This window comes from Antechinus flavipes, chromosome 3 (genome assembly GCF_016432865.1).
Source record: "Antechinus flavipes isolate AdamAnt ecotype Samford, QLD, Australia chromosome 3, AdamAnt_v2, whole genome shotgun sequence".
Taxonomy (NCBI): domain Eukaryota; kingdom Metazoa; phylum Chordata; class Mammalia; order Dasyuromorphia; family Dasyuridae; genus Antechinus; species Antechinus flavipes.
In genome coordinates, this window is record NC_067400.1 from 486767677 (window position 1) to 487056034 (window position 288358).

A 288358-nucleotide genomic window follows, 5' to 3' on the forward strand; every position below is an offset into this window, starting at 1 on the left:
TCAGTCACAATGGAAGAACTATGGAACACTCACTAGAACTCATAACTTAAACTAGCACTTAAGTTTTTCCTACTCCTGACTTAGAAATTTTTGTGACACTGTATATAGGTATATAAAATATACAAATCAAATATTTACTCATAATAAATCATAATTTCATGACCCCCACATTGTTAGGAGACCCCATTGGGACTGGAAACCACAGTTTAAGAAGCTGAGATCTATGCGGCTTTACAGAATACATCTTAGAAATTCATCTTGTCAAGAAATGATCAAAAGTTGCTTTCTATAATCTAAATGAAATGGATATAGGAACAAGTATTAAACGAACAATTGTATTAAAATAGCAAATCAGTGTCAACATTAAGAAAATGAATAGCAAAAAACCTCAAAATGTACTAGAGGGAGGCAATAAAATCAAGGTGGATTTTCATTTTTCCAAAACATTATGTTCATATACACAACTACATACCTTTACTACTATTTCTGAATAGGGAATATTCCTAATTTTTGTAATAGGAAGTTAGTTACATTTTTGCCTGGCACTTTTTCCTGTTAAACCAAGGCAGGTGGTAATCGAGAGGAGCTGATGAGCGACAGTGGCTGCCTGTCCCTTCTTTATACTTTAACTTAAGAACTGGAGCTGGCCTGGGGGACCCCAAGAAGCCCCGCAGCATGCGGGGTGAGGCCGGCTAGAACCAGGCGCGGCAGCACAATTGCACCTCCCGCCCCTCCCGACTTCGGAGTGTCCCGGGCCTTCTAGGCGCCCTCGGAGAGTGCGTTCCTCCCTGGGAGGGGTAGGGCACGCGTTGCCATAGCAACCAGGGGGCGCCTCGGGAAGCCGCGGGAGCGGTGGCGGGCTGAGCCAGTCGGAGCCAGGCCCGTAACCGCCGCGGCAGCCGCCGCCGCAGCCGCCACTGCTGGTATTGCTCCGGCCGGGCCGGAGGGAAGGCTGGAGAACAGACGGGCCGAGCCTGGCCGAAGAAAGGACAGCCTGGGCCAGAGCCGGAGCCGGAGCCGGGGCCGGGGCCGGAGCCGGAGCCGGGGCCAGGGCCAGGGCGGGGGTCGAGGTCAGAGTCAGGGCGCGCTACCTAGAGGCTCACGCGGAGAGGCCGGGACCGTGGCGGGCTAGACCGACTTTACCCTTCTTCTTCTCCCGTCCTTTGGACAGCCTAGAGCTCGGGGCAGCCAAGGTATCTGAACGCGCTCCTAGGTCTAACCCAGCTCCCCGGGGGTCTCCCGAGCGTCTCGGCTCCTCCCCATCCTCAGGAACTGGACAGGGAGAGGGAGACCCAGGCCCAGCCTGACAGGGACGTCCCAGTCCAGGCCGGCCCCCTGGGAAACTGAGGGCAAAGTTGGGAACTTCGTGCAAATTAGGGGTTTGGGAGGTGATGCTGATGGAGCTTTGGAAACGTATGATTAGGACTTAGCCCAGGCTAATTAATTATCATCATCCTCGTCCTACTCGTCCTCTTCCTCCTTTCTTCTTCTTCCTCTTCCCTCCTCCTTTCTCTTCCTTCTCCTTAATACTTATTCATCTTGGTCCTCCTTCCTCCATCTTCTCTCTTTCTTTTCCACTGTCTTCCTCTTACTTTATTCTTCCTCTTCCGTCTTCCTTCTCCATTCTCCGCTTTTGTCTTCCTCCTTCATCTTTCTTCTTCTCCTCCCTTCTCCCATCTTTCTCCTCTTTGTCTTCCTCCTCCCTTGTTTTTCCTTATTTCTTCTCTCCTCCTCTTCCTCCTTTTTATAATTTTTTTAATTTATAGAAAACTATATATATTATTTTCTTAATTTCTTAATAAGCAGCACTTAGTGGTATATTGCATTGCATTCTCACAAATTTAAATATATATATATATGAATATAGATATACATGTATAGCTATATATACACATGTAATACTTGCTGGGACAAACAACTCTGAAATAAATAGGCAGTAGGTATTTTTAGAGTTTAGGAGTTTACTCTTTGAAAGGTGACTTCTGAAGTGAACTCTAAGAATCGACTTCAAGAGTTGTAATTTTCAGTGACTATAGTGTACTTGAATTTGGACTCATATCTCTTGAGCCCCTTAGGCCAGTGTATTTGGAATTCCAGAAGAAGAATAAAAGAAGTTTACATGAAGCTAACATAACCTATAAGCTTTTATTAGCCAATATATCAATAATAGCATTTATATAGCACCTTAAGGTTTGAAAAGTGCTATACATATGTTATCTCAGGTGGTCTGATATTCTAGGCACTGAGTATATACAAAATCAAGTAAAGTTTAGATCTTGCTCTCATAAAGCTAATATTTTGTGGAAGCAAGTAACATCATAAATACAAAATAGTTAAATAGTTGGTAATTAGGAAGGCAGGCACCAGCAGTTGGGGAAACCAGGAAAGGTATTTTATAGAAGTTGGTGCTTGGGTCTATGAAGTAGAGTATCTCAGGAGTAGGGATGGAGATAGGAAAGCGTGTGTGTGTGTGTGTGTGTGTGTGTGTGTGTGTGTGTGTGTGTGAGAGAGAGAGAGACAGACAGACAGAGAGACAGAGTCAAAGAGACAGATAAAGTATAACACAGACAAGTCCAATTTGTGTGGACCATAAACTATGGTAAGGGGAATACAAGTATAATAAAGTTGTAAAAATAGATTGGAGACAAGTTGTAAAGGGCTTTAAAATCAGAGTTTGTATTTTGTCCTTAAGGCAGCAGAGAATCACTGCATTTTATTGAGAAGGGAATTGACTTGGTCAAATATGCAAAGAAAATAATTGTGGAGATTGTGTAGAGCTTAAATTAGAGGGGGAAAGACTTGAGTATGGGACACTAATTCAAGTAGGACTGTAGTAATGTAGCCAAGAGGTGATGAGACCTGAACCACTGAGGTGGTAGCTGTGTGAATGGGGGGAAAGGGGGTCAAATGAAAAGATGTTATAAAGTTAGTAATGACAAATTTTGCCATGATAAATGGCAGCAGGAGGAAGATGTGTCAAGGAGAATGAGACATTGAAGATAAAAATGAAGTTAACCTAGAAGACTGGAAGTCTTGATAAAAATAAAGAAGACTGATGAAGAGTTTGGGCAGAAAATTACTGACTTCTGTTTTGTTCAAATTGACTTTGAGATGGCTCTGTGACATCTAGTTTGAAATGTCCAATAGGAAGTTAGTGATGTAGGATTAGTGATGTGGACTAGAGTTCAGGAGAAAGACTGGGACTGAAAATATAACTCTAGAAGTCATCAGCATAGAGATGATAATTAAACCTATAGGAGCTGGTGTGGACATTAAGAGAATAAAGAAAGAGAGAAGGACTCATGCCAGATCTTTGAGGAATATCCACAGTAAGGGATGTGATAGAGATAATGAGCAAGCAAAGGACTTTGAAAAGAAGCATTTAGAAAGGAAGGAGGAAATTCAAGTGAAAATAGTGTCATGAAAATGGTGCATCTAGAAAAAAGATGCAGCACAAAGGTCAAGAAGGATGAGAACTAAGAAATTACTATTAGATAAAAAAATTAAAAGATTGTTGGTAACTTTGGAGAGAACAGATTCTATTTGCTTGATAAAGTTGAAGGGAGGTAATGAAGGTAGACAGCTTTTCCTAAAAGCTTGATTGGGAAAGGAAGTGATATAGAATGTTAGCTTGAGGGAGGGGATAGTAGGGTCTAGTGAAAATTTGAGGAAGACTTGAGCATGTCTGAGGAGGCACTAAGAAAGAAATCAATAGCTGGGGGAGAGATTAAAGAGTAAAATCAGAGTAAGGGAGTAAGGAGGTAAGTGAGAGTGCAAGAAGGTAAGTATGATTGAGATTACAGTGTGATAGAGAAGATTGAAGGGAATGAGATGAAGGATACAGAGAGTTAAAATAAGTCACAAACAGTTCTGTTTTTAATACTATATTGAAGAGAAATTAAGTCACATTTTCTAAAGAAAATTTTAAATGAATAAGATTGCCAAGAACTGGCATTTCATGATTTCTAGATTAATAAATACTTTGGACACTCTAAATTATTTTCCCCTTTTTCTTAACAGGTTAAAAGATCAAGAAACCTGGGTAAAATGGAGTCACGACTTGAGATAGAGAATCCAGATCAGAATCTAATGGGGTGAGTGCTGAAGTCTTCTTTTGCAGTTGAGAAGGTTCTTCTTCATAATAATAAGAGCTTACATTTAGATTACATTTTAAAAATCTACAAAGCCTTTTTCTTCAGAATAGATCACTAAGTGGTATAAGCTATTCCCACTGTATACATGAAGAAATTGAGGCCCAAATTAACTTACTCATGCAACACAGTAAGTGGCAGAGCTGAGAAACTTAGGCAAGCCAAACTCTTTTGGCTTCAAGTCTAGCACTTAGTTGTTTGGGATTTTATTAAAGGAGCAGCTTGATTGTAGTGAAAAAGAATAGTGATCTTGACCTAGAGAGACCTCACTATATAGTCTTGGCTTTTCCACTAATTAGCAATACGACTTTGGGGAAATTAATTTGACTTTCTCAGAGCTTCAGTTTCCTTCATGTGTAAAGTAGGGATAATACCAATATTACATATCTTATGAGGCTGAGATGAAAAGATTCATAAGCTACAAAGTATTATACAGCTGTGAAATACTTTTAAAGTAAGGAGACCACAAGGTTTTTCACTGGCCAAAATATAGCACTAAGAGTGAATTTGGTTTTGTATGTATAAATATAAATACATGCACATGTGCTTCTGATATATATATTATCTATAGAATACATATGTAATATTAATTATATATATAAAAATAAAGGAAAAGAATATCATCATTATTCATTTTCCTGGCCTGAATTCCTGCCTTTCTCTTTTTCTCCCTCCCTCTCTCTCTCTCTCAGCCTTTCTCTCTTCTTTCCTCCCTCCTTCCCTCCCTCTTTCCTTTCTCTCAGTATATACTTTTATAAAATTATATATATGTATGTATGTAGATATATACACACAGAGAAATATAAATAAATATTTATACATATATGTGTAAAAAGAGAGGGAAGAAAGAAGAGGAGGGAAGATAGAAAAATCCAGGCCAGAAGGGTAGAGAACATGATAATGCTTTTTTCAAATTCAAAACAATTTGCAAACAAGTCTAAAATTTTCTTGGGAATTTCAAACATTAAATCATAGAGTTGTTGGGAACTGTGGACTTTGATTCAACCATGTACTATAATTTAGCCAAAGACATAAAGACTATAAAAGACTTAACCTAGAAGCACTTTGCCTGATCTTCATTCATTAGTTTCTTACCTGGCTGCCTGGGTTTATAATCTCTGGTCATGACTAAGGGAATGTCAACTTGTCCTTGGGCCAAGGCTTTCTAATGACCTCACTTTAGTAGAAAGGAATATAGCTGGCTGTGAGATGACTTTGAAGATAGAAAGCCCAGAAGCTTAGAAAAACTCTTGGCAAATGCACATCTAGCAGAGATCATCAACCAGCAGAAATAATGAGCCCAGCAGTGATCATGAGACTAATAGGATAATATACCCAGAGATATTGAAATCACTAGAGAATTTCAGCATCCTTGAAGCACTGAAAGTATTAGTTGTTAGGACAGTGCCTATGTCCTGGCCCATACATGTTTTCCATGTGTAATTTCTAGTTTTATGTGTTCTTACTTTATTGGTGGTGGTACAACCTGTGGAGAAGAGTGTACCCCATGTACAAGAAAATGACTAGAATCTTTTCTTGTCACTTTCTTTGCTTCACGGTTTGATTAAATGGCTTTTGTTTCAGTTGATATTTCCTCTGCTTGATAAAAGGATGCTGATGTGGGAGCATATGAACTACGGCTTTGAATGGATACTTCCAAACTAAGATAGCTTATATGCTAGTAGAAGAAATTCCTTAAAGGCTATAGTAATTCAAGTTTTGGAGTTAAGTCTAAATGGAAATATTTCTCCAGTTATTTCTGATAAAACTGCAAATCCTGTTAGTTAAAATCAACAGATATAATTCTTCATACTTTTTAAGCAAGTGTAGTTTTATCTCCATTGAGATCTTAAGATTCCAAAATGTATAATTTGTGCTAGATTATAACAACTTTGCCCAGGAATAATTTTTAGTGTAGGTAGTCAGGATAATGACTTACTAGAGACCTTAAGCCCCTTCTTCCTAGCACTATTATATTATTCTTCAACTCTGCCTCTATTTTTGGAGATAAAATTAACAGAGCTGCAGATGTGAAGTGATAAGTATTGATGTGTTGGGAACAACCTGCATAGTATTCCCAGTTCTTAATTCTATCAGTATCAATCCTATCAATATCAAGTATCTACTATTGCAAGGCATTGTACTAGGGATAAATTTCAATTGCTTATACTCTACTAGGTCATTGGTTTAGGGAGGTGTCAGGGGTGCTCCCTAGCATACGATAGGTATTAAGTTTATAGCCTGAGGTCTTTCAGATGAAGAAGCTAAGTTTCATTCTGAGAAGTGGGGAACCCCAATCTGGACCTACTGCTATCTGCCTTATTTCTGGCTACCTGATAGGACCACGTATATGCATGTGCGTGCACTCTTATTTCTCACCAAAGTCCTGTAAAAGCAAGTTATGAAATGAGAGTTGTTAGAAGTGTCCAGAAGCACCTGCTTCACTTTCAATAAAAAGCTGAGGTCAAAAGGAATCTAAGAAAGCTTATTTGAGCTAAGACTTAAATTAAGCCAAGGAAATAAAGAGGTGGAGGTAAATGAAGCAGAATATGAAGTATGAAGGACAGTCAATACGGATACGTGGAAAGAGGAAATAATGGCACATGGAGGAGACTTGGTCTCTACAAGGAAGAGAGGCTGGCTTTCTACTTTGAGGAGAAAAAAACATAATAATAAAAAGATATAATGCCATGATTATGTCATTGCATGTTCTGAGGTTTGTAAACATTCAGCACAATCTACCAAATCCTCTCTATCCTAACTAGCATATAAGGAGAATTGATTTGTATAATGATAATTTGAATGCTTATTATGGCAGAAAAGTTGGCCATTATACTTTAGAAAGGTTTTCAACTACAGTAATTGAAAGAAAGCAGAGTATTCATTTAAACAGAATATCTTTTTTCCCCTGAGATCTCTTTAATTATTTTACATCATGAAAATCTAGAATTCAAGGTATTTTTATGCTAGAGTATATATCATGTCAATGATACTGAAAAGCATCTTCTTTCTCTACTAAGGATTGAGTTATATTTACTATCTCACTCAATCCTTAGTAGAGAAAGAAGTTCTAGCAGATGCGTATTTGGACTAAGAATCTCTCATTATAAGCTTCTATAGCTTTCTCCCATTCCCAGAAGACATAGGAACTCTGATATCATTCAATTAATATTCATGAATATACAAACATAGAAGTATTACAACTACTTGATGGTTTCATACCATAGTCAGAATGTTGTGACACCGACCCATTTTTTGCAAAAACAGTTTTCATTTCATTCTGTTTATTTTTCCCTCCCCCTTTGGCATTTCATTCCATTATTATAGGGGAACTCACTGGGAAAATGGGGAATAATTCCATTGTAAATCTATTGATCACATTCTCTGCAATTTATAATTTTTTAAAGAGATTTCTGGCTCACTGAGAAATGTCCATGGGTCACACAGTACATGTCAGAAATGGAACTTGAAGCCTGGATCTTCTTGGTTTTAAGGCTGGCTTCTTATGCTTTATTCCCTCCCTCTCAACAGGAAAAGATAATTTAAAAAATTTTTTCTTTATGATTAATTATACCAGAGCATATATTTTTGTCAGAGCAAGGGATGTCTGAATGAAAAATGTGTATTAAGTAAATGTACAAGAGTAGCACAGGATGGGCAGGTTATGATCTGCAATGCTGGAGAAAACATTCATATAGATAAGATAAAACCATTTAAATATTTTAGAATAATAAAATATCATATTTCTTCAGATACATGTTTCTGTGTAAAAAAGTGTTTACATTTAGACTTGGAGTCAGGAAGACTTGAATTCAAATCTTGCATTAGTCACTAACAAGCTGTGTAGCCCTAGGTAAGTCCCTTAAAGCTCTTTCAGCTTCAGTTTTCTCATCTGTAAAATGAGGATCTGTAAGTGTAACCTCTGTCTTTAGTGTTATTGTGAGGAATGAATAAGATATTTATAAAGTATTTTGAAAACCTTAAAGTGCTATATAAATGCTAGTGATTTTATAAATTATACATAACATGTTGTAATATTATATATGTATATGTATATACATACATATACATATATTTCACTAATCTTTAACTGAAAGTTATCATTTCCTGCAATTATAAAAGCAGGCAAGAAAATATTATTATGAGAAAGGTCAATAGTTTTCACCAGAATACCAAAAGGAGTCTTTGATACACTGGAAAAAAAATTGGTTTAGAGAGGGGGGAGGAGAAGGTGGCCCAGAGGAGGATAGAAAAAAGGTATTGAATAAGAAAGATCCTGGATGAAGACAAATGAGTAGGCAGAGAATACCACAACTGAGCAGTGTTAGGAAAACCCCCTGGAGGAATAGTGTTCTGGAGGGGGTGGTAAACAGCATTACCCTAGAGCAAGATGAAGAAGATTGAATACTGAGAAAAGGCCATAGGATTTAGCAGCTTGAGAGATCATTAGTCACTTTGGAGACAATAGTTCCATCTGAGTGAAGGGGATGGAAGTCAGTTGGCAAGTGGAGAAGTCAGAAGGCAAGTGGTATCAGTTTTTATGGGGAGTTTGGCAATGAAAAGGTAGAAAAATATAAAATGATAACTTGAAAAGATGCTGTGAAATATTCCAAGGAAAGTCCAGTCCTATCTTCCTTCTGATTCAGTTCTGGATCATTTTGATTCATATTTTCAAAGCTTATCTATGGTTTGCAAATTGATAGATATGGGAAAAATTAAATTGCATTTAAGTATCGTTTTAATTGCTTCCAGAACTATTATCTATATATACATTTATCCTAGTATCATAGATTTCTCATCAGAATATTCAGACGTTAGAGATAATTTAGCTCACATCCCTCATTTCGCAAATGAGGAAACTAAGACCGAACATGACATAGCTATTCTTATCAGAACCAGGACTGGAACACAGTTCTCGTAATTTCTAGACCAGTACTTTTTTCACCACACTACAATGTTGAGAACTTGTTTCTTGGTTATGTGACTTGCCAGTGTAGGTATATGCAACAGTGTATAGAGTACCAGTCATGGAAACAGGAGGACTATCTTGGGTACCCCATCCCGAAAAATGTCTCACTTGATCCTACCATCTTTTCAAATTATCATTTTAAATTGTTCTACCTTTACATTGCTAAACTCCTCATAAAAACTGACACCACTTGCCTTCTGATTTCTCCACTTGCCAATTGACTTCCATCCCCTTCACTCAGGTATATATTTGGACTATCTTGCTAGCTCTGTGATGCTGAAGAGATAATTTTTATCATTTTTGCCTGAGTTTTCTCATCTATAAAATGAGTTAGAGAAGAAAATAGGGAGCTGCTTCAGTATATATATCCAAAAAAAAAAAAAACCCAAATGGAATCACAAAGAGTCAGACATGACTGAAAATGACTCAACAACATACTCTTAATGAATTTACTGTTGAATGTGATAGAAAATGTTGGGCAAGGTCTAATTTCTGAAGACTGATTTCCAGTCATCCAAGCAGGTTTTCTTAATCAAATAGAGAGTTCTTTCCTAAGTAATTTACATTTTCTAATTTATTAAACATTTTTTTCTGATTTTCTCTAGTCAATCTTTCAATCCTCCGCCCTCCCCATCCAGATTTTCTCTAGTGTAGTCTATCTCTCTATTTTTAAGTCATGATCAAAGGTCTTTTGGTAACTGTTGCTTTATGATAGTTTGACATCTAAAGGTACTTTTCTTTCTTCATTTCTATCTGCTTTCATTATTTCCCTTGGTATATTTTGGTTCCTCCAAATGAATTTTGTATTGTTTTATGGAGTTCTATAAAATATCCTTATGTAGTTATAGATTATATATCATAAATATATAATAATTTTAGTTATAAATAATGATTATAGCATTAAAAATGGAAATTAACTTTGGTAGTATTTTCATTTTTACAATATTTGAATAGTCCCATTATGATTATTCCACATTCCTCTAGTTATTTAAGTTCTTTATTTAAAGAAGCATTTTGTAATTAAATCTGTAAAAGTATTTTGTGTGTTTGATAGATTTATCACCAAATATTTTATACATTTTATAGTTATTTTGAATAGGATTTCTATTACTACCTCTTAGATTTTATTACGATTTTTGTAGGGTTTTTTTTCCCCTGAGGCAATCGGGGTTAAGTGACTTGCCCAAGGCCACATGAAAGTGTTAAGTTTCTGAGGACAGATTTGAATTCAGATCCTCCTGACTTCAGGGCCTGTGCTCTATCCACTGCGCCACCTAGTTGCCTCTTTTTGTAGTTATTTTGAATAGGATTTCTATTATTACCTCTTATATTTTGTTATATATAATTTAATGTTATTATGATTATGTATATTATCTATGATCTATATTGATATGATTCTATAATCTGCAATTTTATCAACACTATTGTCTCAGTATTTGCTGATTTCTTAGACTTTTCTAAGGTTATCACACATGGAAAACAACATTTTTTTCTACTTTTAATGAACTTACATTCACATTTTTAATGTGAAGCATATTTAATATGTATTATATCTTATTTCTTCATAATGGTTTATTAGGTTCTTGAGGATATTTTATTTTTTTGAGAAGCAACAGGATCTAATAACTTGACTTCAAATCATCTCTCCGACACTTAATAGCTATTGAATCATGAACAAATCACTTAAACTTTCTGACCCTCGATTCTCTCATCTTTCAAGTGTGTATTATAATGTCTATAGTATTTGCCTCTCAGTAAAGTTATGAAGCTTAAGTGAAATGATTTATGTAAAGTATTTTGCAAATTTTACAACACAATATAAATAGTGTAATTACCACCTTTGTATCTCTTCTAGTACTTAGCACATAATATGTGCAAAAACAAAAGTCTGTTGAATTAGTGGAAAGGCTAGTCCTTTAAATTTGAGTGAAATTAAATTAATCAAGTTTTTCTTTGGGCAGAGTGCTATGGGAAATAATGAATGCATTTTTTTCCTGAGTGGGGAGATAAAATAAATGTACATAAAAATTCACAATACAAGATAGTAAGTTGATAAGTCTTAAATTAGTACTGCAAACAGTTTGTGTTATAAAGGTTCACAGAAGAGAAAAACCACTATGGGGTGACATGTTTGGAAGGCCTTTAAGGAGAAAATGACAGGAGCTAGTTATGAGGTATGGATAAGATTTGTGTAATTAGAGAAGAATAGAGTGCCATTTAGGCAGAATGAATAATGTTAGTAAAGTGCTGGTATGGGATTTTGCAAGTGGTGGTTGTTGTTTTAATAGGATAGTGATAGACAAGTCTGCTAGAATAGAAGGATTTGTGTAGAATAATAGTGCACCATGAGTTTTGAAAAGTAGGGGACAGAGAAGACACATTCTTCTCCTCTTCTTGTTTCCAAAAATTCTTTGTTATAAGATCCTGCTTCTGGGGTAGAGCAGAAAATATAATATAGGGGAAATCAAGGCAGGGGAAATCTAGGCAATGGAAAGAAAATAAAATATAAACAAAAAAACTTTTTTTATATCAATACAAATCCTTTTAAAAAGATAGAGAACAGCTGTAGAGGATTCAGAATGCTAAGCTAAGGAGTTTAGACTCCTAGATAGTGGGAGGTCACAAAGGTCTTTATTTGAGCAGGAATGTTCATGATGAAAATGGTATTTAAAAAAAAATCTCAAGGTGATTAATGCATGATTACTTGGAAAAACAAAAGATTGAAATCAGCTAAGGAGATCTTAAAAGTGTGTTCAAAAAATACATAAGGTGATAGTCTCACCTGGGGAATGGTAAGTGATGAATCAGTGAGAATGGAAAGGAAGGAATGAACATGAAAAACCTTATCAAGACAGAATCAATGGGATTTAATTATTAGATGTTGGAAAAGAAAATGAAACAAAGGGTTTGGAGAAAGTTAGTAAAAAGAGGAGATTTGGCCATTCTCCAGTTGACAAACTGGTCAAAAGTTGGTCAAAGGATATTGAGCAGACAACTTTCAGATGAAGAAATTGAAATCATTTCTAACCATATGAAAAGGAGCTCTAAATCAATATTGAACAGAGAAATGCAAATTAAGACAACTCTGTGATTCTACTACACACTTCTCATATTGGCTAAGATACCAGGAAAAGATAATGACAAATATTGGAGGGGATGTGGAAAAACTACATTGTTTGTGGAATTGTGTACTGATCCAACCATTCTAGAGAGCATTGGAATTATGCTAACCTTAATCCAGCAGTCTTTTTACTGGGTTTATATCCCAAAGAGATCGTGAAGAAGGAAAGGGATCCACATGTGCAAGAATGTTTGTAGCAGCCTTTTTTGTAGTGGCTAGAAAGTGGAAACTGAGTAGATGCCCATCAGTTGGAGAATGGCTAAATCATTTATGGTATATGAATGTTATGGAATACTATTGTTCTGTAAGAAATGATCAGTAGGATGATTTCACAGAAGCCTGAAGAGAGAACGTGAACTGATGCTAAGTGAAATGAGTGGAACCAGAGGATCATTATACATGACAACAGCAAGATTGTGTGACAATCAATTCTGATGGACCTGGCTTTTTTCAAAATAAGATTATTCAGGTCAGTTCATAGTCTTGTAATGAAGAGAGCCATCTATACCCAGAGAGAGGACTGTGGGAACTGAGTTGGGATCACAACATAGCATTTTCACTTCTTTTGTTGTTGTTTGCTTGAATTTTATTTTCTTTCTCATTTTTTTCCTTTTCAATCTGATTTTCCTTGTGTAGCAAGATAATATATAAATATGTATGTCTATGTTGGATTTACATATATTTTACCATGTTTTTAAAAAAGAATATAATGGACTTCTATTGTGCAGTAAGAAATGAACAAACAGATTTCAGAAAATACTGGGAAGACTTATACAAATTGATTCAAAGTGAAATGAGCACAATCGGGAAAACATTATATACAGTATCAGCTACATTGTGAGATGACTAACTATGATTGACTCAGCTCTTCTCAGCAACTCAATGATCCATAACAAGTACTAAGGACTCAAGAAGAAAAATGCTATCCATAACCAGATAAAAAAACTGAAAGAGAAGAGTAAGGGAGGAGGAAGAATCCAAACACTGACCTAAAAGTTGTGGTATTCAAATCTTAGCATTGACCCTAATATATTTTGTTTTCCTTATTTGCTTGACCCGAGACACCATGATACAAACTTTATTTCTCTCTTTAAAATGGCAGACTAAGACTTGGTACAATGCCATTTAAACAGCATTAAGTATTTACTTCATATAAAACCTGTCATTAGGTGCTGAATAGGCATTGCTTTGATTTGATTAAATATATACATATATATATATATATATATATATATATATATATATACATTTAAGATCTTACATATTAAGAACTCTCCTAGTTTGAAAATGTGAAAATCTATGAAAAATTGATGAGCAATACAATATATATCTCGTGCTAAATTGTATAATATAGATTACTAGATCTTAACAGAAAAAATCATGTCTTATTTAATAATATTTGTATTCTTTTAAGTATATAACATATTACACATATACTTTGTTGACAGAAGATCACGCTTCTTTTCCCTACTATATTTCTCCATCCTCTTGAAGATCTCATCCATTGCTAGAATTCTGATTTATCTGGATGGTTTCTAAATCTACATCTCTATCTATGATCTATCTCTTGTATTTTAATACCAAACTTCAACTTTTTGTTGGGAATTTTCACTTGAATGTCTCACTGTCTATTCAAATCCAATATGATCTCATCATACGATCATGGGATTTAACTTAAAATGACACTTAAGAGATCATTTAGTGCTATCCTCTTATACTATAGCTGGGGAAATGGAGAAGTAGCATATGTTGCTCAGCAAATCGGTAGCAAATTTCCCCCTCAAATCTCCTCTTTTTTTCCTTCCATATCAACAAAAAACTGCAGGAGCTTCTAGAAATCATAATCATCAGAATGGCTAAAATGTTGAAAGGGGAAAGGAGAGGGAATAAGTATTTATTCAGCATTTATTCAGTCCTGGTTGGGCAGCTAAATAGTATATTAGATAGAACCCCAGACCTGGGGGTCAGGAAGACCTGAGTTCAAATCTAGTCACAGATCCTGACTAGCTGTATGAACCTGGACAAGTCACTTAGCTCTGTTTGCCTCAGTTTCCTCATCTGTATTGAACTTCAGAAGGAAATGGCAAATCCCTCTAAAATCTTTGCCAAGAAAATCCCAAATGGGATTATGAAGAATTGACACAACCATGTTAGAATGGAGTTATATCATGTCAGCTCAGTGGAGCTGATTAGACCAGTACAATCTCGGGATGCTCTGCCCCAGGTCACCTAGTTCATTTCAATATTTGCGGTGGATTCTCTAAATTTGTACATCTTGCATTTTCTTTGGGGCTATTTAAATTCTGTTTTACTCTCATATAACATGGCATTTTCTCTGATGAGGACATGCTATGCTGGGTGGTCCTTTGCCAGTGTCTTTTATGTCACACAATCATTTCCATAATTCTTAAGAGAAACCTTGAAAGTGTCCTTGTATTGTTTTTTTCTGACCACTACATGAGCAGTTGGCATGTGTGAATTCCCATAAAATAGTCTTTCTGGAAATCTTATGTTTGGCATTCAAACAATGTGGCTAGCCCCATAAAGTTGTGCTCTCTGCAGTAGTTTGAATTCTTGGCATTTTAGTTCAAAAAAGGACCTTGGTATCTTATTTCTGCCAAGTCATCTTCAGAATCTTCCTAAGGCAATACAAATGAAAGTAATTCTGTTTCTATGCATACTGTTCAGGTTTCGCAGGCATACAACAATGAGAGTCAGCACAAAGGCTCTGTAGACCTTCAGTTTGGTAGTCAGTCTGATATTTCTTCTTTCTCACACTTTGAAGCCTCTCAAACACTGAGCTAACTCTGGCAACTGTGTGTGTTAACCTCATTATCAATGTGTACATCCCTGGAAAGAATGCTACCAAGGTAAGTGAATTTATCCACAGCAATCAAAACTTCATTTGCTGTAACCAATGGTCCCATATGTAGATGGTGTGCTGCTGAATGATGGAATACCTTTGTTTTCTTGGTGTTAATTGTTAGATCAAAATAGTACAACTACCAGCATAATCCATATTTTGTTGCAACTCAGCTTCAGAGTTTGCATTGAATGCACAACCAGTGCAAACAAAAAATCATGTACAATACTCCCTTCACTTTAGTCTTGTCTTTTGTAGCTTTTTCAAGTTGAAGAACTTACCATAAATATGGTAGCTGACTTGATGCCTGTGTTCATGCTAATTGAAGGTATTTGATTCCATGACTGAAAACATCATGCTAAAAATGGGAACAAGCACACAACTTTGTTTAATTCCATTGATGACTGGGAAAGCATGAGAACATTGTCCATTATCCAGAATGCAGGCAAGCATGCCATTGGAAAATTGACATAAATACATATGAACTCCAGATGATCAAATTTTGATATAATTTTCCAAAAACCCTCCCTGACAATATCAAAACTTATAGTGTCAAAGGCCTCGATCAGCTATAAAAAGATTGTGTTCTGCTCCTGGCATTTTTCCTGAAGTTGTCAAGCAGCAAACACCATATCAAGTGTTCTTGGTCATTTTCGAAGCCACACTGGCTTTCAAATAGATGACCATCTTACAAGTGAAGGATCAACTGATAAAACTAAGTGGCAAGAATCTTGCTGGCAACCACTGAGACCACACTGGTGGTTGTCATAGGACAACTTAGTCCAGTCTCTTTATTTTTATCTAGGTGGACAATTGAGGCATTCTTGGTTCCTGGGGGATATCTTCCTCTTGCCATATAATACAGAAAATTTCAGTCACCTTTTGTATAAATAATGTCCTTCTCCCATGTAAATCTCAGTTGGAACAGAATCAGCACCAGGTACTTTGCCACATGGAAGGAGCCTAACTAATGGTATACAAAACCTCCTTTACAGTTGGAACTTCAGCTAAGGAGGTACTAACTTCAACTAGAGATAAATGTTCAATAGCTTCGCATTGATTTTGATAAACATCTGCTGCACTGTGTGTAAAATCCAGACTTGCTCTCTGGAGGACCTTGGAATTAGCCCAAGTCCTTGGTCTTAGTGGAGGAGTGAAGGAGGCAGGAGGGCCACATGACTAGTCAAGGATGGAGTCTGGAATCTGGCATCTTCTCTTCTGTCTGTGGCTGAGAGAATGTTCCCAGTTGTCCCAGCCCTTAAATACTTCACTATGATTATCACAACAACACACTGAGCATGCGCAACCATTAACATCACCATAAGTACCTTGCTGACCTAGATTTAAGTACATCTTTTCAGAGTTCTGGCCCTCTACAACTATGGAAATGTTTAGCCCATCTCTTTAAGACCATGTCTTTAACACTCTTAATGTGGCTCCATCAGCATTGAGTAGTTGAGATGTACCATAAATCTTTGGCCCGCAAATAGCATTCAGCCATCATAAAAGCATCTTAGATTGTTACTATCAGTATAAAACTAAATTTTATCTGCCTTCTTACTGAGCCAAGATACCTGCATCTCTCTCTGAGCTTCACTAGAACTTAATTTTTTATGGAATTAAATGCTGCCTTTCTTGAAATGGATAAACTAACCTGTTGATACATCATATGGCATTCTCACTATTCATTTAGCAGACTCTAAAATTCCCCATCATTTTCATCAAACCAGTCTTGATATTTGTAAATGTTCTGACTTGAATAAGCAAATGAAGTTCTGTTTACCAAATCTTTGAAAGTTCCCTACTTCTTTTCTTTTCCACTGTTGTCAACTATGTATTGGTTCAACTTTTCCTCCCAAATTGGTAGCAAATGGTTGCACTAAGAGAAGCACTCTAATTTATTCACATTTATTCTTCTGATAGTCATTTTCCCATGTGGTCTCTGCTTTTGTTTAATTATAATATTTAAGTTGAGAGGATAAATCTGTGATCAGTCCAGTACTCTGCACTATTCATTGACTTCATCATTCTCACATCATGTCTTCTTCTTACTTATTTTATAATCTATTGTAAAATTTTCATACTTTTTTGGTGTTTCTACCCCAGGGTGGAATTCCTATCTATCAAGGTATTTAGACTAGGATTGAATAAATAGATAATTTTAGAGGACCTTTTCTAACCCTTTCATCACACGTGGAAGTGTGAACCTTAAAAGGCTACTCAGATAATCAGTTGGCTGCCAAATCCCACTGCTGCTTCCAGGGAGAAGATGACCCTATACCCTGGGCTGCTGTGTGCAGGGTTGTGACTACAGTTCCCAGGGTATCTGCACCTGAATTTTGAGGATAGGTAGAAATGTTAAAATGGGACATAGGATGTCTTTTGATTCATGTATAAATTGAATTAAAGTGCAGCAGAGTTACAGGAAGTCATCAGCATCTCTCTTCTAGACAAAATCAAGACAACTAGTGATGGTCTGAGTTGCAGTGGATGCCTTGGTTACTTCAATGACTAACCAAACTCTAAGCACTGCAGAGTATCCACTTCAACTGTCTTCATGGCCATTGAAACAAATTATTCTCATTCACCCATTCCATCAAGGGAAATCTTCACATGCTTGGTATAGACATCCCTCTAACTCACTCATAGAACCCCTTGGCTACCCTCAATCTGCCACCCATCTGCCAAAATGGTTTTCTGGGGACTGTACATATTCTTGGAGTCATAGGTGAAAGTTAGGTGGATCAGGTAGACAGCAAACGTGGAAAGTAGCCCCCCAAAGGTCGGCAGTCCTCACACTAGATGTGTACTAGTCTTTCCTGAACATACCCTACCCTCCACAAAAGAATTAGAAACAACTGAACAATATAAATGTTCCAGGCACTGTGCTCTTTACTTTTACAAATCTTATCTTATTTGATCATTACAATTCAGAAGATAATTGCTATTATTATTATTTCTATTTTAAGAAAATTAGGACAAAGAAAAGTCAGAATCCTTTTCCCCAGTATCACATAGTGTCTGAAGTAGGATCTGAAGTCACTTTTCCTGACATGATCTACTTTTTGTCAAAGTATAACTTTTTCTGGAAGCTTTCTTACCCCTTGATTCCCTGTAACACCAGATTATACACTACATTCCTTTTCTGTTATCTTTCTTGGAATTTCTCATTGGGAGATTTCTTCATACCTTAATCATTAGTTTTCTTCTTCTCTTTCTGTATATATTTTACCCTTAAAGAATTAACAGATTTTCTCACCAACAATGGTTAACCACATTAGATGAATGACTCACTATCCAGCTTTGCATCTCCTTTGATATCTGTCTTATCTTCAGTTATTCGTGGATATTTCCCATTAAATCATCTGACTGTCACTTCAGATGAACATGTATAACACCAAACTCTGGGATGGATATTGAATGAATTATATAGTCAATAGGTATTCATTAATTACCACTTACTGTGTGTAGAACACTGTTTTAGGTACTGAGTGGATAAAATTGGTCATTATCCTCATAAAACTTATATTTTAGTAGACTTATGATCCAAATGACTGTAAAAGTCAGCCAACAAGCATTTCTTAAGTGCCACCTATGTAGCCAGGCATTGTGGGGATAAAAATAAACATTCAGCCCCTGCTTTCAAAGAGTTCACATTTTAATGGGGAAGCCCACATGTAAAACATTGTACATATATAACATTATCTCAGAGAGGAAGCTCCAGGTGATGGGTGGAGGGGTCTGAAGGAGATTTGGAAAGACATCCTACAGAAAGTGAAATTTGAGATGAGTTTTGAATAAAGCCAAAGGTTAAAGGGAAAGAAAGAGAAAACCTCTTTTCAGGGTTTGGGGGACAGCTAGTAAAAAGACATGGAATGAGAATGCAATGTTGTATGTGAATATCATGGAATATTGTTTTGTTGTAATTTCTTTTTTCTTTTTATTGTTTGTTTTTTTTATTTTCAAAACATGTATAGATAATCTTTAATATTCACCCTTGCAAGACCTTGTGTTCCAAATTTTTTTCTCCCTCCCACCCACTCCCTTAGATGGCAAGTAATCCAATATATGTCAAACGTGCAATTCTAATATACATATTTCTGAAATTATCATGCTGCACAAGAAAAATCAGATCAAAAAGGAAAAAATTAAAAAGAAAAAATGCAAACAAAAAAGTGAAAATACTATGTTGTGATCCACACTTAGTCCCCATAGTCATCTCTCTAGGTACAGATGTCTAGCTTCATCACAAGACCATTGGAATGGGTCTGAATCATCTCATTGTTGAAAAGAGCTATGTCCATCAGAATTGATCATCATTATAATCTTGCTGTTGCTGTGTACAATGTTCTCTTGGTTCTACTCACTTCACTTAGCATCAGTTCATGTAAGTCTCTCCAGGTCTCTCTGAAATTATCTTGCTGCTCATTTCTTAAAGAACAATAATATTCCATAACATTCATATACCATAATTATTCAGCCATTTTCCAAATGATGGATATCCACTCAGTTTCCAGTTTCTTGCCATTACAAAAAGGACTGCCACAAACATTTTTGCACATGTGGGTTCCTTTCCTTCCTTTATGATCTTTTTGGGATATAAGCTAGTAAAGACTTGTGACTCAAAGAGATGTGCAGTTTGATAGTACTTTGGCCATAGTTCCATTTTGCTTTCTAGAATGGTTGGATCAGTTCACAGCTCCACCAACAATGCATCAGTGTTCCAATTTTCTCACATTCCCTCCAACATTCGTCATTTTTTCATGTCATCTTAGCCAATATGAGTGGTGTGTAGTGGTACCTCAGAGTTGTTTTAATTTGCATTTTTCTGATCAATAGTGATTTAAAACACTTTTTCATATGACTAGAAATTGTTTCAATTTCTTCACCTGAAAACTGTCTGTTCATATCCTTTGACCATTTATCAGTTGGGGACTAAATAGCTTGATTTCTTATAAATTTGAGTCAGTTTTCTATATATTCTAGAAATGATTTCTTTGTCAGAATCCTTAAATATAAAAATGCTTCCCACTTTATTGCTTCCCTTCTAATCTTGTGTGCATTGGCTTTGATTGTACAAAAACTTTTTAACTTATCATAATCAAAATTACCCATTTTGTATTAAATAATGTACTCCAGTTCTTGTTTGGCAACAGATTATTTTCTTCTCCATAGATCTGAAAGTAAACTTTACTCTTTTAATTTGCTTATAATATATGATGGAATATTGTATATAGAAAGACAGTCAGTGTTGCAAGATGGGAGCATATATAGAGGAAAGTAAAGTTTAAAAAAAAAAAAGGACCAGAAAGGTAGAAAGGGATTAGGTTCTAGAGAACTTTATAAACCAAACAGGATTTTATATTTGATCCTAGAAGATATTTGTTCATCGTTCTCAAAGAGGATCAATGATATCTCAGAGTGATATCTTGATTTGCACATGAAGTGGATTTAAGGGAGGGAGAGTGGCACATGAAGCTTTTGGAGATTATTGAGAGGAGTAGCTGGGGATAGGGTGTGAATTTTTGAAAAATGCCTGGTTAAGTCTGTAGTTTAAGATCACGTTGGCAGTCAAATGAAGGACAGAATAGAGTGACAATAAACTATAGAGGCAGGGAGAACAAGTAGCAGGCTATGGAAATAGTCCTAACTTGAAGTAATGAGAGCCTGTACCATTGTGGTGATTGTGTGACTGGAGAGAAGGGGACATAATAGGAGACAGATTGTGGTGATAGAAATATCAACTTGGTGACAGACTGGATATGGGATGGATGGTGGAGAACTGAGGAACCAAAGATAACACAGCTTTAGCCAGCCTAGGTTAACTGGGAGAATGATGAAGCCCTTGACATTACTAGCTCATCTTCTGGCTTATTTCATCTCCACAAGTTGGTTGCCTGGACACCTCAGCATGATAATATGACTGAATTTAATTTTCTGTGTTTAGTATACTTCCATTCCGGAGGAATTGCTAAATTGCACAGTGAATAGAGCACTGGGCATGGAATCAGGAAGACTCATGTTCAAGAATTCAAATCTGGCCTCAGTCACTTAGTAGTTGTGTGACCCTGGATAAATCACTTCACTCTGTTTGCTTCAGTTTCCTTATCTGTAAAATGAGCTGGAGAAGGAAATAGCAAACCATTCCAGTATCTTTGCCAAGAAAACTCTAAATGAGATTATGAAGAGTTAGACACAACTTGAAGAACATTACCAACACACTAATTATTCTCCCCTCCCTGACTGTCATTATTTAAATTTCACTTTTCATCCTTTACTACTTATTCCCATAATCCAAGCTTCCCCTTCCTTCCTCTGTGGGTTGAGTGCCTCAGAGTATTTCTTTCTTCCCCAACTCTGGCCTTGTATCATATTTTCCTTATATGATCTATTCATCTGCTCCACCGCAGCTGCATACAGAGATGGTCATTTTGCTACTACTTAAATAATCTGTCATCTTTTCATTTTTTCCTCTGCCTTATTACTTCTAGTCCTGTTCTCTAGCCTAACCACGAATGCCAATTCCTCCACTCCTCCATGTTTTCCCAAGTTGTCATTTCTTCAACTGGCTACATTCTCCTCCCTTCCCTATGTTGACTCTTTGGTGAATCATTTCAATTCTATACTATCCTCTACTCTGAAATCTTTTGTTCCCTTGTGATATCACTGATCTTTCCCTGACAGGCCCACCTTTTGGTCTCACCAACTGCTGTTTTTGCTCTTATTCATGTGCTGTTGAATGAAGAGAAAAATCACAAAACTATACTCTACCCATACATGTATCTACTATCGATTTATTCTGTAATCTTACATGGATCCTCATTTCAGCAAGGCAATCACTTTAGATCTCTCTAATTTTAAACTGTCCAACTTTCCAAATCTTTTCATCCCTCCTCAAATCTTCCATGACTACTACTACTTTCAGTTTCTCAATTGAGAGTCTTACCTAACATTTCACTGAAAATATTGATTCTATTCACCATGAGTTCCCCTTTTTCCCTTCCTGTCACATCACTTACACGCCTTCCATTGCTCTCTGTTCCTATACTTGTCTCATAGGAAGCCATTCTTGTCATGGCAAACTCTTTTATATGCATATGTGACCAAATTCCATCCCATATTTTCTTTAATCTCTTCCCATTTGCTAGTTGCTTCCCTGATACCTACAAATACCTCCTTGGTTCCCCCACCAATTAAAAAAACCCTCAAACTCAAAAAAATCCAGATGTCACTTGTTTTGATATCATCCTCACTAGCTTCTCAGTTTAGCTTGTTTTAGAGGTCTAGGTATATAGATATATGTGTGTTATAATACTATGTCTTTTAAATGTTTTCTAATTGGAATTTTCTTTTTTTTTATTAGTCTATTTTTCCCCTCCTCTTTAAATGTGGCTTTTTTTCTTGATATTTAGAGAGATTTTTTTCTTTAACTTTGTCATTCTGTAGTTTTATAAGTATATGCCAGGGTAAGTCAAAGTTAACATTTATTTTTGCTTGTATTTCTACTTAAAGTAGTTACTGTTTTAGTCTGCAGTGGAAATTTTTCTCTAATTAGGTCCTGAAATACAATGTCTAATATCTTTTATGGGAGGAGGACACAATCCTTTTGGATACCCCTTAATCTGATATTTAAACTTCTTGTTTGTCTTCTATATATATTTGTTCTACAAATCCTTATTTGTTTTACCAGTCCTGTTGAAAGGCATTTAATGGCAAAACTCTTATTTGTTGTAGATGACGTAATGGTATATTTAGAGAATCCTAGAGAAGTAACTAAATATTACTTGAAATAATTAACAACATTAGCAAAGTTGTAGGATATAAAATAAAGATACATAAATCATCAACATTTCTATATATTACCCACAAAGCTCAGCAACAAGAGTTAGAAAGAGAAATTTCATTTAAAATAACTACATATACTATAAAATATTTAGTAGTCTACCTGCTGAGAGAAATCTAGAAATTAAATGAACACAATTAAAGACACTTTTCACCCAAATAAAGATCTAAGCAATTGGAAAAAAGAGACACTAATACATTATTGGTGGAGTTGTGAACTGATTCAACCATTCTGGAGAGCAATTTGGAACTATGGCCAAAGGGCTAATAAAAATGCATACCTTTTGATTCTGCAGTATTCCTACTAGATCTATATCCCAAAGAAATCATAAAAGAAGGGAAGAGATTTATGTGTACAAAAATGTTTGTAGCAGCTCTCTTTGTGATGGCAAGGAATTGGAAATTGAGTGGATCCATCAGATGAGGAAGGACTGAATAAATTAAATTGTATGTATATAATGGAATACTATTGTTCCAAAAGAACTGATGAGCAGACTGATTTCAGAAAAAAAAAACTGGAAAGAGTGATATTGAATGAAAGGAGCAGAACCAGAATATTATACATAGTAATAACAAGATTGTGATTATATGAAGATTAACTATGATAGTTTATCCAAGACAATTCCAATAACTTGAGTTGGAAAACGCTGTCCATGTACAGAGAATAGAACTATAAAGACTGAATGTAAATCAGAGCACAGTATTTTTGAAATTTTTTGGTGGTTTGCTTTTTCTTTCTAGTGGTTTTTTCCCTTTTGATCTGATTTTTTCTAATACAACATGACAAATATGAAAAATCTTTAAAATGATTGTACATACATAAACTATATCATATTGTTTGCTGTCTTGGGGAGGGAAGAATATAAGGGAGGAAGGAGGAAGAAAAAAATGTGGAACACAGAATCTTCCACAAATGAATGTTGAAAATTTACATATAACTGGAAAAATAAAATATTAAATTAAAAAAAAAGAAAAGCATTTGAACTGCCTATACAATTATCTGTTTAACTTTTGTATACATGTGGAACCTCAAAATTATCTTTGATTCTAGTTTTTCTAAGAGTATAATAAGTACCTTAAGGGTAATAAACACCAGTTTTATTGTTTTTCTGTAATAGCCACAGTGCTTAATACTGAACTGAGCACATATTCAGTAAGTATTCAATAAATTGATTTGTTGAGTCTTGAAGTAATCCGAGATTACATTTATTATTATAGTAGAAGCCTGTCATCCATGGTCTAGTTTCCTGAACTTTGGGCTTAAACAGAACAGGTTTGATCCTGGGGCTTACTCTCAAAATAGCACTTTCTCTTTGTCTGGCATTTCCCACTCCAGAATTAACCCTGGGAAATATTTTTCTTTACCATTTGTGTCTTCCAGTTCCCACAGTTATTTCGGTACACAATTTTGACATAGACCTGGTTTAAACAAAGGAATATAGAGAGAGTAGATGCCATTTCGAGAATATAGGGTTTTTGCAATCTTCATGTGATTTTAATTGAAATGGAATCCATTGGGAAGCATTTATTAAGTACTTTATTTATTATAGACATTTGTTAAGGTCTGGGACTAAAATGTCTTAAGTGAAACATTTTTTGCCCTCAAGGAACTTACAATTTAATAGGAGTCAACATACACACATATACTCATTTACATACATATGTAAATATATGAACATGGTTTATGAAATAATTATTCAACCCCAACTTAATTTTCCACTTTTTTTTTTTTAAACACATCACTCTCTAAAAATCTGTGATCCAATCCCACTGGCCTAACAATAGATATTGTCTCCCTGCCTTAACTTTCATTCTTCCTTCCTCATCTCTGTTCCTCGAAATCTCTAGTTTCCTTCAAGACTCAGCTCCACTGTTACCTGTTATCAGTAGTTCTTAACCTGGAATCTATGAACTGCAAGATGTGTGTACATATGTGTGTATGTGTATGTGTCAGAGAGAGGTGGGTACCTCAGAATTGTTTTAATTTGCATTTCTCTAATCAATAGTGATTTAGAACATTTTTTCATATGACTATTGATGACTTTAATTTCTTCATACACACACACACACACACACACACACACACACACACACACAGACAATACAGGGCAACTGGGTGACACAGTAGATAAGAATTCCAGGCTTGAAGCCAGAAAGAATCATCTTAGTTTAAATCTGGTAATAGATACTTACTAGCTCTGTGGCCAAATTCCAGTCCTTCCCTAATCTAAGGTTTCACTTCTTTTTTGTTCTTCTTTGAATTATCTTTATCTGGGTGTGTATACACACGCATATAAAATATACATAGAATATAGAAAGAATGTAAGCAGCCTTAGTTAGTTAGTAATGGCAGGGGCTATTTAATTTTTGTTTTGTATCTTTTAACCTCTAGCAAAGTACCTTGCACATAGTAAATAGTTAATTTTATTTACTCACTTTTAAATATGTTTGAAATATTCCCTTTCATAAGTTTGTATTATTCATTCCTTGTCTCAAAAATGTAATTTGTTTTTTAGTAACAATATATTTAGAAATAATGTGTTTCCTATCACTACATATAATTATTTGTTTTCAATAATAAAACTATGCTGATTTTGAGGTTTTGGATGTATTTTGTAGTTCCTAATATCATCTGATGATATTTAACTATATATACAGAAATATTTTACTTTATATTATTGGTCCTGTTCACTAGTAGCTTTTATAAATATGTACCAGTTGTGACTTGAACAAATGAGTGAAATTTATTTCCTAATTTTAGTAAAAAAAATTGGTTTTAAAGAAGAATATTTTTTTTCAAAAGCCACCAAATTCTTTGAGCAATGATAGCATCCTTAGAATGAATATATACCTTACCAGAGTGATTGTTAAAGGTCTTTTTCCTTTCAGTATATGATAGCTGATATTTTGTTCGTTTGTTTTTTAAATCAATCCTAGTCGCATTACTTTATGATCAATTCTTAAATATGGGAAAACATAACATGAGTTGGGTTTTCCAAGTAATATTTCCAATTAAAAAGGCATTCAAATGTATAAGTCTTTTCTTTTTTCCCTTGCTAACGTAATTTTTCTATGTGAAGCCTTTTACTTTACATTTTGTTCTAGGACTCTATTATCTTCATTTATCTCTCCCACAGAAACTTGTCAAATGCTTTCTTTAAAAAATTGGACTTCATCTGTCAAATTTCCCTTATCTCTTACAGTCATCATATTTTCAAAGAATTCCAGCAGATAAATTACATATTTTTTATTTTCAAAACACATGCATAGTTTTCAACATTCGCCCCTGCAAAACCTTGTGTTCTAAATTTTTTTCCTCTCTTCCCCCTACCCTCTCCTCTACACAGTAAGTAATCCAATATGTTAAATATATGCAATTCTTCTATATATATTTCCACAGTTGTTATGCCACACTAGAAACATCAGATCCCAAAGGAAAACAATGAGAAAGAAAACAAAATTCAATAATAAAAAAGGTGAAAATAATATGTTGTGATCCACACTCAGTCTCCACAATCCTCACTCTGGATGCAGATGGCTTTCTTCATCTCAAGATCATAATGTTAAAGGGCGATTTTCTCCTACTCAGCTTCAAAAATGGGTAGTTAAAAATTTGTGCTCTTCTGTGTTCTCTCATAACCCTCAAAATCTTTATGACCAATGTAGCATTCTTCACGTTATAAATTTTAATAGAACTGTGATAATTAAAACATTTATAAAAGCTTTGAAAAAGAGAAAGGCTCTTTATACACCAAAACTGTTTATAGAAGTACTTTTATAGTAGTAAAGAAGTGGATGCAAAGTGTCCCCCAATATGATTCTATATGTTTATGAAAAGTGGTGCCACTGATGAATTCAAATCACTTGGCCCAGATAAATTAACATTCCCAAGTACTGAAATCATAAGTGTAATTGCTGAGCTATTATCAGTAATCATTGAAAAATCATGGAAACTGAGAAACAGTATCATAAACTAGGAAAAGGGCAAATATTCCAGGTTTCTAAAAAAACTGGGGAGGGGAGGAACCAATAGGATCAGCTAACTGTAGGCTAGTGAACTTGACTTTTGATTGTAAAATGAATTATTGAAGAGATAATTAGTGAACATCTACAACATCTTTTTGCCACTGCAAAAAGGATGGATAGTCTTGATGTACTTCCAAAAGATTCATAATGAAAAAACTGCTATCCACTTCCAGAGAGAGAGAGAGAACTAATAAATGCTGAGTGCAAATTGAAATATAATTTTATTTTCTTTATTTTTCTTGGGTTTTTTTGAAAATATGGCCAATATCAGACACTTAACATGTCCTAGCTGTGTGACTTTGGGCAAGTCATTTAACCCCAATTGCCTCAGCAAAAAAAGAAAAAGAAAATATGGCTAATATAGAAATATTTTTGCATGATTTCACATGGATAACTGATACATTGCTTGCCTTTTCAATGGAGAGTGGCAGAGAGTAGTAGGTAGGGAAAGTATATAGAACAAAATGTTGTTAAAATAGTTTTTTTTGAAAAAATAATACATACATGATAATATTTCCTTTTTCTTAAAGTTATCATACTAATAAATCAGGGAAATGTTATAGGTAAGTGATATCAAACTCTTAACAGAAACAGAGGCAACTATTCTTAACAAATAGGGATCCCTGTGTTTTTCAGGCTTCAACTTTTTTTGATGACTTCACAGCATTTAGCACCATTGACCACCCTTTCCTACTGAATATTGTCTCCCCTGTGGGTTTTCATAATACTACTCTCTTCTGTCTGTTTTCCCTCCTTACATGTATGATTGCTTTTTCTTGGTTTCCTTTGCCTCTTTTCCCTCTTTAAAAAAAAATTATTGATTTTTTTTTGCATTACAAAAATGTACAATTAACCTCCACTCCATAAAATGTCTCTCATAACAAATTTGGAGTTATAGTGGGTAGAATATTGGGCCTGGAGTTAGAAAAATTCATCTCCCTGAGTTCAAATGTAACCTTAGACACTTGCTAGGTAGTTGTGTGACCCTGAGAAAGTCACTTAGCCTTCTTTATCTCAGTTTCCTTATCTGAAAAAATAAACTACAAAAATGAGTTGGAGAAGGAAATGGCAAACTACAGGATTTTTGCAAGGGAGAATCAGATATAACTGAAAATGATTCAGCAACCACAAAGTAACACAAGTAAAACCTATAATAAAATGATCTCATCTCATCTGAAAATGAATGCAGTATTATTCATCTGTAATATTTTCCCATCTCTCTTATTTTTATATGAACATAAATATATTTTCTCTCCTCATCCCTAGACTCCCTGAAAAAAATTCCTTATAATAATAAGCCAAGCAAATTATCTCAAATGGCTATTTGTGCATGTATATACACATACACACTCACACACACACACACACATATATATATATATATAGTTCATGTGGCAAAAGGTGTGTATGTGTATATATATATACATATATATTTGATGCTGCAAAAGAAAAGTGAATTTAAGAAGTGATTGTATATATGCAAATTACATACACATATATACACATATATACAATTATATAGCAACATCAAGTATTCAAATTATTTTATTAATAACCTCTTTAATTTTTGCAATGGCAACTGTACACATTTATACCCATATGCAGTAGGAAAAAAAGGAGGCATGATGTGCACAGGTGTGTGGAACAGCTGACAAATGAGTAGTTAAATATGATGGTTCAAGGATGGTTTTTAGGACAGTGAAAATGATGACAATGAACAAGCTCCCAAGATTATGTCATTCATAGTTTCCAAGCTTGAAAAGTGACTTGGTATAAATGACTGGTTGGAGACATTGGGGCTGCTGATCCTATCTTCAATCATAGCCTCAAGATTATGAGCTCTCCTCTGCCTGTAATGTTTCTATATTCCAAGATCTTTAAGGATCTCAAATGGGGCATGCAGCAGACAATGATGATGGATTATTTCAAGCTGATAATTTATTTAAGTTCATTATCTCCAGAACCATCCACCATCTGTGAAGGACAGAGTGGGAAGTGATTTTGAGGACTTCACCAGATCTCGGCATCTTCCAACAGCAGGTTCCAATGTTTCAGAGAGTGACCCATGTAGAAAGATTTAGAGCAGTATTGTATACAGTATAATGTCCTCAAAGTGCCATCTGACACAGTGGAAGATAAGATTCAGGTTTAAAAATGTTTTATTTGCTATACAGTATTTATGATACTACAAATTTCATATGTTAAGAAAAGTGAATATTGACTGAAACAAATATTTTGTTTCATTGAGATGTTTCACAAAAGGTCACAGAATTTTAAGGAATTTTGCTAGTAAGAAAAATGTTTTGCATGTTACCAGTTTTATTTTGTGTAATGCATTTTGTGAATTTCTTCATGATTACCATGTTAGGAAAAGTACATATTATCAGAATCTGTGATTTTAAATGCTTATATTCAAAAAAGTATATTTTCAGCAAATTCTAGCAAAAAATTACAGGTTTTGGTGGTCATGGAAACCTAATTCCTATAAATTCAATGTGTCAACATTTATATATTTTACTTTTATATCATTTTTAGGGAATTTTACCTCTCTGAAAGTTGATGATTAACAGTATATGTCTCATTCTACATCCTAAATCTATCACCTCTTTGTCATGTTTTTATTTATTGTTGGTTATCTAAAATCAAGAATGGTCACCGTATGATCAATAGATCATAGTTCTTATAACTTTCAAAGTTGTTCGCTTTTAGAATGATGTTATATAAATTATTTTGGTTCTGGTCATTAATTTTTCATAAGTTAATAAAAGTCTTCAAAATTGTTCCAATTTTTAATAAGTACAGTAAACTAAGGGCAGAACAATTTATATTGTAACATAAGTATTACAGAATGGTATCTTATTTTTCTCCATAAAGTGTTTCTCCTGGTTATTGTCACCATGGTTCATTTATCATATATCTTAGTTTCTCTCCTGAACTCTTAACATCATCAACTTCCTTTGGATTATTTCAGACTGAACATTCTCTTTTCCCACAAATTTACCCCTATTCTAAACTTTCTATTACTGGTGAGGATACCAACAAAATTCTAAGCTACTATATACCTCTTACCCCAGTTATCATCTTTGACTCTTCACTCTCAGTCAACATTTCAATCCAGGGTTATCTCCAATAATCTTGATCTGTATCTTGCCACTGGGACCCAGATGGTTCTGGAGGGGAAAGTGAGGCAGGTAACCTTGCACAGTTCTCCTCACTGAAATCCAATTTCCTTGTGTGTTATGGCATCACTCCCTGATATCACGATCCCCTTAAGGAACGAAAGACAACAACAACAACAAACAACAATTACCAAAACATCTCTCTTATACATCTGCTCTCTCCATTCACACAGCTACCTCACCAGATAAGGCCTTTATCACCTCTTGTTGGACTATTAATAGGTTTTTTAATTGGTTTGCCTACTTAAATCTTTTTGATTTGAATCCATCTTCCACATAGCCACCAAAGTGATTTTTCCAAAATGCAAGTCTGATCATGTTAATTTCCTATTTAATAAACTCCTGTGGATACTCTCTTTTGCCTCTAGGTACAAATATAAACTGATTTGCTTTACATTGAAAGCTCTTCACAAATATCAGCTAGAGTAGTATATGGGATAGAGGATTATACTTGGAGTTAGGATTAATGAAATTTGAATCCTTACTTGGATACTTATTAGCTGAGAGACTATAGGCAAGGCATTTAAACAACTCTGTCAGTCTCAATTTCTTTATCCATAAAAGGTGATGATAATAGGGCATATGTGAAAGATACATTGATGCATAGCCTCTATACCTACTCTATATAATGGTTTTTAGTGAATAAATCAGAGGATCCCAATGATAATAAAAGCAACATTTTTTATAAGCAAATAATCTATTTTCACTTTTCCTGAAAGATGGGATTGGCAAAACAAAGCACACATTTAGAAAGCCAACTGTGTTGACAAAAATGATCAGCAAATCATAGTGCAGAAGAATAATTTCGTGATTTTCCAAATATTTTAAAAGTCTATTCTATGAAGGGTTATACAATGCTGATGAAACTATTTTGTCAATATTTGCTAAAGTCTATCTTAGGTTCTGATAAATTAACCTATATTTAAAGAGAGTAATTCAAGTTTAGTATTGTTTCAAGCTTCCATAAATCAAAACCTTTAAGTAACAAAAATGAATTTTCCTGGAAGTAAAGGTTTAGCAAACTCTTGAATGGATGTAAAAATTTATTTCTGATTAACTTCATCATATTTTTGTACTTGCCTTGAAAAATATATCAGACCCCTAGGTTCACCTTAAGCTATAGCAAGGTTGTTAGGTTCCTTTTTCGTGGAATTTTTTTAGTGATAGGTAATTCTAGAGTAGAATTTGAATTTGGTGGGTTTTTTTTTACTTTTTTCTTGATTTAATATATGTACCAGAGTGTTATTCAGAATATGAAATGTTATGCTTGAGATAATTAGTATACTTAGCTTTTAATCTTGTTAAAATATTTAAGATGCAATTTTTAATGTTGATTTACTTAAATTCTAAAGTTAAACCTAATGAGAAATGAGAGAAAACTGTGCAATATTGTTGGGAAAAGTTTCCTTTGATTAAAGATGAGAAATGTGTAAATTTTTGGAATAGGTCACCAAATTAGCATCAATTCTCCAAGTGAATCTTTCTCACAGATAGAATGTTGATAGTAAATTATTGTCCACAAACAGTATAAAGTAGAATGAGTTAAAGCTGTGAGGAAGTAAATATCATTACCTTAAGTACATAGTGCAGAAATAATAGATATTTTGAATGCTGATGATACTAATAATTACCAAAAAGACTTTCTGAAGGGCAGAAAGAAAAACGCTTTCAAGAAGAACATTTCATTCTGTAATTCAGTAATTAAAATTTTCAACAGGTATTTGGATCTCTGGAGGGTCCGATAGGATTAATTATTGAATCAAAAAATGACATAATAGGAGTTTTGAAGCTGAGGTTCCAGGTGTGCATGAATACATTTTAGAGGAGGACTATGAACTTGAATGGGTGTAATTTTTATTTTTTTCAGCCTTTAGCTGTAAAAGTTAGCATTTTCCTCATTGATTTGAAAGCATTATTTCAAATTAGGAGTCTTGTCTTTGAGTGTTACTAGATTATCAATGGATAGTTCACGGCACAAAAAAAAAAAAAAAAGTTTTAAGAACTCCTGATACAGAATGTCTCCCAAGTCAAGGAACTTGTTTGCATTATTTTTTTTAAAAAAGTTTATTTCATCACTTCCTTCTTGGAACTAGCAAGTCTTGCTAGAGAGAGCGCTATGACTGTCCATATTGGAAAGTTTGTACTTTGTAAACATTAAAACGTTGTGTAAATGTAACTCTGGTTAAATGTATACTATCTCAACTTACTCACAGGCATAATTCTCCTTGGCTGATAAAAATAGTGATGTATTATCTGAGATTATTCCTCTGTCTTACTGCTGTCTCTGACATAACAAAAGCTCATCTGGAGGTCAGAAATCTCACTGAGTTAAAGTCATCCATTTAATGCCCCTTTTACTTAAAGATACCAAAGAAAGGTAATAATCACAATGTTCTAGAAAGGATAAAATACTCTAATTTTTCTTGAGTTATCTCTAATAACTGGGATAACTGGATAGGGCTGTTCAACTCAGCCAAGGTAACTACCTTCATACCTACAGCAGAGGCAGTAGGAAAGGAAGAAACAGTTCTGGAAGACAGACACATAAATGTGTTGTTATTGATGTTATTTTTATAATCATTAATGTGATTGAAAAAGAGCCCCTTAATCCTGTTCACCTAAAATAAAGGGAAGAGGTTTGTTAGTAGACTTATACACTGCAGACTTGAAGTCTACATTACAATTCTGAATACATAATGTAGAAGGCAAGAGTTAAAGATAACAGACCAGTCTCTTCTTAGCCTCTGTTCTCTTTCCCCAAACAAATGTACATATTTAGGATTAGAGGGCTTGAGAATAGAACTTATAATTATTTTTTTCCCCTTAAGATTGGAATTCAGTGTCCAAATGAGAATATATACATACTCTTTTCTCAGATTGAGTTACTTCAGAAGTTCTTATGTAGATTCTTGATGTTTTGTGTTTTAATATCCTGTTTTACCTATGTCACAGTGAAGTTGACTGGTACTGACTTATTTCAAACATGTTTTGACTAATGACATCAAATCTTTATCAGTATGCTATCATTGGGGAAGCTATTAAATTGGTAGTCAAGATATATGGGTTTTAGCTTTGATTATGCATGCTACCTTCTTTTCCTGGTCTATAAAATGCTATATTTCAGTTATAATAATAAGAACTAGAAGGAATCTTACTGATAATCTAACTCAGTTTTCCTCATTATGCAGATAAAGTGAGGCCTAGAATCTAGACAAGTTTTAGGCTCACCACAGATTACTCAGATATAGTAAATAAGCATTGCTAAGATTCAAAGTTCTGGGTAAATATTTTTCTACTAAATCAAACTGGCTCTTTCTACTTTTAAAATTCTATTATACTAATTTCATTCAATATAAGAAACTACACAAGATGACATTTATTCAAGTTCTACCTTTTTCACAATTAGCATTTATATTTATAACCCATTTTAGGCTTAACTCATCTAAAAATTTCACATTAATAATCTATTGGTTCTGAAATGAGCTTTAAGTTGGAAATAAACTGCTTTCCATATTTATTATTCGCCTTAGTGGTAGAATATTTTGAGAAAATAATAATTGGAATTCCAAGAATTGAAATTCTTGGAATAATGCAATAATTAATGCAATAATTACTTTTTTCATGTTCACACTTAATCATTTTATAGTTTATTTTAAAATTTTTCTTTAATTTTTAGATCTTCTACATGTGAGGCTGAGCTTCAGGAATTAATGGAACAAATTGACATCATGGTAAGCAACAAAAAGATGGATTGGGAAAGAAAGATGCGGGCTTTGGAGACAAGATTGGATCTTCGAGATCAAGAGTTGGCAAATGCACAAAATTGTTTGGATCAAAAAGGTCAAGAGGTACTTCATATATATTATTTATATATATTAACAAACTGTTAACAAATAATTCACAATTTTTATAAATAGTGTTTATTATATAAGAACATAAAATTTTGTTAATCATGTTATTTTTTTAGTTGTTTTAATTTTTTCAGTTACTAAAAATTGCCTTTTCTCTCTCTGCCCACTCCACCCCCAGTTGAGATCAAAACTGAAAAAAGGAACAAAAGAACAGAAACCCTGTTACAAAAAAATGTATTATTAAAGAAAACTAACTTCTGCATTGACCATCTCTCCCTTCTCTTTTTTCTGTTTCTGCTTTTTTGTCTCTTCATATACATATACACATACATACCTATGTATGTGATGTGTGTGTGTGTGTATGTGTGTGTGTGTATGTGTGTGTATAATCTCCGAATCTTTCACCTCTCTATCAGGATTTGGAAAGCGTGTTTCATGCTTTAGTCCTCTGGAATCATGTTTGTCTTTAAGTCTCAAAGTTGTTCATCTTTTTTAAATTGTCATATAAATTTTTCTCCTGGTTCTGTTCACTTCATTCAGCATCAGATTATAGAAATCTTTCCAGGTTTTTCTGAACTCATTCCCTTCATCACTTCTTAGAATTACAATATTATTCTATCACATTTACATACCACAATTTGTCTAGCTATTCCTCAATTTATGGATACCTTCTCATATTCCCATTCTTTGTTACCTCAAAAAAAGTTATAAATATTTTTGTACATCCTTATAGTTTCTTTTGCTTAGAACCAATCCCTACTTTAATCTACCTTTCCTCTAATTCTCCCTCCCTTTCCTATTACTTTATTGAGTAAAATGTATTTTTTGGCCTCAACTATATGCAAGTATGTATTATTTTTTCCTTTAACTAGTTCAGATGACAGTGAAGTTCAAATGTCAATCATAACTCTCCCCACCTTTTCTTCCTTATGTAGACTTTTGCTTGTACACTCCAATTATATGAGAGAAATTTCCCTAATCTTCATTTCATCTTTTCCTCCCCAATAGTGTATTCTTCCTTTCTCTTTCCATTTTCTTTTAAGATCATCAACACATAATAGAACTACTCCCAGACCTTATAATTAGACTCCTATGACATCTCATGACAATAGAATTCAGAGGGATCACATGTATCATGTCTCCATAATAGAATGTAGGCAATTTATCCTTGTTCAGTACTTTTTCATTGTTCATTGTGTTTACCTTTTTATGTTTCTCCTGTATTTGAACTTCAAAGTTTCTACTCAGCTTTGGTCTTTTCATCAAAGGTTCTTAGAAATCTTCTACTTCATATTTTTCCCTGTAGGAATGTACTCAATTTTGCAGAATTAGGTTATTCTTGGCTATAAAGCTATATCCTTTGTTTTTAGAATATCATATTCCAAGCTTCTCAGCATCTTTGTTTTGGTGGCTACTAAATTATGTGTGTCCAGACTCTTACAGATTTGGTACTTAAATTCTTTATTTCTGGCTGTTGTACATACTGTTTCTTTGACCTGAAGGCTCTGGATTTTTGGCTGGAATGTCCTCAGAGGTTTTCATTTATGGGTTCTTTTAGGAGCTGATCACTAAATTCTGACTATTTCTATTTTAGTCTTTAATTTTAAAAGACCAGGGAAGTTTTTTAATGACTTCTTGGAATATGATTTCTTATTTTGATCATGGTCTTCAGTTAGATCAGTGATTCTTAATTTTTTTCCATTGATTTGTTTTCTAAGTTAGTAGTTTTCACTGAGAACATTCTATATTTTTTTCTATATTTCCAGCCTTTTGGTTTTGATGGTAATATTTCTTATTGTCTCATGGAGTTATTGGTTTTTTTATGGGTTCATTCTAGTTTTCAGGGAGTTTGATGTCTAGGCAAGGCTTTGTGCATCTTGTACCAACCTGTTGATTCCTTTTCTAATTTTTTTCTTCCATGGGTCTCATTGCTTTTTAAAATTAACTCTTTTTAAATTTTTTTTGTTTCTGTGAATTATGAATTATGTCAATTTATGATTTTGTACTCCATGCTGTTTTTCTTTGCAGTTTTGCTCATAGATGTATTGAAGTCATTCTTTTTCTGGATTTGTTTCTTTGGTGGGGTTCTTTTTTAGTTTGCTCATTCTTCTGGATAATTTTATACTTTGGACTTGATATTAAGGCTAGACTCTGAGCACTTTTTGGAAAGAAGGTCTATATTAGTCTCCTTGTTGCTTTCTTGGCAGTCCTTAGTATTGTGTTATTTCATGATCTTAGAGATAGATTGGAACTGTGCAAACTTTCAAAACTTCCAGAGTAGCCTGATCCAGGTGCAGAGTCTGATCTCTGTCCTATTCTGAAATCTGCAAATATTCAGGTTTGATTGGGCATGAGTTAACAGTACACTACTGCAGAGCTCAGCACTCTCAGCCAACTAGGAATAAATGCTGGTTCAGAGTGATAAAACTGTGAGCGTCCATTTGGTCTGAGATTCCTACCTTGGTTATTTCCCTTCTAGGTTCAGACCAGGCCGACGTTGAAACTGAGAGCTCATCTGCTCTTTGCACCCAAGGCTCACCTGCTACAGCTTTCTTCTATATTTGCTTCTTTTCCTGTATACTGCTCAAGTTATTGCAACTACTCCTTACCTACTGACTGCTACCCATCACCTGAAGACTTAGGTCCCCTTTTCAGTCTACTCTGAGTCTATGACCCAGAACTGGGGAACACATGACAAAATTGTTAACAACTATACAAAGTATCGATGCTCTAGTTTAGGTAAAAGATTTCTCTGTTGTGCTCTCTTGGCTAGACCTCAATCCCCATTGTTGGAAGAATTTATCTCCATGTGCAGAATTAGGGAAGATGATTGACTCATGGTGACTGTTTTTCTTGGATTTCCCAATCAGGAATTCAATCTGATGCATTTTTGAGATCTGTTTCAAGTAATATAAGAGAGAAACTTGCTTTATCCTACTATGCCACTATTTTATTTGTACCCCTACCTCCAGTCTGTACTATATATCTATATTTCTTAATGTTTGGTGTGTGTGTGTATACACACACATATATATATGAGCATATATAAGTATGTATGTATATTTTCCCCTAATTACATGTTAAACAATTTTAAACTTTGTTTTAAGTTTTAAATTCCAAATTCTATTCTTCCTTTCCTCCTCTCTCCACTCTCTGAGACAAGTAACCAGATTTAGGTTATACATATACAATATGTAAAATATGTCCATATTACTTATTTTATAGAAGAGGAGTCAAATAAAAGAAAAAAATAAAGAAAATGAAGATGGCATGCTTGTCTGTATTCAAACAATATCAGTTCTTTCTTTGAAGGTGTATAGTGAGTTTCATCACTAGTTTTGGGGGATTGTTGTTTTTTATCATATTATTGAAAATAGCCAAATTATCCACAGTTCATCAAACAATATTACTGTTCCTGGATATTTGTCATTAAAAAAGGAGGAAGAAGAGATAGTCTTTTGTGAATAAAGATAGCAGATGAGGTTCCCTTGGTGATCAATTGGAAATTTAAATCTAGGATTAATTTTAATGACTAATTTTAAATGTGATGATCATGAGATTATTCTGAACTTTTGTTATGTATCAGCATGATATCATTCTAATAGCAAACAGCAGAGATATAGTAAGATATAAACCAAGCTTAGTTTTTAAGAGTATAATTATTACTAACTTGTTTTGAAAACTATATTACAAATATTTAGCTTGTGTTGATACAGGAGTTACATTTGACTTTCACTCTTTTTTTCAATTACTTCTCTTTTGCACATTTCCTATCCTTTCAGACAAAACATAGCAGAATATTCAAATTATTATCTTGATACAGGTGGGGTTACTTCGACAGAAATTGGACAGTCTGGAAAAATGTAACTATGTAATGACTCAGAACTATGAAGGACAACTTCAAAACCTTAAATCTCAAGTAAGAAAACTTACTGCTTTCCTGTCATTATAAATTCATATAAATTTCATTAAAATCAGTATTATTCTTATCATTAGCAAAATTTGTTTGTCCTATAGTACTTCTAGCCAGTACCACATCGTTTAGCATGTAATTGTTCTTTGTTTCATGCCCCAGTTTGTCAGCTGCATATCCCATAGCAGGTATAATGATCCTTAGGATCACTAAAAAATTGCTGTGATGTTTTATCTTAGTTTTAAAAGCTTAAATTAATACATCTTACTAGGGAGTGAATTGCAAATAGGACAGGATAGTACTAATGATGTTTGCTACCCCTTAACAAGTTTTGAGTTTGCAAAACTAACTTAAACAGTTGGTTAATTCCTTCAAATCACTATGCTTGGAATTTACATAGCTGTTTTAATCCAGTTAAACTTATTTAGTTCTCTAAACATAGAAATCAATTAAAATAAAGTATAAAAATTTAACTATTCACTATAATGACTAATTATAAACAAAATCTAGATAATATGGATCAATATTTTTAAAAATATAAAAACAAATACAAAATTTTCTTTTTTTCATCTTATTTTTATGTTTTCTCATAATACTTAACTATTTCAATCATTGCTTAAGGAAACTGGCTTTTGTTTTGTTCTCATAACTTATCTCATAACATGTTAAAAAGCCTCATACATTGTGATAATTTACATCCAAATTAAACTCTGTTAAGATGAAGAAAAACAATTAGGCATAAGTCTTGGCTACTAATTCTTTGTTCAGCATTATAGACAATAATCTATCCTACTAGTCCCCCATTTCTCTTCCATGAAGGAGGAAATGTTTCATTATTAAAAATGTAAATGAAATATCAAACTTTCTAAGATGTATCACTATAACTATCAGGAGTTAAAGATGCTAAACTCTTCTTAGGGCAGCTAGTAATTTTCAGCCTTGGGCCTCTGCAGTGAATTCAAAGATCCCATTGACAAGACTGTAATGAAGAAATGGACTTCCTTTGGCCAATGAAATTCCACCACTTTGGACATAATGCCCTGAATTTCTCTTATCCCTTCCTATGCCTCTTTTCAGTAGTTCACATAAAAAGTGGTATGTGACATGAACTACTTGTAGTATATTTTACATGACATTGAAAAAGCATGAGGAAAAATTCTTGCAGATATTTAGATCACTTAAAAAACCATTGGTCTAAAATTGTCAGTAGATGAGTATCTGTTCTTTAGAGGCTCTGCAGAATACATGGTTCCTATTATTAGCCTTAAAAACAATTGTTACTTGGCACATCTGAAAAATTGTTGAAAACTGAGGATGATTCCAGGATCTAGTGGCTCTAATTGGAAATTTATCAAAAATAATAGTATCTTTTCATTTTTCAACAATTTTATCCATGTGTATGTGATTGAGAAGAACCAAAAAAGGCAAAACAGAAGCATTTGTCAGGCTTGAATCTTGTGGCACCATTTGGAAATCATGGAAATATGGAACCTGATCCTCTTTTTAGTAATTTGTTGTTCTACAAATTCACCAACATTGCTTTTGGAGATATAAAAAAAAATCTTTTATTTGCTCAGGAATATCAGCCTAGAACCTAAAACTTCTGTTGGTTATTGAGCCCTCCAGATACTAGTTTTAGTATTTACTATTTAGGAGGCTCAATAGCCAGCAGAAGTTTAGCTTTACAGAATTCTCTGACAAGGAAATTCATTATCTATTCTATCTATTCATATTCATGACTGAAGTAGACAGTCAGAAGAATCAGGATTAAGTCTACAGAGCTTGATTCCAAATGGAAATGGACAGTAATTGATTGACATATCTGATAGATGCTGTTCCATGCTGCCAATTAAAGATTATCACTGGCCAACTGTGTTCAAAGTGCTTGGTTTGTGGAAAAAGACAAATATTTTAGATGCAATTGTGCTATGCCATAGTCCCTATGTGTCAGAACCTAAGTGATTTCCATCACCATGGAAAAAGTGATGACGATTTATGCGACATGGAAGAATCAGAATCACTCATACACAAGTGAAGTTGAGAGGCTGGGACTTCCTTTAGTCAGAGTGGCTTTAATAGATGTAAATGGACTGAATGATTTTTCCTAATTGTTCTTCAGTGATTGATAGTGAATGTAGTTGTAGAATAAGGTCTATAAAAGTGATATAAAGGGAAAAAAAGCATGATTCTCAGAAAGCCAAACTTAGGTTTACCTAGAGTACTATACTATTGAAGGATTGGAAGAAGTTGAAAATAATACTGTATTGAACTACAATTTATTCCTATAAGGGGAATGAAAAGGCAGTTGGTATAATCCAAAGATCTACCAATAACATGCCTATTTAAAACCTCTCTGATATTCTAGATAATTGGTCCAAGAGAAAACTCTAGAGTTTTTGCAAAATATTGGTCCAAAATGCTGGTCCAAGATTGCAGCAGATGTATGTGAGAAATGTGAGATCTATGTTCTCTATATACAAAATAAAACACTACCGTTAGTGCTTTCTAGAAGAACTTCAAAACATTGGAATTGATCTGCATAAATTTTGTATCTATGGGAGCACATAGAAAGAACAAAACAACATCTTAGTAATTGAGCCACTTCAGCCAATATGAACCTATCTAAGGAGAAATAGTACTTCCACAGTAGGCTAGTATTGTTGAAGTATTTCTTTTAAGTATGCCTATTAGGATTTATTCTGAACAAGGTCACAATTTTGAGAGCAAGCTACTCAAGCAAATGCTGTACTTGGCAGGAATCAAGAAATATAAAAGTAGAAGAAAGCATTTATACACTACTGAATGTGCTTGTTGCCCTGAAAACTGAATGGAAAGCTCAGTGGCTTTTTTTTTAATACATACAAAATATGTCACAAAGTTTGCCCAATGACTGATTACTAATCTTGTTTAAAAGTCAGTGACAGAATAATGGAGACTTCTAACTAGTAAGGATATTGTTTGGATGAGAGATCAATTGAAGGCTAGCTGTCTAGTTATGGCTTCAGTTCACAAGAACTTGAAGAGAAATAGGTTGTATTACCCCAATGGCATTATGTTTGAGTTTGCTATCAGGACATCCAACTAATGAACATATTGCAATCCATTGCACACCATATCTTGGTATTTAGAGAAAACATAAGGCCAGTGAAGAGCTCCCACATTCCAAATAATTAAAATATATGACAGCCTTTCACTCTTTACACTATTATTGAAAAATAAGTATGGCAGTGATGTTTTCTCTACCACCTGCTGCTTTTAGGGAAACTAGTTATGTTCCCTGATTAAAAAGGAGGACAAAAGTGATAAAAAGTTGAGGAATAATCAGATTTCAAGAAGATAACCATTCTTGACCCTGCTTTCATAGTGATCTTCTTCAAGTACAAGTCTGTCCATATCACCCCTCCCCATCAAAACATAACCCCCATACACACACACACACTCAATAAACTCCAGTAGGTCCCTTTCACTTCTTTGAGCAAAATTAAATGCTATGGTTGACATTTAAAGCCCTGAATACTACCTTGCCTACTCTCCTAATCTTTTAAGGTTTCTTACACTTTAGTTTTCCACATGCTCTTTGAAATAAGAATGCTGTTCTTTTCTCCCAAGAACATTCCTTCTAACTCTGGAATTTTCTAACTATCTGGAATGGCACATCATCTCTGCCTTCTGATTCCAAGTGTTGTCGAAATTCCACTTTGAATAAGAGGAACCCTTTCTCAATTCCCTTAATTCTAGTACTTCCTGTATAGTGAATATTTCTCATTCATCCTCCATATAGCTTGCTTGAGGAATAGTTGTTTGCATGTTTTCTCTCTCATTGACTTGTGATCTTCATGACAGCAGGGACGATCTTTTGCCTTTCTTTGAATGCTCAACACTTAATACAGTACCTGGTAGATAGTAGTCATTTAATGTTTAATAACAATGACTTTTATTTATTGATCTCATCAGCAGCTATAGATCCAATGATCTTATCTATGTAGGCAAATCCTAGAGCCAGTCTAAGTTTTTTTTTAAACCTTTTTTTAAGTTATTTTATTTTTCCAAATACATGTAAAGATAGTTTTCAATATTCATTTATGTAAAGCTTTGTGGACTAAAATGTTTTCTTTCTCTCTTTTACCCCTCCCTCCTCAAGAATGCAAGCAATTTGATGTAGGTTTAAATATGTACAATCCTTTCAAGCATATTTCCCTGTTTGGGAAAAGATTGGGGAAGAAAAATCAGACCAAAAAAAAAATTATGATAAAGAAAACACATAAACAAAAAGGTGAAAATACTATGCTTTGATCCACATTCAGTTTCCATGATTCTCTCTCTGCATGCAGATGGCATTTTCTTTATTGGAATTGCCTTGAATCATCACATTGTTGAGAAACAGCCAAATCTATCACAGTTGATCATCACATAATCTTATTGTTTCTGTGTACAATGTTCTTATGGTTCAGCTTGCTTCACTCAGCATCAGTTCATGTAGGTCTTTCCAGAATTTTCTGAAATTAGTCTGTTCCTCATTTCTTATAAAATAATATTTCATTCATATACCATAATTTATTCAGCTATTCCCTAATTGATGAGGATCCACTCAATTTCTTGTTCTTTGCCTCTATAAAAAGAACTGCTACAAACTCCTTTTCCCTCTTTTATGATGTCTTTGGGAAACAGATCCAGTAGGGACATTGATGCACCAAAGGGTATGCACAGTTTTATAGACTATTGGGCATAGTTACAAATTGCTCTCCATAAAGGTTAGATCAATTCACAATTCCACTAACAGTGCATTTTAGTGTCCCAGTTTTTCCATGTCCCCTATCAACTTTTATTATTATATTTTTCTGTCTTTTTAGCCAATTTGTTAGCTGTGAGGTAGTGACTCAGAATTGTATTAATTTGCATTTCTCTAATCATGATTTAGAGTATTTTTTCAAATGACTATAGATGGCTTTAATTTCTTCATCAGAAAATTGTCTGCTCATATCCTTTGATCATTTTTCAATTGAGGAATAATTTGTATTCTTTTTTTTACATTTTAATAGCTTTTTATTTACAAGTTATATGCTTGGGTAATTTTACAGCATTGACAACTGCCAAACCTTTTATTCCAATTTTTCCCTTCCTTCCCCTCACCCCCTCCTCTAGATGGCAGGATGACCAGTAGATGTTAAATAAATTAAAATATAAATTAGAAACACAATAAGTATACATGACCAAACCGTTGTTTTGCTGTACAAAAAGAATCGGACTCTGAAATACTGTACAATTAACCTGTGAAGAAAATCAAAAATGCAGGTGGGCAAAAATATAGGGATTGGGAATTCAATGTAATGGTTCTTAGTCATCTCCCAGAGAATAACTTGTATTCTTAATAAATTTGAGTCAGTTCTCTAAATAGTTTAGAAATATGGCCTGTGTCAGAAACCAGTCTTTTTCTTAACCTCTAACTGTCCATATTACCAATGTGGACTATAGGCATTTTTAATTCTATCTGTCCAAAGCAGAATTTGTTATTTTTTCTTCCAAATCCATTCCTTTTCTAAACTTCCCTTTTATTGCTGAAAGTACCATCATCCTTCTAGTTATCTAGCCTTCGTAACATTAGTGACTTCCTCTCATCCCAAATTCAATCACTTGTTCAATCTTGTTTCTTCCTGCATGACATTTCTAGTTTATATTCCTTTCTCTTTATTCACATAGCAACCCCCATAATTCAGACCCTTTGGGCCTGAACTATTGCAATTGCCTCCTGATTTTTTTTTCCTGCTTCAAAACTCCCCTTGTTGTAACTCACCCTCAGCTGCTAGAAAAATTTTCCTAAAATACAGATATGACCATGTCACCTTCCTGCTCAGTAAACTCCCAATTGTCCCATTTTATGTCTAGGATCAAAACAAATTCCTGTCTTTAAAATTCCCTACATTTCCACAGTCCTTACATAGTACTCCTTTCCCTTCACTCTACAACCTAGTCATACAGGCCTATTTGCAAGTCCTCATACAAGATTTCCTCCTGTTTCCTTTGAATATTTTCCCTCATGCCAAGAATGCTCTTTCTCCTCATATCTCTCTTAGAATCCTTGGATTCTTTCAATACTCAGCTCAAGTCATTTGCTATAGGAGACCTTTGTTAGTCCCTTCAGGAGACCTTTCTTAGTCTCTTCAACTGCCATTTCTTTCCCTTCCAGTATTATTCTGTATGTTTTTTTAAGTGTCTTGTGTAAATACATGCACATGTATGCACATACATAATATGTTCATGTTATCTCCCCTAATAGAATATAAGTTTCCTGAGTGTTTGTTTTTTTGTATTTCTAGTGCCTGGCTGGTGTCTGTTATAAGTCTTTTATTTGCTTGTTAATTGATTGCTTACTATAGAACTTTCAGCAGATGTGTCCCACTTTTTTTGTCCAAATGTTCTTTTTGTTTCACTGTTAAGTGCTCTTAGAATTTTAGGACTAAATTTAATTTTATACAGTGATGTGCTGGTGGTAAGTATATAACAACTAACCCTCCATAAAAATGGATATATGACATATTTTTACATTTTTAGCTCCAGGCCTAAACAAAACTGGTCCCTGTTTGGTGACCCCTGATCTAGACAATCACCAGAACAATAAATGAAGTACTATTTGTAGCATTTACAGATTTCGTCAGCATAAATACTTATACTAACAATTAATAACTATCTTTTTAAAGCCAATTATAGCTGATTCTAGTACAGTGTTTGTCTTACCCAGTCTTTCTGTAGGCCTTTTCCCCCTTGCCATTGTTATTTTGTGATGTTACACTGACCATAATCATTTGTCATATTCTTCCTTACCAGCTTCTTCTCTACCATTTTTACCAATGATTTTGCTTTAAACAATGGCTGTCTTTATGCCCTCTCCCTAGTTAGCAGGAGAACTGCTGAGGCAGTTTCTGGGCTCTTTTGGCTTTTCATGGAACAGGTATTTTTATATAACTTTAATTTCTTTTAAAAATGGAGTAATCAAAATCAATGTATTTTCCATTATCCATTTCTCATTTTCTAGTATCAGCAACTTGTTTGTATAAAGCTACTTAAATCTTTTGCAATTGCATGAAATATATTCTTCTCAGCTTTATAATTTTTTCTAGTTTGATATTGATTTTGTCTAAATCAGGTTCTCAGACTTTTTAGTCACAGAACCTATTAAAACACTTAAAATCATTGAGGAGTTTTTGTTTATGTAGGTTCTTATAATACCTTAGCCTTATGAAAATAGTTTTGACTTCATGGATTCCTCCAATCTCAGAATTTTGATCGAAAATACCAGCAGTTATATACTTTGAGAACATCTATTCTTAATAGTGACAATACTTCATATAACCAGCTAATTAATGACTTCCCTAATGGTAATTAGTCCTGTCTGTTAAGATACTGTCTACTTCATTTTCTGTGATGTTGTTCAGTGCTTATCAGGTCAGAGACTTGACATTGACTATTTGGATATATTGTAGTGGGGATTTCTTGGTAAGTTCATCCTGATAGTGGTCACTGAGGTACCTTCCATCCCTTAACTTTTGTAATTCAGTGGTCACTGAGGTACCTTCCATCCCTTAACTTTTGTAATTCTAATGTCCTTAAGTACTAATTTTGAAGAAAACACTCAATTCTCAATAATGCTTCTGGGGAAGTTTACACTTTGGACTTCTTAATTATATTAATCCTGAATCCTCTTTTCTAACATATTTTTTCACTGATGTCTCCCTGTCCCTGCCTTTACATTGAAATCATCAAGTAGCAGTATATATGTTGACTTGTTTGAAGTATAATTTTTAAATTACTTTCATAATTTTTCTTCTCCTTTGTCACCTTGTGCCACTTTTGTAAGAACGTTCCAGGAATCAGAAATCCCATTATAATAGCAATGCTCAAGCTTTCCTAGCTATTCTCCAACATTGGGTAACCAGTTCTTTATAAATGAGTAGTAATATGGTAAACATTACCCCTGTACCACTAAAAGGTGAAAGCAAATCCCAAGATGTAAATCATGTACATTTCTATAGGATTTACTGAAGCATGTGGTGAATAGGGAATTCAGGGAGTATGAGAGTTGCCAACGGCTTCTTGGCAGGTGCTTCCAAATTGCAGAGTATATTCTTCTGGGCCTTTAGTATTTCTATTCCTCTGCCAATACAAGCACCAGTATCTTTGTGAGGAGAGAAAGATAATTCTTTGGCAGCAAAGCAATTTGAGGCTGGATTGCTCTTGATTATGTAGAGGGAAAAAAATCCATTTCTGATGTCAATCCTTATCAGTAAAGTCTTTGATCTACAAGTTTTCTTGAAGATTTGAGTGTTCATTGGCCAGGGAGCTTCCTTCTTGGGACAATCTTTTCCATATTTGTGATTGATCTCTGGGACAGTTAAGGCTTGACAAAAATTCAAGACACAAAGTAACTTTAGATGCAGACATGTTTTGGAAAAAATCTATGATGGTTGATTCCTGAAATTAATCTAGGGATGATATATAGTCAAGTGACAATAGGAGGTGATGGTGGTTATCTCAACATTTGGTTGAATGTACAGGGCTTGGGTACTAATAAGTTTGCTGAGAATGACCTTGATAGAAGATACTGTTACTTTAGAGAAAGGGTAGGAGAGCAGCAAAACTTGGAAGAAAAGAATTGGAAGAAAGACACTTAAAAAAAACCCAAATGCACTCTTTTGACAAGCAAATTTAATAGTCAGCTATGCTTCAAAGAAAACTATTCTTAACATGAAGGCAAAAAAATTATGGTAAGCTATACTTTAGATAGTAGGATTTTCCGAAAATAGGCATCTCATTTTTAATTCCAATAGTAAACAAATAATAACAATATTTGTTTGAACCATAACTTAGCCTCACTTTTTTAGGTAGAAATTCATATATCAGCAGCACATTTAACTATGTCACAATATTAAAAATAAGGTCTTGAAAAAAAAATAAAACCCAAGATGCCTTTGCAATAGATATTAAGAGTAAATAGATATATTTTTCATGGTATTCGTTTTGCTCACTATCTTAGGAAATTATATTTCCTGTTGTCTTTGGATATGATATGAAACTAACTCCGATTTTTTCATTTATTTTTCAAAACAGAACCTCTGAGTTGCCATTTGATTTAATTACAATTTATGTTTCTGTTTTTGTCTCTAATAAAAATACCTATATACTCTCAGTAGTATTCCAACTCATTAATCATTGGATAAGGATTTCACATTTAAAATGCTCACAGATAATATTTATAGAAGATCTAAAGAGTATAATTTTTATCTTACTCTGAAACCTTTTTCACTAGTTAGACTGTTGTTGAAGAAGTCAAAAGGGACAGTGCTCTCTATTCTACTTTTATCTTTCGGTTCACTCCTCTTTAGTCTTCTTTGCTCTTTTATCTATTCTCTGCCTATTAACTTTGGGGGTTTCTCTATTCTATATGACTTCTTTTTTCTCAAATCTCAGTTGGTGATCTCACCTATTCTCCGAGGTTCAATAATCATTTCTATCATTCCTAGATCTATTGTGTCAAGTTCTGATCTCTCATTGCTTATGGGAATTTCTCAGCTATTTCACCCCAAATTGATTATATTTCCCTGCAAATTCATACTTATTTTGAAATTCGTTATTACTGTTGAAGTTACCACCATCCTTCTAAGTCATACAGATTCACAACATGTTTAATTCTCCCTTCTTCACACTCAATTATCCTATATATTCAAAAGCTTGCCAAATCTTGTTTCTATCCCCACAACATCTCTCATAAATATTTTTTCACTCACACAGCCACCTCTTAGTTCAGGCTCTCATAACTTTTGTGCTCTTATCATTACAATAGTTTTACAATTGATTTTCCTGTTTTCAGTCTTTATTCAATTCAATCCATTATCCATACAGTTGCCATACTTCTTAAAGTATAGGTCTCACTATGTCAGTCATCTACTAAGGGTCCTGTGGCTCCTTATCGACTATAAGAACAAATATAAACTCTCCTGTTGGACATTTAAAGCCTTTCAAAACTTGGCCTGATAAAGTAGATGAAGCAACTGGACTTGAAGTCAGGAAGATCTACCCATACACTTATTAACTTAAGTCACCAGGGCAAATAATTTAATCTCAATCTCCATTTCCTTATTTGCAAAATAAGGGAATAATCTCATCCTTCCCATAGGGTTGTTGTGAGGATAAAATGAGAGCATCTATAAAGTGCTTTCTAAACCTGAAAGAGTTAAGCATTAGCTATTATTATTATTATTATCTTTCCTAGTCCTTTTGCACATTTAAAAAACATGCAAGATGTTCCAGCCAAACTGACTTTGTATTCCTCGTGTATGGCTCTCCATCTTCCCTTTTTTGTGCCCACAGTTCCCCATGTCTAAAGGTCTCTCCCTCACTTCTTATTCATAGAATCCATGGTTTCATTCAAATTGCAATTTCTATGGGAACCTTTTCCTAATGGGCAGTTGTTAATATCTCCCCCAAATTATCTCACATAAATTTTGTATACACACACACACACCCCGATTTTTTTCTCCTTGGTCTTTGAAAGCAGGAACTTTTTTCTATTGTCTTTGTATTCCTAATATCTGACACATAAGAGGAACGAAATAAATATGTATTAATTGAGTCATTAATTCAGAAGCTACATAAACTGCATTACTAGGTCAGCAATGATTTACTAATTTGCCAAATCCGGTTGCCTCATCTGAGTCCTCATTAACTTTTCTAAAGCATTTTATATCATTGATCACTTGCTCCTTGATATTCTCTCCTTCTCTTGTAGTTTTCCTTTTACCTTTCCAATGACTATTTCTTGATGTCTTTTAATACTGCTTCTTCATATCCTAACCCTCTAAATATGAGTGTTATTTAAGATTTTCTTTTTAGATTTCTTCATTCTCTTTTGAAATCTCAGTTGCTCAAGCATTATTATTTCTATGTATGTAGCTCCCAAATATTTATTTTTATCCATACTTTTTCCTGAGTTTCAATATGTAACTTAATTGCTTGCTGGATGCATCTACCTTGTTATTTCACTGGAACCTCAAACTCAACATATCCAAATTGAGTTAGAGGTAACATTGTGTGTTAAGGAGACATCCTCATTTGTAGAAAAATTCAAGAATTAGAGTGGGGAAAATAGTGGTGAGCAATTGGGTAAAGATCAATAGAAAGAGGGAAATAGCTAATTTTGTCATCAAAAGTAATACACACTCCCTAAAAAGGAAAAAGAAGTAGTAAATCAAGCAAGCTTGGTGTATAGAGTTATGATATAGTAGTGACAGAAAACTTTGGTTACCTAGATATCTAATGAAATTCTCTTTGTCTTCCAAAACAGAATTATTAATTATTCTCAACATAATAAAAATACTGGATCACTAATCTCATTCTCTTTTGCTGGATTCTTATCCAGAACATGCCCTTGAGCCATCAGTATCTCACAGGGTTCTATCCCTGTCTTTTTCTCTTTTCCCCATATACTATTTGACTTAGTAATCTCAACAGTACCCATTTAGTGAACATCTTTATTCTGATGATTTTCAGATCTAGCTAGTCTGCTTCTACCTCTCTGCTGAACTTCAATCTCACATCTCCAACTGCCTTTCATCTCAAACTGGATGTTCAGTAGATGTCTTAAACTCAACACATCTAAAATTAAACTTAGTATCTTTCTCTTCCCTACCTTCTACATACCCTGTATGTAAGATAGATATCTTCTCAGTACCTCAGACTCACAGTCTTAAGTGTCTTCCTCAGCTCTTTGTTATTTCTGTCACCTCTCCAATATTTAATTTCTTGCCAAGGACTACCAAATTCACCTTTGCAACATCTTTCAAAATACATTCCCTTTCTCTCTTCTGATTCTGTCACTACTCTGGTGTAGGCCCTCATCATCTCATATCTGGATTACTGCAATAGCCTACTAATGGATCTACCTGCATCAAGTCTTTTCCCATTCTAATTCATTCTCTATTCAGCCATCAGAGTTATTTTCCAATCACCTCCCTCTTAACAAATTCCCTAACACTTCCAGGATCAAATGCAAAAGCCTCTGTCGCTCATATTCCTTCATAACCTAACCCTCTCCTATTCTTTACGGGAATCTGTATTCCTGTATTCTTTTGTCCAATGATACTGACTGTTCCACAAATAAGACACTCCCCATCCCTTGGTTCTAGGCATTTTCTCTGGCTGTTCTACATATCTGTAATATTCTCTTTCTTCATCTCTACCTACTGGCTTCCTTCCAGTCCCAAATTCCCATTTTTTATAGAAAATCTTTTCCAACCCCTCTTGCATATTCTAGGACCTTCCCTGTTTTAATTATTTCCTGTTTATCCTGTATATAATTACTTTAAAATGTATTTGATTGCTTCCCCTCTCTCCTCTCACCACCTTACACTGTGAGCTATACAGCAGCAACTCTTTTATGCTGCCCCTCTTTTATGCCTTCAGTGCTTAACACAGTAGCTAGTACTTAGGAGGCATTTCATAAATGTTTCTTGAGTTACTGATTACTTACTATGTGCCAAATACTGTGCTAAGTAAAGTACTAAGTAAAGTCATTTTGTGCAAAAAAAAAAAAAAAAGTCATATAAGATATATACAGTGTAAACTAAAGGTAATCTCAGGAAGGAGATTACTACCAGTGGAGCATGGGTGATCAGAGGTTTGTAGAGGGTCAAAGAGATTGGAAAAGGACTCCCACAGAAGGTAGAATCTGAATTGAGTGCTGAGAAAAACTAGAGTCATAGTTGAGAAAAGCAGAACCTTCCAGGAATGGAGAATAGACAACAAAAAGCCAGAGTTGGGAGATGGAATATCATGATCACAAAATAGCAAGAAAAGGCTAGTACTGTTGGACTGTAGAATATGTATATTGCAAGAAGTCTGAAAAGGTAGAAAGGGATTGGGAAGCCACTTGAGGTCACTGATCAGGAAAGTAGCATAGTCAGAACTACACTTAACAAAAATCACTTTGACTGCTGAGTGAAGGATAGATTAGAGGAAAAGAGACTTAAGAATCTTAAAAAAGACCAATTCACAGGTCATTGCAGTGGGTCTAAGCATGAGGTAATGAAGGCCTATATCAGGATATTGGTAGTATCAAAAGAGAGAGAAAGGGATAAGATATGCTGTGAAAGTAGAAGCAACAAAACAACTGATTGGATATGTGAGGTGAGTATGAAAAAAATGGTCGAAGAAGAAATTGAGGTTTGTGAAACATATAACTGGGAGAATGTTGGCCTTCTGGATTTGATTCTCACCACCAGGGTACTAATTTCTGGAATAGAAATGATGGTAACCTTGGGGAGAAGTGACCATTTCTTCTTAGAATTTGTGATCAAGCAAAGAAAGACTACATCTCTTTTGGCAGGTACTTTTGATGTGAAAGGAACATATTTCAAAGGGTTCAGAGGAAGGATAGGATCCTATGGATTAAAGCTGCAGAAGTCATCTGGTTGTAGAAGGAACAAGCATTTATTTAGCATCTAGTATGTGCCAGGCTAAGAACTGTGCTAAGAACTTTACAAATTTTATCTCAACTGATGCTCACAACAAACCCAAGATGTAGGTGCTATTAATATCCTCATTTTTACAGTTGAGAAAGCAGATTAAGCGAGTTGTCCAAGGTCACACAGCTAATAAATTTCTGAGGCTAGATTTCAGTTCAGGTGTTCCTGACTCCAGATCAAGTGCTTTATTTACTGTATTACGTAGCTGCATCCTCTCACACAGAACCTGTCTGAAGAAATTAATGTGTGCACTGAGAATTCACCAACCAACTTAATTTTAAAAGATTATAAAAGAGGGAACCAAGGAAACCCAACATGGTATATCCATAAATATGAAATTATCTTATGAGAACAGGGGACAAGGAAGTCAGAAGAGATAGAACTTTCCTTAGGTGCATAGGATGATGCTAACCAATAACCACAGGATTGTGCATTTTTATTTGTGTTTTCTTTGTTCAATACAATGACCTTTGCTTTGGAGACATAGAAGGCTCTTAATGAATTCAAGTAACCAGCCCCACATAAGCCTCATCCCTCAAGTATCTAAAAACTTGAATGATGTGATTCCTGAGTGATTGCTGTAGGTCTTTTAATGATATTTGAAAAATTAAGGAGAACAGGAATGGTATTCACAGGACTAGAGAAGGGAATTTTTAATTCCCCATTTTTAAGAGGAGCAGGGAGAAGGAAAGAGCAGAGAGAGAGAGAGAGAGAGAGAGAGAGAGAGAGAGAGAGAGACGACAGAGAGAGAGAGAGAGACAGAGAGAGACAGAGACAGAGACAGAGAGAGAGAGAGACAGAGAGACAGAGAGCTGTATAAACTATAAACCAGTAAACTTGACTTCAATTTTGGGGAAATAATTGAATCTTACTCTTGGATTCAAGAAAGATTAAGAAAGAATAAGTAGAGAGCAATTGATCTCAAAAAGATATAGAAATTTTGGTAGATAATGAAATGAGTTTACATAAGTTGATGTGAGTGCATAGTATAATGTGGCTGTCCTTTACCCCTATACCTTCTTGTAATAGCCTAATATAGATTATTGGATAACTTGCTATGGGATTTTCTCTTGTACTCTTGTACTTTTGAGTATGTGTGTGTGTGTGTGTGTGTGTGTGTGTATGTATGTATGTATATATATTCTACTGCCATATCTAGAATCAACTTGTTCAATGTCAGTATTTTATGAAATTTTTTAAGGGCCAACTTGGGCCTATCACATTCCATGATTCTTACTTTTCCTGTTTCATTTAATTGAATGGAAACCAAAGTTCTATCATTGGAACTGAAATAACCTAGAAATATCCACCATTTTTTCAGAGTAAATCAAAAGTTAAATTTTTTTCTGAATATATTACAAGCTAGTTGTTCCATAGATCTACTTATTGAAATAAAAGTTGTTAACACAAGATGGCAGTAAACAAAAAATTTTTCAAAATATTGTTTTAAATATTATGGGATTCCTAAAATATAGTTAAGAGAAATTTGAAGGAACATTTTACAATGATCATTGTTACAAGTTAATGGCATTTCAGATTTATGTCAAAGCTCAATTGTGTTCAGCTTTAGTAACTTAATTTCAATAACTGGTTCTTGGTTAATACACTGAAATGCTTATGCTTTGCAGGATTTGCCAATTATGAAAAAATTTTAAGTGCATTTGAAAAATCAAGCCAATTTATGGTAGGGATAGCAAATAGACTTCAAATATTAATATTTCCTTTTATCGATAGTTTTCTAAACTGACAAATAGCTTTGAAAAGCTGAGATTGCACCAAATGAAACAGTGCGGGACTCTTAAAAAAGATGAAATTCCATTTGAATTGAGCAACATAAACCAAAAATTAGAGGTAAGATATATGTTCATAATTATCTTCATTTATCTTAAAGATTGATTTTTGTTGTTGGTTGTTAATATTGAATGTACTATATGGAATAGCTTGCTTATGGATGGTAGCAAACATCATTCCCAATCAGTTTTGCTCTGAGTATATTCTTTTTAGTGTATGTCCCTTTGGTGAATTAAACTAGCGATTTGATATACACTTCTGAATATTATTAAGCCATTTTTTCAGAACCAAAACAAAAGTTCTTGGAATCAATAAATGTGGAATATACTTCATAAATGCCTCACTGGTGAATATTTAATTAATCTCTTCATGTCTGTGTAATCATTGGGTACTGAAATTTTAATGAAGATATGTAGCACTTTTTAGGGCAGAATTTGGCTTGTAGTTTTTTGAAAGGTAGTAACACTTCACAGTATTTGATAAATGAGCATACCATAATATTTATGAATTGATGCATTCTGTTCCCCTAAAATTTGCATATGGCTCTTCTACCTTGCCAATTTCAATCAATATCTATAGCAGTGGTATGGATAATGAGATTTCTCAAATATTTGGGAATCATTGAAACCTTGTAGGGAAATGATATATTCAAATATTTGTGTGCTTTAACAGAATATAATGTATTTCAAAGAGAAACCTCCAATACTGCTTTTCAAAACATTGTTAACATAGTATAATCAAACTATGATTAGAGAGCATTTCTCTGCTAAAACGTCATTTGACAACAGCAATTATGATGTTTATACTGGTGTTCCTATGGACACTAATAACATTATTTTGTCTAACATTGTGTTTTTCTCCATGCCAGTGATTTGTGTTAAATGAGGTATATCCATTGATAAAGATCAAGTCAATTAATTGTGTATAAGTCTTACATAAAAGAATTAAATAGGCATAAACTATAAATCATCTGAAGCAGACTTTTGAAATTAGCTTTTTGAAAGCTTTTTAAAATTTGACTTTTATTTTCCTTTGGAAGTCCTGTTTTCCTCATAGAATCATAATCTGGAACCATAATAAAATCAATGGTAAAAGATGGTAAAACAATTTTCACTTTACATACATTTATCTAGATGTTAGCCAGATATATTGATTATAGAAACAGTTTATTTGCTTATATTTGCTTATAACTACTTACAAAAGTAATTTTTTAGGGCTGAGTTTCTGTGGGTTTAGTGTAAATCTAAATATACATTTTTGTTTGGAAATATCTATTTGTACCACTGGGGGAAGGGGGTTTATTTAATTGGTGTAGGGAATTCCTAGTATGTAAACTCCCATAAACTATGGAGCTCCTAGCCACTTATCCTGGAATTAGTTCTTTGGTTGGACCCTTGCTTCCAATTCAATTCAATAAATAATATATTTTAAGCATCATAATATAAAAGCCACTTGGTCACTTGTAGGATTACAAAACTACTGGGCTAAAGTCCTGACTATGGTATTTGGAAGACTAAGGAGAGCAGAAAATACCTGGTGGCTATAAGTCCTGTAGTATGGACATTTCTAATCTTTTTCATAATTTCCTCCTCTTAGACAGCCCTGTATCATGATTGCTTAGGATATGAATTTAGCACAAAGTTTACTAGGTGATCTCTAATGTTTACCAATGCTCATATTCCTGCTGAATTATAGAATGTCCGAGCTGGAACTAATTTTAAAGTTTGGTCTAACTTACTGCTGTTTCCGCTGATTCTTCTGATTCCCCCTTGACAGCAGGGGAGGAAACAGACCTAGAGAAGGGAAGCTCTTTCCATAAAGTCACCCAATTAGCTACAGCAGGAGATCATATTAGAAAAAGAACGTCCTGATTCCCAGTAGCTCTTACTAATATGAAAGTCAAATAACTTTTAATTAATGTCTTCGTTTGTACAAAGTTAAAGATTCTACTTACATAATTAGGTGGTATTTCTATCTTAATTATATCTAGATAAATATCATTTCTATTTTATTCACAATTTTGAAAAAAAATACTTAAGATATATAAGCTCCAATTCTGGCAGGACTAAAGCATTTATTTTCCAAGGCATACTAATATTTACCATAATTCATTGAAGAAACTATAATCACCTTGAAAAATATTTATATTTTTAGGCATGTAGTTGATGAAGCACAGCTTTTCTTTACTTTGTCATAACATATGCATTTAATAATAACCATAAAGAAGATTTACAATGAACTTTTAATGTTTATAAAGTACTTAACACTCATGATCTCATTTAATCTCCTAGAAAGTACCACAGTTATTTTATTTTTCTCATTTACAGATAAGAAAACTGAGGTTAATGATGGTTCAGTGTCTTCCATGTCTAGGCTCATTCTACAAGTCATGAGGCTGAGTGAATAGCCATTTCAGGGAGCTTGTGCTCAAATCTTCCCTGGAAATTTCCGGGGGCTTCAAGTACAATATGACTCAGTAAATGCGCTTTAGGGAAGATGACCAGAAGCAGCCAAGAAGGTTACCATTCCCAAAGGCCTAAGCAGTGAGCCATGTTGTCCTGGAAGCCCTTGCAAGTTTCCAGGGGAGATTTGGGTGCGCATATCATGAGATAACCTTTCTTAGCTCGTTAAGCCTCCCTACATTAAGTGGTATCAAAGATTCAAACTCAGGTCTTCCTTGACTTCTGATCTATCACTTTTCTCCCTAACACATGCTGCCTCCAAAAAAGCCACTGAGATTTTAATGGGACTTCTTAAAAACTCTGTACTATTTAATTTGAAGGTGTTTGATAACGACAGTGACTTGTGTTAGAACTTGTGGCTATATGAAGTAAAATGGAGCAAATTTTATCAAACATTATCCAAAATAATTCATTGAAAACTGTGAAACACCTTGTTCTTTTTCTAAGCGTGATATAGATTTCATTTTCTAACTCAGTATATTGATTCTGCAACCAAATTAAAGTAGTGCCAACATATGTAATAGCTGAACCAAATTGTAACCCTGACAATCCAATCATTTCAGTCATCTTCATGATTAATCCCAATGATTGTAAACAAATGGACTGTGTATCAAACTACGCCTATTAAGAGAACCAATATAATCAGATCAGTCATGCTGCAGACTGGCTGTTTTATGTATAATTTAGTCTATAACCAGACACAGTTACTATGGAGTTTGTTTCTACCATATCGTTGCTATAGTTTTATTTCCAAATTTTAGCAGAAATGTTTTAATTCTAGAAAGTGGAAACAATTGCAAATGTCAACCCATCCATTTAGCCTACAAGCATTTAGTAAGCACCTACTCAATTGTGCAACACTGGTATAGGCACAGTAGAAAATTTTTTTAGAAGACATGGTTTTTGCTTGTAAATGGTTTATACTTGATTATACTTAGACAAGATGTTAGGGCCAACACCAGAAAAAATTTGTGAAATAGGTGAAATTTGTCTAATAGTACCTAGCCGATGTTTTCCATAAATTTTGCAGGATGTAAATAGATGACTATATACTCTGTGAGCAGAGAAAAACTGCTTGGCTAGTAAATCAGTCTTTCCCTATTTAATGGTTCCTTCTCTACAGACACACTAACGCCTCTCTCATTTTTAAATTTTCACTAGATTTTAAAATTATTCTACCTACTATTCTATATTTCCCCTCACTTTCTCCCCTTAGCTAAACCACTCAAAAAAGGTATCTATCTATACTAGCTGTCTCCTCTTCTTCTCTCATTTCCTTATAAGCCCATTCTGGTTTGGCTTCTGACCTCTCATCATTTTCAAATGAAATTTCTGTGTCTAAGGGATCTCTTCCAGTGATCTTTTAATTGTCAAGTCTAAAAGACTTTTCTGAATCCTCCTCTTTACACTGATAATTTTTTCTTCCAGAATAATTTCCTTTCTCAGGATTTCTCCTCTGTATTTTACTGTTCTTTCTTATTCTCCTTTTACTGGATCTTAATTTATGTTATGTACTTTTTTTTTTTTTTTTTTTTTTTTGGTGAGGCAGTTGGAGTTAAGTGACTTGCTCAGAATCACACAGCTAGTATTTAATGTCTGAGTCCGGATTTGAACTCAAGTCTTCCTGAATCCAGGGTTGTGCTCTATCCACTGCACCCATCTTGCCTGACCCCTATGTCATGTACTTATATTTGTCTCTGTCCCGGGCTCTTTTCCAAGATTCTGTTCTGGGCCCTTTCAATTGGTGATCTTATTAATTCCCATGGATTCAATTAATCGTCCCTGTGCCAATAATTTCTAAATGTGTATGCCCAGCCCTAGTCTCTTAGCAACTGATTATTGGATATTTCTAAATGTATGTCTTAGAGGCATTTCAAACTCATCATATCTAAAACAAAACTTATTTTCTCCTCTTCCAAAACTTACCTCTGTTCTGAACTTTTCTAGTACTATCGAGGACAGCACCATATTGTCACTCAGATTCATAATCTTGATGTCATCCCAAGTCCTCACTTTCACCCATTTATCTAATCAGTGCCAAATCTTGTTTCTACTTCCATGACACTTCTTACATTCTCCACACTCACATAGGTATCTTCCTAGTTCAGACCCTGCTCTCCTTGCCTTGTATCTCTCCCCACTTCAACCCTTCCTTTACACAACTACCAAAAGGATTTTGCCAAATTGTGGTTCTGATCATGTCAACTACCTACTCAGGAAACGTAAGGGACTCTAGGAACAAATATAAACTCCTTTATTTGGTATTTAAAGTGCTAAACAACTCGACCACTTTCAGTGTCACCTTTCTTCTAGACTATTATTTTCCTCTTCCCCCCATGAAGTCTGTAGTCCCTCATATTGTGCTACCTGGTATTCCCCTCCCACAACACTCCTATTTCCTATCTCCATTCCCCAGCCATCTTATATTCAATGTGTTCTCCTTCCTTATTAGAATCCCAGAATTCTTTTTAAAATCCAGATTTAAGTACTATCTTCTCCATGACTTCCATGACTCCCAGTTTTAGATACCTTTCTCTAAAAGTTATCCTGCATCTATTCTATTTGTAGTTTGTATGTGCCACTATATATATATATATATATATATAGAGAGAGAGAGAGAGAGAGAGAGAGAGAGAGAGAGAGAAAGAGAGAGAGAGACTCCCATTAGAATGTAAACTCTTTATTACTTTTAATTTGTATCAACAATAATTAGCACATAGTAAGTACATATTAAATGCTTGTTGATTATTTACTAATAAGGAACCACAGCTTGACCCAAGAGAATCAGTGTGTTTACCCTACTTCTCCATTAAGACTTGTGGGAAGTCTGGTCTTTATGAGGCATTATACCCTCTTGTCTTAAGCTTTTTGATTTGCAAAACCTTTACTTTAGTGCCTTGGAATGATTTACTTAAACTTGAGTTTTGGTTCCTATCTCAAAAAGACAATATAAAATATGAATCAGGTATGAGACAGATATATATATTTCCTACACAAAAAAGAAATGCTAAATACACAAAGATATAGCAAGCACTGACAAGAATTTAACAAACAGTAACTTGTAACTTTTAACTATTTTTACAGTCTGCCAAGAGATTGAGTCATATACATGAAAAGAAAAAGCAGTTTGTGGGAGGACTGAATTAAGTGTTGCTATATCTCACCTCAATTTTGTACTGTCCCCAGACTTCCCTGTCCATGTCTTCTGCCACACTATGCCAGGAATTGAGTTTATTGAGTAGCCAATGGTCATCTTCTAAAAGAAACACAAGACTAGTTAGTTGTCTATACAGCTTTGACCAAGCATTCCATGACTGTCTAACAGGGTGACTTCCAAGCTTGGCCATGTTCATCTCAGTATCAATACTTGTTCACCTAAGATCAAGAAAGAGCAAACATTAAAAAACCACAACCTCAAACCCAGGATCAGACTTTTTTGGGCAGGACATGGGCTTTAGCCGTTATGTGATCACATAATGGCTGGGGCTTCCTTCCCCTCTCATTAATACCTCATGGGCAAACCCAGAAGTACATAATGTCACCTGAAAAACAGAAGGAATCAAGAACTATGGGCAGAGTCACATATCTTCACTACCCCTTTTATTTAAGGTCCACTGAGTCATTGGCTTTTCCAATTCAGGGACTGATAAAGGGATTGTTTGATCAAATTGCTAAACTCATTCAGTATTGATCTGCTAGAAGCAGAAAGGTAAGCTCCACTCATGCTCTGTGTAACCATTGGTTACAAATGATTGAAATCCTAGTATGATTAAATGATTGAAATCACAAATATGCTTATTGTACCTCAGTTCTAAAAAAGTTCTTTGTCTTTTCATCTCCATAGTAGTTGTCCCTTCTGACAGTTTCCCTTTATTGGTGACTTTAAAAAATATTTTTCTCTAATTATATATAAAACAATTTTTAACATTCATTTTTTTAAATTTAAGTTTGAGATTTTCTCCCTTCCTCTCTTGCTTCCTAACCTCTGTCATTGAGAAGGCAAGCAATTTGATAAAGATTGTATGCAATCATATAAAATATATTTTCATCTTAGTCATGTTGTGAAAGAAAACAGACCCAAAAAAGGCTTCAATCTGCAATCAGATGCCATCAGTTAGTTCTTCAAAATGGATAGTATTTTTCATCATAAATCCTTCAGAACTGTCTTGGATCATTATATTTCTGAGAATAGTCAAGTCATTCACAGTTAATTATCATACAGTATTGCTATGTTGTATACTTTATACAAGATTCTCTTGCTTCTTCTCATTTTACTTTGCATCATTTCATGTAAGTCTTAAGTTTTTCTGAAAGCTTTCTGCTTATCACTTACTATAGCACAGTGGTATTCCTTCACAATCATATACAGCAATTTGTTTTACCCCAGTCCCAGTTGATGGATATCCCTTCGATTTTCAATTCTTTGCCACCTCTAAAAAATATGCTTAAAAATTTTTGGACATATTTTTGTCTTTTTGAGATACAGATCAAATAATGGTATTGCTTAGACAAAAAGACATGTGTGTGTTTGTGTGTATGTATATATAACTATATTATAATAAGTATACATAAATATGTCTTAATGATAGCTTGCTTGGGGGTGATGAGAAAATGAAAGAGGGAAAAATAATAAAGGTGTGCAGCAGAGAATCAAAGAACAATTTACAAGTAAAAAAGTAATGGACATTTATGAATATAATTTTTTCTACATATTATATATATACTTTTTTTGATTTTGAATTTTCCCTGGTGTTTTATTGGGTACATGACAATATTCTCTTTTGTTATGCTTTATTTTGTTTTGTCTTCCTTTTCTGTTTTTCTTTCTTTCTTACTGTTTTTTTCAAATAAAATAAACTCTTGGAAAATAAAAAAAATTTCCCAATTATGATTACTAATTGTATGTTTCCCTCCATCCTATTTTCTTTCTCTTTATCTCACACTCTCTCTCCTTGCACCTTAGCCATTTTCAAAAAATGTTTTGTTTCAGACTTTTGCATCCCCCAATCTGCATTCCCTTCTATCAGCTTCACACTCTATTTTATACTCTTTTCCCTCCTACTTTTCTGTATGGTAAGAGAACTTTCTGTATCCAATTGAGTAAACATATTCAACTTCTCTTTGAGCCAATTCCTATGAGAGTAAAGTTCATGCACTCTCATACTTCCCCCATAATCCCTCCACTGTAAAAGCTCTTTTGTATGAGATAACTTACCTCATTTTACTTCTCCCTTTTTTCTTCCCCTAGTGCATTTCTTTATCATCCCTTTATTTTTTAGATAATTATCCCATCATATTCAATTCATACCTGTGCATTTTGCTATGTATACTCCTTCTGACTACCCTAATAAAAAGAGAGTTTCTAGGAGTTAAAAGTATCATTTTCCCATGTAAAACTAGAAACAGTTTAACCATATTGAATCTTTATGATTTTTCTTTCTTGTTTACCTTTTTATCCTTCTCTTAAGTCTTGTTTTTGAAAGTCAAGTTTTCTGGTCTACTTCATAAGGAAAATCCTGAAATTTTGAAAGTCCTGTATTTAATTGAATATCAACTTTTCCCCTGAAGAATTATACTCAGTTTTGCTGAGTAGGTAATTCTTGGTTAAAATCCTGATTCTTTTGCCCTTCAGAATGTCATCTTCCAAGCTCTTTGATTTTTTAATGTTGAAACTACTAAATCTTGTGTTATTCTGACTATGGATATGATATTTCAATTGTTTCTTTTTGGCTGCTTGCATTATTTATTTGCTTTTGTATTATTTCCTTCTTGACCTCAAAGCTCTGGAATTTGGCTATGCTGTTGTTGAGACTTTATATTTTATGATCACTTTCCGGAAGTGATTGATAAATTCTTTCTCTTTTTATTTTATCCTTTCATTTCAATATCAAGGCAATTTTTCTTGAGAATTTCTTGAAAAGTGTCTAAGCTATTTTTTTTGTTATCATGACTTTCAGGTAACCCAGTAATATCTTTATATTATATTTTCTGGATCTATTTTCTACGTGAGTTGTTTTTCAAGTGAGATTTTTCACAGTTTCTTCTATTTTTTTCATTCTTTTGATTTTGTTTTATTGTTTCTTGATATATCTCAAAGTCATTGGCTTCCATTAGCCCAATTCTAATTTATTTATTTTTATTTTTCAAATTTTGTATCACTAATTTTATTTTATCAAAATCAAGAATTTAATTTTATCTAATTGAACTAGCTTTAAGATTATTTTATTTAAAATACTTTTCTCCAATTTCTTTTTTAATTTTAAAAATTTATCTTAAGTTATGCATGTACATTCCTTTTTTTTTTTACTTATTTCCATATGAGTCATGTCAGAAGAGAAATAACAAGACAAAAGGGAAAAATCAAAAAAGAGAGATAGTATAAAAATATAGCACATGTTGATCCACATTCAGCCTCCATAGTTCTGTCTCTGGATGTGAATGATGTTTTCCATCCAAAGTTTATTTTAATTGTCTTGGATTGCTGAATTGATGAGAAGAACCAAATTTAATCATAGTTTATTGTCACACAATCTTGTTTACTATGTACAATGTTTTCCTAGTTCTGCTTGCTCCAGTCAGCATCAGTTCATGTAAATCTTACCAGGTTTTTCTAAAAGTAGTTTGTTCATCAGTTTTTATAGAACAACACAGAACAATAATAATCCATTTCTTTCATAAGTCCACAACTTAATCAGCCATTTTCCAATTGATGGGCATTCATTCATTTTCCAATTCTTTACTACCACAAAAAAAGCTGCTACATTTTTGCACATTTATGATTTCTGCTGGATCAAAGGTTACATGTTTTTGCTTTCCAGAATACTTGGATCAGTTCATAACTCCACCAGCACCCCATTAGTGCATTATTTTCCCATATCTCCTCCAACATTTATCATTATCTTTTCCTGTCATTTTAGCCAGTCTGAGAGGTGTGAGTGTGTGATACCTCAGAATTGTTTTAAAATGCAAATTAATAGTGATGTAAAACATTTTTTTTCAAATGGCTATAGATGGTTTTAATTTCTTCACCTGAAAATTGTTCAAATCCTTTGGCTATTTATTAATTGGTGAATGGTTGTATTCTTATATATTTGAGTCAGTTCTCTATATAGTTTAGAAATGAGGCCTTTATCAGAAACACTGGCTATAAATTTTTCCCAAAAAACTTTTGCTCCCATTCTAATTATTGAATTGGTTTTATTTGTACAAAAAAAAGTAATGTCTGGGCTAGCTTTCTGGAAGTCTTTCGAACGGGCCTTGGTTTCAGCAGAATAGACACCATGAAAATGATCAGGAATAGAGACTAAATTCTTTATTCTGTCCCAGTCTTGATCTTAGTGCAGGAGGCATGAGGCTAGTCAGAGATAGAATGTCTCTCTTCCAATCCTTCTTGGTCTTTATATACCTTATCATTACAGCATACTGATTATGTGTGAACTTAGAGAACCATTATACCACCATACTAAGTACTAAGTATATATGTGAACTAGAGAATATGAATTCCACTAATTAACACTTTGTTTCAAGTAAACTTCTCCAGAGTTCCAGCCTTCTACACAAAAACTTTTTAATGTAATCAAAATTATTTTGAATTTTGTAACTTTAACAGTTTCTTCTTTTGTCATAAATTCCTCCCTTCTCCAAAGATCTGATCAGTGATGGGTAAACTATCCCTTGCTCTCCTAATTTGCCTTTTTATCAAATGGCAGATTATGTATAGTTATTTATTATTATGTCTTGTTATCCCTAATCTATTCCACTGATTCACCAAATAAGGAGACTAGTTTAGGTAAAATTGTTATTTTTATTAGATTAGCTTGGCCTACCCATGAGTGATTGATAATTTTCCAGTTACTTAGGTTTGGCTTTATTTGTGTGAGAAGTGTTTTATAATTGTGCCTATACAGTTACTGGGTTTGTCTGGGGAGATAGATGGCCAGATGTTTTATTTTGTCTACAATTATTTTTTTTAATTTTTTAATAACTTTTTATTGATAGAACACATGCCAGGGTAATTTTTTACAGCATTATCCCTTGCATTCACTTCTGTTCTGATTTTTCCCCTCCCTCCCTCTACTCCTTCCCCCAGATGGCAAGAGTCCTTTACATGTTGAATGGGTTGCAATATATCCTAGATACAATATATGTGTACAGAACCGAACAGTTTTCTTGTTGCACAGGGAGAATTGAATTCAGAAGATATAAATAACCTGGGAAGAAAAACAAAAATGCAAGCAGTTTATATTCATTTCCCAGTGTTCTTTCTCTGGGTGTAGCTGCTTCTGTCCATCTTTGATCAATTAAGGCTCTTAAAGGCTCTTATCGAAGAGATCCACTTCCATCAGAATACATCCTCAAACAGTATCGTTGTTGAGGTATATAATGATCTCCTGGTTCTGCTCATTTCACTCAGCATCAGTTCATGTAAGTCTCGCCAGTCCTCTCTGTATTTATCCTGCTGGTCATTCCTTACAGAACAATAATATTCTGTAACATTCATATACCACAATTTACTCAACCATTCTCCAATTGATGGGCATCCATTCATTTTCCAGCTTCTAGCCACTACAAACAGGGCTGCCATAAACATTTTGGCACATACAGGTCCCTTTCCTTTCTTTAGTATCTCTTTGGGGTATAAGCCCAGTAGAAACACTGCTGGATCAAAGGGCATGCACAGTTTGGTAACTTTTTGAGCATAGTTCCAAATTGCTCTCCAGAATGGCTGGATGTGTTCACAATTCCACCAACAATGTATCAGTGTCCCTGTTTTCCCACATCCCCTCCAACATTCCCCATTATCTTTCCCTGTCATTCTAGCCAATCTGACAGGTGTGTAGTGGTATCTCAGAGTTGTCTTAATTTGCATTTCTCTGATTAATAATGATTTGGAGCATATTTTCATATGTCTATAAATAGTTTCAACTTCTTCGTCTGAGAATTGTCTGTTCATATCCTTTGACCATTTATCAATTGGAGAATGGTTTGATTTCTTATAGATTAGAGTCAATTCTCTATATATTTTGGAAATGAGGCCTTTATCAGAACCTTTGATTGTAAAAATGTTTTCCCAGTTTATTGTTTCCCTTCTAATCTTGTTTGCATTTGTTTTGTTTGTACAAAAACTTTTCAATTTGATATAATCAAAATTTTCTATGTTGTGGTCAATAGTGATCTCTAGTTCTTCTTTGGTCATAAATTCCTCCCTCTTCCACAGGTCTGAGAGGTAAACTATCCTATGCTCTTCCAATTTATTTATCATCTCATTCTTTATGCCTAGATCATGAACCCATTTTGACCTTATCTTGGTGTACGGTGTTAAGTGTGGGTCGATGCCTAGTTTCTGCCATACTGATTTCCAATTTTCCCAGCAATTTTTGTCAAATAATGCATTCTTATCCCAGAAACTGGTGTCTTTGGGTTTGTCAAACACTATATTATTAAAGTTATTGGCTGTTTTGTCCTTTGAACCTAATCTATTCCATTGATCAACTAGTCTATTTCTTAGCCAATACCAGATGGTTTTAGTAACTGCTGCTTTATAATATAATTTTAGATCTGGTACAGCTAGGCCACCTTCATTTGATTTTTTTTTCACTAATTCCCTTGAAATCCTTGACCTTTTGTTTTTCCATATGAACTTTGTTGTTATTTTTTCTAATTCATCAAAGTAGTTTTTTGGGAGTCTGATTGGTATAGCGCTAAATAAGTAGATTAATTTAGGTAGTATTGTCATCTTTATTATATTTGCTCGCCCAATCCTGTCTACAATTATTTTAAATGGGATTTCTCTTTTTACCTCTTGCTGCTGGGCTTTGTTAGTAACATAGAAATGCTAATGATTTATATGGGTTTATTTTATATCCTGTGACTTTACTAAAGTTGTTAATTATTTCAAGTAGTTTTTTTTTTTTTTTTGCTTGATTCTCTAGGATTTTCTAAGTATAACATCATATCATTTGTAAAGGGTGATAGTTTTATTTCCTCATTGTCTATTCTAATTTCTTCTATTTCTTTTTTATTTTCTATTATTGTTTATGCAGTTGTTTTCAGAGGTAATTTGGATACCACTAAATTTTTGGTTCTTCCAAGGTAATATGATCTAGGAAGAGGTGTGTTTACTATTTTGCTACTCTGTACTCTAGTCTGGGGGCAATTACAAGCACCCCTTTTCATCTTGGAATTGTAATCAGGGTGCCAGTTCCCCTGGGGCAGCAAGCTCTGGTATACTAGTGGTGCTCCTCCCTTACCCTGAAATTAAGACTCAAGGCCAAACCAGAATTCTGCCCCTAATGGAAATCCTGTAAGCTCCTTCTGATCAGTTATCTGATCAGTGGACCTTACTATCTCAGTGAGAAGTTTGGAAACTGCCACTGCTACCACTGATTCAGTTGCTGCCAAGAAACATCCTATTCTGGACTTCTCTTCACTCTCAACCCAGTATAACAAACCTTTACTGCCAACCTTCTAAATTGTCTTGGGCTGGAAAATTTCTTCACCTCATCATCCTTTTGTGGGTTCCGTTGCTCCAGAATTTTGGAGGCATTCTTTAAAAGTGTCTGGAGAGAGGTTTTGGAGAGAGCTCAGGTATGTCCCTGCCTATTCTCTGTCCTCTTGGCTCTGTAGAAGGTTGCCTAAACTTCTATTTCTTAGATACCCCATTTTTTCATTAGGCCCTTGAGTCTGATTTCTGTATCATCACTATATTGCAGTGGTGTCCTAAAATCAAATGGCCCTTGTAATAACAACCAAATGTCTCTTTTTTCAATTTTTGTCTTCCTTTACTGCTCTGAAATATTTGTTAACATGGTAACTAAATAAATTCACTGGACTCAGAGAAGCAAGGTAAATAATTGAAATGTTTTGTTGTGAATAATCATGCCACAATTCTGGCACATGATTGTGCTTTCACAATCAGAGGAAAATGTGATGTGTCTCTTTTTTGCCCTTTTCTCACTCCCTTGGAAGTCTCATGTAGTTACAGATATGCTTGGTATCTACTAAAAATCAGTTCATCTAAAGGTTGAACTAATGATGATTTAGTAATTCAGTAATCCTAGACTGCATATCTATGGAAATATTCTAGGACTGCAACATTGCTCAAATATTTTTCATTCATTATAGTTCCATTGGCACCATAGAAACTTTGCCCTCCTTGGCCCATCAGTCTGAAAGAATTAGTAGAAGTTGAACACAGTTCATGAAGCAAGCTGTGTTTGCAAAATTGGTTTTTCTGCAAAAGTAGCTTCTTAGTTTAACAGTATTTAGTCTTCCACTATTATAAGCAGGGGCATCCATCCCTCATTTGAACCTATTTTTGTTGGAATCTTTACAAACTGCTAACTCATTAGAGTTGATAGATTATTAATCTGATTCTACAAGATGTTTTGGGCCAGAACCTGAAACAAAGTACTAAGTAGAACTAATTGATACAATGCTTTTGTTCACACCTTTACTCATTGGAGTTCACAATGAACTTTGGGAAATTCAGAGTTTAGTATGAGATATCTGAATTCACACCTCCATAGTGCCAGAGAACACTATGGGAGAAAACCCATAATCCCATTCTCTCAGAAGAGTCATATATAAGCCAGTGAAGAGTGATTAATTCCAAAATATTTTCCAATTGGCTGGCTGGTAGCAGAAGAAGAGTTTTGAGAGGAAGAAGCTACGAATCAGTTCAGTGAAGATTGAGAAGGCTCTCTCAGAGGCAAGACAGATTCAACTTGGTGATGGCTCTGGAGGCTGAAGAAAGCAGAGGCAGAGGCTGAAGGACAAAACTGCAAGAGCTCTTGGAACCAAGCAGAGAGATAGGCCTCGACTAACCAGGCTATTTTGGAAGGAGAAAATAAACTTTTGTATTTTTACCAGCTGGCTGGCTGTATTTGAGGTAATTATTGATCTGAACTGAAACTAAGGCTGCCTCCAAGAAAACCTCCCCGAGAAACCTGCACCTTCTCCCAGAAAAGAACCATTATCTTGTTATATTTTAAAGAAGAAAAAGAACACCCACATTTTGGCACCCTGAACGTGGGACTGATTCAGATCCTGAACCAGTGGAAAAACCTCTGATCCTGATCCAGTGGAAAAGACTCTTCAACCCAGAAATTAGGGTGAGTGCAACAAAGAAATTTTGTTAGAAGAGTTAAAGTAGAATTTCAGCTAAAATGGGACAGATATTTAGAAAACAGCCTGTTTCTGTTCAAGGAAAATGTTTAGAGAACATTGTCAAAGTTATGGAAAGCCAAGGTTTGATTATAATTTTGGGAGCAGATCACTGAACTTTTAGAAATGGTTAAGTACATATGTCCTTGGTTCTCTACAGAAAAGGAATTAGATTTAGACAAGTGGAAATTAATAGGAGAAAAACTGGGTGAATACTACGGATTTAATTCAAACTCAATGCAGTGGACATTGGAAAGAGAGGATCTTTTTTATAATAGAAATGGACCTGACTCAATTTCCAAAGACATAATTAATACATATAATTTAATACAATTGGCTATAAGAAGTTATTTAAGTGTTAGAATGAAGAAAAAGAAAGTGCAGGAGGGAGAAGTGCCAACTTTACTAGATGAAAAGGAGGAAGAATCAGATGAGAATGGAGTTAATTACAATTCTGAGTATGATACTTCACAGCAGGAGGAATTAGGTCATTCCACATCTCATGACCCTCCCCCCTCAATTAACCCTTCATGGATAGAGGAAGAAGGGGGAGGAAGAGAGGCAAAAACACAATCAGCTTCTCCTGTAAAGCAGAATTTGACAAGATTAGAAAAAGCATTAATTAAGGCAAAAAAATGAAGGAGAAAATATATCTGATTTTATAAATGCATATCCTGTTATTGAAAAGCTTGACTCAGGTCAAAACGAGAGAAAATACAATTTGGAAAAAATTAAAGATTTGAAAAAGGGTTGCACTCTTTATGGGGCTACCTCCTCTTATGTGAAGATATTACTAGATAATTTGTCTTATGAAATCTTAACCCCGAATGACTGGAAATGAAGAGTGAAGAGTGATTCATTCCAGAATGTTTTCCACTTGGCTGGCTGGTGGCGGAAGAAGAGTTTTGAGAGGAAGAAGCTACGAATCAAGAGTTGAGCAGAAGATTGAGGAGGCTCTCTCAGAGGCACAACTGGATTCATCTTCATCTCACGGCACTGTGGTGGCTGGGCTCCTGCACTTCCCCCACTGAGACCAACCTGGTCTGAAAGACTCACCAGAAAGCTAGCCGAGCCCCAAGTGAAGGAGACAAGAAATTCATTCCATCTTTGTGCTGGCTGGAGGCTGAAGGAGGCAGAGGCAGAGGCTGAAGGACAAAACCTTTGGATTTGGAGACATTCGGAGGGAGCTCTTGGAACCAAGCAGAGAGATAGGCTTCTAAGCTAACCGGGCTATATTGGAGACAATAAAAGATCTGAACTTTTATCACCTGGCTGCAATTTGGGTGATTATTTACTCTTAACTGAAACTAAAGCTACCTCCAAGAAAACCTCCCCCGAGAAACCTGCAGCTCCCCCAGAGAGAACTATTTTACTTATTTTAAAAGAAGATCACCACATATTTTCATATCTTTTCTCATCTTTAATGGGTGATAGAAGACACTAACCTTCTCTAGACAGTGTAATTTTTAGAAGGTAAAAAAATTAGATAAATTCATATGTAAATAAAACTATTGCTATTCAGATTTTGTAATTTGCACATATTCACTATTTTATTAGTATCCTGTATATACAGAAAAATGAATTAAAGTGACAGTCTTATTTGAAAAAAAATTACATGATAAATTTTTCTTAATAAAATTTTGTTTCTGCAATGTATTTTCCATCAAAATGATTTATTGAATTATTTGTAACTAGCATAATTATCAGAGTTTAAATAAATTCAAAAAGTTATATTTTATGCATGGATTTATAATTGAATCTTAAAACATTTTATGTTTGGATTTAATTGAATAGGATTTCACTGGATTTCAGACCCAGTGACTCTTAGCTTTTTTTCCCTACAAAAACAAAAACAGAGATCTGATAGTCATTCTAGGTAGAGGAGAATCCCCTATGCTTTCTTTTATTCATGGAAGATCAGACAAGTAATATGCCAATGAAAATTATTGAGCACTTATTTTGCTCAATACTATGAGGAAAAACAAATAAATGGGATATGGTTGCTCCACTTAATTTTGATCTAATAGGTAAGATAAATAAATATATGTTTGAGAAAGGAGAATCATGTTTTCTCTGCCTTACACACAAATAATGACAGTTTGAAATAGAACACAAGTAGTGCAAAAGAGTAGTCCAAAATTCTACAGCGTTAATAAGATAATATGCCAGGGTGATCAGGGGAGGTTCCATGAAGAAAGTTAACCTGATGCTGAGCATGGAAAGCTAATCTGATGCTAGGCTTTGAAAGATAAATTTTATCAGTAGGCAAAGGATTAGTGGGGGGGAGGGCATGGATTCTGGGATTATGGAGCAGTATGAACAAAGATATGGAGGTAGGGAAGCAATAAGACATATTTGGGAAATGGAGCATTGGGTTTATGAAAGGAATACCACATTTAAATAATACAATTTTTTTCAGTAGACAGTGAGGAACCAGTAAAACTTTTTGATGGGAAAGAGAAAAGATATTGAAGTTTTACTCTTCAGAAAATAGAATTGTCATGACAGAATGAGTCATTATGCAATTTGCCTCAAATTTATCATTTCACAATACTTCTGTTTATTCCTTTTTTTTAAAGGAATTTAGAGCAAAATCCAGAGAATGGGACAAGCAAGAAATACTATATCAGAATCATCTGGTTTCTTTAGATGCCCAACAAAAATTATTATCTGAGAAGTGTAATCAATTTCAGGTACAATATTTAAGCAGATCTTCTGAATTAAAAGACATTAAGGTTAAAACATGGCTATCGTTTATTACTTAGCATGCAATTATTTCATTGACTTTGATACCACTCCTCTATGTTACTCTCTAAATCTCATTTATAATAAAAATACTGACCCATGCTCATAGAAGGAGTTTACTTATTTGGGAGTTTCCTATACCAATAAGATTGCAATCTAGTTATCTATTCTCTATGTAATCTTGTGTCAGAATTTCCTGGGACAAAAAGTATTCCTGTACTCTTTGATATATTTTCCAATTTTTTTGAATTGAGAAGTCAGGAGAACATAATGAAAAGATATTAAGAAATAGAAGTGCAAAGTATTCATAGATGCAAGAAATGTTTTGAAAAATCAAAATAAAATATGCTGATGTAGTATTAGATATTGAATAGAAAAGAGGGAGAAGTCAATGGAAAACTCCTCTAAGTTTTAAGCCCAAGTAACTGGAGGAAGTTATCCAGTTGGCACCATTAAATGAAAGAGAGCATTTTTTAAAAGGAATTGATTTAGGTATGTATTCTGTCTTAGGGTAGGGTATTGGAGTATGAGAAACTTTATTTTAGACAAGGAAACTAATATTGGGATATCCATGTATGGAAAAAATCTAGAAAATATGTGGGATTAGAAATGTCAGGCAGCGGATCTAAAATTTGGAATCATTCTCATAGAGATGATAATGAATCTATCGTGATATATGAAATCTCTGAGTAAATAAATTTAAAGAGAAAAAGGCAAACTGCCAAGGACCAGACCATAAAGAATAGCTACATTAAATGGGTAGGAAGAGTATTAAAAGACAAAAGAGTTTTCAGATTCAGAATGATAAGAAACTATAAAGTCCAAGAGAAAATTTTGAGAAGCATGATAAACTGTTTCCTTTGTTGAAGGGAGGGTTAAAGAGATGGTGGACTTTTTTAAATTTAAAGGTTTTTTTTGTTAGGAAGTCATTGGTAACCTGCTAGAGCACAGAAGAAACAGTGAGTGGTGAGAAAATACTATTATTATTATAGGCCAGTTATTGAGAAATTTATTGGTAAAAACAAGGAAATAAATTAAATTATGGACATAGAATAGTTAATGAAGATTTGTTTGTTTTTTCAATATGGAGATACTTATAAATATTTAAAGGGAAGGAAAAAAGAAGAAAATAATGGAAAAGGGTAAGGTGGAAGAGAAAGCCGATAGTTAAGGGAACAAAGTATTAGAATAAAGATAAAGGAGAGTCAATAGACAGATGAAAGCATTACCTTTCAAAAATAATAAAATTGTCAGAATATTTTATCTAATAATTTTTTATACTTTTTATAAACTTTTGTCAGTTTAAAGATGTCTTTAATTTTTGTACTTTTTCTTGTTTTACAGAAACAGGCACAAAGTTACCAATCTCAACTAAATGGGAAGAAGCAATGCTTAGAAGATGCCAGTCTTAACAACCCTGAAATTGCTCGGTTGACCTGTGAACCAGATATTGATAGTGACACTGTTGAAAGAGATGAATTCATTATTGAAAAACTGAAGTCAGCTGTGAGTGAAATAGCAATAAGTAGGAATAAATTACAAGATGAAAATCAGAAGCTCCTGCAAGAACTGAAAATGTACCAAAGACAGTGCCAGGTGAAGAAATGATTGTTTTTGTTTTAACTCATATTAACTAAAAACTAAATAAATGGTGACCTCAACAAAATCAGAAACATAGATTGGGAGGCTACTTGTAGAGAGCATCTGTGTATATGTGTGATGTTTACACACGCCTGAGAGGTCATCTAGTCCAACCCATACCTGAACAAGAATTTGTTTCACATCAATATATACATGTGGTCATATAGAGCCTCATGGCTGGAAAATGGGAAGATGAACCCATTACCTCTCAAAATAGACTATCCAATTTGGGGCAGCTCAGATTCTTAATAAGTCTTTTCTAACTTCAGGCAGAAAACAGTTTGAAAAAGAAATCATAGAAACAAGAAAGCACATGACATTTTCAAAGAAAATTGAGTAAGCCAGTTTATTAAGAACAGCATGTTAGCCACTGTACCACACTGTCCCATGCTTTTGCATTAAAATTGGTTAAATTCCTGATGTTGGAAGGAGAGAGGAACTATCTAGACTCAAAACAATGTTCAGCACTCTTGATCAATTTAGAAATAAATACCCAGAATAATATTTGTATTACTTTAGTCATTTCCTTTCTAAAATTTAGGTATTTTTATGCATGCTTTTTAGTTATCCTCAAAGTAGATCCACAATGAATAACATTCAGATATTTATAACTGGATTTTTGATATAGAATTTTTAAATTACTGGTCCCTGTATCATCTACTAGGTGGATTAAAAAATTTGAAACTATTTTTATTATTTTTAATATTCTTTTAAAATTTTGAGTTTCAAATTCTCTCCTTTATTTCCACCTCCCTTCCCCATCCACTAATAAGGCAAGCAATATATGTGAAATGATGGAAAACATTTTTATATTAGTCATATTTTTAAAAAGAAAAATAGCAGAAGTGAGAAAAATTTACTTCAATCTGCACTCAGAATTCATCAATTCTCTTTCTGGAGGTAGATAACATTTTTTCATCAAGAGTCCTTTGGAACTATCTTGGATCATTATATTGATCAGAATAGCCAAGTTTTTCACAGTTGATCATCATTACAAAATTATTATTACCTACCATGCATAGTGGCCTCCAGTTCTGCTCACTTTACTTCATGTTTTTCTAAAACCATCTTCTATCATTTCTTATAGCACAATAATACTCCATCAAAATCATATGCTACAATTTGTTCAGCCATTCTCTAATTGATGAGCATCCCCTTGATTTCCAATTCTTTACTGCCACAAAAAGAACTACTATTAATATTTTATACTCCTTTTCCTTTGAGGGATGTAGACCTAGTAGTGGTATTGTTGTATCAGAACCCTTTGGGCTTACTTTCAAATAGTTTTCCAGAATAGTTGGACCAGTTAGTTCCTCCATCAGGAGTTCACTAATGCAGTTATTTTTCCTTCATTCCTTCAAACATTTGTAATTTCTGGTAGGTATGAAATGGTATCTCAGAGTTGTTTTAATTTGCATTTCTCTTATCAATAATGGTTTTAGAGCATTTTTTCCATAAGATTATAGATAGTTTCTGTTTCCTTTTTTTGGAAACTTATCTATATTTATATCCTTTGACAATTTATCAATTAGTCATTTACTTTAATTTACTTTTATAAATTTGACTCAGTATATATACTCAGTATATGAAATCTTTATCAGAGAAAGTTACTTTAAAATTTTTTGATATTACTTCACTGTCATTGAGACTATTTATCAAAATGAAGTTTCCCTGATTATCCCTTTTAATTGTCTTATTTATTTTTGTTTTGGGTTTGTCTGAGTACACGATCACGATCCCTGTCTTGTTTATTTCATTTGAAGCTATTAGATTCTGCTCCAGTCCTTTATTTTAACTTTGCATATGTCTTTCTGTCTTCAGTGCATTTTTTGAAAACAACATATTGTTACATTCTGGTTTCAAATCCAGTATATTCTTTGCTTCCATTTTATGAGTGAGCTCATCCCATTCACATTCACAGCTGTGATTACTGTGTTTTCTCCATCTCATTTTCTTCTCTTTATTCTTCTCTCTTTCTATTATCTTGTTCCTTCTTAAAATTTTATTTGGCTTCTTAACAATTGCCTCCCCTAATAATTCCCATTGTTCTGTCATTTCCAACCTTTCACTATCCCTTTTCCTTATAAAAATGTACATTAAATTTTTATATACACCTGAGTCTGTATATATTCTTCCTTCTTTGTACCAATTCCAATAAGAATGAGGCTCAAGTATTGCTCACCACTCTCTGTCCCATTGTCCAGATCCACTGTAAAAATTTGCTCTTGCATGCTTTTTTATGTGAGAAAATTTTCCCAGTCTACCTCTTCTTCCACCTTCTCCTAGTGCATCCTTCTCACTTTTTTAAAGAGAGCATTCCAATATAATCAATTCATATTCATACTGTGGCAATTTTCCTTGATAATTTCTTGAAATGTGATGATGCCTTTAGATTATCTCTTCTTTATCTGTTTTTGGGTTAGTTGTTTTACTGATGAGATGTTTCAAATTTTCTATTTTTCATTATTTTGACTTTGTTTTATTTTGCTTTGATGTCTCATGGAGTCATTAGTTTCCACATGCCCAATCCTAATTTTTAAGGAATTATTTTCTTCACTGAATTTTTGCACCTCCTTTTCCATTTGGCCAATTCTACTTTGTGCTCTGGCCTTTCCCCAGAATGTACCTCTGACCTCCTGCAGCCTCCAGGGATAACATTCCTCTTTTCTTTGGAACTGTGACCAGCACACCCCATTCCTTGTGATTGACCACCAATGTTCCTCAGTGCCCCGTGACTGTGCCCCAGAACTGTATGTGTGAGCAGTAGAGTTGCCAATTAGTACCAACCATATCTAGTGCCAGCAAAAGTCTGTGAAGTCTTTCTGACCAGTTTTCCAACCCCTTTACTCTCTGGTTTGAGAACTCCGGAAGCCACTGTTACCACTGTTGTTGCTGCAGCATGTCTGGGTTCCAGATAAGCCTTTACCCAAGTGCCACAAACTTCTCTTGTGATTTCTTCCTCTTTCACCAGGAAAAAAAATTAGCTAATTCCAGACCCTTGAATAATATGTAAATGAACATGATACTTGTTTACAAAACTCTCCATAGAGGAAAAAGTTATGTGAATCCAGAAGATGTGTTCCATATACATTCTGATACAGCAGGAAGTTGAGATTTGGTCAATTTCTTAAGGAAGAATCTTTATAGAAAAAAAAAAAAAAGATTTGTTGTTGGTGTCTCTGACTCAAGAGCATATCCTTCTTGGTTTTATCCTTAGCATATTTCTTAGGATAGTCATAATATTTGTTATGCTCTCTTAGTTATGTCTTAAGTGACAAAAATCAAGTTATATAAAATGGGTGAAAGAATGCTTAGGTTCATATCATAAAATAAAGTATTAACCCAAGCAAGAAATGGAGTTATTTGCTTTTTTAAAATCAAGTTCAAAGAAAGCCCTAAAACCTGTACTTTTCAATACATGTGTAAGAATGAAAGCACTTTAAAAAAAATTATGGCAATGTTTGACTATATTAAACTAGAGAGAGGCATTTTTCAAAGAATGTTATCATTAATAAGTGCTCTTGAGGAATATGGTTTTTCCTATATGAAGAATAAGTTTGTCTTTTCTTGACATTTGGCAAACAACTCAATAATTCAACAGGATTCCCCTTGGTATTACTGCTAGAAGTTCTGGTTTTTTTCCTCTACCTCCTCTCTCTTGTATCTGTTCTTAAACCCTCTTTAAGATGTTCTCTGGCTTCTCTTTTATGGATCAGCCTATAGTTCCTTTAATAAACAGATATTCTGATTTTGAGTTTCTATTACCTATTCTTTTCTTGTGTCTTCCCTTAACTACTTAAAATCTCCCAAGGAGGGTGGGCATCATCTGCCAACCAGGCCTAGAAATGTATTTATGTGAATGCACACTAGCAAAATAAATTTTGTTGTCAAACTGTTTTTTTTTTTCTTTTCTTAAAACTCCTAAAATACTTAAGACATGGGCATTTATATTTTACTAAGGGAAAAAACTTAAGTTTTTTTTGCCATGAACCCTCCAAATGTTGAGAATAGTCCCTCAAATTGCATTATTTCTATGGAAAAGACCCATCATGTTGCTGAATCCCCTTCCATCCTACCATTCTCTTTGCCAAATCCCAAAACAAATCCTAAATTTGTTTTTTATTTTCAGTCTTTATCCTCTAGATCTTCCAGGACTAGGGAGGAAAGAAAGACAGCTAAACCTTTCTTTTCTTCACTACCTAAAGTCCATAGATACTAAGAGTTTCCATAATTGGACATAATTTTCTAACCTCATATAATTATATAATTTTCTGATCTTATTTACTATCCTCATAGTCATTAGATTTTATTTTCTTTTATTTGTAGTATCTCAGTTGTTCAAAATACAGGATTATGCCTAGTTTCATTAATTAAAAAAAAGACAAGTCCTTTTACTATTATGCTGTCTCCTCCACTCTCTTTAATAATAAATTTCTATAATTCCTTAATGAGTTTGCAAAGCAAGAATTTCCTAGTTCAAATCAGATTAAGTTTCTCTTCTATTTTACATTCTTCAGAGTTTGGTTTATTTTAAAACTGTACCCCCTTCCTCAAAATGTTCTTACTGGTGGAAGACAGCTAATGTGACCTGATTGTGGACTGATTCTCATTTTGAATTGGTAATTATACTTCTTTCCCCATTTCTGAGTTGATATTTTTGTAATAAGGTCATCCCCTGAACAAATTTTCTTAAAAACAGTAGTCTTAAAATTTCTCTTTAAGCTTTGAGGAATCTTTGTACCTGAGAACGTAATAAAATCTTGCACCATCCATAGAAATTTTGTTGAGTTGCATAACATATTCAGAAATGCATAATTATATATTTAACTATTATGAATATTTGGGAGAGAATATAGTACATCTGAACAAATTTAATACATAGAATGTCATCATTGAAAAGAATCTTGGAAATCAGTTATCTATCATATTCAACTCTCAGGTGAATAATAACTTCTCTGACACCTTGATAAGTGATCATACAACCTCTGCTTGAAAGTGTCCAATGATACGAAATTCATTGTCTCCCATGGTAGCCTGCCCAGGTCTTCTTAAAGCCTGTGGCAATTAATGCAAGTGGAAGTGACAGCAGAAGGAGTGCTGCAGGCGAAAAACCCAAGCCCCATAGATTCAATGGTAGTTTAGGAAGCAGCCAAATGGGGGAAAACTTCCCAGTTGATGGAGGTCAGCCCTGGCAGGCAAATAATATAGCATAAAACTCATAAAACAAAACACTCAAAACACTTCACCCTTTCCATCTTTGACATCTTATGACAAATTAAACCTATGTTCCTTGTTTATTTTTTTTGGCCTACAAATTGGCCCTCCCTTTAAACCAGTCCTACCTTTTACCTTTTATTCAGCATTTTTAGTTGTGAAAGTACCTCAAGCCTATTTTTCCAGCTCATTGACTTATCTACCCATATCCTCATCTTGATTGGTATGTATTCCTAACCTCTATCTACATTGGGAGTCTCTCCCATCTTTTTTCATGCCCTACCTCTACCTGCCCCCAGTAGGGGAGATTAGTCAGCACTATGGACCAGTGCTCTCTCCTGAATTCAGCCCCAGTAAGAGTCAGCATAATTCTGTCACACTACCCTCAACTTTCCCATTTTCAGGGACAGGAAACTGAAAAAAACTATGATGAGAATACTGTCAGAGCTTTCAAATATACAGATCCAAAATATTACCCTATGCCTTGAACCAGGCAATCCTGTGGCAAGCAGGATGATCACATTGCATGAAGATGATGTCTGATTACCAGCCTAGCTAGGTCTCTTCACTAGGAAATAGAACCAAGCTCCTCAAGTCTGTCCCCAAGAAGGTCTTTGACTGGACACTGGATTTTCATGGGCTCCCTGATTAACTGAAACTCTTTTATTGGAGTATGTGCAGGTAACCTTTCTGATATCCTATCTAATGTGGCAGGTCATCAATTGAATTAATTCCAAAATGATAAATGACAATGCCATTCTAACAAACTTCCAGAGCTTTCTATAAATGCCATGAAGTTCTTCATGCTGGGAAGGTCTTGCTTTCTGCATGAACGATCAACCAATGACCCACTGACTGTAGTGTGTGTCATGGCTTTTACATTGTGTCTTCTATATCTTAGGTACTGTGCTAAAAGAGGTACAAAAAGAGGCAAAAGACCTTGAAGGAGCTTACACTCATTAGGAGACACAACAAGAAGATAAATATGTACAAACAAGCTAAAATACTTGAAAAATAGGTAAGAAGCACTAGAATTAGTGGGAAAGGCTTCCTGTAGAGGGAAGTTGAGACTTGAACGGAAGCAAGAGACGCCAGAAGGAAAAGATGAGAAGAGAGAATATTCTGGGCATGAAGGACAGCCAGGAAAAAATATCCAAAATAAAGATATGTAGTGTCTTGTTTGTGGAATAGCAAAAAGACTAGTGCCATTGGATCAAAAAATATATGGGGAGATGTAAGATGAAAGAAAAACTAACACAGTAATGGGGGGAGTAGGTTATAAACATAAAAGAGTATTTTGTATTTGATCCTAGTGGTGATGGGGAACCACTGGAGTTTATTAGGGGCAGCTAGGTGGCACAGTGGGCAGACTACCAGATCTAGACTAATCTTGCCCTCAGACACTCAATAGTTGTGTGACCCTGGGAAAGTCACTTCACTCTGTTTGCCTCAGTTTCTTTCCCTGTAAAAATGAGGTAGACAAGGAAATGGCAAACTGCTCTAGTATCTTTTTCAGGAACACCCCAAATAAGGTCAGAAAAAATCAGACACAATGAAAAAAGCACAACAGTAGCAACAACAGAGTTTATTGAGTATGGGGGTGACAGGGTAGTTTTAAACTTTGCATGGAGGATGGACTGGAATTGGGAGAAACGTGGGTGGACTCAACAGCAGACTATCATCTAGACATAAGGTGATGAGGACCTGCATCAGGATAGTGGCATATCAAAGTGGGAAAGGGGTAGGGGGGAATATTTGAGAGATGGCCAAGAGTGAAATTGTCAGCCCTTGGCAACAGATGGGATTATGGGGAGGGTTCTGGTAAAACTGAGAGGAGTCAAGAATGATGCTTCATTCTTGAGCTTGGGGAACTGGGAGAATAATGGTGCCCTTGACAATAATAAGAGAATTTGAAAGGGAAGATGATAAACAGAGAAGGATAATGTTTGTTTTTTTTCCATCAAGATTCTTAGAATATAGTAAGATAAGAGTGGAACTTTAATGACTTGCTTTGTGGCAAAAGCATGTGCTGAGTCAGAAGTATGACCCAAGAAGGAAGTTCTGACATCCCTCCTAACCCAAACCTCCTAGTTCCATTTCCTAAGGATTATACCCCCAGAGGCCTAGCCCTTAGTTTGTCACAGTTTCAAGTGTCTGGAATATGACTTTCTAGAGAGAGGATAAAGAGGATTTCAAAGCAACATGATCCCACTATCTAGCCACCTAGCCAGGGAGGGGGGAGATATATTAGGCAATATCATTGTGGAGAGAGTTTCAATTGTTCAGTCATTTTATCAGTCATCACAAATAAACTCAAGTTTAGGTATCCAGATTTTCTGTTTGGATAATGGAGAGTCCCTGAGCCATGGGAACCTCAGACAAATAAGATGATTATTTCCATGGCTTCTAGAGATGAACAGCAAAAGACTGAAACCATGATATAGAGTTATTCAAGATGGAGTGGGTTCAATGGGAAGAGAGATTCTGGATCTAGTCAAATCAAGTGTATTTCTGTAATTTCTATAATTAGATCATTTGGGGATGAAGATAAATAGAGGGGGAGAGAGATTTAGTGAAATGTTAAAGTGCTGCTTATCTTGCAACCCCAAATGTATTTCTCTTCTGTAGAAGTCCTAGTCTTGAAATGATGCTGAGTATGGAGGACTTTAGGATTCTAGAAAAGTGGAACCTACCAGAGAATAAGGAAAGTTGCATTTGATTGTTCTGTGTTGTTGGGATATCTTTATGTGTTTTCTACATTTATTTATGAAGTCCTGTGAAAATTTTGCATTTTTCTATCATCTGTGGGGTAAAATAAAAACTGTCCTATACCTAACAAATATACTGGCTACACTGAGTGTTCTTATAAGATCTAGAGAACTTTTTACCATGCCAGTTATACTCAAAGATTTCCCCTTGTAAAGTCTTGGTAGAGACATAATGAACCAATTGAAGATAACAGAAAAGTCATATAGGGTAAACGAAGGGAAGACATAAGGTCAGAGACTGCTCTGGAATATAGTATCACTAGTTGGAGATCAAGAAGCAAGGAGATGACATCGTGAAAACGTTGAGATCAGTTCATCAAGTTTAATAGTATAATGAAAAGAGAACAAAGGACCTGAGCTCCAACTCCAGTTCTGCTTCTTACTGTCTGTGACCTTGGTCACATCACTTTAATCCCTTTAGTCTTTATTTTTTTCCATAAAATGAAGGTTTTGATCCTACACACACACACACACACACACACACACATATGTAGGTAAAATTTCTACCATTCCTTCCATTTTAAATTCTATGATTCTTTGATTACACTTACTCTGTAAAAGACAGAGTTTAAAAAAGATCTGTAAAAAAGATAATAGTATGAGTAATGATATCAAAATAAGGGAAGGATTTCCTAGAAGATAACATTTGGTTTATATAATTTCTGTGGCTCAACAGATTGAAATTATTTTATTTATAAGTATGTTTAACTTCATTCTTTGCAATACAACTGATAAATTATTCAATGTCTTCTTTTTCTCTTCAAAGTATATCATACTTGTATTCTAGATCTTGATAGAAATAGATTTAGAACTAGAAGGGATCCTGGAAGCTATTGAGCTCAACCAAGTCCTTCATTGTAAAGCTGTAGTGCCATATATACGTAACAAAGCCTCTCTTTGAGCTCATATGTTCTAATTCTAAATGAAGTGCCTTTTCTGTTGCACCATACTTTTGCTTTGGGATCCATGCAAATGGAGTGGATAAGGAGGGCAAATGGAGCTAATGTTCTGCTGTAATTTCTTAGGCCTTCAGTACAATTAAAATGTAGAATCAGCCTCTCCACCTCTTAACCCCCACCTCCTGGATCAGTTAGTTACTGTATAAACTGCTTCTGTAAACTGACATTAACTGTAAAAGGGCTATAGTTTTATTTGGATTTGGGATTGAAATGAATAGCAAATAGCTTTTTGGTTTGGATTAATATATAGAACCATGCCATTCAGACTTGGGACATCCTTAAATCTTTATATCTTCGGGAACTCAGTTATTCAGAATCTTTTGGATGGGGAGAGAGAAAAAAGGATTAAGGAAGTAGGAGTGGTGGAAGTGTGTTCTTACATGCTTTGGTCAAAACCATTCTCCAGCATCTGAACCTGAACTTCCTGTTTACATAAACTTGTGCATAAGGAACTAAAGAGTTCCTAGAAAATATAGGTGTCATGATTGAGAATAGAGGGTTGGTATGAATAGAATTGTGAAAGAAAAAGAAAGCCTATGAGTAGAGGTAAAGTACAGGGTTACAAAAAATCTGTAATAATTTTTGGAAATTATGGACTTCATTTTATCTGTTGATTTTCAGCCCTAACAATATGCCTTACAAATCTTTGGCATTTGATGTTTTAGTTGTTGAATTTTTGCCATGGAAAAGGCTTTTAAGGAATTAAAAGATAGTTCACCCCCAAAATTACCACAGGCCCATAAAAATGCTTTGTTGTTGAAAATTCCAAAATAGGAGTTATCCTCTTCCAAGTTGGCCCCTCTGCCAGTTACCTGCAGCCAAAGAGCCCAGTATTGTATGTTGTGGAGGGAAATGAAGCTAGACATGAAGACAGTTTGGTCTTGTAACCTGAAAAGGACCAAACACTCCATAACAGTGTACACCCATGAGCACCTTCAATGAACTAGAAAATTCAATTAGCAACAGATAAAATAGACACTTCTTCAACTGGTTTAATTTCTCTATACTATACATTCAGGCCACCAAAAATAGTAAGCAAATGCCCCGTTATGGAAGCCAGAATGTCTACTATCACCCTTACCCCACTCCCACAAGCCTCCTATGCAAACAATATCACATATAGATAATTCTTTAGTAATTAAGCTGGTCTGACAGAAATAGGCAGGGGATGCCCATTCTCAGGCCCAGCTGTCCACTAAACAAGAGAAGTCATTCTCTTCCCTGGTGGTGATGGGATCAACATTCGGTGGATTGCTTTGCCTTTGATCCCCTTGAAGAGGCTTAAATAAGCAGTCCTGAGATTACCATGATAGTAAGCATATGATGCATACAGGGTTATTCACGACCCTCCATATGATAATTCTCAGGGTTCTATCTCAGACATGTGAGCTGGTTCATTCCTGTTTAGTGAGGAAACTGCCCAGGCTATTAAAACTACTCCTAATCTTTCTATGTCCCTGAGCAACAGCAATGATGGAATTTTTCACTAAGGTGCTGCCCTTTCCAGTTTACAATTCCATTTTGGTGGCAGTGGAAACCCTCATGAAAATGGTTCACTTTATCTAGCTCCCCCAAAGTACTAAGGGAGTCTGGCTTTCTCTCATGGAAACTTTCCATCTGCTCAGTATTCTCTCTCACCTCAGGCCATCCTGCGACCCCCAATTTGTTTTGTTGTTGTGGTCCTCTTTTCCCTGATATCCAAGTTAGGTTTTCTCTCTTTACTACTTATTCCTACCCCCATCTGCCATTTACTCCAAACCAGCAGCCAGTTTAAAAAGATTTAACAAACAGGACACTAGAGCTTCTTTGTCATTAGAAGTGCAAAATACTTCACTTAAAATAATTTTTTCATTGTTTGCTCACTTGCACACACACTACTATGGTGTCAACAGTAGATAATTGCATGAAAGAACTGGAGACAAACAAGTATAGGGTGATTTACAAGATCTAGGGCCACATGGTTCAGTGGAAAGAGTCTTGGATTCTGAACAGAAAGACCTAGGCTCAAGTCCCAGTTGTACAGTTTACCATCTATGTCACCCTGGACAAATAGTATAACCTTTCTGGGCCCCTCAACTATAAATGGAGGGTGCTGGATTTTTGAGGCCTTTGAGACTCCTTCATGTACTGGATCAGTGCTGTGAAACTGAAATACAAAGAGAATCCCTGCTGGGTACATATTGCTTTATAAAACTAATCAGCACTGTGCTTTATTATGTTTTTATTTATGATGTTAAATATTTCCTAATTGCATTTTAATCTGGTTGCTGGCTATACTTGTGAGTCCTGCCTTTGATAAATCTCTTGCAAGGAAGAGAAATGAATGGACCCTGCAGTGAGGAAGAATCATCTCTTAAGTTCCAATCTGGCCTCAGACACTCACTAGTTGTGTGACTCTGGACAAGTCATTTAACCCTGTTTGCCTCAGTTTCCTCATATGTTAAGAAAAATGAGCTGGAGAAGGAAATGGCAAACCAATCCAGTATCTTTGCCAAGACCACCCCAATAGGGTCACAGTGGATTGGACACAACTGAACAACTTTATGTTCAAGGCACTATGCTGAATGTTTTTACAGATATTATTTCATTTGATCCTCACAACATCCTAGAAAGAACGGGCTGTTATTACAATTGGGGAAAATAAGGCAAATAAAACAAAGGCTAAGTGACTAGGGTCACACAGTGTTGGAGGCTGGATTTGAATTCAGGTTTTCCTGATTATAGGCCTGGTACTCTATCCACTGAACTGCCTATAGCTGCCTATAAATTTAGAATCTCATGATCTTTTAAAGTTTCTTCAAATTCTGAATCTGTAATCTAATGACCTGCACATCCAAAATACCTAAAATAATCAAGCTGATCACAAAATCCCATGGAAAACTTTGTAAGTGAAAGATCAGATTTGACTGAGTTATGATGTTTCTGGAATGACTTTGCAAGTAGTTTGAGCAGAGAAAGAAATTTTCATTCAGAAGGTCATTGGGTTTAGAATTGGAGAAGTAAAGGACCTTTAGTCAAATGTTTTAATTTGCATATGAGGCAAAATGAAATTGGAGAACAATACCAGTAATACATAATTCATAGGATTGTGGCAAGGCCAAATATAATTTTCTATGTAAATCTACATATCTACATATATATATACATATACATACACTATAATATTATAGACAAATCTTAATAAACTATATATTGTGATATAATATCAATTATACCCTTAAGGGTAGCTAAGTGGTAAGTAGATAGAGTACCAATCCTAGCATCAGGAAGACTCATCTTCCTAAGTTCAGACTCTGACACCAGCTGTGTGACCCTGGGCAAGTCATTTGTCCTTAGTTTGCCTCATCTTTAAAATGTGCTGGATAAGGAAATGACAAACAATTCTAGTATCTCTATCTAGAAAATCCCAAATGGGATCATGAAGGATTCAGACAAGACTAAACAATAGCAATGTAGCCTTTATCAGAAAGGACGCTGATAGAACCAGATTTCCAGAAGATGGGACTGAAAAAAATGACTGGAATTAGAATTACTCTTTTTTTCTGCCACAATTCAGACACATATTGAGTTTGCAGGATACTAAAAGCCACAGATCTTTTTTTTTTTATTTTAATAAAACTTTTATTTTTCTCAATATACTTTTCAACATTAATTTTTGTGAGATTTTGTATTCCAAATTTTTCTCCCTCCCTATCTTACCTTCTCTCTACCCAAGACAACATAATCTGATAATAGGTTAAATCTGTGCAATCCTTTTAAACATATTTCCATATTTGTCATGTTGTGCAAAAAAAAAAAAATCAGACCAAAAGGAAAAAAAGAAAAAAACAAATAGAAAAGGTAAAAATGCTATGCTTTAATAACATTCAATCTCCATAGTTCTCTCTTCACGAAGATGGCATTTTCCATCCCCAAATAACTGAAATTGTCTTGAATCACTGCATTATTGAGAAGAGCCAAATTCATCATAGTTGATCATTATATAATCTTGTTGCTACTGTGATCAATGTTCTCCTGGTTCAAGCCATAGATTTTTTTTAGAAAAACTTTTGTTTAGTCATTTCTACCCTTGTGATTAGTTTTTAGAACCCAAATATGGAACTCTACATTTTCCCTTTTAAAACTCAGAACATTAGATTTGCTCTTATGTTCTATCTTGATTTTATCATACAAAATATTGGAGATACCTCTCAATTGTGTTAGTCCCCAATTTGGTGAGTGTGATACTTGTTAGCTTTAAGTCATAGATAGGAATATTAAGCAGTGCAGGGGAAGCCTAAGCACACTCTTCTAGAGACTGCCTTCCAACTTTATATTAAACCACTTTTTTGAGTCCACCTGTGCAACTATTTGAATCTACCTAATTATATTATCATCTAATTTATATCTCATTTTCTTATTTGTGACGGCCAAACTTGAAATTGCATGAGATAATTTATCATATCTTTGCTTAAGCCTGGGTAAATAATTCTGAGGTCATTCATTATCAATCTAATAACTATTAAGAGAAAGAGGAGACAGAGACAGAGACAAAGAGACAGAGAAAGGGAGGAAGAAAGAGGGGGAGATGTTATCACTAGAGCTAATACAAATTAAAACTATCCTTTTTCATAATACTTTTTTAAATTTGAAAGGAATTGAAGTCCAGGTCACTAACCATTAATTTTCAAAATGATCTTTTCTCCCTTTTTTGAATAGTGCGACCTTTGCCCTTGTCTAAATCTGAGATACTGCTTCTATCCTTCATAATCTTTACCATGACACTGACCATGGTTCTGAAGCCATGATAGTCACTTCTTTCAGCACTAGCAAATTATTCACCAGGACCTAGTGACTTGAGTTCATCTAGGGAAGCTAATTACTCTCTCATTATAACCCTACTTAACTTGATATCAAGTTCCTATGATATGTTTTTATTGTCTTTCTTAGATTTGAGAAGCAACATAATATCTTAGTGGATAGAGAAAAAAAAAGACTCTAATTTCCACTTCTGACATATCCTGTTATACTATGGGCAAGTTCCCAGTGGTCTCAAAAAAAGATGGGACTATGGCCTGCCTTCCAAGGGTCTAGACTAATCATGAGGCTTATCTTCAGTAAAAACAAAAAAACAAACAATATAATCTTCTCACAGTCCTCTCTTCCTTCACCTCCTCTTTTCATGGTTTAATTTCCTATCATCCCTCATTCTTTACTAGGTATTGGCTTCCTGGAGGCAATTATGGAGGGGAAAGAGGTATAACCAGAAAATGATCTGAACCCTCATAGCAGCAGCCCCATAAAGTGCAATTGAAAAAATCCCACCATTCCTTATCCCCAGATCACCTTGGGGCTCTGGTATATCTTGGAGAATAAATGGGCTCTGGCTCCCAAGCAATGATTTTGTAAGAGTCTTAACCTCACTTATTTTTATTTGGGATATGACAGAGTAAATTATTCAGGATAATCAAGAATGAATGGATTGCAATATATGTCACTAACTTTATTACATTCTCTTTCCCCAAAAATTCATCCATCCAAACTTTCCTATTTCTATCAAAGTCACCATCATCGTCCCAGTTACCCAGGTGTTGGTATCTTTGGCATAATCTCAGTATCAAGTTCTGTCCCACCATCTTACATCCATATTATTTTCACTATTTATAAGGCCATAATCCAACTTTAGGCCCTCATCACTTCTAAAGTGGTACTTTAATAGTTTCCTGATTGTTTTCCCTGCTTTCTTTCCTTCAGTCTATACAGAGGTTTTTCAAATCTAAACTTATTTAACTTATTCTTGCTTCTATTTTTCGTACATTTTTGATTGGTCAGTGAGTTCCTTGTGAAAATCTACATTGGTCTTTTTTAGGTAACTCTCCTCCTCTTTCCCCTGGCAATTGTTTTTTTTTTTTTTTTTTTGTTAATTCAAGGAAATAAATTTGATCTGACATATATCACTGCAACTTGGTAGAATGAGATGAATGACTCAAATATAGCTCTGGAAGAATAGAAAAGGATAGATAAAAGATAAGAGTATAGTAGCATTTTAAATTTACAAGATATAAAGAAAAGAAGCAAAGCAAGGAAGCATGGTGGAGAACAAGTGGGTGAAAATCACAGTAGACAAAACAGAAGTGATTCTGTTAAAGTATTTACAAAACATTTGGATAGAAATATATAATAAGATTAGGAACTAAACCCATGCAACAAGTACTTATTAAATGCCTACACTGGATGGTGGGGCTTAAAAAAAAAAAGAAAAGCCAGTCCCTATTCTCAAGTACTTTTCATTCTATTGAATAACAAACCAGTTCACAAGTTCTAATGATTGAAGCTACCATGTGCACAAAAACTTCATCTAGATTTTTAATATTTCTTGGGTGTAGCTTTCAACTTGCGTCTTTGTCAATGAGTCAATCATTTATCCCTCACTTTAACTATATTACTAGTCATATTAATAAAACATAGTCACATCCTCGTTGCTATGTGTCTATTTAATTCATCCCCAGGCCTTTCTCATGTGGTCTATTATTTATCCCTAATATTCTCTATTGTCTGTATTTCTTTTCATCCAAATATAAAACTTTACAAGAATTCCTATTAAGGTGTTGATAACTAGGTATAGTTCACAATGTCTAACCTTTTTAGAGCTTTTGGATCCTAATTTTATCATCCAGTAAATTGGCTATCCTTCCCAACTTCAAGGCAGTTCACAGATTAAGAAACATTTGAGGCCATCTATGTTTTCAACTTAATCCATTAATAAACATGTTGAACACTAGAGGACAAAGGACAAGTCCTGGGAGTACTCCACTATAATCTACTTTCATGTTGATGGTATCATTATCATCATCACCAATATTAACATATCCCTTTAATTTGAAGATTCATATATATATATAAACTCATTTGAATCCCCAAATGACCCTTAGTATTTTCTTAGATATTTCTTCTACTCTGATTAAACTTTCCTCCTTTCTCAATCTTGACCACATATACTTAGGTCAGGTTAAGCTGCTTCTGTGTTCTTAATTCCTTCTCTCTCATTCTGTAATCCCCTTATCTCTTGCCAAACTTTAGCCTTAAATTCCTACTAGCATCTGTCTTCCTCTAATTCTATATATGCTGTGGTATGTATCCAGAAGTCACATAACACTGCTTAATGGATACATTATAAATTCATGTTATCCAACTTCAACTGAGCTCTCTCATTGAAGCAAGCCAATCCATTTAGTCTTCCCTAATTGCTTCTCTAACTCCCCACAGAAGCTATTCCAAATCTTCCCCTCCCCCTTTCCTCCTTCAACTTTTTCCTATATACTCTAGTGCTTTTCTTTCTGCCTTAGAACATTCCCACATCTTGCTCAACTTCAAAATATTTTAATTACATCCTACATCTTCTTTCAAATCCACATAACCATATTACCATCTACCCCAAATCTTCCCTATCTTTTCTTAAAGATTATTGTAAAAGACTTTACTAAGTGCCTTGCTAAAACCTAGGTATATATTATATCTATTACATTTTCCTCATCTACCAGTCTATTAATCCTGAAAAAAAAAAAAGGAAATGAGGTAAATTTGGCATGGCCTGTTTTTGATGGATCCATAATGACTCTTATTAGCAACTTTCCCTTCTACATATTCAACTTCAGTTAAATTTGATTCACCAAACATATATTAAGTCCTTTTCCATAGGAGGCTATTAGGTGATGGGCAAAAGTTCTAGCATAGTATTTTTATTATTAAAGCTTTTTATTTTCAAAACATATGCGCGGATAATTTTTCAACATTGATTTTTGCATACCTTGTATTCCAAATTTTCCCTTTCCTCCCCCTACCACCTCTCCTCGATGGCAAGTAATCCAATATATGTTATACATGTTAAAATATATGTTAAACCCAATATATGTAAACATATTTTTACAATTACCTTGTTGCACAAGAAAGATCAGATCAAAAAAAGAAAGAAAATAAAATGCAAATGAACAGAACAAAAAGAGTGAGAATGTTAAACGTTATGATCCACATTCAGTTCCAAAGTCCTCTCTCTGGGTGCAAATGGCTCTCATGATCAAATGATCATTGGAACTGCCTTAATCATCTCATTGTTAGAAAGAGTCATGTCCATCAGAATTGATCATTTATAATATTGTTGTTGCCATGTACAATAACATAGTATTTGTTTAAAAGATTTTATTATTAAAATAATTTAAATGTTGCTGGCCTTCAATTTAATTATCTTTAAAATAGAGATCTCCAAAAATCTAGCTCTAAAATTCCATGACTTTTGTGATTTATGATGTAGGCCTTTACTAATGAATCTGGAGACCTGTTTTTTAGAAACTCCTCTGTCATCAATATATGACTGAGTGCAAATAATTTAAATATTCTGATCCTCAATTTCATCATCTTTAAAATTATGGGATAGTTCTACATTATCTTTAAGGTTCTCTCTAGCTCTAAAATTCTGTGATTTTTATCCCAGAACTTTAGTGATACAGAATTCTATAAAATTTGATTCTTATTTAACAAAAATGCTTAACAGTTCATTTTTTAAAAGTGGATTATGAAATATAAAATTATTTTAATGTATTCCACAAGATCATGAAATCTTAATATTACCATTAAATCATTTTGATTTTCTATTTAGACCATGGAAGCAGGACTCTCAGAGGTAAAAAATGAATTACAGTCACGTGATGATCTCTTGAGAGTTATAGAAATGGAACGATTACAGTTACATAGAGAATTATTGAAAATAGGAGAGTACCAAAATTTTCAAGACAATCCAAAAAGGTATGTTCTTTAAATTCAATATTTATTTTAGAGGGAATCATTAAAGTCATAGTTTTTGTATGTCTCTTTGGGATTTATTTGATGTAAGAATAAAAAAAATCCATCTGCTAATTTATATGCTTATAGATAATACTATATTGGCAATTTAAATATATATTTAATATTATAGGTTATACCATATATAATATTATAGATAATACCATATTGGTAATTTAAATATATATATATATATATATATATATATATATATATATATATATCTGTATATATATATTTAATAGGGGGCACCTAGGTAGTGCAGTGGATAGAGCACCAGCCCTGAAGTCAAGAGGAACTGAGTTCAAATCTGGTCTCAGATACTTAACACTTCCTAGTTGTGCGAGTCACTTAACCCCAATTGTCTCAGCTGGGGAAATCACTTAACCCCAATTACCTCAGCAAAAAATATATATATATATATTACATATATATATATTTAATAGTTGGTTATTTAATCTTCAGTCTTTATTTAAAATGTTGGATTTAGCATTAGAATAGTATGTAAACACACATTTCATATGTAGTAAACAAAGTATCTCAAGGTCTTTTTTTTAGTGTGGTTTTTTTTTTACTTTTTGTATGCAAGTTGATTAAGTAGTAGCAATTTTAAAAAGATTTTATTCCTGCTACCCTATAATTACCAATCTTTATTTCACGAATGCTATTTTGATTTCAGCTTCTCTATCCATTGCCTTGCCATGTCACACTGAAAACTCTTAGCTTTTTACCTATTTAGAATCATACAATTATGTGGATATACCAGGTTATACAGAGAAATTTGGACAACTAAAGATCATAAAATATTTTTACTTATGAATAGGTAATTTAACTGCTTGATTTTAACATTTCTCTGATATTTTGATTCTCATTAGTGTCTTTTCTCAAATTGAAAAAGTTAACCCTGGATCAAAGTTAGGCTTTTAAGAATAACAGTTACATGATAAAATGGTATTTTTACTGAAAGTTCAACATTACATTATAGAGGTAGTCATTATAATTTACATACCATGAGAAAGATAGTAAAGATCAGTCTTACTTACAGTTTTGAAACACAGATGAACTTATTGATAAACCATAGCTCCTTGGACAAACCCTGAGCTATCCTCAATATTAAATGGCAAGATGTAAAAATGATGTCCTAGAATGACAATTTACCAGTAGAGAAGGAATGCTATTTAGTTTTTGCAACAAATTATATAATGGTAATTTATCAAACAATCAAATAATCCATTTATTTAGTGTCCTATATGTACATCATAGTCATTCATTCCAGCATCATCTCTAACCATGGAATCAAATACATTGGTTTTTTTTTTTTAGGAAAAATTGAGATAATTGGTGATGTTTATTTATTTATTTTTAACCTTTTGTAAATTTAGTATTTTTAAATTTCCCCCCAGTTATATGTAAAAACAATTTTTAACATTTGTTGAATTCCAGATTCTTTCCCTTCCTCCCTTCTCACCCTACCTCATTGAAAATGCAGTGGATTTTATATGTTATACATGTGTATTCATGCAAAACATTTCCATAATAGTTGTTTTGTGAAAGAAAACAAACACCAAAAAAAAGAAAGCCTTCAAGAAAAAAAATTTTTAAGTATGCTTCAATTTGTATTCAAACAGCATCAACTCTCTGGTTATGGATAGCACTTTTCATCATAAGTCCTTCAGAGTAGTTTTGGATCATTGTATTGCTAAGAATAACAAAGTCATTCACAGCTGATCTTCCCACAACATTGCTGTTAATTTGTACATGGCATATTTTACTTTGCAGCAGCTCATGGAAAAACCTTTCCAGGTTTTTTGGAAGGTATCCTGCTCTCAAATATATTTTGTAAGCAACACTATGACATTGATTTCAAAGTGTTAGTGATTTTCCCTTTAAAAGTTTATTTTAGATTTATCATTCATGAAAGAATTTGAAGACATATTTGTATTTTCAGTCTGCTAAAATTCTAAAAATTATTTGTATATTTTACATGTTTTACATATTTTAACATATTATTTTAAATTAACTGTATAAAATAGTATGTTTAAATGCTGTTAGCATAGTGCCATATATGCATCAGGTGTTTAATAAATGTTTGTTGATTGATTAATAGAAGACTGGGCTTCTTGCTCTATTTATGTGACTGTGGGCAAGATTATCCTTTGGGGCCTCAGTTTTCTTTATTTCTTTTTAATATGCATTTGTTTCACTATTTCTGAATTACATTTAAAATGTTTTAGCACTTTTTAAAATTTTGAGTTCTAAATTCTTTCCCTCCTTCCTGCTCTTTCTATCCCTTGAAAAAGCAAACAGTATCATATTGATTATACATGTAAAATCATGTAAACATGTTTCTATATTAGTCATGTTGTAAAAGACAACACAAAAAAAAAAATCCTCAGGAAAAATAAAGTGAAAAAAGTATACTTCATTCTGCACTCAAAATTTATTAATTTTCTCTCACTTAAAGTGGATACCATTTTTTATCATGGTCCTTTTGGAATTGTCTTGGATCATTGTCTTTTGCAGTTAATCATTTTCCAATCTTTTATCACTGTGAAAAGATCTGCTATAAATATTTTTGTACATATAAGTCTTAACTTTTTTCTTGGATCTCTTTGCAATTATGGACATAGTAATAGTATTGCTAGATCAAAGGATATGCACAATTTTGTAAATCTTTTCAACATAATTTCAAATTATTTTCCAGAATAGTTGGGCCAATTCACAGACTTTATCAACAGTACATTGGCTTTGGGTGACCTGTTTACCCATATCTTCTCCAATTTTTGTCATTTATCATTTTTGTCATGTTAGTCAATTTGATTAGTGTGAGGTGGTGTCTCAGAATTATTTTGATTTTCATTTCTCTAATTGTTTGTGATTTAGAACATTTTTTTCATGTCATTGGTTTTGATTCTTCTGAGAACTATCTGTATTCTTTGACAATTTATTAATTGTAAAATAGGTCTTATTTTAATAAATTTGGCTCAGTTTCCCTATATAGTTAAAAATAAGGCCTATATTAGAGAAACTTGTAAAATTTCTTGCCTGCCTTCTAAGTTTGATTGCATTTGTTTTGCTTATACAAAACTTTTTCTATTTCATGTACTCAGAATCATCTGTTTTACTTCCCATAGTTCCATCTTTTTTTTTTTTTTTTTTGGTCATAAACTTTTCTCTCTATATAATTTGACAGGCAAACTTTTCTTTTCTCACTTAAATTACTTATGGTATCACCATTTATGTCTAAATCATTTGCCCATTTTGACCTTATTTTGGAGATACTGGTCTATACCTAATTTCTGCCATATTTTTTCCCAACTGTCCCAAAAGTTTTGCCAAATGGTAAGTTCTTGCTCCCAAGGCTTGAATCTTTGAAATTATCAAATGCTATATTATTAAGATCATTTACTTCTGTATATTGTGTACCCAACCTATTCCTCTGATCCTCCAATTCTGTTTCTTAGTCAGTAAAAAGTTGTTTTAGTAATTTTTATTCAGTCATTTTTCAGTCTTGGTCAACTCTTCATGACCCTATTTGAGGGTTTCTTGTTAAAGATAGCAGAGTAGCTTGCCTAGTTCCTTCTCCAGATCATTTTATAACTGAGGAAAGATAAGTAAACAGGGTTAAGTGACTTATCCAGGGTCTCACAACTAGTGTCTAAGATCAGATTTGAACTCACAAAGAGGAATCTTCCTAATTCCAGGCACTCTATGTATGGTAGCACTGTGGCCACAAGTCATTTAACCTTGTTTACCTCAGTTTCCTCATCTATCCATCACCTATGATCATACTTTAAATTCTTCCCTTTACAGCTCATCCCAATGAAGTATTCAACAACCTACATGTGAATAAGTGAAATATCTTTTTATTGCCTGTAAATACTGATTATGTTCATGAAAGCACTATGTATATCTAAAAAACTTTATTCGTGAATGAGGTCTGGATGTTCTAGAGTTTGAAATCCTATTGCAATGTTTCCAAAGAACTACTGAATTTACCATACAAAAGTGTTACTAAATACAGTCTTTCAATGAATCAACAGATTGTGACCTCCCTGATATGGGCTACTATGAAGCAAATATAATAATGGTAACAGCAAATCAAGTTGTTCACTTTTATTCATTGTTTTATTTTAATTTGAAGGCTTGAGCCATCTTATTCACACATCCTCAAAGAACCAGAAAGAAAAAAGAAAGAGCTATTCTCCTTGACAGCTGACCAGGCAAATCAGGAAAAGGAATTGAACAAGGTAAGAAAAATTAGTTGAAATTTTGAAGGTAAGTCAAGATGTCTGTCTCCCTCACATTGAAAGGGAAGAAGCTTGTTTTTATTTCTTCCTTCAATTTTCAATATTTCTTCAAATTATAGCCTATGAAGTGTCTGCTTCCAACATTTCTTTGTCTCTTTCGTATATGCAGAAAAATGACATAGCACATCTTTAGCTACTCATTCCTTAGCTTTAGAGAGAATGCTCAGGGATATCCATAGTCTCCTGCAAAAACAAGGGACAAGGACATGAAACATTCATACAGAGATGATTTGCTTCCATTTAGGGAATAGACATTCTCTATTACCCTTTGGGTAATTATTAACTTTCTTTCTTGCCTCATGGTACATTGCTTCTTGTTCTGTACTCTGAGATCCAGACAAACATCTCTCTCTGTTTCTCTGACTCCATTTCTCTCTATATTCCCTCAGTTGCTAAAGCCTTTACTAGTTGATTACCTTATATATTTAGATTCATGGTTCTTTTGTATATGTTTGTACTAGGGCATATTGTCCCATTACTCTGCTCCTTCTTGCCCCACCCCAAACTCAGAATGTTAGGTAGTTTTTCTTCTGAAGAGTAGGAATTGTCTCCTCCTTTGTACTTGTATTCCCCATGCCCAGCAGAGGGCTTGGCACATAGCCAGTTCTTGATAAATACTTGATTGATTGATTGATTGATTGATTGATAAAACAGGGATAGACTTCTCCTCAAGGGTTTACAAAAGCTTAATCTCTGATATTTGGTACTAAGATTCAGGCATGATATACTTGTTTTACGATTTTGATTGGCAGTTAAAAAAATAACTGGAAAAAATATAGCATTATCAGAACTAGGCCTCCATTGAAGTCCCTGTTTTAGGCTCCTTATTGATTTCTTGAAGATTCTGACATTGGAGCAGAGGTTCTTTTTTATTATTTAATTTTTTCCTAATTATATGCAAAAACAATTTAAACATTTTTTCAAATTTGAGTTTCAATTTTTTCCTTCCCTATTGTCCCCTCAGCACCCACAATTTTACATAAGTTATAAGTGTACTGTCATACAAAACATATTTCTATATAAGTCATGGTGTGAAAGAAAAACAGACAGGAAAAGAAAAAATGAAGAAAAAGTATGCTTCAATCTGGAGCACAAGTTCTAGAAGTTTCAACTATCCTTTGGCCATAAGCTTGGTAGATAATGTGTCTATTATCAGAAAACCATCCTCCCCAAAAGGCAGGGGTGCCCATCATCAGAGTGCAAGAGGCACAGTGACTCTTAAAGACTAATAGTATTTAAGCTAATAATGGAGAAGATTAGCACACTCTGTTGTGGGCCTTTCTAAGTCATCCAGTTTCTCTCAACTGAGCTCTATTGCATCCCATGGTTCAAAAAAAAAAAAAAACTCTAGTGAATATTAATGCTAAGCTATACAAGAGGATGAGAGAAATATTGTAAAATTGGAGGGAGGCAAATTGTCCCAATTCTTCCAACTATAGCACTCTGGGTTTGACATGACAGGCTCTCAATTTGCTTGATTTGATTTTATTTGATTTTTATGGATATAGATTTGACTGAAGGGCTTCTGAGATTCCCTGAAAGCCAAAAGACAGATCCTTTGAGCTCCTAAATAGTATCTTTTATATTATTTTCTGGTAAAAGTCATTGTTGGTGATATACCACTACCCATTTCCATCCACCATATAACTCTCCATTGCCCTTTGGGTCACATACAATTTGGTAAGGGTTTTTTTTTTAGGGAGTCAGGGGCATCAATCAGGACTAAGTGACTTGCCCAGGATCACACAGCTATTATGTGTTTAAGGTCATATTTGAACTCAGGTCCTCCTAACTCCAGAGCGGGTACTCTATCCACTGTGCCACCTAGCTGCTCCCACATTGTTTTGATTCCTTAAAAAAATGTCAACAAATTCGCTAATTTTTTAAAAATATAGAAGAATTAAATAAAAAAATACTGTTGGTATACCCTAACATTTCATTTGGTAAAGGCAAAATAAGCAAAATCAGATACTTGTATTCCCCATGCCCAGCAGAGTGCTTGGCACATAGCCAGTTCTTGATAAATACTTGATTGATTGATTGATATTATTTTTTTGATTTATTAATCTGATTCTTACTTTCATGGAATTAAGTAGGAAAATGTAACTTAGAGTAATGTAAGATTCTATTGTTATAGCACTATTTGTTATTGAGACAAAGATTATGATGATCAGATCCCTTTACACTCTTGGAAAATACTACATAATCCAATAATATGCAGGAAAGATAACAAATAAATTTTTAAAAAATAATTCTATCTTCCATGAAAGTAACTAATAGTGAATTTATATTCTTTCATAGTTAAACTAATTTAAAAAAACAGTTCTATGTTGTGTTTTATTTCTAATTTCAATTCTCAAAATGCTCAAAGTTATTTCATTCTGAAATAAGCATTTTTAATGAGATCTAAAGTCATTTGCAACATGAGTACATTAATCTTATTTAGAAAATAATTTTAGGGGCAGCTAGGTGGCACAGTGGATAGAGGACTACCCCTGAAGTCAGGAAGACCTGAGTTCAAATCTGATCTCAGACACTTAACACTTCCTAGCTGTGTGACCCTGGGCAAGTCACTTAACTCCAATTACCTCAGCAAAAAAAATTAAAAAAAAAAAAAAGGTAATTTTGCCATATAGAGGAGGTTACTTTACAATTTTCATGTTGTGAAATTATTCTCATGTTGTGAGAATAATTAGTATGGTACTTTTTATACTACTGCATTCCATTTTATAGCTTAAGCATTTAATTTAAAAAACAAATATACTAAGGTAAATTCAATAAAACTTAATATTTTTACTAGTGAAGTAGATAGTAAAAATTAGTCCTCTACCTTTTCTTCACTGCCCTTTTTTACAGCTTGTATGAACAGCAAGAAAGTATCATGAGAGCTTTTTATTCTTAATCTTTTTCTTTTTCTGCGTTTTATTTATTTCTCTTTTATATTATCTACTGGGGAGAGGTATCAATGTCCTTCACAAGCCCAAAGAGAATAATAAAGTTTAATTAATTGATCCACCCCCCCCCTGGTTTCACCGCTTTTATCATTTATCTTCTTTGTGTAGGACCTCTCCCCTTATAAAAAAAAAAAAAAAAGATAATAGGTTTAAAGCACTTAACACAATCTGTGCCTGTCATGACAAGCTGAATAAAAACTTGATATTTCTTTCCTTCTTCCCATCCCTTCCCAGAGATAAAAAGTCTTTTTATTTTTTCCCTTACTCTCACTATAGTTGAGGTTTTTGAAGTTGGACTATTTACAGACAAAAGAGATGTTGGTCCAGTGATTTGGAATATAAAATACAGTAGTAGAAAACAGATGGACCAAGGACTGGACTGCAAGGAGTCCCTAGGTCTTATGTATAAAGGTTCTGGGCAAACAATATGCAGGCTAAATGAGGAAGGAGCAAATGGGGTGAGGAGCAAAGTTAGTTTAGAATGAAAAATCTTTGTGCAAGGGATTAACACCCTAGACACTTAGTGTATTATAACTTATAAATGAATCTTAAAATGAAATTAAATTCTTTTAAATATGCACTTTGTTTAATGTATTCTTAAATCTAATTTATTAGACATGAAACATGAAAATCAATGTGATGCATTTAATCACAAACATGAGACATTGTATTTTTTCTTTTCTTGAACAAATCAGCTGCAGATAAGAAACAATCTTTATCAAGAAGAACAGTCCCCCAACTCTGAGCAGGAAAGAATGAGGACTGAAATCTCTGACCTGACAGAAGAGCTTCATCAGAAGGAGATCACTATAGCAACTGTCATGAAGAAAGCTGCTCTTCTGGAAAGACAGTTAAAAATGGAGTTAGAGATAAAAGAGAAAATGTTAGCAAAACAACAGGTATGCAAAATGGCAGGGTCACTCTAGGTCATTCTCTTCCATCATAAATATTAGAATTTGTTATTAACTAATAAAGACATTTAATTTTGTACTAATAATTCCATTTGTGCCACTGTCATATGAAAGTAATACTAGATACAATCAAAAAAAATCTTGGAACATAAAAAACAAACAATTGAATTAAATTCACTAATATGAAGTACTTTCCAATAATTAGTTCTTTGTTTACATCCTGTAGCTGTGTTCAAAGATTTGCTGATTTTGATTTGTCTATTTTTATTAAAACTTCTAACTTTTAAAATAATCCAATCGATCATAAGATTTGTTTTATTAGATTTCTTCCTTTGCTCCTGCTCCTCCTACACTTCTTTAGAGTGTTTTGTCTTCTTTTGCTAAAAATATTTTAAAAGTGAAAATTAGTTAAGATTTATTGAATACCCAATGGGTAAACAATGATGCTCAAGGAAACAAGACGACTTTAAAATTCCACAATTAACTATTGATATTATAGTAAATAATTTTCAAATGTTGTTTACTTAAAATTGCAATCCTTTCAACCTCTCATTCCCCTTTCAGTTACATAATGAAAACTCAGCTTTTTCTACTCTCCCCCCCCCAAATTCAGCAGCTTAAAAAGGATCTTTCTACTGAATTTGCAAAAATAGGAGGTAGTCCAAAGAAGAAATTGAGACACTTACAAAAGGTCAGGTAATTAATAACAGAGTAAATTATCACCAAGAGTACCATTCTTTATAAACAAAAATAAAACATTATTTGCTTTGATCTGGATTTTAGTAAAGTGATACAACACTGTGGAAAGGAACGCAGAAGCTGATATCATTATGTCCTCATTTAAAAAACAGATTTAAGAGAAATACAGTAGGAAAATATTGTTGTCCTAAAGTAGAGCTTATAAAATAAAATAATTCAAATTAAGAGAGAAAATTCTCGAGGAAAGCAAGGAAGGTCAGAACAACAGAAGTTTAGAATTTTATATGGTAGGGTTTTGCCAAAAGTCAGTGAACTTTGAAGTTAGAAATAATGTAGTTGGGTTCAAGATTGACAAAAAGAGAATGAGGGTAAGATGACTTTGTTAAGTCACAAGATTAAAGCAGAAAGAAACCTTAGATATTGAGCCCAGCATTCTCATGTCAGATCTGAGAGGGAGAATGGGTGGTCTTAAGTCACCTGGCTGATAAATAACAAAACCAGAATTTGGACTTTTGTCCTTTGATCCCAGATCCATTGTCTTTTCCATCATATCTCCATGCTTTCCTATAATTCACATCTATTAGAAAAGAGAGGTGGCATACAGAAAGTTTAGACTAGAAGAGTAATAGAGAATCTTATGAATGTTTAGTTTTTATTATAGAATTAATCAGGAAAAAAGGAGGCAAGGTGGGAGCCAGTGAAATTGTAAAAGTAGGGCAAAGGGAAAATGTGTTCATAACGTAACAGGAGAACCTTAACAAGTATATTCATCTTGTTTCAGTTGTCAGATATGAGATATAAAGCTGTCAGATCTGAAAATACACATCTGAAAGGAATGATGGGAGATTTGGAGACTGGAAGATATCTGGTAATTTATTAAATGTGCCACACTCATGGCAGTTATTCAATGTAATTATGTATATCTGCCTATAAACATTCTACAGAGTTATAAGTTATGAAGAGATGCTTAAGGTTGCAAATACTCTTGCACATTTGGGTCTTAATCCTCATTGAGCTTACTTTTCCTTATATGCTGGAGGATTCATGTTTTTCAGTCAAGGAGAGGAAAGAAACCTTCCCTGCCTCCATCTTCCTTATTCTCTTCCAAGACTGGACTGATTTCTGGTCCAAGAATAGAATTGCAGAGCTCTGAGCCTTTCAGGTTTCTACAGCAAAGACGTCAACTCAGGATGCTTTTATTTCATTTATTGCTGACTACTAAGGTTTTGTTGATTTTGAAACCCAATAAAGGAAGCCATTTTATGGTATAAAAGTGAGAAATTTTCATTTGCAATCTTTTTTATGGTATTCTAATAAGTAACAATTGATTATTAATTAATACTCTTAAGAACCACCTTAGATGTGTATTTAAAATGTGTATCCACTTGGGAAATACTACTATCATCACAATAACAGCAACTAGTCTTAAACTGATTTCTTAAAACTTGCCACCTTTAATTTCCATGACACTTCACTTCAGCAAGACTCCTCCAATACTCTCCAATTATTCTTTTGTCTCTTTTCTAGTTTCCTCTTCCTTCTTCTCCAGGGGTATCCCACCAAGACTCACTACCTGATGGGGTTCTTATGAATATCAGATGAGATCAGATATATGTCAAAGCATTAAGGCTTAATTCTTGAGTGTCTGCTTTTTCTTATCTTTACTTCCTTCTTCAGATCCAGGCAAGGTTCCATTGATCAATTCTCTATGGGTGACTCCAAAATCTTATGGTTCCAATATTTACCTTTCACTTCTATAGGTGATTCCAGAATCTTATGATTCCAATGTTTACCTTTCAATTAAATTCCAAATTCACATCTCCATCTTGTCAATGGAACATTCCCATTGGAAGTTCATTGCCACATTACAACATGGGCCCTAGCAGAACTAATTTTTTCCCTACTTAAACCGATTCACTTTTCCAACTGGAAAGAGCACTGGGCTCAAGAATCAAGAGATCTGGATTCTAACTGTATGGCCTTGGCACACTCATTTTTACCTTTTCTGACTATCAGTTTCCTGTTTTGTAAAATAAAGATCATTGCATCTGCTTTCCATAACTATTATGGTTGTTAATGAAATAATGCATGTGTGAGTGCTTTCCAAGCAATAAAACACTATACAGATGCAAGACAGTATTAAATTGATGCTTTCTTTTCCATATTGCTACCAACCTAGTTCAGACCTTTATTGTTTACAGCTGAATTACCACAATAGCTCTCTCTCTGTTTTCTTTGCTCATAACCTCTTTCCTTCTTGAGCCTTTCTTGTCTTTACCTACAAGATTAATCTTCCTTAAAAATATATCATTTCAGTTCTCTCTTATCAAGATCCAATACTAGATCCTTTTTGTCTATTATAGAAAGTCTAAACAGGAACCTGACTTCAACTAACCCATCCAGTCTTATTTTTCTCCATTATCAAACACATGCCTTTTGATTTAGTTAAGATTGATCTTTTGATTGTTCTGTACATGTATAGCTTTTTCTGTATCCAATATGATCTTCTCCACAAAATCTAGGATGATTACTATAACCTATCTCTTCTTTCTCTGAACTTCTCTAGGAGTTAGTCTACATTACATAATTTAGCACTAAATTATATGCAATCTTTTATTTTTTTCTAAGTAATTGTTTTACATATATCCATTTCTGTCCCCTATCATGATTGAAGAGTAGAGACCTTGGAAACCATGTTAAATAATTCTTTTGTGTCACCTCACCATACCTATGACAGAACTTAGAATGAATAGACTTAATTGATTGATATTAACACTAAGATTATATAAATAAAAATATTAATGAGGGACATTATTTATGTCATTCAAAAGATTAGGGTAAAAATGATATCAAGTCTCATATCCTCCTATATCATATAATTATAATTTATATTATACCATTTATTGTTGTATTATTCATCTAAGTTTTCTCTTCCCAATGAGATTATAAACTCCTTGAGAGAAAAAGTTTTGTAGTTCATTTCTTTTGGATCTCCAAATAAAAATAGGTGAAAAGAAGTTTTCAATACTTTAAGTACTTTTCTGTGTTAAAAATAATACAATTTAATATTTAGTCTTTTGTGAAGTAATTGGAATTATTAAATGGAAAATACTAAATAAAAAATACTAAAAATCAAACATTATAGTTGGGAATTTCAACTCCTGTAAAAATGAGTCTCAAAATACTTTTGTAATTATTTTTAGGTCATTTAAGATATGTGATAGTTGACTATTATTAAGGTAATAATTATGTCATATTTTTCTGGTTCTAGACAAGTGAAGTTACTGATGCTAAGGTAGGCCAATTTTATTTAACTATGTATGTTAAGTAGCTTTAAAAAACTATTCTACCAAGTATCTTGCAAATTTACACTTTAGTAATAGGAGTCAAAAATACCCACTCTATCATACAGGAATTTATAGAACATTTGTAAGGCACTAGATACTTAAGTGCAGTCCCATTTCCCTATAGACAATGTAGCTATAGTCACTATTCAATAGTTTTACTTCATGTTTCAGAGAGATGCTTAGAAAAATAATAGAATCAGTAATGCCATATAGTTCAATCTGTGACTGTTGTGCACAAATTTTACTTTAAAAAGAGATTCTACTGGCTTTACTTCTCCACTCTTGGCAGATAATCCACACAGAATCAAGTTCATCATAGCAGGATCCTTTTTCTATGTTTCTCTATTTGTACAAAATGCTATTATCGCTTAAGTTTCATTAGTTAAGAAAGATACAGTAAAAACTCATTAAATCAGATCCTACTGAATTCACAGTTTGCAGGAATTTGAGCTTCTGCTAGGTTGGTTTACTGTTGCATTGATGATAAAGTTTGTTAAGCAAATTAATAGTGTGGCAAGACGCCAAACTTAAACTATTCAAGAATATAAACTGCTTTCAAGCACATTTATTTCTGCTAAACACATATATTTCCATGCTAATAATTGATATAAATATGTTTGTAATGCCAATTACAAATCATTCATTAGAACCAATCCTAAATGGACATTTGCTAGGTGCCATTTTATCAGAAATAAAGTTACATTTCTCTTTCTTTAAAGTTTGAATTTTATTTGCTTCACTTATTCAAACTGGTCTTCTCCCCAGTTATTCCTAATTAATAAATACCAAATCATTTTTGGCATTTCTAGAACAAAGATATTTCCTTACCATTTTAAAGAAATCATCCGAAAATTATTTGGGTACTAACTCTGCATGAAAAGCTACTTTGCAGAATTTTTACTGTAATGAAATACAAAAAAAAAAAAAAAAAGTCTATGAATTTATACAATAATTCTTCAGAAATACTGATCTGTTTGTTTCTGTATATTTTCAGATGATTTTAATCTAGTTTGCAAATATAAAGTTTTTTTAAAAACTAGAGAACAATTCAGGAGCAAGAATAAGAAATTCTAAGTATAGACCAATTATATTCTCAAAGAAAAAGAAATAAATTTTCATGTGTACTTCACTACTTTGAGGCAACATATTATGGAAAGACTACCAGATTTGGAATTAGAGGTTCTAATTACACCTGATACTTATTGTGTGCCCTTGTTTAATCCCTTTGGATCTCAAATTTCTCATCAGCAAAATATGGTTACTGAATCATGGGATTTCTAAAGTACCTTTAAACTCTAATTCTATGATTTTGTCATAGTAGTCAATGGATTTATAATCTCAAGGTTCTAGATATTCTCTCCAATGATGCAGACCTAAATCTCCACCATTTTTCTCATCCTATATAGCTCCTGTTTATGCTCTCCCATAAATCTAATTATAGAGCTGAGGCTCTCCCTAATTTGCAAGGGAATATTCTTTCAATGTCTTAACATTATTTAGATATTAGAGTAAATACCAATTAGATACCTGATTCAATACCTATCAGAAATTCCATATATTTTTCTATTCTATTCTATTCATTTTCTATTCGATTTTCTAATATTTTCCATTCTATAATATTTCTATTATTTCTATTCTATAGAAAAATATTCTATATCACATATCTTTGATATGATATCTTTTATATTGTTTCTTGTATGCAATTAATCACTGCTAATATTTGTAGTCTATTTATGCCTACCACATATTTCTCAGTTGCCCTTTGGAATACACACAACTTTGATTCTGTGGAGATTGTTATTTATATAAATCACAGGAATACACCATGATTAGAAGAATACTAATGTTAAAATTATATTGAGATTTGGGGGTCAATGAAAGTATGATATGATTTTCCAGATGCAATCCAACCTTCTCATTTCCTTTTGCATAATTCTTGATTATTCTCATTCAATCTGCAGCATTTGTCCAATATTTAACATGCATATGCATCTCTTAAGGTATGTACATGCATATATATGTATACAATGATAAGCATATATATGTAAACAAAAACACATATATACATATAAATTATGTCCCTAAAATCTTAGTGCAGTTTTAAACTTATCAAAGCATAAGCATTAATGTAAAGCTTAACAAAGTTTAAAAGTATATTAATACTTCTAAGGATAAAATATATGATATATGTGTATTATACATATGAATTATTCAGGGCGCTACTTATATATATTTGCATATTATAATCTGGACAATACACAATCCTCATTCATTTAGTTTTTCTTGCATGAGTTGGTAGGCCAAACAATTAAAGGATCATGATTATTATTAAAGGCTTCATACAAATAGCACAATGTCATCTGCAAATAGGAACAGCCTCATTACAGGGAACCTTCTATTTGGATTCTGTGCTGGCTATCCTCTTCTGATGAGCATGGAGCATGTTTCCCTTTTTTCTGTTTTGCTTGATAATCAGAACAAAGTTGTCTCAATTTTTACATATACAAGGAATCTTGTTGAAAGAGAACCTTTTAGGTTGGATTTTCCTTTACCAGTTCAAATGCTTTTAATAGTCTATGAACAATAAACAGTGGAACTTGGGTATCCTCTGTATCTTTATTAATCAGTTTATAACTGTGAATATATGGTCTGTTATAGAATATAATTTGTGAAAACCTGACCTCTTCCTTTCTCTTTATTTTCTTCAAAGATGCCCACAGCATACATATATACATATATATCCCATTCTGTTGAAATATTTTACTTTGGTAATAAAGGAGACATATTGCCAACTGCTTTAATCATGTTTTTTCCTAATCATTTAATTCTTCCCTTTAAAATAGATATTGTATTCTGATTCCACTTAAGAATATAAACTCTTTGAGGTCAGGGACATTTTGCCCCTTTTAATTTAGATCCTTTAGCCTTAAGTGTAATACAAATTTAATAATTCTTAAAGTTTGATTCTAAATGGGATGATCTCTAGCACAGATCTCCCAGTGTAGACTTGATCAAGTCCAACTATTTTTTAATCTTTAAATCTTCATTCAGGCACATCAAAGATGGTAATGTTAATGTCCAAACATGATAGTTCCCTTGTAACCAATAAAAAAAATGTTTTGTTATAGATTAGTTCTTCCTTTTTTCTTTTTGGTCTGCCTATTGGATTGCTTCCAATTTTGTCTTTAAATGCTCTTGAGATAATGTCTTGTGTATTGGGCTAATAAGCTTTTGACCAATTCATTCTTCCTTATTCCACTTATTTTGGTTTTATGAAGCAACATTGCTTATAATCTTCTATCGCCCTTATCTGTAAAAGTTTTTTAAATTAAGTAATATTTGTAAGTCTATTGTCCTTGTAGGGAACTGATTTTGAAGCCAAAAGAACTTTGTTTAAATACTGTTTCTGCTCCTTACCACCTATTTGATCTAGAGCAAGTCACTTCAGTTCTTCTAGACCTCAGTTCCTTATCTGTAAAATGATGAGTGCCTTCCAACCCCTCATCCATGTGTTTGATTTCCTAGGCTATTTTGGCCTCCTCATTGCGGCTGTTTCTTTTTATCAATTAAATTTCTACTGTAAATGGTGATAGTGCATGTCAATATCTGCCCCTTTATTCATTTTCCTGTCATTAATAATGTTTGTTTAATTATACTCCATATCTTTTTAATCTTTTAATTTGAAATTAATTTTGATCCTTTCCAATAAATTGAGGGTCTGTATATAGAGATGACCAATTGAAAAATAATTCCTATATTGTAACCAGTCCTTTTGCCATTTTAAGATAGATATAGTCAATCTCTAAGCCATATTTCCTTTTTTTTCTTGGATAATGCAAGAATTTGTTTTCTGTGACTTTATTTGTAACAGGTTTTGTTTTTCTTGCCTTCTCAACTGGCGTGGAAGGGATAAGAGGAAAAAGAGAATTTAGAATTTAGTTTAAAAAAATACATAGAGTCTTATTCATATTATCTCATTTGATACAACATCCCTAAAAGGAAGGTTCTCTTATCCTCATTTCACAGATCAGAAAGCAAAGGCATCGGACAGAAGTTTGACTTGTCCAGTATCACTTAGGTATTAAGTGTCAAAAACACCTGACAACACATCCATCAAGCTATCCTCCATCATACTCTGCTGCATTGTGCATGGTTTTGGGTGAGGGGGTGGTGAGGCTGGATTTGAATTCAGCTCCTATCTACTGTGTTGCCCCTATATACTTAACTGCCCCAACACTGCCTTTCTTAAAGAAAATGTTATTTATAAAGTTAAGACTTCTTTATGGTCCACATACTTCTGTTTTCTTTTGTTTCTTGATTCTGAGCCATATTTTCCTATTATCTATCTCATGCTCACTTTGAATCATATTTAATACTCAGTGACTTTCATGCAATGTTTTTATTGCATCACTGATTTAGAATAGAGTAATTCTTTGAGGAATATTTTTGTTTCCTCATATGTTGGTGTGTAAGATGCTGTTATATTTATCATATTTTTTTTTTACTTATGCTAATCATGAGAATGAGGTGACTATGTATACCAGGAAATGAAGTCTCTAGTTGCCTTTGGCCAGACAGCAAAATTTAAGCCTGTCAGTTCTTTTATTTGATTCTCCAAAGATAATCAGTGAGTTCATCCTTCTATTTAGCCACAGCTGATCTGTTCCTCAAGTAGCAGATAACAATTAGTTGCTGGAATCCTAATGAAAATCACTCCAGCATGCTAGAACTTACCAAAGCTTGTGTTCTACTGGCAGAACCACCACAAACATAAGGTCAGAGTATGACTTTGGATGTTTTTTTGATGCATCATATATATGATCTTGGGTAGTATATAGTATTTATGAAAATTACAAATGACCCAAAACTAGAGCTGGGATGGGAATAATAGACAAAATTAGGATTCTAAAAAGTTTTGACAAATTAGTGCCTTGAATTAAATAGAATTAGGTGAAGTTTTATACTTAGATTAAAGAAATCAACTTCACAAGCACAAACTGGACATGTGATTGGACAAGAGAGATTTTAGTAATCTACAGACTCAACATAAGTCAACATGTGATATGGAAGCCAAATAAGCTAATGACATCTTAGGCTGCATTAAAAGACCATAGTTTCTAGGAACAATAAGAATATAGAGAGAGGGTTGTGTTCCTACTGTTGGATTCCACAATTTAAAAAGCATGTCAGCTATCTCCAGACATCTTGAATCTATATCTTGCCACTGGACTTTCAGTGGCTCTGGAGGGTGACCTTGCACAGCCCCCCTCACTTAAATCCAATTCATTTACATGTCATGGCATCATCTATCTCTGATGTCATGGTCCACTTTGAGGTTTGGTTAAAGGAACTGGAGATGTTTAGTCTGGAGAAGAGAAGTCATTTAGAAAACGTTGAGATTTATTCTGCCCAGAGGGCAGAGAACTAGGAGTTATCTAAAAGTGGAATGGACTGCTTCAAGTGACATTGTGCATCCCGTCAGTTTTCATCCTCAAGTAAAAGAGGGGTGACCATTCTTTTTCAGCTTTAAGTGGTATTGGATGGCCTTCTATAATACATTTCCTGTCTTACTCTTTAAACATTGGGAAAACTCTGATTTTTACTCATCACTGCAATCACCATTCTTAGTTACCATAATAAAGACTAAGATCAAACAGTCATAGATTTATTCTTTCAGCAGTAGATCAAAAAGTGCTATACAAATTAATATTGGAAAGTACAATTAGTCTTTTGCAGGACATTCTCATTTTTCAATACAAAATTCTTTATGAAGGACAAATTTTGTTAAAAGTTTTGGCCCCATCAATTGAAAGTATTGCCACTTTAAGAAATCAGAATGAACATGTCCTACAAACAACTGCAAACAGAAAAGAGAAGGCTTACTGTGAGTCCTAACCCCACCAAAATCAGTTTAATCTACTCTCAGCATTTTTCTTTTTTTATTTAATATTTTTCCCAATTACATTCAAAACAATTTTGTTTACATTTGTTTTTAAATTTTTTGAGTTCTAGGTTCTCTCCTTTATCATCTCCACTCACAATTAAGAAACCACTTATGAAAAAAACTAGCTTTCCTGCCCTAATGAAAATAATAATCCTCAAGAAAAATTAAGTTAAAAAAGAGAGAGAATGATAGGATACAACCAGTTCTTTCTCTGGGTATAGATAGGATTTTTCATCGTAAGTCCTTCAGAATAGTTGTGGATGCATTTTTCCAAGTTTTCTGGCACTTCTCTTGGCCCAGCTTCTCCCATCTACCTTTTTTGAAAAAATCAATTCAATAGATCAAATACATAAATGAAGAGAAATGAATTCTGATCTGAGTTAATGTCCCTGTATCATGAATTCTGTATTTAAATGATTCTTACAGTTCCACCTTTGTTTCATATGTTCTTCTTTTCTTTGTATTCTTCTTTTGTTAACACTGTATACATAAGACTATATTCTTGCCACCTTTGTTAGTTGATTCATCCCTATCCTCGGTGTCCCAGGACTGCTACATACTGATACACTTAAATTTTATTAATTTCTGATCTTGATAAATCAAACAATGGACTAAGATCCTAAAAGTTTGAATCCCATGATTACAAGTAATTCTTTTAGTAAAATTTCCTTTCCATCAAAGAAAATTTCCTAAGCATGGAAGTATATAAACTCCCCCAAATTATTCATTTTTCAGAATAGTTTCAGCTTAGAGAGAACCCTCATGGTTAATTTACTTCAGATGGAAATAGAAAGCTAATTAAACATTTTCTGAATTCCCTTAAGTTACTCATTATACAACAATTGTAGTAGAAGAGTATAAGGCCTCTATGAAAGAAAACAAAGAAAACCCCATAAAATTTTAAATTGAATATATTTTACTGGTATTTGTCTATGTTGTTTCACAACTGATAATATTTAGATGTACTTATAAACAAATAAAATATAATAATTCAAAACAGACCTTTTCTACTTTCTCTGGGTCTCTCCAAGTAATGCTGGATCCTGGTTGCCCCTTTATTCCTAATCAATTTAATAATTATTTGTATACTGAACGTAACCCTATTATATTATATTGTAGATAAGCTTATTAGTGTTTTACTCCCCCCAAAAAATTCTATCACATGTATTAGATATATAACAATGTTTAATTAAAGGCTCTTAAAGGAATAGAATGATTGTTTCTGTGAAACAATGGAGAGTCAGAAGGCTTGTGTTGGAATCCTAGCTTTGTTCCTTACTGTCTCTTTGACCTTGCCTTTCCCACATCAGTGATTATTTGAAGGTGGGTCTCAAAATTTATATTTGGAAAAAAGATATTCTCAACTAGTGGTTCTCATGGTGTTCCCAAGACCCCTTCAAAGGATCCATGAAATCAAAAGTATTTTTATAATAATATATAATTTCTAACTTAAATATCAGTAGATAATAATCCACATAAACAAGCTCTTTGGGAGTCTGGGATCCAAAAATTTGAGAACTGCTATTTTAAATTTAGCCTAAACTTACAGAATTTCACCCCCCAAAAAAGAACATTGGTATGTTCATGTTAATCTTTACTTTAATCTTAGTGAAATGAATTATTCCATTTCTTATAGACTGGATTACAAAAACCTAAAGCTTCCAAAAAGGACTAAAAGAACTTTATTTACATTTTTTCTACTAAAATAGAAACCTCATGAAAGGCCCTAAATATATATTATACTAAAGTGTCTGGAGTTACAAAAAAACAGATGGCTGATAGTGATATAATGGAGAATCTACAAAGCCAGACCAGAACCAAGTTCTAATCCCAGTTTTGACAGTAGTTAACTACATCATTTAAAGGAAATCACTTAACATCTCTGGGTCTCAATTTCCAGATATAGAAAATGGGAAGGGGGAAGTTGAATTGAATGATGTATAGAGTTTCTTCCTTTAGCTTAAAAAACAAGAATTTTTCATGTGTGCATTAATGGAATATGGAACATGTAAACATTTAAACTCATCTTAATTCAAGTCTATCTTATTACAGATCCTGAGAACTATATGAATATACTAAATTTTACTGTTTTAGTATGTATTTAATAAACCAATCAACAGACGTGTATTAAGCTGTTTTATACTAGACACTTATTTTAGTTGATGGAAATACAGAAAATATAAAGTGAGGGGAGTTCTTATCCACAAAGACCTTACATTCTATACATGTACAAAATAGATACAAAATCATTTATAGGAGAAAAGGTCAAAGGTCAGTACTTGAATAGAGTTAGAAAAACTATTGGATTCTTAGGCAGTGGACAAGCCTTTGTAGAGGCATGGAGATGGGAGATAGACTGTCATGTACAAGATGTTATTCTGTGAAAAGGTCAATTTAGCTGAATTGTTCAAAGTGTAGAAGGAAATCAGAAGCATTTATTACTATGTGCTATAGGCACTGTTCTCAGTGCCATAGACATAAATAAACTAGAAAAAGATGCTAGGGACAAGTTAAAAGAGTTTCATCATTTTAGAGATAATAGGGAGCCATAGTGTTTATTGAATAGAGAAGTAATCTAATAATATCTTTACTTTAAGAAAAAAAGATTCTAACAGTTGTGTGCAGATGATTTGAAAAGAAGACTAGGTCGGGAAACCAAGTAGGAAGCTGTAATTATGTTCCAGATGAAAAGTGATGAGAGCCTGAACTAATGATGATGACTGTTATTGTGAATGGAAAGCACTAGGAAGATTTGAGAGGAATAGTAAGGGTAGACACAATAAGATTTGGCAACTGATTGGATTTGTGGAATAAGGGAAATTCCAATGAATCCAGAGTGACACTGAGTTTATGAAATTGACTAGGGGAATGCTAGTGTCCTTTATAGATACAAGTTTAAAAGAATAATATGTTTAAGGGGGAAAGATGAGTTCAATTTTGATTATAGTTTGACATATGGGACATAAGGTTTGACATAATCAATAGATAGAAGGTTTTGCAGGATTAGAGCTAAGGAGAGTAATGAGGTTAGATATACAGATCTTGAACTCATCCACACAGAGATGTTAATCAAATTCATGGAAGGTGATGAAGTTACCTGAGAAAGGGTGTAAAAAAAGAAGAGGACTCATGGAGAGCATTCACAGTTAATGAATATATTGTGCTTGATGATCCATCAAAGGAGAAAGAGAAGGACAGGTCAGAGGGTAGGAGGATGACCAAAAGAAAAAAGAATGTACAAAATAACAGTAGGTAGACAATTGTATTAAATGCTGCAGAGAGGTCAAGAAGGATGAGGACTGAGAAAATGCTAATAGCTTTTTGGCAGTTAAGAAATCATTGCTAATTTGAAAGAGAGCAGTTTCAGTTATCTGATAAGGATAGAAACCAGACTACAGAGAGATGAAAAATGAATGAGAGTGAAGAGGAATTGTATATAGATGACAAATGTAAACAACTTTTACTAAAAGCTTATTTGAAAAAGGCAGAATGTTAGCTTGAGGCAAGGGTGTGCTAGAACTAGCTTTGAATTGCTCCAAATCTAGACTTGGTTTATTGATTTGTTGATTGTCTAGACTTTAAAAAATACTAATGCAGATTAAACTTTAAAATGTATAACTGTATCCCTGTTTATGCCTCCCCTCCCCTTCCCCACCCAAATCCCACCTCACACACACACTTTGCAAAACCTGGTTGTTATTAAACATTTGTCAGCATACCTCTCTTTGTGTTGCACTTTAAATAATATTTGAATTCAACTGGAGTGCAATTGAAAGCTCAGGGAAAGAAGTCAACATCAGGCCTTATGACTATAAACTAATAACAGCTTGTATAGGTTTACAAAATGCTTTATATTTGTTATCTTACTGGAGCCTCCCAAGATCCAGGGTCAAGGGAAGGATTTAGGCTTATTTGTAGTTAATGAAAAGGGAACTAATAGATGGTGAAAAAATCAATGAGATGATTCTGTGAACAATCTGCTCAAGAAGATTGGAAAGGAGGAAATTGAGAATGTTGGTGTTGGCAAGAAGGGCCAGAAGGAAAGGAATAGAGGATAATGTCAAGGCATTGTGAAATGTAGAAAAGGTCAAAAAAAGAAGCCTCATGGTAAATGACCTATTTTTTTTTTTTTTTTTGGTAAAGTATAAACTGAGGTATTCTGGGAATGACTGCCTAGGAAGCACCAGCTATGAAGAGTGAGTTAGAGAATCAATTAAGGAATTAAAGGAGTATCTTACTACATTAAGAACCTGGTTAAAATGAACATAACTTTACAATTAGCAATCTATAAGACTTTGTGCCCATCATTCTCATGTTATATGAATGTTATATGAATTCACATAGTAAATAAATATTTACATAGGTAACATAGGCAACATCTTTGTCCTGGAAGGAAAATAAGTGGTAAGCTGTCATTCTCTATTATACATATGCTCTGGAGGAAAATGGGGAATAAAGTCTTCAGATGGCATGCAAGAGTAAAATCAGTTACGAATTGGGTTGATATTTACTTACCAATATACTTAACCTAATAAAAATAGTAATAAAAATCATCTAATATTTTATTTCCATCCTCAGAATGTAGATTACTGTAACAAGGAACATGCGAGGTACACAGCTTCTATTAACAAACTGGAGTATGAAAATGAAAGACTTCGAAATGATCTTGCCAAACTTCAAGCTAATGGAAAAACACCATGGACCAATCCAAATGCATATGATGAAACAGTAAGACAAGCCTATCAAGCCCAAATAAAGATAAAAGAAAATGAAGATAGGTATGCATTTTAAATTGAATATGCAATACACATTTTTCATAAACTAAAATATTAAATTTTAATTTTAAAGAATTCAAACTATGATTTCCCATATTTTTGTTCATTCATCTTAAAAACTAATTGATGATAATGTATTAAATTTTAATTTTAAAGAATTCAAACTATGATTTTCCATATTTTTTGTTCATTCAATGAAAATTAATTCATGATAATGTAGTCAAATACTAATGTTAACTCTGTTTTTACATAACCCAACAATCCAGGCTGAAGATGTTACTGTAGCAGATATTAATATCAATATTAATCTATAAGATTCTAACATATCCAGATGAGATAAAATTTTAGTATAGAAAGGACTGAATAGTCACTAAGGAGGTATCAGTATGATGTATGCTTTGGATTGTTATTCTTCTAGTGGTAAATGAGATATTCATCTCACTTTTGACAACTAATCTCCTCTATCAGTTCACTGGAAAACAAAGGTGGTGTTTTTTTTTTATTTTCTGGGTGAATTAGCATTTATGAATATTAAGTTACAATATCTTATATCTTATTGGTTCCACCCTTTAAAAAAATCTTCAGCCTAAACTATTTTAATATGGCAGCTAGGGAAGGAGAATAAATTTGTTTAATAAAAGAATCTTAGGTCTAGAAGATTCTCAGGGTACCTTCTAGCACATTTACAATTTTTGAGTATCAATACCAGATGCTGTTTTGACCTTTATATAGCTGCCCACAGGGTCATATTTAACACCAAAGTACAACAATAGTTTTATTCTAGGAGAATAATTAGTAATTTATTTGAGCAACACCTGGTCACTTGAATTTACTCAAGCTCACTGCTTCATTTCTTAGAGGTAACATAGCACAGTGAATCAGAGAGTTCGCCTTGGTATCGAAAGGACCTAATTTTCAGTCCTGGACCTAATACATAGGGGCTCTATGACCCTAGGGAAGTCATATAAATGATGATTGTTTCAAAGACTCTCTAAAACTCTCTTAAATTGCAGAGTAGGTGCCAGCCTATATTGGTGGAAACCATTCCCTGCTCAGAATTTGTCTATGTCATAAGTGTCTACCATCTGAAAAACAAACAAACAAAAAAAAAAAAAAACAAGTGTTATAGGGGTATCTTCCGCTTTCCCACATGAAAAACAAAAAACTAGTGTTATAGGTATGTACTTCATTCCCATTAACTCACAGTCTCTGGATAGATAGATGAGAGAATAGAATATATATTATTTGCTTCTACATTCATAGTTATTAACCTTACAAGAGAAAAGTCTCCTTTGTGGTTGACCATGCTCACTAGACTTTTAGCTCATTATTTCCTCTTGTGCAAATGCCACTTTTCTAGATCACAGGATCCCAAATTTAGAACTAGAAAGGTCTCTGAGATCATCTAGTCCAAACCCCTCAACTTGTAGATGAAAAAACTGAGGTCCAAAGAACATCAATGACTAGCTTAATATCATGCAGATTTTCAGTTGCCAGAGCTTGTAACAATGTATGTAGGTAGGTCAGCAGATTACTTAGTGGGAATGGTGAACAAAGGTCAGAATTATTGGCAGGAATGCATAATAAAGGTAGAAGTTAAGAACAAAAGAGCTAGGCAATAGCCCTGAGACTTCTACCATCTCTTTTGTTCTTGCCCCCAGAATGTTTTGTTTGGCAACCACAGGAGAAAGGTGGGAGCTAAGGAAAGCATCATCATAACCACACAGCTCCTTTCCAATTCTGGGGGTGGGCAAAGTCCCCCAAATTGTTGAGGGAATGCAGACTGATAATCATGGATCTGACATGAGTTAAAAGGTATTTCTTAAACCCAAGTCAAATACTTGGTTGAACCTGGCAATTTGAGTAACAACAAAAGAGTCAGTCAGTCAAAAATCAAAAAAACAAAGACATAATCCATTCTGATGTTTTTTGCTGACTGCCTAGCTGTGTGCAGCTGTAATATTTTCATGTCCCAGAACAAGTCAGACTAAAGGAGCTTAACCCCAGCCAGCATATGGTAGCAGAAAATAGCAAATAGGCAAAAAAAGGAGAATAGCCGAAGACTAACAAATGGTAACAAGAATGCAGATCAGCAAACATTGCAAATCTGCAAGCATTGCAACAAGGAACCAGCAGGGGCAAGATAATATCTAGCAATGAGCAAAGGCACAGAGCCCAGTAGAGAGCAGCATTATGTCATCATCAAAAACATCATTGGCTCTGCAGCACTGGAGGTATGAGTTGCAAGTCATACATTATTTGCTTAACCACATATATCCCTGTGTGAATGCTTCTTCATATATGCATATCCAGGTTTCTTCCTTGGTCATAAGTGTTTCCTGCTATATGCACACCCCACTGGAAATATGATAAGCTGTGAAAAAAATATACCCCTTTGCGTTTGAAGGCATCTTTTCTTGTTACTTAATTTGTTACGTTGTTGATTAAATGTATTTTGATTTAACAAATGTATCATATCAGCATAACTTTGAAAAAATAAACATGGGTGGGGGCTCATGAGCCATAGTTTTAAGAAGATACTAACCCATAAAATGCCTCATAACAATATAATAAAGGAGATAGCAGAGGGAAAGGTGGTAAATAATGATGTTAGCAAAGAAGGTGAAATCTTTTCAGTTCTTGAGTAAAACAAACAAAGAGTAAATCAGTAGGGTACTCATCTGCAAAAAAAAAAAAAAAAAAAAAATTGACATTTATCCTCAAAAGAACAAATAACATTTGAAACATATACTTTGTGTTCAGTGTAAACAGATACTGTGGATATTTGTGATCTCTTAGCAAACAAATATATCCAGTTACTTACCCAATTTTTCTTTTCCCAGTGTTTTTAAATAAACTTAACACAGTTATTAATCACTTATATGTGTAGAACATTGTGTTAACTATCATTGGAAATACAAGCATATATAAAACAGTGTCTGCTAGATTGGGAATATCATCAAGGCTCATACTTAATCTTTCTGCTTTTCTCTATATCTATAACAGCATTCTACATAAATATTTATTGAATGTTTCAATATTCAAATGTTAAGAAACATTTGTTGAATTTGGGCTTATTGGAATCTCTGTCCTCAAAGAAGCTTATCTAGTAGAGGGACAAGATATATAACATATTTATATAAACATATATTTATATGTTTGTATTTACATATATACAAATAATTATAATAAAATAGAAAATGATATGTACATAAAAGTAAAACAAAAAGTGTTAAGTGAAGTCTGAGCTGGAAAATACTATTTCTGGCTGAGGGAATTAGGGATGGCATCATTGAAGATGGTGGCATTTGAACTGGATCTTAAAAGATGGATTTTGACAAGGTTGGAAGGAAAGGTTTCTCATATGTAGAGAATAGCATGAACAAATATAGGAAAGTAGAAGAATATGACACTGGCTCATAGATTTAGGATTGAAAGGGATATTAAAGAGAATCTTATCCAACACTCATTTTACAAATGAGTAAAGTGAGGTCCAGAGAGGTTAGGTACCTTTCCCAAAGTCAGAAAGGTAGCAAGTAATAGACTGGATTAAACCTCAGGTCCTCTCATCCCAAATCCTGCCCAGCACACCATAGAGCTTCCTATAGGAATTACAGTCCTTTTGTCTGAATTGTAAAGTACATAAATAGGATAGTGTGAAGTAAAATTATAAAGGTAAGTTCATGCTAAACTTAAATATCAGAGGAAGAGTCACTAGGTGTGGAGTTGGGGGAGGAGAAAGAGAGAGCCATTGAAGGGTTTTGAATGGAGGAGAGAGCAATTGAAGGATGCATTCTATAGAAGGAAAATAGACAGGAAGAAAAATTAGAAAAGCATTGCTGGTGTCCAATGGATAGTAATACCAGCCTATATTGTGGCTGTGACCTTGGCAATTGAAAGGAAGGCATGGGTGCTAAAGAGAATAATAATAATAATGGCTAACATTTGCATGGTGATTCAGTTATTTAACCCTCACACTCCATGAACCAGGTGACTTGACATTACTATATCCATTGTTTGCATACCTGCAATTTCACTCATGTATGAAACGCCTTGAAAGGAAATTCCCTCCATCATAGCAGATTGGTATTTGTACTGCACGTTATAGTCTTGGAATTGCCAGGGCCACTGAGCAGCTAAGTGACTCGTTTTGTAATTAACACAGGTGAAAACTGAGCTCAGATTTTCCTTACTCTTAAGATTGGCTCTCTCCCTACCCTTTCTCTCCTTTGCTCTGTGAGTGTGTGTGTGTGTGTGTGTGTGCATCTGTCTCTGTTTTTCTCCTTCTCTCCCTCTCCCCCTTTCTCTCCCTTCTCTTTCCTTTTTTTTCCTCCATTCCCCTCTCAATCTGTCTCTGTTTTTCTCTATTTCTCTCTCTGTCATCTATGTGGTCTCTCTCTCTCTTTCTCTCTCTCTCTCTCTCTCTCTCTCTCTCTCTCTCTCTCTCTCTCTCTCCGTTTTTCTGTGTTTGTTTCTCTCTCTCTCTTCCCCACCCCACTATACTCCTATTTTATAAGTAGGGAAACTGAGGCTCAAAAAATTAAATGATTTGCCCATGAACATACAGCCAATAAGTGTTGGAAATGGGCAAGTCTCACCTGACTCTAAACCAGTGCTCTCTCTACTATACACAACACACAGCTCTCAAAAGATATTGCAAATCAGAAATTCATAACTTGAGTATCTGTAAGTTTGTTTCTTTAATATGTCCACAACTGTATTTTAATACAACTGGTTACCTTTGAAATCTTTAAAATATATTATTCTGAACAAGGGTACCACAATACTAAGGTCTAGGAACCTCTGCTGTAGAGGCAGTATTAGCCCATTAGACATGGAAGCTGAGGGATAAGGAATAAGACTTAACATGAGTGAGTGAATAGTGCTTGCATCCTACAGTAACAGGAAAATAAAACAAAATAAATATTGATTTTTCTATATAATAAACTGTGTCAGGGACTAGGAATAAAAGGATGAGAAAGACCCAAATAATCCTCAAAAGAAGTTTATAATAGGCAGAGCCAAGATAATAAAGAAAAGCCAGGAAGTTGTCTGAAATATTCCCAGTTTCCCTCAGAAACAAAAAGACAGAATGAAACAATTCTCCAGCCCAAGATAACTTAGAAGGACTTCAGGAAAGGTTCATCTCACCTAGGTAAAAGGGGAGTGGAACCCAATGTGAGGCTCTTAGCCATAGCAGAGATCAACATGTGAGACTCTTGAGGTCCTGGTTCAGCAGGCCAGTGGTGAAGCAAGTCATCTGTAAGGTCTCTAGCCCTAGTGCAGCAAACAAAGTACCAATTCCAGAACCTAGGGTACAACAGGAGCAACTAGGCCAGGTCACCCTCGGACAGAGGGTAAGCTGCCAGCCCCAGAGCAGAAGAAAACCAGTGGCCAGGTCCTGAATCCCCAGAAGTTTGGGACAGTGGCCCTATATCTAAAGAGCTGAGAGCAAGCTTTTAAAATGAGCAAAAAAAAAAAAAAGAACCCCGATCATAGAAAGCTACTATAACAGGGAAGATCTAAATTCAAACTGAGAAGAGAACAATGGTGTCAAAATTACTTCATGCAAAAACTGAAAGGGGAATATGAACTTGTTTCAAGCCCCAAAAGCTCTCTTGGAAATGCTAAAAAAAAGATTTTATAAATCAAGTATGAAAGGTAGAAGAAAAATAGGGGAAAGAAGAATTATGCAAGAAAATTATGAAATAGCAGCTTGAAAAAACACAAAAACTGACTGAAGAAATTGGCCAAATGGAAAAGTAAATTTAAAAACCAGCTACCAAAAATACTTAAAAATTAAAATTGGGCAAGTAGAAGTGAATGATTAAATGATACATAAAGAATCAGTCAAACAAGAACAAAAGAATAAAAAAAAGAGAATCTAAAATAGCTCAGTGTAAAAAGAACTGACCTGGAAAATAGATCCAGAAGAGCTGATTTAGGAATAATTGGACTACCTAAAAGCTAGAGAGAGAGAAGGGAGGGAGGGAGAGAAAGACAGACAGAAACCAATGGAGACAGAGGCAGATAGATTGGACAGCATCTTTCAAGAAATTATCAAGGAAAACTACCCTGATATCTTAGAACCAGAAGGCAAAATAGTCATTGAAAGAATCCACTAATCACCTCCTGAAACAGATTCCAGAATTTTCAAGTCAAAGAGAAAATCTTGCAAGCAGCAATTCAAATGTCAAATTACATAAGACTTGGCAGTTTCAACATTAAAGGATCAGAGAACTTGGAATATGATATTCCAGAATATAAAGGACCTTGGATTACAACCAAGAATTAACTATTCAGAAAAATTCAGCATAATCTTCTAGGGTAAGAGATGGATAGTCACTGAAATAGGGAACTTACAAATTTTCCTGATGAAAAGAGCAGAACAGAACAGAAAATTTGATAAAAATTCAAGACTTGAGAAGAATGAAAAGGTAAACAGGAAAGAAAAACAAAAACAAAAACATGGCATTCAATAAAGTTAAACTGTTTGTGTCCCTAAATGGGAATGTGATACTCATAATGCTTAAGAACTATATCTCTGTCAAGGCAGTTAGAATAGTATACTTAGAAGGTGTGAATAATAACTTGACTTTGATGTGATGATTTTTTAAAAAAGGATGAAAGAAAGGATCATACTGGGAGAAGAGTAAAGGGGGAAGGTAGAATGGAATAAGTTATATCACATGAAGAGCTATGAAAGATCTATTTCAGGAAATAAGGGGTGTGAGCATTGTTTGAACCTTACTCTAATTGTGTTTGGATCAAAAGGTGAATAACATGTTCATTTGGATAAAATCTACCTTATGCTAGAGGGAAGTAGAGGAAGGGAGGGGAAAGGGGGGATGATAGAAGGGACAGCAAATTGAGGAAGGTGGTGGTTAGAAACAAAACACTAATGAAGAAGAGACAGGATGAAAGAGAGAAAAGCATAAATGGGGAAACTAGGATGAAGGGAAATACGAAGCAATCTTAACTATGAATGTGAATGGGATAACCTTTCCTATAAAATGGAAGTGGATAGCAAACTCAGAACTAGATAAATCCAACCACAAAAGACATAAGAAGGTGAATAGAATTTTAGAAAAGTTAGAAATGACAGACTTCTGGAGAAAACTGAATGGGGATAGCAAAAAATACATATTTTTCTCAGTGACACATTACGTCTACACAAAAATTGACCATGTATTAGGGCATAAAAAAAATCTCAAATGCAGAAAGGCAAAAATATGAAATGCATCCTTTTCAGATCATGATGCAATAAAAATTACATTAAATAAAGGACCACAGAAAGATAGATTAAAAATAGGGAATTAAATCATCTAATTCTAAAAAATGATTGGATCAAACAAATCATAGAAACAATTTCATTAAAAAATGACAATGATACAACATAGCAACATTTATGGAAAGCAGCTATGGCAATACTTCAAGAAAATTTCATATCTCTAAATCCTTACATGAATAAAATAGAGAAAAATCAAATCAATGATTAGGACATGCAATTAAAAAATCTAGAAAAAAAACAAAGCAAAAATCCCTAATTAAACACCAAATTAGAAAATTGGAAAAATTAAAGGTAAGATTAATAAACTTGAAAGTAAGAAAACTATTGAACTAATAAATAAAACTAAGAACTGGTTTTATTGGGGGGAAAGAAAATTAAAATAGATATACCTTTGGCTAATTTGATTTTAAAAAGAAAACTAAATTACCAATATCAAAAATGAAAAGAGTGAATTCATAATGAATAATAAGAAAATTAAAGCAATAATTAGGAACTATTTGTCCAACTGTATGCCAACAAATTTGACAATCTAAATTAAATGAATAAATATTTACAAAAGTATAAATTTCCCAATTAACAGATGAGGAAATACAGTACTTAAATAATCCCATTTTAGAAAAAAGAAATTGAAGTCATCAGTAAACTCCCTAAAAATATCACCAGGACTAGGTAGATTTACAAATAAATTCTACCAACTATTTTAAGAACAATTCTAATATTATATAAATTATTTGGAAAATACAATAAAAAATATTTGGAAAAAAAGGAGTCCTACCAAATTTCCTTTTATGACACAAATATGATGCTGATATCTAAACCAGGAAAAGTCAAAACAAAATTAAAGACCCATTTCCCTAATGAATATTGATGCAATTTTTAAATTTATAAATAAAATATTAACAAAGAGGTTAAAGCAATTTTTACTAGGATAAAACACTATGGCCAGGTGGAGTTTATGCCAAGCATGCAGGACTAATTCAATATTGGAGAAATTATCAGCATAATAGACTATCAATAACCAAATTAATATCTCAGATGCAGAAAAAGCTTTTGACAAAATACGGCATCCATTCCTTTTTAAAAAGCATAAGAATAAAAAGAGCTTTCCTTAAAATGATATAGTATCTATCAAAAGCCATCAATAAGGATTATCTGTAAGGGGGTTAAACTAGAAGTCTTTCCAGTAAAACCCACGGGTGAAATAAGGATGCCCATCATCATTGGTATTATTCAATATCATATTAGAAATGTTAGATTTAGCAATAAGAAAAAGAAATTGAAGGAATTAGAACAGGCAATGAGAAAACAAAATTATCACCTTTTATAGATGATATTTTTGGGTAATCTTAGTCAATTAAAAATTACTTGAAATAATTGCCCACTTTAGCAAAGTTGCACATAAACTTACACAAATCATCATCATTTCTACATATTATCAACAAAGCCCGGCAGCAAGACACAGTAGTAAATGACTTTTCTAATCTGTTATTTGATAAACCCAAAGAGACTTATTTGACAAAAATTGATGGGAAAATTGTAAAATAATATAGCAGAAACTAGGCAAAGATCAACATCTCACGCCATGTTCCAAGAAAAAGTCAAAATGGATACATGATTTAAACATAAAAGGTGATATCAAAACAAATTAGAAAAAACAAGAAACAGTTTACCTGTTAGATCTATGGAGAAGAGAAGAATTTGCAAACATATATTGTATCTAGGATATACTGCAACATATTTAACATATATAGGACTGCTTGCCATCCAGGGGAGGGGGTGAAGGGAAGGAGGGGAAAAAATCGGAACAGAAGTGAATGCAAGGGATAATGTTGTAAAAAAAAATTACCCTGGCATGGGTTTTGTCAATAAAAAGTTGTTATTTAAAAAAAAAGAAGAAGAAGAGAAGAATTTGTGACCAAACAAGATATAGGGAACATTATGAAATATAAAGTGGATAATTATGATTGGATTAAATTAAGAATTTGCACAAACAAAACCAATGCAGCCAAGAATAGAAGGAAAGCTAAAAAGTATTTTTTTTGCAGCAGATATTCTCATTTCTCAAATAATATAAACAATTGAATCAAATTTATAAAAATACAAGTCATTCCCCAATTGATAAATGGTTTAAGGATATGAACAGGCAGTTTTCAAATGAAGAAATTCAATCTCTATAAAATCATATAAAAGTGTTCTAAATCACTTGACTAGAGAAATGCAAATTAAAAGAATTTTGAGTTATCCTTTCATACCTACCAAATTGGTTAATATGACAGAAAAGAAAAATGATAAATGTTGGAGAAGATGTAGGAAAATTGGGACACTAATCCATTGTTTATGGAGTTGTGAACTGATCCAGCTATTCTGGAAAGCAATTTGGAAAGATATCTAAAGGGCAATCAAATTGTGCTAGCCTTTGATCCAGCAACACCACTACTAGGAGTGCATTTAAAAAATATTGTTTAAAAAAAAAAAAGTAAAAGGACCTACATGTACAAAAATGGCAGCTCTTTATGTGTTGGGAAAGAACTGGAAAATGAGGAGGTGCCCATTAATTGGAGAATGGCTAAACAAGTTGTGTTATATGACTGTAATAGAATACTATTGTGCTATAAAAAAGAGAAAAAAAAAACAAGCAGATTTCAGAAAAACCTGGAAAGACATGAAATAATTCTGAGTAAAGTGTGCAAATCCAGGAGAACATTGTACATAATAATAGTAATATTGTGCATTGCTCAGCTATGACTGACTTTGCTCTTCTCAGCAATACAATAATCCAAGACAATTCCAAAAGACTTCTGATGTAGAAGGAACTTTTCAGAAAAGACATTATGCTGTCTCAATGCAGATCAAAGCATACTGTTTTTACTTTTTGTTTTTTTGGGGTTTTTTTGGTGGCTTTTCCCTTTTCCTGTTTCTTCTTTCACGACATGATTAATGTGGAGATATGTTTACATGAAAGCACATGTATAACTTATATCAAATTGATTGCTATCTTGGGGAGGGAGGGAAGGAGAAGGAGGGAGGGAGAAAAATTTTAGAACTCAAAATGTATTTTTAAATGAAAGCTGAAAACTTCTTTACATGTAATTGGAAAAAAATAATATACTCTTTTCAAGAGAAAAAAACACATACATACATGAAGTTAATATAAGAGAGTTGAAAAAGCATGTATGAAAAAACTATAATACAAAGGACAGCATAAGCTCAAAGTAAAGGAAATGTGCTGGGAGACTCTTAGTCAAAAGAGTCAGGGAAACCTTTGTGGAGAAAAGAGGTATCAGTTGTGTTGGATCTTGAAGGAAAGGAGGGACTTCAACAGAAATAAGGGTGGAAAGAGATTAAATTCATCCTAGGAATATAGACAACATGAGCAAAGACATGGAGATTGTAGTGGGCAGGATGAAATTAATGGAGAGACATTGAGATTGGCAGGAATTTATAGTATGTGAAGGGAAATAATATGAGATAGGATTAAAAGGGTAGTTTGAAGCTGACTCTGGAACAGTGGATAGAGTGATAAAGAACCCGAGTCAGGAATACCTGCCTTCCAATTTGGCCATGTGACCCAATGCAAATCACTTAATCTTGTTTGCCCTAGTTTCTTCAACTGTAAAATGGGACTAAGTCATACCTTCCTCATTGTTGTAATGATCAAATGAGATCAAAAGGGCTTAGCATAGTGCTTGACACATAGTAGGAACTTAATAAATGCATATTAAAAAGTTCTTTTCTTGCTCCTTTCTTTTGTTACTTACTCATTTCTGTCATTCCTTCCCCCTTATTCTCCCTCCCTTCCCCTCTTCCTCCAGCTCTTTTCTCTTTCCTTCTTAGTTGGCAATGGAAGTCACTGAAGATTTTTCACTAAGGAAGTAATGTAAAAAGAATGATATATTAGGAAGATTATTCAAATAGTGTTGTAATCAATAAATTGGAGGAAAAGAGACTGGAGGCAAAAAAAAAAAAAAAATCCAAAACAGGGTTCTTTTCAAATGGTTTGGAAAAATGAAAGCAAGAAGGTAGATAAAATATATAATGTGAAAGGTAAATGCACAAGACTAGATAATTAACTGCCAGGATATAAAAGGTGCTGAATATAAAAAATTGGAGGAAGACCCCAAAGACACGTGCTTGAGAATCTGTGAGAATAAAGACATCAAAATAAACAAGGAAGAAAAAAACTTATACAGGAAGGGTTTTTTGGTTTTTTAGTGGGGGTAGACAGAGAAGATAACTAGTTCAGTTTTGGACATGAATTTAAAGAACATGATATCTAGATGGAGCTATCCAGCAAGTAAATATACAGCTGAGAGGAGATGTCTAGCTGAGAGAGATTGATTTGAGAGTCATCTGTATAGAAGCAGGGGGGGTTATAAAAGGAGAGAGGAAAGAAGAAAAGAGTCAAGTGACACTATTGAGACACCCATCTCTAATAGATTTTAAAGGAAGATAAGGAGCCAGAAAAGACAAAAATAGTGGGGTGGAGGGAGAAAAGGAAAATCATTAGAGTGAAACATCACAGAAATTAAGGAAATAGATCAAGAATTGTTGACAGCCTCTCTTCCTGAATATTCCCTCTTGTCTGAATATTCATAGCTGAGCTCTTTCTTGATTCTCTATTCACTTGCCTAACCATTACTTCTCAATCTTATTTATAAACTGGATTATACTTCCATACAAAACTCCTTAACTAAGAGTGAATCCCCAAAGTTCTGTTTGGCTCTTTCTCCCTATACAGACTCTAGGTGACCTCATCAGCCATTCATCAGAATATAAACATCATCTCTATGTAGATGAATCTTCCAGATCTATACAGCATGTCTCAAAAGTCCTACATAGACTCTTGTGACACTTGTACCTAACAGCCCTAACTTTACTGGGGTTTTTTTGGAGAGTATCACCTTCCCTCCAGTCACCCAGCTTCATGACCTTAAAGTTGTCTGGAACTTCCCATTTTCTCTCAGTCCCCAAATCTAATCAGTCATTGGGTCTTGTGATTTCTACTTCTACAGCATCCACACATTGATCCAGGATCTTATTAAATATCCCGTATGCAGAGTACCTTGTTTATAAAATAGAGGGGGAAAATAGCTATTTGTTTGTAAAATACTTAGAAAACTTCAGATGAACACTGCTATCACAGTGCCAAGCATTTTCTTATTTAAACCAATAAGATTGTTATTGTGCAGTTGAAAAAAAACCACACAATTTGGGGCAGTTTAGATTGTTCTTTCCTCCTTTCCAAGCAAAGAGGAATGTGTTAAAAGTACCTAACAAAAACATGACAGTAGAGGCTAGAAAAGCCAGGATGAGACGCAAAGCGCTCAGCAGGAGATGATCTTAATAAGCAGTTTGAACCACGATTCTTGCTGCCGAGCTTTGTGTCCTGCCAGTTTCAGTTGTTGAAAGTTTCATTAAATTTGTTTTAATGCCTTGTCTGATTTCCCTGTTCTTCAGTGACCTGATTTTTAAGAGAAACAGCATTTCAAATGTACTGAATACATTATTACTATGTAAAATTCACTATGGGAAAGAATTGTTTGAGATTCAAGGGCCCTGAAATCACCAGTGAAAAAGTGGAAAGTAGATGTTGCTCAATTAATTCTAGTCAGTCCAAGTACCTCTGCAAAAATGAATATTAAAAGCCAAATGGAGCTGTTGGTGTAAGTTCATTAATGGAAAATAATTAAGAACTATATATTTTCAACTTTCAATCAATTTCAGCTGTTTGAAGGAAGAAAATAAAATGCCTTTCAGTCAGATTTGTTCTATTAATATGTCTGATGTTATCTATAAAATATAGAATTAAAAGAAGATTTTCTCTGCTTTTAATCACGATGCCCTTTCTTGGAGGGAGAGTGGTATTTTGTTTATTTCTTTTATGTTATTTCACTGTTGTTGGAAATGTATTTCAGACTGCTTGTTTCTGTTATTAAAAATGAAATAGTTACAGTTGTGTGACCTGTAATGGGTCATTTAACTTCTCTGTGGTTTTTGCTTTATCTGGAAAAATAGGAGAGTGGACAAGATTATGTGTAAAATCCCTTCAACTTTTACCTATTGTGTAAGTCTATGAGTTATCTATTTCAGAAGCAAGGGGAAGGCTTAAAGTTTTCTTTTATTCAGTGTTATTGTTATTGTTTAGTCATTTCAGCCATGTCTGACTCCTTATGACCCCATCTGGCATTTCTTTGACAAAGATACTGGAATTTTTTTCTATTTCCTTTTCCAATTCATTTTCCAGATGAGGAAACTGAGGCATAGGTTAAGTGACTTAGGGTCAATATCCTTAAAGATGAGATAAAAAGAAAGTCATTACAAATAATTATTCATTGATCACACTATACTCACCTCTAAAAGTATACAAGTATACCAGAATTTTTAAAATGTTGTTACATATGAATTTTCAATGTTTACAATGATAACTTTCATGCTGATTTGAAAGTTATAGGCATTTTTTATATTCAGAGAATCATAGAATTTACTGTATAACTAAATGTAATTACCAAAAAAATCTAAGTTCAACACTAAAGATCCACATTAAAAAACAGCATTTGTAACTTTGAAAGGTACATCATATGCTAGAAAATACAATAATCATGTTAATCATTAAGATGATTTTAAGACCATTGAATATACCTAGATAAAGTATAAAAGCAATTCATTTTTATGTTTAAGAATTTGGAAAGACAGAAATGAGTTAGTTGGGAGAAAATGTAAAGCATAGGCTAACTTGAAACCTAATAAAGTCAAAACAGTAGCTTCACTTAGGATAGCTCAGGAGAAGGAAATCGCATGGTCCAGTGGGACAAGAACTGAATCTGAGATCACAGGAAATAGGTTCGAATTTTTAATTCCCCTGGGACTCAGTTTCCTTATATATATGATGAAGAGACTAAACTAGTTTGCCTCTGAGGTCTCTTCTAGCATTAGATTTGACATCCCATCTCATTCTAGTCTATAGGCATGAATTCAAGATTATTCTATTCTTTATAGAGTTAGCATCTTATTAACATCAAATCTCAAGTTTCTGTCTACTTCTACCCAAAGATTCTGAGGATTCTGGGCCATGTTTAGGGCATCTCAAAAGCGTTATTGTTGCTAGTAAGTGGATCTAAGGTGTCACATTGCATTAACCTCAAAGTGGATTTGTCATCTGGAAGACCTGAGTTTGAATCCTGCCTCAGATAACATATCAGCTGTGTGACTCTGGCCAAATCATTTTACTTCTCTGAGTCTCGGTTTCCTATAATGATATAATATAATATAATAATGATATAATATAATATTGATAATATTGTTAAAAGTTTCATTAAATTATGTTTTAATGCCTTGTCTGATTTCCCTGTTCTTCAGTGATCTGATTTTTAAGAGAAACAGCATTTCAAATGTACTGAATACATTATTACTATGTAAATATATATATTTATATATATATAATATATGATAATATATTATATATATATTATAATGATAAATTACCTCTCAGGACTGTTGTAAGGCTAAAAACTAGATGGTACTTGCAAAATACTTGTAAAGTTTAAAGTGACATAATTGCTAGCTATTATTATTATTATTATTGTTATTGTTATTTTTATCTTAGGTCAGTAATACTTGGAAAGTGACCTTAAAACTCTCATTAGCAGAATCTAAAATCAAACTGGATGCATCCTTTAGACCAAAGTTCTTCTAGAATTCCAACTCCCATCTTCAATCCTTTGCTTAGGTGGTAGCACCTAGGGAGGTTACTACCTCCTCAATTCCACCTCTTAGAATTCTTAACTTTCTTCTAAATACAATGAAAGCAACACAGCACTACCTCTTGGAACCACTTTGCATGTACTTTATATTGGCTTATATTGGTGTTTATGTTACATTTTCCTAGTAGAATATAAGCTCCTTGGGGTCAAGAACTGTCTCACTTTTGGCTCCCTATCCTCATAGAGTAAAAACCCAATATTTTTTTCTTGTCAAGAAAAGTTAGAATTGGCCAGATTCGCTAAAGCTGTGGTAAACAGAAACGGAATATACTGGGAAATTCTAAGCCAACTGAGGATCAACCCAAACCCACAAGATTTAATTACAACCAGCTTCATCTTATGATCTTAGGAAATATATAAAGTTTGTGAAGCAACATGATGGAATGGAAAGTATGATGATTGAATGTCAGGAGAGAGATGGGTCTCAATCCCATCTTTATCATCGTTCACTGTAGGACCAGAGGCATGTTAAGTAGTGTCTTTGAGCCTCAGTTTGATCTCCCAAAAAATGAACAAGAATGTTTACTTATAAAGTTTATTTTGAAAAAGCATCTATAAAGTAAATAGAGCAGATAGGTGGCACAGCAAAGCACCTGGTTTGCAGTTAGAAAGACCAAGTTACTAGTTATGGGAACCTAGGCAAGTAATCTAACCCAGTTTGAAACCTCAGTGTCCTTAAATATAAAATGCCAGAAAAGGAAAAGGCAAATCACTCTCAATATCTTTGTCAAGAAAACCTCATATGAAGAATCAGACTTAACAGAAAAATAATACTTAAGCAGCAGCAACAAGTAAATCTGAAAACACTCCATAAAATCAGAGCTGCTACATCAGTAAATTGCTACTACTTTACATTGTTTCCTCTGACACTCAAGACTGAAAAATCCATGCAGTCTCCAAGGTGATATAGAAAGAAACTAAATAGTTTTGAAAGATGCCAGAACATGAGACGTAGAAATAGTTCTTTTCAAGAGGAAACCATAAGATGAGAACAAAAGTAGGATGGTTTTGTCAAGGTAGTTCAACAGCTTGTGGAGCTTCTGTTTTTGTTGCAATGTTTAAAAGAAGTTGAGATACATTCTTAACATCTTCAAGTAGTATCAGTTTGGGACCCTTTAACATGAGCTTGACAGCTCATCTGTGCCTCCATAAAGGAGAGATCCAGTGAACCCAGAAGGGATCCTTCTGATGTAATTCAGCAGAGGTTCAATCAATAAGCGTTTATTTAACTATTGATAGGTACCAGACACTGGGCTGGACTCTGGTAACACAGAGGCAAAAAATAATAATAATAATTAATTAAAAAATTAAAGCCTGTACTCAAGGAGCTTACAGTGTCCTGGAAATGGCAACCAAAACAGGTTTGGAATACCTTAAGAAATATTGGTTATAAAAGTAGCCTTTAAATGGTTGAACAACATATTTTATAAGAGATGGTTTTTATGAAGCTTTTGTGTAGGTAGCTATATTCTATGGCTTTTAAGAAATAAAGGGAGCTTTAAGGAAAAATACATTTTATTTTGAAGATTTATAATCTAGGCTTCCCTTTAAAAGGTCTCTGCATTTTATTAAACTTGCAGTGAAACAAGGCTAATGCATTAATTCTGGTCAAATACACAAGAATCAAGGTGAATAATTGAGACAATTATCTTGGTAATTTAAGATAAATTACAGTTTTTCTTTAAATCTCTAGATAATTAAAGTAACAATGTTTTGTTTTACTTGATAATTGCCTTAATTCTCCAATGATATTTGGAGTGTAAATATAGCCTAATTCAAATGAAAAGATTCAACTTTAGATTATATGCAGATGTACTGTGCAATTGTTATAATTCTATTTGAATTGTGGGATGTTCCTTCTTATTGTGCACATCATAAACCCTGTTATTTCAGTTTAATTTGCTATTTAGTTTCCATGGTAATTATGGTTTTGGAGAATCGGAGAAAAAGATATATTTCTAGATAAATAAAAAAGGAAAACATGTTGGGGTTTCTTGAATGTACTTTATATTTTTCTCACTTAACTTTTATTGCTGCTGTTTTGCATAAGTTTGAAGATGTTTGCATAATGAGAAAAATATATGTACATAAAGACTATATACATATATCTGCTCTGGGTAAAAAAATGAAAAGAATTTTATAATCTATAATTTATGATAAACTAAAATGTGTTAGTCTTGAAATTAGTATTTATCCACTGGGGAATTACTAGTTTCAAAAATGGATTTTTCATATTTTCATGGTTTTTCAACCATTTTAATTAAATGCAACATCATTCTTGCACATTGGTGCTCAGAAAGATAGTTACTTGATCTATTCTAAAACAGGACACACTAGTGGGAACTTCCAATAAATGGCAGGAATCTCTCATAAGCTTTTCTAGAATACAGAATAACAATAAAATTTAAAATCTTGAAATTGGTTGTCTATTCAGGTTATCTATGTTTAATAACAAGCAGAAAATTCATCACAACAAACAGTAAATTGAACTTAAAAGTAGCTTGACACAGCTAAACAAAAGCACCAAATAAGCAAAACATAAATCTATTAAGAAAGTCAATGAGGTTAAGTAATATTAAGGACACTTCTAGAGAATTAAATATCTAGTATGGACCTGTCAAAGGCAATAAGTTGAACTGCTTTAAGCAGCTTTTTTTTTTTTTTAATTAAATTTGTATTGGAGTTTGCAATTGAATGGCAATGAGATGCAAAAGCAAAAATATAAAAAAAAGTATAAGCTTTCCCATGGCAAAAACTTTTTTAAATTATGATTAAAGTTCACTATTTCATTATTAAAGTATTTTGAAGCCTTAAAATTTAAACAAAATAGAAAATTCATGCAGGTTTTTAATATCTATTTCAAATAAATATCTAACTGAAGCAAATATTTTGTGGTGTTTTCTATTTAAATTACTGGGCTATTTAATTTCAATTTTACATATTAATTTGTATAAAGAGATTTTACACATGAACATAATTTGTTGATCACCAAAAAAGAAAAGAAAAGATAGAATTTGGAGTGTCATATACTATGAAAAATGTTTGACCTTTAAATTAGGTTTGACTCTGGAAGATGACTATGAACCATTACATAGAATTCCCTATCCCTATATTTTTGTCCACCTGCATTTTTGATTTCCTTCATAGGCTAATAGTACACTGTTTCAAACTCTGATTCTTTTTGTACAGCAAAATAACTCTTAGGACATGTATGCTTATATTGTATTTAATTTATATTTTAACATACTTAACATGTATTGGTCAACCAGCCAATGGGGAGAGGAGGGGGGGTGGGAGAGGATGGAGGGAAGGAGGGGAAAAATTGGAAGAAAAGGTTTGGCAATTGTCAATGCTGTAAAATTACCCATGCATATAACTTGTAAATAAAAAGCTGTAATAAAAAAAAAATTAGATTTAACTATTTCTAACAAACAACTGAACATGGGTGTGTGTGTATGCGTGTGTGTGTGTGTGTGTGTGTGTGTGTGTGTGTGTGTGTGTTAATTATACTTGAATATATATTTTACTATTTGGGGGGAATAAAGGAATCAATATATAAGTAATATTTCTTTACTCTTATTTTTAATGAAGAAAGTTTATAGTTGCAATTTTTTGAGTATTAAGCTTTCTATTGTAAGTTTAAAAAGTTCTATAATACTCCAATAGATGGGGGAGAATCATTTTTTTTCAAATCCAATCTAATCTGGAGTTCAATAATAGCATTCAAAGAATGCTAAAGGAAAGGAAAGGTAAAATATCATACCACAGTTCTTGGAACATAAAAGAGACTTAATATCTGCTTTCTGAATGAATGACTATCACTAATACATGAATGGACTGTTTAAGTAATCTGTAGCCTCACCTAAGATATTACAAGGCTTTAACCATGTTTTTGCTCAATTTAATCATTATATAAATATTAATCACTTCTTTTGTTCCATAAACCAAATAGTTTAGAATCAAACAATAGAATGGAATAGAATTGAAAACCTATAATATCAAGAGGTTGAACTACATGATACCATACATGATATCTAGGATCACCTGGATGACCCCTATCATCTTATCAGTAAATCTTTTGAGTTTATGAAGAGAAGGGAAGAAATATTTACTCATATAGCATCCACTTTATGCTAGATACTATGATAAGCACTTTTTCATCAATATCTCATTTTATCTTTATTTTTAATCTATGATGACTTTTTAGAGTTTTACTAGTTTCAGATTTAATTTTTTTACAAATGAAGCATTGGTGAACAAGAGAAGGGGACAAATATATTCAAGAATGAATGTGATATAAATACAAAAGACATAAATTAAAAGAGAAAAGTTTTATTAAGTTTATTAAGGATGTTTTATAGTAAGGTAAAAAGAAAAAAGTTTTGATAGGCACAATATTTGAAGGTATAAGCCATCAAAGAGATATAAATCCTACAGATAAAATAGTAGAAATACAGTAGTAACAGTGATAATTCCCCCTTCTCTTGTAGATTTATCCAAGACTGTGAACCAAACTTAGGTGTGATAACCACATCATCACCTATGGTATTTCAACCCCAATGTAATATATTTTCTGTCAAAGATATTGCAAGTCCTTTGGAGAGTGAAGATGGAGTCTATCCACTGGTGAGTTGCTACTTGTTTGAATTTTTCTTCTTTAAAGGAGTGATTGCTATAGATCCCAAATCCCACTTTAGAAAGTTATTATATGACCACATCACTTAAATCTCTATATTAGTTTCAATTTCCGCATCTGAATGGTAGGAATAATACTATTTATATTGCCAACTCTAGAAGCAGGGGATAAAGGATTTTCCAAATCTAAAATTCTATATAAGTAGTCAATTTTGTCATGATCAAATAGGAAAACTTAGCTATTAATATTCTGCAACATAATTTGGGGCCATTTTCACATAAAAATGAACATGCTGTCCACAAATTATTATTTATACCTATTTATTAAGTTGTATTTTTATTAAAAGAGTTGATTCCTTGAATAAAACAAGTTGGAGATACAGCTCCTTAGATAGTATCTCTATATGGAAGAGATAACTAACTTAGACTATATTGTTCTCTCATGTAGTTGAAATTTATCCAGTTCTCTTAGTTATTCACTTTATAGTGGCAGCATATGAGATTAGATGCCATATTGAATGTTTCTAATTGCCAAAGCAGTACTGAGACAAATCACTAGTACTCATTTCCTGCGCAGTGTTAATATCAATTGCTCAGTCACCCAACTCTATGAAAATATCTGCATATATTTCTGTTTTAGTTATTAATGGAAAAATCTTATTAAATGTAAAGAAAAATAAGTAAATGATATGATCATATACCTTCTTTTCATAGTATTTGTTTTTCAGAGTTGTGTTTTTCTAGGAAAATAGTATTTTTCTTAGTAAATTATATTGACTTTGCAGTCTGTATGTGTAGCATTAAAAACATCTTTGATATCTTATTTAATGATTTTTATAATACTTCTCCATGGAATACAAGTATTTCATGCATATGCTAAAATCAGCCAGAGCTTAATTAGATAGTATATTATAAGAGCTCAGATATACAGTAAGTACTTTTTCTTGTTTGAAAAGAAATCTATTCCCATTATTTTTGGTAGTCATAAGAGAGATGGAAAAAATTGAGATAGCATGCAAGGAAGAAGAGATCTTAATCCAATACCTGTTGCGGTTATGGATCCTTAAAGATCAGAAATATAAATTATCAGTTTCCACAAAACAGTGGTTACATTCTTTGAAGAAAAAAAGAATTAACAAAGTAAGCAAAATAAAGATGCTCCCTATTTAAGCTCTGAAAAGCATTATGGGCACTTTCTAAATATTATAATAGAATAACTCTCTATTGATCTTAAAGTTTTCCAAAAATTAGCAAATTAGCTTTTAAAATAGTAATAGTATCAATTCAATTTAGTATTAATGGAATATTCTACCTCTAATATCTCTTTTGAGCTCCAGTCTAACATTGTCATTGAACAGATCCAACCCGTAGGCATTTCAAATTCAGTCTGTCCAAAATGGATTGCTCCTCACTCCAGTTTGCTCTCCTTCCAGAGTCACATGTTTCTGTGAACAAAATCATTCAGTCTTCCTTACCTTTTCATTCTTTCACCACCTGTCCATTCCTATTCAGTTAACTGCGAGTATTGTCAATTCCACAGTAGCTTTTACATCCATTCTCTTCCATCCACTTATACAGCAGCCATATCAGTTTAGTCCCTCAGCACTTTTCACCTGTAGAAATGCAGAAATGCACTAGTTTCTTCAATTATCTTCCTCTCTCCAAATCATCCTCTGCACATTTGCCAAAATAATCTTTCTGAGTACAGATCTAACCATGTCATTCTCTGTCTCAAGATGCTTATGTGACTCCTCATTGTTTCTAGTATAAAATAAAAAATTTTCTAAATAGCTGCATATGCCGAGAGAGAACATATCTAAAAATAGTAAGCAGAAATTGCAAAGAGTGAAATTTTGGCTTGATAAAAGGAAGAATTTTCTTAAAATGTCAAGTCCTTTGCAATTTGGATCCAGTCTGCTTTGCTAGACTTATTTCACATTACCCCCTTTTAGATACTTTATATACCAATCTAACAGGCCTACTTTCTGTTGGCATTCCATCTTTTATATCTGGGGTTTTGTATTTGCTAGAATACTCCATTCTTGACTCCACCTCTTAGAATCTTTAGCTCTCTTCTAGACTCTTTTTTCATATGCCATCTCTACCTCAAAGGCTTTCTACAGCTCTCTTTCTGTCTCTGTCTGTCTCTCTCTTTGTCTTTGTCTATCTCTGTCTCTCTTTTAAAATTATCTTTTATTTGCCTATCTTTCTAAACACTAAACGTACCCACAGTAGAATGTAAATACCTTGGGGATGACATTTTTTTAAAATTGTCTTTGTATCCCTAATACCTAGCACATAACAGTTCCCAAATTCTTGTTTGAAAAGAAACAATGCAATCCCTATAACATCTCTCATATATGTTCTCTGAACAGCTTTTTAAGTCTGGAAGAGTGATACCAGTTTTCAGGTATCTGCAGGATTATCATGTGGAAGACCTGCTCTGTTTAACCCTAGTGGGCAGATCTTGGAGCAGCACCAGAACTTGCTAAGAGGCAGATTTCAACCCACATAAGGAAATATTTCCTAACAATTAGTGCTGTCCAAAAGCTGAATAGGCTTCCTTGGTAAGACTTTCCCCATTTGTGGATGTCTTCAAGTGGAGGCCACTGGATATTGTAGAATTCACTTTCTGAGAGAAAAATTCAACTGTTTCATTCAGTGATGCAATTACAACCTACTATGCTAGGTATTGGGGAGATAGAAGGTTTAGATGAGATATAATTTTCATGGCATTTGCAGCTTAATAGAATGATAATATGCATATAGATAATTATACACTATATATATACACACTATATATATACACATACTATATACATATGTATATGTATATACTGTACACTCTGCATACATGATCAGTGCATTGGAGAGGTAAGAAAGTGCCTCATGGTACTTAAGATTAGAATTGTTTTTTATATGGGATATAAGATAAGGCTTCATGGAAGAGATGGCATTTGAGTTGATTTTTAAAGAACAAGTAGAAGTTAATAGGTAAAGATGAGTAAGAAAGACCTTGCAGGCATGGGATACATATAATCAAAAGCAAAAAACAAAAAATGTTCAGAATAAAGAATGGTTCACTTTGTGTGGACTACTATAGATTGTGAGAAGCAAACATATGTGAAATAAGGAAACATAAAGCGATGTTAGGTTGTAAAAGAGACAAGAGTGATGGGCATGGATTCAGGCTTTAAGACCATAAACAAGTCATTTTTAAAGCCTCAATTTCTTCATCTTCAGATGATGATCTATATACTACTTTATACTACTTACCTCACAGAGTATTGTGGTGCAATTACTTTGTAATCCTTAAGGTGCCATATAAATATGAATTGTTATAATGTCAAATAAAGGAATTTCTATTTTACTTAGTAGTCATGAGAATCCCTGAAGTTTTTTGAACAGATGGGTGACACAAATAGAACTATAAATATAGAACATTAGTCTTGATAGTTTAACAGCGGAGCAAAGGGGAGAAATTAGACGGTTGTTGAATTGGGTAGAAAAATCAAGGAAAGATTTGTTATTGTTTTTGACTTGGGGAGACTTGAGCAAATGTAAAGGCATATGAAAGGGAACAAGTAGAAAAGTAAGACATAGAAGATAAATTAAAAAGTAGTTGACTGCTATAGAACAAGATCTTACAAAAATAGAAGGCAATGGAATTGAATGCAAGGAAATGATTTGACCTTCATGAGGAGAGATCACTCTCCTATTGTAATCAGACAGAATGAGGAGACAGTTTCTGATGATGCCAGGAAGGAGTAATAGAAGAGAAAATTTGAGGAGCTCCTTCTTCTCAGTGAAATAGGAAGCTAAGTCATCTTTTCTATATTGGGGATGGTGTTTCAGGATTGGAAGAGGGAAGAAAAGGTTTAGAAATGGACAGTAAGAAAGGAAATTGTTAAAAGTGATTTGAATAAATAATGTGATGAATAGGCTTTTCTAGAAACTAAAGAAATCATTCTACTTACTCCTATGTAAAAAAAAAAAAAAAGTTTTATACAGATGCAATGGAAACCATAGAAATACAGAATAGGGGTAAATATCAGAATTATAAGGTACTTTAGAGGCCATTTATAGTCCAGCTTATATTTGAGTAAGAATTCCTCTCCCCCTAATTGGTGATGTTTTCTTCAAGTCCTCCAGTAAGTAGACATTCCCTCCATTTCACTCAGATTTCCACTTCTTCTAAAGGGAGTGCATTTTACATTGGGATAACTCTTAATTGTTACAAACGCTTCCTTATATCAATCCAAAATTTGCTGCTGCAAATTCTATCCTTTGCTTCTAGATCTGCCTTCTGGGCCTAAGCAAAACAAATCAAATGCCTCTTTTGTGTAATAATATTTCACATACCTGAAAGTGTAATACCAGAGAAACTGAGGCAAGCAGAAATTGGTTTTTAATCTTTAATGTGGAGTTAAGCTAACTGACTAGATGGGACTCTTGCCCAAAGCATTCTGTGCAGATAAACCAAGGCAGGGAACTTATATACCATTTTAACTAACTAGGATTTGCAAACAATACACTACCTGAATATACAATCTTATATAGAAAACAAAAGCAGATAAGGGGGGGAAAGAACACTGGGAGGATGGACAAGTCATAATTCCAGGAAAGAATCATAACTTAATCCTGACAGATAGATGTCAAGCTAAGAAGGTCAAGGGCAGGAGATAATGAGATAAGGGGCAATACTCAAAAGGAGGGGGAATTACCTTAGCAAGGAGTTTATGACATAATGATATGTAAAGGTGGTCAGACCTTCAAAGTTTTTCCTGGACTCTTTTTTTAAACTCACTTCTCCAGTCTTAATGGCAAGGAAGGGGACACAGGTGGCTATGACCTATTATCCAGTGCTCAACAAAAGCAACTATTGTGCAAACCCTCCTTTCCTATTTGGTATGCTGTTCTGCTGGTTGAACATCTTAAAAGGTATTAAGGAGGAAAACAATCAACAGGATTTTGTGATAGATTGAATATTGAGGAAGAGATCAGAGTAAAAAAGTCAAACATGATTTCAAGTAAGAAACTGAGGAATTGGGAAATTGGCAGTTAAGTTTATAAGGTAGTTGAGCTGGAGAAAGGATTCCAGTGGGAAGAGGGGAAAAAATGCCCAAAAGCAAAACCCACCCATAAATGGTTTGTCTTACCTTCAAAGGGGTTTGTAAATCTTCCTTCTGAGCAGACATTATATGTTCTTCTTATAAATAGATAAAGGACCAGATAGATAGAATAGACCAGAGGCTACAGAACAAAAAAAAAAAGAGTAGAAAATGTTTTAATTCTTATGAAATATATATATATATATTTTTAAAAGCGTAAGTCCAATAGTATGGAATCTTTTTATTGTTGCTTTTTTATTCTTGAACTTTTTATTTTTTTCTTTGTGTAAATTTGGCAACAAACAAGCCTCAAATACTTAAATAGCATTTTTGCATAGTCCATTTTGAGGAGGGCCATTAGGCCTTAAGGCAAAAAATATATTTTTCCTAAAATTCTGTCAAACATGTGTGTGTATGGGGGGAGGAGGGGATTATACTTACTTGTGAAGCTATTTATTAATCAATCCACAAACATGTATTAAGAGCCTAGAAGGTGCTAGATACTATGTTAGGTCTTGTAGATGCAAAAAAAATAAAGTCCTTTTCTTCCAGGAGCTTATATTCCAACTGGGGAAATGACATGTACACATAGAAATACAAAATATATACAAAGTGAATTCAAGATAATTTCTTGGTGAGAGAGATATTAGCATATGGAGAAATCAAGACAGACCTAATAGGAATTAACACTTGGGCAGAATTTTGAGGGAAGCAAGGAATTTTAAGATACAGAGGTGAAAAAGAAGATCATTATGGCCTGGGGCTGGGGTGGGGGGAAGGGGGAGGAGAAGGGACAGCAAAGAAAAGGGTGGTTAATGAAATGTCATGTGCAAGAAGAAGTAGTATGCCAGTTTGCCCAGCATAGGCTAGTACCAGACTAACTGCAAAGGGTTTTCTGTGCTGAACAGAAGCATCTGCTGGAGGTGAGCAATGCTCCTAAAATAAAATTTGCATTGTATCCTAGGAACAATGTAAAACCATTAAAATGTTGTGCAGAGGAGAGCAAGGTGGTCATACTTGTATTTTGGGAATATCACTGACATCTGTGGAAAGTTAATTGAAGTTGAAGGAGATTGAAGTCAGGCATATCCATTGGGAGGCTATTGCAGTCATCTAAGTGAGAGGTAGTAATAGTTATGTGAGTAGAGAGCAGATGAACATTAAAAATGTTCTCAAAGGGGGCAGTTAGGTGGCGCAGTGGATACAGCACCAACTCTGAAGTCAGGAGGACCTGAATTCAAATGTGCTTTCAGGCACTTAACACTTCCTAGCTGTGTGACCCTGGGCAAGTTACTTACCCCCAATTGCCTCAGCAAAAAAAAAAAAAAAATTTCTCAAAGTAGAATCCACAAACCTTGACTGATATGAGGGGGATTAGAAAGGGTTCGGGACATAGGAAGAAAATGAAAAAGTTGAAAATTCTTCCAACATTTCAAAGCTAGGTTAAAAAAGGAGTGCCTACAAGAGAAATAGAGAATTTCAAAAGAGGGAAGGGGATGAGTTTGGGGGAAAGAGTTCTGTTTTGGACATGTTGAGTTTTAGAGGCTTATGGCACATCCAATTGGAAATGTTTAATAAGGACTTCGGACTTAGGACTAATGATATTGTGGTCATCTGTAGAGAAATAATCATTGAACTCCTGAAAGTAGATGAGATTAACTGATAGAATATAAAGAAAGAAGAGGGCTAAGAACAGCCCTGGCTTATATTAGGCCCCAGTGAAGATGCAGCACATGAATGAGGTCAGACAGGTAGGAAGGGAACCATGAGTAGGCAGTGTCTCAGAAGCTCCCCACTTTACCCAAAAATAATATTTAGGAAGATAAAGTGGTCAACAGTATCAATTGCTACACAAACTCAGGAAGGATGAATAATGAGAAAAGACCTTTAGATGTAGCATCTTGAAAGTACTGGTAGGCCAGTTTCTATTGTGTGATGAGATCATACACCAGATTTCAATTTTAGACATGAGTGAAAACAGAAAAAATATTGATGAGAATAGACAGTTTTTTTTTTTTTAAGGAATTGGGCTATGAAAGATAAGAACTTGAGGGAATGATAGCATCAAATACATTTTTTAAAGAAATAGGGAAGACTTGTGTATATTTGTAGACAGCAGGGAAGGAGATAGCAGATAGAGCCTGAAGATTAGAGAAATGGGATAATTGGGGGCAGGAGACAATATGCAAAAAAAAAAAAATGGGAAGGAATGGGATCAAAGGTACAAGAAGGCAATAGTGAAGAGAAAGACCATCTTTCTTTCAAGGTGTTTTAAATGTACAGTATGGTAGAAGTGGAAACTCATGGTGAATGGCTTCTTTTCTCAATAAGGTATGAAGTGGAGTCTCATGTTAGACTTAGGGGAAGGGATGGTACAAATAAAAAAGGCTTGGAATATCTATTGTGGAAAATGCAAAAGAGCTGTAGTATCTAGGATACCCTTCTCTTATACATGAAGTTCTCAAAATAGCTATGCCAGATTCTCAGTACTCTATGGGTCCTAATTTTTCTCTGGACAACCACTGGAAACAGTTCAAAGCAAAGAGATTTCATGAAATATCATTGTAGTAAAAGTGGCAACAGGACATTCCATCCATATCCCTGTGGCATTTTCTCCTACAAATATACATACTGTCAGTGTTAGAGAGTGGGCACAATGGAATCACTCAGGAGGGGCATACACATGTGGGAAATACCTGTGGTCAGGGCATATATGTAAAAGGGCAATTATCTCATGCCTCCAACACAGAAGAATCATTAATGTCTTCTGATTATGTCATCACACTGCTCACCTTGCCAAGTGTATGGTTTCCACTGGACACTGTTCTGCTGGTCCCTCCTGGCAAAATTGAGCCAACACTTCTTATCAGCCAGCCAAATGTTAACTCTAATGATCACATGGTGGCTGCTGGACATGTTCTTGTTTTGTGAGCATTCCTTTCTCTTACTGGCTTCTTGACTCATATCTTCAGAGCCACCCTTTGGTCACCTCAGTTCCAGTCTAATAAAGTGGCTAGAACTTCTTCCTGATAAGTAGAGATTGATAGCTCTTTAGTCAGAACTGCTACTGTTGACAAAAGCCAGGAATAGTGCTCCCAATTCAAGATTAAGTCTTTTTTGACTCTATGTCTGAAATTGAAATCCTCTGTTACAGATAACTAGTTTATGATTAAACATTCCAGAATTCTCTCTGTTTAGTATGTAAATGAATTTGAGCCAAAAAAAGGAAGATGGGGAAGCTAAGGTTGTCTACCCATATATCCCCAATGCCTATCTTTATTTTACAAATCTGTGTGCACCAAAATCCTATTGCTTTGGTGTTAGATTTTGGCCAGCAGAATAACTTCAGTAATTAGCCTACAGTATCAATTGTTCATCTAAGTTCATCTTTGTTACCCTGTTTGGGATTTTCTTGCAAAGATAATGGAGTAGTTTACTGTTTCCTAACTCTAGCTCATTTTACAGATGAAGAAACTGAGGAAGCAGGGTCAAGTAACTTGCCTAGGGGTCATAGATAAAGTCTGAAGCTGAATCAATTAAGGAAGAGTTAAATGATTGTAGTGAGGGCCTAATTGGCTGTGGAGGAAAAGTGGAGAAGGTAAATAGAGGTAATCCAGGATTGGGATTCACCAAAGTATGATTTATAATGATACAAGATGATAAAGAATTCAAGAGCAGAGAAATAGATTTAGGAGGGATAAAGTAGAGAGAGAAATGTCATGAAGAAATTTGTTGGAGACATTTCAGAATTCTTAATTATAAAAGTAGACCACCTTAATTATGAAAGTGGCTTGAATGGTTACTGTGGAGTGAATCACAAACAATAAGGGGAGTGGTCCATGACAATTATATTTAGCTTTTATTATGAAACATACCTTTCCCAAAGGATTAATGTTATTTTCTGCTGGTAGAAGTCTTCTTAAAATATATACTGAAGGTTTTTTTTTTTTTTTTTTTTACTTAGGAATTTTTTTTAATGAGAAAACTTAAGTTTGCCAACTAGTAATGTACAAGGTTGAGAGGTTCCATTGCAGTGATTATTGTTTTTATTCTAATTATCTCACTCTTTCCAGTTATGCAATAGTGCCTGGGTTTCACAAAAGAGATATCATGTTATATTCTTAGATAATGTAATGCAAGCTATGGTCTTTGTTAATATTAATTTTGTAAAGTATTTGGCTGTCTCTTTGGGATGAAATGTGTCATATAAATGTAGGGGGGGATAATCATATTGTTCTTTTGTTTCTCGGCTGATTTCTTTTTTTTTTTTTATTCAGTCTCCCCCAGAGATGTCATTCCCTGCTTCTTTGGCAGCACAGCATTTCCTTATGGAAGAAGAGAAACGGGCGAAAGACCTGGAAAAGCTTTTAAATACACATATAGATGAACTTCAAAGACATACAGAATATACTCTCAATAAATACACCAGGCTAAAACAAAATAGACATATATGAGCCTTTAAACTTTATTTGTTTCCCTCCTCCCCCAAGAAAAGAAATTCTAGCAAAACATTTGCAAAGTTGATGAATGAAATTGAAAAATCTTGTTCTGTTTTCTTGAGTAAATAATTACTACAAGGCAACTAGAAAATAGTAAGTATTTTGTTCTATAAAGCTGTTTGCTTTATTTCATTAATGTCCTAAAGTGTTCTGCAGTAGAGTTGCCATAAAATAAACATTACTACTATCACAGAGACTTTTCCAGTCTAAGGAATATCTTGGAATTAATTATGCAGCTCTTTTCCCACTTGAATCATGTACACTAAAAATCCATTTCCTCTGCTATGAGAAAAGCGAATCTAAGGATGGAGAAGCATTTTGAATATAAAACAATCTAATACGGCTCAGTTGAACTAAAATTGAAAATGTGAGATTTTTTTTCATGTGAAAAAAATTATTTTGGTGTTTGTGTTACTTTAAAATATGAACATTTATTTTCATAGAAAATACTGACGTGTTCCTGTTGTTGCATTTCCTTTTCTAATGATCCTATGATATTAACATTGGGAAGATCATCTAAGATGCTCAGGGTACATTTCAAATGTGCCACATTAAGGCTACCAGAATGAAATACTTCTTGTTACTTCATTGTCTATGTGAACACGAACAGTAAAGTTAACACTACAAAGAAATATCTACCCCAATTCTATTTCACTTTCTAAAAATATCCTTTGGACAGGAGTTTGACTTTCTTAATACCAAAATGGATTTTCCTGCAAAGGCTATAAAAAATTGCCCAGGTGGCTATCACATCTACTGGGAGTCACGATGAAAAACTTATGGGGGGAAAGCACCATTATTTTAATGGTAGAAGGCTTCAATTCATTCTGCATAGTAATGAGGAAGTGCAGCTGTACACAGACAGATGGTTAACACCACAATATTATCTCAGCCATATTGTATTTACTGTATGTTTGATGGTATAACATCTAACTAGACTATATCAACATAAACTTTACATAAGAAGAAAAATAAAAGTTATGGACACTTTTCATTTCCTGGTTAATTTTTTTTAACCTTAGTACAAATAAAGCAAATTCATTTGTCAGAGTTGTCTTTGGAAGAGTAAAAAGCCTCAACACACATTTTCCTATACCCAAAATCTGTACTGGTATCTTTCTCTTTAGAGTAAAGACACTTTAATTAGAAATTTGTCTGCTAAAATAGAGATTTGAACAATTTTTTCTATCTCTGTAGAGCTCTGAATTTAGCATAGTAATTATTCTTCTTAATGTGCTAACTAACCTTTACATAGGAAGATAACACTAGTGACACAGTCTTGAAGGTAATCACTTTGAATTTTTTCCCTGGAGATAGATTTATATTGATGAATTTTTTTTTTCTGGTTTGATCTGGAAAAGAACTTCCTTTATTAATCCATTTCTTCATGATTTCCTAATCCCAGTTTTCCTGAATCACCTTTTAAAAGGAAAAGATAGTTTAAAGTAGAGTATTAAAAAAGGTCTTTCCTTTCTCTGATCCCTTAAGTGTATTATAGGGTACAAAAGTTGGATAAAAGTAACCCCAAACATGAGGGCTTGAGATTGGGTAGGGATAATTGGTAGGAAGATGAAAAATAGTACCAGGTTGTTGAACTTCAGGAGGGCAGCTAAAAACATATCCAAATATTTTATGTCCCAATTCTTTTCAAGTGATACTGAAAAGTGGCAGGACCCCCAGAAAATCCTTGGTACTCAAATTCAGCAGGATTTCATTAGACAGACAAAAGCTGTTTTCTCTTATCTCCCTCAGTCATAGGAATCTGGTAACATTCACTATTCAAATCTAACACTCAGAACTACTGGCTGCTCAGCAGTTAGTTGAGAACATTGTAAACTCTAGCATGATATGTTGATCTGCCTTAATTCTTTTAAACTTAACAAATTAGGTACTTAATACATATTGACTTAAGGGAATAATATCCTTACTTTCCCAATCTTTCCATTCTGCCACTATGAGTGACCATACAGACTTTGGAATTCAATAATGATGTCATTGATTAATAGCTCTTTTCAAGTGGTCCTTGAAATCCTCCATTTATGATAGACTAATTTTCCAGAAGTCATTAAAAAATGTCAGGAATTGTAGAGGTAAATGATGTTGGTTCAATCTTGGGCACATACACATTCTCAGTCATGCTATGAACCACCACCCCCTTCCCCATCAGTCTGAGATTTTTCTCAGTTACTCTTCTACTATTCATGAATAGGATCAGAAAGGGGTTCTTGCAGAAGGTGAGACTCCAGCTAAGTCTTGAAAGAATTCAGGGAAACTAAGAGGTAGAGACAATGAGAGTTCCAGGCATGAGGAACTATGAAGTGTGGAGAGTTGGGAAATGAAATATTTTGTAAAATTAGAAATATCAGTGTCCTTAGATAATATATGTGGGAGACAACCAAGATGGTGGAGAGTGGACAGGACATTGCCTGAGCTCTGCCCAGCTTCCCTCAGAATTAGTATTATAGCAAGCCTCTGAATGGATTTTGCTGTGACAGAACCCACAAACATTCAGATTGTACTAATTTTCCAGTTTAAGATATCTTGGAAAGACTTCAGGAAAGGTCTGTCTCAATCAGGAGGAAGGCAGGGGAAAAAAGGAGGCCTGCAGCCCAAGACAGGCATGGAGAGGCCTAATGTGGGGAATTCAGCAGGAAGCTCTTAGTCAAAGTACAGCAGCATTGGTTTTTGTGTTCTGGTTCAGAAGGCCAGTGGATCAGTAGGCCAGCTGTGAGACCTCCAATGTAAATACAGAAGGCAAATTGTGAGCTCCTGAACCCTAGCATAACAGATGGGAGTTGGCCAGCCTCATCCTGTACCCCTGCAAAAGAAGCGTGGGATAATTTTCCCCTATACCCTAGGAGCAAAGATCAAGTTTTAAAAATGAGCAGAAAAGCAAGAGTCCTGACCATAGAGAACAACTATGGACATAGGAAATATCTGAATGTAAACCCAGTAGAGTACAACTGTGGCAAAAGACTTACAGGTAAAGCCTCAAAGGAAAATATAAACTGGTCTCAGGCTCAAAAGACTCTCTAGAAACAGCTCAAAAAAGGTCTTAAATGAGAGAACAAAAATGGGAGGGAATGAGAGCTAAGCAAAATTATGAAAGTTTGGAAGAAAAAAGCCAACAGCAAAAGCAACAGAAACTGAAGAAAACTCCTTAAAAAATATATTTGGTAAATGGAAAAAATACTGAAAAAACGTATTTAAAAATAGAATTTGTGAAATGGAAAAATAAATTTCTTGATAACTAGAATTGGCCAAATGGGGGGAAAATCCACTGAACAAAAAACTCCTTTAAAAATACAATTGGCCAAATGCAAAAAGAGAAAAAGTTAACCAAAGAAAATAATTCATTAAAATTTAGAATTGAAAAATTGCAAATGAATGATTCAATGAGATGTTAAGAATCAATTAAAATTTTAAAAAATGAAAAAATAGAAAATGCAAAAGAGTAACCTATAAAATAGATCCAGGAGAGACAAGCTAAGAATTATTAGATTACCTGAAAGCCATGATGAAAAAAGAGCCTGGGCAACATCTTTCAAGAAATCAAGGGAAATTGCCCTAATATCCCAGAGTCAGAAAGTAAAATAGTCATTAAAGAATCCACTAATCACCTCCTGAAAGAGACCTAAAAATAAAAACTTCAAGGAATATAATAGCTAAATTTCAGAATTATCAGATTAAGCAGAAAATACTGCAAGTAGCTAGAAAGAAACAATACAAACATGGAGGAGCTACAGACAGGATCATCCAGGACCTAGCAGCTTCCATGTTAAAGTATTGAAAGACCTGGAATATGATATTCCGGAAGGAAAGAATCTTGGACTGCAGCCAAGAATCACCTATCCAACAAAATTAAGCTTTATCTTTTAGGGGAAAGATGGGATGTTCAGTGAAATGGGGAATTTTCAATCTCTTATGAGAAGACTACAGCTGAACAGAAAATTTGATCTTCAAATGCAAGACTCAAGCATAAAAAGGTAAGCAAGAAAGAACCAAAAATGACTGTAAAATGTTTACATCCATATATGAGAAGATATTTGTAACTCTTGAGAACTGTTTTGTTTGTCAGGGCAGTTAGAAGGGCTATGTTTAGACAGAGGGTGTAGGTATAAGTTAACTTTAATGTGATGATATTAAAAAAGAGATTAGAGGTAGAAAGAGGATTGTACTGGGAGAAGAGAAAAGAGGAGATAAAATGGGGTAAAATATTTCACATGAAGAGGCACACAAGACCTATTATAGGCAGAAGAAAAAGGGAGAGAGGTGAGTGTTGTTTGAACAATTTCACCAGATTTGGCTCAAAGAGAAAATATCATATATATTTAATTTGGTATAGAATTTGTCTCACCCTATGGGGAAGTACAGGAAAAGAGAAAGGAAAGGGGGAGGCAAATATAAGGGAGGTCAGAAATAGAAGAGGAACAGAATAAGAAAGGGGGGGCAAAAAAAGGAGAGCAAATTAAAGGTGGAGGACAGAAGCAAAACACTGGTGAGAAGGGAAATAGTGAAAGGAGAGAGAAAAGGATAGTACAATATGCAAGGGTATGTAAGTCATTAAAAAGAGTAGAAAGGTAGAAAGACGACCAAAAAGGTTATAGAGGGTTTGAAAAGCTAAACAAAGAATTTTATATTTAATAATTGGAGGCAATGGGAACTCATGTTTTAAATAAAGATGATGCAACATCAGACTTTGTGCTTCATGAAGATCAGTTTGACAGCTGAGAGGAGAACGTATTGTAGTAGGAAGAGACTTGACGCAGACCAGAAACAACAAGAAGGCTATTGCCAAGCACCAGGGTAACGGCAGTGTCAGAAGACAGGAGGAGGCATATATGAGATATGTTCCGATGACAGAAATTACAGAAGTTGGCAACTAATTGGATTTTGGAAGGGACCAGATTGAGGACTTGAGGATAACATGTTTGTAAATCTGAGTGTGAAGGAGGGTGCTATACTTGACAGTAAAAGGGAAGTTAGGAAGAGGAAAGGGTTTGGGAGGAAAGAGAATGTGAAATCAATTTTTGATCTGTTGGATTTAATATGTCTACAAATGGCAGTTTGATGTTGTAGATAGAGTGCTGGGCCTGAAGTCAAGACTCCCCATCTTCCTGAGTTCGAATCCAGCCCACATGACACTGGGCAAATCACTTAATTTTATACATCCCAATTTCTTATTTATAAAATCTGAAGAAGAAAATGGCAAATCACTCCAGTATTTTTACTAAGAAACCCCCAAATGGGATCATAAAGCAAAACAACAACTAAGATATTTGATACATTGGATAGAGCATTGAAAAAAGGAAGACCTGAATTCAAATCCCTCTTCCCTTACTTAGCTCTTTTACTCTAAGTCAGGTAAGTTGAGCTTTGTCAGCCTTAGTTTCCTCACTTATAAAATGGGGATAATAATAATGCCTACCTCCAGGGGTTCTTAGGAAAATCAAATGAGTTAACATATGTAAATCACCTTGCAAATCTTAAAAAATATATTTAAATGCTAGAGAAGATGACAATGATAGTTATAATGATGATGCTTCTTGAGGGAAGGATCTATTTTTCCTTTTTTTTTTTTTTTTTTTTGGGTACAGCCCCTGAGACATAGTAAATGCTTAATAAATGCTTGTCCTGGGAAATAATTAGGAACACAATTTAGATCTTCTCCATGATCAAAGTGACACCAAATTGCTACCTACTAACCATAAACATTCATGGCATTGTATCATCAAGGTGGTATGGTGTCAAAGGCAAGTTTCCTGAGGTTCTCTACTTAAGTAAGCTCCATTCCTTTGCATCAGTATCCTGTCATTACTGTATCATATCTATGACACATGCGGTCAAGGTATTCTACTCCAGTTAAGTGTGTACCTTAAAAAAAAAAATTGCCATAAATAGGTCCCTCTGGCTACACTGCTAGTTAATTGATTGAGAGCTTGTCCTACAGGCTGAGCCCATGCTTCACTGACATGCCACCTGAAGAGAGGGTTTTTAACTCACCAGCGGTCCTCTTACATGTTTCAAAGTCCATTTCCTCTGGTTAATTTTATATCATTCAGCATTTCCCAGCACCTTTCCCCCAGAAAGAGTTTAATAATTTCTAAGTCTTTGCCCTTTCCAAGTATTTTTTAGAGGATGTAGGAAGACTCTCTAATTTCAAACAGTTCACATAAGATAGAAGTTGTATTATTATTCTCCTTTCTGAATGTTTCCCCAAATTTATTATATCCCATCCCTAAGGAATCCATAGCAGTATATAAAATCTTTTCTCTGGTAGCCTCCTTATATATAGTATACAGACACTTGCCTTTAGTGAGGGTCTATTCTTAAGCAACAACAAACTCTTAATAAATATTTGAAGAACAGAATTCAGGATTATCTCTAAATCCATATTGCAAAGGCTGCTTTTTCTTTCTTTCATTAAGAGTATCCAGCCCCATCTCTACAAAAACAAAACTCAAAGCACCATTAAGTTCTAGGTTCCTTGACTCCAGTCTTCCATCCTGGGATCTAACCACTAACCTTATTTGAACACTTTGGATGACTGATTGCCAAACACCAAGAACTATTAAATTCCTGGACTTTTTTTTTTTTTTCTTTATTCTACTTTAGTATTAAATAAAGAGTGCTGCCATACTTTAAATTGATGTGGTGTGGTATAGGAGAAAGAAAACTGGGTCTAGGATCAGTGGACCTGGGTTAAATCATGGATATCTTCTAAGTGGTGTGACCTAATGCAAGTCACTCAACTTCTTTAGATTTTGGGCTCTTACACTCTAAAATAATTCCAACTCTAGATCCACGATCTTTTTCCTTCCACTAAAATAAAATAAAACAAAATAACTATTCCTAAAGGCAACAATCACCTTGTTTCCATATTAATTTTTCATTCATTCACTAAATTAATGTTTAACACCTATTATGTGGGATGACCTTGATGTAAAAATTAAAAAGCCTTCCATAAAACTTTGTTTAAAGCATGACTAGGTCACCAAATTTACAGAAACAACTAAGATTGTATTAAAATAATAATAACGATGCAACATATCAAAATATATGGTATTCAGTTAATGCATTGTTAGAGACATTTATTTCCTTGAAAATTTATATTAACTAAACAAAAAAAGAATAAAAGACAAATTTGCAGTTAAGCATAAATGAAGAGGCCACTAAGATCAAAGTAGAAAACCACAGAACTAAAAGTGGAAAAACTCCACTGAATTAATTGAGCTAGTTTTCTGCAAAGAATAAAATCAATAAACCACTCGCTAATTTAATCACAAAGAGGGGAACCAAGTTAGCTGTTTTTTTTAAATGAAGAGAAATTGTAATAGTGAAATAAAATTATTGAAAAGTATTACACACAATTAAAGTAGCAATAAAACATATTGTAAACAAAATGGATAAATGCAAAATATAAAATGCTTAAATTGAAAAATAGTCTAAATAAACCAGTAATAGAGAAATAAACCAAACCAGTGATTAACAAACTTCTATGCAAAAAATGAAAAAGAACCAGCTGGCTTCATAAATGAATTCTGGCAAACTTTAAAGAACAAATAATTCTAATGACATATAAACTGCTTTTGAAAATAGGGAAGAATGATAACATTCTGTCCCTATTCTTTCTATAAAATAAATATAGTTCACAAACTATGGGAAGAAAAAGCAAAGAAAGAAAACTACAAAACATAATTATGTTAATATAAAACTCTCAATTAATTCAGTAATATATTAAAAGTAATATGACATGATTATGTGGTTTATGTCAGAAAATAGCCTCAGTATTAATAAAATCATCATTTTTAATAATAATAATATATTCCTATATGGATCTGGGAAAAACACTTTGCCAAAATAAAACACATTTATGTTAACACAAAAAAGCACAGGATTAGAAGAATTTTTTTTCTTCATATAATATTTTGCAACTATTTGAACACAAATTCAAATTATATGTAGAGATCTCATAACTAACATTACTTACTCTTCTTTATTTCAGAGATTTAGGAATGATAGCTACAGAAATAATATAAGAAAATCAAAGAAGCAAGCGTGGGCAAAATTAAAACATCTATATTTGTAAATGATATAATGGATTTTTTACATTACATTATAAGTTACTTGAGGGCAAGGAATATTTTTGGTTTTTATATGTATCATAGTAACAAATGCTTCCTGGATAATTGATTGATTAACTTAGAAAACTCCAAACAATCAACAAAAACATGACTTAAATGATAGATTTTAGCAAAAAAAAGCATATAGCATAAAACAGCAAGGTTTGAGATAGGAAGATGGTATAGTGCATAAAGAACAGGAGTTGAAGTCTGGAAGTCCAAAGTTTAAATCCTGACATAGACACTCCTGAGCAAGTGACTTTATCTTTCTCTGCCTGTTTCCTCAGCTGTAAAATGAGAATGATAATAGCATCTAACTCACATGTTATGAGAATCAAATGAGATAATAGTTGTAAAATACTTTGCAAAACAAAGTGCTATATAAATTGGAACTATTATTATTAGATGTAGAAAAATATTAAGCATTTTATATTATAATAAAATCAAGAAAGCAGGAAGAAGATATATATCTTCTTTATATGATGATGAACTATATTAAACATATGGGAACTTTTCTAATTATATGTGATGTATGAATTCAACCAGAAAACAATTTTTAAAAAATGAAAAGCTAAACTAACAATTGCAGAGAGCTTAAATGCCCATGGTCAGGATAAGCTAAAATAGAGAAAATACTTTCCAAATTAACATACAGATTTATTCCTATGCCAACATTAAATATTTCCATTTCTTTTCATCTTTGCCAATTTGTTGGGTCTGTGATAAAACTTCAGAGCACTTGGATTCAAATCCTAGCTGTGACCATAAGGAGTTAATTCAGTTAATCTTACAATCTCCATTTCCTCATTTGCAAAATAAAGGTATTAGATTAGGTGAAATCCAGGAACATGGTGGATCGAAATCTGTGATTTTTATGATCCTAAGATTTACATTTCTTCTACTATTAGTGATTTGGAATTGCATTTGTGTGGTTGTTAAAAGTTCACAATTCTTAAGAGAACTATTTGCTCATATTTTTTGATTACTTATACTTTGTGCAGTGGTTCTTAGTTTTATATAACTGTTAATTCCCTGTGTGTAATATATATCAGACACACTTATAAGAGATATTTGAGGGGCAGCTAGTTGGTGCAGTGGATAGAGCACGAGCCCTGAAGTCAAGAAGACCTGAGTTCAAATTTGGCCTCAGACACTTAACACTTCCTAGCTGTGTGATTTTAGGCAAATCACTTAATCCCAACTGCATCAGCCAAAAGAGAGAGAGAGAGAGAGAGATTTGAAATAAAGATTTCACCCAAAGGCTGCCCTTATTATCCTTGTTTCATTGATTTTGTTCACGTAAATTAGTTTTTCAATACCATGTAATTGACATTATCTAGAATTTAATTAATTATGTGATTAAGAAGTACTCACCTAGCCAATATTATAAAAGATAACTGATTTAGTTATCTTCTAAAATTTTTATAATATGAATATTTATATTCAGTTCTCATAATCATTATGATTTTTAGTATATTGCATAAGATGTTTCAGTTAAAATCCTTTCTAGTTTTTCTGGTAATTCTTTTCAAATAAGGACTTCATTCCTAATAATTTATTATGTTCTTTGGTTTATTTAATACTGATTTAACAATTAAATTCAATTGTTCCAGACTCTTTCTCTGCTGGTCTTGTCTGGTGACCTAATTTTTGAACTACTTTCAAATTGTTTTGATGATTCCTAATTTAAAATAGAGTTTGAGATTTGGAAGTTATTTCACTCTAATATCCCTGCCTTTTAAAATTAATTTAATTAATATTAATTTGATTATTTAACTTCCAACTGAATTATGTTATTTTATCTAACTCTATAAACTATCCCTTAATAGTTTCATTAGTATAGTAGTTTCATTAGTATAGCTTTAAATCTATAAATTAATTTTGGTAGTTTCATATTATTATTTTTATAATAATCATAAGCAATGACTACAGCTCCAATTAAATGTATTTCTTTAAAGAATACTTTGTAATTATATCTCTACAAGTCTTAAGTATTTCTTGCTGGACTGCTGCTGGCATATTTTATGCATTTATTTTGAATAATATGTCTCTTTATCACATTTTTTCCTGGATTTTGTTTTTGCTAGTTAGAAATATCATTGATTTTTAAGAATGTATTTTTTATATCTTGCTTCTTTGTTGAAGCTATTAATTATTTCATTTAGTTTCTTTGCTGATTTTCTGGGATTTTTTAAATAGTTCATATTGTCACAAAATAGAGTCAATTCCGTCTCTTCTCTGCCTTTGTTAATCCTTACATTTCTTTCTTTTGTTCCACTGCACTGTTACATTTCTGGAACTGTGTCTAATAAGAGTAGGGAAAAGAAACCTCCTTATTTTACAATGCTTTTTGGGAAAGCTTCTATTGGTTTTCCATTACAAATAATGTGTAGCTTTTGGTTTTAAATAGCATACTTTGATAATATTATTAAAATGACCCTTTCATGCTTGTGGTTCACAGAGTTTTTAGCATAAATGAACATTTTATTGTATTCTGTCAAAAGACTTTCTCTGCACCTATTGTTAAAATAATGCAGTTTAAAGAAACTAATTAATTTAGTTGTAACCAATTTTGTGAATTTTCTCTAGTATTGAGGAGATAGTGTGCTGTGGCAGACAAAGAACTAACTTCATATTCTACCAATTTCAAACTAGTCAAACTACTGTTACTCAGGTCACTTAACGTGTCAGTGCTTCAGGCAGCTCTCTAGGATGCAAAATTTAAAATAGGTAGTGATAATTACAGATAAAAGGTGTTTCTTGGTGAATTGTGAGAAAATGGCAATGTAAAACCAAGAAAAGCCCAGATCTCCATAAACATGCCTGTGGTATATTGTATAAGATGTTGGTCTAAACCTATATTCTGTAAAAATACGGAAGCTCTAGAAATTCACCAGATAAAAGAATGACCAAAAACAACCATGACATGGAGATTCAGTTTCTTCATTCTGTCCAGAACTGTACAATGACACTGCCAGAATGCAAAAGTAGAGAGAAAAAACAAGCTGGAGTAGGTAGGAGGAAGGAGAGAATTGTACCCAGCATGGTCAGCACGGGCAAACTATTCCTGCAAGAGAGAGGACCACGTCAGTACATAGCACAAGGTCAGCATCCCCATCCATAAAAGGTGATAGGGAAAGATCGGTGTTGCTCTAACCTCAATCACAATAAGAGACAGAGTTAAGCCATGATGCAGGCAACTGCTCTTGACCCAGAACCCACAACCTATACCCAAGTCATCATCAAAGGACCTGGACCTGAATCATAGCAAGAGAGAAGGTCAGAAAACTCTTGCATAAGACAAGGCTTCTTTGATCTTAGATAGTTAACTAAAAATTAAGCAACACCGTAGGAATATGAGAATATGGAGTTTGATCCAAACACAAATCTTCAGTCTAGAAAATTAGACTAGAGATAGAAATAAAAAGAAGACAATTCTTGAAATAGTACAGAAATACTTTCACTGAGAGAACTGAAGAGATAAATTCTGGAGAGGACTCTACAAATCTAAAAAGAGCCCCGGGGAGGGGCGGGAATGTGGGGAAAGGGGGAGGGAGGGAGGAGTGTCCTAGTCACAAGTACTGCATGAGTACCCAGAAGAAGCAAAATGAGATACAAAGTAGTAGCAATGGAAAGCAACAAATAGCAAGGATAATTAATCTCTTAGAATAGACATTGGTAAACCTTATTCAAGAGTTGAGTTCCTTGAAAATTAAAATAGCCTGACAGAAAACAACTATTTCATGAGACAATAAGGAATGTAAGAACAAATCCAAAGACTCAAAAACAGAACAATAAAACCTAAGGTATATAAACCTAAGGTATATATTATCCTGAAAAACAGTTCCAAGAGAAATTATCTTGAGAATCTCACTGGACTACTGAGAGTTATAAAGAAACCATCATTCAAAAAGTCTTCAAAAACTGTTCAGTTCTTTTAGAACTTGATGTTAAAGTGAAAATAGAAAGAATATTTTGGTCGTTTCCTAAAAGAAATACCCAAATAAAAATTCCAGGAATATCATAGCCAAAATCCAGAACTTCTAGGTCAAAGAAAAAAGATACCACAAGCAGCTAAGAAGAAGAAATTCAATTAAAAAAGAATAGTCAGGATTATACAAGATTTAGTAGCTACAATTAAAAAGAATAGAACTTGGAATGCAATATTCTAAAAGGCAAAGGAAACAAGCTTACAATCAAGAATAATCTATTTTCCAAAACTGCGTATAATCCTAAAAATGGATTTTTAATAAAATAGAGAATTTCTAAGCAACCTTGATTTAAAAGGGGGGGAGGAGGAGCAGAACTGAGTATGTCACACACACACACACACACACACACACACACACACACACACACTCCTCATATATCCCCACTCAATAAATTCCAGTGGCTCCATATCACCTCCGAGATTAAATACAAAAATTTGAAGCCCTTCATGCCTGTATATTTTTTATTATTTGTATCATCTATGCCATATTCCCCACCATACAATCTTTGACCCAATATTATTGGTCTCTTTTCTATTCCATAAAGAAGACATTCTATCTCTGAGCTCTGAGCTATTCTCTAGGTGTTTCCCATCTCTAGTTTGCTCTCCGTCATCTCTGTCTTCTAACTTACTTGATTTCCTTCTTTTTAGTCCCAAATAAAACTTCATCTTCTACAAGAAGTCTTTCCCAACTCTCATATTTATACTGTCTTCTATATTCTATTTGCTTCCTATTTATCTTATATATAATGTGCTTGATATGTTTGTTTGCATGTTTTCTCTCCCATTAATTTGTGCTCCTTAAAGGCAAAGACTATCTTTTGCTTCTTTTTAAATCCTCAGAATTGTAGCACAGAGCCTGGAACATAGCAGGCACTTAGTAAATATTTATTGATTGACTGAGGAGATATTTATAGTGGAAACAGAGAAGAAAAGAGAAATACAGAAAGATAAACATATTTGACCAACTGGAAGTTAGGATGTGAGGATGAGTTATTTACATGCTAACAGGAGGAAAATAAATGTGTCCCCTCAAAGCCTTAATGTCTTTAAAAGTGATTAAAAAAAAAAAAAGGTTATATAAAACAGGCAGAGGATCTGGAGATGATTATATTTTGATAATCTTGGAAAAATAAAAATATGTGTGCAAATGTATGCAGAGAGGAGGAAAGATAAAAAAGGAACTCATCTCATATAAAGGGGTAGATGAAGGAAAGGAATAAATATTTCTGCAGTCCCTATTGTAAGCCAGTCACTCTGCTTAGCACTTTACAAATATGTTTTCTCTTAATCCTTATAACAAACCTGGAAGTTAGGTGTTGTTATCCACATTTTACAGTTGAAAGCATCAGCAATTCACTTAACCTTTACTTCAGTTTTTTTCCTTTAATATTTATAAAAATTCCTAGCACATAGTAGGTATTCATGTTATATAAAAATAACTACTTTCATTTCCTTTCTATGACCAGGTATAATTAATACCAGAAGTGTAAAATTTGTTATTAAAAAAAAACTCTATTATCACAAAAATAATAAAAACTATAATATCATATCATTAGAGGCCAAAAAAGATTTTGACAAAATCCAATACCCATTTCTCTTTTTTAAACAAAGGAATAAATAGACTTTTAAAAAAAATTGTTAGTATTATTCAGGTAAAATCAAAAGCAAATATTATATGTAATAAAGTTTGGAAACTTTTAAAACATATTCAAGAGTAAAGGAAAGATGCCATTATTTATCATAATAAAGAAGGAAATAAGCATTTATTAAGCACCATGTACCAGACACTGCTAAATCCTTTACAAATATTATTTCATTTAATCCGTATAGCAAGCCTGGGAAGCAGGTGTTATAATTATCCCCATTTTTACAATTGAGAAAAATAAGCAAGCAGAGGTTGTAACTTTCCCAGAGTCACAGAGCTAGTAAGTGCCTGAAGTCATTTTTAATTCAGATCTTCCCAACTTCAGGCTCAATGTTCCATCTATTCTCTGGGCCATCTATCTACCCTTAGCACTATATTAGTGCTAATATTTGTTAGCTATAACAATAAGAAAAGAAAAGAAAATTGAGGGAATAAATATAGGAAAAAGAGGAACAGAATTATTATTTTTTGCAAATGATTTATAATGATTTACTTAGAGAACCCTAGAATTCAATTAAAAACTAATTGAAGCTATAACTTCAGCAAAGTTCCATGATAAATGATACATAGAAATCATCAGCATTTTTGCATATCAACAAACCCAGTGAGAATAAATAGATAAATTCCATTCAAACTAACTACAGAAAATATAAAATACTCTTTAATCTGTCTACCAAGACACAAAATGCAATGTAAATGGAACTACAAAATAATTTTCATAGAAATAAAGACAGCCCTAAATAATCAGAGAAATATTAACTATTCATGAGTAGGCTATTCTAATATAATAAAAATGACAATACTAGCTAAAATAATTAATCAGTGCCATATTTTATCAAAAAGATTATTTTATGCAGGTAAAAACATTAATAATAAAATCATCAGAAGTAACAAAGGATAAAAAGTCTCAAAGGAAATAATGAAAAATTGAGAAGTTATCTAGCAAGCACCAGATCTCAATTATTATTAATCAATCTCATTATTACTACAAAGAAATAATAGTCAAAACTATTTGGTACTTGTTAAAAAATAAAGTTCATCATAGGCAAGTAGAAAACTATTTTATAAGCTTGAAACCATAGTTACTAAGATAAGAACTCATTATTTGATAAATTTCTGGGAAAACTAACTAGAAAGCAATTTGGCAGAAATTAGGTATAGACTAATACCTTATGCAATATACAAAGATAAATACCAAATTAGATACACAACTTAAATATAAATGGTGACATCCAAAACAAATTATCTTTTATGTGTGCTGATAGAAGAAGAGAACATGACTAAACATAGAATAAAGAGGGTCATGAAGGATACAATGCACAAAAATAAAATCAGTGGAGTTAACATTTGAGAAGAAACATTTGAGAAGAATTTAATTAGGAAAAATCTTTGCAATAAGTTTCTCTGATAAAGGTCTCATATTCAAGATATCTAAGGAGTTGATTTAACTATATAAGAATGAAAATTTTTCTACAACAGACATAGGTTCAAAGAATATAAAAAGGTAGTTTCCAAAGAAGAAATACAAGATGTCAACAAATATATACAAGATGCTTCAAATCAGAAATAATTAGAAAAATGTAACTTGCAGGTTCTACCTTATACCCATCTGATTGGCAAAGAATAGATGCATGAATAAAGTATTTATTAAACACTGGATAAAGCTCTGTTCTAAGGACTAGGGATACAAATAAAAAAGACAATCCCTGCTCTCAAGAGACTCATATTCTTTGGAGAAATATAGAGGGTTTCAATTGCAATTCAGATGGAAAGAACATGGGATGCAGCAGTAATGCAGATGGCAATTAGCATAGAGGTGAGCTGCAACTGGCTTACACTATTTCAGAAGAATCCATTTAAAAATGTTCAATATGAGCATTTGCATTTTGGAAGCAAATGGCATAGATCAGGTCTTGATTTATTGTCTTATTTATTATCTAAACTTAAGAAAGTAATGGAAAAAATTTTCAAATTCAGATTATACTTTACAATGATCTGGTTGTTAACCATTTACCAGTCCCTCAGGGGTAATGCCTCCTATTTAATATGATTTTCAGTGATAAAATCTTATCAATGACTGATGTTAACCCATTTGACAATGTCAAAAACTTTGGTGATGTGAACTTTCTTTTCAGTATCCTCAACAGAGTTGACAGGCTAAATTTCCCAGCATTTGCTTCACAGGATTATGACAGAAGGCATGAAGCTAACAACACTGTCATTTCCAAGGCTCTTGGAACCGCGGTCCTGCGCTGTATACCTTGTATTCTTCACAGGAGTTACCCCCCTAATGATGACTGTGAAAGCTAGACTGAAAGTAGGATCAAAAACAAAAAGAAAAGAAAAAGGGAGAACAACAAATGTTGGTTTTAAAAAATGAGCTCAATAATACACTGTTGAATGAACTATAAGTTCTAGCCATTCTAGAAAGAAGTTTGAAAGTATGCCTTAAAAAGTCATTATCACTAGTAGACCTATACTCTCAAAATATCATAGAATGAGAAAAAACATATATTCAAAAATATTTATGAAAGATCTTTTTATAGTAGCAAGGAATTGGAAATATGGGGGGTATCTCTCTACTGAGGAATGGCAAAAGTATTACATGTGAATGAAATGGAATATTACTACACATAAGAAATAAGGAAATAGATGGTTTCAGAGAAATCTGGTAAGATTTACATGAAATAATGCAGAGTGAAGTGAACAAAATCAGAAAAACAGTACATAATAATGATATTATAATAATAACTTTGAAAGATGAGAATTCTTATCAATGGAATAATCAGTTATGATCCAGAGGACTAATGATTAAGCACACTACCCATCTCTTTTTTTTTTAATTTTTATTTAATAATTACTTTATATTGACACTCGTTTCTGTTCCAATTTTTTTTCCCTCCCTCCCTCCACCCCCTCCCCTAGATGGCAAGCAGTCCTTTATATGTTGGATATGTTGCAGTATATCCTAGATACAATATATGTTTGCAGAACCGAACAGTTCTCTTGTTGCGTAGGGAGAATTGGATTCAGAAGGTATAAATAACCCGGGAAGAAAAACAAAAATGCAGATAGTTCACATTCGTTTCCCAGTGTTCTTTCTTTGGGTGTAGCTGCTTTTGTCCGTCATTTATCAATTGAAACTCAGGTCTCTTTGTCAAAGAAATCCACTTCCATCAAAATATGTCCTCATACAATATCGTTGTCGAAGTGTATAATGATCTCCTGGTTCTGCTCATTTCACTTAGCATCAGTTCATGTAAGTCTCGCCAGTCCTCTCTGTATTCATCCTGCTGGTCATTTCTTACAGAACAATAATATTCCATAACATTCATATACCACAATTTACCCATCCATTCTCCAATTGATGGGCATCCATTCATTTTCCAGTTTCTAGCCACTACAAAGAGGGCTGCTACAAACATTTTGGCACATACAGGTCCCTTTCCCTTCTTTAGTATCTCTTTGGGGTATAACTCCAGTAGAAACACTGCTGGATCAAAGGGTATGCACAATTTGATAATTTTTTGGGCATAATTCCAGATTGCTCTCCAGAATGGTTGGATTCGTTCACAACTCCACCAACAATGCAATAGTGTCCCAGTTTTCCCGCATCCCCTCCAACATTCATCATTATTTTTTCCTGTCATCTTAGCCAATCTGACAGGGCACACTACCCATCTCTTGACAGAGAGGTGATAGAATCAAGATAAAGAATAAGAAATACATTTTGGGAATTAGCTAGTATGAAAATTTATTTTACTTAATTATTCATATTTGTTACAAAGAATTTTTCTTTTTTATGAGGAAAGAAAGAGAAGAAGGATAAGAATGGGGAAAAGAAAAAGGGTCCACTGAAGCATCGTTTTTATAAAAAATGCAGAGATTTCTCCAAATGGCAAATGGTCAAAGGATGTGAACAGCTAGTTTTCAGAGGAAGAAATGAAAGCTACCAATAGTCAAATGAAGGAAAAAATGCTCCAAATCATAAATAGAAAAAAGCAAAATAAAATAACTCTGAGTTACCACCTCACATCTATCAGGTTGGCTAAGATGACAGAAAAGAAAAATGACAAATATTGAAGGGAAAGTGGGAAAATAGGAACACTAATTCATTACTGGAGGAATTGTAAACTGGTCCAACCATTCTGGAAAACAATTTAGAATTATGCCCACAGGGTTATAAAACTGTGTATATCCTCTGATCTAGCAATACCCCTACAAGTCTATACCCCAAATAGAAAAAGTTAAAAAAAAAAAACATATATATACATATATGTGTGTGTGTGTGTGTGTGTGTATACAGCCTTTTTTGTTATAGCAAAAGTTGGAAACTGAGGGGATACCCATCAATTATGGAATGATTGAACAAATTATGAGATATGAATAGGATAGAATAAAATTTTCTGTAAGAAATTCTGGTTTCAGAAAAAAACTGGAAGGTCTCCTATGAACTGATGCAAAGTGAAGTGAGCAATACTAGGAAAACAATTTGCACAGTAAAAGCAATATTGTAAACATAATAAATTGTGAAAGACAATTACTGTGATCAATACAATGTTCCACCACAACTCCAAATGATTCATTATATAAAATGTTATTTGCCTCCAGATGATCTCAAAATGCAGACATTTTTGCCTTTTATTTTCCTTGCCTTGGGGGGGGGGGGATGCTGTGGGGATATGAAAACATAGTTAATGAGAAAATGTCGTAATGAATATTTTATTCCTTGTCTTCACAATGGTTGGGAGAGGAGTGAAAGGATGGAGAATACTTGGAACAGAAAATAAAAATTAAATTTAAAAAATGCAGAGAAACAGAAGGACATAAAGAAGAGTAAGAGGAAGAATATCTTTGAAAACTATAGATTGAACATATATACTTTAGAAAATGCCTTTTTTTTTTTTTGCTTAAATTCAGAATACAAAGACAAATTAAAAGAAAAACAAAAAAACTTAACCTTTGCATCTTTGGGATACATGATTATAGTAAATCATTTTCTTTAAAATTTTTGCATCAGCAGTAATGAATAGAACCAGCTATACCCAGTAAAAGAACACTGGGAAATGAGGACTGCTTGCAGTTTTGTTTTTCTTCCCAGATTATTTATACCTTTCTAAATCTGATTTTTCTTGTACAACAAGAGAACTGTATAAATATGTACACATATATTGTATTTTAGATATACTTTAACATGTTTAACACGTATGAGACTGCCTGCCATCTAGGGGAGAGAGTGGAGGGAAGGAAAAGAAAAGTTGGAGCAGAAGTGATTGCAAGGGTCAATGTTGAAAAATTACCCATGCATATGGTCTGTCAATAAAAAGCTATAATTTTTAAAAAATTGCATCAGTTTCTCTGATGGTCTCATTTTTCAAATGTAGAGAGAACTGAGACAAATTTATTTTTTAAAAAAATTAAGGGGCAACTAGGTGATACAGTGGATAAAGCACCAGCCCTGATGTCAGGAGGACCTGAGTTCAAATTTGATTTCAGACACTTAACACTTCCTACCTGTGTGACTCTGGGCAAGTCACTTAACCCCAATTGCCTCAGGGGGAAAAATTAGAGCCATTTCCCAATTGATAAATGATCAAAAGATATGATCTATGCTCATCAAAGGGCTATAAAATCATGCATACTCTTTGACTTAACAATGCCACTACTTGGTATGCATCCCAAAAGAGATTTTTAAAAAAGAAAAGAAAAGGAGGATGTATAAAAATCTTTATAGCTGCTCTTTTCTCAGGGCAAAGAATTGGAAATTGAGAGGATGCCTATCAATTGGGGCATGGCTGAATAAATTACAGCATTTGATAATGAATATTATTTTTCTATAAGAAATGATAAACAGGATGCATTCAGAAAAACCTGAAAAGTCCTCCATGAGGTCATGAAAAATGAAGTATTAACAATGTTGTATGATGATCAACTGTGAATGACTTTGCTATTCTCAGTACTACAGTGATCCAAAACTATTCTGAAGGACTAATGATGAAAAATGCTATTTATGCCTAAAGAACTGATTGTGTCTGAATATAGATTGAAGAATATTTTTTTAACTTTATTTTTCTTGAGGATTTTTGGTGGGGGAGGGGAATCTATGTCTTCTTTTGCAAGATGATTTTTATAGAAATGTTTTGCATAATTTCACATGTGCTTCTCAATGGGGTAGGGAAGGATGGAAGGGAGAGAATCTCGAACTTTTGCTTATAATTATTTTTTTTAAATATTTTTGTTGAAGTTTTTAATTTTCAAAAATATGCAGGGATAATTTTTCAACATTAACCCTTGAAAAACCTTGTGTTCCAATTTTTCCCTCTCTTCCTCCCATCCCTTCCCCTTCCAGCTCTGTCTTATCTATTATATAATCTTTGCTTTCATATGCAAGTTATTAATAAAAATGCTAAATAGCATAAAGCCACACACAAATCCCTGAGGTACTTTACTGTAAACTTCTTGCCACACTGATATAAAACCATTAGCAACTTTACTCTTGAATTCAACCATCTAGCCAGTTCTATATCTACTAAATTGTATTCAGATCTTCTACATTTCTTTAATGTCTCCCCAAGAATAGTATATAATGCTTTATAAAAAAAGCTTTGCTAAAATTTGAAACATATCCAGAGCAACACTTTATATAGTAGTTTAGTAATATTCCCAATAAAGAAGATACTATTCTGAAATGATCTATTTTTGATGAAAACAGGTTGGCTCATTATAATCATGGCATTGCTTTCTAGATATTGGTCAATCATCTCTTTCTTTCTTATTTTTTTTTAAATAATAGCTTTTTATTTTCAAAATACATGCAAAGATAATTTTCAACATTTACCCTTGCAAAGCCTTGTGTTCCAAATTTTTCTCTCTCCTTTCCCCCACCCCTTCTCCTAAATAGTAAGTAATTCAATATATGTTAAACATATGCAATTCTTCTATACATATTTCCACATTTATCATACTGCACAAGAAAAATCAAATCAAAAAGAAAAAAATATGAGAAAATAAACAAAAAGCAAGCAAATAACAACAAAAAAGATGAAAATACCATCTTGTAATCCATATTCAATCCCCCTAGTCCTCTCTGAGTGCAGATGGCTCTCTCTATCACAAGTTTATTGGAATTGGCTGTTGTACCACAGTTCCCTTTTATTGTTCTGCCAAAATTTCCCTAAATTGTTCTGCCTCAGTTTCCCTAATGGTCCTGCCTCAGTTTCCCTAAATTGTTATGCCTCAGTTTCCCTAATGGTCCTGCCTCAGTTTCCCTAAATTATTCTGCTTCAGTTTCCCCAATTGTTCTGCCTCAATCCCCTTGATGGTAACCCCCCCCCTTTTCTGCTCATTAAAACTGAGATAATTAGAGCTGTGGAGATCCTACATTCCTGAAGATAAGACTCCAGATGTCCTATCTCAGATACCTAATTGGCATTGTCTATATCTCTAAGTTTCAGACTTCCTGGCTCTAGTTGGACACACCTAAGTCCTCCCAATTTGTAGAATTTAAGGTCCTACCCCCAACCTGTCTGAACTGGATTGATGGAGATTCCTGCTCACCAGAGTTTGGACTCCACCCTGCTTTGTCTATCCCAGCTTAGAGCCATATATATGTCATTGGGAATTCACATTCGCTGTTGGATGCTTTGGACATCAGCCCTGGGGGCAACATGCCCCCAGCACAATCTCTCCCTCTCAGAAATCCAAATAAAATATTAAAAACTCTCTAATCTCCATTTTGCCTCAGTTTCTCCCAGAATTACAGGCCTGAATCACCTCATTGTTGAAGAGCCAAATCCATCAGATTAATCATCACATAATCATGTTGTTGCTGTGCACAATATTTTCTTGGTTTTGCTCATTTCACTCAGCATCAGTTCATGAAAGTCTCTCCAGGCCTTTCTGAAATCATCCTGCTGATTGTTTCTTATAGAACAATAATTCAATCATCTCCTTCACAGTCTAGTCAAGACTTTTTTTCTAGGAACCAAAGTCAAGCACCAAAGTCAAACACATAGGCTTATAGTTTGCATATTCTAATTTCTTCTTCTTTTAAAAATTTGGGCAATATTTACCCTTCTCCAATTTTGTACCTCTCCTGTTTTCCATGATTATCAATGGTGGTTCATCAGTCACATCTGCCAGTTCTTTCAAGACCTCAAGATATAATATAATTCTTAAAAGTGAAAAAAACTCACATGTACAAAAATGTTTGTAGCAGCCCTTTTTGGAGTGACAAGGAACTGGAAACTAAGTGGATGCCCATCAATTGGAGAATGACTGAATAAATTATGGTATATGAATGTTATGGAATATTATTGTTCTACAAGAAATGATGACCAGATTGATTTCAGAAAAGCCTGGAAAGACTTACATGAACTAATGTTAAGTGAAGTGAGTAAAACCAAGAGAACATTGTATACAGCAACAAGATTTTCTGATGATCAACTGTGATGAACTTGGCTCTTTTCAACAGTGTGATTCAAAGAAATTCCAATAGAGCCATCCACATCCAAAGAGGACTATGAAGACTGAATACAGATCATAGCATGGTATTTTCATCTTTGTTGTTGTTATTTGCTTGCTTTTTTTTTTCTTCCTCATTTTTCATCTTTTGGTCTTATTTTTCCTGTGCAACATGATAAATATGGAAATATGTTTAGAAAAATTGCATATGTTTAATCTATATTAGATTACTTGCTGACTAGAGGAGGGGGGAGATAGGGAGACAGGGAGAATCATTTGGAACACAAAGTTTTGCAAGAGTGGATGCTATTAAATTAAGACACCTCTGAGATACCACTACATACTTGTCAGATTGGCTAGAATGACAGGGAAAGATAATGCGGAATGTTGGAGGGGATGTGGGAAAACAGGGGCACTGATACATTGTTGGTGGAATTGTGAACACATCCAGCCATTCTGGAGAGCAATTTGGAACTATGCTCAAAAAGTTATCAAACTGTGCATACCCTCTGACCCAGCAGTGTTTCTACTGGGCTTATACCCCCAAGAGATACTAAAGAAGGGAAAGGGACCTGTATGTGCCAAAATGTTTGTGGCAGCCCTGTTTATAGTGGCTAGAAGCTGGAAAATGAAAGGATGTCCATCAATTGGAGAATGGCTGGGTAAATTGTGGTATATGAATGTTATGGAATATTATTGTTCTGTAAGGAATGACCAGCAGGATGAATACAGAGAGGCTTGGAGAGACTTATATGAACTGATGCTAAGTGAAATGAGCAGGGCCAGGAGATCATTATTTACTTCAACAACCATACTATATGATGATCAATTCTGATGGACCTGGTCCTCTTTCTTCAGCAATGAGATGAACCAAATCAGTTCTAATAGAGCAGTAATGAACTGAACCAGCTACACCAGCGAAGGAATTCTGGGAAATGAGTATGAACCATTACATAGAATTCCCAATCCCTCTATTTTTGTCTGCCTGCATTTTTTATTTCCTTCACAGGCTAATTGTACACTATTTCAAAGTCCGATTCTTTTTGTACAGCAAAATAACTGTTTGGACATGTATACATATATTGAATTTAACTTATACTTCAACATATTAAACATGTATTGGTCAACCTGCCATCTGGGAGAAGGAGTGGGGGGAAAGAGGGGAAAAGTTGGAACAAAAGGTTTTGCAATTGTCAATGCTGAAAAATTACCCATGCATATATCTTGTAAATAAAAAGCTATAATAAAAAAAAATTTTTTTTCTGCTTAGGCAGCCATTTAACATTTAAAAAAAGAGTAAATGCTATTTTAGCATGTATTTTGAAAAATAAAAAGCTATCATTATTTTTTAAAAAGAGAATATAATTCTATTTGTTTACTTCCTAAACATTAAGCCTTTGTGCATAGACATTTGAGCCCATTAGTTTGGATACTATTTTATTTCTTAGATTTTATCTCCTGTGAATTTCTGGTTATCTCAACTACTTTGCCTATTTTGTGACAATTTTCTATGTACTTTACTTGGGGAAATATGTAGGCAGTTTTCTTCCTCCCTTATCTTTTTTTGTTTAAAGCCCTCTGGGTTAGACTTGAAAGACAGCTAGCAAATACATTCTTAGCAGTCTGTTAGGTATACTTCATCTGTGGCCAGAAATCTGTCATCCCCAATATTTTAATCCATTTTCCAGAAATCCAAATTCCATTCTCAAACACTACCTTTTTATCTGACTCTTCTCAATTCACTGAGTAATTTTTCTCTTCTGCATCCCTTGCCTTCACTGACAAAAAGGAGAAAACTTCAACATGTGCCCCATAGTCATCAGTCTATTGCTTAATAAATACTTAATAATTATCGTATGTTTTAAATATCTGACATTTCTATCCATATGAAACACCAAGCATCAAGATCTCTTCTATTTAGAATGGGGCTTAGACTACTTTTAAGCTCTCATTATATAGCTGTCCCTTTTACTCATCCATTTTCAAAAATGGAAAGATCATTTCTTCTTCTCCACCCCAGATCTCTTTTTTTTTTTTTTCAATTAGAAAAATGTGAGTTCTGTTCCCTTTAGAAACACTTTATTTTCCAGGTATATCTGAATCCCTTCTCCTTCTTCTCCAGAAGGGAAATCAGCCTGCACAACTTAAGCAGCAGTTTCTAACCTGTGACATTAATATAAACCATACACTTAATGCAAGTGATGTGCTTTCCCTCCACTGCTTTTGTTCTTTTTTTCCATAGTGCTTCTTCCCTTGTTTTGCTGAAAGAAGATAAAAATTATTATTCCTTCATCATTCACAATCAACTTAGTTGGAGCACACATCATCTACTCAATCAGTCAGTCACATAATATGCAGCCAGCTCTGTGATAGGTGGGACACAAAAAAGAAAAATGAAATAGTCCTTGCTCTCAAGGAGCTTAAATTCTGTTGCCCTCCATTTTTCCTTAATTTCCCTTCCTCATTCATGCAATTTCTCACTACTATTGCCTTTCACAAAAGATAATGCTTTATTTATAGGAATCATGGAATATAGATCCTTCTCCTGTATAATTCTTAATTGAATGCATTACTTCAACTCTTTATTTCCATATCTTGATTATTTAATTTCCCCTTAAATCTTTAGTTCTTCTTTATCCCTTGATGATACCAACTTCCCCCAATTAGCCCATAAATCAATATTTCTCTTTAAAAAAAAAAAACTTAATGTAATTAATCTTCATAATTATGCTTTTGTTAACCTTTCTTGGCCTTTTCCTTTTGGGGGATATTTACACATTAATCTTCTTACCTCTGGGATTCTTTATAAGAATGCCTTAAATGTCTATCTTTTGTGGAATGTTTTTTATTGGTATTCAGATTTGTAGGATATTATTTTGAGTTACAGCTTGAGATCCTCTGCTTTTTGCAATATATTTTTTCATTTTCTCTAATGATTTCTCTTAAAGGCAGAATATTCCTATTATTCAAATTGGCTTCAGTTGATATTTGAAAGTTCTGGTTGTTTGCAACTTTTGCTTTGTGTTTTTGAATTGCTAAAAATGAATAACCACATGCTTCAAGTTTCAAATTTAGGCTTTTTTTTTTTCTGAGAGAGATCTGTAAATTTTTTTAGATAAATGCTTCATTGTTTATATTGAGAGGTACTACATAGTTTTCTTGATTTTTTTCCTAATTATGATATTTAGGGATTTTTGTTTATTATGTTCCTCTGAGAAATATATGATCTTTAAAGTATCTTTGTATATTTGTTTCTCAAGGTCAGTTACTTTGTTTTACTAACAAAGTGCTGAAAGTATTAAAAGAATTATTTTAATATTTTTGCCTTTTGTTTTTCTTCTGCACAATTTTCTTCCACTTTGGTGTTTTTGCATTCCAAAATTATTTACTCTCTCAGTGATTTTTTTTTTCTTTTTTGGAGAGACTGTCAACTATTCAGTTTTCCTATTCTGCTTTACATTTTTTAAATTCAGCTTTGAGAACTCTGATTTTTTTAAAACTGAGATTAATTCTTCATTTTTCTTTTGGACCATTCTATAGTTCTTTGTTATTATATTATGGTCTCTGAAAAGTCCACAGTCTTTCACTGAGTAACAATGGCTCATTTTCTTTCATATTATATTTGTTAAAATTATTTTTGTGTCTTTTAAAGGTTTTATTCATTGTTCTCTCTTTTTCTTACCCTTCCTTTTGTTTTATCTATTTGTGAATTAGATTTTTATTTTATCTTTTGATCTTTCAACTTTAATCTTATATTCCCCTTTACTTGCTGTTGGGAAATCCTTCTCATTCTTTGCCCTCTCTCCCTACCACATACTATATATATGCCTGATGGGCAGCTTGGAGATCATGAGGATCATTTGCTCCAAATAACCTCCAGGGGTAGCTAACTGGGCTTACCTCAATTGCCAATCTCCTTGCCCTCAAACCCAATGTTCATTCCCATTTAGTCTGTGGCCCTTCACACATATTTCTCCCTAAATAAATCATTACCCGATCCTGCTCCCTATTCTCCTTCTGTTCCTGTCTCTTTCCTTTACAAGGTTAGGCAGAATCAACATTTGAATACCTGCTATGCAGGGGGAAAGATGGAGGAGTTTCTACTATGGATTCAGAGCAACAGACCTACAAGATTGTTTGTGTTCACTGCAACAGGTATGTAGAATCAATTGGGAGTGAGGACACTAAATATAAATTCTAAGTGTTAAAAGATCTCCAGTTCACATTCTAAGTACTAGAGACTATATATCTAGCCAATGACATGACAGCCCTATAAAAATCAGTGTTCTCAATCAGTGGGCGTATAAATTGCCCCTTTACACATATTCCCTAGCTATACACTTCCTTATGTGTGTGCTCTTACATGATGATGTCTTTGCCACACATGGTTCCTATGTGTGTTTCTCCACATGTATACCCTATTCATGTCCACTTTTCCAACTGATAGTAGATATATTTCTGGAGGTTTCCCAGAAAGGGCACAGACACAAAAGAGTTCTACTGGGAATTCCTAGACTGCATCTCTGTATCCTGTCTCAGATGTCCTCCCTTCCCAAACTATCATTTCACTCAAAAAGTAACAGAATTAATTCATCAAATTCTTTGCATTCTTAGGTTTCCACAATCATTATTTTTGTTTTTGTTATAATAGGAAAACATGGAACATCTTTGGCGAACTGTGAATAATTTTGTCTTAGTGGAGAGCACTATTTGTGAAAAGGAGTTATCGTGTGATAATGTTTTGAAAATATGCTGGAACCATACTGTGGAGACCTAATGATTCTTATTCTTTATTCAGTGAACAAGATAGATCCATTGAAGATTTCTAAGAAGTGATATTATCAACAAAGGGTAATAGGAAGATTATTCTGGAATCACTGTAAAGGATGGGGAAGAGAATTGAGATAGAAAAGAGCATTACTGTTAGGACACTACTGCAACAATTCAACTAAGAGGTAATATAGTTCTGAACAAACATTCTGGCAATGGAAATGGTAAAGGCAATAGGTTAGTTTATAAGAGATAATCTAAGAAATAGGACATGAAAATTAATTAGAGGTGCAGAATGAAGGAGAAGGAAGAATCACAAATAACTATGATTTGCTAATGTCACTGACTAGGATAACTGTGTCATTGATAGAAATAGTAATATCAAGCAGAGAAGAACAAAATTCTTAGAAAAATAAAGAGTTCAGCCTTAGATGTACTTAGCTTGGGATTCAAATGAAACTCTTGGAGGTATTAGTATAGACTTTAAAGGAAAGATTGGGATTAAATATGTAGGTTTGGGAATCATGTACCTTGGTATTAGCAGAAGATAAGGAAATTAATTAAATCATCAAAAGAGGTCATAGAGGGTGTTTTTCATGTCTCTTCCTGAGAAGTCAGGAAGGGCATGATCATCTCCTTTTTAGTGCTTTCATTTCCCTTCCTGAGAAATTGGGGGGAGGGGGGAGAGGGGAATGATCACCTATGTTCTAAAACAAAAGAAAGCAGGAGATGTAAAGGGCTGAAACTCTGAGTTGATGCACTGGGATCAGATAACCGAGCACTTAAGGCTAATTACCAATTGGACAATATTAGCATATGCTTGGAAAATGGCCCTTCCCATATTCTGTGCTGGCTGGTGTATACAGAAAATTGTAGGAGGGATTAGGGGGTGGAGTAAGACAAGCCAGAGTCACTTTGGTGGTAGACGAGAAGGAAGGTCAGGGAGATCCTGAGTCCATTCCCTTCACTTCTACCCCTAAAGACCAAAAATAAAGACCAAGGACTTTTGCTTATCCTGACTCCGGCTGATTCTAAGGTAGCCAGAGTACTAACTCAGTCCTCACAATCAAGAATAACCTACCATATATAAAATTACTTCCAATGGTTCCAATTACTTCCAAGTGTAGTGTGAGACAAGTGAAAACTTCAGAAAGTAAAGGAGGAAGGTAGAATTATTTACCTATTTAAATTTCTTCTCTCAAATATAATATATATAGTTTCCAAAGTGCTTTCCTCATGACTACTTCAGCAATCAATCAATAAACATTCATTTAAGAACCTACTGTATACCAAGTAGTGTGCTAAGTGCAGGGGATTCAAAAAGAAGCAAAAGACAACAAGAATCTTACAATCTAATGGAGAAGATAACATGTAAACTAAGCAAGTTATATTTAAGATAAACAGGAAAAATTCACATAGCAGGAAGACAACAGAATTAAGGGATTAGGTAAGGCTTCCAGTAGTAAAAGATGGGATTTTAGTTGGAATTTAAAGAAAGAAGAGTACAGAACTCTTCCTCCTTGTGAACTTTCCTTCAAAAGAGCAAAGATGCAAATTGCTCAGGAGTTTCTTCTCTGTCTCTGTCTCTCTGTCTCTGCCTCTGTCCCTCCCTCTCCCCTCTGTTCCTCCTCCTCCTTCCTCTTCCCTCTTCCTCTCTCCCTCTTCTTCCTCCCTCCTCCCTTTCCTGCCCTCTTCTTTTCCTCCCTGCCTCCCTCTCCCCCTCCCACCTCCCCTCCCTTCTTTCCTTCCTTCATTCTTCCTCCCTCTTCCTTCCCTCTCCTTTTTCTCCTCTCCTCCCTTCTTTCCTCCCTTCCTCCCTGTCTCCCACTCCTCCTCCCTCCTCCTCTCCTTCCTTCCTTCCTTCTCTCTCTCTCTGTCTCTCTTTCTCTCTCTCTCTCTGTCTCTCTTTCTCTTCTTTCTCTCTCTCTCTCTCTCTCTCTCTCTCTCTCTGTCTCTCTTTCTCTTCTTTCTCTCTCTCTCTCTCTCTCTCTCTCTGTCTCTCTCTCTCTGTCTCTCTGTCTCTCTCTCTCTCTCTCTCTCTCTCTCAACAAGTTTGAAGGAGAAAACTTTTCAAAAGTCAGAGTTGCTTATTTTCCAACAGCCTGAGCAAATCTGTGAGTTGAGATAAATCATCAAAAAGTTCGTCCCCAAAAGGCTTTTGTTGAGAAAGTAATGAGCAGCCACATAGTCTTAAGAACAGTTGTTGAGCTTCAAATATAATATTTGCAATTGAGAACAATATAATGAATTTGTAGCTTAGGAAGAGTTGCACCCAAGAGCCTCAAAAGAACAAGTGAAATAAATATTGGAACCTCAGAAAATGATCTTTAATAAATCAAAAGAGTCAAGAGGAGTCTCCAGAGCCTAGAAAACAAATACACAGAGTTTGGTGCCTACAGTTAGGAAGGAGAAAGAACAAAAAGGGAAAGAGCACATTGTAGAGAGGAAAGCTCCAGATGTGGAGTGAAAGGACCTTAATTTGAGTCCCTGACTCTTATTTACCATTTGGGTGACCTTAGGCAAATAATTGAATCTCTGTTGAGCCTTAGTTCCCTTTTCTGTAAAATGAAATTGGACAAGATAATCTCTAAGATCCTTTCTATCTTTTCTAACATTCATTTTTAAAAAAATTTTGAGTACTAAATATTCTCTCTCCCTTGCTCACCTGCTCTCCCCCCTTCCCCCTCTCCCCCAGAGTAAGCAATTTGATATAGATTGTACAAGCTCAATCATGCACAACATGTAACATATTAGTCAGGTTTCCACAACTTAGCCTTCATCCTTATTATGAACCCCAGTTCCTTTACCACTCAATATTTTCCTACACCATCTCTAGATTTTTTCATCCCTACAATACCTTTTATTGACCCTAGCTCTCCAAGTTTCCTGACTCCTACAAGTGCCCAAGGTAACACTGACAGAAAGTCAGACAGACATGTGGGTAGACATATGTCAGCAGATATATGGTAGACAGATAATGCATTTATTAAATGTTTACTCTCTTGCAAGCACTGTGCTAAGCCTTAGAGTTATAAATTCAAGTAACTAAGACCTCGAGGTACTTAGATCCTGGGGGAGGGGAGGAAAAGATAACAACATAAAGGAGAGCAGAAAGAGCAAGGGTGGAGGAAGATAAAGGAGCATAATTTGGATCTGGGAAGCAAGATGAGGCAAAATCTCACCAATCAGAGCCCAGAATGATTCTCAAAACAGAATCAGTGGGAGGTAGGGGGAGTGAGAAGGATGATGGTTGGAATGAAAGTTGTAAAAGTTACAGAGGAAATATTACTTGCATTGATAGAGGGATTACATGCATTGACTCATCCAATGGACAGTGGGATAGAATTACACCCATAAGAAACACCACACAGAAATAAAATCACAGGTTTAAATTATTTTTTTTAAAATTTTAAATAATCTTTTGTTAATATATTTTGCTTTAATCATACACTATATCCCTCCTCTCAATCCTTCTCAAAGAGCTATCCCTATATAATAATTTTTTAAAAGAGGGGAAAGGTTCTTTAAAACTAATATAACCAGAACACAGACATTTTATTCAGTGTTGTACCCCCAATAAATAAATAAAATATGAATATTTTTTAAATCCCCATCCCTTTATCCAGATGATCAAAAGTTTATCCAGATGAACACCTTGTGTGGATGATGTGGACATGGAAGACCATGTCTTTACTGAGTTTTAAAAAGAGCATAACTGCCTCTACTTCCTCATCTTTTAAAAATGTGTTACTACAGACCCAGTTTACATCATCTGTAACTTTGTGGGGGGAAGCCATGATGTGGGGAAGCCACCTATACCCTTCATAAAATACAAACTTCCCTTTCATGTAGCCTGAGGAACCCATACCTCATTTTCAGCTGTTCTTTCTCTTCGGGGATATTCTATCAAGTTTCACATTCTCCACAAATTACTGTCTTTGTTATGCTCAATTCTATTTTCCTTTCCTTTTATTTTCCCTTTCTCTTCTGTCCCTTCCTCTTCCTGTCCTCTGTTTCTTATCTTCTTAGTCACTAGTTGGGGACTTAGAAGGTATACTGAATTAGATAAAAAAAAAAAAAAATCTTGAAATGGAGAGGCCTCTAATATTACTGTGAACTTTGTTGTGTGTTACTTGTTAACTTGACTTATATTAAAAGTGAAATAAATATTTCTGATACTGGAAAAAAAATATTATCCACAAAGAAGATGGCCATTTATTCTTACTTCTCTTTTAGGATGACACCCTCATTTGTTTTAATTTCATAGGATATAGTTTTGATGACTTTGCTACTGTTGTTCTTTTCATTTCGTTGCTGTAGTCTTTATAGATATTATTTTCCTGTTTACTTAATTTGGCATCAGTTAATATATCTTCTCATGCTTCTCTGTACTCATCATAGTCAGTTATTTCATACATCATCTACTTTGTTTTCAATTCTTTGCTACTCCAAAAGATGTTGTTATAAATAGTCTTGTGTATATGTATCTTTTTTGTCATTGACCTTCTTCAAATATCTACCTAAAAGTAGAATCTCTAGGTCAAGGAACATGAATCTTTTAAATACATTCTTATCATAATTCCAAATTACTTTCCAGAGAGGTGAATCAACTCATAGCTCTGCCAACAATGCATTAATGTGCTCTTTCCACAAACACTTCAGCATTGGCTATTCTCATCTTTTATCATATTTGCTAATTTTGCAAGGTGTGAGATGAAAGAAATTTTGGTTATTTTAATTTTTTACATATTATTTAGATTGTTTTTTCATTTGGTTATTAATAATCTTCCATTTTTATTTTGAGAAACATTTGTTCATATCTTTTGACCACTCTACTTTTGGAGAATGGCCGTTGTTCTGATATATTTCCATTAGTTATCTATATAATCTTAATATCAGACTGCTATCAGAAATATTTTATATAGAGATTTCCCCCAGTTGATCATTTTCCTTTTATTTTATTTACATAAATTTTATTCATGCAAAAATTTAGAATTTGAAGTGATAAAAAGTATCTATTTTGTTTTTTGTAATTGCCTTTATCCCCTATCTATAGCTGGGAAATGTATTTTTACTTCTCTTTTAATTTGTTTTCATGTCATGATCTTTACTATTTAGGTAATACATATTTTGAATTTATTACGGTATATGTTGTAGACCAAAAAATGTTAAAACTTTTTGTTGTTAATCATATCCACCACTACATGATGCCATTTACTTATCCATTTATTATTATTGTCTATTTACTTCTTAGAAAAAATACTTGACTGACCTGACATTTTCTTCTCCAGGATATCCCCATTTTACAGATGAGGAATTGAAGTAAATGGGGGTTAAATGATTTGCCCAAGATAACACTACTAGTAAGTGCCTGAGGTCACATTTGAACTCAATTCTTTTTGACTCCAGGCCTGGCACTTTATCCACTGCATCCCCTAGCTGCTCATGTTAAAAGTACTATCAGTCTGAGCCAAACTAAACTACTTGCTGATCTCTCAAAATTTTTTTTCTCTTGTCTGTGCCTTTGCTGATACTGCTCTCTCTGCTTTGTGTCCTGCCCTCATCTATATCTCTTGAAATACTACATATCCTCCAAAGCCCAGCTCAAGTTTTATCTCTTTTATGAAGCTTTTTCTGCTTCTCCTTATCTAAATTTTACCCTTCCCTCTTTAGAATCCCTATAGAATTTAAGTAAAACTTCTCTTATAAAACTTGCTATATTCTGCTTCACATTATAGTTATTGTTTTAGCACAACTGGGAAATACAAAGTAGCAAGAAGCAAGTATAGTTGAAGCAACTGCCAAGAAGTTCCCTAGTGTTTTTCCATGGCTTGAATTGGCCAGTATGTTTAAACCATAGGGAACAATCCATAATACTGATGTTTATCCTTTGATCTTTGAGATTAACCCCATAATTCTGCTGTGATCACAAAGTAAGCAAGTCACAGACTTTTTGAAAATAAGTCTCCAAAATCATGAATTCCCTAACTAATTTTCTTGTCTAGGTTCCCCTTGGTTAAGTATTATATTTATATGGGTCAAATAGTAAACACTTAATAAAGCTTTTTTAATTCATTCATTTGGAACAACACTTGTATTCCTTCTAAGAAGTTCTGGCATATGTAAGAATATAAGTTCTGGCATAGATAAGAAATTATTTCTTTTCTGGTATAGCAGTCAAACTGAAAAACATAACAAGGAGATTTTAAGCAACCCTAAAAATTACACTATCATCTAACCACTACCTGAATGTTGGCTACAACATCTCCAAATGTGGATTAGAATGACAGTTCAAAGAGTTCTGTTCAAGACAACAGAAAAACATACATACATATAAAGTCAAGCTAAAGAGACAAGAAAACTAGTCAAATTTAACAGTCTATACTGGTACCAAACTGTCAAAGTAAAAAGCTTATCTCTAGTAACAACTAATTTAGAGAATGTACATCAAAGAGGAAGTTGTTTAAGTGTTTGTTGGGAAGATTTTATTAGTAATAATTCCTTTAAATGTATTTTAGAAAGAAAAGAGTACTGCTCTTGGAAATAAAAGACTCTATTTTTAAATTCTGGCTTGTATACAGTTTTTTGCTATCTTCCCTGATATTTGTGAGGAAAGTGTTTTATAAACCTCAATGACCCCAGAAATGCGGGATATGATTATGTAATCTCCACTCTTTTCCAAAGATGCATATTCCAATTTTGGACAGCTTTGTTAGAAAATTTTTCCTTTTACTGAATTGAATTCTTGAGGTCAAGACCATGTCCTATCTTTGTCTTTGCATCCCTGACATTGCTTTAGCTCAATGGTAGACATTAAACAATACTTGCTGAATGAATGAATCAGTGACGAGTTGTTTTTTTTTTTTTTTCTGTATCTTTTCAATGACAAGTTTTTATTCCAAACAAATAAGGATTAAAAACAAACGAACAAACAAACAAACAAAAAACAACAATCCTATACTTCCCTAAACCCAAACTTAAAAACTTCATAACTTTCTTTGTGTGGTATTCCTTTCACTATTGGCTCATATGTCTAGCATAATTTATTTCAGCTTACTAGATAAGTATTCATTAAATGCTTGCTATGCTATGTATAAGGCACTGGGGGTCCAAAAACAAAAGGAAAAATAAGAAACCCTTGAGGCAATTACAAATCCTAATGCCTGTGCTATCTCCTTATCCCTTCCTGAAACACATCCCTGCCCACAAAAAGTGCTATCTTCAGATATGTATAAACAAATGATGGAGAATAATATAAGGCTTTAAAAGTATCAGAAATTCAGTGTCCGTGGCTACATTATCATCCTTACTTATTTGTTGGAGAGAAAGCTTTCTGTAATTTGTGACCTCCCATCAATTTAATTCAGTTCAATTCAGGAACGATTATCCTTACCTACATAAAGATAATCTTGATCCTTTTTGTTTATTTTACATAAAATTATATAGGCATATCTTTACACACACACACACACACACACACACACACACAAATAAATGTTGTCTACCTCATTAAGGGAATGTTCCTGCTTTCTCTTTGTATCCCCAACATATTGCCTGGCTCATTGTAGATGCTTAATAAATGTTTGTTGATTAATTCAATAAGTACCAATTATGTGCAAGATCGTAGTCAAGTTTTCTAAAATATGATCTTTTAATATTAGTAATCTTGAGATAAGTTTCTAGTTTGGAGGAAAGGATTGTTTATTTGGAAAATATTTTTAAATATGGAATAACATTTATTTGAATTCTGGATCTGTGCCTTAGCAATTTCAAAAAATATTTAATTCATTCCTTGAAGTATTTTCATTATTTCATCCTGTCAGAAAATCGATTCTTTCCATGAAATAAGCATGAACGGAAACATTGGCCACTGCGTTTATCAAGTGCAAGATAGCCTAATTTTCCTCAAAGGTACTGATCTGGTCTGAAAGGGTCAAGTTTCCAATTCCTTAGGAAACATGCATCTGTAGATAATGGTATTCTGAGCTCTGATCACTATTTTTCTCATGTTCTCCAGTGATGCATGTATCCCACCTCACATGTTAGCCAGAAATGAATTTTGCTTTAAACAAAACTTCACAAAGTGAGCTTCACTTTAACTGAGCTGGTCAGAATTTGCAATAGCTTAACAGTTACAGCATTTAACCACTGCATACATGACCAGTATGCTTTTCCAGCTCACGAGTGGGAATGACATTTCCTAAAGTCCATGTTTGCCTTTGGCAAATGAACATTCTGAATCTTTTCCAAACTACAACAGACCTCTCCGGTCTCTGTTTCTGTCTCTCTGTGTGTGTCTCTCTTTGTCTCTCTCTATTTTTCTGTCTCTCCCTGTCTCTTTCTGTCTCTCTTTTTCTGCTTGACCTGTGCTTGACCTTTTTCATTTTTTACCTTGCGATGAGACAACCAATAATCTGTTAGGAAGATAAGAAAGGAGAGACCTTTTCTGTTTCTATTTCTTTCTCTCTTTAGTTCTTTGTCTGTTTCCCCTGTTTTCTCTCGGTTTCTCTGTCTCTCTGTCTTTATCTCTCTGTCCATCTGTTGTTTCCCCTCTATTTCCTCTCTGTGTCTCTCTTTGCCTCTCTCTTCTCTCTCTGTCTGTCTTTGTTTCCTCTTTTCTCTCTTTGTCTTTCTCTCTGTCTTTGTCTTTGTTTCCTCTTTTCTCTCTTTCTTTGTCTTTCTCTCTCTGTCCCTATCTTCCTCTCCTTTTTGTTTCTATATCTTTTTTTTTCTCTTTCGGCTTCTTTGTTTCCTCTATCTTTGTCTCTGTTTTCTCTTGTCTTTCTCTCTGTGTGTCTTTCTCTCCTCCTTCTCCCCTGATTTGAACTGGAATCTTCCCCTTCTTTTGACTGACTAATCCCATTCATTTCATCTTTATCAATTTCTGTCTTATCTAACAAAGTAGTTATGCACATAGTTACATGGCATTTCTCTTTCTCATCATCTTCACAGTGTTCATTCCTTTCTTCCCTTACAAATATTTTTCTCTGAGGAAGAGAACCTGACATTTTCCTTACACCCCCATGGCCAAAACCTCTAAAAGGGAAGACAGCACAAGATGGATGGGAGGCTTTCTCAAATGTGAAATTCTGATGATAAAATCACAAATAGCCTTTTCATCCTTTGTGGGCACAGATATATATTTTAAGTGAATGAGTCACCTGAAGTTTTTTTTTTCTTTTCTCTTCTTGCTGCCATGAGCTTCTGAGCTCCAGAGATACATCAAAAGACAAAAAAGCGGCAAAACCAGGAGCTGTCCCTGGGCAATGCTGATAGGGGAAGCTACGAATTCAGATATTACCTGGTTTGATATTTGACCCGTGCTTGACCTTTTTCATTTTTCACCTTGCGATGAGACAACCAATAATCTGTTAGGAAGATAAACAATTTGCTTGGCTCACCACCACCAACAACAAAAACAAGAAAAAATGTAATCAATAATTGTTGAATGAATGAAAGGTTGCTTTGAAAAATCATCAGAGAAGCCTGGAACAAAGTCATAGTCCCTCACCCCACTCCCAGCTCATTTCAATGGCCAGCTGTATAAGACTGAAGCAACAAAGGTAAGGCAGACTTAGTTAAAGCTGCTGAGGAGACATAAGGAGAGCAACAGTTATCCCAATCTGAGCTCTGACATCTCTGTTCTTTTAAGAAGACTGGAGTAAAGGAGGGGGAGGGAGCAACAGCTTAGCTTCAACTAAAGCATAGGAAAGCCTTAAAGAGCTCTCACCTGATTTTCTTGGTGCCTGATCATTCCAACTCATCTTAATGGTTGCTCACTTCCTGCAGCCCCCTAACCATCTGCTATCCCGTCTGCTACATCCTGACAGGTCCTGGACTGCTTGCCTTTGCTTTAGTTCTCTCCAGTGACGAGGTAACTCCCATTATCGGCTCCCTTGCTTGAATGTCAATCTAGTGCTTGGCCACTTTTTCTCTTTTCCCCATCTTCCTAATCAGGACTTCAGCCTGGTGGTCAGGTGCTTTTTTACTATTTCCTCTCCTGGTTCTCTTATTCAAGCCTGGGTCCCCATGCACTGTTCCACAGTACCTAGCAGGTTCCTCATCTCTCAATCCTCTTTCCCAAACAGCACTCAAGTATTTACTTTACCTGGTTGATGTTGGTTCACTGGACAGGACTACAAGGGAGTCTTATCTAAAGTACGGAAGGGGTTTCAGATCACAGACATAATTCACAATATAACAGAGGGTATCTAATCATCTATCCAGTAATCTAAGGCTCAGAACACACATGGGAATAACAATAAAGTCCTAGGAAATATGAAAGACTGAGAAGGGGATGGGGAGAAGATGGAGTCAGTGATGTCAGTTTAGCCCAAGCCAGACCATTCATCTTCCTCTGCTGTTCCTCTTTGGGAGAATTCATATAACATTAATTCCTTTTGGGAAAAAAAAAGCCCAATAGAATCTGTCCCAGAAATAAAGTAATAATTATAGGTTATACTTAACTTGAGAGTATAAGGAGACTCAAAGAAAGCTGAGAAGTAAGGTGAGACCAAGAACAGCAGTTCTTACATTCCACAGTACAGGCTAAGTGATTGCACCCATTCATATGTGAATTGACTCTTTGTCTTCAAAATGGGTCACTGAGAACTAAGCTTCTAGATCTTTGCCTTCATCTTTCCTTGGGAGGTTAGAGCAGAAGTTGATGTGGTTTACAAAAGTGGTAAAAAAAGTATCTAGCTTCTGGAGCTGAGTAGTATATTATTAAGATGATAAATTCTCAGCTAGAAAAGTGATGGGTTCAAGAAAGACTAGTACCTCTGGTGTGAAGGCTGCTAAGCCCTTTACAAGGCTCCTTTCCATCTTTGGTGCCCACTTGACCCACCTAACTCTTACCTGTGGCTCCAAGAAGCTACAGCATGCACAGCAGCCACACCCCAGCAACTAAACCAGGTGAGGAGGTGTAAATAAAAGATCTCTTTCCCTTAGTTTTTTCATCTGTAAAATGAACAGTAATATAGTAGCTATGGATAGCCTGCAACAGGTAATTTGCTAATAATAATCATACTGCCCTTTGGCAGAATATCAAGATTCCTAGATCCTTTTGATTGGATTTGATAGGTGGGTTCTGTAAAACTTTTTTGTTTTCCTGAGGATCATCTGGGGGCTAGTTTCATGAGTTATTCAAATCCTTCTTCAAATTTTAAAAAGTATAGGTTGGATCTAATACCATATACCCTATATCTAATACCCTATAAGGTCAAAATGGGTTCATGATTTAAACATACAGGGTGATACTATAAGCAAATTAAGAGAACAAATAGAACCTCTCAGATCTATGCAGAAGGAAGTAATCTATGGCCAAAGAAGAACGACAGAACATTATGAAATGCAAAATGGATAATTTCGATTAAATTAAATTGTTATAAAGAAAACCAATGTAGTCAAGATTAGAAAGGAAGCAGAAAGCTGAGGGAAAAAAAATATACCCAGTGTTTCTAATGAAGGTCTCATTTCTAAAATACATAGAGAATTAACTCAAATTTGTAAGATTATAAGCCATTCCCTAATTGATAAATGGTCAAAAGATATGAACAGGCAATTTTCAGATGATGAAATTAAAGTCATTTCTAGTCATATGAAAAAATGTTCAAAATCACTATTGATTAGAGAAATACAAATTAAGATAACTCTGAGGTATCATTTCCCATCTCTCAGATTGACTAAAATGACAAGAAAAATGACAAATGTTGGAGAAGATGTAGGAAAATTGGAACATTAATGTATTGTTGTTTGAATTGTGAATTGATCCAACCATTCTGGAGAGCAATTCAGAACTATGCCCAAAGGGCTATATAACTTGCATACCCTTTGATCCAGCAATGTCACTACTGGGTCTGTATCCCAAAAAGATCATAAAAAAGAGAAAAATACTCACATGTGCAAAAATGTTTCTAGCAGCTTTTTTGCAATAGTAAGGAACTAGAAATTGAATGCATGTCCACCAGTTGAGGGATGGATGAATAAGTTATGGCATATGAATGTAATGGAATATTATTGTTCTATAAGAAATGATAAGCATGATGATTTCAGAAAAGCCTGGAAAAACTTGAGTGATCTGATGCTAAAAGTAAGTAATATCAAGAGAACATTGTGCACAGCAAGAACAAGATTATGTGATGATCAACTTCAACAATGAGGTGATTCAAAGAAATTCCAATAGACTTGTGATGGAAAGAATCATTCACATCCTGAGAGAGAACTATGGAGACTGAATATGGATCAAAGCATAATATTTTCATTTTTGCTGTTGCTGTTTATTTGTTTGTTTGTTTTCTTATTTTTTTCCCTTTCACCTGTTGATCTGATTTTTCTTGTGTAGCATAACAAATATGGTAATATGTTTAGAAGAATTGCACTTCTTTAACCTATATCAGATCATGTGCTCTACAAGGGAGAAGGTTGGGGGAAGGAAACGAGAAAAATTTGGAATACAAAGTTTTGCAAAGTTGGATTTTAAAAACTCTCTTTGCATGTATTTGGAAAAATAAAAAGCCATTAAGAATTTTTTTAAAAAGAACCAGGAAAAAAATAAATAAATAAGTTGACAGGCAAATAATGTAATAAGAAGTAGGAATCACCAAGGTGAGGAGAGTATAGTAAAGTTTCAAATACACTGCACTAACAAGTTTCATGGAGTTCTGAGATACATTTGATACCTTTGATACATAAACAAACTACTCCAGCATTTTTGTCAAGAAAACTCCAAATAGAATCATAAAGAGTCAGACATGACTGAAATAATGAACAACTGAAATGACTGAATCTGCCCAACTTCATCTTCACCAATTTGGAAGGAAGAAAGTTTGCATATGACAGTTTCACATTCTCTGTGCATATCTATCTGATTAAGCCACAGATACAAATCTAAACCATACATAATTTTTACTCTTTACATCCCAAAGTTCATCCTCCTGAGCTTGGCATTCAAAGCCATCTAGAATCTGGAACTTACCTGCCTTTCTAGCATGTATTTGCAGATGGTACCTTATATTTTGGAGAAGGAACCACTCTAAGTGTATTTGCCAAGAAAACCCCATGAACGGTATCAGTGAGCCATTACGGCCCATGGGGACATGACTGAATGACTGAACAATCCCTCATATTTGTCCCTCACTTTTCCCCTTCATTGTCTTTGCTGACATGACACCCAATGTACAGAACATTCTTCCCTTTCATTTAATAAAAGTTTGGTTCAAATGCTGTGGTCCCGGTGAAGCCTTCCTTGATTTTGCCTGATATTTCATAAACTTTTTCTTTTGGACTTAATATACATTAATTAGCTTATATCACCACATGACTGAGATCCTCCTTGTAATCACATATTCCAAAACAAAAGAAATTCTGTCATGTCTAAATGATGTATTTCTTCTAATACCTACCTAATAGAAGTTGCTTAGGAAATATATATTTTAATTGAATACAGAATATGAAGAGCTCTATATAAATGAACTTAGAGGAGACAACATCTCCCCTTCATGAAGCCTATATTTCAATGGGGGAATGACAAAAAAGTATGACATTACACAATATTGATTTAAAAGTACAGTAGGAAAGGGCAAAACAAAGGCCTAGCCCCACTACTTCCTCTAGTGGAATAAATGATTGATATCCTGCCATAGAGTGTGTGGTGAAGGGTAAGATGAGGTTAGGTCACCAAAGCAGAGTGGATCCAGATTGTGTTAAGGCTAGAATACTATCAAAGAGATCTGAACTTGAATTAATTCCCACCAGGACTAGTCAGGAATACCTCAGTTCAAATCCAGCCTGAGACACTTACTGTGTGACCCTAGGCAAGTCACTTAATGCTGTTTGCCTCAGTTTCCTCATCTGTAAAAACAGCTGGGGAAAGAAATGGCAAACCGCTCTAGTATCTGCCAAGAAAACTCCAAATAGGAGTCACAAAGGGTCAGACATGATTGAAATGACTGAACAATAATGAACACGGTACTGAAGACAAAAAACCAAAAAAACAGTTCCTTAATCTTAATCTTCAGGAGCTTTCCATACTCAATGTTATACATGTACTGTTTATGGGATACATATAGTTCTATATACATTTTAAAATATATTTATACTAAATACTTTCTAGCAACCAAACAACACATATTTATTGAGTGCCTACTATGGGCAAAGCACCACATTTTCCATCACTTGACTTTGAAAAGGGCTGGGCTTACAAAAGAAGCCCCTTAAAGATTTGTGAGGTTTCCCATGTGATTTCCATCTAAATGAGCTGTAGGATTGAGTTGATGCCTGGAAGGTTAGGTATAATTCTTAAAAGACTTAACATTCTGCAGGAGTATAGGGAGAATGTGGCAAGCTTCCCTTTGTTTCAATTATAACTGGAATATTAAGTGGCAGAAGAAAAAGCAGTGAGTTACCTCCTTATGTTAGGGTGAAAGCAAACAACCTTCATTAAATAAAGGGAGCTTAATCGCCAGACAAGGGGAGAGTAACCTCTAACAAAGAGCTGATGGAACCAGGCAAACATTACCTTTTGATCAATGTTCTCTAAGTTACACCCAATAGCAGCCGAGAGTATTAATAGCCTTTGGGGAAAGATTGGATCTTTTCCAAATAAGTGATGGGCAAAGAGATAATACTGATGACCCATTTGAGAGAAGCAAAAGTTGTAGACAATTGCCTTAAGTAATGAAAAAATACTTAGAGTAGATGGGATAGGCTGCCTGCTGAATTGCACAACATCCTATAAAGAAAAGTTAAGATCCTTCTGATGGAGTGGGTTAGGCAAATCTTTTGTGCATGCTGTTTGAGCAGAATTACAGAGTCCTCATCTTTGAAACAACAGGATGGAGTAGGAAGGGTGGTGGGGAGCAACATAATAATAGCACTGAGTTAGCTCATATTCGCTACTGCTTGGTGAATCTGCTTCAGATTTAGGAAGAAGCAACCATTTTTCCCAGTTTAAGAAACAGATTATAAAGATGAAAAAAACAAAACTAAACCATAGATTATTTCTTAATTACCTTTAGCAAATTCCCTTCATTATGGACAAAAGTAAAGCTCAACAAATAGTAAACTTCAGTGATGATCTGTTTTAAGTTATACAATAAATCTGTAATAAAGGCTTATTATTTGCCAAGCACTGTGTAAATGGCTAGCTAGATCTATATGATGTTTTGAGTTAGATTAGAAAGGATTTTAAACATCTAGTCATAGTGTCATTTTTGGAAGGGACCTCCAAAGTTTACTGGCTCAATTACCTCATTTTATGGCAGAGAAATTGAGGTCCAGAGAGTAACTTTTTCAGAGTCCCATAAGTGCTAAGTGGCAGTTGTAGGATTCTAACTCAAGTACCACTTTTGACTATCTGTTTGGTTGCTCCTCAGACTCCTTGGCTGGATTTCCCTCCAGGTCACGCCCACTAAATGTGAGGGTTCCTCATGTTTAATTAGCTCAATATGAATGATTCTCAAATTGATTTATCACATCCCAAACTCTCTCCTAATCTCTAGTCTAATGTCACCACCTGATTCTTAGACATCTCAAACTTCATGTCCTGCAGACATCTCAAACTCAGCAGGTCCTAAATAAAATTCATCACCTTTCCCCAAACACTCCCATTTTCCAAGCTTCCCTATCACTGTAGAAAGCATCCTCCTCCTCTCATTTGCCTAGCTCCCAATCTTAAAGCTGCCTTCAACTTCTTACTAGAACTCACTCACATAATTCAATTTGCTAATCCAGCCTTGTTTCTGCCTTCACAACATCTCTTATATGTATACCTATTCCCTTCAGCCACCCTGTTGCAGATGCTCATAAACTCACAGTTTGGCTGTCTTCTGATTGGTCCCTCTGTCCCAAGTTTCCCCTCACCTCAGTCCATTCTCTACTCACAAGGATATCTTCCTAAAGTGCCTATGTCACTCCCCTATTAAATTCCAATAATTTCCTATTACAAGTATCACCTACAACATCCTTTGTTTGGCCTTAAAAGTCCTTTCCTACCTTTCCAGTCTCATATTTTACTCACCTTCACACACTCCTCAATACAAATACACTGGTCTCTTATTCCTCACACAAAAAGCTCCATCTCTACACAATAATGGTATTGGAATGCTCTTTCTCCTTATCTCTGCCTCCTTCACTAGCTTCCTAAAATTTTACCTTCTACAGTAAATCTGTCCCCAACCCTTCTTAATTCTACTGCCTTCTCTCTTTTGATTATTTCCTAGTTTTTCCTAGTTTAATAATTTCTGTTTATTAAATACATTATTTAATTGTTTTTAGTAATTTATTTCCTGGTTTTTCTACATATAACTCACTTGTTTTCACATATTTATTTGCTTATTTGCCCCATTATACTGTAAGCTCTTTGAGGGCTGGTACCAATTTTGGGGGGCTCTTTTTTTGTGTCTGCTGTACTTAGCAAATTGCCTAGCCCACAATATGTGTAATGTTTATTTACTGACCGACTGAAAAGGTTTTTGTTATAGAAAAGTATATTCTATTTCACAGGGTGATAGATGTAGAGGTGTATAGAAAAGAAATTAAAATTATCTGTTCTAATTCCTATCCAACATCAAAAAGGTCCAAGGTCACAAAGATAGTCTTTCAACTTCAGATCTCATGACTTCCAAGTTGAACGGTCTTTCTATTGCCCCAAGCTCTCTCCCTCTTTATTAAGTTTCTAGAGATTTTTGGCTTTTAACTTGTGTATAGAAGCTGAAAATACTATTTGGAGCTATGCAGCTCCAGTATAGAGAACTCACTCATTCCATCAATCATAACATGCCAAAGGGGAGAAATTACAGGAAAATATGGATCTGTGTGACCCAAAACAGGATTTGGTCAATGAAACTAAGGCCAGAAGCAATGAGGGTTAACTCAGGAATGCCAACCTCCCTCCCATTGCTCATGGCCTTAACAAAATGCTAACCTTTTATTAGTATTTAAAATAAAATGTAGAGGCAGCGAGTTGGTGCAGTGGATAGAGCACCAGCTCTGAAAGTAGGAGGACCTGAGTTCCAATCTGGTCTCAGACACTTAATACTTCCTAGCTATGTGACCCTGGACAAATCACTTAACCCCAATTGCCTCCGCAAAAATAAATAAATAAAATGTATTCTTTTTTTTTTCTATTAGTCTTTTCTGGATATATACCTCTCTTTCTATCTCTACCATCCTCCTAATCCAGATCTGATTTTGGATTATAACAGATAAAAATAGTTAAACAAAATCAATAATAATAAAAGAAAAGTGACAGTCTCTGACCCTGTTAAGCCATAGTCTGTCTCTGCAGGCCCCTATTGCTTTGCCTAGAGGGGAAAGATCAGAGTCATTATGTTTTCCAGGACCATCATTGGTCATTACAATTACTCAGCAATAGTAAAATTTGTTGAGATATGGAAATGTCAAATTCGTCTTATTCCTCAATTCCCAAACAAAGAATAAGATTTAAAACATCCTTAGCAATCTTTCAATAAAATCTCACTAATTTTGACTCTCCTACAGGAGGAGTAAAACACCAAGATCTGAGCATCTGCAAGTGTAAGGTAAGGCTAGGACTGACAGGATATAGGCAGAACCTACTGTAAGCTGGGATTATGAGATATCTAAGGGTAAGTTACTGGCCTTTTACAGTTTGCTTGCTTTGCTGATATAAAAAAAAAGATTTGTGTTAAGAAAACTGATAAAGTCCATTTGTGAAAAAAGTTTCATATAAAATGGTAATAGGAAATATAGACTATGTTTAGGACCATATAAAGAATGATCCTACAGATGAGTGCACTAAAGGCAGAATAATGACTGGTATTATGGCCTATCAGTTTATTTACATGTAACTGTTTACAGAGTTTTAAAATGTATAACTAAAAAAAATTATAAATTAAATAACTATTTGATGACTGAAGTATAGAATTGATGGAAAAATCAAATGAGATAATGTATATGAAGCATTGTGCAAACTTTAAGGTGCTATATCAATTACAAATATTATTACTTTTTCCCAAGTATCTGCCTACCAGCTGGCAACAATGTGCCGCAATTTTTTATTGTCCTGCAAAACTTCTAATACTAAAGATTTTTGCTTCATAAATTCTAAAAACAAATTTAAAAAATTACCTTTCCTTTTTCTTCTCCTTTTGACCTTTTGTTCTATTTTTCTCTCCTGTTTCTGTTTGTGTTTCTTACTTTGAGCTACTGAGATCTATTTAACTAAAGCTAGATAGGGCAGACTAGCCTGAGATATTTGCAATTTAACTAATTCACCAGTTTTCAGTAGAATTGGGATTGAATAATTTTAAAAGTTCTTTACATTCCTGATGTTCTATCCTTTCTTTTTGTCCTCTGCATTCTCAGCAATTAAGCTAAAGATATTTCCTACTGGAGGTAAGCTGGCATAGTCTATTCTGAGAACTATTCAGATATTTCTATATATACATCACTATAGAGTGGAAAAAGTGTTGGCTCTTGAAACAGAGGACCTCAGTGTGTGGACCCAGTTGAGGGGCCTCAGTTTCCTTATCTGTAAAATGGGGTTCAAGTGATACTGTTGGCCTGATATATTTTTCTGCATATTTTTCAAATTGTTTGTAGACTTCCATATTAACACTGAGTCTACACTAGGAAAACAGAACTGAGATTGTCTTTCAGTTACTGTGAACTCACTTAGCATAGAATTGGATATGCAACCTTTTTAAGGCAACTGAAATTACAGGATCATAACTGGCAATAATGTATGACCCTTTGATTGCCCTGAAAGCACCATGTCTATTGATCTTTACAAGTTTATGTGGCTCCTAGGTAAAAATCATCTCTCCTTCTGAGCTTTCCAGCAATCAATTGCCCTTTCCCAAACCTAAAATGTTGAAGACCTTGAAAGAAATGAAGGGAGGAAGGGAGAGGGCGAGGGCGAGAGAGAGAGAGAGAGAGAGAGAGAGAGAGAGAGAGAGAGAGAGAGAGAGAGAGAGAGAGAGAGAGAGAGAGAGAAAAGAAAAAGAGAGAGAGACAGAAAAACAGAGAGAAAAAATCACAGGAAAGTTGACCTAAAATTGTAAGACAGATTTGAGTCCAATCTTATTTTACAGATGAATAGAGTAAGAGAACCTAAAAAAAAAAAAAAAAAAAAAAAAAGTTACTTCCTCAAGTTTACTTAGGCAGTAAGCAGCAGAGCTCAAATTCAAATTCAAATTGCTCAAAACCCCCCCCCCCAAAAAGCAAAAGCTCAAAAAGCAAATCCTCTGAATCTTAGTTCATGTCTATTTCTACCATATCATATTGTCTCCCAACTGTTCCAGAATTAGTATCCCACAGAGCATCACTGATAAATGATCACCATCCAGCCTCTACCTGAAAACCTCCCCTTGAAGAAAAACTAGTATCCCAAGATGATTCGTTCCAGCTCTTTAGAAAGTGTGTGTGTGTGTGTGTGTGTGCGCATGTGTGTGCAATGCATGTGTGTTTTAATGAAACCTGCCTCTCTTCAATTTCCACCCATTGTTTCTAGTTTTGTTTTCTGAAAAAAAAAAATATATATATATATAATCCCTCTTCTTCATGTCAATCCTTCAAATGTTCAAAGACCCTTTTTCTATCCCTCTAAACCTTCTCTTCTCCAGGCTAAACATTCTCAGTTCCTTTACCTGACTCTCGTATGGGATGGGATATAGATATTTCACAATTCCAACATCCTCTAGATTAATATTCTTGCTAATATGTTCCAGAACAAGCCTAATCATTTTTCATGGACCTCTTTCAAATACTTAAAGACAAAAAACATGTTCTACCAAACTCAACTTAAGATCAGACTTAGCACCCCCATTTACTTCAGATGATCTCCATTTGATATAATGTTCAGACTTTCACTATCTTGGTAGCCTCCTGAACAAATCCAAATTTGTTAATATCTGTGTTAAAATGTGGCACCCAAGATGAAATACAATACTGTCTAAGGTGGTCATTCACTTTTCTTGATCAAGTTGATCTACTTCTATTAAGGCAGCCAGTTTAAGAGCACATGAGTTTTGGAGACAACTTCATCTTCTCACTGGCTTGGCTCACACTGAACTTGCTATCAGCAAGCTGATAGGCTAGTGAAAGTCTTCCGGTTGGCTAGGATACACAGGAGAACTTTGGGTGCTCAGGAGGAAAACTCAGAGACCTGATGTTCATCTTTGTCTGACTGATAGCATGCATAGGAAAAAGTTTCCAGTTTTTCATTTGGGTCAAAATGTTCAAGATATCAGCTAAAGGTGAAATGCTTTAATGTTCAAAAGGTGGAGTTTGACTACCTTGTACACAACGGGGATTTGCAACCAGAGTGACACCTATCAAAATTCTCACTGCTATAAAACAGTTAGAGACTTGTAAACTTTATTCTCTGAAAAAGATCAATCCCCTCATTTATAAAGATAAAGTGTTTTTTTTTTAACACTAGTGAATTCTGACATGATCTTTCCTTTGAAATTTTCTCTGTAATTGATTTTGATAGCTTGATGGATCAGTATGACAGCACTGGCTGCAATGACAACCTTAGGTAATGAGTATTTTTCAGAACCCAAAGTCCCAGGCATTACTGAAGAAACCCCAGCATGACTTTCTGGGGAAATGCTTCTAATAAATCATTCAATTTTGCCTTGAAGCCAGTGCATGATTGGGTACAATTTGGGAGTTGATGTCTCAAATCATTTCTCAGAATACTAACATGGGAGCAATATTTACCTTGAGAATTGTTATAATTTCACCCAGCAAGTTCACAATCAATTCACAACTGAGCACCTGCAAGAAGATGCTCATATCAAAGTCATGCTGATTTTTTTTTGGTAAACTTCCAATTCACTTTCCCCAAATCTATCTTGTAAATGCCCTTCCTCAAAGACTACAGCCAGAATTGACTAAATTTGTAATGCTGCAAAATAAATAGGAAAGAAGATGAAACACTCACAGAAGCTCCAATTAACTATAAAAATAGCAAAATGCTGGAAACAGCGTGTGTTCTTATGGATTGGAAAATGGATGCATGAATAGTATGTGTATGTGATATGATACTGCTACATCATAAGGATGATGAATATGAAAAATTTGGAGAAACATGCAAAAACTCCTATAAAGTGATGCAGGGAGAAAAAAAGCACAATATACATAAAAACTACAATTACATAAATGAAAATATCACCAGAGGACAGATAATAAAACATACCTTCCTTCACTGGGTTTTACCATATAAAATTGGAATGACTGTTTCCTCTATTTAAACAAGTAAAATCTCTTGGCTCATGTGATTTTTACTCAATGAAGAGGAGCCCAACATGTGCAGAATGTTGCATACATGGTGAGATGAGGTCCCTGTGACAGATGATTTTGCTTAACTATGTTTCTTTGTTATGAATGAGGGTGGTGTATAAAAGTGAGTAGATGGGTATGATATTGAAAAATATTTGTAGTATGAAAAAGATATCAATAAAACTCAAGAAACAGAGTGTAACGGAGGGAGGGAGGAGCTTTAGATTCAGAAAGGCCAGAATTCAAATCCTTCCTCTAACACACGCCAGTTACGTGACTATGGGACAAGTTATTTAACCCCTCAGTGCCTGAAAACAACAAATAAGCTACAAATGAACAACTACACTGAAGTAGTTTCTGAAGTGAGAGTTCCCTACTTTCATGAAAGCACAAGTCCATATCCCTCTCCTCTTCCCCCTAAAAATGTTACCATGAAAGATATGTTTGGAAAATAATTTTGTATATGGTGTACATGTATGTGTGTTTTATTCATATGATGTGTGGTATCCTGTTATACATGAGAAGCAGCAAGCATAGGGAAAAAAAACACAATTTGGAATCAGGACATGGGTAGAAATCTGGCTTTGTCACTTATTGCCTACATGTGGGAACTCTCAGGCAAGTCAGTTTCTCTCTCTGTAAAATGAGGGACCTCCAAAGTCCATTACAACTCTATATCAATGTTTATCCTAAGATATGCTATTCAATTCAGCAACAAATTTTTACTAAATGCCTTCTGTGACCAAGATATTCTTTGCTGAGAACATGGAAAATGAAAAATAACACATCTTTTATCCTCAGGAAGTTTTCAATCAAACAGGTGAAGACAAATAATCTTGGAGCAACTATGACAATTAGAACTGTTATGACATTTAGGACATCACCAGGATACTCATGAGAGGCAAAGTGGTTTTGAATAGAAAACATATCAAACTGTGAGAATATAAACTTTAGAAACTGCAAAGTGTTCTAACATTCTTGACATTTTTCTACTATTGCTTAACCCTTACCCCCTTTAAAACTTTTAAACTCTAAATCTATGCCATGTAAAATTGGAATGACTCTGTTTCCTGTGTTTAAACAAGTAAAATCTCTTGGTTCATGTGATTGTTAATCTGATTTTTTTAAACATGAGAGAACATAACATGTAAGGAAATTAATTGATACAGTGCAAGGTAGATTCTGTGATCATGACAAGGGAGAGGTCCAAAATACTATAAAGAAAATTTGAGTAGAGATACAAGAGGGAAGGTTTTAGTGGATATAGATAGATGATTTTCATAAACCAAAGAGAAGAATCTCATCTAGCTATGGAGGAAAAACAGAAGGGAATTAAAATAAAATTAGAAGGATGAAGAGAACAGCAGCTAGTCCAGTTTAGACGAAGCACAATATGAGAAGTAGATGAAATAAGACTATGTAGGAAGGTGGCAGATTATGGAGGACCTTCAAAACTCCCTGATTAAGAGGCCTTTATGTTAAAAAGAAATAGGAAAGGAGAATCTCTACCAACCTTCATTAATACCAGTAAGGGAAACAAGTACAGCATGGGAAGAATAGCAAAATAAAATAAAGTAAAATAAAAAGACAGCCAATAATTGCTAAGAGGAGATCTTAGAAAAGAGGATCTTAGAAAAGGAATCTTAAAAACCATCTAGGCAAACCCTTTCATTTTTCAGATACTGAAATTCAGGGCCATGAGGTTAAGTGATTTACCCAAGATCAAATAGGTAGTAAATCATCAGAGAGAGGATTTGAGTCTAATGGAGTAACTCAGGAACCTGTCCTTGACTCAATATTTTTTTTTTTTAACAAGAACTAGGTTGTGTAACCTTAGTCAAGTCATGTAACCTCTCAATACTTCCAAGTAATTTTCAAGGACTAAGGGACTTAGATGAAGCTGCCAGAGCAATGCCCAGCTAACCTGTTGTATGACATTCAGCCTCCAAAACAATCTTGACAGTCTAAAACATTGGGCCAAAGCTAGCAAATATAAAATGCTGCTCCTGGGTTTTAAAGTCAATTTCAAAAGTACATAGTGGAAAAGCATGGCTAGAAAACAGCTTAAGGCTTAGCACAGTGCCTAGCACACTGAAATAACCATAACAACGACAGCTAATATTTATGTAGCATTTACTTTGTGCCAGGCACTATGCTAAGCTCTTTACAATTTGGTTTAACCATTAGATGCACTTAATAAATGCTTATGGACTAAGGTGAAAAAAATTCAGAAGTTTTAATGGAGCACAAAAACTATATATACCAATAGTGTGATAAAGAAACAAATCAAAAAAACCCAAAGTTATTCTAGAGGATTATATTGTCTAAAATGAGGGTGATGATTGTCACACTGTATGTTTCCCTGGTCATTCAGTCAACAAGCATTTATGGAACACCTACTACTTGCAAGAATAGGTAGCACAGTGTAATAGAGAGTTGGCTTTGCAGTCAAGAAGATCTGAATTAAAGTCCTACTCATTTATATACTGCCTGTATGATGTTGGTCGAACCATGTAACTTTTTTCTCAGTACTCCAATCAATGATCTAGTATCAAGTCATAGAGTAGTTGTCCTGCATTGGGAAAAGCAATTTACTCATAAAGAAATCCTTATACCAATGAAATTATATGTTCATATTAAAAAAGGGGGGAAAAGTGCTAGAAACTAGGATACAAAATCATCATCTTCTTCATCATCATTTCTACCCTCAAAGAGCAAACATTTTATTGGTCAGATCATATGTGGAATATTGTTTTGGCTGCCATGTTTTAGAAAGCACTTAGAGAAACTGGAAGGCACCCACAGTAGTGAGGAATGGAGAATTGATGATTGATTGAAGGAACCTGGGAACAATGAATCTGAAGAAGATTAAAGGAGATAATAGCAGAATCAACAGCAATTAAACTTTTTCTGTTTGGTTGCACAGAACAGAACCAGGAACAATAGATGGAAGTTACTTAGAGACACACTAAGGTTAAATTTAAGGGATAATTTCTAAACAATAAGAGTTATCTACCAGTAAAATGGGTTGCCTGGGAGAATAATGTCTTTATATTCCCTTAAATTCTTCAAGGGCTTGGACGTTATTGCAGAGAGAGAATTATTGGTTGGAATGGATGGCTTTCAACTCTTGGATTCTGTGTTTTTGCCAGACTGTTATTTAAATGTGAACTCTAACCAATAAGAAATCATTGAAGATTCTTGAGCATGTATATTGAGCATGTCCCATTATTGCTGTTACAACAATTAAGGAATGAGCGTAAAGTGTGAGCAAGGAATTTAGAGGGCATTAGAAAAATTCAGGTAAGGAGCAATACAGATCTGAACAAAGGTAGTAGCAGAATAAATAGAAAATACTTAAGCACTTTGAATATATTATAAATTATGGAAATCCAAGATTTCATTTGTGTGTGAAAAATACTTTAACTTTAATAGGAAATCACTATGTCAAATCTTACAGCCTTCCCCTTATTTAAGCATTAAGCACCTGCTTAATACTCTGGGGATACAAATAAGTACAAGAAAAACAGTTTCTGCCTTCAAGGAATTTACAGTCTAACAGAAGACAATTCACAAAAAGAAGCTACAAAGCTAGGCTTAGCAAGGAAGAGTACCCTAAACCCAGGAATATGACAATGAGAGGAGTCACAACCAAGCAGTATCACTGGTAGGAAATGAAGAGTTGAGTGGATTTCTGAGCTTCTTTATTTGTTTTAATTAATAATTTTTCATAAAGGTTTTTATTTTTAAAAATATGCATAACTTTAAACATTCACCCTTGCAATACTTTGTGTTCCGAAATTTTTTATCTCCCTCCTTTCCCCCTTACCTTCTCCCCTAGGTGGCAAGTAATCCAATATATGTTAAACTTGGGCAATTCTTCTTTACATATTTCTACAATTATCATGCTACACAAGAAATATCAGATCAAAAAGAAAAAAAGATGAAATAGAAAACAAAATGCAAGTAACAACAACAACAAAAAAGCAAAAATGTTATGTTGTGATCCACACTCAATCCCCAAAGTCCTCTCTTTGGGTGCAGATGGCTCTCTTCATCACAAGACCATTGGAATTGGCCTGAATCATCTTGCTATTGAAAAGAGCCACATCTGAGACCTCTTTAAATGAGACTCGGCAAATTTTATTTGCTCCACCCTCTAGTGCTCCAATCAGAAGGACAGAAACAACTGAGGAACCTGATGAGATATGAATACCCAAGAGGATGAAATCTCTATAATGGGTAGACTTTTCCTGTAGAATGAAGTGGGGCAAGGAAGGGAGAAGGCATCATAAAGGAATTAAAATCAAGTAGTGGAACTGGGGAGGAGGAGAAGATAGGAAATTGGAAAAGTACTGGGCTAAAACTAGGAGACAAGTCAAATTCTGAGTTCTTTGTATCACTGGGAAAGTCATTTGTTTTTTTCTTTCTGATAAGTTTCACTTGTAAAATGAAGGGCTTATACTAAGTTTCCTAAATGCCTTTTAGCTCTCACATTCTGTAATGCCACAGATGGTGAGAATTAAACAATGAATCTATAAATCTGCTTCTTTACAAGCTTAATAAATGTATTCTCTTTAGTTCACTTTGTTGCTCATCGGTTGACAAAACAAAATGCACAAGACATTAAGCACCTTTCTAAGAAACAACTGGAGAAAGCCTGAACTCCACCTCCTATTTCTTTACATAAATATCATTGCCTAAAAAGAAATTTCCCCAGGAAGTCAAGGAGAAAAAAAAAAAAAAAAAAAGCAACAACTTCCCACTAATTAAAGTTGTCCTAAAGTGGAACGAACTATTAGAAAAGGTGGAGAATGGATTTTTCCAATACTTCAAGTAGAGTCTGGGTGGCCATTTGTTAGGAATATGGTGGAAGGGATTTCTGTCTATGTGCAAATGACCTCTGAGTTCCCTTCCAAGTCATTCCTTTCCACAGATCTCTAATTTAGTCAGATCTATGAGATGTCAAGTAGCCTCATATGCCTGTGTCCCCAGTGGTGCATACCAAAATCATAGCTTATTTATATCTGCTTGTAGTTATTTATGTTTAAAGTCATTGACCCAGATAGATAGAAAAAATATTTATAATAGAATGTGTTTCCTTGTCAATTGACTTGCTGGTTTTTCTAGTTTGATTTCCTATGCAGGACTTTTATTTGGTAGACTTCTACCAAGGGAAGGATGAATAAATGTGTTCCTTTTCTAACTTTGTTGTTCAGTCATTCTAATCATGTCCAATTTTTTGTGAGCTCATTTGGAATTTTCTTGGAAAAAATACAGGAGTGGTTAGCCATTTCCTTTTCAAACTCATTTTTCAGATGAGGAAACTAAAGCAAATAGGGTAAAATGACTTGCCCAGGTTCACACAGCTAGTAAGTGTCTGAGGCTGAATTTGAACTCTGGAAAAATGAGTCTTCCTGACTCCAGACACAGCACATTATCCCTTGTGTCACCTACTAGTCCATTTTTTAACTGGAAGTATACAAAACCCCAAGAAACTTTGTGGATAAATGTCAGGTCTGTGAACTTGAAAAGGAGAAAAACATTGTCTTTATTTTAACTTCTTTCTAACTGAAATGTGGCATTTCCTTCAACTGTGAATTTTAAAAAATAACCCTGAGAAAGGCTTGTCTATAGGTTTCATCAGACTGCCAATAGGGATGCAAAAATAGAAGAATCTTTGTGCTCAGGAATTTTTTTTTTTTTTCAGATATAGGTTGACATGGTCACTGGGCTCCTTTCCAGCTCTCAACTGCTGTGATTTCCCCTTATGTCCTCCAATCTCATTGTGGCCTGTTGATCTTGGGTTCCCAAAATCCATGTCAACTGACTATGGCAATACTATAAAACTGAAAATATTTCCATTAAGAGGCCTGGGATAGAATGCAGGATAATCATCCATGTATACACTTGGCCAGATTCAGAGAAGTTAATCATCAAATGGTAAGCTACAGGGTGGCAAACTTTTTTAGTCAGATAGTTCCATTAAGGTGTAGAAAGTAATATCCACATAAATATGGTGCTCTAATATTCCTTCCCTTGCTGGGACCAGGAATGATCCACTTCCTGTTACCATCTTCCTTCCCACACTATGTGTTGTCTTCTCTCATGATAAACTTCTTGAGATCAGGGACAGTTTTGGTTGCTTGTATTTAGGTCTTCAGTATTTTGCATGATTTCTGGTATGTAGAAAGTGCTCAACAAATGTACTCATATACTTTTCTACTCACCTCTGTCTATTCATCTATTTAACCATCTCTCTCTGTCTCTGTTTCTGCCTTTCTCTAAGTAGTCTTGTGTAATGAGTTCTCAATGACAAGAATTACCTGGAAAGGAATAACTTTGAACAAAGCATAATATTAAACAACCATACAACTTCAGTTTTTCTCCCCCCATTCCTTCTTTAAAACATAACTGATTTTTCAATTGATCAATGATGGACAGAGGCAGCTACACCCAAAGAAAGAACACTGGGAAATGAATGTAAACTATTTGCATTTTTGTTTTTCTTCCAGGGTTATTTCTACCTTCTGAATCCAATTCTCCCTGTGCAACAAGAGAACTGTTCGGTTCTGCACACATATATTGTATCTAGGATATACTGCAACCTATTTAACATATATAGGACTGCTTTCCATCTGGGGGAGGGGGTAGAGGGAGGGAGGGGAAAAATCGGAACAGAAGTGAGTGCAAAGGATAATGTTGTAAAAAATTACCCTGGCATGGGTTCTGTCAATAAAAAGTTATTATAAAATTAAAAAAAAAATAACTGATTAATAGAAGGGTAGCAAGGTCTTGAAAACTCCTGAAAAACTAGAAACCTAACAAATAACTTCCAGTTGGCAACAGAGAGATCCAAGTTATCAAGCCCCTTTCTCAAGCTAATGTCAGATATAGTCCAGGAAGAGTACGTCCACCCTTCCTTGGACAGAGGTCCACCAATATGGGCTTTCAGAGATGAAATTTATAAGAGGTTGAAGCTGTGTGTGACCTGGAAGCAAGTCACAACCTTTTTAGGTATCAGGAGTTTGCCTATAAAATGAGGACTTTGGATTCTGTCTCTGCCAATTTACCATCTATGTGGCAAATAAATTTATTATCTATCCTTCTTCCATCATTGCTGATTTCTAAAACTTACAGCGAACAGTGTTTCTTCTCTTCCACAGGATGGATTCTAAAATGCTTTATATCTTTAGCTGTGGATAATGCCATGAGTGAATGAATCAGACAGGAAGGGAAATTAGAAGTGCTTCTATGCACACAAATATCTCTGTAATCAGTAATAAGAAAACACAGAAGCAAGATCCATAAGTAGGAATTTGTTCTAAAAGGCAGAAAAGAAAGTTTTAAAGGCCTGCTCAAGTTGTCAAGCTCCTCAAGGAAGCCAACACCTAAAACACTATTTTATTGTTTTTTGTCTGTTTTCAGGAACTGACCCAAATGGGCACTTTATATTTCACACCCACCTGAAATGTAAACTTAATTGTATTTCATGTTTTCATTGAAGAACAGAAAATGCCTGCCTGCCACTTTGGGGACCACCTTTAAATGGCTGTTTGTAAGTGTTTAAATAAGTAAGCTTAATGGATGTAAATTAGCATTCCTGCCTAAAGCATATCAATCATAACTCAATTTTGTTCAAACAAAACAACAAAAAGCAATTTTTTTCCTGCATTAAGATACTTTCAATTGGATCTGAAAATGATTCACATGGGAAATAATCACCTCATTGAGAGGGATACCACTTTGTCTAGGGGCCTTTCTAGAACATAGCCCATAACTAAGATGTTTTCTGACTGGGGCAGAGTGTATCCGGACTACACACTTAGCTGGCAGATTCTACAATAAGGACGCAGGAGTATAATTTCAATGCAGTAAACAGCAGCAGGGAAGAAAAGGATGTGTGCAGAAAAGGAAGAGTTATGGGTTGAGGGAGAGAGAACAAAGAATAATATGTGTGTGTGTGGGGGGGAGTGACATAATCTTGGAAATATTAAAACTAGAAGGAACCTTAGATCATCAAGGCCATCCTCTCACTTTACGTAAGAGGGAGCCCATGGAGGGGGGGAGGGTCCCAAAGCTAGTCAGCCCGAAGCTGAACCCAGATTTCTTGAGTTCACTTTCAGTATTTGTTACAACTTTGCCCTTCATGGAAGACCAAGAGAATGACTCCGGACTGGGAGAAAAACGAGAGAAACGTCACATTTAAGGCTATAATCTCCTTTATTCCAAAAATAAATATTTCACCTTAGAATTGATATATTTCAAATCACATGAAGCACAGAGACGGGCAGTCCCTTGGGAAGTGGAGAAGCACAGGGATGAGAGTCATAGCAATCACGCTCTAGATGGCAGGATGGGTGGGAAGCTGATCACACAGATTTATGGCACGGCAGATTTCGCCCTTCTCCGGGTGGAGCTACATGGACATCAGCTGGAGAAAGAAACACTCCCTTTTTTAAGTCTGAAAGGCACATGAAGTGGACCATAAGGTGTATGGCACATTCACTGATAATACATTTCCTACTACATTCCGAGAGGACTGAGAGACTTGCATCAAGCCCAGGGCGGGAGGAGACGGGAGCGTCCGGCCGGCCGGCGGCGGCTTCCGCTCCCCCCTCCCGGCTCCTCTCCGCCTCCCCGCTCTCTCCTGAAGGGGGCGCCGGCTCACTCGGTGGTGGCGGGGCGCGTGGCCACGTACACGAACACCACGATCAGGAGCACCACCACGGCCAGCGTGGGCAGCACCACCGTGGTGATCTGCTGCCGGGCCTCCTGCATGGCTTGCTTCCGCTCCTTCTTATCTTTTGAAGTCTCCTTCTTGGGCTTGCCTTTGAGCTGCCTCATCCTGAGCAGCTTCCCCAGAAATGCGTCCCGCTCCTCTTCTTTCAAACTCGCTGCTTTGGAGGCAAGACCTACAAGCAAGAAGAGAGGACACGGCTTTTAAGTGGAGTTTCTGGGGAGCACCTGCCATCCTCCCGGGAGAGCTCCTCCCCCGGGAACGGCCCCGACGGCCGCCTAGCAAGGCATCACTATTTCATTAAACTGCACCGGTCCTTTGGCTTCTCAGAGAACATTCTCTTCCATCACTTCCTGCCTCCTGACCCAGACCCCTTCCGTTTAATTAAGAAGACCCCCGAAAGCCTCGAAATGTGATTTCAGGAATCGCAGTGAAGGAGGCTTCCCTCCTCTCTGGTGGAAGGAGGCCCTTGTCCCACACCGCAAGGGGGCAATTTGTTTCATTTAATTGTGCTTGTGGGGGCGGCTAGGGGGCGCAGTGGAGAGCGCACCAGCCCTGAAGTCGGGAGGACCTGAGGTTAAATGTGACCTCAGACACTTAAGACTTCCTGGCTGTGTGACCCTGGACACGTCACTTAACCCCAATTGTCTCAGCAAAAAACAAAAACAAAAAACTTCTGGTTTATAAGGAAGGAAGACAACAGGAAATGTCAGCAGTGCTAAAAGTGCTACAAATAATAGTAAATACTAAAATAGTAAGATAACACTAGCACAACAGTTATGTTTAAGGATGGGTGAAAGAATTAGAAGAGGTCAAAGTCAGCTAGTCCAAATCTCTCACTTTTAGAGAGAAGGAATAATTTAACCAAAGACTTGAGTCTGAATCTTTTCTAATACAATGTGGCATTTGGTTCGAACACAGTATCTAACGGAGAGAAATGTCCATTAAGACTGGTGATACAGATTGGAGTTAAGTGCTAAGGGGTTTTAAAAGCTAACAGGGGTTTTAAAAGCTAACCGGGATTTGTTTGATCCAATAGACAACAGAAAGCTACCTGAGTGGACTGAACAGGGAAATGGTCAGATGTGCACTGAGGAAAAATGACAGTGGAGGAGGGCTGAGAGTGGAGAGAGACCAGTTGGGAGGTCATTACAACAATCTAGACTGGTGATGGCCTGAAATGAATTGGTAACAATGTGAAGGGAGAAAAGGGCTAGATGCAAGAGATGCTTGTTGTAGAGGCAAAAATGGCCAAGATTTGTGGAATGAAAAAGATTGAAGAATTGAAGATAATGCCAAGGTTAAGAAACTGGGAGACTGGAAGAATAATGGTACCCTGGACAAAAGGAAGTTTGGATGAGAGGAAGATTTGAGGGAAAAAAGTGAGTTCAAATACCCAAAGGGTAACCACACAATGTTAACTTTCGATCCAGCAAAACCACTGAGAGATCAGAAAAAATGGAAAAGGACTTACATAGGCAAAAATATTTATAGCACCCCATTTCATGGTGACAAAATATTGAAAATTGGGGAATGGCTGAACAAGCTATGATATGTGAACAAAATGGAATACCACTGTGAAATAAGAAATGAACAGGCAGATTTGCACAAATCGCTGCAAAATGAGATGAGAAGAACCAGAAAACATTGTACACAGTATCAACATTGTGTGACGATCAACTATGAATGACTTGGGTCTTCTCAGCACACAATAATTTAAGACAAGTACAAAAGACTCACAAAGGAAAATGCTATTCACAACCAGTTAAAGAAGAAAAAGTTAAAGTAGATCAAAGTGTACTTTTTTCACTTTATTCTTTTTCATGGCTTTTTCTCTTTTGATGTTTCTTCTTTCACAATTGTGACTAATATGAAAATGTTTTGCATGATAGCACATGTATAACTTATACTAAACTGCCTACCATTTTTGGAAGAAGGGAGAAAAGAGAAGGAAGGAGAAAATTTTGAATTCAGAATCTTCTAAAAATGCTAAAAATTGTCTTCATATGTAATTGGGGAAAAAATAAGATACTATTTTTTAAAAAGATTGAGTTCAATTTTGGACATTTTTGAATTAAAGATTTTTTGGGATATTCAGTTGAAAACATACAATACTCAAATAGTAATGAAGCTCAGAAGAGACAGATTTATAGATCTAGAAGACATCTGCATTAGAGATAATAGTTAAATCAATGGCAGCTGATAAGGCCACTTGGAATATTGAGAGAAAAGTGAAAAAAAAAGGACTAGAAAACAACTTTAGGGAGTATTTCCAATTAGGAGATAGGATATGAATGATAAAAAAAACAAAGGTGATTGAGCAGGAAAAGTCAGAAAGATAGAATAACCAGAAAAATCACAAAAACCCAGAGAAAAGAGAGAATCCAAGGGGAGAGAATGATCAACAATATACAGACAGATTGGGAAGAATGACCATGTGACCTCGTAATTAAGAGATCAATGGTAACTTTGGGCAGAACTGTTTCAGTTGAGTGACAAGGGCAGAATTGAGTTGTAAGTGGGAAGAAGAAGTAGAAATCAGCAAGTACAGACAAATTTCTCATAGAATATGGCTGCAAAATGGAGGAGAGAAATAGGATGATAAATTGAGGGATGGTAATTCTAATGAACATTTTTAAAGGATGAAGGAAATAGACCTGAACATATTTGAAGGCAGTAGGGGAGGAGCCAGCATGGATAAGGAGAAATTGAAAGAAGAGACTGAGATTGAGGATTCAATCTTCTGAAGAAGACAGGAATAGATGGGAAGTCCACATGTAGAGGAGTCAGACTTGGCAAAAACAAAGGCCACCTTTCTGTCAATGACTGGGGAAAAGGAGAGAATAAGAGATGATATCAATGGGGTTTTAAAATTGAAGAGACTGGAAGAAGATGAAAATCAAATTGAATGGCAAAATTGGGGTCTGGGTTAAAGGAGGGTGGTAAAGGAGATTTGAGGAGGGAAGAAAAGATTTGGAATTGATTGGGAAGTAAGGTGAGGAATAAATCAGAGTAACAAAAAGACTTTCATGCTATAGTGAGGGCCTAGTTGAAATTGAAAAATATGAATTTATAATGTACTCAGTCAGCATGCATGATTGTGACTTTTTCCAGTTCCATTCAGCAAATGGTGAATTAGAGCAGAGGAAGATGATGATGGGAAAAATCCAGTGCTGAGATTTGCAAGAAATAATGACAATCAGACAAGGGGGCAAGGAATTCAAGAACAGACATCAGTGTGGAGTTGAAATGGTTAACAGGTGGGTTACTGAAGATCTCATGGAAGAACTAAAAGTCTTTATAAATGAAAAGAACAAGTTTAGGAAAGGTGAGGTGTAGGAAAAGGCAGATTGAGAGAAAGTTATGGTCAGAAAGGAAAATGTCAGCTTCTAACTAAGGAAGTAAAAACTTGTGATTAATAGTAAAATCCAATGGAAATAAAGTAAGGAACTGAGGAATTGGTAGGTTAAGGAATTTTAGGGAACATCTATGTAAATATTCAGTTCCTCAGAATTAAGGGCAACTATTGAGCAGAGAAGGTGAGCCAGTGCTTAGTACAAGGCCAAAATATATTATGTGATTAATAAACGAATAAATCTTTGTTGGTGACAGAAAGTAGGTCCTTGAGAAAGAAAGGAAAGTAACCTGGAGGTCAACATATTATAGCCATTATAATTTGGATTGGACAGAAAATCTTGAACCAGTGGAGGGAAAGACACAGAGTTAGCTTAAGACAATAGGTTGTTACAAAAGTCTTAATACAGTTTTAAGTTATTAAAGCCTGTATATGTAGAGAAATCTGCTAACCTTAAAGTGCTATATCAACATTAGATATTATTACTCCCATTACTGTTCAAGGACTCATAGATAATAGGTGGAAGTCAGGACTCCTGCTTGTGTACTGCCAGTGTTTATTTATTGACTCCAAATGATGTCAGTTCAACAAAAAACAGAACCTAAGGACACAACTCAAGGTCCTCAACTCCCACTTAAAAATAAGGAAGCAAGAATGAACTGAGGGGAATTATGTGTGTGTGTGCACACTTAGATTTCCAAGAAACAAGCCATTAGCAGTAAGTTTTTCCACAGTGTTTAGAGGGTCATCATACTTTAGAAAACAACTTTGTACAAATTCTTTTATATAATGCAAAAGACACCTTGCCGAAGCTTCCATACAGACACTGCTTGGGGTTGTGCGGGAGAGGAAGAAACAAGATTATTCAGCTGAGAGGGTGTTCTAAAATATAATAAAAATCTGGATAGAGACAGCTATTTCTGCTTTACTTCCTTAGAAGATGCTGGAACTTTCTCACATAACTCTATGGGATATTCAAAGGTACCAGCCACGGTGATGACTAACTCTTGTATGTTTGTACTGTAAATTCAAAAGTGACTGGAGTTTTAAAAATTTTTAAGAAATAAAAGTAACCAGCTGCTCCAGCTCACCTAGAGCTGGTCAGGATTTCAAGGACAAACAAATATGCTTGGAGTCTAAGTGGCAATACATGTATCAGCTGGTCTCTGCTGAGCACCACAGAGCAGAGAGCCTCCTTTTGCGCATTCCCCTTGAAATGGGAGGGGAATGCTCTGCGGATGCTGGAAGAAACCCACTCTGCCTGCCACCCTCCACACCAGGGAGAATCCTCCCAAATCCAATGGCCTTGGGACTGTGACAATGGGATTGGGCTTTCTGATAGCATCACTAAGGACTCTGGCTCCAGGGTCAGAAAAGGTGCATCAGAATCCTGCCTCTCACTATAGCTTAGTCTCTGTGTGACTTTAAACAAATCCCTACCCGTTTCCGGCCCCCAGTTTCCTTATCTATAATAAAATGAGATTAGACTAATTCTTTTCAGCTCTAAATTTATGATTTTATGAAACCTTTCAGCATTTCCATTCTCATCCCTCAAGGGGGCAGTCTTGAACACTGAGGCTCTAGGATAAAATGCAAACTTCTCAGATGGGTATTTCATGACTTTTAAAATCTGGCTCCAAGTTTATTGCACATTTTCCCTTTTCATGCACTCTCTGTCACAGCTCAACCAGTTGCTGTTCCTTGGATTTAGCACTCCATCTCCCATCTCCACACCTTTGCACCAGGTGCTCCTCATGTCTGGAGTGCACTCCCTTTCTAGCTCCCATCTTTTAGAATCTCTAACTTCTTTTATGATTCAGCTCGGGGTACAGCTAGGTGATATTGGGCACGGAGTGCTAAACCAAGAATCAGGGAGACCCAAATTCAGATCCAGCCTCAGAAACTTACTAGTTGTGTGACTGAGCAAATCATTTAACTGCCTTCTGCTATAGTTTTCCCATCTGTAAAATGGAGTAATAATAGCCCCTTATCTCTCTGCGTTGTAATATGGATAAAAGAAGATATTTGTTAAAGCAATTGGCAAACCTTAAAGTGTTATACAGACGTTGCTATTGTTGTTGTCATCCTATGAGCATCTCTTTCAGAAGCCTTTTCTGAGGCTCTATACCTGCAGTGCTTAGCATTGGAGCTGGCTCATAATAAGCACTTAATAATGCCTGAGTGCTTACTGACTGATCCTTTTATTTGTTAATAATCACTCCAACCTTCCAAATTATCACAAATGTACATAATCAGCAAAAACTGATTAGAAGTATGCAAGAACTGTGCTTGCTAAATGATGGTCATACTGTTATGGCAAATAAAATAATACAAATAATACAAAGGAAAATGTAACAGGGCTTAAGAGAGCTGTCTAGACAACATGTTCTAGGAAGTCACGATGACAGAATACTTTCAGCTGGAGTGTGGGGGTGGAGAGGGAATCAAGGACAGCTTCTAGTAAGAGATGGCACCTATGCTAAGCCTTAAAGGAAAAGGTGTTCAGCAAGTAAAGAGGAGGAAGAGAAAATGACTGGCTCACTGGGTTTGATGAAGCAGGTCTGTAATCTCTGCTGATGAAGGAAGCTGAAACTAGCGAATTGTTTGACTGGAAATTCTGTGCTGAAACAGGCAAGAGAGGATTGAGCAGTGGTGAGGTATCCAGAAATATGGGGCAGAAGGAGGGGTCTGCAAATGGTCCCTGCATTCCAGTCTGAACAAGATGGGGAGGAACCCAGTTTCCAAAACACAAACAATGGTGACCAATTTCTCTGAGTTTAAGGATTTATGTATGAATTCCATTATTTTTATTCCTGCTTATTTATCTGATCATTTGTTTTTATGATAGTTGCTAAGCTTAGGATGAAAATAAAGAGAGAGGAGGCTTCATAGTCCATGTTCTCCCCCATTCTCTAATAATCCTGTCTGACAATAACATCACTTTCTACAGATTTTACTCCCCATTCATCTTTTCTTTTCTGGACTTTACCTCCTCAGCAGCAGCCTTTGCTTTTAAGCTTCCTTAGGAAAAGGACTGTCTTTTACCTCTTTTTGGATTCTCATCCCTTAAACCAGAGCTTGGTATGCTTGTTTTTGAGTCATTTTTCAAGTGTATCTGATTCTTCATGACCCTATTTGGAGTTTTCTTGGCAAAGATACTGAAGTAGTTTGCCATTTCCTTCTCCCACTCATTTTTCAGATGAGGAAGCTAAGGCAAAAGGGGAAAATGACTTGCCTAGAGTCACACTACTAGTTACGTGCCTGAATCTCGATTTGAACTCAGAAAAATGAGTCTTCCCAAGTCCAGAACTATCTAGTGTACCACCTAGGTACTTACTGTTTGCTAATTGACTGAAGATCTCCCTATTGGCCAGTTCCTTAGTTCATTATTTCCTTAGTGGGCTCAGTAAGTCCTTCTGATCGGACTTCATCCTTCCTTTCTATTCCTCAACAGAAACCTTGCACCCTTTCAGGGGCAATCCCCACCCACCCATCCTTTACCCCTGACTCCTTGGGGATAAGTAGCTTCTTTATAGTGTGTTCCCAAAGCTCAGCACTGAAATGAGTGTGAAATGGAGTGAGTGTGATATCTCTAGTCCCCACTTTCCTTCTGGGCTACAGACATATTTCTACATCCCATCTCTACCCATACACCTCACTGGAACCTCAAGCCCTGAATGTCAAAAACCAAGCTCATTATCTCACCTCAAAATCCACTCCTCCTCAGCATCTCACTTTCTGACAAATGGCGCCATTCAGTCCCTCCCACCTTCACAAATTTGAAGCTATCTTTTCTCTCCTTTCACCTGATTAGTTACAAGTCCTGCCAATTCCTCTTACATCTGTCACCACCTTTATTCTCACTGCCACTGCACGAGTACAAGTTCCCATTACAACCTGTCTATCTTCTTGTGCCCTCTCTCTCCTTCCCACTCATCTGTCCTTTGTATCACTATCAGAAAAATCTTTCTAATGCACAGATCAAGTCACCTCACACCTCTGCTACTGGCTGTTAAGGAAAACTCAAACTTGGCGCCTGGCATCCAGGGCCATCCACAATCGTGTCAATCTACTTTTCTGGCCTAATCTCATTATTTCCCTCCAAGTGTTTTATACTCCTTCCTAAAGGGAAGATTCCTTGCTCCCCTGAATACAAAAAGGCTAGTCTCATGTCTGTCTACCATGGGCCAGATTGTGCCCAATTTGTTTTGCTTTCCCAACTCAAAAACCAAAGTCTGGGCTGGTCCATGCTTCTGTCATTTGGACCTCACACATCATATTTTGTTTTGTGGCTCCTGTAGCTTCCCAAGGGCAGGAGCTGCATCTTATTTTTGATTTTCACAGCTACTCTTTTCCTAACATAATAGTCTACATACATACTTAATAAAGTTGGAAAATATTGTTAAAAATACATGGTAAGTGAAATGACAGCAAAGAGATGGTAGGTGTTCAATGTCCCATCATTCTGGAGGTAGATTTCTCATACAGGTATGGGTGTGTGCAGGACTGAGAAGATACAGGATGCTTTCCATCCTGGGTGGATACGGCATAGCCACAAATATATGGCCTACTTGTGGTCATTTGGATAGATGACTACATCTATAAATTGTCTCGGCTACTGGCTCCCCTTTCCTCAGTTATCTCTTTGCCAGATGCAGGAATGAAGTACTTATCCACATTCTCCATCATCCTAGACTGCAGATCCAATTAGTTAGTAGGACAGGAACCTCAGTTTTTATAAATTTCACCTGGTAGCAAAAGAGAGGCCTTCCATTCAATGAAAAATAAATATAATTGACTCTGACAGCCTGAGACTCAAAGATTCTGGTTACACAGGGTATCTAATGTAAGTCATCTGTTAGCATGGCATTCTTTCTTTTAGGTCTAGATTTCTGGTTAAAGAGAAATCCTAGTAAGGAAACTTCCTCTCCCAATACAGATCAGCAACTGTACTCTAACTCATAGTCTTTTCAAAGGGTCACCTGATGGCAGTTAAAAAAATAAATGATTTCACCAGAGTCACATAGCCATAGGAAGGAGAAGCTGGCCCCTATGGCACGACTTAGGCAAGCTCATTTAGCAAACTTACTAGGTTCAAGGACCAATCAGTCTGGTGAAAGGCAGCCAATTACCCATACGAGGAATTTGAGTTTAGCATAAATTTACCCCCAAAGTACAGAATAACAGAAAAGCTATGGGAAAAGTCAAGCTCTTGCCTCAATGAAGCAATTTCCCATTCCAAGAACTGCTCTATGAGCAAGACTGCCTTAGTCATGGTCTCTCATCAGCCATAATAGGACAGGATCTCCCATGCAGAACATGTATATAGTGGACAGTGACATAATATGAGTTTGAAGGAATCTATACAATTACTTCTGTTCCAATATGAAATATTAATAGGGGCCACAAGATTTCAATGTTAATTAAGGTAGACTTGCCTGAAAATATAGAAGTCCTAATAACTTCATCTTGAGTTCAAATGAATTATATACACAGGGTCATCTATAAAGTCACTATCCCCTGGAGTAATACCCACAGCCCAGTTTTAGTATGACTATCCTAGAAAGAGGGGATCCAATTTTAATCTAGTGTTGACGTTGTTATCAATAAATATATTTCTGATAAACAAAAAATGTTATAAAGCAAACAAACAATATTAAAGCAAGTATGAATAATTTCTCCAAAGAGACTTTTCCTTGGAATGGAAATAAACGAATTCTGCTTTCTTTCTAACTCCATACCTACTCTTCTTCAATATACCATAACTACCTGTACTGGAAAAAAAGAAAAAACCCTAAACAACACCCAGAGAAAAATATCCTTCAACAAAGTCTTTCAGATCATTTTTTAAAAAGAGAATAGCTAAAAAGATGACTGAAAAGCCTCTATCTTTTTAAAATCAGGAATACAGAGAAACATGACAAATAAAAGGCAGGGAAAAAAACCAACAAAAAACAAAAAAAACAAACCTCAAATAAAACCTTGCCATCTCTTCTCTTCCTAGTGTCATTATCATAACATTAAACAGAAGAGTGGCTGGCAAAGCTCCCACACTTGATATGTGAAGAAGAAAGCCGTCTTAGGTAAGAGGAAACATAAATTCAGCACTGCAGAGCTAGCTGCAAACCCTCTGCTCTTTGGTTCATCACATGCAGCTGCTTCGTTTTATGTCCACGGTATTTAGCAATAATGTTGTTTTTTTCCCCCAGCTTACCAAAAGAGCCAGGAAGAAATGCCAGGGAAATTAGGAAAGATGTGACTTGTGACTCTGTTAAATACCTGCCGATGACACAAACGCCTTCTCCCATGGAAAGACAAGAGCCACGGGTATCCCTTCTCCTCTACATCCTGTGGCTGCACATACATGCTGGGGTCAGTGAATGCCTTCTAGACTCTTGGAATTGGAAAGGCTTTGGAGCTACCTCTCACCCAATCTAGCAAGCCCCTTTACTCAGGATGCCCTAAAAAGTTGGCAAGCCAACGATCACAGGATTTAGAATAGCCTACAACTAAAACTGTTCCCTTCTGAAAATAGAGAAGCAAGAAACAAGGGAAAGGTCTGTAGAGAACTCAGTTAACTATAAACAGTCTAGCTCTATGTCCTTTTTGGTTGCATTGGTGGGTCCCTCAGTCATGTCTGACTCTTTGTGACCCTAGGGACCATGCTGTCTATAAGGTTTTGATGGCAAAGATTGTGGAGCAGTGGGCCATTTCCTTCTCCAAAGGGCTTAAGACAAACAAGTTAAGTGACTTGTTCAAGGTCACACAGCTAGTTAGTGTCTGAAGTTGGATTTTAATTCAGGTCTTCCTGATTCCAGTCCAACACCTATTCCATTGAGCCACATAGCTGCCTCCTATGTCCAGGTAAAAGTCAAACTGCTCTGTATCAACCAACAATTCTTTATTCTATGACAGTTTAAGAGACAATCAGCTACCTCAAGTATTTTGGTACTTCACAGATGACCAGTCAAAAAAAAAAGGGAAGAAATAAGAAAAATAAGTATAATTTCCTATAAAAGGGCTTGAGGTCTTAGACAATTAGCTTCAACTTAGTTTTTACTGGCTTCCAGCTGCCTGCCCTCATCTCTACCACCACCAAATGAAGACCAACTGCCAATGGACAAGCAGATAAGCCCAAGAACTCTTATCTATTATGCCAACAGAACTCTCTCCTCTACTCTCCACCTTTCTGACACCCCCCCAATCCCCTACACCCAGGACCAGCTCTTTCCAACCTGGCCCACAAAGACATAGTCCATCTTCTTGTGGCAATGTGGCCTGACAGCTTCCTTTACTGGTCCCCCGAGTCTCTCTCTCTCCTCAGGCCTCCTATTCCTTGAGACACAACAATATTTAAAATGGGCCAATTAATAGTCCTGCAATGATGCGACAAACTTCATTGCTATGTTATTTTAAGAAACTGCCACATCTAACCCAACTTTCAGCAATCACCACCCTGATAATTCAGCAGTCATCAACAGGGGGGCAAGACCCTCCATTAGCAAAAAGATTACAACTTTCTGAAAGCTCAGGTGAAGGTTAGCACTTTTTAGGAATAAAGCATTTTTAATTAAGATATGAACATTGTATTTTGGATATAATACTACTGCATAGTTAACAGATTACAGCACAATGTAACTATAACTTTTATAGACATCACCTTCCTGATGTCATTGGTCTTCTTCAAAAACAAAGAACACACAACAAATTCTATATGCACTTTGACATCCAAAAATTCATGTCACTCTCTTTTTTCCGATATTTACTTTATTTTGGTGATTTGGAAATGAACCCATGTTAGCTCTGAGGTATGCTAGTATATTGAACTTATCAGAGACTAAACCAACTCTCCCAATCAGCTAGGAATTCTGGAAAGATAATGTATACAATTTTTCATACTTCCATTCTATAGATGAATATTGTAATTAAGAGTCTATGGAGAAAGGAGACCCTGTACTCTAATCCTGGATCTGTTATTCATTAGCTGTGTGACCTTAGGAAAACAGTCATAACCTTTTAATGACTGTTTTCTAACTGCTGGAGATAATATTCTCAGTTTCACCTAACTCAAAGGCCTGGATCAAGTTATCAAATGAGGTCACAGCCATAAAAGATCTATAAAAACTATGTATTATTATTACCCAGAGACATTCTTCCTCTGCCCAATATTGCATGTTTTCCTTATCTGGATCTGTTATTTCATTTAGTTTAAAAAAAAAATGGCTGAACTGTTGCAAAGAAGTCTTTGACAAAATCAAGTAGTGAATATTTATCACTCTGTTATTGACAGGCAAAACCAAGACCACTGGGCAAAAAAAATATATATATATATATATATATATATTTAAAATATGCTTGTGAGCAAAATTGTTCTTTTAAGGGAAAATTAGCCAGCACTAAAAAAAAAAAAAAAAAATCTCTGGTCCTCTGGATATAGGAACTGCAGTGAAGCAGTTCCTTAAATACCAAACAACAAAAATCCTGACATTTATATAGTGCTTTCCATATATTATTTCATTTGAATCTCAAACCTGTGAGCAAAATAGTATTGGTATTATTAAATCCATTTTACAGATAAGGAAACTGAGGCTAGAAGAGGGTAAATATCTTGCTCCAAGGTCAGGGTAGGTCTTGCCAAGTCGCTCTGATTCCTTTCCACAGTGTTCACTAAGGTTTTTCTTCCCCCCCCCCCCCTTACAACACAAACTTCATTAACGACCCAGAGATCATAGGCATAGTTGTTTATGGCATCCCTAAAAAGGAAAATCCATCTCAAAGCTAAATTGCAGCAAGTTAATTACATATTCCGGTTGATGGCAGAAATATTGAGGGAGAGAATGCTTTTATGAGCTGTCAAGTGAGAATCAGAGAAGGCCCTTCCCCAAACTGGCAAATCCTGGGGATGACAAGGAAATGAGTCCTGAAGGTTTATGGCATGTGGTTTTCAGAGAAAGGCAATTATTGCCTTACTCATCCACCCCCCTGCCCACCCAGGTTTTCTCTGAGGGGTTTCCTCAGACAAAGGACCTGGAAAACAACTCTATGAGCACAGCCTTATGCCAGAATAGGACAACTATCCATCTACAAAACATGATTTCAGAAGTGCTGAGAAGGTCCCCAATCTCATCCTCTCCACAACAGTCCCCTCCCCTCCCCCCATAATGACCCTATATCCTCTGGCATGAAATGACTAAAATTCCATCCCTACAGAGCTTTGTTATTTAGGTTAAGATTTTGATCCCTGTAAAATACAAATAAACCTAAGGAAAGGTTACCATTTAAGCTGTCAGGAGTTAATTACCCTTTAGTGTCAATGAGTTCTAGGTTCTTCCCGGAATATCTTTTAAAAGAGAATGAAATTATTTAGAGAGAGAGAAAGAGAGGTAGAGACTGAGATAGAAAGATACACAAGGAGAGATAGACAGAGATGTGTGGGGGCGGGGGGAGAGGGAGGATGAGAACATAAAGGTACTGGGTTCACAGCAATATGAAAAAGAGAATTAGGAATACCAAAGACAACTTTGATTTAATTCACATTTTCTCCTGTATCTTCATAATATCATTAAGGTAAAGGAGGATCTATTAACAAAGGTTTTATTAAGAGTTCTGTTGACTCACTGCCAACTGAGGCAGACCTCCTGGATTTGACCTGATCTAGATTAGTAGAGATACTTAGTTGGGCAGTACAAGATAATAATAATTGCGATTACTCATTTACCTTTTTTCCCCCAATGGATTTGAACTGAAAATTTAAAAATATATATTTTCCTCAATTACATATAAAACAATTTTTTACATTTGTTTTCAGATTTTTCTCCCTTCCTTCCCACTTTCCCTCATTGAGAAGGCACATGTTGAAGTCATACAAAACATATATATGTGTGTGTGTATGTGTGTGTGTGTGTGTGTGTGTGTGTGTGTGCGCGCGCACGTCAGTCTGTACTCAGGCACAATCAATTCTTCTCTGGGTATGGATAGCATTTTTCATCATTAAGTCCTACAGAGTTGTCTTGTACCATTGTATTGCTGAGAACAGTTATGTCATTCATAATCGATCATTTTACAATATTACCATTATTTTGTACACAGAACATTTCACTTTGCATCAGCTCATGGAGGTCTTCCCAGGTTTTTCTGAGGGCTCACCATCTTCCACAGAGCAATAATATTCCACCACATAGCACAGTTTATTCAGCCATTCCCCAATTGATGAGCATCCCCTCAATTTCCAATTCTTTGCCCTGAAAAAAGAGCTGTTATACATATTTTTTTGTACATATAGGTCCTTTTCCTTTTAAAAAAAAAACTCTTTTGGAATTCATGCCTAGTCATATTAGGTCAAAAGATATGAAGATTTTATAGCTCTTTGGGCTTAGTTCATATGTTTTGATCATTTATTAACTGGGGAATGGCTCTTATATTTTATAAATTTGACTCAGCTCCCTGTACATTTGAGAAATAAGTAACTTGTTTCGTCAAAATTCTTTTCACAAATACTATTGCTAATTGTATTTCTCCCCTGTATATTCTATTCTCTCTCTCACCCTGTCCCTCCTCAAAAGTGTTTTGCCTCTAACTATCCCCTCCCCCAATATGCTCTCTCTTCTATCATCTTACTCCCTCCTTACACTTTCCTGCAGGCTCAGATAGATTTCTATACCCATATTGGGTTACTACTCATTTATCTAATAAGTTTGTAATCACCTTATGATTTGTAGTATAAGAATGATCCCCATTTTATAGAGGAGGTAACGGAGGTTCTACAAAGTTAAATGAGTTGCCCAAGATTCTACAGAATCTGAAGGCAGATCTCAGTGCTCTCAATGAGCCTCACACCAAATTTGGTATTTCCCAAACTTGACAGGAAAGTAAGTCAACTTGGGGGAATTTGGGGAGTTAAGAACAATACTAAAATCAGTTCAAAATATCCAAAGCAGAACTCATCATCTTTTCCCCCAAAGCCAAGTCCTCTTCTGAACTTCCTTATTTCAGTTGCGGATACCATCTATCCTTTTAAGTCATTTAAGGTTTTTACAACTTTTGAGCAGTTCATGCCTTCCCACTCTCACTTACCTCACATATTCAATTAGTTTCCAAGTTATGAATACTCTAACAATCAACAGTAACTGGGATGTTGCACCAATTTCTACAATTACAAGAATTTATTAAGCATCTTTCACATGTGCTGCTCTTTTCAGACTCACAGTCATCAATCTAGTTAAAGAGCCTCACCTGAACTTCTTCAATAGCTTTCTAAAGCATGTCCCTTCATCTCTTCACTCTTCAATCTGCCCTCCACGTTACTTTCAGAGTGATGTTACTAAAGTACAGGTCTAATCCAATTTCTCTATTTCTCAATTAATTTTATTGACCTATGAGCTTTACAGTGAAATTCAAATTCTTCTGCTTAGTGTCAAAAACTCTTCAGAATATGCCTTTAATCCATCTTTCCTGACTTGTTCTATATTATTCATCTTTGATCTTCTTGGACATGATCTCTTCTGCTATCTGATAACACTGGCTTCCTTGCTATTCCTCCCATACTAAGGCTTATCTCCTGAGTATTTTCCTTGGCTGGAATCTGTCCCTTTTCATTTCAACTCCTAGTTTACTAGGCTTCTTTCGAATCTCAGCTAAAGGAACATCTGATAGAAAAAAAAAAAAAAAGCCTTTTCAAGTCCTGCTTCCCTTCGGAGATTATCCCCAATTTACCCTGTATGCATTTTGTCTGTGCATCATTGCTGGCATATTGCCTCCCCCACCAGACTGGGAACTCCTTAAAAACAAAGACTGTTTTTTTTTTTTCTTTCCTTGTATCCCAAAAGCATTTAGCAAGATGCCTTGTACATAGTAGACATTTAATAAATGCTACTTCATTAATAGCAGTTCATGCTCTCTGTAATCTAGCCAAACTAGTTTCTCATTCATAACATTCTTATCTTATTTTCATGCCTTTGAGCAGACTGAAGGATCCTAGTTTGTTTAAAAGTTCAGCTAACATACCCATTAGTAACCTTTCCTAACTCCTCTTAAGGTACTAAAGCCCTTTGTCACAATTTCTTTAATTATTTGCAAATGCTTTTTCTTGTTACTTGTGTTCTAACCTAAAAGATATGAAATCCTTTTTTCCTCATGTTTTAATATTTTTATTCCCTCAGTTACATGCAAAACATTTTTTACATTTGCTTTTAAGATTGGATTCTGGATTCTCTCTCTCCCTCCCTATATGCTCCTCACCACTGAGAAGGCACAAAGTTATGCAAAATATTTCCATAAAAAAGTCATGTTGCAAAAGAAAACATAGATCCTTCCATTTCACCCCCCAAAAAAATCCTCTAGAAAAAAATTAAGAAAAAAGTATGTTTTTGTATTTGTATTCAGACATAATCAGTTCTTTCTCTTTGTATGGATAGCATTTTTCATCATTAAGTCCTTCAAAGTACTGATGAGAGTAGCAAAGTCATTTACAAATGTTCATCCTACAACATTGCTATTATTTTATACATACAGTACACTTCAATTGCTTGAGCTTACAGAGGTCTTTCCAGGTAGGACATGAAATCGTTGAGAGCAAAGAATGTTTTATTTGTTTGTCTCCTCTGCACCTAGGACAGTATAGGACATAATGGCCTTAATAAAAATAAAATGCTTGTTGACTGATTAATGGGCCTACCAAGTGCCTAATCACAAAATCCAGCCATATTTCCCCTAAAGAACATTAGAAATTATAAGGACCATCTGACACATCCTCTGGCTCATTTTTGCAAACATCACACTCTAATCATCTCTGCTCTTTTCTCTACCATGATCACCACTTCCCTCCATCCTGCAGGTGAAAAACTGAAAAAGATAGGAGATTTGAGATAGAAGGAGGGAGGAGGGGGAGGAGGAGGAAAAAAAAGAGGGGGAGGAGGGGGAGAAGGAAAGAGGAGGAAATGAGTCTTCCCATCCAAAAACCTGTTTTATTAAAGTAGTAAAGGGTAAAGCTATAACAGTTATTTAACCTGGACAATTATTAACTAGGGGGTATTTTGTTATGATTCCAAAGGGAAACAGCCTTTAGTCTCAGCACAACTCCCATCTTAAAAAAAAATTAGTATTCATTAAGGAGGAGTCCCAAATAAAAAAGAATATGTCTCCCTAGAAGAAATACCTAGGGAGGAAAGTATGAAGTGTCAGAAAGCCAAGACTGGGAACACAAAGAGTTTAGGCTAAACAGATCCTAGAATCCACCAAATCTTTTTAGTTGAGCTGCTATCAGGTAACAGAAATCTGATGGATATCAAGCTCATGAATTTCTAAATGAATTGTGATCCAGGGAACTCAAGGTCTAGTATGAAGGAATCTAACCAAAATCCTCTCTCACATTAAAGAACCTACTTATCTGAAATAAATTAATCTAATCAGTCCTACTTCATTGGTTACCCAATTGCTCTTATTAGAACAGATTAGATCAATATTAATAATATTTATTATCTAATTATTATAATATTATATAGTAATAACAATATTATTTATTATATATAATATGATATATTATTAATAATAATTATTATTATTATGAGAATAATTGCTTTCCAGAGGTGGAAAGGCAAAAATCTGAAGGATCCTCTCCGGGCCCTAGTTTCTTTTCTTTAATTTTTTTTTTTTTTTTTTTTACATTGCCTACATTTCCCAATATAATCCTCTCAGTGTCATCCTTTATAATAAAGGAGAAAAAGACGAGATAAAAAATTAAACAAACTCAACCAGCACATCCATGTCTCTTCTTTGGGGTCAAACTTGGTCATTATAATTTCTAATGTTCTTTGTCCACTCGCTCTTTCCATTAACAATGTTATATTCATTTGCATACACATATACACACTCAGGTATGCACACACACACACACACACACACACAGAATACATTTCTGTATAGAAACATACACTATTATACACATATATGGTTTTCCTATCTGTGTTTCATTTTTGCATCAGTTCACATGTCTTTCCATGGTTCTCTGAAATCATCATATTCAAGGTTTCTTACAGTACAATAATATTCCTTTACATTTATATTCCATGGTCTATTAACTTAATCCTCAAACAATGGGCATCTATTTCCAATTCTTCACTACTACAAAAAAGTCAAAATGTCAATATTTTGTTGTATACAGAGCCTTTATTTTTATTAATTTACAAAGGGAGATGGGAGTAGCCTTAGAACTGAAATTGGCCACTGATATATTCCACTGTGAAGGGGAAATCTACTCAGGAGCAAATTATTAAATTAACAATAACATTCTACAGCAAGGGACAGAGAAAAGAGTTGGTTATCACAAGATCATATAAATGGAATTAAAAGGAACCTTAGATATGCTTCAGAAATATTTCTACTAAGGTAGGTAGATGGATAAAACGTTCTTTTCTACTTTAAAGACATGTCTATGTAAAGAATCAGTGCTGGAACAAGATTATATGATGATCAACAGTGATGGATTTGATTCTTTTCAACAATGAGATGATTCAAGGCAATTCCAATAGACTTGTGATGAAAAGTACCATCCACATCCAGAGAGAGAACTATGGAGACTGAATATGGGTCAAAGTATAATATTTTTACCATGAGGGTGGGGATAGGGAGTCACGAGGGGAATATTGTTATTTGCTTGTTTTTTTTTTCCTTTTTCATGTTTCCCCCCCCCTTTTGATCTGATTTTTCTTGTGTAGCATGATGAATATGGAAATATGTCTAGAAGAATTGCACATTGTGTAACCTATATGGCAGTGCTTGCTGTTTATGGGAAGAAGTAGTGGGAAGGAGAAAAATTTGGAACACAAGGGTTTGCAAAGGTAAATTCAAAACTATTTGGAAAAATAAAAAGCTACTAAAAAAAAAAAAAAAAAAGAATCAATGCTAGACATCTCTAATTTCAGTATCCTTTATCCCAGGAAAAATACAGTGATAAATTCTTATTCTTTATTTGTTCTTTTTTCTTCACTATAAAAATAATTTTAAAAATTTATTCATGTTTTTTGTATGTATAGATCCTTCCACCCAACCCCTTTCCCCTCCCCACCCCTTTAGCAAATACAACTTTCTGGCTGAGTATTCAGCACTCTGCCCCCTAGTAGTGTCCCAGTTTTCTGCCATAAGGAGAGAAATACATTTGATATATAGTCTAGGACCATGAGTGGTCATTCAAATTTTTAAGAATTCAATTTATCATTTCTTTCATTTACTTTTTTGTAGCAACTGTGCACATTATTCTCTTGGTTCTGCTTACATCTGCAGTTCCATACATTCACTTTTCCAATTCTGTGCCTTTCTTTACACCATTCTCTTTCCCTGAAAAACTTTCTCCCACTCCTTTTTTGCTTATGAAATCCTGTCCAGTTTTTAAAGTTCCATTCAAATGCCACACCATGAAATCTTCCCCCATTTTGCTCAGTTGATTATGATCATTCCCTCAGGGATCTCCATGATCCTTTCATTGTGGTTCTTTCATACAATTGCCATGTAAAATTTTCAGACTATTTTTTATTAATAGTTATTGGTGTATATTTTCCATCTCCTTTCTAGAATCTAATTTCCCTGAAGGTGCTAAACTTTGTCTCTACCGCTGCAGCCATTTCACAGAATCAGAATATTTCAGAATTGGGTCAGGTACCTCACCTCATCAGCAATCCATCTCCTCCAACTTGAGAGAATTTATTATTTCTTTTATTAGTTATTGAATCAAGAACAATGTTTTTCCCCCTCATGTTTCTCCCCCTCATTATCTCCTCATATGGAAATCAACCAGTGTGGGGAAATCTTTCTCTGAAGACTTACCCAAGCTAAAGATCTAATCAAAGACAGTAAAAGAAATTCAGATTTAAGCTAATAGGTAGATCTCAGCTCATTGTGGTTAGAGTTTATAGGTTTATAGATCTGAGAAAAATGTGGATTCTCCTTTTTGTCAGGGGATAGGGAAATTATTATGTCTTTGATCAAGACACTTAATTGTTAAGTGTCTTTGATCCAAGATACCCTCAAGACTTTCTGTAATATAGCCCACTTCTCATTGTAATGTTCATTTTCTCATTAATCATTAACAATCAGAATTGACCAACATCCTCAGGAAAGCCTGCATATGGCACAGGCACAGGACTGCTCAGTATGGCATGCCCTCATCAAAGAGGGTGCAGTGCTCTATGAGCAAAGCAGAATGGAATTAGCCCAAAAAAGCTCAAGATGCTCAAAATTTAAAAAGTCATCCTAAAAATTCACAGTGGCAGAGCACTCCAAGCTTGTATTGGTCTGATCAGCCAGTCTGACACGCTGTAACACAAGTCTAACAGAGTGATGTCCTCTTTGAGAAGGAAGGATCCCACACCACCACCACCACCAGGACATATGAACCATGAGCTCACCACCATGAGGGGTTTTTGGCATTAGCAAGTGTCAGCTAGGTAGTGCAGTGGATCGAGCAGCAGCCCTGAAGTCAGGAAGACCTAAGTTCAAATCTGGTCTCAGACACTTAACACTTCCTAGCTATGTGACCCTGGGCAAGTCACTTAACTCCAATTGCCTCCAAAAAACAATAATAATAATAATTAATAATCTGTTAGCTTTATTAATAAAATGATTAAATTATCCAAAAACTATATCTCTCAAACTTTTCAAATATTACATGCCCATAGTCCCCCAAAGAATCCTTACCTAGGCTTGCTCAAATAGTTACCTCCCTCCTGCTTTAAGAACTTCAAAAAAAGGGGACCCACACTTTACCAAGGCAGTCCATCCAACTTTTGAATAGTACTAACTACTGGAAATTATCTTTCCTAGACATTAAACCTATACTGTGTCCTGGCAACTTCAAATGACTGTTTCTAATTCTGTCCTCCGGGCCCAAACAGAATAAGTTCATATTCTTTCACACATGACCTCCCTTTAACAATATGGAAGATTGCTATTATATATCCCCCCAACTCTTCTCCAGTTTAGTCTCAACATCTCCCTAACTCAATCCATCTTCCCAGTGTTTGATTTTCTCTATTGTTCTTCTATATATTATCTTTTGAACATGTTATCAATGGCTTTTCCAAAATGTGCTGCTCAAAAGAGAATACAATAATCCAGATGTGCTCTGACCAGGAGATGACTGTGCAACTATTAGCTACTAACTCCCAGAAGTCAGCTCTCTCCAAAGTTAGCCTAAGATAGTTCTACCGGCTACCAATTTACATCTTTGACTCATATGGAGGATACAGCCCACTAAAATCCAAGACCTGTTTTTAGACAAACTGCTGCCTAACCATGCCTCCCTGAATCTGTATTTGTGAAGGTGATCTCTCTAAACTAGATCACAAGATTAATTTACATTTATTTCTATTAAATTTAATTTTATTAGATCTGGTCCAATGTTCTAGCCTGTCCATTTTTCTGCATCCTTACTGTGTGTTAGCTTTCAGTGAGTCAACAACTCAATTTAACTCCAATTTTCTTGACAAATACCTTTATTAAGACATTGTCATTGGGTCCTATAACTGTCTTGAGAGTTTTGTAAAAACTTTTAGCTGAGAACAAGGTATTCATCAATTTATTAGAATAGCATACAAAATCACAGTATAATGACTTTGTTTTCCCCAAAAATCGTATGCCCAAAGCAAAAATGATATATTTCTCATTGTCATTCTTTCTTTTCTCTCTCTGTTTCTCTCTCTCTCTCTTTCTCTCTCTGCTCCTCAATGCTTTCTAGCTATGCAAGCTCTTAATAGTCCACATTTAGGAAATGCAAACTCTCTACAAATAGTTAAAGATGTCAAATGTGAGTGAGGTAGGGAAAGAGAGAAAAGAAAAGCCTCTATCTCAAGATGATTTTAAACAACTATATGAAGCAGATTTACTGGTTTTCTAGTAAAAACAAAAATGAGGAACTACTTGGGCACAACAGGGTAGAGAGAATACACCATACCACCTGGCTGAACCCTCCCTTTCATTTTCTGCTTCCAAGATTTTTCAAGGGTAATTTCCCAATTGACCCTCATTTAAAATCTCTTTTTCTTCAAAGATAAATTCAACAAATATTTATTTAGCACCTATTGTGGACAGAGACCTTGGAAAGCAACATAGTTTAATTTCTTGTTAAGACATTCCTTATCTTCAGGAAGTTTGAAATCCTATTTCTTCATTAACAATCAGCTCAGTTCAATTCAATTCAATAAGCTCATGCTTATACACAGCAAAGAAGATGGTGGTAGAAGGAGGCAGAATTGTATTAATGTGATACAACTACCATGCTTCTGTGTTTTATTTCAAGCTTTACCTAATTCATATCACTCCTACTCTGTGACTTCTTGGTGCTTACATAATTATAATTAGTACTACGTCAGCTGGCACTTTTTGTTATATACTTGATCCAAAGATGGGTTATGCTACCCCACATTGCAGGCTTGTATAAAACCTCAGTGCATTTTACTGTGTTCTTAGTTCCACTCATTTTTATCATAATTGTTCTTTTTGTGACAAATACAAGGGAAACAGAAATGATAAAAATGAGGAAAGCATCTTTGAAAGAAATGCAAAATAAAAAACCCTTCCAAAATAAACATTTTTTGATATATGGTAATTTTGTTTGATTATTAGGATAGATTTGTGGGGTTTTTTCCTCTCCTCAAAGAGATTTCACCTTTGGTATAAAACCTATTAGCAGGATCAATACAATGTACCTCAAATGGTCTTCATCTGGTATGCTCCCTCAGACTAGATTATAAGTGACTTGAGGTAACATACTTCCTATAACATACTTCCTATAGTAATGTTTGACATTTAACTTGTACCTCTCTTGTATGTACATGGTTGCTTGTATATTGTTTCTGCCCCATATCCCAATCCCCACCCATGTCAGAATAGGAGCTGCTGAAGGAAAAAAAAAATGTTTATTTTTTTTTCTTTGTATCCTCAGCACTTAGCACAGTAACTGGCACATTGAAAGCTCTTAATAAACATTCGTTGACTGAAAGTTCTAAAGTCAGCATAGCTAAAGCAGAATTTCTTAAACTTTTTCCACTTGCATAAAGGAATATAAAATGGGCATACAAATCAAACATATACTGACAATAAATCATAATTTTGCAACTTCCACATTCAATTACATATAGCGTCATGAACTACAATTTAAGAGGCTGGGATCTAAAGGATGTTTCTTAGGATGAGCCTCTAAAACATTCCTGAGATTCTCTTAGTTGAGAGAGAGTATATTAAGGAAGCATGGCAGACTAATGATATCCTGGGAAAACTACTATCTACAAATACTTTTGTGTACAGAAGCTCTCCTATAAGAAAATTTTAGTTTAAATTTCCTCCAGAAGTTCCCTATCCTAGAGTATAAACTGAGAACATTGTCTGCTAGGACACCAGAGAGTAGGAGTAAGGAAGACAAATGTTTCAAAACTGTTACTGCCCACCCTTTTCTGGAAAATGTCCAGAACTCAAGATTGTATTTCTAGATAAACTGACTTCCATGGTTGTTGAGACTCATGAAATCATCTATCCAGTGTTCCATTCATTTATAACAGCTGAAACTATTAGACTAGGTGAATATAAATGTCAATAGTTTCTCTTTTGCTCAGAAACCCTGAGGGTCTTTTCCTACCAGACTGATTTTTTAAAAAAACTAGATTAAAAAGGCCATTCTCTACCTCCTTTCTTAGCCTAAATCATAGAAAGTGCCTCAGTTAAACTAAGACCTGCTAAAGACTTCAGCTTAAAGAGGCGAAAATCTTCCACTACATCCAGGGCCATTTGCAGTTGTTCAGGTCTATCTTGCCACTGGACCCAGATGGCTCTAGGAGAAAATGAACCTTGATCACTCTGCACAGCTCTCCCTCACTTAAATCCAAATTATTTGCATGGCACAGCATCACCTCCCCATGTGATGACATTGTTCCAGAATGAGGGACAAACAATAACTAACTGTACCTACAATTCCTGCAGGGCTTTTCGTTCTTCACAATTCTTGTGCCCATTTTCCCCATAAATTGATCCAGAGGACACACAGATCACAGAGCAAAGATCAGGAACCTTAGAGATCCAAAGAATTCCACCCTCTCATTCTACAGATGAGAAAACTGAACCTAATGACCTTAAATGATGTGCCCAAGGCTTTCGTGACATGGCAGAAGGAGGGTTCCAATCACAGCAATCTTTCTATTATACTGGATGGCTTGGTGTTCTCCAAGACCAGTACTTTCTGACTCTCTTCTGGAAGAAAGTACTTATGATATACATGGCTTGGGTCTTCTGAGAACTCCACAAGACTTTGGCCTTTTTCTTTTCTTGGACTAACTTGCATTTCCCCCCATCAGTTTCACTATCCTCCCCTATGCCCATCTTCTTATTGAATTCCTCAAACACAGATTTGGTTTTCTATTTCTCTTTTTCTGTTGTTGGTCAGTTGTGGCTGCCTCTTTGTCACTCATCTGGGATTTTCTTGATAAAGATGGATTGGTATAGTTCGCTATTTCCTTCTTCAGCTCATTTTACAGCTAAGGAAAACAGGGTTAAGTGACTTGCCCAGTTCACACAGCTAGTGTCTGAGGCTGGATTTGAATTCATGAAGATGAATCTTCCTGGTTCCAGGTCCAGTACTCTACCCACTGGCCCACCTAGCTACCCTGTTCAATTTTCTTATCTTGTACAATTGATGTTAGTGCCTAAATTTCAGTTTATTTTCATGTTGGTTTACACTAGGTATGTGCATAAGGAGAACTAACCAATTGTGCCTTCCACGATTTTTCTTGTCCCTGGAAGCGTGCTAAAACCACCAACATGTGGATTCCCTTCTTCAAGGGGAACCTGAGTTTTCCTTTCTTTTAGCTGTAATTATGTCTTCTGCTTTCATTAGGACCAACCATTTTTAGGGACATGGTTTCATTCCTCCATTAGTGTGCCATGTTGTAACACAAAAATCACACATGAAAGAGGCTAACAATTAATGATTGCAATTTCTAAGAACTGTGTAATCCTTAGTACCCCTGGCTACCTTTCCCATGTACCTGTAACCAACACTAAGAAAGCTGTACAAGACCAAGGGTCATTCGCATCTGGCCACAATATTCCTTACTTAGCTGTCTAACTGCTGGTAATGGGCCTTCAAATTTATCTAGGGTAATCCTGTCAGCTAAGATCACCCATGCACCACAATGGGGAATCAGAAGGATTTCCAGGATGTGTGAGAAAGAAGATGGGGAAAACTTGAAAATTGAGTAATTACTGTATCATAAAGAGATGATAAAAAATGGGAAAAGACCCATGTGGGCAAAAACATTTAAAACAGCCCTTTTTGTAGTTGCAAGGAATTGGGAATGGCTGAATAAATTATGGTATATGAAAGTAAAGGAATATTATTCTTCTATAAGAAATGATGAACAGGCTGATTTCAGAAAAGCCTAGAAAGATTTATATGAACTGATACTGAGTGTAATGAGCAGAACCAGGAGATCATTGTACACAGTAACAACAAAATTATGTAATGTTCAATTGTGATAGATTTGAAGTGATACAAGGTAATTCTAATAGACTTAGAATGGAAGCTGCCATTTACATACTGAGAGAGAACTATGGAGACTGATTGTGGACCAAAAATAGTATTTTCACCTTTTTTTGTTGTTGTTGTTTGTTTGCTTGTTTTTTATCTTCCTTGTATTTTTTTTCCCTTTTGATTTTTTTGTGTGTGTGTATAGCATGACAAATATGGAAATAAGTTTAGAACTGCTTGTGTTTGTCCCATATTGGATTGTTTGTTGTCTTGGAGAGAGGGGAGGTAAGAAAGGAAGAGAGAAAAATTTGGAACACAAGGTTGTGCAGAGGTGAATGTTGAAAACTATTTTCGCATGTATTTGGAAAGATATAATACTATTTAATAAAAGAAAAAAACAGAGTACCTAGTATTTTCATGTTTTATTTATAAATTGCACCTATCAATTCTGGGTTAAATGTATAGGTACATAATATTAAGTGTAAATATATAATATTAAATTAAGTAAAAATATCCAAATATAAATAAAAGTAATTTGGCATTTATTTGCATACTTTTGTACTGTAGGTATTTTTATATTAGCTCTTTTATAGACTATGAACAGTGTCCCTCATGACAAGGACAAAACTCTTATCCATACAGATGCCAATGATTTTTCTTATGTGCAAATCTGACTATGCCATTTTCCTATTCAATAAACTCCTTAGTTCCCTATTATTTGTAGAACAAAATATAAATGTCTCAACCTGATCTCAACATATTTCTAAACCATATTGTATAGTACTCTCAGTTCCACATTCTGCGATCTAGCTGAACTTTCCTACTCTCTGTTTTTCATATATAATGCTTCATCTCTCATCTCCATACATTTGTGCTGATCATCCTTTAAGCTTAGAATGAATTCCTTTTCTCACCTTAATATATTAAAATATCTCTCTTTCTTTAAGACATAGCTTAAGGACCACAATCTTCTACAAGAAGTTTTCCCCAATCCCCCAAACTGCTAATATCTTTCCCCCCTAAACATCTTTTATTTATTTATATTTGTACTGAAATGCTTGTTGATTGATAAGTCTTAGTCACATCTCTTGCTGCCTTAGCAGGACATCCTATAGTACATAATGTCTATTAAAAAAATTCTTTTTGAAACTAAGTGCCATGAAGATTGATCAAATATGGTCCCCAAAGAGATGAGGAATCACCTTCCTTGTAGATTTAGAGGATTATGGGTGTGGAACAAGGCATATAATGTCAGACATGACTAATAAGTTAGTTCTGAACTGCTTTCTTTTTTTCTCTTTTGTTATAAAGGATGCCTCTCTGACAGGATGAGTAAGAATGGCTATATCAGGAAGTTAAAATGATGTAAAAACAAAATAACAACTTTGAAAAAATAACAATCCTATTAATAATTTAAACCATTTAAAGGAAAAACAACTCATGTCCATCTGAGTTCACATGTATATCATAGAAATAACTAAATTTAGCAGTCATTTTCCCATCTTAACCATGATGCAGAATTTGGAACATTTGAATCTCCAGAAAATCAAAATTGTAGGTCCCTCAAATGGCAACAACTCAAGAAGGATGGTGGACACAAGCATAATAGATACCTTTCCATTGATGATCTTGTAATCAAAATGTAAAATAAGGACTATCAATGAAAAAATGTGTAATCAACAAAAGAGAATGACCAGTCATTTAATAAGAATAGAGGTTCAACTGCAGAGTTATACTAATAACCATGGAATACATGTAACCTCTGTACAGAATCTATGAAAAGGAATAGATAAGAATCACAAAGGATTGAGAAGATATGGATGAGTTACAATCTGTACTGATGAACTGATAGATAATCCCAAGATATCAACATGGGTAAGATGATGGAAGAATCAAATCAGATAGTTTGAAAATACTCCTGAAATAGGGAAGTTAAAAGAAAGATGGCTGAAGAAGAGGAAAGAAGAAAAGCATAATCATATTCAGGAAATATTTCATGAAGAGATGAAATTGTTTCCCTTATGATTCTGTGTGCTCAACTGTTTTTGTCTTAAACAGCCTTTCACTTATGCTGCTGTGGACAAGCATCTCCAAAAAAATTTGTCTTGTTGATAAAAACTAGAGCAAAAAGGAATGATGGTTCCACAGCATCACCTCTCCCTTCCATCTTCCTCCTCAACCCCATCTTCCAACTCAGAATTCACTTGGAATCAAGTTTGTCAGAATTCACATGAAAATCAAAAAAAATCATAAGAGAACCTTAATGATGCCTCATGCTTTCAAAATTAGTTTACCGTTGCTCCTTTCTACACAAAATTAGTCATAGTTGCTACATTTATGATGGTGAAAAAAAATGGGAGGGAGAAAAAAACTTCTATATTTAAGAATCGGGGAATAGATGAATAAATTGTGGCACATTGATGTTGTTCTGTTGATGTACCTTCACTGAAGAGGTACCCCTCATCACAGAACAGAGAGAGGTACTAATTTGGACTGATCCTATCAAGCTAGAAAGCTTTTGATTGTGCACCCAGTTAAGGAATACATATCTAATGGTAAAGGACTAGCATTGCTAATTTTGGAGAGATTCAATACCAGATAGGTCAAAGGGTGATGGACATTTTTAGTCACATCACCCGTGGAAGACAATGTCTCTTGAAGGCAGTCTAAGATACAGAGGAATCAAGGAGGATTAAAGATCCCTGAAGTATACGGGATGGAATATTACTGAGTATAAGAAGTCACCTCATCAATCCAGGCAATGGTCCTTCTATAATTGGCAGGGTAGAGCAATACATAGAGAAATGGATTTACAGTCTTGAAGATTTGAGTTCTACTCCTCCCTTAGCTACTAGCTCTGTGACTGGACAAGGCACTAACATATTTGCTTCACTCTAATCCTAATTTCCCCACCTGCAAAATGAGGAAGGTTGGACTCAATGATCTCCAAGATCATATACCTATATCTATGATCCTTTGAACTTAGTGAATGGTCTTGAAAGAATTATTGTGCCCCTAAAAAAATCATCACTGCAGCCGAGATAAAAAGCCTATTTCAACTTAACTAAAATGATCTTCAAATAACAAAAACCACACATTTAAAGGCTTGCTTTCAAGCTTGCCAAAATCTCTACCTACCTGCATGTATCCCAACAGCATGACTTTCAAGAACCCAAATTCACCAGAATGAAGTAAGATTTGAATGGAAGCTATAACACTTATTGTGACTTTTTTTTCTTTTTTTGGAGTGGGGGAGATTAGAGAGGGTATTTAGATTTGTGATTTCAGCAGTGTGGATACTCTCTCTGATGATCAGCAACTCATCTCCAACTTGTCTGGCCCATTGAAAGGGTAAACATCTTATCCAGTATCGGAGGCGGATCTTAAAACTAGATTTTCATGATCCTTTCTCACAGTCTTTTACCAGAGCCTCTATTCATTACAGCACACAGTGTTCTTACTGTGCCATAAGCATGACAAAAGAAATAATGTAAATAAGCATGTAAAAATATATGCAATGAAGAACAACAACAACAACAACAACAACAAAAAAACAGGAAAAAATTGTAGGATTTGGGAGTTGGAAGGGATTTTTGAGATCATCCAATTTACCCCCCTTATTTATAATACATGAAGACATTTAAGCCTAGAGGAGAAGTGACTGACATAGATAATAAATGACAGGATTGTAAACCCAGACCCTCTAATTCCAAATCCAGGGCTCTTCATATTACCAGCCTAATAACAAACACAGCCTACTATTTTAAACTTGCCATAATCTTGCTTCAACCTAGTTTCCAGACTAATCCTATCATCTTATTTTATGTTCTAGGTAAACCAGCCTACTTCTTGTTCCCTGAACATTACAGTCCATCTTCCATTTCTGTACCTTCACAAAATCCATGCCTGGAATGTGTCCCCCTCTTCACTTAAGCCACTTAGAATCCTTTGCTTCTTTCAAGTCTCAGCCCAAGTGCCCCTTGCGAAGCTCCATCTGGAGCCTCTCTTGGACCTCTCCTCGCTTCCACCTCATGTCCCCAGTTGTCGGTGTTCTTCCCTCCTCCAATTCCCTCAATTTAACTTATCTATGTCTATGTAGTGTTCAGGAAACTGATCCCCAGTAAGTAAAGGTTAAGATTACTTCATTTCTATCTTTATAAACCCAGTACTTATCACAACACATAAACATGACATGCTTAATAAGTATGAAGTGAATTCTGCAAAAGGGAAAGAGGACAAGGGCACACCCCCATAGTTTTTCCTGCATTTTTCATCCTATTCTCAGTCATAAAACCTGTACTAGATCCCTTTCCAAGCCATTCCACTAAGGGGAAAGTCCAGCCAGAAGCACAACTTGGCCTTTAAAGACTGGGACAGAGCTTAGTGATCTCTTTTTAATAATAAGGAGGCAACTGAAATTCAGGGTGAGTTTGAAAGGTATAAGAAAAGAAATATATATGCAGGAGGCAGGAGGACAGATTCAGAAATGAGGGAACACCCCAAAAAAAGAAAGAAAAAGAGGCAAAGAAGAAGTAAAGAGTTCTATTGATAGCTGGGGCTATCAACCTATCAACCAGTTGGGAAAATCTGCAAAGCTGGTCTGTAGTCACTAAACAGCAAATGAATCGTGAAGGAAAAAAACACCACAGAAGTTCAGTGAAAGTGGAGATCATGGAATCCTGGGGCAGCCAGGAAAAGAAAATTCAATGAAGGAGGAACTTGAGCCACCAGGTTCTAAATGATAAGTAGGATTTATATTACAAGATCTATGTAATGTGGATAGGAAGGAAGATTTATTATGGATTTAAACTATGTGCCAGGCACTATATTAAGTGCTGAGATGGTTCCTGCCTTTAAAAAACTTACATTCTTATAAGAGAAGGCAACATATGGAATGGAATGGTGACTAGGGAAGGGAATTATGTTCTGCAAAGTTACTGAGATAGTTAATGGAAACATAAGGCAGTAGACAATAGACAGATGTTTCCCTTCCAAAAGCAATGGTAGCACTGATTTAATTATGGTAGAGATAAAGGGGTAGAAGGAGATGGGGGGCCAAGGAAGAAAGCCAAGGTAATAGGTCAAAACATGGCTGTGGTGAAGAGTATGGCCTGGCCAAATGAGGTCTCATTGATGGGACAGTCTAGCTTCTAGACATGAGCTCTAGTGTCTAGGACAAGTACTCTGGAGATTCACAATAGAATCAAAGGATGATTAAAAACTGAAGGACACCTTAAAAACCATTCCATCCAAACCTCGTTTTAGAGATGAGGAAAGAAAAGAGGAAATTCTTTGTCCAAAGTCACACTATCAATTAAAGCAAAAATAAAACTAGTTCTCCTGATTGTCAAGTCAGTGCTCACTCTAATAGATCATGTTGTTTCTCTTATCTGAAAACGTACCAGTTTCTAAATGTGAAGAAAGGAATTAGAACAAATTATGTCCATTCTTTCTATATACAGAGAGAAGAAACTCAGCTTACTTCTTCGGGACCAACACAATGGTAGCTACAGCATATCATCTCATATATAACCTGAAAGCTGGTAGGAGCAGCAGATAGAGATGTTGAACCCATTGTTAGTATCTCAATTACTTTTCAAGGAACAGAAGTATCTGCAAGGTGGCATCTTGGGAATCAGGTGTTCTTTAGCAGTACACAAGAATTTAAAGAGTAGTATGGTCAGTGGATACAAGCTTGGTTAATTGCAGACCTGTTAACCATTAAGACAATGGACACTCTCAGCCTGTACCCCAGGAGCCTGTGTCTGCTTTAGGAATCCCTAACACTGTCCCAGAGAGAAGGGATGCTATCAGCAGGCCCAGGAGATTATAATCCATAGCTTCCAGATTCAATTAACAAATATAATGTGCATAATTCCTGCCCTAAAGGAGTTCATAAATTAATGAGGAATGAAACAATACACAAATCCTAAGTGAAAACCCAGAGAAAAATAAGATAAAAGGCTGAGATCAAAGCAGAGCCTAGAGAAAGAAAAAGTATGGTGGGAGTGGGGAGAACACATAAAAGTTTACTTAGTCACAAAAACAATATGACTTAAGCAACACAAAGCCTAACAAGAGATGCTTCAGGATCACATATTGAATCATGGAATGCTTTAGTCCAGTCACAAAATGTAATTAATATATATATATATATAATATATATATATATATAATATATATATATATATATATATATATATATATATATATAGTCTTCTCTGGTCATGACAACCCTGTGAAAGAGGCAGATATTCTCATTTTACACAAAGCTGAGGGTGAACTGATTTGCCCAAGATTACATAGTTCTAAAAAGAGGCTGGGGTTCAAACTCAGTCCTGATTCCCAAATCTAGGACACCCTTTTCCCTACCTTGGGCTGCCTCCTGACTTAAGAAGACTACACTACACCCTGATTTAGGTCCATTAAGGCCCACAGTTCCTGCAAGAAGATATGTAATCTCTGAGCCCCTAGAAGCTCTGAAATGTTGATGCCAGGGGATGGAAGTAGGAGAGGGAGAAGCATAGGGAAAAAAGGGGGGAGCAAGGAGGAATAGCAAAGAAGAAACTGAGCTTCTCTCAACCTTCTATTAAAGATTAAATCATCTTAAGAGCCTTAAATCACTTCATGACTCTCTTAGCTCCAGGTCTATATGTTGTTGTTGTTGTTTTTTAACTCACCCTAGCTATACTTTGGTCCAGGTACCCAGTGTTGCATTATGGTCTGAGGAGGTTGATAGGAGCCAGAGTGAAAGTCACTACATCCTGCCCTGGCAATGATTTCCCAACTGATACTGAAAAATAGACATCCTAAGTGATGGAATGATGAATCCCTTCTAAGGGAATGCCTGACACCCAGCAGGTGCAACACAACAGTAAGGACTGTTTCTATGGTAATCTTCAGTAGTGCAGATACTGGTTGGGAGTTAGGAAAAAAACAATAACTTTGCCAATGAGCTGGTGTTTGCACTATATCAAAACGGCAGAAATAAAGTGTGCAAAGGGATCTATCCAAATCAAAAGTACAATCTGCGGGCTTATCACCTTCTGAATGCTGACATTTCCTAAGACTCCCAGTAGAAATTCCTTGCTTTTTGGACCTGAAGCCTAACCCTTTATATTTCTAGTGGGCTGTCCTGCTTGGAGGGCAAGAGGGTAGATAGGTTCTCAGAGTTGTAGTATGTTAGAATTCACTTAGTCCCAGCCCCCTCATTTAGCAGAAAAGGAAACTGAGACCCTGATATTTGTTTAGGATCAGACAGTTAAGTTGCAGCCTTAAGTTAAGTCTTCTGACCCCCAATCCTATACCCATTCTCCACTCTACCACTGTTTCTCCAAAGATGAGCCGTAATAAGTTTGTATATGGAACCTACTCTTGGAATGGTCTACCAATTCTCTTATCAGGCTCCATGATTCCTTGTGGCTGAGAAGAGCAAAAAGAAAAAGTATGAAGAAGGAATATTACTCAGTACTCTATTGCTCTAAGATGGAATCAGGTAGAATAGAAACGACCAACATGGGGCTTGGGGTTGGTGGTGGAAAAGCTGCTGCTTTTTTTCTAAAATAGAGAGAACTGCGGGTCTTTAGCATTTTTTCTTATTTCCCAGCAGTGGACAAATCAAAATGTGATACAACATCTGTTTTCTACTTAAAAGCTGTGCCTTTTTTTATTACTAAATTTTACTAAAGAATTCTAAGTAGCAGTAAAGCACTAGTATCTTCTGCCTTGATTGATGCAACCCATTTGCAATTATTTAGACAGAGAAAAGGGGTGGGGTAGAGAATTTTAGACAGAGTTAGATTAGGCTTATCAAATTCCTGTTGGTTGTCTTTTAGTTTATAGCAAAATAAGGCAGCATGACATAAATGTAAACTAATTAAATTCCCTTGCATTTAAATTAGCCCTAACAAAAATAAAGAGAAGGAGAAAATCTGGAGTGAAGAAGATTATTTGCTTTTTCAGGAAAGCAAATTAAGGTCAGGGTCAGCCCACTAATACTTAAGTCACACCTGTGCTTCCTGAGAGGTATGACAAATCATCCTGAGGGACAAGGTAGATGTGGAACACCTTTGTAATTATACAGAGCCCAAAGTCTGAGCATTCTTGCAGAATGAATAATGTAGCTAGTAGCAGACCTCATAGTGGCAAACAAAGAAAGAAATCTGTACTCCTAAAAATTCAATTAAAAAGCCGCATATTAAAAGTGTTTATTAGCTCTGTAGATTTCTGTGCTGAGCATTGGGGAGAGATACAAGGTACAGATGAAACAAAGCCCCTGGTCTCATGGCTTTAGGAAATAGGCAGGTCAATTTCCATAACTTCCTTTGCCTATGTTAATGATCTCACCTAAACAAATTAGGCAAAAAATTCTGGAAATGACTATATTGTGATCCTTTTGATAGGAAAGGAGACAAAAGCAGTTGAAACTCAAGGAAAAGTTTGATTCCCTATTTTTTTTTAAATTAGGAGATAAAATGAAAAACATGAACAAAAACACTTATGGAAAGCTTATATGCAGTATGGAAGAATATTAAGTTTGAAGTCAGAAACACCTGGGTCCAAATTCCACCTAAAGTTCGCTAATATGGGATTCTTGAAAGTCATTTTGTCTCTGTCTCTCTTCTTTTCTGTAAAATGAAGGTACTGAACCCACTGACCTCAATAATCTTTGAAGTCCTTTACAGATTTAAATCTATGATACTACATATAAATAATATAAAAGTCATATATATAATCATAAGAAAAATAGATCTTGAAGGGATACAAGAGATGATCTAAAGTGTCTCATTATTTAACAAAAGGATACTGAAGCCCAACATGGTCAAGTAACAAAGTTATAAAAAGGCTTAGGATCATAGATTTAAAGTTAGAATGAATTCAGGTCATTTAACTGAAACCACTCATTTGAGAGAAAAGGCATTTGAGTCTTAGGAAGGAGTGAGTACCTTGCTTCTGGAAGGATTTTAACCAGCTCCCATGACTCCAGATCTAGCATTCTTTTCCACATTTAAAATCTGGCCTCTTAGGTTAGGGATTTTTCTATTACACTAAATTACACTAAATGAGCAATTTAGTTAACTTTGGAATGGTCCATGACCACATATATCATCTATATTTTCCTTGGGCTGACACAAAATTTTCATTTCCTGCTCAAATGTTAGCTGGCTTTGAGAAGAAAAATTGGCCTACAAATGGGCAGGACAATTCAAAAAAAAAAAAAAAAGAATTATTTATTTGATATAGTTCTAAGAAAGGGATATTTTTAAAGTCTCATACTTTTTCAATAAAACTTAGTCATTTTTCAGTCATGCCGGACTCTTTATGACCCCACTTAGGTTTTTCTTGGCAAAGACACAAGAGTCGTTTAGGCAACCAGGATTAAGTGACTTGCCTAAGGTCACACAGCTACTTAAATGTATGAGGCTAGCTGAGCCTTTGCAACTTCAAGCCTGGCATTCTATCCACTCTATCCTAACTGCCCCTTTTATGAAAACTGCAGCATCTTAAGACAAACTTCTCAGCCAGCAATGGGGGCACTAAGCCCAGTTTTGAGAGTCAGCTTTCAGAGCTGGTGAAATAAGTAAATGTAGTGAGATAGGGAGGACGCTTGTCTGTTTGAAGGAGTTAGTGCAGAAGATCCTCCCTCTCAGCTTTCATGGTAGCTGAGATTATGGGTATGACCTATTAAGGCCTTACTGTTCTGAGCTGTTTCCTCCTGCATAGTTCCCCCATTGCTGGCTGAGAAGTTTGTTTTAAAATGCTTCCATAGTGGGGAGCCACCAAGTTGCCAAAGGAAAAGCAAACCCACACAAGTTGAAAACTGAGCAGGTTAAAGCTATCATGCTGAAAAGTAATCAGATTAAGTCTGTGATTAACTATATTTCCAGCCTAGGCAAGATAGGAACCTTTAAAAAAAAAAAAAGGCATAAAAAACAGCAAAATAAAACAAACCAGAAAGACAATAAACTGTCACTTCTAGCAAGAATTCCAGGCAAAGACACAGGTCTCCAAAATAGAAAAGACTGAATCTGAGTAGACTAGAGAGAGAAGTTACCACCAGAAAAAAGAGGACAATGTCCATATATAAGAGAATGTTCCCTCTTTACATAAAACCCCCAATCCCAAAGCATTTCTGATCTTATAATACGGTATAGTACTCAACCTGTAGTCCACAAACTCCCAAAGGGATCTATAGATAGATTTCAGGGACTGAAAATTTGGGCAGGGGAAAAAAAATTATATCTTTATTTTTCACTAACCAATAACTGAAATTTAGCATTTCCTCCAATTATTTGAAGGAAAAAAAAACCAACATTATTCCAAGAAGAAGTCTATAGATTTCATCAGACTAGCATCCAAAGGGATCCATGACAAAAAAAAGGTTAAGAATCCTTGTTCTAGAAAGAAAGCAATCCCAATATTCATCTTCCTTAGCTTCTTATGTACCACAACATGAATTATAAAGAAGAAAACACAGTTGGATGCATAATACTTCTTTTTTTGTAATTGCTTTTGTTTGAAATATAATACACCAGAATAACTGTAGCAAAAAAAGAAAAAAAAATCCACAAAACACACCTATTTTGCTAGGCCACAGAATGGTGACCACTGGGAGGCCTTCAGAATTAAAAATTCTGAAGCAAGGACATAGTGCCTATTTGTCATCAAATTGTGAGCTCATACCCCCTAAGGAGGTGGGGGGGTCTAGTGGAGAGGGTGTGCTATGTAATGGGTGAGGGCCTGATGAGTTTTTAATTGTACAAGTAATAGGAAAATATAAAAGAATTCAGAAGGAATAAGGTCAGATTTATACAAAAATTGAAATCATGCTGACCTTAGGGGGAAGACAAGGTGTGTAATTGGTAACGCCAGGACAAAAGTCCCAGGAGGAAACTGCTACTAACCCACTTATCATCCAATGGAAATGGTTTTGTTTGTGGAATGCGAGTTCCTTAAGAGCAGGAACTGTTTTTCTGCCTTTCTTTGAATCACCAGCCCATAGATTAGTGTCTTGAATGCAGTTGTAGTAGTGGCTGATGACTTGACTTTCCAGCTACATGCATGCCATTATCATAAGAATGAGCCGCCTCCAATTAGAAACTGGCAGTTGCTGTTCTCTGTGACTACAAAGAGCAGAACAAGGACCCATCGGATGGGGCTGTAATGAGGCAGATTTCAGATCCCTTAAAAACATCTAACAGAACTGTCCCAAAATGGAATGAGTTGACTTGGGAAGTAGGGGATTCTTCGCTCATTGGAGAAAGATCTTGAAGTAGAAGCTGTTGAGTTTTTCATAAAAGGGGGTTGTTGTTCAAATCAGCTTATATTAAATGAGCCCTCCTTCTCTGAGTCTGTATAGAACTCATGCCGAAATAGTGGTTTGGGAGTCTAATTCAAGTGAATACAGAGAGACTCTTCCTTCTTGTCTATTCCCCAGAATGGCCCCTAGAATGGGCCAACAGGAACAATAAAAGTCGCACTAGACATGAATCCCTAAAAGACACTCATCAGCTCTCATGGATTCAAAGATCACCTCAAAGAATTACAGCATCTCTCAGTCAGAAGAGCTCTCTATGTAGATGACTCTCAAATCTATGTAGACAGAAACCACTACTGGTACATACTCCCAAAGAGATCAGAGAAAGAATAAAAAGATGCATTAGCACAAAAATATTTATGACAGCTCTTTTCGTGGTGGCAAAGAACTGGAAACTGAAGAGATATCCAATTGAGGAACAGCTGAATGGAATGAATGAAATATTATGTGATATAAAAATGAAGGGGATGGCTTCAAGGAAAGCTGGAAAGATTTACCTGAATGGATGCAAAGTGCAGAGAGCAGAACCAGAGTGATTTATACAATAACAACACCAACCTTTGAAAACCTTAAGATGCCATGATCAACTGTGATTCTAGAATATTGATGAGGAAGCATATTATAAATCTCCTTTCAGAGAGGTAAAGTATAGAATAAGACCTTCAAGACACAAACAATGCAGAATTTTTTTCTGGACTCTTGGATTTAGTAACAAGTTTTATTTTAATTTTTCTCTTCAATTTTAAGAGAGGAGGGAAAGATGGGGAAGAGGGAGGAAATAGGAATTGGTTGTCAAAAAGAAACTGAAACATGTTTTTAAAATACAGAGAAGAGAATTTAAGGAAGACTAGAAGGGATCACAGACAAGCAGGACAGCTTTGAAAATTGCATGTTAAATTTATAATATATTTACAAAGAAAATCAAGTCATATATAATAAAGATTCCCAGCCTTATATATAATCATTTTTCTGTTCTATTTTGTATATGCAAATACTTATTTTAGAGGATGTTTATTAAACTTAATATAAAAATCATTCATTAAAAAAAATCTATTTATATAGACCTAATCTCTCCCCTGACTTTCAGTCTCATATTAATTCAATTCAATTTAACTTAATTCATCAGATAGCTATTTAGCATATACTCTGAGAAGGTCAAGTACTGAATCTAAAGCTTAAATACTTAGGCCACATAATGAGAATACAGGACTCATTGGAAAAGATCCTGATATTGGGAAAAACTGAAGACAAAAGGAAAAGGGGACAAGAGAAGATGAGACTGATAGATATTGTCATGGAAATAATGAATATGAACTTGGGCAGACTTTGAGAGATAGTGGAGGGTAGAAAAGCCTGGCATGCTGTGGTCCGTGAGGTCACAAAGAATAGTATACAACTAAATGACTGAACAACAGCTTATTTTCTCCCAGAACTTGGAAAAGCACTGGAGTTGCAAGAGTCTTTGTTCTCAAGTTTATGTTCTGCTGGGAGGGAAACAACATAAACCCAGATAAAAAAATACAAAATGTATATAAAGTAATAGGAGGTAAGGGCTTAGAGGAGTGCTAACAATTAGGGGAGAGTTAAAGAAAGGCCACTATCTCCTAGACATCTTTACCTGGATGACATTTAGGCATCTCCACTACATGTCCAAAAGAACTCTATGTTTCTCCTGCAAGCTTCCCCATTTCTACCGATGTACCATGGTCCCTCCAATCACACAGGTTTGCACTGTGAAATCCACCGCCTCTCTTGTCTCAAGCCCTAAATACAATTATCTGATAAGTGTACTTGACCTTACCACTCTACAATCTCACCCTCCTCCATTCCTTCTCATCCACTCACAGCTACTATCCTTATTTGAACCTGTATCACCTCCCATATGAGATTATTGCAAGAGTTATCTTAGGGTCCATGAACTTTAATACAAAAAAAAAATTGCCAACTATTTCAATAGATTTGGTTTCCTTTGAAATGCTATTTAAAAAAAATGCATTTAATAATATGTTGAGAAAGGATTAAAAGACTTTACCAGATTGCCAAAAAAGGATCCATTTTATGGCCCAAAAAGATTAAAAAGTTAGGTGGTCTCTTCTGTGCTTTCAGTTTATTCTTCTCCCCAATCCATCTTCCACATAGTTGGCAAATTGATACTCCTAAAACACAGATCTAACTATGTCACCCTTTTCCTCTCTCCTCCCCAAATCAAATATATGCAAAGGTTTCTTATGCCTTTAGGATAGAATATAAAATCCTTAGCCTGATTTAAAGCCTTCCATAATCTGTTTTCACCTACCTTTCTAGTCTTATTTCTTATATTCTTCTTTACATACTCCTTTCTTGTCAAACTAGCCTGTTAACTCCCCCACCTCCAACACAATATTCATCTGACATTCAACAGTGTTTTATATCTAGAATTCACTCTCTCCTTATCTCCACCTCATTTAATCCCTAGCTTCCTTCCACAGGATAATTCAGATGCCCTCTCCTCCATTAGATCTTCCCTACTCTTCCAAGTTATAAGCATTTCCTCCCTTTTGAAATTGCATTTAGTCATGTCTGTGTTTCCAGTCTGATTATACATTACTCCCTTTCATACACTCTACAGTCCAGTGAAACCAACCTTCTCTTACACAATACCCCCATTTCTGTCTCTGTACTTGTGTTCTGGCTGTCTCCTAGTCTGAGAAAGTTCTTCTTTCTCACCTCTGTCTCTTAAAAACTTGATTCTTAGGTGGCTTTCACTACAGGCTGAGGCCATTGGCCACAAAGGCTCCAACAGAAGCAAAGAAAGCTGTGTGGGAAAGATAGGATGTGACTTAAAAACTAAAGATAACTTGAAAAATGTATTTATAAACAGATAACTCTTTTAGCAACATTACCATATAGAGGACAAGGCTAAAATCCCCTTGCAGAGGAAATGAGAAATACATGCCAAAGATTAAGTATTCAGTCAGGAAGTAAGTTGAAGATATTTGTTCAGTAGCATCTGGTGTAGACATCTGGTTTCAGGACTGTGGTCGGTTTCTATTGGCTACTAGGCATTTTAGACTGGCTATAAGATTGGAGTTATGCCCTAGTGAAGGAGAAATGGGTAAAGTCAGCTCTACGGAACTTAAATTTGTTTCTTGTTATTGAGGCAACATGGCAGGGTGTTTAGAAGGCTAGTCTTGGAATCCAGAAGGCCTGGATTCAAACTTTGTCTTTGCCACCTACCAACTATGAAGTTGTGGTCAAATCACTCTCTAAGGCTAGATGAATTATGTTATAATTGTTCTGCTTGATGAAAAGAGTTTCCATGTCAAGGAATTCATTATATAAGGACATTGCAGGACCAAACAAAAAATAAAAATGGAGAAACAAATCAACTTACAATTTGGGAGTATAAAAATTTAGAACTGGATCATCAAATACAAACATACCATTTTATAAATGATGGAATTTTGTTGCTGAGTTGTTTTGTGGCCATGTTTGAATCTTCATGACCCCCACTTTGGAGTTTTCTTCGTAGAGATACTGGGGTGTTTTGCCATTTCCTTTCCATGCTTATTTTTTGCAGACAAAAATGTGAAGCAGAATTAAGTGACTTGGCCAGGGTCACACAGCTTGTAAATGTCTAACTCTAGATTTAAACTCAGGAAGATGAGTTTCCCTGACTCCAGGCCCAGCTCTCGATCCACCACACCACCTTGTTGCAGATGGAAACCAAGGTACAATATATTATCTGATTTGTCCAAGGTGTGACCTGCCTCATCTTCTGGCCAGCAAACCAGAGCTCAAGACTGAGCACACACTTTCACAGGAGGCTCCAGCTCCATGATGGCTGCACTGCTGGTTGATTCCTGCTGTTTGAAATCAGTCCCCACCAAACTTATCAGTCCAGAGGGCCCCACTCTTCTAATTCCCACTGCTTCCAGACCAGAAGCTAAGGGTCTCAGCTTACAGGTTGGGAGCAGATTGGGAAGGGGGGAAGAAAAAGTGGCAGCAAGTTGCCAGATACAAACTTCAATCCCTTTTCCCAGGCCAGTCTCCATAGCTCTCTTAGCAATGGCTGAGCTACAATGGATCCCCCTCCCACCCTCACCCCTCACAAGGTTTTGGCTTTAATTTGACCAAATTATCTTTTAATTTGTGGTCTCCTGCGTTCTGTAGCTCTCACTAGGTCATTCTCTGCCTCAGCTGTTTTGTGTTCAAGTCTAAAAGAAAGCCTAAATAATCCTTCTGAGAAAACCCAGTGAGGTCAGCGGTGTGTTTCTGCTACACTAAAATAGTCGCTCCTCCAATTCTTTAATACCAGAGCTCCAAAAAAAGCAACTAGCAGTTTTGCCAAAAAAATTTTTCCATTCAGAGCAGCAAGAAGAGTTCTTAAGAACTGACAAAGTAATAGTTATCTTTTCAAAACAAGTTTTCTATGGAGGAAGTCCCAAGTCTGGGCATCTCAGGGCTCTGCCTGACCATACAACCAATTCACTTAACTTCTCTTTCTTTTGTTTCCTTATCTGTAAACGGGAGGGAGGGCAACCAGACTGGGTAGCCTTCAGGTTGCTTTCCAGCTCTAATGTTCCAAGACTGAAAATTGAAGCCCAAAGGGGATGGCTTTTTTTCCATGGCCTATTCAACCTTTTGATTCAACTCCATAAGCATTTACTAAATTTCTACTGTTGAGTGCCAAGCACCATGCTAGGTCCTGGGGATAAAGAGAGGGACAAGAGCTTCATAGTATGGGGAAATTCCCAGGAAAGAAACTCCCTCTACCAATATGGGTCAGCACCTTCTCTGAGTAAGTTTCCTAGAACAATGAGTTGGTTAAGTGACCTGCCCAGAGTCTCACTACTAGGAGGGGCTAAAGGCAGAATCTAAACCTTGGCTATGAGGGCAGCTCAATCCTACACAGCAAACTCCTCTGCTTCTCTTAGGATAGAAGTCAAAAGGAAAAAGTCACTACTCTCAAAGTGCTTCCATCCCACTAAGCATATTCTCCTGAAACTGGCAGAAAAACAACTTAAGTTCACAATCAAAGGAATCAACATCCCCATAATGATTTTTCTTAATTCAATTGAATCACAACACCTGAAAAAATCAGCAATCCACAACAGGTCCTGTTCCCCCCCTCCCGCCCCCCATTCAATCCATTCCTCTAAAATCTATTAGGTCTTGGGTGATGCTGGCGGGGACAAAAGCACTGAAGAAGTTTAAGGCTTTGAGGTAACAGGACAACTTGAAATGGCAAACATTTTTCTGTCTATCCATCCATAAATTAGGACAGACAATGGGAGATTATTACTCATTCAGTATGCTTGTTTGGCCCAGAGATGTGTGGCTCCATGCCAGAAGCCAGCAAATGCTGATTAATAAACATGTAAATGTTTTATTTCTCTGTAGGTGATTTCACAAAATGAAACATCAAATTAAACACCAGGCTAATCTTTCTGCTAATGTCTTGACTCCCCAGCCATCTGGCTGCAAACCTTTCTGGTTTCATTTACCCACTGCATTCAACCAGCACAGGCACACATGTATAGATATATACATGTTCCCTCCTCAAATACTCTATTTCTTCTGAAGGCAAACCAATTTTATTGTATCAACATTAAGTCTTTTGATTAAATATTAAATCCACATAAATACTGCATTAGCATTTCCTCTAACATGTAAGCAATTCTAAGTCAAATTAGAAACTGGGTTAGGAGGTTTTTTTGGTTTGAGGGAGCAAGCTAACCAGCACAAAAAGCTGCTGCTAAAAATAATGCTTCAAAATATCAATTTCCTCCCAAAATAGGGGGGGGGGAAGAGGGAGAAGGGAGGAAAGAACCTGCAATGGATAAGTGTGAAAAAACAGATTAAGTGACATTAGTCTGTAACTCAATGGGTGAGAGGCCATTAGGACTAATTATGGGATAATGTCCACGTGGGCTATTCCATTTTGGGATACCCGAATGCCATAGTCAACCATCTCATAAATTCCCAGAATTTCGTACTTGGAAAGGACAATGATAGACAATCTAGGTCAAAAGTTGGTATATCATAAATAATTTTTTCAAAAAGAAAGTCTAGAGGTTCTTGAGATGGTGAATACTGAATAATGCTTCTCCCCTCCCTCCTCCACACCCCTTAGCAGAAAGGAAATGAGCACTTCAGGGGTCAGAGTAGTTAGTTCAGCAGGATTGGTATAGAGGGTTCATGGAGAAGTAGAAAAGGCTTGGAATCAGGAAGTCCCTGGTTCTGATAGTACTACCATGTGCCTTCAAATAAAATCTTTTAATCTCTCTGGGCCTCTGCTTTTCCATATGTAAAATGAGGAATGGGGCAGAAGTAGGGTTAGATTATAATATGGATCCCTTAGTAGGATTTGTGACTGCATAAAATTCTATCTCTCTGTAACATCTAATGATCATAGCCTGCCTTTCCAAGGCTACTCAAAAGGGACATCAAGATGGCACAGTGAGCCTGGGTTCGAATCCTATCTGTGACATATACTAGTTGTGTAACTATAGGTAAGTAAATTAACTTCTCAGGTTTTTGGGTCACTCAATAAGATTCTTCCACTGTAGAGAGGTATATATTTGAATTGATAAGAAACAATTCTTTCTTCCACTGTAGAGAGGTATATATTTGAATTGATAAGAAACAATTCTTTCCTCAAAGAAGTTTCCTACGGCAATGAAATCACAATTAATACCCCTATATTATCTTTCTGGTCCCCCTCATTTACTGATGTTATTATTGTTATTATTATTATTATTAATTTTTTCCCAAAATATCTCCAGTTCCTTCAATCTATCCAATTTTCACAAGGCATGACTTCAAGGTATCTTATCATTCTGATCAACTGCTTTTGAATATACTCTAGACTGTGAAATATTTCTTCTAAAATGTATTGTACAGCATCAGATACACTACTCTTGATATGCTCTGACCACAGAAGAGGAAAACAGGTCTACCATTATCCCTTTTTCTCAATGTTGTCAATCAGTGCTGTATATTCTTACCAACTAAGATAAAGTTGGCTCTGTTGGCTGCTTCATCACATTTATGATGCTAAATGAACATGAAGTCCATTAAAAAACCCATTCGAAGTAATTTCTAGTCATATCCCCTGATAGATAAAATACATACATATAGATACACATATATAGATAATATAAAGACATACAGGTATGCTTATAAGTATATGTGTGAGTGTATATAAATAAATTGTCTGCATATATTTGCAACTGACTGTGAACTCCAGAACTTGTTTATTCCTCTTTGATTTCACCTTATTAGTTTCAGTCCAGTTTCATTCTGTCAAAATGTTTTAAATCTTTATTGTCACCCAAACGTTAGCTTCTCTTTCCCTTCTCAGGTCATTTGTAAATTTTATAAGCTAGCTATGTCTTCATTCAAGTTATAAATAAAAATACTGACCAGAAACGGGCCAAGGACAGAGCCACATGTTACTCTGTTCAAGATCTCCAGATTGACATCAGCCATCCTCTTCTTGAAGATGTCCATGGAGGGAGGTTCAACTCTTTTGACCAGTTCTCAATTGACATAATTATGTTATCATGCAGTTTGCATCCCTCCAATCTAGTTACTAAGACATCATGAAACACAGTCAAATGCCTTGCTGGAATTCAAATATATTATGTCTCTAAAGCAGCCTAGTAATAACTGTCCACTTACAGGAAACCTTTCCTAACTCCTCTTAATTCTAGTGCCTTCCCTGTTAATTGTTTCTTATTAATCCTTTTCATAGTCCGCTTTATATATATTTGTTTGCATGTTGCCTCCCATGTTAGACTGCACAGTGGTAATACAGGCAGGTATTTAGCAAAGTTCCTGGTACAAAGCAGGTACTTTAAAAATGTTTACTGATCAATTGATTTAATAGACAGGTATTAAGAGTCCACTCAAAGGAAATAAATATGGCCAGATTTGTTCTAAATGAACCTATGCTGGTTTCCTGTAATTATCACCTCCTTTTCTAAGGATTTACAAAATATCACTTCAGTAATCTGTTCTGGATCTTCTCCCAGAATTAACATTATGGAACTCACCAGGATATAGGACAAGACAACTGTCTTCTTCCCTCCTCATAAAAACCCTGATATCTTTCTAATTCCAATCCTTCCATTCTCCTGAAGTCATCAAATCAGATGTTGACAGAGACTTATGCATGGTCACATTTCCAGCTTTTATTGGAGTCAGAGAACTTGAATTTATTGAGGGAATATAGGAGTTTTGTTTTGCTTTTTACAGGGTCTGTACTTCCCTTTTTTTTTTTTGGCTACACTCTTTCCTGTTTGGAATTCATAGTCCTTAGTAACTGGGGGAAGAGGAGAAGGTGGAATGGGAGAAAGGGAAGAGGCAAAAGAGGAATTGAATGGAATGATTCTGTTCTACTTCCTTAACTATTACTAGTTTTCCATCTACCCTTTCTTTATCTTCCTCTGACCACTAACAGGCTTTTCAAAAGCCCTTTGTTTTTGCTCCTACAATCTATTTCAGACTTAAACTCCTTTTGGTCTTTAGCCAGATGCTATTCTTGATGGACTAGATGGTTGTTTGGTTACCTGTCCTTAGTAATCCATACTGAACTCCTCTATTGTACACTGTTCCTTTTAAAAAATGAAGCTCATCAATGAATTCCTTATGTAGCCACATTCATTTCTTTAAATTTTAGTAACCTTCCCCTCTGCACTTTTCCCTGACTTCATGCTGAATTAGTGTGATTTAGATTAGTATGAATTAGATGATCACAACATTAGAATTCAACAAAAATAAAAACGAAGGCTGGACTTTAGAGGGAAAGAGCGAGAATGATTTCTTGATTTGCTAAAGTTATTATGGTCTGGAAAGAATTCAAAAATCAAAACCTGAGAAAGGAAAAAAAAACACGATAATAGAGGATTAAAGCATATTAGTTCACTGGCTTTTAGTTTATGGCTATATTCCTTCCACTACTTAGAACAGAGAACTAGAAAAAGTATTTCAGGGTTATTTCTTCTATTAAGTCAATGGTTTCCTTCAAGCCTCAGCTAAAGTCATATTTTCTGCAAGAATATTTTCCCAGTCCCTCATAATTCCCTCTCAGTTGATTGTCTCACATTTCCACTAAATAGTGGGGCTTATAGCATCATTTCAGAATATGAAGAGCAAAACATTGTTAATAGGTTTAAAGCAAGAAAGAAAAATCCATTCCGATTCATCTAGAGAGATGTTTGCTGTTCACACATGGCTGACTCCTCATGACCCAATTTTTGGGATTTTTATCAGTGAAATGGTTTGCCATTTCCTTCTGCAGTCCACTATACAGATAAGGTTAAGTGACTTGCCCAGCTTCTCATAGCTACTAAGTGTCTGAAGCTGGATTTGAATTCATGATGATGAGTCTTCCAGGTGCCAAATCCAATGATTGTCTATCTATTGCACCAACTAGTTGCCCTTATCTACAAGATAAAAAAGCTAAATTAGGCAAACTTCTCTAAATAGATAGGCAGTTGACACACTAATTAGCATGAAGATAATACTGAACATTTCCAAATGCAGACAAAATACAAAGGCAGAATAAAAAAATAAAAGGGAAAGGTCAAAAGTTTTCCAAGATGACTGTGATCACTTAAGTAATTAAGCCAAGGGATGGCAAGAGTTGAGTGGAAATAAAGTAGAAATAATCGGTCTCTGAGCAAAAATCAAACTTATAGCATATGAAACATGAGTTTTTGTTTGGTTGGTTTTATTTTCTGGTTATTCAACTCAGCAAAATGATCAGGAAAGCACACCAGGGGTCTGTCATAAAGAAGTGGGTGGAGGAAAGGAGAAAGGGAAAGAAAGAGTTAGAAATGAGACATGCTCTTTATCCTTTGACTAACATAGTCTTTATTTTACAAGGACTAAATTTCAAGCTAAATTCCTTCAATTCATTCTTCCTGGACTTCACCAATCATATGAAAATAGATTGCCTATTCTATGAGTATCAACCAGCTATGCAGGTTTAAACAAGGTAAGCATCTTGAAAACAGAGACTGTCTCACTTTTCTGGTTAACACAATGCCTGGAACGCAGTAGATATTTTTTAAATGTTTGGTCATTCACGGGTTCCCTCAACTCATCAGCCAGGAGTCCTGACCAATCAATGTCAAACTCCTTGGTTTGACATTTCCCTACAGCTGCTGGTTTGAGAGGCTGGAGTGACTAAGTCGATAATAACTCACTTTCATGTGCCCCATTTTACAAATGAGTTGGTCCTTCATTTTTGGTAATGAGTTCTCCACCACTGGAAACTTTCCAGCAGATTCTAAAAGACTACTTGTCAGGGATGCTTAAAAGGCGGGGAAAGGGAGAGGGAGTCTTTTCAGATATGACTTGGACCTAAGCCTAACCCTATAAAGTCCTTCCAATTATATAATCATTCTGCCTCCTTTGCAGATTATCCTAAATGTGGATGTTATCTCCATTTTAATGCTCAACTCACTGCTTCTTTATATATATTTTATGGAAATCACATCTATTTTTTGTTGATGACTCCCAAATTTACATCTCTTATTCTTCTCTTGTAAACTCTGTTCTCACATTTCCAACTGTGTGGTGGACATCTCCACTAGAAACTATCACTCCAAATCCTTCCCCTAAAATAGCTCTTTTTCCTGACTTGACTGTTTTTGAGACTCATACATTTGTTGTCATGTTACACCATGCAGGTTCAAAGCCTTTTCATTTCCCTGAGTCATGAGTCCAGAACAGGCTTCTCCCTAGTCTCCATCCACTCACACTACCACCACCTTAGAGTTCAGATTATTATCACCTTATATCCAAGTTAGATATGTAGTTGATAAAGGAGTTAGGAGGACCTGAGTTCAAATTTGACCTTAGACACTTAATTAGCTGTGTGACTCTGGGCAAATCACTTCACCCCATTTGCCTCAGTAGCTTCATCTCAGTTTGAGAAGGAAATGGCAAACCACTTCACTACCTTTGCCAAGAAAATCTTAAGTGGGGTCACAAAGAGTCGACCAAAACTGAAATGATTGAACAATGCAAATGTATCTGAGCTCCTGCAAAAGCTTTGATAAAGCTCTTTGCCAATTCAAAAACTCTCCTAAAAAATAAATATCACAGTGGCATTTCACTAACTGAAAAGCCTTTAATAACTCCCCTTGAGTATACTCTAGACAGACCTATACTGGTACATTTCCTCACATTATCTGACTCACTTCCTCCTGACATCACAAATGCCGTTGAGAGCCGCCTACCTATTGGCACCACAGGTTATACAGAAAGTAGAAAGCAAACACAGTCCGTTCCAACCAACCACCTCCACATCCCAGCTTAGAGATTCACTGGCAAGTAATGTGAAACAATCAAGGCACTTCAATCCAATTTAAACACTTAGGAAGTGCCTACCATGTGCAAAGCAAGTTAGTCCCTGCAGAGTCAATGATGAAAAATAACAGTCTCGCTTCAATTTAGAGATATATCTAGTATTAAAATAGGTATAAAAAACACCTAGAATAATGGAGGAGATGGAGATGCAAAGTGATAGTATGAACCTTCAGAGGTTAGAATAAAAAAGATGGCAAGTAAACTAGTTCACCTAGAACCAATTTTTTCGATTCAATATGAATCAAAATTGGATGGCCTTGAATGTCAAAGTAAGCCATTTGTGTTTTATCCTTTAGGTAACAGAAAGTTACTACAGGTTTTTGAGTAGAGGAATGAAGTATCCAGTCCTATACATTAGAAGGGTTACTTTGACAATGTGCTAAATAATAGAGTAGAAGGAAGTATTCACTGTGAAACCAGTTAAAAGGGTAATGAGTTAAAGGGTAGTGAGGGCCTGCAATAAAATGGTCATAATCAGAGTGGAAAAGGATGGGAAGAGGTCTTGTGGAAGGAGAGATATGTGTCAAAGATAAATGTAGTTTTGAGCCTGGATAATTAGATAGTGTTGCCATTAAGAAATATAGGGAAGTTAGAAGGAACAGCTTGTTGGGGATGGGAAGGAGGATGAATAGAAATTTAATAGACATTGAATTTTATGGTTTGGATGAGTTAAATTTGAGTGATCCACAAGTTAAGAAGACATCTGGAGCACGCTTATTTAGAAACAAGGGACTAGAGAGCCCTAAGGAATGTTTAGAGAGCTACATGTAGTTTTAGGGTCAACTGAATACAAATGATGACTGAAACCATGGAACTAGACATCCAAATGTAGATTGGGGGGAAAGGGGAAAATCCCACAAAAGGAACAATCCAAGAGGTATCAGGTAAACTGGTGATCAAGAAATCAAAGGAGGAAAAGATACTCCAAAAAAGAATCAACAGCATCAAATGCTGCAAATAGATCAAGATTAAGAAACAACTGGTACTGCTTAGTGAAGTAGTCAACAAGTATTATATACTTGTGATGCACTTGACACTGGTGATAGAAAAGGAGGTTATTAAAGTCAGTCAGCCAATATATAAATATATATTGTCAGTCAATAAGCATTTATTAAGCACCTACTATGTGCCAGCACTGTTCTAAGTGCTAAGGATTACTCCCTGCCCCCTCTCCCAAGGAGCTTACACTCTAAAGGGGCAAGACAAAACACACAAAAAGCTAGAACATTATATTTTTATAAATAAATTATATTCTGATTAAAAAGTATGTCCAACAGGAATGACTGGATGGCTAGTTCCTAAATAAGACCATACTTCCTTATTGGTCTGTAATTCACTAAAAATTGCCCAAACCATATTAACTTTATTGTAAACTCATTGTGAACAGAGACTTCACCATTTTCAGCATTTCCCCAATACTTAGCAAAGTGCATTAATGTTTGTTAAAATGAATCCAACTACTACATGTATTTTCTTCCAATTTTCTATCCTGTTCCAACTTCCTATTCTCTTGCATACCAGACCCAAAAATAAAGTATTCAACAGGAACAATCAAGAATCAATTTCATTAGGGCTTTGTGAGATTCTTTAAACAAGATTGACCCTAAACAATCTATATAATAAGTAGGTTTATCCATCTTAAAAGTCCTCAGAAATGGAAATTCTGAGATCTTAAAAATCCTCATATACACTATAATGGTCAGGGAGTTCATTCACCAACAATTTATCAAGCACTTACTATGTGCTGAAGACATTTTTTAAAAAATTAGTCTCTGCCCTCAAGGAGCTTGTATTCTATTGTAGAGGAAGGGGCAGGAGGGAAGAATATATATTCAGAAAAGCAAGAAAAGTTAGTCCATCTCCAAATTTTTCTTAATGAAATATGTCTTTTTATTCTTTTTCTCACTGATAGATGAATAAAATATGAACAACTATGTACAAACAAGACATATACAAGAATAAGTTGGAGAGAATCAGAAAGAAAAGGCCTTAGCATTAAGATGTATTGGGAAAGTCTTCTTGTAGAAGTGGAATTTTAGCTCAGACTTGAAGAAAGCCAGGGAAGCCAAAGCAGAGATGAGGATAGAGAGGATTCTAGACATGCAGGGACGCCAGGGAAAATCCCCACCATCTAGAGTGTCATCTGTAAGGAAGGAGCTAGGCACAAAAAGCTTTCCCTTAAATCTAGGTAAATTATAAGTATAGCATTCCCCTAATCTACTGGACTAGCATTACAGTCAATATTAAAATACTTTTAGGTCAGGGTTCAATAGGAGCCACCAAATATTCTGTGGTATTTTTAAATAAGCTCTTCAACCATACAGAACCAGTCAAAAGGACAGAATATGCAATCTCTAGGTTTTCAGACTACCTTACCTCATGTGTAATTGGTAGAGCCACCCTTAGCCTCAGTCCAGTCTCTGACACTTGCAGGCTATGTTACCAGAGGCAAATGACCAAACTTCCCAGTCTCACCCCCAGACCAACCTTCTAAAACTCTAAATAGCAGAACACTTGCTCATTCACCCTGAGAGCTCCCCAAAGTAATGAAATCAAATGTCTGGACCAAAATAGGTTGTCAACCATCTAACAGAAGAGGCTAGGTTCTATTCATATCCAGGCTCTAACACAGTTTACTGGCATGTCACAATTTACATGGCAGGTAATATATAAAAGATAATATATGGCAAAGACAGAGAATGAATTTCCTCCCAGTGATCTCTTGCTCTTCTGAAAGAATCAGTGCTTAATCTTAACAACTTCTAAAAAGCTCATTAGCTGGTATCCCAAAGAGATTTTTTTTTTAAAGGGAAAAGGAAATATCTATTTGTATAAAAATATTTATAGCAGCTATTTTTGTGTTGGCAAAGTACTAGAACTGAGGAGATGACCATCAATTGGGAAATGGCTAAATAAGCTGTGAATGTAATGAAACACTTCTGTGTTCTAAGAAGTGGTTAGCAGACTGATTTCAGGAATATCTGGAAAGATTTACATGAACTATTGCAAAGTGATGTGAGCAGAACCAGGAGAACATTATACACAAAAATAGTAACATTGTACTACACATATCAACTATGAAGGACTTGGCTATTCTCAGCAATACAATGATCCAAGACAATTTCAAGGACTCATGAGGGAAAATGCTATCCACATCCAGAGAAAGAACTGATGAAGTCCGAATGCAGATCAAAGCATTATTTTTATGGGTTTTTTTTTCTTCCTTTTGGTCTGTTTCTTCTTTCACAACATTACTAATATGAAAATGTCTTACCTGATTGCGCATATATAATCTATATCAAATTGTTTACCATTTTAGGGAGGGGGGAAATTTAAGGGATAAAGGGAGAAAATTCAAAAAAAATTTTTAAAGTGCTAAAATTTGCCTTTACATGTAATTGGAAAAAATAAAATACTATTAAAGCAAAAACAATAAGCTCAAGACCTGGAAATTCACTGCGTATCTGGACTAAATTTAAGAATACTCTTGTTTTTCACTTAGTTGTATTTTTATTCTGTGCAACTGCAACATTTTCCTAAACATTCAACACTATCTAGCCTTTAAAACTCAATCTTTCTGGACTGTAAAAGGGTCTAAACTTAATAGCCTATGAACTCAAATATCACCTCTTCCATAGACTTCTCAAAGTCAGGCTGACTATTTTACCTCAGAATCCCCAAAGTACTCCCATCCTTCTATGGAGTATTTATGATGTATTATTTGTATTATCATTACAAGTGCACTTCATATTGTTCCTTATTAATTTAAGGTCTTTCAAGAACTCCAAGAGCACTGTTTATGCCTCTCTAATGTATTTATGATATATTATAATCACAAGTGTCCTTCATATTTTTCTTTATTTAACTGAAGTTCCATGCAGGCAGACTATCTTACTCAAGGATCTCTTTCTCCTGGAGTTTAACACAGTGCTCTGGACAGACACATTGGGGACTGAATAAATGTTAGATGATTGATGCAATTTCTTTTATAACATCAATCAATCACCTCTAAAGTTTCTAAAATTTTTCCAAAAGAAGCAGAAAGGAAATTCAAAAGTTAAAGTTAAGAGATGGCAATACTGTACTATTTTTTTTTTAAGTAATTGACTTAACAAAGCAAATCCAAGACAAATAACAAATTCAGCTTCCCAGTTATCAGTAAGACACAAGCATGACACAGTGACAAAGCCAACCTTCAACATCAGGTAATAAAAAAATACAAAAACTAGGTGGGTTGGCAAGGTTTGTCAGGCCAGTGTTTAATTAGGCAGAAAGTGGGCTGCAGACAACTCAATTAATTCCATCCTCTGGAAGAAACCGAAAGTCAAGATAAGGTTGACTGAAGACAGATGCAAAGCATAGCTTGGTGCAAACAGTAGGATATAACAAAGGGAATCTACAGTTTCAAGGAGGATGTGGACCACTCCACACCCTGCCCCCACCGGAAAGCTCTTCCAAGAGGCCCAAACAAAAGGAGAGCTGTCAAGGCCATACCAAAGCAGAAAGGTCAGACTATGAAGAAAATTTATTATATATTTTACTTAAAATAAAGTTTCAGTGGTTAGTCCTCTTCAAGTCACCAAGAACACAGTAGCCTTGATTCTTAACATGACTATGACAGCATTCAATATTGGAGCACTAGTAAAACTCCAACCACATGAACTGCATCCAACCAAATCTTGGATTTAACTCAATCCCAACCCACCAGCCTTATTTTTGTTGCTCAGTCGTTTTTTCATTTTCAGTCAGATCTGACTCTTTGTGACCCCATTTGGCGTTTTCTTGGCAAAGATATTGAAGTGGTTTGTATTTTTCTTCTCCCCCTCATTTTACAAATAAGGAAACTAAGACAAATAGGATTAAGTGCTAGTAAGTGTCCGAGGTTGGCTTTGAACTCCTGAAGATGAGCCTTCCTGACTCCAGGCCCAGTGAGTGCTCTGTGCACCATGGCACCACCTAGCTTGCCCTCATCTCTGACTTTCTGTTAGAACACATCTACAAAAATGTACCATTAAAAGTGTACAGCTAAGGAGAACCACTTAAATGAGACTTAATGAACAGGAAAGAAAGTGTGGTCTAATCCGTGGGGACTGGACATTGAATACCTCCCTGGATTCATATCCCTCCTATGACATTTATTAACTGTATGATCCTGTGAAGTCACAATTCCTTTGAGCTTGAAATAACTCTCTAAAAGCCTTTAAATTATGAATGGGTTTCAGATCAGTGAAGGGGAGTCCTCACATGAACAGAATCACAGGTCCCTGACATATAAAGGCAGAAGACAATTTAGGAACAATTGAAACAGAAATAAAAGAAAGGAAAAAATAAAAAGAAAAATAGCTAACTAAAGGGATCATATATGTCCTTTTTCAGAAATGTATAATGATCTGAACTGCCTTAAGCCCATTGCTCAGGTCCCTACAAAGGAAATAAAATATTCTATGACCACATTATCCTCTAGACAGGGATTTCTTCATTGTGTGTGTGTGTGTGTACCCTTTAGCAATCAGATGAAGCCTACAGACCTCAGAGTAATATTTTTTAATACATTAAAACTAAAGTCACAGAATTACAAAGGAGACCAATTATACTGAAATATATTCATCAAAATATTTTTTAAAACAAATTCCTGTACATCCAAGTTAAGAATCCCTGCCCTACAATAATTTAACAGTAGGATAGAGCTGAAGGGTCCCTCAGTTACGATAATGATGATGATGACAGAATGCTACTGGGTCTATGTGTTGGGTACTATGCTAAATGCTTTATAAAAATTATCTCATTTGATCCTCACAACAACCTTAGGGAATAGGTACTATTATTGTTTCCATTTTACAGATGAGGAAAATGAGGCAGACAAAAATCTTGCCTTAGGTCCCTGAGCCAGTATGAGAGATGGCTCGATCCACCCTAATCACTAGCTTTTTTAGAGATCAAATCTAAACTCATTTTATAAATACAGGAACTGAAATCTAGACAAGTTGACTTGTCCAAATTATCTAACTAATTGGTGGCAGAGCAAGAACAAAAACCCTGTACTGAATACTTGTAACAAAAGAAAGAAATTGGTGAAAAATAATCAACTATTTGTAGGGCAGGGATTCTTACTCCTGTAAGAGGATCTGGTTCTAATTCCCTCTTAGCTAATTATCATCTGGTTATCTCTGAGCAATTCATCTTTCTCTGGGCCTGAGTTTCTTTTGGGTATGGGGATAGTATCAAGAGCATTAGATTTCCTTTTTTTAATTTTATGGAACAAAACAAATGTTTCCATAACTTAATGTGATAATAAAAGATGATCTATTGTCTACAACTGGCTTTAGTTTCTTCATCTTCAAAATGAGGGAGTTGGACTAAATGGCCCCTCCCCCTGTGTGTTTATGATCAAATTGTCCTTTTCTCCCAAGAGTCCTTACTGAGGACCTGAACTTTCGAAAGGGAAACCAGACTCTGGCCTAGGTAAACAGAAGAACAGACGCCCATTTTAAGAACCAAAGGCTGAATAAAACCAGGCACCTTGGAAATACTATCTATTCCCTTGGACCTTTCACATTTCAAATGTTTATTTTTATGTAGATAGTTCTGAGAGTAGAATCACGCAGGGGGACCATGGTCAATGACTTTAGCATGCAGTTTTTATCTGATCTACTGATGGCAGGATTTTCTTTGCTTTGCTTTTCGTTAGGCTGCCTCCAAAATACTAGATGATGCATTTTCTGTTTTAATAGTTGATATTGTTACTTCAGTTTCAGCAGGGAAATGTCACCTTTTGATTCCAGAAAGTTCTTTGTTTTCTTCTAAGACACTATTTTTTCTTGCAGATCCCTTTACTGATAGCAGATTCCAAGAACTTAATTAATTAGATCCTAATGAAAGCTCAATTTCCCATCCCAATCACCAATTCCCAGTACAAACACTAGAAACCACCTTTAATTAATAGTTTTAGAAAGTTACCTGTATATGTCAGGGGCAAATCTCAAACTGGGTCCAGGTCTTCCTGGCCCTGAAGACAATATTCTCTCCACTATCCCACTCTCTTTTCTTAGTTAACAAATATCTATCTATCTATCTATAAACTGGCTAAAGAACACTGTGCTAGGTTCAAAGAGTGATACAAGGCTAAGATACTGTCCCTGCCTTGTGGAATTTACAGACTAGCAGGACAAAACAGTAAAAACATAGGTAATTATACAAAAGAGACAACATTCTAAAAGATACTATAGAGTCAAATGCAAAAGGGATCATGATCAGTCAGTGGAGAAGGGCAACTAGGTGGTGTTGTAAATATAACACTGGACTTAAAGCCAGGAAAATCCAAGTTAGAATCTTTCCTAAACTAGCTTAAAGTTGCATCAAAATTTTTGGGACACTTATATATGTAAAAAAGGTTTTGCAAATCTATAGGGCTATATAAATGGTAGCTGAGGGTAGAAATCAGAGATGGCTTCATGGAGAAGGCAGTATCTGAACTGGCTTTTAAGAGATGGATCAGAATTCTTGAAAAGGTAAGGAGAAGAGGAAAAAGTCAATCCATATATGGAGAACAGTGGAAGAAACAGAAAAACTCAGTAAATCAAATGCTGTTAAATCATTCTGTTTTTCCAATACTGGACTATCTATCACTTATCTGACATTAGCCCACTGGCTCCATCAACCGAGGGCTTTACTAACTCTGAAAAGTCAGGAAGAAGTGATTTTCATAAAATCAGAGTTCCTAAAGTCCCAAAATATAACCTTCCATCTGTAGTTTCCTCCAAAAACACAGCATGGTACTCCCTGGCTCACTCAAAAGCTCACTGGCTTTTAGAGGCAGAGGACCTAAGTTCAAATCCCACTTCTCACATCTGTGCCCTTGGACAAATAGTTTGGACCTGCTTCATCAATGCTCAAATTTATCCCATATGACTTTTGAGGTCCCTTCCAACTTCAGTTTATTCATCTTTACAAAGTACAAAGAAAGACACCAATTCAGTGATCAAAAATGCAGAAAATATTGAGACTTTAGAGATTTCTGAGTTCAGCACTACCTTAACCCCCAAGCACTAAGGTGAACCTGAGCTGAGGAAAGAGTCTAAAGTTTTATGAGTCCTTATGATATAAAATATGCCTGCTTACTTGCATAATTTCCCCAAACTCTAGAAAAAAAAATGTTAAAGATTAAAAGGACAAAGGGGAAGAGAAGAGGAGAAGGAGAAGGAAATCTGAGTTTCACTTAGGTGATCCTGTTTCTTGTGAGGATTATAGCTAGGAAAAAAAAATGATTCTTCCTTTCTTGCCGCTCTGGCTGGATTCCCTTTTGGAACACAATGATTGAAAGTTTAATAAGAGCAGCTGAAAAACAGTAAACAGTAGTTTCACAGTCTTTTTTTTTACTTTCTGAAAACAGACTTTTAATTAAACACTTCTTTGGTTGCTCTTTCCAAGCCTTCAGAAGTTCAGGACTGCTGTTGTTGAGGGCAATACCAACAGGAAAAGGACAATGGAGGGGTTGAGGGAGAGACAACAGTTGTAGAAAGAAAAAAGTATCCTGTTTCTCCTTAAAATGGTGACAAGTGCAGGGGACAAAAAAAAAAAAGGATGGATTTTTCAGGTAAATATGGCAACATGTTAGGTGTACATTTTTTAGACTTAGTATAAACAGGTATTTATGTGGGAAAAGAGCTACTTAAGTACTCAACTAGAGCTATATTTGAATGAAAAATAACAAAAAATTTCAAAAGCCTAATTCAATTCAATTCAGTAAACATGTATTAAACCCACTATGTTATTTAACATATATAAGAATATTTGCCATCTAGGGGAGGGGGTGGAGGGAGAGAGGGGAAAAATCGGAACAGAAGTGAGTTCAAGGGATAATGTAAAAAATTGCCCTGGCATGGGTTCTGTCAATAAAAAGTTATTATAATAAAAAAAACCCCACTATGTTAAGCATTGGGGAGAAAAGGGGGCAAAAGACAGTCCTAGTCCTCTAGGAGTTCAGGGAGAATCTGAAAACACATACATACAAAGCTATATAAATAAGATAAATAAAATAAATAGCAAGTAGCAAAGGGAAGGCCCTGGAATTCGGAGGAGTTGGAGAAAGCTTCTCATAGGAAATGGAACTTTAGTTCAGCTTTAAAGGAAACCAGAGACGTTAGTAGTAGGGAAACTGGAGCAAACTCACTGAACTACCACAAATCCTGGGTCCTGTTAGATTATACCAAGTGAGAACCCAATGCAATCCTGCACACTTTTAAAAGTGCCTTAATCAATTTTAAACCAAGCTCCACTAAATAGTGATATCTTGATACTTGAACACTGAGGTATATCCAGAACTCAGAGCTCTGGTGACTTCAATTTGCAGAGCTTATCAGGTCTTTAGAAAGAGCTTCATTAGCAAAGTTAAAATGTGAGATGACTGTGCAAAAGAATGAAAAAACCAGATTCACCCAAAATTAAAAATGGGAGCAGTCACTAAGAGCCAATGATTTTCAGACTATACCACAGAACTAGTTAAGGGGAATAAAAGATGCAGTCCTTTTCCTGAGGGTTTTTAAAAACCTCTATACTGCTCCCTAGAAAGCAGAACTCAAGTGCTTCATTACCCTCAGACTCTTAACACTTTATAAATACCCATATGACCAACAAGGGAGTGCTTGCTGCCTGCTTCCCCAGTAAACCAGTCCAACAGGATTTGATCCGGAAATTAAATATTCATGTAGCTGTGGTCACATTCACTTCAAAATAGATATCAATGACCTAGTTATTCTGCAAGCACAGTTCTCTCATATCCAAGAAATGCTAAGATAGAAAGGCAAGCTCATTGTTAGGCAACAATCCCACTCTCAAACATGTAATTCATGTAGGGCATTGTATATCAAAAGAAAACAATACTCAAATGTTCATCCCATCAAAAGATGTATTTATTATTTATTCACTAGTTATGAGTCACAGCCAAAGAACATCAGAGTTGATCAACAACAAATATCTGTATATGCCATGTAAATTTACTGTATGTTTATAATTTGTGGTTGTAAAAATTATAATTGCATGATATTGGGCTAGTCACTTGAATATTTGGAGACCCACCCTCCACATCTATAAAAAGAGTGGGCTAGATTAAAGCACCTCTAAGGTCTCTCGCTGATATCAATCCATGATGTGTCTGCAAGGAGTAGATGGAAAGAGGTGGCAGAGTTCCAATGAATTGTGATGGAAAGGGCCATCTGCACCCAGAGAGAGGATTGTGGAGATTGAATGTGGAACACAACATAGTATTTTCACTTTTTTCTTTTTATTTGTTTGCATTTTGTTTTCTTTCTCATTTTTTTTCCTTTTTGATCTGATTTTTCTTGTGCAGCATGATAATTGTGGAAATGTGTGTGGAAGAATTGCATATATTTAATATATATTGCAATACTTGCCATCTAGGGGAGGAAGTATGGGGGAAGGGAGGGAAAAATTTGGAACAAGGTTTTGCAAAGTTGGATGTTGAAGATTATGCATATGTTTTAGAGATTAAAAAGCTTTAAAAGAAAAAGAAAAAAAGAAAGATGGCATAGGGTGGAAGTTACAGGTGGCAGAAGAAGAAAAGAGAAGTAAAATGAGTGCTCATGTATAGCAAATTATAGGGCTCAGATATTTCAAGAGACTAAAAGACCTGAATTAGGAGTGACTGGTCAGGGAAGATGTAGAAAATAGGGAAAAGAGGAAATCTAAAGGTCAAAGATAATGGCCCCCCAAACTGACTCAAAGAGAAGCTAGTGGCCCCAGAAAGCTAAGAGAAGAGGTATAGTGAACAAAATCCTGGGGCTTCAGAGTCAGCAAGTCCTGAGTTGAATCTTGCCTCAGATATTTAATAGCTATCTGTCCCTAATTAAGTAAATGAACTACTGTCTCACTTTTTTCAGTTTAGAAAATAGATAATAGCACCAACTTCCTAAGGTTGTTATGAGACTCAACATCTAAGTGCTTTGCAGAACATAAAGTGCTACCTATGTTAGCTACTATTATTATTCTCACTCTCAGTGACACATGTGAAAATCCAAATCAGAAAATTGAAAGCTGTATCTGTCTTCCACTATATGGCAACCTTCCACAAAAACATTGAGAAACATTCTAACTCATTAAAAAAGGGGCCTTGACTGAGCCTAGGAAAAAAAACCCTGAGGGAATCTTAACAGAAGGTCCATGAACTTTTAAAATCTTTTGATAATTGTATTTCAACATAATTGATTTTCTTTGCAATCCTATGCATTTTATTGAATACATTTTAAAACTTTAACCTTTGAAAAAGGATCTACTACTGAAGAGCGTTTTTGCACTAGAGTCCTTGGCATTGTCCAGTGCTTCATCAACAAGTAGTTATTTTATCAGTGGAAATGACATTAAAGAAGAGACATTAACATGTGTACAACTGCTGTACCCAGAGGACCATGAGACTTTTCCACTAGACTTGAAAGCTGAATCCTTCAATAGGTGTTGTCTCCCTCCATTAGAAGGTTAAGTTTCTTACAGGCATTATATATTTATTTCCCCATGCTATGTACAATAGCTTAGCATTCAGGAAGCTCTTAATAAATGCCCCAAATAAAGTGCTCATTCATTCAGAGGGGGGCCCATTAAATATAAAAAAGAATAAGGACTGATGCATAGAACCCTCAGGATTATCTAGCAACTTCTTTACATAAATTTAAAGTTGGCTAACTTTAGGTTTTCCTGATCTTACCTGACTATTCATCTGACAACTAATCAGTATACAGTACAGGATGAGCTGAAGACTCACCAGCCAGAAAACCCAGGAAATTCCAGGCAGCCCAAAGCTCTTCTCTGACCCACTAACCTGCAAAACAAAAATACACACAGTTTAAAAAGGCATCCTCTCTTAGGAACTCAAAAAACAGAGACTTGGTTCAAAACAAGAATGAAAGGTTATGCAATTTAAGGAGGAAAGAACTTCATGATCTTCACCAACTGGATACTTGCCACTAGACAGGCCTGCAACAAAGATTTTTAAAACCTCGACAAGAAAATTATCACCAGAGCGGCTTTCTTTCTCAGAAAAATGTTAACCCTGGGAGGAAAATTAAGCAGTAGGAGGTGTGCTTAGGAAGGGACAGGACTGGGAATGAACTGGTTCACACAAGGACCAGTTTGCTTCTCTTAGCAAAAGAAGAATTAGAAATATTAGCAATGTGGGTTTCTGCAGATTTGGAAAATGGGAGTCATAGGATCAGGTCTCCAGCTGGAAGGTTCTCTCAGAGGCCCACCTTACTTTACGGATGAGGAAAGTAAGGTCCAGGGATGTTCGGTAATAAACTTAAGATCACCAAGGTAACAAGTTAGAAGTTCCATGTGAACCAGATCCTCTGACTGCTGAATCATTTCCAGTTCCAAACCTGGAACTATCAGTTTCTCTATAAACTGAAGGAAAGAATAGGCCCCCCTCCCCGCCATGTTGGGGGATGTGCCAGGGATCAGATCACATCAGCAAAGCTTTTGAACTCCTCTGAAACTATGAATTGCCATTCTATTATTTAAAAGGCAGCTCTTCTTAAAGCACTATATGGCAAAGGAAAGCTTTCCATAAATAACTCAGAAAATGGATTAGGTATCTAGCAAAACATATTTGTAACGCACACTCATTTTTCATCCAAGAATATTCTCCACAGCTCCCCAGGTGTGCTGTCCTAAGGGAGGAAGATATAAGTGAGTGGGACCCTAGAGGCAGAACCATTTCAATCTGACAGAACAGCAAAGAAAAAAATGGCAGCTTCCAACAAAGGGACATTCTATTTTCATATTTCCTTATTCATAACTCTCTTCTAAATCTGTGCTCCCTAGAGAGGTCACTGTCTGGAGCACACAAAAATCCCAGTGTCAGGACTGATAGGACATTTTTGTGAGTCTATGAAATGCAATCACTGGCCCTCAAAGATGCAACTAATCCCCCAGGTGTCTACACCCCACTGTCCCAAAAACTGTACATAACTGTAACCTCAGATCTTCCTACACTGCAGGTGTACAATCCTTGCACCACAAACTCCTTCTCCCTATTTCATATCCCACAGTGATTATTGTTGTTTGATTTCAGTCACGTCCAAACTCTCTGTGAGAGTCACTCTTTGTGACTCCATTTAGGGCTTTCTTGGCAAAGATACTCAAATAATTCATCATTTCCTTCTCTAGATCATTTTACAAATGAGAAACTGAGGCAAACACAGTCACGTGACTTACCCAGAATCACACAGCTAGTGTCTGAGGACAGATGTTAACTCTGAAAGACAAGTCTTCCTGACCCCAGTCCTGATACTTATTTACTGTGCCACCTCAACACAGTGATTATTACAACACAGTGAAAATACAAATTTTACTCTCTTTATTTATTCAACTACATTTCCTACTCTTCTTCAATTATGATTGCCTCTCACTCTATTGAGCAGAATGAGAGCAATGGAAGGTGTCACCCCTCAAGTTCTACCATCTCTTTGCTATTTTAAATATATCTTAAATTTTAAACTGAACCACAGTCTGGCTTTTGCTTGCCTCTAGACTCACTTCACAAACTTCCCTAACATGCAATTCCCACAAACTTCCTATGAACTGTCCCCCTAGATCATCAATCTCTTTTCCAGCCCCCAGGTCTTTGTACTGCAAAGTACTTTATTTATTTAGTTCTCACAACACTTTTGGAGACTGGCACTATCTCTTTATTTGATTCTCACAATAACTTTAGAAAACTGGCACTATCTCTATTTTCTAGGATGGAGAAGGAATATCTATAACCTAAAGATATAAAACCTTTATCTCATCAACCATTTAAGAGGGAATGACTATAGCCTGGAGTTTTCGGGCAGAGCAACTGAGGTAGACCTTTATCTCATCAAACATTAAGAGGGAAAGGTTATAACCTGAGGCAGAATAACTAAATAGGACAATTGGAGAAACTGGGTCACCACATTAAAAGGGAACTTCAGTACAACAGCTAAGCTTCTTTGAGAAGCTGTTCCTGATTTCCCCCTAGCTGAATATGGTAGTTCTTCCTCCTCAAATAATCATGTAGAACTTGTTCTCCAAAGGCCCCTTCATATCTCTCTCTTCAGTCCTAACCTCTTTATGGAGCTCTAGATTCACATAGGCAAAGATGTCCCCTGGGCATCCCACTGACAACCTTAAAATCTATCCATTCAAAATTATCTGTCTCTCAAAACTTGCTCCCCTTTTTAAGCCTAATTTTTGAATGTGCCACATTATACTGATCTTTCATATTTATTTATTTATTTATTTTTTACTCCATCTTCTTCCCTCATGCTTCAAATCCAATCAGTTAGGAAGTCCTCCATGCCTCCTATGCTCAGACTATTGACCTCCCTGGCTTCCTTAAGGTTTCAACTAAAACCTACTGAGTGGAATTAATTCTGGACAAGGTAAAAGACTTTTTCTTTCCTTATCTTGTAGTGGACACTGCAGTCATCAAGTGGATACTGCGTCGTCGTTTGGAGCTCTTGGGGGCTCTGGCACAATTCCTTAGGAATTGCTGCGGATTGACAAAGGACTTCCTTTGCTCTGTCTCTACGAGATACGAGGGAGGCTGCGAGGATTTGGAAAACTTAAGTTTTTACCTGTCTAGACATCAATGGGGTTGGTACCATGTCACCCCAGGGACACCTGGGAAACATGGGACTCTGTTTCCCACATTTTGGAATACCTCTAACCTAATAGTCAATGGCCAGTTGACAATTGTAGGAGGAAGGAGCAGGGTTTATGGAAATGTCAGTATGTCACCTTTGTGGGGGAAGGTCCCCTAGGGATGAGAGACCAGCAATATTGCCCTTTTACAAGGAATAGTTCAGACATATTTTCGAGGAACAACCTATTCTAATGGGTCATTATTGGATCTGTGGTTTAACTGCTGAAAATCACCTACTTCTTAATTGGACAGGGATTTGCTATATTGGACTAATATGGCCAAAATTTTTCTTTCTTCCTGAACGGGCAAACCAATATTTAGGGATTCAGTTGTACGATGATTTGGGAAGAGGGAAACGGGGTTTAGATACTTCCATTACTCAGACTGGAGATGCAAATGGTTGGGGTGATGCCTTGCCTCCAGAAAGAATAATTAAAGAGTTAAAAATAGTTAGAGTTAAAGAGCCACTTGGGCTCAAGATGGAAGTTGGGGATATAGAACCCCAATGTATATGTTGAACAGGATAACTAAGCTTCAAGCAGTTGTAGAAATTATCACCAGACGACTGAGGCACTAGATCTTTTTGGCTGACCAAGCTACTCAAACCAGAGAGGCTGTTTTACAACATAGACTTGTGCTGGATTATTTGTTGGCTGAGTAAGGGGGAGTTTGTGCGAAACTAAATTTGTATATTTGTTGTATAAAGATTGATGACAATGCAAATCTAGTAAAAGAAATCACTAAGAACATTAGGAAACTTGCTCATGTTCCTGTACAGACCTGGTTCAATACTTCTTGGTGGTCCTGGTTTGGGGGAAGCTGGGGGAAGCAGCTCCTTTGGATTGGCCTTATAGCTCTCAGTAGTGTTATATTACTCCCTTGGTTGATCTGATTGAAAACCAGAATAGTCCAAAACTCATTATCTAGAATGATTAGGTTGGAAGAGAAAGCCGAAGGGTCTGTTAGATTGATTAAAATAGATAGATTAAAAGGACAAGGGGGGGAGCCAGTGGTCCAAGGAGACCGACACGAACCAGAAAGGGATGAGGAATTCGATAGGGAATGTGAAGTTATGCTACAAGAATTTGAAGAAATCTCAGTGTACGAATAAGAGGGGGGACTGAACAAGATAAGGTGACATCTTTCAAGACAGTTGTGAAAATCGAGTAAGGCTTCATCTATTTCAAAGTTTGAGTAGGCCTGAAAGACTTTCATTAAGTCAAGGGCATACCTAAGTCCCCTCCTTGCTATCCTCCTAAGGGCATACTTAAGGTCCCATACTTAAGGCCCCTTGTTATCCTCCTATGACATTGGTGTCTTTCAATTTCGGTCAAATATGGGCAACTGTGTACTTATTGGTCAAGTTCAACTTCTTGGGTAGTTCACGGTTTAGAATGTAAGATCCTCAGCCAATAAGGATGAGGGTCAGTGGTGGGAGGGGGTATTTGTGTTAGGGATTAAAAGTGTTGACCCTCCCCCTACGGTGCTTCCTCCCTTCCATTGTGTGCTCCACGGTGGGACGCCCGATTTTCGTGAAAATGTATAATAACTTTACTTTGCTTCCAGAGACCTCTCCAGCTTTTTATTAAATGCTGTCTGAACCACACACTACCTTCCACAGGAAGCCATCCCTTGACCCTTCTTAATTCCCTCTGTTAATTATTTCCTATTATCAGATCAATAGCTTACTTTGCATTTTTTCTTTCCCAATAAATTATATATATAAGCCAAGTTATGATGTCAAAACCCCAGAGTACATTTCCCCTATAAAAGGGCTTAACTGTACCTCACCAACTCTCTATCTTCTCAATTAATTTAGCCAGCTCTTACTAGCGAAATAAAATTTCTGCCCCTTGATTTGGAAGTGTATACTTATAAATTCTTTTGAGACAATCTGCGACACTGGGCCTGTAACCCCAATATACTTTGGGGATACTTTCCTATTCCATATTATCAACATTATCATAATGTTGATATCATTTCGGTGGCCTGGTACAGGAAGAGTTGGTACATCTCAAAAGAGGTGGTAGTGGCTGTTGTAAATTGTTTTCTTGAGGACTAAGACTTAAATCCGAATCATTCCGGCTCTCATAGATTGACCAACAATTGGTCTTAGGCCAAGCCCCAGTTGGTTTTTGGTTTGGGCCCAGACAGATTCAGTGTAAAATGTAAATAAAAATCTTTTCTGTTTTAGCCAAAAATCCAGAGGGTTTCCGCGTTCCAGATTTATGTATTTATTCATTTATTTAGACGAGATAAGAGGTCATTCTTGGCAACAATTTTTACCAAACCTTAATCATTGATAGGTGTTGCCTAAGCAGATTAAAAAAAAGCCAAGAAACAAGATAGCTAGATGTCATAGTGGAGCACCAGCCCTAAAGTCAGGAGGACTTAAGTTCAAATCCAGCCTCAAACACTTACATCCTAGGCAAGTTGCCCCCACACATACACACAGGGCCAAGGTCTCCCACCACATCTGGGGGTCTTCTTTAGGACTGAGCTATATCTGACACCAAACTCAGATAGTTGTGAAGGAGAAAATGAGCCTAATAACTTGCATATCATGGCATCACCTCCCTAATGTCTTGGTCCTCTTGGCGAATGAAGAATGAACAACAATCTTTTATATCCCAAGTTTACATGGGATCTTCACATGACAACATGAATGCTTTGCACTGGCACGTGCACACATACCCCTTTTTAATCTCACTTAGAATTTTTATTTATATCTCAAGCAATTTTACTGTTAAATTATTTGTATGGAGTAGTTTCTTTAAACTGTAAACTGGAAGAAAGAAGACAGGGAAGAGAGGACCTATTCAAGCTTTTTAGCTATTCCCACCCCCACCTACCACCTATCCTCTTCCCCTCCCAAAACAAAATCCCATAAAGTAGAGGCTTAATAAACACTTGTGAAAAGGATCTGAACTCTGGCCCTGCTTTATTTTTAAAGTGAGATTTAGAGATAGCCTGAAATCTGACCCATCAACAGGCAGTTCATGCTAAACAAATACAACTTCTCTTTAAGCCCTGAAGAAAAAATTAAACATCAGGTTGAGAAAGAGATGTTTCCTTGGAAAATCCAGAAAAAATGCAAAATTAAGGTTTCCACAGCCACTACTCACAAAAAAAAACTTAAAAAAAAAAAATTGGCTGGACATTCTGAGAGCATGAGACTCTCAATCTCTATTTTTAAAATTTTGGTTGCTCACATTTTTGATTGTCACCTTTGTCACACATAAGAATGAGGCAGCATTGTCAGGAAGAATTGGCTGTAAATCCTAGCTAAGTGACCAGGGGCTTAGAGTCAACCTTGCTCAATCTTTTTATCATCCGTAAAATGGGGATAATAACCCTAATCCCTACCAACTCATGTGAGACTCACAGGGTACAACGAATACAACATGCTTCACATACTTTGAAACATTGTAGATCAATTAAATTTGTTGGTAATATTATTAAGAGTGGGGGAAACTTGAAAATTCTTCTCTATCACTTTGCATAGTATCTCTATAATGCAATTATCATGTACTACAGTGTGCTATATAGGTAACTATAATACATGTGTCAGATGAGCCCAATACAGTGATTAGCTCTTTAAGAGCTAATTAGCTGTTGGCTAAACTTGAAACTTAGCACAGTACTCTATGCAGAGAGCAGGCTAATAAATATTTGAGGCATTTAGCTGAATTTTGCCAACCTGTTATTTGAGGAATCTATCTATATTTTTTTAACTTTACCTATCTTTAACCTATCTTATCTACACTATTCTTTAAGTCACCCTCTCAAAGGAAGGACACAGTTGCATATAACTTCCTACCCTGTATATTTTAGAACAAATGTTGCCTTAGGAAGTTGACTCAAACTTTTCATGGCACCATGATTTTATGGAAAGGGAGTAACCAGAGAAACTCAGAGTACCATCTTTGTACAACGATTCTAAGATCTGTTAGAGCCATAGTGAATGATCTTAAGAAAACTCATAGCTTGGGAGAAATTTTCTAATGACTTTCCTCATTCCCCTACAGCCTGTTCCTGTTATCTTCTCTCTGTTGTAGACTGGTAGTGTAGCTGTTTCAATAAGAATAGGTAGATGAGAAGGCACTGAGAAGAAAAAAATATTCAAGAACAATTAAGTTTCTATAGAGCAACATTTTAAACTTTTTTTAAAAAGGTAGACAACATGAATTATCCAGGTCTCTGCTCAAATTCCCAACCCTCATAGGTGGCTAAGGAAGTGGTAAGCTTCTGATATGATCCCAGTGATGGACTGTATGTACGTCATCCAAGGACCAGCCTTGACAAGTTTAGATTGGTTTATCACTAAAAGGCTGGCCATCTTAGAGATGAATTTTTTCAATCATAGTATGCCATGAAGATAGTAATTTAGTAAGATGTATAAGGAACATCGCCTACATAGGTGGAAAATTTGTTGGTATTATTGTTGTTCAGTCTTTCAATCATGATCAATTCTTTATGACTGTGGTACACTAGGCCCTTCTATCCTTCACTCTCTCTCTCAAAGTCTGTCCAAGTTAATGTTCATTGCTTCTATAATATGATCTGACCATCTAATCCTCTGCTGTCCCCTTTTCCTTTTGCCTTTAAGCTTTCCCAACACCAGGATCTTTTCCAGTGAACCCTATCTTCTTATTATGTGGCCAAAACATTTAAGTTTAAGCTTCAGTATTAAGACTTTCCAGTGAACAGCCTGAACTAATTTCTTTAAAAAGTGGAAAAAATATCCTTAATGAAACCATAGTTCCTTGAAGTGTTGAAATGATTATTCAATAGCACTAATCACTGTTATTATTATTGTTTTCATTATTTTTTCCTTCTCATCTTTTTTTTTAATGGGGTTCATATTGGTCAGAGGGTAAAGATACTACTTATATCTATTATTATTATATACTTAATAATGGACTATTACACACATGGATAAAGTGTCTTCTTTCCATAATGAATAGGAGTATTGTCATGGGTAATGAATAGGAATGTTGTCATGTTAGCTCATGTTCAGTAAACTCCCTGAAGGCATCTTCAGTATAATTCTAAAGGAGAAAAGACCCTGGAAATGACTTGTATGAAACAACTTCTGCTAAGGTTTTGGGACCTCTTCCAGTATTCACATAGTTTTAAGTTCTTCCTAGGGTCTGTATGTGGAAGCAATTCATTCCATGTAGTTGGGAGGTTATGAATACTTGGCAACTGTAAAATCTACTAAAATTGTTCTTTTTTTGTAGTGAATTTTTCTTTTTTAAAAAATCAAATTAGCTAATTTATTTATTTCTGCAACTTAAAAATAGCTCCTGGTTTTATTTATGAATTTAATAGTTATTTTTTTGTTTTGTTTTCAGTTTCATTTATTTCTTTTATTCTCGAAAATTTACTTTCATGTTTAGTTGGGTTTTTTTGATGTACTACTTTTCCAGATTTTTGTTGTTATTGTTGCATAGCTAATTCATTGATCTATTCCTTTCCTCTTTAGTTGATGAAGGTATTTAGCATTATGTATTTTCCTCTGAAGTTTGCTTTGCCTGAATCACAAAAGTTTTGTTTTCTCATTGTCATTTTGCTTGTTGAAATTATGTAGTGTTTCTATGACTTGTTCTTTGACTCACTGGTTCTTTAGAATTAAATTATTTCATAATTAACTTTTAATACTTTCTTTAGAAACTCTTTAGCGAACATTATTTTTAATATTTTAATTTTAATAAAGGATTGTTTAATAAAATTTAATAAATAAATGAATTTTTTTTTTTTACTTTTATGGTTTTACTCGGGGTTTTTTATGGATTGATGTCATGTCTGGGGGGTTGTGTTTTTTCTATAACACTTCTCTGATTCCAGTTCACTTTTATCAACTGACATCACAAAGATCTCTTATGAGATCCTGCCTGTCCCTCTTGAAGTGAGGGCTGCTGGGCAGCTGTTCCCCTCGGTGTGAGAGAAAGCCTGGACAAATGTGACTGGAGTTCTGTGGGCACTATAGATGTGGTGTGGGGCTTTCACCATTCAGTTTGGAAAGGCTCATTTATATCTTCTGTAATCTTATTATGACATAAAGAGACACTTGGAGGAGTGCATTTCCAGAAAATGAAAGGCTCTCCCTAATTATCATATGGCAAAATGTGTTGTTGGGAAGAACACTTTTCCCAGGCATGGAAAGCCTAGAATGAGGAGGGAGAAGGATGCTCCTAACTTTGAAGCTTTTACATTACACTTTCCCATGATTTCACTGTGAAACACTGTAGCTGCTGGGCAATACATGAAAACTTAACAAAACTTTCTAAAGCAGCTCCTAGTTCTCCTACTACTCCTACTCCTCCTACAAGGCAGGATCCTTGATACTTGTAACCACAAATTAAACCATAAAAACTACAACAAAGACCCCAAAAAGGTGCAGTTTTGGCTTCAGGGTGATGTTGAAAGCTAGGTGATATAATAGTGGCAGATGGGCTGATGGATCTAGAGTCTGGAAGACTTTAATTCAGCTCAGACACTAAATAGCTAGCTGTGTGACTTTGAGTAACTCAAGTAACCTCTCCTAGCTCCTTTTCTTTTTGGTAAAAGGGGCACAGTAGTAGTACCTGCCTTTCAGGAGGGTTATGAGGTCACATATAACATATAACAGAAAGAAGTATATAAATGCTAGCTGTTATTACTATTTAATTAAGTTGCTATTATGTGAAAGGCATAGTGGTGGGCATTATTCTTTAAAGAAAGGAAATGGTCTAATATGTAAGCAAACCCAGCCAGAAGATAAAGGAAATAACTATCACATGGCTGAGATATAATTTCAGCACATTAAGAGCTCACTTAGTGAGAAATTTCTGTGAATAACATTATGTATTATAAACACGTGTATGAAAACGTTTTCACAGTTTACATCCCATAGACTAAAATACACACATTAACATCAATAGAATGACAGATTGGTCTGAATGTGGTACTTGTGTGACTTCAGTTCCAAGTTTCCATAAACACTGTAGCAAGCAAGTTATACCCAAAATAATGCTTTTTGCATATAACCTCCTGGGATTCAGAACATGTGATCTCAGACAAGCCATAATCTCTATAAGGCTCAGCTCCCTCACCTTCAAAATGGGTGGGGGTGGCAGAATTGGTCAAGGTGATTTTTAAAACCTCTCCTGAGGGCCATCTCCATCATCTTGATTTATCTCTCATTCCACAGGTGAAAATGAGGCAGGTGACCTTGCACAGCTCTCCCTCACTCAAATCCATTTCACTTGCATGTTATGGCATCACTGCCCTGATATCATGGTCTTCTGCAGAAAGGAGGACAAACAAGGACTTTTCCAGATTGAAAAGTTCATAATGTTAGGCTTTTTTCTCTTTTCAATTCTGACACAGAATTGATATAAATCTTTGTTCAAACTTCTTTATGCTTTCCATGGATGAATTTCTTTCAAAAGTATAAACTTTGGGGAGGAATATCATCCAAGAGCCCACTGCCCCCTATCCTACCTCCCCCTTCAAAGACAAGAACAAACTACTCAACTAGGAATAAACTGGAGTGGTTCTGAAAGTGTGATACAGGGTGTTCTATAGAGCCCCAAGACCCTTTTAGGAGTTCAGAAATGGCAAAACTATTTTCAAGACAATGCTAACATTTTAATTTTTAATTAGTAAATATTGATATATAAAATCTACACAAAGGCTTTTGGAAAAGTCCAAGTTAATTTTTTAAGCACAAAAGCCTGACTCCTAAAGACCAAAAAGATAAGCCAAACAACTCAAAAAGAAATCCCAAAGATCTTAAATTCTCCCCTTTGTGCTCACCAGCTAGACCTTCTTCCCTCCTAACCTCCATATTCCTGAATCTATATAGCCTCCTAGCCTCAGGATTCCTGAATCTACCTAGCCTCCTAATTCCTGATTATTATCTTGCTTCCTAGCCTCCATATTCCTGACTACATCTTGCCTTCTATCCACTCACATCTCCTTGAATCTGGACTATGATAATAGACTCCTACTTGGGATCTTGGCTTAAAGTCTCATCTCCAATAAAGGAGGAATTAGGCTTGTTCTATTTCACCTTAGAGGGCAAAACCAGGAGCAATGCTAGCTAGGTCTAAGCAAACTAAATAACTTGTCATCTTCTCTTATTCTGATCTTTCCAAGCTTTAAGCTTTTCCTTTTTCCATACCTCCATTTGTTCAAAGCCTCTCACCCATCAATACTGGACTTGGAGTCAAAAAGACCTTTATATTCAATATCTTAACTCCATGCCTTAGCAAAAGCTATTGTACATAATTAGAATATATCATCCCTACTTCCTAGAATTACCTGGCTTCTTTCAAGTCTCAATTTATGTGTCACTTCATAGGATTATAGAGTAAAAGACCAGAGAGGCCATCTAGTACCATCTCAAACACTCATTAACCGTGTGACTGAGCAAATTAGCTAACTTCTCCTGAGCTCAAGTCAACAAGAAGCTACTAGTACCTTCTCTCTGAGATGATCTCCAATCTATTTTGTACGTGTCTTTTCTGAACATAGCTGTTTGAATGTTGTCTCCCTCCATTAGATAATAATCTCCTTGAGGGCAGGGAGTTTTTTTTTTTTTTCTTTTGGGGGGGAGGTCTTTTTCTATCTGCTAGCACTTTGCACAATGGCTGGCACACTGGTGCTTAATAAATGCTTCATGAAATATGTGTTGACCTTTCTTCATCTAGGTGGTACAGTGAATAGAGCACTAGGCCTGGAATCGGAAGACTAGAGTTCAAATCCAGTCTCAGACATTTACTCCATGTATGACTGAGCAAGCTATCTAACTGGTTTGCCTCAGTTTCATCATCTGTAAAATAGGGATAATAATAACACCTACCTGCCAGGGCTATTGTGACAATCAAATGAAATAATATTGTTTAACATGCTTAAAATAGTGCTTGCCACATGTAGGTACTATAGAAATGCTAGTTATTATTATGATTGTTCTTCCTATTATTAAATTCAAGAATAATTTCTAAGAATCTATTATTTGCCAGGCACCTAGACAGATATATAAAAAAACAACAAAAAAGGAAAAGAGTTCCTGCCCTAAAGGAATGAGGAGGAGGACACTTCCTTGGATGAGGAAAGGAAAGAGATTCAATCTTAGTAGAGAAAATAATATAAAACAAATTTTAAAATTATTTGAAAGACAGAGAGGTAAGTCTTAGGGGAGAAGTGGATGAAACAGGGAAGATATTGATCCTATTCACATGTAAACAATGGAAATAAATTTCTATTGGACAGAGACATGTTTTACCTTTGACTGGATTGGTTAGCTCCCATCCTCACAAAGGTGAGAGGAAAAGAGCAGAAGAAAATTTTAAAGATATTTTCCACATGACAATCAAGCCAATGCTAAAAGATGCCAAGAGGGGAAAGAAAAAAATCTATGCAGGTCCAAGGGAAGGCTGACAGTCCTGAAGCTAAGTTTTCAAAGAACCTCAACCTGGGCCAGCAGCCCAGAATCTTTTCACACTCAGAAAAGTAAATCCAAATGTAACCAAAATAGATTTTCTACCTAAACAGCAATGATGAGGAAAGGAGGCAACATGATACAATACGAAGAATCAAAAGACCTGAGTTTAAATCTTATATTGGATCCTTTTATTTCTGTGATTTGGAGATAATCTTACTTAAATCCCATAGGTTTCAATTCTCTCAACTATAAAATGAGTGAGGGTCATCAAGTAAAATGGCTTCCCTGAAGTCCCTTCTGTGAGGTTTAAAAAGTTCAAGAGGCATAATTTTAAAATAATTAATCATTTTATTAATAATGATAGCATGTTATTTATAAGGTCACTGGCATTCTGGAATACCAAACTCATGGAACCCACTGAATGCTTATATGCCCTTGGAAGGATGGATGGGAATTAAAACTGATTGGTTAATAACTAATGAGAGAATGAATACTATAATGAGAGTCTTTAGGTACAAGACCCTAAGCACCCAAATCTTAATCAGAGACTTCTCAATTTCTATGTCACTTGTCTAACAAAAGAGTGAATCCACATTTTCCCAGACCTAGTCTGAGTAAACACAAACAGCAGGAATCTAGCCATTTGCCTAGACTTGGAATTTCTTTCACTGTCTTTGATTAGGTCCTAGCCATCCTAAGTCTTTGAGAAAGATCTGCCACAGTGGTTAATTTCTATATGAGGAAGTAGAAAAGGGAAAAAACTTTGGTCCTGATTCAAGAGAGAAATAATCTTTTCTGTAGATCCACCTGTTGATCTAGAATCTCATGAAAAAAAGATAAGTGCTTTTCTAGTTTTATATGTATATATTTTATATGCAAGCAAGAATAGTGCCTTGGTAATAAACAGGTTTTTAAAACATGATAAACTTCTATTTTCTGCCCTAGGGATGGAATAAAATGTACACAACAAAAAGCATAAAAATAACCAATTGGCTTTCATAGGATTCTATAAAAAGGTTGGAATCTAGGCTACCACTTACAGGCAAAAAGATTCTCCCTGATCTCTTGGAAGTCAGGGATTATTATCTAGTAAAGACATAAACTGTTCAGCTTTTATAACAAAGAGAAAAAACAAAAAAACCAAAGCATTCCTGCTTTACAAAACCCAGAACAACTTTAATCAGGCAATGACAAAATGCTATCTATTCAAAAGGTAATCAAAAATCAAAGCCTGGGGCTACCCAGGGAGAACTGAGTTGGGAAAATTTAATAGAAGCTAAGGAACAAGGGGCAATCCCAAAGACTGTGGGTCAAAAAAAAAAAAAAAAATCAAAGGATACTAAAAATTGCCCTTGTCTCCAAAGGAAATCCATGCAAAGAATCCCCAAGGATCTGAGGGTCAAGACAGAAATGACAATAAAAGTTGATCCAGGTTCAATGGAATAAGAAGTAAAATCAAAGTCAAATGCAAAGAGTGAAATAAAATTGAAGAGAATTTAAAATAAAGTTATTTTAAAATATTGGGGGAGGGAGAAGGAAGGAAAAAATTAAGGGAAAGCTAGAATCAGATTTCATGTTCTAGGGCTCTGCTATTTATTAACTCAGGCCATCAAGAAATCAACAAGCCTTTTTTTTTTTTTTTAAAGCATCTACTATCTGACAGGACAGTTTTATTTATTTATTTTTTTAAATTAAGTACCTACTAAGTGCCAGACAAGCATATAGATGGCTTAGTGGATAGAATCCTGGACCTAAAGTCAGGAAGCCCTGAGCTCAAATGTGGCCTCAAACAATTACACGTGATGCTAGGCAAATCACATCATCTCTGCTTGCCTTAATTCATTGGAGAAGAAAATGGCGAGCCACTCCTGTATCTTTGCCAAGAAAAGCCTATAAATGATTTGGTCCATGTGGTCACAAAGAATTGAATGTGAGTTGGACATGACTGAACAACTGAACATGTTCTAAGCACTGGGTTTGGCACTTAGGGTATAAATTTTTTAAAAAATGTTTTTCAAATAATCCCTGCTTCAAGTACAAATACAGGAGATAACAAATATATACAGAATAAATATAAAGAGTATAAATACAAAATAGTTAAGCCCAAATCCTTGGGAAGAAAGGACACCAGCAGTTGAGAGGCTTTGGAAAGGAATCTTGAAGATGGTTCGTAAACTCTCTTCAGAAGGAAGAAAGGGAGTCTGAGAGACAGAGCAAAGGAGGAGGGGCACTGCAGATATGGAAGGTAGGAGGGAGATGGAATGTAGTGTTTGACTTACAGAGAAAAGGTCAGTTTGACTGGATTGTAAACTATGAGAGGGAGTAATCTATAATGAGAAAACTTGGAAAGATAATCTGGGCTCACATACAAAGGTCTCTAAGAACTAAATGGAAGAAATTACATTTGATTTTAGAGACAAATGGTGGCCCCTGAAGTTTATGGCATGGGAGTGATATAGTTAGATTGGCATCTAAGGAAAAATTCTGATGATCAATTCATTAGTCAAGTTGCTTACCTTTTTCAGGAAGAAATCTCAGTTTCTTCCTCTATAAAATAAAGGGATTAGCTAAAATTATTTCTCTGACTCTACAAAACTGACTACATAAATATAAATTATATCTGAATGACATCCAGTTGTGAAGGTTCAAGATGAAATGAACAAACCCTCATCTCAAAACAGAGAGATTTCTTATTTTTAACTATTTCCTAATTAATATCCAAAGAACTAAGAAGTACTTTTTCACAGACTAAGTGAATCTTAATAAAATTCTCAGCAAAATTCTGACATCAGTCACAACAAACATTCTAGTGGAATTTAATTTTCTTTTCAGCATACATACTTATTGTGGAAACTCATTTATGATACCACCACAAAGTAGTCAAAATTTGCCTCTAACATAAGAAATTCAAAGCCCTGTGAGAAAGGCTATAAGGGGCTGGGTGGAAATTATAGCAGTATTTAACAAAAGTTGTTGAATTGGCATTTCAGCCATGGAATATTTTCCCATCTTGCACTGACTGCCCATTCAACTCTTCCTCCTTCCTTTTTTCTCACTCCCTCTCAGCCTTGTAAACTCCTTTCCTAGTCTCCCCATCACAGGACTTTGAAGCTAAAAGTGACCTCCGAGATTCTCTGGTTGGAGTTTCTTAATTTAATATTTGTGGATGTAGATGGGGGGAAAAACAGCTTTAATTTAAACACTAATTTCTTGCTGAAATTTAGCATTCCCTTCAATTATTTAAAAATGATTCCTGAGAAGAGGTCTGTAAGCTTGACCAGACTGCAAAAGGATAGTAGTTGTTCAGTCATGTTGAATTTTGTGATCCCATTTGGGGTTTTCATAGCAAAAGACACTGGAGTGATTTGCAATTTCCTTCTCTGGTTCATTTTGTAGTTGTCTAGTTAGCAGCTAAGCCTGAAAATGAATTCCCATGTTTTTGATTTGAGACCCAGTACTCGATCCCATGTATCACCTACCTGTCCAATGAACCCCAGAATAGATCTTCCCCCTTGTTTTAAAGAGAAGAAATACGATCCCTCAGCTTCCTGAAGGTCCCAATTTCTCCACCAGGGTCTAAGTGAAACTTACTAAATATTTTCTATCTGCCAAAGACTTGGAGGAAGAAGGCATTATCAAGTTAGAAGGGTGATAAATTCCCACCCTACTTTTCCTACCTGTCCAATTGCCTGCCCTTTTTTTAGCATCCAGGGAAAAGCTGTCCTGTCTTCTCCTCATAATGGGAGTGTTATAAACCTCAAATAAGAAGTAAATGTTTCAGCAATTTGAAATCTACACTGTTGTTCAGATATGGTTTGGATTATATAGTTTAGGATCATATTATCACAGATATGGAGCTGAAAAGAATCCTAAGGATAACCTAATCATTCATTTTACAGATAAGGAAACAAGCACAGAAAGATTAGGTGACATCACACATCTAAGGTGGAATCTGAAGCCAGGTCTTTCAGGTTTTGAGACTAGTATCTGAACCACTATGCTAGCAAAAACAAAAATACTATCATAAAAATAAAGTTTTTCCTAGTTCTCCCATATTTCAAGGATGTGTTTTTGTGAAGACTCTGCCTCCATTTATATAGTTCATTAATCTATAACTTTATACATGGTCTCTGAAAGTTATCCTAAAGGAAAAATTCATCACCCTGTGGTCAAGTAGTAATGAGCTATTCCCAACATAGCCAGTCTAGTCCTTGCCCAACAGTTTATCATGGGGCATATATAACTGAAGTCTTTCCAATTTAGACCTATTAGAACTCGTGTTCAACCCACATAAGTGAAGAACTCAGAGGTAATCACAATGAGGTAAAGTCTGAGAGAAGTAAATACAATTAGAAACCCAGGTTTGGAATTTAAAATCGTCTGTAACTTTGCTCCAACCTAACTTCCCATCCTTAGTATACATCCAATGAAACAATTTTTGTGAAGTCCTCAGCACAATGTCCCGCACGTGGCAGGAGTTTAATAAATGTTTATGCCCTTTCCTTTCCAATCTCTTTCATATACTACAGCCAAAACACCTTTCTCACTGTTCTTTGTCTATATCAATGTATTTGCACAGGTTGTTCCCCATATATAGACTGTACTCTTTCAACCAGCTTTGTAGAATCTTTATCTTTACCTTCCTTCCAAGTACAGCTCAAGAATCACTACCAAAAATGCAGATCCAGTACTCACCCTCCCTCCATTGTTCAGGCTTGCGCCTACTAAAAAAATCAATTTGTTACACACACACACATACACACGTATACTCATACATATATACATAACACATAGATATGTGTGTATATAAATGTGTATGTCTGTATATATGTTACATTTTGTATGTTTTGTCATATGAACAATATACATAAATATATATGTATTCACCATCAAGCATTTATTAAACATTTAAAAGGTTCCATGTGCTAGGTTAAGAACTGGAGAAATAAAGAAAGCAAAAACTCTCCTACTCTCATGGATTTTACATTCTTATAAATGTTCTTTTTTTTTTTCATATATTTGCTTTTCATTTACCTGCTAATATAAGTTCCTTGAAGACTATTCCCTTTTTTTCTTTGTATCCACAAGGATTTATCCCCCCCACATCTTCCTCCTTTCTCCTCTCTCCCCTGGCTCTCCAGTAGAACAGGCAGAGTTTAGGAATAGAAAAGCCAGAAAATGAAGAGACTAAAGATCAAGTTTAGGAAATATTCAATTATTCAATGAGAGGGAGAGATATAGTTTATTTATGCATGGGAGAAATCTATTTCGCCTTCTTTTCCCAATTCCCCTCTACAATCATGAAAAAGTATTTATTTACATGCCTTGTACCCTGTGTCTAAATATTTGTATTTATATGTATCTGGAAGCTAGAGGCCTTCCTTCAACTATGCATCTACTCAGCACTGGCTCAATGAATTTGCTGGGTCAAATTTAACCCTTTCTCTCTACCCTCTACTATATTCTACTTTCCCCTGTGCAGATGTTTCACACCCATAGTTTGGAGTGGTGAGTCAGAAGGAAAATTGAAATTTACTATCTATAAGTACTTCCAAAAGTAGTCATCAGTGAAGTGCTACCAAAAGGGAATTGGAGAGAGGGGCACAACATGGGAATTAATGCTACTTTTGACTTAATATTCTTAGCACCCAGCAGGATGCTTCAAGTAAGAGCTATTAAAAACTGGAGACTGGACATCAATCTGTAAAAACAAGACCCAAAGGCTAAAGGACTGAACCACAATCTCTGCTCTTTCCCATAAGATTTGTCAAGGGTGGTAGAGGGTGGAGTTTAGAAGACAGACACATGGAAGGGTATTTATAGAGTAAAATAATATTGTTTTATTCCTATAAGATCTCCTATTTATGCTATGTGGTCTTCCCACAATCAGTAGTACCAAGACTACAAGTTTTTTGTTGTTTTTTTTTTTTTTTTCTATTTTGTTAGATAAAATTGTTGGTTGTTGTTTTGCAAAATTTTACTTATAATTAACATATCAGCTTTCAGTACCCTGAAGCATTCCTGTAAAAGATGCGACTTAAAAAACTGAATAAATAGATATTGACAAAGTCAAAAATGTCCATTTGTGTGCTTAAGGCAATAATTGGGTTCATTTACCAGGGTAACAGAATTTGCTACCATATGTCCCAAAGTCCCATTACAGCCTCCTTTGGAAACAGTAAAATAATACTGCCCTAATGACTATTATAATATGACACTATTCTGGGAATCTTAAAGCACAAAAAGAAAGATCTTAAGGTCATCTCATCCAACTTCTTCATTTTAACACATAAGAAATCACCACTAGAGAAAGGATTTTCCAGTGGTCACATGGAGGGTGAGAGGGGTATCTGAATCCTTCCTGATTCCTATCAAGTTCAACCCTAACTTAGACATCTTAGTTACCCCTTAAATTTGAACTACACCCCACACACACACACCTATTCATTCACTTCTATTTGAGTGATCAATTTTCTAATACTAAGGATCAAATAAAATTTCATAAATTAAATGTTTTAAAACTTAGATTAACAAGTCAAATATTTACTAAAAACAAGTAGTTAGATATTATAATTCTACCATCATAATTCTTTGAAAAGACAGAATAAAGCAGGACTAACTGCAATTTCCAAGAGCCAGAAAAAATGGATTACTGAAATGAATTTGGTTAAAGTATTTATTTTAAAAGTGACTGAACAACCACCATCAATAGCATCAGGAAAACTAACCTGAACCTCAGCCATTCCTTCCACTCCGGAGATGGAGAATAGTGATGTTTCATGCCTTTTTAAAAAAAAATTATTATTTGTTTGCTTGCTTTTCACTACACTGACTTTTCACCAGTGTATACCTATCAGAAAAAGATGATTTGAGGTTGAGAGATGTCAGAGGGACCATAACTGTCCAAGTGAGGTTGAAAAACGGGCATGAGTATAAAAAAGGTAAATGGTGTCTATCTCTCACTGGAATCACAGAATTATTCAACTTGAAAAGAACTTTGCAAGCCATATAGGCTTGTCCATGTGGACACCCTTCAGGGAAGATCACAATATCATGGGCAACCAAACTGGTTTTTTTAGTCCAGCCTTGGAGATTTCCTCCTCTTACCCAAAATCTTTAGATTATCTGAACACATACTATGTATGTGTTTCAACTATGTGTACCTATAGGTCGGATCGTCCTTTCCATTTTTAATAAATGTTTAGCCATTCTCATAATAGCTAACAAATCAAGTATTATGTGCCAGGCACTGTGCTAAGCACTGGGGATGCAAAAATAGGCAAAAGAAATTCTTGCCCTCAAAGAGCTTATAATCCAATAAGTAACTATTTTTATGTTGATATATATTCACATGTGTATTGTTTGTCCTTCATTCTTCAAGAGGACCATGACATCAGGGAGGTGATGCCATGACAAGCAAAATGAACTGGATTTCAGGAGGAAAGGATGGTCAAGATCACCTACCTCACTTTCCCTCCAGAAGCATTTAGGTCCAGTGGTCAGTTATATATCAGGACTACTGGAAATGACTGTGGATGACACATGTGTGTAGGTAAATATATATGTATATATATATACATACACATATACAATACATACATACTTATATATGTGTACATACATAAAAGAATAGATCTTTATGTATATATGCATATATGCATATATGTGTATATGTATTTGAATGACTATTATATGTCTATATACACACACATATATCTTTGAGGTTTACAAAACACTTGACATGTACTTTCTCATTTTATGGTGACAACAATTCTGGGAAGTAAATGTTAAAAATATAAAGAGCAACTAGAGTAGGTGTTAGAAGATTCAGGCTCAAATTCCACAGCCAGTGGAACTCTAGACAAGTCATAACTTCTAGGATGCTTTAGAGGAACTGGTAAAATGGAAATAGAAATATTTGTTCTGCCTATGTCACAGGATTTTAAAAAATACATAGTTGAAAAAAGACCTGAAGAATCATTAAATCCAGCCCCACAACATTTTACAAAGAGGGAAACTGAGGTCTACTAGGTATTGCTAGCCTTGAATCTAGCTTCCTACATTCCATTGTGTCTTCTTTCCATTGTCCCCATGCTATAGTTGTGAAAATTAAATGAGATATATAAGAAAATATATAGTTTGAGGTCACAAGGACCACTACACTAATTAAGAATCTAAAGCCATAAAATCCAGTTGAGGCCAGACCACTATGGCATTATCAATGGACAAGAAACTTAACGTCTAGAAAGCTGTGGGCTGAAAATCCTATGGGTTGAATTTTCCATTCCTTCTATATAGTCTTTTTTGACTCCAGACTTCCCTTTTAAGCCTATCTACATTTCTTCGCAGTAGCAGTCCAGGATTTTAATTTGCACAATTGATCTAGTCTCACTTTTAAAAGTTCTCCAAGGAGGGAGACTGCACAGCTTCTCTTAGGAATCCATTCCAACCCTCACCATGATGACATGAATTTGAAACTGGAAGAGACCTTAGAGACTTTCTATCATTTGATAGATGAGGAAACTAAGTAGTCAGTTAATAATCATTTATGAAGCACCATTAGGCATTTGCACACTAGGCACTGGGATAAGTGCTGGGGATACAGAAAGAAGCAAAAGAAGGTCCTTTCACTCAAAGAGTTCAAGATCTAATGGAGAAGACAATTAAGTGTCTAGTCCAGGGAAGCACAGATGATGCCAGTACCCAGATAAAGATGAATCTAGGTCTCCATTATTCTCCCCAGCACAATGAAAAAAGCCAGCACCTTTCACCTCTACTGGCATAAGGTATGAAACAGGCTTATGGAATCCAAATCCTCAGAACCACTTGTTGCTGCAATAACCAGATAAAAAGCTAAACAGATAAAAGAACAGAGCTGCAATTTACTCCAAAGATGACCCTCATTCTAGAACAGAAAGCTTCAAGAGGAACTCTCTTGGATTATGGAAACTGCTAATGTGTTAAGGGGAAATTTTATTAAAATAATATTTTGACCCTGATGTCCAGGCTACCCATAGCAGAAGGTGAAAGGATAAAACAGAAAAAGTGAAAGATGAGTAGATTTTCAAGCAATCTAATCCTATTAAACACTGAGCCTCCCGGAAAGTCTTAACCATTCAAATCGGTTCAAAGTTCCCCAAGGATAAAGTATTGTAGACAGGAGGATTAAGTACAATAGGAGACTTGGCAGTGAGGTAATAGGGAAGAAAAGAGGTAACCACAAACAGTTAACCCCCTCTTAGTTTGCTCAGAGGCCGGATCTCATCTGCTCTTTTGGCTTTTTCCCTTTACAGTATCCTGACCCTTTTCGGTCAAGGCGCTTTTTCAGTGACATTGCTTGGGGTCTGCAGACATCTCCAAATCCAGCATGGACAGCCCGTCTGAGCCTGGGACAAACTTCCCACGAGGCAGACGCAGAAGATTCGTGGGATACGTGGGAGACGGTGAAACCAGAGGTCCGTTTTCCTATCCACCTATCTGTCCTTCACAGGATCTCTCAGTCCCCAGTCCGACCAAAGGTCACTTCCTGGAGTGAGTAGGAACCGGCGTGGGTGATAGGTCCCCATGACCCAAACTTGCAGTCCGACTCCCCTAGTTCGACGCTTCTAAAGGATCCCGGCTCCTGACCTCTGCTACCGCCCCTCCCCAGTCCCGACTCGGTCCAAGCCAAAGCGACCCCCTCCCCAAACTCCGGCGATGCACAGCTCCCCACCTCCACTGCTACCTTCTCCCTCCCCACGGCTGAGCCTCCTTCCCCACAACCCGGCCCATTCGGAGCTCCCACTCCGCCCCAACTTTCCCCCGCCCTCCCTACGCCACGCTCCGGCTCCGGCTCCGACTCCGGCTGCGGTTGCCCTGCCCGCTTCCCGCTTGCTCTCGGGGCGGCCCCGGCCGCACTTCCTGAGCCGGGACGGGCGGCAACGCGTCCTCTCTCGGCCCCTTCCTTCCTGCATGGGCTCCGAATTCAGCCCGCTAGGCAGACCGACAGACGGGTCTGGAACTGCCGGGGGCTGCAAGCTCGGGATCGGGCTCCGGAGGGGAGAAGGACTGGGGAAAGGTCCCGGGCCAGCCCCTGCCCGCCCGCCCTGAGCCCCAGCCTCCAGCTCTGCCCGGAGGGTCAGTCCCCTCGGCGCCGCCGCCGACACCACTCACCTCGGCTTCCAGCCTCACCGCAGCGGCCGGGAGGAATACGTGGCAGGAGCCGCTCGAGCTTTCGCTCCCTCTCCTCTCTCCAGCCCCAGCAGGCTGGACACGGGAGCCAGAGGCGCCCTCTGCTGCCGAGAAGCGGGATCCTCCGCCCCCTAACCCTAACCCCGCTCCCAGCCCCTCGGGCTCGCGGCGCTCCTCCCTCTCCCTCCTCCTCCCTTCCCCTCTTCCTCATCCTAGACCTAAAGCCTCCGCCACCCCTACTGTCGCGTCCACCTTGTTCTTTTCTGTCTCCCTCCCCCGAAAGGAACAGCCAAGCAGTCACTTAAAAAAAATCAAACGTCATATTAGAAACCTACCAGTAACCAGCAGTACCAACGAACATTCATTCATTCATTCATTCATTCCTTAATGAGCATCTACTACGTGTGACTCAGGAAGTTGAGACAAAAATGAAACTAGGAACTTACATTCTACTCATAGGGAAATAACATATTTATATAAAAGTCATCTTAAAATCTATGCAAACTAAGTAGAAAGTAATTTGGGGGGATGAGTATAGGGTTTCTGTCACTGGAAGCTCTTAAAAGAAGTCAGGATTCTCAAGGGTGAGCAGTGAGGAGGGAGGGAATTCCAGGCATGAGGGAAGGACTGCTCCTGCAAAAGCTTGAGGCAGGAGGTACTCATGTGCCAGCGCCGGGACACAAAGAAAGGCAAAAACACAACTGCTGCCCTCAAGCAGCTCACACTCTGATGAAGACGACATGGAAACAATTATGAATAAACATGATATACACAGGATAAATTAGTCTCAAGAGAAAAAGCACCAAGATTAAGGAAGACTGGGAAAGACCTTTCAGAATGAAGAAATTTTCTATTGTTCATTTGTTTCAGTCCAGTCCGATTCTTCATTACGTCATTTAGGGTTTTCCTGGCACAGATCCTGGAGTAGTTTGCCGTATCCTTCATTTTGCCATGAGGAAACTGAAGAAAACAGATTTAAATGACAGTGTCTGAAATCAGATTTGAACTCAGTAAGACTGTTGAGGTTGGTCTCAAAAGAATGCCGGCTTGAACCCATTTCCTAGTCAAGGGCAAAGTTTATTGTAATTGTAACGCCAATTGCAGTGGGCTAAGCTCCAAAAGAAATTAGCAAGGGACCTAAGCATATGGGATAGATTTATAAAGCAAAATTGGTCAGAGCTTCTTGTTACTTATTTGCTAATTTTATGGCTTTCAGGTAAGTTTGAGAGGTGGTTTTATTCACTATTGTCTCAGGAACTTGGTTTTGCTGACCAACAGATTATCTGACAGTTTGTAGGACAGAAGATTTTGAAATCATTGACGGACAGATTGTTAGAACAAGAGTACTTTTAGGTCAGAGGGTTTCAGGATCACTAATATATCTTCCCTAAAAATATAAGGGAAGAAATATTATTACAGTCCTAGACCAGAGGATTTTTATATCATTGACAGACAGATTGTCAGAACAATCGCATTCTTAGGTCAGATGGCTTTAGGATTGATTACTAATACATCTTCCCTAAAATTCAAGGGAAGAAATATCATTATATTCCTCTACAATTATTGACAGACAGGATTGTTAGAACAAGGGCACTCCTAGGTCAGAAGGCCTCAAAATCATTGCTATCTCCCCTAGAAGCCATACCATATCAAGATGAGTCTTCCTGACTGCATCTCTGACATTTTCACTATACCACCTAGCTAGCCATGGTAGAGTTTTAGCTGGGATTTTAGGAAGTCAGAAAAGTCAGGGCTTGGGATGATGTTGAGGAGGTTCAACTAGCATTTATTAAGTAACTCCTATGTAAGTCCCCAAAGAGAATGTAAATAGCAGTAAAAAGATAGAAGGAAAGCAAAGTGTAAAGAACTTTAAAGGCTAATAGGATTTTGCATTTGATCCAGGAGCCACAGGGAGTCCACTGGAGCTTTTTGAACAGGGAAATGCTTAATTAATATCACTTTGGAAACTGTGAGGAGTATGGACTGGAGAGGGAAGAGATTTAAGGGATGGAGACCATGTACTAAGGCAGTGTCTATATGAGTAAAGAGAAGTTGAGAGATGGCAATTGACAATAATTAGCAACAGATTGGATGGGGACAGAAAACTGAGAAAAAAGAGAAGGAAAAGTCAAGGATGACTGGCTCCAAGGTTGCAAACCTGGGTTCTTGGAAGGATGGTGGTAACTTCAACAGAAATAGGGAAAATAAAAGGAGTAGGTTTAAAGGGAAAGACAAGTTCTACTGAGGATGTGTTTGAGATGCCAACAGGACAGTTGGACATATCTAACTGGCAATTGGTGATGTAGGATTAGAGTTTCAATAAGACACTAGCATCAGATCTATTGATCCTGGAAATCATCTGCCTGGAGATGAAAAGTAAACCCAAAGGAGTTGATTAGATTGCTGAAAGAGCATATAGAAAGGCTACAGAGCCTAGGAATGAGAAATGAGCTGTATTCATGGGACAAAGTGATTATGAGAGTGGGACAAAGATGATGATCCAGCAAAAGATGGGAAGGAGCATCAAACAGGTATAGGTTGGAAGAAAACAGAGAGAAGTTCATGAAAATAGAGCGGAAAAAATATTTAAGAAAAGAAGATGGTCAATATAGTGTTGGATGTCTCAGAAAGATCAAGAAAGATGAGGACTGGGAAAATGAGTTTGGTAATTCAGAGATCACTGATAATTTTTGCAAGAAACAGTTTCACTTGGGTCTTAAGATTCAAAATCCAGATTATAAAGACTTGAGAAATTAGTAGAAGAATAGGAATTAGAAGTTAGGAATATAAACAACTTTTTCTTCTTGAGGAGTTTGGCTATAAAAAGGAAGAAAGGCACAAAAGAATAATTTGAGAAAAAAATTGGTTTTATTTTGCTTTTTAATGATGGGGAAGACCTAAGCATGTTTGTAGATAGTAGGAAAGGAGTTAGTAAATGGGGGAAAATTAAAAATTATTTTAAAAGAGACAATAATTTGGGGAGCAATCTTCCAAAGGAGAGAGGATTGGGATTAAGAGTATAAATAAAGAAACTGACAAACTCTTCATCAGAGACTAGAGTAAAGAAGAGACTGCAGGATAGTGTCAAGGATCATTGAGTAGAGAAGAGAAGATAATGCTATCCAAAATGACTTCTTTTTTTTTAGCAAAATATGTCAATAAGCTCTACCAAGAATAAGTAAAATAAGTAAGGCTTCAAAAGAGAAGAGATTTGAATTAGCATCAGAGGGGAATATGGTAGAAGCCAATTAAGGAAGAATAATGAGGACTACCTTGAGGCAATAAGGGCTCAGTAAATATCAGATAACAAATTTGTAGTGGACACAGTCAGCATAGTTGCAGGAATTCCTATATCTCTATTCATTATCATTTGAGTAAATGGAAGAAGTAATGCAGAGCAGGGGTTTGACAAGGCTTGAGTACTTATTGGACAAGGGGACAAGGGATTTGATAGTACAAAATCCTGGTTAGCTATAGAATAATATTTGGAAAAGTAGACAAGTGAAGTGAAATTGGGGGTGATGTCCTTCAAAATCACTGTGGGATGAAAGGATTGGAAGATATGGTAAGAACAAAGAATAGGCACAGGAAAAGTAAGCCACAAGAAGAAATAGAAAGCTAGAATCCCTTCCAGTTCTAAAGCTAGAATCTTGTAAGTTTAGAGGAATTGAATATGGAAGTGGGTGTGGGAAAGATCAAAACAGTGACTAATCCTGGGTGCAGTTGATGTAAAAGTGATGTTATGAAAGTTGAGCCAACTGATGAAATAGGAGACTAGGGGGAGAAAATGGATGTATAACTTAAAGTCCTCTAGTATGAAAGCTTTGTTTGGGATGGAGAGGAAGACTATTAGAAATAGGTATTTTCTTTCAAAATATAGTCATTTTCATTGGAGTGTGTGCAGCTATTTGTAACTATCATTTCCAAAGTCTTCTGACTTTTTAAAAAAACTTTTTATATATAAAAAGATATATACTATATGCATTTGGAAGATTTCTGAATAGTATGTGTTGTCTTCCCCTTTAGACTATAAGTTCTTTGAGCTTGTTGCTTGATGTGACTTGCTTGCTTCATTTGTATCACTACAATAGTTCCTGGTGCATAAGAACTTTATCAATTTAATCTACTACCCTTGGCTTATTTCATTTCTTATGAGGAACTATGTTTTCCAACAAATTATTTACCATGTTCTATATGATCAACTTTACATTGATAGTCACCAAGCATCTATATATGTTGATCTGGCTTAGAGAATCTTGTCACATTCTTCATATAATTTGTCTATCTCTTCTTCTTCTATAATAGAAGTTTGTTTTATCCTTGTATTCCCAACACCTAATATAATACTGTACAGAAAACATATACTTAATATTTGTTAATTGATTGATTGCCATTACTTTAAAATTTATAGAGCCCTGTATACATATTGTCTTATTTGATCCTCACAACTTTGACAAGTAGAAATTGTCATTCTCATTTTAGTGATGTTGAAACTAAGGCAAAGAGAGATTAGGTGACTTGCCCAACTAATTGGTGTCTGAGGTCAGATTTGAGCTTAGTCATAACTGATCTATCCTATTTACTGCAGCACCTTATGGCCTCTAAAAGAAAGTTCTAGGTTTTAAGTTTTAGTGACTTAAGTGTCCAGCGACAACAGTAAGAATATTGGGAATAGGGGAAACTTTGAAAAGAAAGAACAGAACTATACTCTGAACATGTTGCATTTGAGATGCCTACAGAACATATAATTTGAGATTCTCTGTATTAAATGTCTGCCAAATCATTTGTTCATTCAGTTTGGAGTTTGGCACCACATTGACATAAATTGCCTGGCAAAATTGTTGAATATATTAAATTCTAGGTATGTAGAGAATTGTTACTTTCCCGTAGATTAGTGGTTAAAGAATAGGAACAAACCTGGTGTCAAAAGAAGAAATGCAAACTATAAAAACCATAGAAAAGAATGCTCCAAATAAATGAAAATAAGACAATTATTAATTAAATGAGGGAAGTAAGTGGTACAATAGATAGAGCATCAGATCTGGAGTCAGGAAGATCTGAATTCAAATCCAATCTCACTCTCTAGCTGTGTGATCTTAACCAAGTCACTTAACCCTGTTTGCCCCAGTTTTCTCATCTGTAAAATGAGCTGGAGAAGGAAATGGCAAACCATTCCAGTGTCTTACCACAAAAACCCCAAATAGCATCACAAAGAATCAGACATGACTGAAACAATTGAACGACACAAGAAATTAAATGAACTCTGAGGTTTCAACTTACACCTGTCATTTTGGTAAAGATGACAAAAGATAAACATGACAAAAGTTGGAGGATTGTGGGAAGGTAGGCATTCTAATATCCTATTAGTGGAACTGTAATTTGTTCTAACCATTCTGAAAAACAATTTGAAGTTATATTTTTAAAAGGCACTAAGCAAAGGTACAAATGACCAAGTGAACTACTATTAATCATATACTCCAAGGAGGTCAAAGACGAGGGAAATGCATAGGTGGTATAGTGGATAGAACAGAATACAGATACTGAAATATTTGAAAACTGATCAGTTTAGAGACAGACAGACAGACACAGAAAGACAGAGACAGAGAGAGAAAAAGAGAGACAAAGAAAGCAAGAAAGAGACAGACAGAGAGAGAGAGAGAGAGAGAGAGAGAGAGAGAGAGAGAGAAGGATGTATGTATACAAAAAATTTTATAGCAGTTCTTTTTTATAGTGGCAAAGAATTGGAAATTGAAGGAAATATCTATCAATTGGAAAATGGCTGAACAAGTTGTACTATGTAATTGTGATAGAATACTATTGTGCTATTAAAAATCATAAGCAGACTGATTTCTGAAAAACCTAGAAAGATTTATATGAACTGATGCAAAGTGAAGTTAGCTGAGCTAGGAGAACATTGCACATAGTAACAGAAATAGTATATAGAAATATTCAACTGTGAAAAATTTAGCTGTTCTCAGCAATATAATAATCCAAGATAATTCTAAATATCACTAAATATCTATCTATCATTTAATATCTAAATATCTAAATCACATAAAGGACATGTGATGAAAAATGCTATCTATCTCTAGAGCAAGTATTGATGGAATCTGATCAGAGCATATTATTTTTCATTTTATTTTTTGCAAATTCATTTTTTCTTTGGGTCTGTGCACATTTCTTTCACAAAATAACTAATATAATTGCCCATGTATAAGCTATATGAGATTGCTTACCATCTCAGAGAGGAGAAAGATAAGGGAGGGACAGAGGGAAAATATTTGAAATTCAAATTTAAAAAAAAATAAATGTTATGAACTGATGCTAAGTGAAATGAGCAGAACCAGGAGATCATTATATACTTCAACAATGATACTGTATAAAGATGTGTTCCGATGAAAGTGGATTTCTTTGACAAAGAGACCTAACTCAGTTTCAATTGATCAATGATGGACAGAAGCAGCTACACACAAAGAAAGAATACCAGGAAATGAATATAAACTATTTGCATTTTTGTTTTTCTTCCCGGGTTATTTTTACCTTCTGAATCCAATTCTCCCTGTGCAACAAGAGAACTGTTCGATTCTGCATACATATATTAACATATATAGGACTACTTGCCGTCTAGGAGAGGGGGTGGAGGGAGGGAGGGGAAAAATCGGAACAGAAGTGAGTGCAAGGAATAATGTTGTAAAAAATTACCCTGGCATGGGTTCTGTCAATAAAAAGTTATTATAGAAATTAAATAAATAAATAAAATAAATAAAATAAATGTTAAACTATGACCAAGTAGAATTTATGCCAGGAATGCAGGGCTGGTCCAATAGTAGGAAAACTATTAGCATAATTGACTATATCAATAACCAAACTAACAAAAACCATATGATTATCTCAATAGATGCAGAAAAAGCATTTGATAAAATCCAATATCCATTCTTATTAAAAACACTAGAGAATATAGGAATTAATGGAGTTTTCCTTAAAATAAGCAGTACCATGTATTTAAACATCAACATCAAGCATCATATATAATAGGGACAAGCTAGAACCATTTTCAATAAGATCAGGGATGAATCAAGGTTGCCCACTATCACCATTACTATTCATTATGGTACTAGAAATGTTAGCTTTGACAATAAGAGAAGAAAAAAGAGATTAAAGGAATTAGAGTAATGAAGAAACCAAATTATTACTCTTCGCAGGTAATATAATGTTATACTTAGAGAAATCTAGAGAATCAACTAAAAAACTACTAGAAACAATTCATAACTTTAGTAAAGTAGCAGGATACAATATAAATCCACATAAATCATT

The 288358-nt window shown here is 35.2% G+C and overlaps 2 protein-coding genes across 12 annotated transcripts; one reads left to right on the forward strand and one right to left on the reverse strand.

Annotated features, from left to right (window-relative positions):
• The first annotated feature begins 857 nt into the window (after positions 1-857).
• Positions 858-143218, forward strand: DEUP1 (deuterosome assembly protein 1). Of its 10 annotated transcripts, none has more exons than XM_051986807.1 (15): positions 858-1193; positions 4021-4094; positions 33828-33999; positions 37826-37921; positions 53164-53280; positions 70427-70540; positions 71937-72188; positions 89807-89952; positions 94133-94238; positions 97948-98151; positions 99644-99730; positions 102134-102157; positions 112732-112931; positions 132470-132605; positions 142003-143218. In XM_051986807.1, the coding sequence occupies exons 2-15, from the start codon at positions 4048-4050 to the stop codon at positions 142177-142179; spliced, it is 1878 nt and encodes a 625-aa protein (XP_051842767.1). In that variant the 5' UTR covers positions 858-1193; positions 4021-4047; the 3' UTR covers positions 142180-143218. The 10 variants fall into 10 exon arrangements, with proteins under 10 accessions (XP_051842767.1, XP_051842769.1, XP_051842772.1 ...); XM_051986808.1 differs by lacking the exon at positions 858-1193 and adding an exon at positions 3222-3329; XM_051986809.1 differs by lacking the exon at positions 102134-102157.
• A 55472-nt stretch (positions 143219-198690) lies between these two features.
• SMCO4 (single-pass membrane protein with coiled-coil domains 4) lies at positions 198691-281153 on the reverse strand. 2 transcript variants are annotated; one of them, XM_051986818.1, is made up of 3 exons: positions 281027-281153; positions 258481-258594; positions 198691-199401 (listed from the first exon to the last, which is right to left on the reverse strand). In XM_051986818.1, the coding sequence occupies exon 3, from the start codon at positions 199331-199333 to the stop codon at positions 199154-199156; it is 180 nt and encodes a 59-aa protein (XP_051842778.1). In that variant the 5' UTR covers positions 199334-199401; positions 258481-258594; positions 281027-281153; the 3' UTR covers positions 198691-199153. The 2 variants fall into 2 exon arrangements, with proteins under 2 accessions (XP_051842778.1, XP_051842777.1); XM_051986817.1 differs by having other exon boundaries at positions 258538-258594; positions 281027-281149.
• Positions 281154-288358: the final 7205 nt, after the last annotated feature.

What these genes read in the sequence shown, in the direction of transcription:
- SMCO4 (XM_051986818.1), bottom strand. Translation starts at nt 199,333, where the DNA reads ATGAGGCAGCTCAAAGGCAAGCCCAAGAAGGAGACTTCAAAAGATAAG.
- DEUP1 (XM_051986807.1), top strand. Translation starts at nt 4,048, where the DNA reads ATGGAGTCACGACTTGAGATAGAGAATCCAGATCAGAATCTAATGGG. An exon ending in AGAAGTGTAATCAATTTCAG is followed by an intron (nt 70,541 to 71,936) that starts GTACAATATTTA and finishes CTTGTTTTACAG; the next exon opens with AAACAGGCACAAAGTTACCA. An exon ending in AAATGTTAGCAAAACAACAG is followed by an intron (nt 98,152 to 99,643) that starts GTATGCAAAATG and finishes ATCTTGTTTCAG; the next exon opens with TTGTCAGATATGAGATATAA.